This window comes from Eubalaena glacialis, chromosome 3 (genome assembly GCF_028564815.1).
Source record: "Eubalaena glacialis isolate mEubGla1 chromosome 3, mEubGla1.1.hap2.+ XY, whole genome shotgun sequence".
Taxonomy (NCBI): domain Eukaryota; kingdom Metazoa; phylum Chordata; class Mammalia; order Artiodactyla; family Balaenidae; genus Eubalaena; species Eubalaena glacialis.
In genome coordinates, this window is record NC_083718.1 from 93,833,892 (window position 1) to 94,122,249 (window position 288,358).

The 288,358-nt window shown below is 39.0% G+C and overlaps 1 protein-coding gene, 1 non-coding gene and 2 pseudogenes across 5 annotated transcripts; 1 reads left to right on the forward strand and 3 right to left on the reverse strand.

Moving 5' to 3' along the window:
- Positions 1 to 15,791: 15,791 nt before the first annotated feature.
- LOC133088283 (cytochrome c-like) lies at positions 15,792 to 17,153 on the reverse strand (annotated as a pseudogene).
- Positions 17,154 to 20,508: 3,355 nt separating this feature from the next.
- On the forward strand, positions 20,509 to 162,251 carry TRIM33 (tripartite motif containing 33). Of its 4 annotated transcripts, none has more exons than XM_061183654.1 (20): positions 20,509 to 21,240; positions 89,329 to 89,447; positions 89,866 to 90,010; positions 90,174 to 90,306; positions 127,234 to 127,350; positions 129,847 to 129,961; positions 132,023 to 132,169; positions 132,652 to 132,769; positions 134,201 to 134,475; positions 135,084 to 135,248; positions 138,977 to 139,177; positions 147,776 to 147,908; positions 149,338 to 149,401; positions 151,904 to 152,063; positions 153,502 to 153,851; positions 156,170 to 156,293; positions 158,000 to 158,074; positions 159,795 to 159,947; positions 161,374 to 161,424; positions 161,504 to 162,251. In XM_061183654.1, exons 1-20 carry the CDS (start codon positions 20,715 to 20,717, stop codon positions 161,714 to 161,716), a joined length of 3,384 nt encoding a protein of 1,127 aa, XP_061039637.1. In that variant the 5' UTR covers positions 20,509 to 20,714; the 3' UTR covers positions 161,717 to 162,251. The 4 variants fall into 4 exon arrangements, with proteins under 4 accessions (XP_061039637.1, XP_061039639.1, XP_061039638.1 ...); XM_061183656.1 differs by having other exon boundaries at positions 132,023 to 132,091; XM_061183655.1 differs by lacking the exon at positions 161,374 to 161,424.
- On the reverse strand, positions 44,788 to 44,861 carry TRNAR-CCU (transfer RNA arginine (anticodon CCU)). Its single transcript has one exon. It is a non-coding gene; the product is annotated as a tRNA-Arg (tRNA).
- Positions 162,252 to 181,191: 18,940 nt separating the features above from the next.
- LOC133087099 (trafficking kinesin-binding protein 2-like) lies at positions 181,192 to 185,581 on the reverse strand (annotated as a pseudogene).
- Between the last annotated feature and the right edge of the window lie 102,777 nt (positions 185,582 to 288,358).

Consider the following 288,358-nt stretch of genomic DNA (forward strand, 5'->3'; position numbering starts at 1 on the left):
GAAGGACTGGAAGTTTATTTGTTTTTCTTTTTATTCAAATTTGAGGTTTGATTTTAAAATTCACAGAATGGAATACTGTGTGGCCATTAAAAAGAAGAAGGAAGATCTCTGTGTACTAATGAGGAGTGAAATTGTAAGCCACAAAATAATATATATGGTGTGCTGAGTTTTGTATAATAAAAAAGGAGAAATACAAATATGTACACATTTTTTCCAAAAAAACCCAACACACACATACAATAAGAAGAAACCAGTTCGTTAGCAGTCCTGTTCTGCCTTCTTGCTAATGGATGCTGTGCATCAAATATTTTATACATTCCAAACAGGAAGAAGGAAAAGGAATAAGCAGCAGCAGACTTCCACTTAACTCTCATTAGCCTGAATTGAGTCACATGGTCACACTTAGCAACAAGAGGGTCTGGGAGCACAAGCCTCTATGGTAGATTAAGGTAAGCAAAAAAGGGTTTGAAATGAAGGCTGAATGAGCCTATCTATTGTATCTGCCACTCCTTACCTTTTAGATTTTAAAATATGTAAAAGTGAAACTGAGGATGGTCATTAGTTATATCCATTAAACTAAATTCCTTGTCTAGTAAATACTAAACTGTAATCTGTCTTCACTGATCAAGCTTGCAAAACTGCATGCCCTTCAAGCTTGACATAGCTTAGACAATGTATCACAAGACTTCCTTCACCACCCCCCTTATAGATAGCATCTCTGACGTGAGTCTTAAGATGTTTGCTCAAACTGTTTTTCAGGAACTGAGTCAGCTCTTGTCCACATCAAGCCGGTTGAGACCATGGACCCATTAACTGGGCCTGCTCGAGTGTTCCATAGGTGACCTTTTGAGTCAGAGGGCCGAAAATTCTACCCTTAGATCATGCTAACACCGCCATTTTCTGAACATACATCCTACAAAGGAGCATGAAGCCCAGTTGCACACCTCACTTCCTCTTTTCTTACCTCCAGTCACCTTCCCCTGCACCTCTGACCACTCTATGCCCTTTACCCATAAATGTTCAAAACCCCTCGCCTTTGGGAGAGCTGGATTTGAGATTTGCTCTCCTGTCTCCTTGCTTGGCTGTCTCATGAATAAACCCTATCTCTGCTGCAAACCTTGGCGTCTATGGGGCAAGTGAACCTGGTTCAGTAACAAAAGGACAAGAGTCTAAAGAACTAGCAACAGGGGCTTCCCTGGTGGCGCAGTGGTTGAGAATCTGCCTGCCAATGCAGGGGACACGGGTTCGAGCCCTGGTCTGGGAAGATCTCACATGCCGCGGAGCAACTAAGCCCGTGAGCCACAACTACTGAGCCTGCGCGTCTGGAGCTTGTGCTCCGAAACGGGAGAGGCCGCGACAGTGAGAGGCCGTAACAGTGAGAGGCCCGCGCACTGCAATGAAGAGTGGCCCCCACTTGCCGCAACTGGAGAAAGCCCTCGCACAGAAACGAAGACCCAACACAGCCAAAAATAAATAAATAAATAAATTTATTAAAAAAAAAAAAACGCAAAGCCCAAGAGGATTAAAAAAAAAAATACTGTTTAAAGAACTAGCAACAGCATTTTTCAAAATTGTTAAAGTCGTAGTAAAATCAGCATATTTGTGAAGCAGAAGCCAGGTACAAAGAAAATTTAGTGGACTGTATTATACTACAAAATGGATATCTATTAAAATCATTGTGCCATGTGTCTCTACATCTTTCACAAATCAATATCTATTTCTCTAGCTAGGTAGCTATCTATCTGATTTGTGTTTCAATTTACTTCAATTTACATCTACTAATATCTGAACTCAATTAGATCTGTTTTCCCCCTGCAGCATGGCAAAATCATATGGTATGTAAATAGGGTGACTGTTTGCCCTGGTTTTCCTAGGACAATCGCAGCATAATTATTAACAGCATCCCCTTTCATTCTCAAGCATTTTGGTTTAGATGATAAGTTATATGGTTTCCATTATACATAAAGAACAAGTGCATATGAATTGGTCCAAGTGGAGCTGTTAGTAATGACCTGGAAAGGGTCGGTAAATAGTCTGCTTTCTAGAAATGATTAAATCATATTTACATTTCATGTGAAGCCCACTAGGATTTCCCTCGTGCTAATACAAAAGACCAGGAGGCATCCTTCAGTTCCTTATAGCCATAGACAAAGTCAAAATTTTTGTAGACTGGGAAATCCCAGTTCTTCCTGTTACCAGGCCAAGTTCCTTTGCCTGACACACAGCAAGCCAAACACTGCGATTGGAAATAAGGAAAAGATGAGGTAAAGTTTCGCACAGGCGAAACTAAGCTACATGCTTCTTCATTGGACACATTTTTATTTATTTATTTAAAAAATTTATTTATATTTATTTATTTATGGCTGTTTTGGGTCTTTGGTGCTGTGCGCGGGCTTTCTCTAGTTGTGGCGAGCAGGGGCTACACTTTGTTGTGGTGCGCGGGCTTCTCATTGCTGTGGCTTCTCTTGTTGCGGAACATGGGCTCTAGGCATTCGGGCTTCAGTAGTTGTGGCACACGGGCTCAGTAGTGGTGACTCATGGGCTCTAGAGCAAAGGCTCAGTAGTTGTGGTGCATGGGCTTAGTTGCTCCGCGGCATGTGGGATCTTCCCAGATCAGGGCTCGAACCTATGTCCCCTGCATTGGCAGGCGGATTCTTAACCACTGTGCCACCAGGGAAGCCTGGACACATTTTTAGAAAATGGCGGCATTAGCCATGTGCTGAGGGTGGAGTTTTTGGCCTTCTGATGTCAAAAGGTCATCAACTGGACACTTGTGCGTGTCCAGTTGGAGGGTCCATGGTCCCAGCAAGTCTTAACCAGCTCGAAATGGACAACAGCTGACTAAGTTCCTGAAAACAACTTGGGCAAACATCTTAAGATTCGTGACATTGTTTAGGCTACATGACGCTTGGAGGATATGCAAGTTTTTTGTAAAAACAAAGCAAGCTTGATGAGTGAAAGCAGGTTACAGTTTATTATTTTTAAGCAAGTTATAGTTTAATGGATCTGATGGTTACTCTCGGTTTCACCCTCTTTTTCTTTCCTTCTCATTCAACTTTGATACTGCTTTCTTTTGTTCTTGTTAAGAATAGCTGATAGAATTTCCAGCAACTTAGGCATAGTTGGGGGTAGGACTTGGTAGTGGAGGGCAGTGAATGAGCTTTCAATAATACAGACATAAAAAAAAGGGAAATCGTAGGACTCCCATAAATTTGGAAGGCATTGCACCAATCTCTTTTGCTGAACTCTACTCCAAGGCACAAATTAGTTTACTGTACTCATGAATTGTATATATTATCTAACAACTCTACAACAAATGTTCTCATATCTTTGGGTGCTTGCCCAATTATTTCCTTAGAAATCCCTCTTCTATTTATTTTCTAAAATTAAATATACATATTATTTTTTAATACATAATGACAATGTGTTACACTGCTTAACTTACAGTACATGGGAATATATATATTTTTTCACATCTACAACACTGAATAATATTTTCTTGAACCATCTGATCTGTGACAAATAATGTCACTTTTTATTTGTATAGTTCTTTTGATTACCAGTGCACCTTTAACATTTTCATGCACTTAATATGCATTTATTTTTATTCTTATATGATTGGTTGGTCATGCTTTTTGTTTATTCTATATTGAATGCTTTTTTCTTCTTGATTTTTTTTTGGGGGGGTGGTTCAGTAGCTTTCTTTTTTTTTTTTTATTTTAGACATCTTTTTTTTATATTCTTTTCCGTTATGGTTTATCACAGGATATTGAATATAGTTCCCTGTGCTATTCAGTAGGACCTTTATTCTTGATTTTTAAAAGAGTTCTTTCTATACTAGTGTAACTAGTATGATCTGCTCCACAAACTCAAGGTACAAATGTGGTCAAGTACATCCATTAATTTTCAAGGCCTGCCACATGCCCTGTTAGAAGAAAGTCTAGTTTTCTCCATTGTGGTTTTCCCTTGTCTCCACTGATTGTCCAAGAATACTGAGGGGGGCTTACTCAGCCCAAAGGGCAATAGATTCCTCTTTTAATAGCCAAATACAGAGAGAACTAGAACTGGTGTCTACTCAGTCGTCCTGTGCCACTGAGTCTTTGCACATCCACATAAATCTTCCTGAACTTCAGATCTTGGTGAGCATAAAGGGTTTTTGGTCTCCTCTTCCCTATGGGTACTAGGCTTCTAAGGCAAACTGATTCACGTCCTCCCCAGTGACCCACTAGGTAAAACTAAGGTGAGGCAGCTGCTAATTGGAAAGAAACACACACACACACACACACACCAAAAAGTTTTTTTTTTTTTTAATTTAATTTATTTATTTATGGCTGTGTTGGGTCTTTGTTGCTGCGCGTGGGCTTTCTCTAGTTGTGGCGAGCAAGGGCTACTTTTCATTGCGGTGCGCGGGCTTCTCATTGTGGTGGCTTCTCTTGTTGCGGAGCACGGGCTCCAGGTGCGTGGCCTTCAGTAGTTGCAGCACCCGGGCTCAGTAGTTGTGGCGCACGGGCTTAGTTGCTCTGCGGCATGGGGGATCTTCCCGGACCAGGGCTCGAACCCGTTTCCCCTGCATTGGCAGGCAGATTCTTAACCACTGCACCACCAGGGAAGTCCAACACACCAAAAAGTTTTGTTAGAATCTTCTTGCAGGACAGTGGGTGCCTTCACCAATTACATTTGCATAACTAAGACAGCCTTCATAGAACAAAGAATATCAACTTCATCTGATTAAAATTTTAAAAATAAACAATAAAAAATACTGTTAAGATATACAATCTTAACCCTTTATCATGTATGTTGTGTACATATTTTTCCATTTGTGAATTGCTTTTTAGCCTTGAATATCTTTTTTTTTTTTTTAAGGGAGGAGGGCTATATCTGTTTTCAATTTTTTCTGTAGTCAAAGGTATGGCCTCAACTTTTATTTCTTAAATATTCATCAAGATTCAAAAGACATTTCTCATACCAAATTTATAAAAGACATTTACCCAAACTTCCTTTTGGTACTTTAATGTTTTCATTCTCTCACATTTCTAATTTTCATCTATCTACAGTTATTTGGCAAAGGAGTGAGGTAACGACCTAATTTTCTTTTTGCTGTGTGTGACTAGCCAGTTGCACAAACATCACTTAAGATCTAACTCTTCCCCATGATTTGAACTGTACCTTTATCATATGTGGGCACTTCCCACAGCAATTATTTCAAGACTTTTCAACTATTTTATTCCCTATCAGCCACTTTTCCATCACTCTCAGCAGACACCTCTTCACAAATAATTGAGTCTGTCAAGAATTCCAACTTTTGCTGCAACTCCATTCTTCATATGAACATAGACCATTTTCTACCTCTAGAACAAGGCTCAGCAAACATTTCTGTAAAGGGGCAGATAGTAAATATTTTAGACTTTGAAGGCCAAGAGGCAAAATCAAGGATATTACATGGGTTTTTATATAAAAGGTATACTAATGAGAAGAATGATTTTTTTTTTAGGAATAACATTAATTAATTGGGGGCTCTGATCAGTTGCAAATATTCATCCATTAAAATCATTCTTACCTTCTGGGACCATGCAAAAGCAGGTCAGATTTGGCCCCTGACCTTTGACATCTTCCCTCTGTCCATTAACTTGAGAAGAATTGCCCCAGAGCATCCCACCTATCCAAGGCCATTTCCGGATCCCAATTCTTCCCTGCTTTTTCAGTGACATTAGCCATCAATATACTTAGCAATTCTATTCCAATTCCAAATGGTCCAATCCCTGGACCATTCCTTTCAGTGATTAATTTGTATATTTACATAATAAAAGACAACCTTTTTAAGGCCAAATAAAATATAAAAGTAGGCAGCACTTTCTATTGACCATAGTATATTTACAACTAAGGGAAGTTAGTTGTAACTAACTTCCTCTAGTAAACCCACACATTTCTATGACAAGTATAATACAAAATAACAAAAAAAAATTTTTAAATCATTTGTAGTTAGTTTTAGAATACAGACACAATTTTTTGTCCATCAGCCTTGGTTTCCTATTTCCATTCTCTTTTCCTTATTATTAACTTATGGCTATCTTTCCTAAGGATACATTGTCTGGAGAATGGTGATTCATTACACAATAATGTGCTAGGTAGTTAGAAAAAGCCAACCTTTAACAAATAAAACACCATATATACAAAAATACGTACTACAATGGAGTCTTTATTATATTAACATTGTACTGACTTTATGTGAAAGTGCTCCAAGGCTATAATCTAGGAGACCTGTGCTTAAATCCTGATGCTAAAACTAACCCAGGATTCATTATTCTCAACTATTTTTTTTTTAAATTTTATTTATTTATTTATTTATGGCTGTGTTGGGTCTTCGTTTCTGTGCGAGGGCTTTCTCCAGTTGTGGCAAGTGGGGGCCACTCTTCATCGCAGTGCGCGGGCCTCTCACTATCGCAGCCTCTCTTGTTGCAGAGCACAGGCTCCAGACGCGCAGGCTCAGTAATTGTGGCTCACGGGCCCAGCTGCTCCACGGCATGTGGGATCTTCCGGGACCAGGGCTCGAACCCGTGTCCCCTGCATTGGCAGGCGGATTCTTAACCACTGCGCCACCAGGGAAGCCCTATTCTCAACTATTTAACAGATCACTGCTAATTTCCACTTCTAATTTTACCTTTAAATTTTTTTGGGAAATAATCTTAGGTATGTTAAAGAGTTATAAGCACAGCAGAAAAATGTATTTTTCTTTTCCTGGAACATTTGAGAGCAAACAGAGATGCCCCATCATTCTCAAACATTTTCATGTATTTCCTACAAGGATATTTTCCTAAGTAGCCACAGCACAACTATAAAGACCATACATCACTACTACCTCAGACCCACTTAAGTTTTACCAATCGATCCAGAAATGTCCTTTGTATCAAAACAAATTTATCATTTTAACCATTTAAAAATATACAGCTCAGTGGCATGAATACATTCACATTTTGTGCAACCACTGCCACCATCTATCTCCAGAACTTTTCCATCTTTCCAAAATGAAACTTCATACCGATGAAGCAATAATTCTCCATTTTTTTCCTTCCCATACCATGGCAACCACCATTCTGCTTTCTGTTTCTATGAATTTGACTATTCTAGGTACTTCACATAAGTGGAATCATACAATATTTGTCTTTTTGTGTTTGGCTTTTTTCACTTAGCATAATGTCTTCAAGTTCCATCCATGTTGTTGCATGTGTCAGAGTTTCCTTTCTTCTTAAGGCTAAATAATATTCCATAGTATGTATATACCACATTTTGTTTATACATTCATTTATCAGTGGACACGAGTTGTTTCCAACTTTTAGGTATTGTGAATAATGCTGCTATGAACATTGATGTACAAATTATCTTTTCAAGTTCCTGCTTTCAGTTCTTTTGGGTGTATACCCAGAAGTGGTAGTGCTGGATCACATGGTAATTCTAGGCATAATTTTTTGAGGAAGTGCCATATAGTTTTCCAGAGTGGCTGCACCTTTTCACTTTCCCATCAGCAATGCACAAGGGTTCCAATTTCTCTACATAAAAGCCAACACTTGTTTTATTTTTTTCTTCTCTTTTCTTTTGATAATAGCCATCCTAATGTATGTGAAGTGGTATCTCATTGTGGTTTTGATTTGCATTTTGTCAGTCTTTTTAATCTCCTTCAATCTGGAATAGTTCCTCAGTCTCTCCTTGAAGTTTGTGACCTTGATAGTTTTTCTTTTGGTCCTCCAAGTGAATAGTAGCTCAAGCAGAAGTTTAATTATCACTCCCATAAATTCCAAAACCAGTGGTTCTGATCAGTAGATAGTGATTCAAGATCCCATGCTTCTTCCATCTTGCAGCTTTGCCATCTTCTTAACGTGGTTTCCAAATGACCTTGAAATTTTGAAGATTGGAGACATGCTGTTTTGTAGAATATCTCTCAGTTTGTATTTATCTGATGTTTCCTCATGACTAGATGCAGGTTATACAATTTTAGCAGGAATGTAAAAGAATTGTGTTCTGTGTTCTCATGCCATCCTAATATACTTTTGATTTGTCTCATTACTGGTGGCTTAAATTCAATTCGTGATTAAGGTAGTGTCTGCTACTCTTCTCCACTAAAAAGTTACTCCTTTTTTCTTTGTAATTAATAAATATTTTGTGAGTAATATTTTGACACTACGTTAAGTATATAAATGAGATACTAAATTATGCAAATATGTAAACTTTGAGGCTATGTTAATAAAATTTCCTCAACAAACTTTCAATTTATTTATTTCTTTTCATCAGTTCGGATTCATGGTTTCCTATTTTATTGTGTGTTATAATCTGTTCCTATCATTACTTATTTTGACACTCAAATTGTTCCAGATTTGGCTACTCAAAACTCATTAAAGCTGGCTTTTCTTACCTTTTAACATGTTACCATCATTTTATGAAGACTTCCTTACCTGCAACAATAAAATATTCCAGGCTTATCTTCTGTTTTCTCTGCTGTAGGCTTGGAATCAGCTATTTCACCAAAGGGCTCTAGTTCTTTTTAAAAGAGAAGGGTATTTAAGAGCTAGGATCTGGGTGCTAGGTGTATTATTATTATTATTATTTTTAGCAGACTTCAGGTTTTACTGCCAAAAAACTTCTGATTTTTAAAACCTGTGAAGTTTTAGAATTGTAAATGAGGGGCTGTGAATCTGTAACATCTACTTTAATTTTATTTTTTTAATTTAATTTTTTTACTGAAGTATTGTTGATGTACTAGGTGTATTTGTTGCTATTGGGGTATTGTTGCTCCCAAGCCTCTCAGTGGAGACCTAAGGAATATATGTTCTATGTACACACATATACATCCACGTAAATATGTAAAGGGTGGCAGAATATGCCACCCCAAAATGTGCTACTATGGCCTAAGGATTATTTTGAACAAAATGTTCTTAAAAAACAGCAGGTGCAGGAAGGGTGTTCTGACATCCCTTTTCTACCTGAAAGCAGGAGATGAAACCCCCATGTAAAAGATGTATTCCTTATACCAGGAGGAAAGACACATTCTTATCACCAGAGATAGGGAGTCGACGCTGAGAAAATTGTATACAACAGATCTTGTTAAAATAACTCTTATCTTCCTTTAGTCTCCCCATATATTTTAGTTACTCTTCCACAATTGCCTCTCTTTGTTCAACTTAATATATAAGCCCTTAGGTTTTGTCATTGCTTTGGGTCTTCATTTCCTTATGAGGGCTCCCAAGTCACGTAAAACTTATATTACATAAATCTGTATGCTTTTCTCCTCTTAATGTTTTTTTAAAAAATATTTATTTATTTAGGCTGCCCCAGGTCTTCGTTGTGGCATGCAGGATCTTTAGTTGCAGCATGTGGACTTCTTAGTTGTGGCATGCAGACTCAGTTGCAGCATGTGGACTCTTAGTTGCGGCATGCAAACTCTTAGTTGTGGCATGCATGCGGGATCTAGTTCCCCAACCAGGGATTGAACCCGGGCCCCCTGCATTAGGAGCATGGAGTCTTACCCACTGGACCACCAGGGAAGTCCCTTAATCTGTCTTATGTCAATTAATTCTCAGGCCCAGCCAGAGACCTTCAGAGGGTAGAGGTAAAATTTTTGCTTCCATTATATATACATTCATATACAATTACACATTTATGTCTCATTTATGTATTTATTTCTATAACTATCTCTATATGTTGACACCCATGAGGACACAGATACCACAATTCCAACCCAGCATTGCAGAGTTTATTCTAGTTTTCTCTTTCCATATTTGTTACTGAGGAGGATGTCCTCACCCCACCAAGGCTCTGACACATTATGACGGGTTCCATTCCTGCACTGATGCCCTTCTTAACCCTTTCAGGCTACCCTATGCTGGGCTAACCCCTGCCCATGCAAAGCTGTTCTCCCATTGGATGTCTTCCTTACCCTGCTCAGAGTCCAAAGGCCTATACCGGGCCTTCCTTCTACACAGATGCCTTCCCCATCCATCATGGGCTCTGATGCCAGGGCCAGGCCATCCCCCTGTACTGGCCACCCTCCTCACCCTGTGCTGGCTCTGATGTCCCATGCTGGGTGCGCCCACTCTTCTCTGGCTTTGACTGTCTGTGCTGGGTGATAATCCCCTGCAAGGACACACTCTTCACCCTGCCTGTTCTCCAAACTCCTGATGGCCCACCCTCCGATGTAGAAGCCTCTCTCTTCATCCTGCAGAGGCTGACCCCTCTCCCCAGGGGGAAACCCTGCTTAGTCTCTGACTCTGCCCTGGAGCACAGCTGCTCTCCCTCTCAGGCACAAATACCCACATTGTTGATCCCGCTTAATGGCTTCTGGGCAGAATCGCTGGGGAAGGGAAAAGAAACGGGTAAGAAGAGCTCAGTGACTATTTTTAATATTTATCAGTTATAATAGACAATGCTGATTGCCTTCGCAATAACCCTTCTTTCCACCACCTTTTGTTACTTGCAGCCAAAAGAATTCTAACTGCCCAACTAACCTTACTGATGCCCCTCTCTCAGCATACAGCCTTGCTTCTTTCTCAGAGGCTACACAGGCTTTTCCTACTCTTCTATCCACATCCCCTAAGGCACAAAATTACCTACATCTCCACAGTACTCTATCTTCTTTCCCATAATTTCCAGGCAGTGATATTCTTTCTCTTATTCCAAGGCTAATTTACCCATCATGTGTTCTATATCCTATTTTCTCCCAGATTCTTAGGGAGTCTGCTTTGGTAAAAGTTTCCTTTATTTTCAAATTCTGGATTATTATTAGTTCTTTTCTTTAAGCAGAAAAATGGCCAAGTCTCTCCCTTCTTATAAACAAAGATAAACCTTCCTCTGATCAGAAAACATTTAATATGTACATTTTTTTGGATCCAATGTAATTCTACTTCTAAAAATCACTTATTGGGACTTCCCTGGTGGTCCAGTGGTTAAGACTCCACACTCCCAATGCGGGGGGCCTAGGTTAGATCCCTGGTCGGGGAACTAAGATGCCACATACTGCAACTAAGCCTGTGTGTCGCAACTAGAGAAGCCTGCACGCCACAATGAAGACCCAGCACAGCCAAAATAAATTAATTAATTTTAAAAAATCACTTATTAATTTATTGAATATTTATGAGCACCCATGTGCCAGGTACCATGAATAAAATGATAAGCAGAGACAGATATCATCCCTGATTTCATGGAGGTTAATGAGACAAATATCAATCAGATAATCACACTAATGAATGCATTATTGCAAATTGAGACCTTAATGATAAAATGAAATATTATGTACTCATATTTGTTGGTCCCTATTCCAAACTCTTTCCATGCATTAATTTAATCATAAATAATGTATTATATGTACTATAATATGTATATAGTTTTATTATGCCCACCACTATTATACCCACTTGCAGAAATGAAACTGAGTCAGAGAGAGGTTAAGTAACTTGTCCAAGGTCATACAGCCAATAAGTGATAGAGTTGGAATTCAAACCCAAATAGTCTGGCCCCTGCTCTTAACCATTATGCTATACTGGTCCTCACAAGTAGCTATGAAGAGGGATCTTTTTTTTTTTTTTAATTTTTAAAAAAATTTTATTTATTTATTGTTTCTGGCTGGGTTGGGTCTTTGTTGCTGCGTGCGGGCTTTCTCTAGTTGCGGCGAGCGGGGGCTACTCTTCGTTGCGGTGTGCGGGCTTCTCATGGTGGCTTCTCTTGTTGCAGAGCACGGGCTTTAGGAGCACGGGCTTCAGTAGTTGTCGCACGTGGGCTCAGTAGTTGTGGCTCGTGGGCTCTAGAGTGCAGGTTCAGTAGTTGTGACGCACAGGCTTAGCTGCTCCGTGGCGTGTGGGATCTTCCCGGACCAGGGCTCGAACCTGTGTCCCCTGCACTGGCAGGAGGATTCTCAACCACTGCACCACCAGGAACGCCCAAGGAATCTTTTTTTAGTTTTACTTTATTTTTTATTTTTCGCTGCCTTGAGTCTTCGTTGCTGCTCACAGGCTTTCTCTAGTTGCGGTGAGCGGGGGCTACTCTTCGTTGCAGTGCGTGGGCTTCTCACTGTGGTGGCTTCTCTTGTTGCAGAGCAAGGGCTCTAGGCTCGTGGGCTCTAGAGCACAGGCTCAGTAGTTGTGGCACACGGGCTTAGTTGCTCCACGGCATGTGGGATCTTCCCGGACCAGGGCTCAAACCCGTGTCCCCTGCATTGGCAGGCGGATTCTTAACCACTGCGCCACCAGGGAAGTCCCAGAAAGAGGGATCAATGAGGATATACAACAAAGAAAACTGATCTAGACAGGAGCTTTCTGAGGAAGTACTGCTTGAGCTCAGACCTCAAGTTTGAGTAGGCGTTAACTCTGCAAAGTAGGTGGTAGTGGTGGTAGGAGAAGCAATCATTTCACCTAGAGGGCAGAACGTGCAAAGGCCCTGAGGCAAGAGGGAGCATGGCACAGTGAAGAAATTGAAAGGCCAATGTAGCCAGAATGTAGAAAGCAAGGGAAAAGTGAGACATTATATGGCTAGAGAGGTAGTCTAGGCCAGATGAAATGGGGCCTTAGTGGCCCTTAGGGATTTTGTTTTTCATCCTAAGAGGAGTAAGAGAAAGCCATGAAGATAAGGATTGGGGAAGCAGGGATCAGTTTCCTTTGAAAAGATTACTCAACTCCAGTTTAGACAGTGAATTATAGGGGAGTCACAGTACATGTGGAGATGAGGCTTGTGATATCTTGAGGGTGGTAAGCTGACTTAGGGTGGTGACAGTGGAAATGGAGACAAATGGAGGGATGTGGAGAAATATTTAGAAAGTCAAATTGACAGGACTGGGTAAAAGATTAGATATGAGTGGTAAGAAGTTGTAGGTTTTAAGGACGGCCCCCTCCTGTATGTAATCTGTCAATAAAATCAGTTAATGTATCTTCTAAATATCTTTCTTTCTAGCCCAAAACACCATTTATTGAGATAGGGAATGTGGAAGAAGATGAAGAGGTTTGGGGAAAAGCTTACTGAGTCTTGGACATGCTGACTTTGCAGTGCCTTTGAGACATTCACGTGGAGATATTAATTGACCTGGGCTAAAGTCATACACTTGGGAGTTATCATTGTATGGATGGCAAATGAAGCTGAAGCATGGATGAGTTTGCCTAGGGGAAGAAAATTGATTGAGAAGAGAAGGGGGTCTAGAGCTGATATTTCAGAAAGCCCAACATTGAATAAGTCTGAGTACAGCAAAGTGCTAACTTTGTAGGCCTGTATTGATCAAACCCTGCATATTCCAAAGAAAGGCTTGTTTTTAGAACTGTTCTTGACTGACTCCTGGGAGATGATAACCTCTGAGCCCTTGGAATACTCTGCCTAATAAGAATGGTTTGTATGCCTGAGGCCTTGCGCCACACTGTATCACTTTGACTGAATAGTTTAAGCTATCAATGTGATTTATGCTGAACATCTGTTTTAGTATGCCTGAGGCCTTGGACCATGATATATCAGTTTGACCTCTGTGGGCTGGAATTTGAGCAGCTGAGGTCAGTTATGTGGGTGATCCATGCCTATGGGACAGACCTTCCCCCACAATAAAAACCCTGTATACCAAGGCTTGGGTGGACTTCCCTGTTTGGCAACACTGCACAAAGGTGTTGTCACACATCATTGCTGGGAGAATTACTGCCTGTGCAACTCCACTGGGAGGAGACACCTGGAACCTTGTGCCTGTTTTCTTCTGGAATTTTCTCCATGGAACTTTTACCTTTGCTGATTTTAATCTGTATCATTTCACTGTAATACACCATAACCATGAGCATACCAACTTTTCTGAGTCCTGTGAGTTCTTCTAGTCTGTTCTTGGGGACCCTGACACAGTATGTAAAAGAAAAACAGCAGTCCAAGAGGTAGGAAGAAAACCACCAGAGTATGGTGTCATGAAAGCCATGGAAGTAAGTGATTCCAGAAGGGGGAATTGTCAAAGGTGTGAAATCCCATGGAGAAAACAAGTAAGGTTAGGAATAAAATATGTCTACTGGATTTAAAAAACATGGAGGTCCTTGATGACCTTAGCAAGAGCTGTTTTAGTAGAGTGATGGAAATGGAAGCCAGGCCAGAGTAGATTGAGGAATAAGTGGGATGTGAGGAAGCAGAGAACTTTACACAGAGAAACAAGTTTGAAGAAAAAGATTGCAGGTTAATTTACCTTTATTTATAGTAGCAAAATACATCAAACATAATCTAGTTATTTAATAACCTACTAAGAACGCTTTGAATTTACATATTAAAATTTTTTACAATGGGTATACTTGTTGAATCAGCAATTCTATCTTTAGGAATAGTCATAAAAAATAACTATAGACATGCAAAGTATTATCCATCACAATGCTTATCACAGTATTGTTTATAATAGCAAAAAGTTGAAAACAACCTTATTGTGTAAGAACAGACAGCTAATATATTATAGTACACTCACATTAAGAAGTCTGTTTATTGTCTAAATTGGAATGTATCTTACTGGTTGCAAGAATTAGAGATAATGTGTGTGAAATCACTTTGTAAATTGTAAACTGCTGTTCAAATGTCCTGTTTATTACTGGGATTAACAATGTGCTCCTGGAAGGCCTTAGAAACATAGAAAAGCCAAAGAGCTAGCAATTAGACTCAGAACTCTGCCATTTGTCCCTCTTTTCTTGGTACTAGTGGTTCTCAAACTCAGACAACATGGCACCTGGAAGTCAAAGAGCGCTTTGCACAACATCATGAAATGCTGAGAAGTGAACTTTATTTTTTCTAAGATCTTGTTTTTAATTATCTTAAGCCTTATGGTCACAAAATCTACAAATTTGTGCTGATGGTGTATCTCCTCTACTTTAATCCTCTAATGAGTTTGCAAAGACACCATTACCAATCACATATATACAGGAGTTTTATAGTTTCATGTCGTTTTGAATAGCTGTTTAAAGACAATCCTGAATTATAACTCAGTCTCACTCAGATAGTAAAGGATTTAAAAGCAAAGTTTAACTTGCTATTATATCTTGTCACACTGACTTTTAAAAGCCTCTAACCTTACAGATAATCTATAAAATGTGAGAAGTGTTAAATATTCTTTGATATTTTACATAAACCACACTAAAATGCCTTTCATTAAGTAAAAGGCAACATTTTACTTATTTATTTTTACTTATTTTTCTCTTTTCTTTTTGGACGCACTGCATGGCTTGTGGAGTCTTAGTTCCCAGACCAGGGACTGAACCTGGGCCCTCGGCAGTGAGAGCGCGGAATCCTAACCACTGGACTGCCAGGGAATTCCCAAAAGGCAACATTTTGGATACAGGGAATTTTGGATTGGCATAGTTAAGACCAAAAAGATAAAATGGATAATTCTACCTTGTCTTCAGCCCTTTACAGCCTAATGAACGCAAACTGAAATGCAGGTGAGTCTTGCTCAATTGTATGAGACAACAAAGTGATTTTCCCAGTATTTAAATATTATACTCATATAATCAGTTCTATAAACCCAAATTAAAACCAATATTCTATAGGTTTTGAGATGGCATTCACCGTCTTTGTGAAAAGTTTGATATTACCAATCAAGTCTAATTGTATCTTTAGAAGAGGGAAACAGTGACAGTACTTGCTGAACTGGAATTACTATCAAAATTCAAAAAGCTGATCATATTAATTTAACCACAGCCAATCTTATTTAAATAAGGACTGTCCAAAAAAATATTCTGTCAGCCACTCATGATCTGAATTCTGGTATATGAGATCAATTTAAATATCTTACACATAAAAGAAGTTTAGACATTTCTGTTTTGTAAGAAAATAAGGCAGTGGGCCAACTATTACTCATTAGAAGCTTTGAGATAAGCTATAAAGTCTGCCCTTTCTGTCTTCTTCTTAATGCCAGCGAAGATCATTTTTTTCCAGGGATGTACTTCTTAGGATTCTCCAAATACATTTCTCCCCAGGTGATGCCCTTGTTCTCGTTGGCATCAGTGTAAGAGAATCCCAGGGTCCTGACCTGTCTTTCATCCAGGACCATTTATTATGCTTGCCTTTCTTTTCCACACTGTGGCACTGGGCATATTTCTGGACAAAAATCTTGCCCTTCTCCACATCACCCATTTTAATTTTGGTTTTTTGACATGTGTTTTAGGAAGGTCCTTGCTCTGAAGTTGGACTTCCTGCTAAGTCCAAGGATATGCTAATCCAAGGTACATGTGCTTATGTACCTGTGTTCAGAGAAGTGAACTTTAAATCACAAGATGTCCCCTTTATATCCCCTGGCCTTACTCACTCATGATTGCTAATATGGCACGTTAACAGAAATTCCCCAAATCTTTTTTTTTTTGGTTGCGCCAAGTGGCTTGTAGGATCTTAATTTTCTGACCAGGGATTGAACCTGAGCCCTTGGCAGTGAAAGCGTGGAGTCTTAACCACTGGAATTCCCCAGAAACGCCCCAAATCTTAACTGCAGCTCAGCATTCCTCTGCTGGTCCTCATGACCTCTTCCATTCCTGCTGATGACCGTAGTTGCTCTGTCCAAGAGTGGCAGAACCAGCCATTGCAAACCTTCATGCTATTCTTGGGCTACTCTGCCTCACTGTTGCCAACCTGCTGTGCTCTCACCATTGCTCATTTAGCTATGTTATTCCCAGTGCTCTTTCTCTTTTCTGGACAACTGTAAAGTTCTTTTCACTTCTGGTTACCAGCAATATCAGGACAGTTTTCTCCACAGCAGAGCTACTAGGCATCTACTGATAGCTCTCCTTTATTTCAGAACTGTGTTTTTCTTATAATGTTTGGGCAAGTGGGTCAGGGGTAAAAGATAGCCTAGGTTAGGGGAATGGCTGGATCCTTACACTCGCTGCTCAGTTCAGCCCACAGCATGGTTTCTCTTCTTGAGATTTTTCCCTGAGGTATCTTTGTTTCTCCCTCCAGTTCTGTTCCCTTCATGAACCTTTAGGTCTGTCTACTTTTACATTCATTTCATGTTTACCATGCGCCAGGTACGGTTAGCACTTTACAAATATTTAATTGTCAACCTTGAAGTAGATCCTACTGGTAACAAAAGCCCTTTTACAGGGGCTTCCCTGGTGGCGCAGTGGTTGAGAGTCTGCCTGCCAATGCAGGGGACACGGGTTCGAGCCCTGGTCTGGGAGGATCCCACATGCCGCGGAGCAACTAAGCCCGTGAGCCACAGCTACTGAGCCTGCGCGTCTGGAGCCTGTGCTCTGCAACAAGAGAGGCCGCGACAGTGAGAGGCCCGCGCACCGCGATGAAGACTGGCCCCCGCTCACCGCAACTGCAGAAAGCCCTCGCACAGAAACAAAGACCCAACACAGCCAAAAATTAATTAAAAAAAAAAAAAATTCTATGAGAACAAAGTTTAAAAAAAAAAAAAGCCCTTTTACAAATGAGGAAACTGAGGCAAGCTAAGTAAGTTACCCCAAATCACACAGCTAGTAGGTGGTGGAACGAGGCTTCAAACTAGGCATTCTGGCTCCAGCACAGGCTCAACCTCCATGCAGTGCAGTCTCTCCATCAGACAGGTTTGTCCATATCATACGTCAGTCTTTCAATTTCACAATTTCTCCTGCAAGATTTCTGGGTTCCCATTGCAAATCGAGAATGCAGCTGATTCAATATCCCCAAGTACTCCACGACAATTTAATTCCAGGCACTGCATTCTCAGAGCACACAGTAAATTATATTGGTGGGGGGACAGTTTGCTCTCTATAAAATTATATCGTTTTCAAAAACAACACTTTTGGGCTACCCTGGTGGTGCAGTGGTTAAGAATCCGCCTGCCAATGCAGAGGACACGGGTTCCAGCCCTGGTCCGGGAAGATCCCACTTGCTGCAGAGCGACTAAGCCTGTGCGCCACAACTACTAAGCCTGCGCTCTAGAGCCTGCGAGCCACAACTACTGAGCCCGTGTGCCACAACTACTGAAGCCCACGTGCCTAGAGCCCGTGCTCCACAAGAGAAGCCACTGCAATGAGAAGCCCGCGCACCACAACGAAGAGTTGCCCCCGCTCACCGCAACTAGAGAAAGCCTGCGCACAGCAATGAAGACCCAACGCTGCCAAAAATAAATAGGTAAATAAATAAAATTTTTTTAAAAGTGTTAAAAAAAAACAAGCACTTTTATACTAGATTTTTATAGTTTTTTTTTTTTTGGCTGTGCTGCGTGGCATGTGCCGAACCCATGCTCCCTGTAATGGAAGCGTGGAGTCCTAACCACTGGACCATCAGGGAATTCCCTTGTACTAGATTTTAATAAAGGCAAGTGGTAGCAGGCATCAAAAGGTTAAGAAAAATGCAAGGAAACAAAGATTTTGGTTGAGAAATTTGGTCCACTAATTTGTTTTTTTGAAGTGAATTTGGAGAAAAGTCTTTATTTGCTCTTTATTATATACACACCTTATTTTTCACCACCTGTACAGATACCACCCTGGTTCAATCCACCATTATTCCTTGGCTGAAATATTATTTTATTAGCAGTCTAACTGGTCTTCCTTCTTCCACTCTGACCCCCTACAAGTGATTTCTACAGTAAACAGCCACAGTGACTCTTTTAACAACTTTGAGTCTTTGATCAAAACTCATCCAAGAATTCCTATCTCACTCAGCATCTTAAAACTGGAATATGAGTATTCGGGTACTACAGTGGAGGAAATTTTTCCAAAGGGTACACAAGGATAGTTTTAAGAGATTTAATTTTATATTAATTCATATATATACACATATATATACATGCATTTTTTAATGCAGTGCTTATGTCAATAAAAATGAAAAATGGGATTGATACAGGACTTTATCTCTTCCTAGTAATGTTATATACATCCATGTCTACACAAACTAAAAAAAACTATGTCATCTCATTAAGACAGTCCCAATTAACATTTTACTTTTCATGTTTAATATTTATTTAATGAAATAGAACATTTTTGATCATGTACTTTTAAAATGGATGACGATGTTTGTTAAACTACTTGTTTACCTTTCCATTGGATAGATTTAAAAGTAATGTGACAATTAAAAAATGTTGGTATTTCAAAATGTCAGAAATGGCACTCTTTGCAACTATTTACACTCCTGACGAAAAATGTTAAGAGTCAACTTATAATGTTCGAGGGAGAAAATAGTTTTTCAAAGTTCTTTTCCAGGGCACAGAAGTTTAAAAAGTTGAAGGCCATTTCTGTATATGACCTGGCTCCTTTAATTCTATTATGTCATATTCTACTACTCTTTCCCCCTTCAAGCCACTCCAGCCACACAGACTCTTTGCTGTTCCACTTACAAGCCAAGACTGCCTCAGGCCCTTTGTACTTACTTTTTGTTCCTCTGCTTGGAACACTCTTCTGCAAGAGAACCACAAGCTTGTTCAGCCGAGGCCTTCCCCAATCATCTCTAATCTCTTTTATTCTGCTTTTTTTTCTTCATAGCATTTATCACTCCCTGCATATATTTATGTCACTCTTCCTCCAGATTGCAAACTCCTTGAAAGTAAGGATCTCCTTTGTTCTTTGCTGTAATCCTAGCATCTCTAAAACACTACCTGACTCATAGTAAGAGGTCACTATTTTTGAACGAATAAATGAAAAATGTTTCGAGGTGGTTTATTTTAAGGACTTTTACCAGCTCAAGAATAACGGTTTCTTGGGAACACTGTCAGAAGAGGAAAGCACTTCACAATCCTAACATTAAAACAGCCGTAGTACTTGTTTCTCAATAAAGACCCTTCCTGAAAGCTTCTATTACCGACACTGTTAAGGCATTTGCAACCCAACTCCCGCCAGGGCACTAAGTGAGACTCTCAGGACACAATATTGGTTAGATCGTGACTCCCCAAACTGACGCACATCAGAATCAGCCAAAGCGCTTTCAACATTCATCAGCTCTCCCCCACTTCCTGATGTAGGTCTGGGGTGTGGTCCTGGAACAGCTCTGCTTTGAAAAAGCTTCTCAGTTGATTGGTTTTCTGAAGCGTAGCAACGTCAGAGAATCAATCACCTTAAGAAGCTAAAAATAGCTGTTAAAATAGCTGTTTTTCCTCACTGGGTCTTTTCAGCCTATTTCTGGTACGCCACCAGTTAAAAACAAAAATCCTCACTTTACTGCTCCCCTGAGACACAACCATCCAAAGGAACGCGGCCAGTTAAAGCACAGAGACCCAGGAGGTCGGCACCTCGGAGCCAGGAGGCCAAGGCGTCTGACCCCGCGCCGAGTGAGGTTCCGGAGGAGACGCGCCCGCCTCTGGGGACCTCGCCGCCCGAGAGACACTCACTCCGCAGGAACCAGCCCCGGCCTTCCACCCTTGCCCGCTCTTCCCCGCACCACCGCCGCGGCCGAGCTCTTAACCACCCCGACCAAAGCTAGTTCAGCGTCAAGAGCCTCTGACTTAAACGCTCACTGCGAGCCGAACTGCAACGGGGCGGACTCCACACGCCGGCCACGGAGGGCAGGAAGGGCGGCCAGGACGTCTACGCGCCCGCGCCCCGAGTTCCCGCCTCCCTCCGGAGGACGTCCGTGCGTACGTGCGCGCGCCGCGCCCGCCCTCCTGCAACCGCGCGACGCGAGGGTGGGGGCGCCGCGTGCGCGCGCGTTCTCGTTCCTTCGTTCGCTTGCCTGCTCGCTCTCGGCGGCCGCTCTCGCTGCGGCTGCGGCTGGGGCTGGGGGCGGCGGCGGCGGCGGGCGGCGCGGGGCGGTCCGGCGGGTTCAAAGAGGAAAACATGGCGGAAAACAAAGGCGGTGGCGAGGCTGAGAGCGGCGGCGGGGGCAGCAGCAGCGCGCCGGTAACTGCCGGGGCCGCCGGGCCCGCGGCGCAGGAGGCGGAGCCGCCTCTCGCCGCGGTGCTGGTGGAGGAGGAGGAGGAGGAAGGCGGCAGGGCCGGCGCGGAGAGCGGCGCGGCCGGGCCTGACGACGGGGGGGTGGCCGCGGCCTCCTCGGGCTCGGCCCCGGCTGCCTCAGCCCCTGCAGCCTCAGTGGGCCCTGGAGTTTCCGGGGGGGCGGTATCGACGCCGGCCCCAGCTCCGGCTTCGGTTCCTGCTCCGGGTCCCTCGGCGGGGCCGCCTCCTGGACCGCCAGCCTCGCTCCTGGACACCTGCGCCGTGTGTCAGCAGAGCCTGCAGAGCCGGCGTGAGGCGGAGCCCAAGCTGCTGCCCTGTCTTCACTCTTTCTGCCTGCGCTGTCTGCCGGAGCCCGAGCGCCAACTCAACGTGCCCATCCCGGGGGGCAGCAACGGCGACATCCAGCAAGGTGAGCGGGAGGCCCGGCCCGAGGTCTGGGCCGAAGGGGGTTTGCGGTGCCGAGGAGGATCTGGGGACGGAGGTGCTCGGGCCCGGGGCTGCTCGGACCGGCGTAATCCTAAGGTGTCTGAGGTGAAAGACACGGCTCCTGGGACAGTTTCCCGAGAAGCTGGACCTCCAGAGATACGGGGAGGGTGAAGGGAGGGGTGCCGGCTGCGAGAGGCTGGGGGAGGGGACACCGGCTGCAGGAGAGGTTCGCGATGTGCGGATACGGGCCGGGAAGGGGTGGACTCTGGCCAAGCGCAGGTTCGGGAGCGGGTGGAACGGACTGTGAGAGAAGAGGGTGTCTGGGAATCTGCTTGTGAGAAGCATTTTGGAGGGAAGGCCCAGGCGCGAGAGGTGTTGAGGAGGTAGTAGTTAAGAGATAAGGGCAGTGAGGATGAATTGCCTTAGAGGGAGAGGATTTGATCTGTTCAAAGCTGGGGAAAGAAGGACTCGGGAGGTTAAAGGGCATTAGAGAATTTGGGGCTAAGAGAAGGCGTCTGGTAGAGAGTAATTTTAGGATGACATTGAGAAGGAGGAACTCTGGAAGCAAAATAGCTGTGAGGGGCCTACATGGATAGGGAAAAATCTTAAGGTTTAGGGGTGAAGGAGAAATGAACTTTGAAGGGAATTGGGAGTTAGGGAGAGCTGGGCATGAATTTCAGTTCCTTGTACATTAATGAACACTTAGTATTCCGGATACTGTGCTAGAATTGGATAAAATACTCAATGAGGAGCTCATTCATAGTCCAGCATAGGGAAAACAAACATATAAGGTACAGCAGTGGAGGTGGGTCCTTGGTACAGTGGTTGTGGCACAATCAAGAGAAGGTCAAGGAAACTTCACTGAAAAGGAAACCCTTGAGTAGGTTTCTTGAAGGGTGAGTAGCTCCGTGGGTTGGAGAGTTTTCAGGGCACAGGGCACCTTACACATCCCTGGAGCTAAGCGATGTGTAAGGTGATTGGTGGAAATTAGGTTGGTTTGATGGGCTGAATAGGTGGGGGGTCTGCAGTGCCTTATCTGAAACCCTTGGGACCAGGTGTGTTTTAGACATCAGAATAGGTTGGAAATTTTTCTTTTTCCTGGTAAGGTGTCTAACACTCCAGCGGGGTCTGGGTTAACAGCTCATTATCAAATATTAATGTTTCTGCAGTGAAGCATGTGAATATCATTCTAATGGGATAGACCAATAACCTCCTGCAATTCAGGGTGGGTTTTGTTGCAGAGTTATGAAAAAATTTAAAATTTCAAAGCTTTTGAATTTTGGAACTTCAGGTAAGGAAGGGATTGTGGACCTGTACTAAAGGGTTTGGGATTCATCCTGTAGAATGTATCCTGTACAGTGTAGATAGATTAAAGGGAGTCCCTAACAGATTTTTGTATCAGGAAGATAAAAGGATCACATTTGTGATCTAGAAAGATCACTTGGGGGCACATTGAAGGGTAAGGGAAGAAAAGACCCAAGGCAGGGCCAGTTAGGAGAATCCTGGCAGTAATCTAGGGGAGAAATTAGCATTTGGAGTAGGTAGTAAAGGAGTGATATAAGGTGTTGAAGAAGGAAGTGTTTTGGTATGGGCGAAAGGTATGGACTTTGGGAGAAACATTTGAGTTTGGATGCCTACTTTGTCACATCCTACTTGTTACTTGGACAGATTAATTTTACAAGGACAAAATTACCTACCTCATAGAGTTATTGATAGAATGAAGTGTGTTAAGTGATTAGTACATGGTAGTTATTAGTGAAATGGCAACTAGTTTATTATTAGTGGTAACTAATTGTAAGTAGCTGTGGGAATGGATATGAGAGGCCAGTTGAGATTGGAGTGAGAGAGACACACGTGTCTAGGCCAAGTTCCAGGTTTCTTGTTTGGTGGGTGGCAGTGTTATTAATGCAAATAAAAGAATTCAGGCACAGAAGCAGGTGTGTGTGGGGTGGAGGGAGGATATAATGATTTCAGTTTTGGGTTTGAAGTATTATTGAGATCTGCAGGTAAGAATGTTAAGAGTAACGGTTTGATTGATGGAGAAGATTCTAAATGATAATGGGTATATAGAGGGTGGATAATGGGTGTATAACTAACTGCTCATGGCCTCACTGAGTATAGTAAGACATGTAGGATTCAGTGTTCTTGTGGGAACCGGGATTAGGTGAGAGATTTAGAGTAAACACAAGATGAAAATTGTGTTTGATTGATGTGGCTGAGAGACTGAGGTTATGAAATTAGCTCTGTATTACTTATGCAGGAGAGAGAATAATAGTGTGTAAATTCCCTCTTCATTTCTCCATCTTTTGTTTTTGAACTAGGAGAAATAAGTAGATGGGACTAAATACTGTCAATCTTAAGGCAGTGTTGCTTTTTAACTGGTATCTAAAACAAATTAAGTCTGGAAGCCATCATGTTTTTAGGCAGAGAGTCTAGAAAGTAACTTATTATTAACTCCTGTATGTATCCTTTGCTTTGCTGTTTAAAAAAATCGAACATGCTGTTCTGGAAGTAACACTGGATTTGGAGTCAGGGGACATAGTTCTGCCCCTTAATTGTTTTCTGGTTCCCTCAGGTTCATAATGTTTCTGTCCTTCAGTTTCTTTATCTCTAAATGTAGCTAATAGTTCTTCACTTATATCTCACTAAATCGTATTAAATAATGAAAGTGAAAATGCTTTTATAAACTGAAAAGCTTTGCAAATGTAAGGTATTATTGAACAAACTGTGATTCCATTTCTGGTCTGGGTATCCATAGTTGGTAGTTTAATTCACCATCTTAAGTGGTCCCGAAACAATGACATTACCCTCCCTTCTAATGGACTTTTTTTCTCTTCCTCTAACACACCAGAGTTATTCAAACCCTTTAGCTGTTCCCTTTAGATCGATGATTCTCCAAGTGTGGTTTCTGGACTAGCAGCATCAGCATCATTTGCAGTCTTGTTAGGACTGCAAATTCTTGGGCCCTACTCAAGACCTTCTAACCAGAAATCATTTTTAGTAAGTCCTCCAGGTGATTTTGATGTACACTGAGTTTGAGAACCACTATTCTTTTTTTTCGATATATAAAATTTATTTATTTATTTATTTATTTATGGCTGTGTTGTGTCTTCGTGGCTGCGTGCGGGCTTTCTCCAGTGGTGGCGAGCGGGGGCTACTCTTCATTGCGGTGCGCGGGCTTCTTATTAACGGTGGCTTCTCTTGTTGCAGAGCACGGGCTCTAGGCATGCGGGCTTCAGTAGTTGCGGCACATGGGCTCAGTAGTTCTGGCACGTGGGCTCTAGAGTGCAGACTCAGTAGTTGTGTCACAGGGGCTTAGTTGCTCCATGGCATGTGGGACCTTCCCGGACCAGGGCTCAAACCCATGTCTCCTGCATTGGCAGGCGGATTCTTAACCACTGCGCCACCAGGGAAACCCCAAGAGAACCACTTTTCTTAAGTGAAGGGCTCCTCACTTCAAATGTTGCCTCTGCAGAAAGACCTTCTCTTGATCACTTTTTTTTTTTTTTTTTTTTTTTAGGGCTTTATTTTTAAAGAGCAGTTTTAGGTTTACAGCAAAATTAAACGGAATATATGGAGATTTCCCATATATCCCTTCTCCCCAGACTTACATAGCTTCTCCCATTATCAACATCCCTCACTAGCGTGGTACATTTTTTAGAGTTGATGGCCCTACATCATAATCACCCAGAGTCCACAGTTTATGTTAGGGTTCACTATTAGTGTTGTACAATCTAAGGGTTTGAACAAATGTATAATGACATGTGTTCGTCATTGTAATATCATACATAGTATTTTCACTGCCCTGAAAATTCTGTCTGGCTGCTCCTTTTAAGGTACAGTTGGCTCTCTGTATTTGATGGGGGTTTTGGAACCAATCCCCTGAGATTGCTGAGGGACAATTGTAGTCCTCCAGGTCACTCTTTGACATATTATCTTTATTTCTTCATAGGACAGCTAAAATCCAGAATGTTTACTTGTTTTTGTGTACTCGTTTGTTCCTTGTTTCCCACTAGAATATTGTAGAGTGAATGTTCAATAAATAGCTTTTGGATGAATAAGAATCATCTGGAGAGCTTTTTAAAATACCATTTTGGGAGTTTCAGAGACTGTTTCAATTGACTTGGGGATGACACTAGGATTTGAATTTTTTATAAGTGTCATGTGATTCTGATTCTGGAACCTGCCACACTTTGAGAGACATGGATTTAAATATTTTGAGGAGAAAGACTGATTTATGTGCTGTTGGAATATTTGGAAAATCAAAATAGATAATTTAGTTAATATTTGTTGAATCTCAATTGTGAGCTTTTTAAAGTGCTTTTGTGATTTTTATTTTTTATTTTTCTAGGTTTATTTCAGGTTCAGTCAGAATAGCTATCAGTAGTGGGTATGTACAAATCTATAATGTATCAGTAAAAATACAAATATGTATTGATGCATCTGAACAGCCTCTCAAATGAACTCTTGAAGGAGGTGAGACTTTTGTAGTAAGGCATAAACAGCATGGTGATGTGGATGATTATCTGGATTGGGAGTAACTTGCATTGGGTTCTGCTGTTAATATGCTGTGTAGCCTTGGGCAAGTCACCTAGACAGCCTCTCCAGGTTTGCAATATGAAGTTGAGTTCCTGTCCAGTAAAATTCTGTGTGATTCTGTTATTGTCTTTTATGCTAACTTTTTACATCTACATAAGTTTAATATTCTTATCTTTTGTGGGGAATAATCAACGTGGAAAAATGATTCTGTTTATGAATCTTCAACTTTTTGTGAAAAGTCTGAGATGGCAACAGTCATGTGGTAAGTGGGAGGGAATACCTCTGGGTATTGTGTGAAGAGCACCTCCTCACAGTGGTTGTGTTTTATCACTGAGCATGGTGAGCCACGCAGGGGAATCTTCTGTTTGAGCTCTTGGACGTTCTTGTCCCAGGAGTACGTGTAATATTTGGCAGTTTGCTAGTTCTGGGTGTGGCTTATCTGTTTCAGGATTTTTTTAGGTCCTACTTTCTCTAATGCTCTGTTTGACATAAACATGCTTGAGTTTTTGAATGATAACATAGTCATCAGCAATCAGTCATTAAAGACGTATCAAAGAAAAACACTTTTTAATATCTTATGGCATTGTGGTTGGTGAAATGCACACAATTCAGGAGTCAAACTGCCTGCATTCATTTTTGAGCTTTATTTACTACTAGAATGACTGTGGATATGTTACTTAACATCCATAAATTGAGAGTAATAATAATAATACCTATTTCATAGCGTTAATTGTGAGGATTAAATGAGTTAATACATTGTAAATTGCTTCATAGAGTGCCTGGCGCCTGGTAAGCCCCCAATAAATTGTACTGTTGTTGCCTTTGTGATTACCTCTATCTCACAGTAAGCAGAAAAGAAGAGGCAGGAAGGCAAATTGTTGGTGTTTTTCTAGGTTTTTCTGACATCTAATGAAGTATGGCACACCAGACAAAGTCATTTGTGTTCCAAACCTCTCTTCAGCTGCTTAAAACTTACAGTGTTAAAACTTGTAAACTAATGTTCTAAATCCTAAGTTTTTACAAGGTCTGATATCTGTACACCAGAAATTTCAGTTAGGGGAATCTAACTGCTTTTCATTTCCTTATATATACTCCTCTTAGCAGACACTAAATGAGAATAGTACCTTAAAGTAGATTCTCAAAGTTGTCCATGAAACTCTGAGTTGGGGAGTGGGGGGGATTGTCTCTGATACCCTTTCAGGTGTTGGCAAAGTTGAAACTGTTTTCATTATAACACTGATTCATTATTTGCCTTATTCACTGTCCTGACATTTGTATTAATAATACAAAAGCAATGATGGGTAAGACTGCTTGGCACCTTAGCAGGAATTAAGACAGTGCCTCCGAAGCACTCTAAAAGTTATTGTAACTTTACCATCACATACTTAGAGTAAACACCGCCACCAACAAAAATTATGTTAGTTTTACTTATATGTCCTTGATGAAGCAGTGAAAATTGTTTTTAAAATATTTTTTAAAAAAATTATTTATTTAGGGGCTTCCCTGGTGGCGCAGTGGTTGAGAATCTGCCTGCTAATGCAGGGGACACGGGTTCGAGCCCTGGTCTGGGAAGATCCCACATGCCGCGGAGCAACTAGGCCCGTGAGCCACAATTACTGAGCCTGCGCATCTGGAGCCTGTGCTCCGCAACAAGAGAGGCCGCGATAGTGAGAGGCCCACGCACCGCGATGAAGAGTGGCCCCCACTTGCTGCAACTAGAGAAAGCCCTTGCACAGAAACGAAGACCCAACACAGCCATAAATAAATAAATAAATAAATATTTTTAAAAATTATTTATTTATTTATTTTGGCTGCACCGGGTCTTAGTTGTGGCGTGCGGACTTCTTAGTTGCGGCGTGCGGGATCTAGTTCCCCGACCAGGGATTGAACCCGGGCCCCACGCATCGGGAATGGAGTCTTACCCACTGGACCACCAGGGACGTCCCTATTTTTAAAATCTTTATCCTTAATATTCTGTGCGATGAAGTGGGATAATGCATAAAGTGCTTCTGCTGCAGACTGAAGTGCAATAAGAAAAGTACTTGTGCAGTTGTTTGAATTCCAAGTTGAATTAGCTGCTTTTTTTCTTGGAAAATAATTTTTACTTGAAAGAATGAGTAACAAACTGTGGTTTTCAAGAATGGCTATTTGGGGGCTTCCCTGGTGGTGCAGTGGTTGAGAATCTGCCTGCCAATGCAGGGGACACGGGTTCGAGCCCTGGTCTGGGAAGATCCCACATGCCGCAGAGCAACGAGGCCCGTGAGCCACAATTACTGAGCCTGCGCATCTGGAGCCTGTGCTCCGCAACAAGAGAGGCCGCGATAATGAGAGGCCCACGCACCGCGATGAAGAGTGGCCCCCACTTGCCGCAACTAGAGAAAGCCCTCGCACAGAAACGAAGACCCAACACAGCCGTAAATAAATTAATAAATAAATAAATTTTTAAAAAAACGCAATACCAAGAAGTAAACAATGAGCCTTTAAAAAAAAAAAAAAAAGAATGGATATTTGGCAGATATTTTCTTAAAAATGAATGAATTGAGCTTTGTCACTTCAAGAGAAACAACTGATGTTATATGTTGCCAATGGTAAAAACTGAGCTTTTAAATGAAAATTAGGATTTTTGGGAAACTTGTATATGCCACCATGAGCTTGACAGCTTCTCAATATTTAAAGGCTTTTCTGATGAGATTGGTAGTGATATTAACACTTTTTTTTTTTGATATTGTGCAATGAAATGTCAACATTTGGAAGATCTACATAGTGAACTGGTATTTCCCAAATGACCAATGCATCATGTTACAAAATCAGACGTAGGAAAAAGATTCAAAGTGCAAAATAGATTTTAATGTAAGGGCGTAGTAAAAGTTCATCACCATAGTTTGAAATTTCACATTGCAACTGATGTTTAAGAAATAAATAAAAACACTTTAAATTTTTTGAATGTATCAAAGAAGAATATCCACAGATTGTCTGAAAAGACTATTAAAATACTCTTCCCTTTTCTTAAGTACATGGTTATATGAGGCCAAGTTTTCTTTATAGTCTTCAAACAAAACAATCTCTCACAACAGATTAAATGCAAAAGTATATATACAGACATCTTCTATTAAACTAAATATTAAAGAGATTTAAAAGTGAAATCAGTGCCACTCTTTACTAAAAAATTTTTTTGGTTTTGGAAATTAGTTATTTCTGTTAAAAATGTTATTTAAACATGCAATATGTTTATTTTTAAATGAATTAATAAAATATTTAATTTTAATGAAACAGATTATTGATTTGCTATTAACAATTATTTATTGCAATATTAAATAAAATATTTTAAAATCCTCAGTTTTTATTTCTAATACTGTACACATGGATGGATAAAACCCATCTGAACAAAAGCTTTTTAGGTCCTTGATGATTAAGAATGTAAGAGGAATTCTGAGACCAAAAAGTTTGAGACCTGCTTCTTTAAAGGGGCTATAACCAAGTGATAATGTAAAGTCATTAGGAAGAGTGTCAGACCGTGGAATAGTAGAAGGTGGCAGATTCATGCATTTATAGTCCTTCATTTTGGGGTACCCATCACAGTTCATAAAGAGCTTGCCCCAAATGTAAATGTAAAGAGGAAGAAAGTACTTAATAACTAAAATTGACCTTTTGTAAATAGTGTGCTGTATGTAGATCTGCTGATTTTTTTTTTTCATATTTATTACTGGTTGACTGAGTTCTTTCATTTTATTTTCCAGAGGACAAGTTCTGAGGTTGGGATCATGGTGTTGGATACATTAATCTGTGTCTCCTCTGTGGCCACAAGTTGTACCTTCATCCTTAACCAGCTTCTAGAATGGACATTGGTCTCAAGGGGAAGTGGGAAAAAACAAGGATGAATGAACATAAATGCATCATTTTTAGAAAAATATTTAAATTCTATGCCTTTATGATACGTAAATAGCATGAATTACGTGGTTCTAGGGAAAAATACTTTTTGAATGCTTGTTACGTTCGATTTATGTTGTTGCTTCTGTGAATTACTTGTCCACATGTCTTCTGTTTTTTTTAGTTTGCTAACATTTTTTTGTTTTGATTTACAAGAATTCTTGGTAAGTTCTACATACTGATCCTTTGTTGGTTATGTAAATTGAAGATTTATTCTTAGCCTACTATGGCTTAGTGTGGTAGCCAGCCTCTGAGGTGGCCCCAGTGTTCTTCTCTTCTGGTATTCACACCCTTCTTTAGTCTCTGCTCACAGTGACTCAGGGCTTGTTTGGGTGACCAAGAGAGTATAGCAGAATTAACAGTGACTTCTGAGGCTTCATTAAAGGTATACAGCTTTTTCCTTACTCTTTGGATTCCTTATTCTAGGCGAAAACAACTATCACTCTTGCAGTTCTGTAAAGAACTGGGGTCTGTTAACATCCAGCACCAACTTCCCAGCCATGGGAATGAGCCACTTTGGAGGTGGATATTCCAGCATGGTCAGGCTTTCAGATGACTGCAGTCCTGGCTGACATCTGACTGCAGCCTCATTAGAGGCTCAGAGAGAACCACTTGCCATACCACTCCCAGATTCCTGACTCAAAGAAACTGAAAGATAAGGAATTATTGTTTTACCACATTAAGTTTTGGGGTAATTTGTTACACAGCAATAAACTAATACACTTGATTTTTTACTCTTTAGAGAGCTGTCTTTTGATATATGAGAGGTTTTTTAAAAATCAGTTTTTCCCCCATTTTTCTGCCTTTATTGCTTATTATAAAGCTATAGTAAACTTTGTTATTCATTAAGGTAATTTCATCCCCCTCCACATATACCTTGTTCTTCTTAAAGATTATCTTGACTGATCTTGGCTTTTAGCTCTTAAACATATTAGAATCATGTTGTGAAAGTTCATTTTAAAAACTTGTCAGCATTTTTGTTGGAATTGCTTTGAATATATAGATTAATTTGGGAGAAAATGCTATCTTTACAATATGGTATCTGCCTGTTCAGAAACATTGCATGCCTTTCCATTTGCTTAAATCTTTTATTTTTGAATATTATATAGCTTTTTTCCTAGAAAAGTTTTGCACGTCTTTTATGAGTTATTCTGGTATATTTTATATTTTGTTTTTACTATAAATGGTTTCCCTTAAATTACATTTAGCTGTGTTTGCTTTGTTTTCTTGTTTTTCATTTTACTTTTTATTTTTTAAATATCTGAAGTGTACTGATTTCATATTTATATTTGATAATTCCATCATCTAAAGTTCTTGAGGTCCTATTTTACTATTACTTGCTTCTGCCTATTCCTGATTATTGTAGATGGTGTCCTCCAATGTTTTATAGTTTTGGAGTTTGAGTGTGTTTACTAGGGCTTTAACTATGAACCCTGCCAGACCTGGTTTTTGGAAACAAGCCTCCAAAGCGTATTTTGCCCTTGCTTCTGTCAGGTACCACCAGTGAAAAGTCACTGATGTTAATTTTTAGTTTGGTGTTTCTTAGAACTGGCAGATGTTGATTTAGAGTTTACCTTATAGGCTAACCTGTATATGAAACTTCTCAGGAGAAAATTTTTTCCCTCACTCTGAAACCAGGGGGTGACAGTTTTTTTTTTCTATGCTAATTGTCTGATTTATTTTTTTTAAAGTTTTACTATCATTATTATTTGCTTATGCACCCTTCTAACTGAGGGTGTAATCTTTCAAGCCTGCCTTATGAGGAGAGTCTTGCTTCTAATTATTTTACACAGGCTTCCCCATTCTTTGTTTACTCCCTTGTTTGTACATACTAAGAAAGAATCGTTAAGAGTAAAATTTTGGAGCCTTTGCATTTTTGAAGCTCTTTATTTTATTCTTCTATTTAAATGGTAGTTTGACTGGATATGGAATTCCAGGTTAAAATTTGTTTTTCCTCAGAACTTTGAAGGTATCTCTTCCCGTGCTTTAAAGTAGTCAGCGTTGCTCATGCTAGTCTGATTTTGCTCCCTTGTACAACCCCAATTGGGTTTTATTTACCTCTTCTTGGAACCTTTTAATATTTCTTCATCCTTTTCTGGAATATAGTGATTGTTTCTATTTTTTTTCCTTTCACGTTTTTAAAAGTTCACTGTGCTTTTTCTGTTAGTCTTCTACTTTTCATTTATAGTAAGAAAAAGTTTAAACTTAAAAAATTTATTCATAAGGATCCTCTCTCTTTATGCCCTTCCCCTTCAAGCCCGCCTTTCCCTCACTCTTTTTGGAACTGTTCCTATTTGAATGTTGGAGCTCCTGGGTTCATACTCTCTCCTACGTTTTCTCTTATGCTTTCCTTCTCTTTGTTTTCTTTCTTTCTTTTTTCTGGCCTCACCGCGCCTCTTGTGGAATCTTAGTTCCCTGACCAGGGATGGAACCGGGGCCCTCGGCAGTGAAAGTGCCAAGTCTTAACCACTGGACCGACAGGGAATTCCCCTTCTCTTTACTTTCTTATTCAACTGACATTCTGAAAGATCACCTTGACTTTATTTTCTTTCTTCCCTTTCTCTTTGTTTTTAAAAAATATTGGTTTATTTATTTATTTGGTTGTGTTGGGTCTTAGTTGCAGCATGCATGTGGGATCTAGTTCCCTGACCAGGGATCGAACCCAGGCTCCCTGCATTGGGAGCATGGAGTCTTAACCACTGCGCCAATAGGGAAGTCCTTGACTTTATTTTCTAACTTTGTTTTTTTCTTTTTATCTTTATCTCTTCTTGTCTCAAAGGCTTCCTTAAACAGTGGATAATCTTTGGTTCTTTTCCTATTTGAGTGAGGCAATAAAATTCTAATTGGAAGTTCTGTGCTTGTTAATTGTTGGACCTTACTTTAGATCAGGGGTTGGCAAAATACTGCCCATGGGCCAAATCTAGCCTGCTGCCTGGTTGTTGTTGTTTTTCAACATCTTTATTGGAGTATAATTGCTTTACAATGTGTTAGTTTCTGCTATGTAACAAAGTGAATCCGTTATATGCATACGTATATCCCCATATCCTCCCACCTTGTGTCTCCCTCCCACCCTCCTTATCCCACCCCTCTAGGTGGTCGCAAAGCACAGAGCTGATCTCCCTGTGCGATGCTGCTACTTCCCACTAGCTATCTGTTTTACATTTGGTAGTGTAAGTATGTCAGTGTTACTCTCTCACTTCGTCCCAGCTTTACCCTTCCCCCTCCCCATGGCCTCAAGTCTATTCTCTGCATCTGCATGTTTATTCCTGTCCTGCCCCTAGGTTCATCAGAAACATTTTTTTTTTAGATTCCATATATATGTGTTAGGATATGGTATTTGTTTTGCTCTTTGTCATACTTCACTCTGTATGACAGACTCTAGGCCCATCCACCTCACTACAGATAACTCAATTTCGTTTCTTTTTATGGCTGAGTAATATTCCATTGTATATATGTGCCACATCTTCCTTATCTATACCACTGTCGAAGGACACTTAAGTTGCTTCCGTGTCCTGGCTATTGTAAATAGTGCTGCAGTGAACATTGTGGTACATGACTCTTTTTGAATTATGGTTTTCTCAGGGTATATGCCCAGTAGTGGGATTGCTGGGTCATATGGTAGTTCTATTTTTAGTTTCTAAAAAAAATTATTTATTTATTTATTTATGGCTGAGTTGGGTCTTTGTTGCTGTGCGTGGGCTTTCTCTAGTTGTAGCAGCGGGGGCTACTCTTACTTGTGGTGCACGGGCTTCTCATTGTGGTGGCTTCTCATTGCGGAGCACAGGCTCTAGGAGTGCGGGCTTCAGTAGTTGAGGCTCATAGGCTCTAGAGCGCAGGCTCAGTGGTTGTGGCACACGGGCTTAGTTGCTCCGTGGCATGTGAGATCTTCCCAGACCAGAGCTCGAAACCATGTCCCCTGCATTGGCAGGTGGATTCTTAACTGCTACGCCACCAGGGAAGTCCTTATTTTTAGTTTTTTAAGGAACCTCCATACTGTTCTCCATAGTGGCTATATCAGTTTACATTCCCACCAACAGTGCAAGAGGGTTCCTTTTTCTCCACACCTTCTCCAGCATTTATTGTTTGTAGATTTTTTGATGATGGCCATTCTGACCGGTGTGAGGTGATACCTCACTGTAGTTTTGATTTGCATTTCTCTAATGATTAGTGATGTTGAGCATCTTTTTATGTGTTTGTTGGCAATCTGTGTATCTTTGGAGAAATGGCTATTTAGTTCTTCTGCCCATTTTTGGATTGGGTTGTTCGTTTTTTGATATTGCGCTGCATGAGGTGCTTGGATATTTTGGAGATTAATCCTTTGTCAGTTGCTTCGTTTGCAAATATTTTCTCCCATTCTGAGGGTTGCCTTTTCGTCTATTTTTATGGTTTCCTTTGCTGTGCAAAAGCTTTTAAGTTTCATTAGATCCCATTTGTTTATTTTTGTTTTTATTTCCATTTCTCTAGGAGGTGGGTCAAAAAGGATTTTGCTGTGATTTATGTCATAGAGTATTCTGCCTATGTTTTCCGCTAAGTCTTATAGTTTTATAACCTTACATTTATGTCATTAATCCATTTTCAGTATTTTTGTGTCTGGTGTTAGGAAGTGTTCTAATTTCATTCCTTTATATGTAGCTGTCCAGTTTTCCCAGCACCACTTATTGAAGAGATTGTCTTTTCTCAATTGTATACTCTTGCCTCCTTTATCAAAGATAAGGTGACCATATGTGCGTGGGTTTATCTCTGGGCTTTCTATCCTGTTCCATTGATCTATATTTCTCTTTTTCTGCCAGTACTATACTGTCTTAATTACTGTAGCTTTGTAGTATAATCTGAAGTCCGGGAGCCTGATTCCTCCAGCTCCGTTTTTCTTTCTCAAGATTGCTTTTGCTATTCAGGGTCTTTTGTGTTTCCATACAAATGTTGCAATTTTTTCTAGTTCTGTGAAAAATGCCATTGGTAGTTTGATAGGGATTGCACTGAATCTGTAGATAGGTTTGGGTAGTATAGTCATTTTCACAATGTTAATTCTTCCAATCCAAGAACATAGTATATCTCTTCATCTGTTTGTATCATCTTTAATTTATTTCATCAGTGTCTTATAGTCTTCTGCATACAGGTCTTTTCTCTTCTTAGGTAGGTTTATTTTTAGGTATTTTACTCTTTTTGTTGCAATGGTAAATGGGAGTTTTTCCTTAATTTCTCTTTCATTAGTGTATAGGAATGCAAGAGATTTTTGTGCATCCATTTTGTATCGTGCTACTCTACCAAATTCATTGATTAGCTCTAGTAGTTATCTGGTAGCATCTTTAGGATTCTCTATGTATAGTGTCATGTCATCTGCAAACAGTGACAATTACTTCTTTTCCGATTTGGATTCCTTTTATTTCTTTTTCTTCTCTGATTGCTGTGGCTAAAAATTCCAAAACTATGTTGAACGATAGTGGTGAGAGTGGGCAGCCTTGTCTTGTTCCTGATCTTAGAGGAAATGGTTTCAATTTTTCACCATTGAGAACAATGTTGGCTGTGGGTTTGTCATATATGGCCTTTATTATGTTGAGGTTGGTTCTCTCTATGCCTATTTTCTGGAGAGTTTTTATCATAAATGGGTGTTGAATTTTGTTGAAAGCTTTTTCTGCATCTATTGAGGTTATCATATAGTTTTTATCCTTCAATTTGTTAATATGGTGTATCCCATTGATTAATTTGCATATATTGAAGAATCCTTGCATTCGTGGGATAAACCCTACTTGATCATGGTGTATGATCCTTTTAATGTGCTGTTGGATTCTGTTTGCTAGTATTTTGTTGAGGATTTTTGCATCTATGTTCATCAGAGATATTGGCCAGTAGTTTTCTTTTTTTGTGACATCTTTGGTTTTGGTATCAGGGTGATGGTGGCTTTATAGAATGAGTTTGGGAGTGTTCCTCCCTCTGCTATATTTTGGAAGAGTTTGAGAAGGATAGGTGTTATCTTTTCTCTAAATGATAGAATTCACCTGTGAAGCCACATGGTCCTGGGCTTTTGTTTGTTGGAAGATTTTTAATCACAGTTTCAATTTCAGTGCTTGTGATTGGTCTGTTTATATTTTCTATTTCTTCCTGGTTCAGTCTCAGAAGGTTGTACTTTTCTAAGAATTTGTTTATTTCTTCCAAGTTATCCATTGTATTGGCATATAGTTGCTTGTAGTAATTTCTCATGATCCTTTGTATTTCTGCAGTGTCAGTTGTTACTTCTCCTTTTTCATTTCTAATTCTGTTGATTTGAGTCTTCTCCCTTTTTTCTTGATAAGTCTGACCAGTGGTTGATCAATTTTGTTTATCTTCTCAAAGAACCAGCTTTTAGTTTTATCGATCTTTGCTATTGTTTCCTTCATTTCTTCTTCATTTATTTCTGTTCTGATCTTTATGATGTTTCCTTCTGCTAACTTTGGGGTTTTTTGGTTCTTTCTCTAATTGCTTTAGGTGTAAGGTTAGGTTGTTTATTTGAGATTTTTTTTTGTTTCTTGAGGTAGGATTGTATTGCTATGAACTTCCTTTTTAGAACTGCTTTTGCTGCATCCCGTAGGTTTTGGGTCATCGTGTTTTCATTGTCATTTGTTTCTGGGTATTTTTTGATTTCCTCTTTGATTTCTTCAGTGATCTCTTGGTTATTTAGTAGCGTATTGTTTAGCCTCCATGTGTTTGTATTTTTTACAGTTTTTCTGTAACTGATATTTAGCCTCATAGTGTTGTGTTCAGAAAAGATACTTGATACAATTTCAGTTTTCTTAAATTTACTAAGGCTTGATTTGTGACCCAAGATATGGTCTGTCCTGGAGAATGTTCCATGAACACTTGACAAGAAAGTGTATTCTGTTGTTTTTGGATGGAATGTCCTATAAATATCAATTAAGTCCATTTTACTTAATGTGTCCTTTAAAGCTTGTGTTTCCTTATTTATTTTCATTTTGGATGATCTGTCCATTGGTGAAAGTGGGGTGTTAACGTCCCCTAGTATTATTGTGTTACTGTTGATTTCTCCTTTTATGGGTGTTACCATTTGCTTTATGTATTGAGATGCTCCTGTATTGGTTGCATAAATATTTACAATTGTTATGTCTTTTTCTTGGATTGATTCCTTGATCTTTATGTATTGTTCTTCTTTGTCTCTTGCAGTAGTCTTTATTTTAGTGTCTATTTTGTCTGATATGAGAATTGCTATTCCAGCTTTCTTTTGATTTCCGTTTGCATGGAATATCTTTTTCCGTGCCCTCAATTTCATTCCTTATGCGTCCCTAGATCTGATTTGGGTCTCTTGTAGACAGCGTGTGTACGGGCCTTGTTTTTGTATCCATTCAGCCAGTCTATGTCTTTTGGTTGGAGCATTTAATCCATTTACATTTAAGGTAGTTATTGATATGTATGTTCCTACTACCATTTTCTTAATTGTTTTGGGTTTGTTATTGTAGGTCTTTTCCTTCTCTTGTGTTTCCTGCCTAGAGAAGTTCCTTTAGCATTTGTTGTAAAGCTGGTTTGGTGGTGCTGAATTCTCTTAACTTTTGCTTGTCTGTAAAGGTTATAATTTTTCCATGGAATCTGAATGAGATCCTTGCTGGGTAGAGTAATCTTGGTTGTAGGTTTTTCCCTTTCATCCCTTTAAATATGTCCTGCCACTCCCTTCTGGCTTGCAGAGTTTCTGCCGTAAGATCAGTTGTTAACCTTCTGGGGATTCCCTTTTATGTTATTTGTTGCTTTTCCCTTGCTGCTTTCAATATTTTGTCTTTGTATTTAATTTTTGATAGTTAGATTAATATGTGTCTTGGCGTGTTTCTCTTTGGGTTTATCCTGTATGGTGCTCTCTGTGCTTCCTGGACTTGATTGACTGTTTCCTTTCCCATGTTAGGGAAGTTTTCGACTATAATCTCTTCAAATATTTCCTCAGACCCTTTCTTCTTCTCTTCTTCTTCTGGGATCTCTGTAATTTGAGTGTTGGTGTGTTTAATGTTGTCCCAGAGGTCTCTGAGACTGTCCTCCTCTCTGTTCATTCTTTTTTCTTTATTCTGCTCCCTGGCAGTTATTTCCACCATTTTATCTTCCAGCTCACTTATCCGTTCTTCTGCCTCAGTTATTCTTTTATTGATTCCTACTCGAGTATTTTTAATTTCAGTAATTGTGTTGTTCATCACTGTTTGTTTGCTCTTTAGTTCTTCTAGATCCTTGTTAAATGTTTCGTGTATTTTCTCCATTCTGTTTCCAATATTTTGGATCATCTTCACTATCATTACTCTGAATTCTTTTTCAGGTAGGTAGCCTATTTTGTCTTCATTTATTTGGTCTTGTAGGTTTTTACCTTGGTCCTTTCTCTGTAACTTTTTTTTTTTTTTTTTTTAATGTGTGGTGCTGTAGTCCTGTCTTACTGGTTGTTTGGCCTGAGACATCCAGCACTGGAGTTTGCAGGCAGTTGGATAGAGCTGGGTCTTGGTGCTGAGATGAGGACCTCCAGGAGGCCTTTCTCCAATTGATATTCCCTGGCCTCTGAGGTTCTCTGTTAGTCCAGTGGTTTGGACTCGGAACTCCCACCACAGGCGCTCAGGCCCAACCTCTGGCCTGGGAACCACGATCCCACAAACTTCGTGGCATGGTTAAAAAAAAAAAAAAAGAAGAAAGAAAAAAAGCAGTACAATATCAAAGAATAAAAAGCAAAATAAAATTAGAAAGATAAAAAATATGTTAGGAAAAGTAAAACTATGATTGAAACAGCCAGTCACTGGGGGTTCCTCCTGTGCCCTTAGGAGTCCGTGGTCCCCCACCGGTTCCTGGTAGGTGCCCTAGTTGTGAGGAGACGCAAATTCCGCGTCCTCCTATTACACCACCTTCGTGCTGCCTGGTTTTATATGACTCATGGGCTAGGAATGATTTTTACATTTTTAAATCATTGAAAAAAAATCAAAAGAAGAATACTTTGTGATGTGAAAATTTTATGAAATTCAAATGTGTTTTCATGTTAAATTTTGGGACACACTTAAGCCCATTTGTTTATGTATTGTGTATGACTGCTTGCATGCTACAATGGCAAAATGAGTAGTTGTGACAAAGACTGTATGTGGTATTTATTGCTTTGTAATGACTTTTGGTGCACTACAAATTGCAGTGAAATCGTTTTAACTTGATAGGCATATGTATAAGTATAGCATGATATTTACAAAAATATTTGTTACCAGTGCATACTTATCTTTTCAAACAAGAAAAGAGAAATGTGGATTTCAAATGTCACACTTTCAAGACACAGTGGAATGTGGGTTATTTTCCTTTAATGGCAAAGTGTTTTATTATGCACTTTTACCATATAGCTTTGCTAAAAAAGTGTAACATATGTGGACAATACCAGACTAAGTATGGGACATGATATTCCCAATTCACAGGAAAGCAATGGACAGAGAAATTAGAAAATTTAGAATGAAATATCTCATCGTGGCAGAATTTCTTAAAAATAAAAAAATGAAACCACGGTTTTTTACTTTGAAATATGGCTCAGAAGTAGAGATTAGTCATGGCTGAAATTCACAGCTTTCGCTCCTAATGTTGATTGGCAGGTGATGGTCTCCCTTCTCATGTGCATACAATGTGACTGATTTTGGCTCTTAGGCTTTTGGCTGTAATCCAGGCTGTTTTAACTTTTATCCAATTTTCTTTCTGTTTTCTATTCCCTGCTTTGTTGTATGGTTTCAGGGTGGGGTATCTGAATTAGTAATGGCAGGAGAGAATTAGATAAGGGTACGTTTATTTGAATCTGACTAGACTTCATGTTCCTTACCTGTAGAATAATATCAGCTTCAGTTTAAATGTTTTTTACGTTATTTTATTTGCTTATAAAAATTTTCTCAGGTAATATTATTCTCTTTTGTTTTTTAAGCAAATGAACTGAGGCAGAGAGGTAAAATTTTACCTAAATGTGGCTCTCCCGTGTGGAAAGAATAGACCAGCCTCAGATAGATGCCTTCAGGGGCAGCTAGTGTAAGGCTTACGGAGTATCAAAGCTTGCCTTGCCTAAAAGCAGTAAAATTTAAACTTAAAAAATACTCCTTCCTGATCAGATGATACCAGACTGCCAGTTTTCTACCTTTGCCCTTATTCGGAATCTGATTAGTTACTTTTATTTGAGTTGGATATAATTAATTTATAATTAGTTAGAAGTCATAGTTTTAAAAGCTTAACTATTTATGTAAACTTTTTCCTTTAGAGTGTTTCAGTAAGTGATATTGTAATATTTTAGTAAGAATTAAGCATCATTAGATGGTTTTTCAGAGACACTAGTCTGCCATCTTCTCGGTCTGCCGGCTTCCCAAATAAAGTCGTATTCCTTGCCTTAAAAAAAAAAAAAAAAGAATTAAGTATCATTAGAATAACTAATATTTTTACTAGTAAGAGAAAAAGTAAGAGAATTGTCTAGTCAAATTTGGTAAAGTGATTGAAATGCTGAAAAATGGTGATTAGCAAGTTCACAGAAGTCTGTTTAACTGATGGTATAGGTGCTTTCAGAATTTTACTAATTCTGTACCAAACCCATATTATAATATACTTCTGAAATTTACCTACCTGTTCTTCCCACTTCTAAAAACACTCAAGTTTTTACATGTTCAGAATGGAATTAGGTGAATGGTTCTCAGTTGATGTGTCATAGCAGCATGTTACACTTGAGCACTTCACAGGTCTACTGCCAGATTCTGAACAGTGTGAAATTAATTTTTGTTACAATGGCACATTTGATGTCTGTTTGAGGTAACTTTTGAGTCCAGTGGGTCATTTAATGTGACATAAAACATGACACAATTTGCTTAATCCTTGCAGAAGCTTGGGAAAAGGCAATCTCATGCCAAAGAAAAGTTGTATGAAAACTTTGCCTTTTCAGTAGAGAGCATGGTCAAGGTAGTAAACAGATTTGCTCATACAGAGTAGTTTTGTGATGGGAGACTAAAATATTGGTTTATTTTTAATGATGTGTGCAATTTTTAAAGTAAATGTGCTATTGAAATATACATAAATGAAAGTATAAAAATCAAAAGCATATAGTTCAGTAAATACACATAAACACATTTGTAAATCTAGCAACCAGAATGAGAAAGTACGTTATTAGCACCCTATAAGCCTGTATGTACTCTTTGTGTCCCCTTCCCGTTACTACCTATGAACCTAACTTCTAACACCATGGGTTAATATGCGTGTGTTAAAATTTTATTTAAATAGGACTAAACAGTATGTACTAGTTTGTGACTGGCTGCTTTTGCTCAACATTGTGAGATTATTCACATTGCTTATGATTGTAGTTTGTTCATTGTCTTCACAGCATTCATTGTATAAATATACTAAAATTTATTCATCCATTCAAATGTCGGTGGACATTTGAGTTTATAGTTTTTTACTATTATGAATGTGTTCATTTAACATGTCTTTTGGGGAACATATGCACACATTCTGTTGATTACGTATCTTAGCGTGGACTTGCCGAGTCATAAGTTGCACATGAGTTCAGCTTTACTAGATATTGCCAAACAGTTTTCTTAAGTGGTTATATCAGTTTACACTTCTGCCAGTAGTGTTTGAGATTAATTGCTTTATATTCTTACTAAGACGTGACATTATCTGTCTTTGACATTTTAGCCATTCTGATGGGTGTGTAGTGTAGTAGGATAGCATTGCAGTTTAATTTGCACTTCCCTGATAAACTGTAAAATCGAGCACACTTTTTTATGTTTATTGGCCTTTGGATATCTTTTATTGTGATATGCCTGTTCAAGTTGTGCCCATACTTTTTTTCCTATGGGTTGTCTGCCTTTTCCCAGATGCTTCTGTGGAATTCTTTATATATTCCAAGCATGAGTCCTTTGTCAGATATACATCCTATTCTGTGGCTTGCCTATTTAATTGTATTTTTAAAACTTGAATTTATTTTAGCTTTTGAATAAGTAGTACTTTCACATGGCTCAAACGTTTAAAAAGTATACAGAGCTAAATAGTGAGAAGCCTTCTTTCCACTCCTTGTCCTCATCCAATTCCTATCTCCCCCAATATATAACATGTGGTAATAGTCTTATTTGTCCTCCCAGTACATCCAGATGATTTTTGACAGGGGTGCCAAATCCATTTAGTGGGGGAAAGAATAGTTTCTTCAACAAATGATGTTGGAACAACTGGATTTTCCACATGCAAAAGAATGAAGTTGGACCCCTGCCTCCCACCATATTAAAAAAATGAACTCAAAATGGATCAACAACCTAAAAAAGCTAAACCCATAAAACTCTCAAAAGAAAACATAGAGATAAATCTTCATGACTTTGGATTTGGTAGTGGATTCTTAATATAACACCAAAAGCATGAGCAACAAAAGAAAAAGTTGATAAACTGGACTTAATCAAAATTAAAATTTTGTACATCAAATGACATTATCAAGAAGATGAAAAAACAATCTACAAGAATAGGAGACTCAGATAAGAATCTAGTACCTGGAATATATAAAGAATGCTTACAACATAATAATTTAGACAAAATTCAATTAAATAATGAGCAAAAGATCTGAATAGACAATTCTCCAAAGAAGACATGTGGCCAATGAACACGTGAAAAGATGCTCAAGATCATTAGTCATTAGAGATGTAAATCAAAATCATGAGATACCACTTCACATCTACTAGGGTGTGTCTAATAAAGAAATCAAAGTGTTGGCAAGGATATGGAGAAATTAGAACTCTTGTACATTGCTGGTGGGAATGTGAGGTGGTAGTTCCCCGACCAGGGATTGAACCTGGGCCCTGACGGTGAAAGCACAGAGTCCTGACCACTTGACTGCCAGGCAATTCCCTCTCTAGTGTTCTTAAGTGCAAGAAGACTGTGTGCTTTATTGAGAAAATACATGTTAGATAAGCTTTTTTCAGAGATTTATAGTATTATTGGAGTTAAAGTGCTTTTGGCTTGAATTCAGTGTTAATGAACCAAGATTATATTGGGTTGGCCAAAAAGTTCCTTTGGTTTTAAAGTAAAAATAAAAGACACATTTGGAACTTCCCTGGTGGCGCAGTGGTTAAGACTCCGTGCTCCAAATGCAGGGGGCCGGGTTCAATCCCTGGTCAGGGAACTAGATCCCACATGCATGCTGCAACTAAGAGTTTGCATGCCACAACTAAGGAGCCCACCTGCTGCAAATAAGACACGGCGCAGCCAAATAAATAAATAAATATATTTTTAAAAGGCACATTTTTCATTTTCGTCAAGAACTTTATTGAACAACATATTCATTGTTTTGTTCCACTACCTTCTGCCATTTTCCAGGCAACTTCATAATTCTGTGTTCCCAAAACTTTTTTATCTTTTTGACCCAGATGCCTTTTATCTTCCAGATGCCTTTTACAGTCTTCCAGGGAATTGAAATTTTTTCCATTAAGAGAATTTTTAAAGACCGAAATAAATGGAAGTTCAAAGATGCAATGTCTGGTGAATATGGCAGATGAATCAGAACTTCCCAGCCAAGCTGTAACAGTTTTTGCCTGGTCATCAAAGAAACATGCAGTCTTGCGTCATCCTGATGGTAGATTATGCGTTTTCTGTTGACTAATTCCGGATGCTTTTCGTCGAGTGCTGCCTTCAGTTGGTTTAATTGGGAGCAGTACTTGTTGGAATTAATCGTTTGGTTTTCCGGAAAGAGCTCATAATAGAGGACTCTCTTCCAATCCCACCATATACACAATATCACCTTCTTTGGATGAAGACCGGCCTTTGGTGTGGTTTGTGGTGGTTCATTTCACTTGCCTCACGATATCTTCCATTCCACATTATTGTGCAGTATCCACTTTTCATTGCCCATCACAATTTGTTTTAAAAATGGAAAGTTTTTGTTACATTTCAGTAGAGAATTGCATGCAGAAATACAGTCATGAAGGTTTTTTTTCGCTAAACTTATGTGGAACCCAAACATCAAAGCGATTAACATAAGCAAGCTGGTGCAAATGATTTTCAACGCTTGATTTGGATATTTTGAGTATGTCGGCTGTCTCCCGCGTGGTATAACGTTGAGTTTCTCAGTGTACTGATTTGATCGCTATCAACTTCAACTGGTCTACCCGACCGTGGAGCATCATCCAGCGAGAAATCTCCAGCATGAAACTTCGCAAACCACTTTTGACATGTTCAGTCAGTCACAGCACCTTCTCTATACACTGCACAAATCTTTTTTTGCATTTCAGTTGCGTTTGTACCTTTCTTGAAATAATAAAGCATAATAGGCCAAAAATGTTGCTTTTTTCTTCCATCTTCAGTATTAAAATGGCTACAGAAAAATGCACCAATTTTGATAAGTTTTTTTAAAATGCATGCTGATATGACAGCTGTCACAATACAGTCTAACAAAACTGTTTCGAATGAAGTTAAAAACTACTAGAGCCATCATATGGAAAAAACCGAACAAACATTTTGGCAAACCCCATATATTAACTAAAGTATGTAAAACAGAAATACACATGAAACAAGGTAGTGTATTGATTGGTTGATTTAAATGTTCTGACCAGAGTCTCGCAGGAACCTAACCCTGTGTTTCTCCTAGTGATGGTTCAGTATCCACTAATTCCTTTTTGTAGCAACTTTATAAAACATAACTGCTGTGAATAATGAGACCTGACCCTATGTAAATACAAATAAAAATCACACTGCTGTGTTTAAAATGGATAACCAAAAAGGACCTACTGTATAGCACAGGGAACTTGCTCAATATTATGTGGCAGCCTGGATGGGAGGGGAGTTTGTGGGGGAATGGATACGTGTATATGTATGGTTGAGTCCCTTTGCTGTGCACCTGAAAGTATCACAACATTGTTAATTGGCTATACTCCAATATAAAATAAAAAGTTAAAAGAATAAAAAATAAAAGAAAAAAAAACCCAAAATCATTTTTCTGTTTTATGTAAATGGAAACATTAAAAATTTTCATTTACTTTTTAAAAAAGATTTATTTATTCGTTTTGGCTGGGACGGGTCTTAGTTGAGGCACGCGGGATCTTCGTTGCAGCATGTTTAGTTGTGGCATCCATGTGGGATCTCGTTCCCCGACCAGGGATCGAACCCAGGCCCACTGCATCAGGAGTGCGGAGTCTTAACCCACTGGACCACCAGGGAGGTCCCCAATTTTTTCATTTAAAATTGTATCTTGGAGATAGTTTAGTTTTTGTTCTGAAATCAATAGTATTTGCATGTAACCTGTTCTTCTCTGTACTTTAAATCATCTCTAGATTACTTATAACATCTAACACAATGTAAATGCTATGTAAATAGTTGCCAGCACGTGGCAAATTAAAGTTTTGCTTTTTGGAATTTTCTGGAAGTTTTTTCTTTTTGAATGTTTTTTATCCGTGGTTGGTTGAATCTGCACATGAGGAACCCGCTGATTCATACATTTGAAGTGTACAGCTCAATGGTTTTTAGTGTATTCACAGAGTTGTATAACCATCACCTCAGTCAATTTTAGAACATTTTCATCACCCTAAAAAGAAACCCTGTACCCATTAATGGTCACTTCCCATTTACCCATAATACCCACTCCCAGATCTAGACAACCACTGATCTACTTTTTTGTGTGTATAGATTTGTCTGTTCTGCACATTTCATATAAATGGGATCCTAGAGTATATAGTCTTTTGTGACTGGCTGCTGCTGCTTTTTTTTTTTTTTTTTTTTTTTTTTTTTTAAATTTGGCTGCGTCCCTTGACTTACAGGATCTTAGTTCCACAACCAGGGATTGAACCCGGGGCCCTGGCAGTGAGAGTGCCAAGTCCTAACCACTGGACTGCCAGGGAATCCCTGTAACTTGCTTCATTTATTTGGCACAAAGCTTTCAAGGTTCATACATGCTGTAGCAGTGTTAGCACATTATTCTTTTTTTTTTTTTAATAGTCTCTAGTGCAACCATTGTTAATATATTTTTAGTGTTTTATTTTTTATTTGCTTCAGAGTTTTAAAAATTCTGTTTTTTAACTCAACTATACTTCAATAAAATTTTTAAAAATTATGTTTTTAAAAAATGTTTGGTTTGTGACTTGCATAATTGTAAATATTGTGTATATAATTTTATATCTTTTACCTCCACTTAGGATAATGACTGTTTTTCTTTCACGTTTACCAAGGTCTCTAGAATCATAATTTTAAAAAAACCTGCATAACTGCATAATATTTCATGACGTTCTGGCCTAGAGTATAATTTATTCAATCATTTACCTATTGTTCCATACTCCCTACTGTTTTTTTTTTTTTTACAGTATTTTCTTTTCTTTTTTTTAATATTTTTTAAAAAATATCTGTCTATCTTATCTATCTAAGCTGGATCTTTTAGTTTTAGTTACGGCATGTGGGATCTCTAGTTGTGGCATATTGGATCTAGTTCCCTGACCAGGGCCCCCTGCATTGGGAGCGCAGTGTCTTAGCCACTGGACCACCAGGGAAGTCCCACATTATTCTTTTTAGGCTTGAATAATACTCCATTTTATGGCTGTCCTATGTTTTGTTTATTTATCGGTTGATGGACATTTGAGTTCCTTCCCCTTTTTGGACTATTATGAATAATGTTGCTGTGAACATTTTTGTACAAGTTTTTGCATGAACATATGTTTTAACTTTTCCTTTTTTCTTAAAAAAAATTTTATTTATTTATTTGGTTGCCCCAGGTCTTAGTTGCGGCAGGCGGGCTCCTTAGTTGTGGCTCGCAGGCTCCTTAGTTGTAGCATGCAAACTCTTAGTTGCAGCATGCATGTGGGATCTAGTTCCCTGATCAGGGATCGAACCTGGGCCCTCTGCATTGGGAGCTCGGAGTCCTGTCCACTGTGCTACCAGGGAAGTCCCTGTTTTAACTTTTCTTTCCTTCTTTCTTTCCTTCATTCCTTCCTTCCTTCCTTCCTTCCTTCTTTCCTTCTTTCCTTCTTTCTTTGCTTTCTTTCTTGTTGGGTCTTCGTTTCTGTGCGAGGGCTTTCTCTAGTTGCAGCAAGTGGGGGCCACTCTTCATCGCAGTGCGCGGGCCTCTCATTATCGCGGCCTCTCTTGTTGCGGAGCACAGGCTCCAGACGCGCAGGCTCCGTAATTGTGGCTCACGGGCCTAGTTGCTCCGCGGCATGTGGGATCTTCCCAGACCAGGGCTCGAACCCGTGTCCCCTGCATTGGCAGGCAGATTCTCAACCACTGCGCCACCAGGGAAGCCCCGAGACTGTTGAATGTTTTTTCATCTATTTTGGGTAAATTATATTGATTTGGTCTGAAGTTCAGTGATTTTATTCTCTGTCATTTTCACTTTACTATTGAGGCTGTTTATCAAGTTTTGGTTATTGTATTTTTTAGTTATATCATCACCATTTGGCTTTTTCTATAACTTCTGTTTCTTTGGTCTGTTTTAAAATTTGTTTCAAGAGAATTTGTAATTTCTTTTTGAAGCCCTTTTATGTTTAAGATGTGCTTATGTTAAAGATATCTTTAAATTCTTTGTCACATAGTTCTAACATCTGATTCTCTGGAGCATACATCAGTTGTCTTTTCTGATTTAAATTAGGATATTTCTCATTGTTAGTTTGACTGATTTTTTAGTGTATTGTGATGTTTTGGATATTATGTTCTGATACTTGAGGTCATATTTAATCTTTTTAAGCAAGCAGTCTTCCTGTGGAAGGACACGATGATTAAGTGGATGTGTATGTTCAGCTTCTCACTGGGCCCTACTGTCACCATTCCAGCAAAAGTGGAGTGCTGACTTTCACTGCCTTGTTGCAAATGGGTGAGGTGAAATTTCAGTTCCCAAAAATGAGATATGAACTCATACAACTTTGTTGCCATGTCTGCTCAATTCCACTGAGCCCCACTGACACAAGGGAAAGAGGAAGCATAGGGCTGACTCACACCACCTTTTTGTTGCAGGGTAAGGGTGGAATCTCATCTACCCCGCTGAGACTTTAGCCTAGCAGAGACTGGAAGTAGAGTGATGACTTGCCTCACCTTCCACTGTCTTATTCCTTCTTGTTATTGCCAAGTGGGGGTAGAAGTTCAGCTCCCTGTTACTGCCCTCTGACATGGAGGGTAGGAGTTATTTTTAGTAGTTTAGGTAAGAAAAAATATCTGCTTCAACTAAAATGTCGTTTAAGATCACGACAGTGGATAATGAGGATTTTTTTCCCTTTTTTTCAGCTTTATTGAGGTATATTTGATAAAATTGTAAGATATTTAAAATGTACATCATAATGATTTGATGTACATATATATCGTGAAAGGATTCCTCCCCGTCTATTCAGTAATAACACATCCATCATCTCATGTTTTTATATTTATAGGTGAGAATATTTAAGTTCTATTCTCTAAGGAAATTTCAATTATATAATACAGTGTTAGCAACTATAGTCACCATGCTGTACATTAGATTCTCAGTTCTTATTCATCTTAGAGCAGAGAATTTGTATCCTTTTACCAACCTCTCTGTCTTCCTGTATTCTTCACCCCGGGCTCTGGCAACCACTTTTCTACTGTCTTTGAGTTTGACTTCAATTTTTTTTTTTTTTTTTTAGCTTCCATGTATAAGTGATACCATGCAGTATTTGCCTTTGTCTGGCTTATTTCACTTAGGTTTATCCATGTTGTCACAAATGGCAGGATTTCCTTCTTTCTCGTGGCTGAATACTATTCCATTTTGTGTGTGAGTTGAGACTGTTTGTATGCATGTATGTATGTATACACACATGCCACATTTTCTTTAGCCATTTATCTGATGATGGATACTTAGGTTGTTTCCCTATCTTGGCTATTGTGAATAATGCTTCCATGAACATGGATGGGAGTGCAGGTTTCTCTTTGATATCCTGTTTTCTTTTTTATTTTTTTTGGATATATACCCGGAAGTGGGATTGCTGGATCATATGGTAGTTCTGTTTCTAATTTTTTGAGAAATCTCCATACTGTTTTTCATAATGGCTGTACCAGTTTACATTCCCACCATCAGTGCACAGGGGTTTGCTTTTCTCCACATCCTCACTAACACTTATCTGTCTTTTTGATGAAAGCCATTCTTACAGATTTGAGATATCTCATTATGGTTTTGATTTCCATTTCTTGATGGTTAGTGATGTTGAGCACCTTTGCATGTACCTGTTGGCCATTTTTATGTCTTCTTTGGAAAAATGTCTATTCAGTTTCTTTGCCCATTTTTAAATTGGATTATTTGTAGTTTAGCTATTGAGTTGTGTGAGTTCTTTATATATTTTGGATATTAACTTCTTATCAGATATGATTAGCAAATATTTTCTTCCATTCTGTAGGTTGCCTTTTCATTTTGATATTTTTCTTTACTGTGCAGAAGCTTTTTAGTTTGATGTAGTCCCACTTGTTTATTTTTGTTTTGTTGCTTTTGCTCTTGGCATCAAACTAAAAAAAACTATTGCCAAGACTGATGTCAAGGAACTTATTACCCCCTATGTTTTGAGTTTTATAGTTTCTGATTTTAAATTTATATCTTTAATTCACTTTGAGTTGATTTTTGTGTATGGTGTAAGACAGGGGTCCAGTTTCATTCTTTTGCATGTGGCAATCCAGTTTTCCCAACACTATTTGTTGAAGTGGATATACTGAGGATTTCTTTAGGTCCTGACATTTTACACTTTATAGGTGTGAAATTATAGAATCATGACTCATTGAATTCTAGCTTCAATTCCTGTTCTATGCAAGGCAGTGTTAGATGATTTCTGATCTCAGGGTATCATGTTTGGGTTTGGGAGACTTGAATAAGCACTTAATTTTAACAATTGAAGGGATGATCAATATAATTTATTATTTATTTACTTATTTTTATTTTTATTTATTTTTTGGCTACATCACATGGATTGTGGGATTTTAGTTCCCCAACCAGTGATCAAACCCCAGGCCCTCAGCAGTGAGAGCTCGGAGTCCTAACTACTGGCCCGCCAGGGAATTCCCGATGTAATTTATTTTTGCAAATGGGAAAATTTACAAGTCAGAGAGTCTTGGTCAAGGGTATTTGGCTATAATATTTTTCCACCATTTCGTCTTTTGTAATTATTTAGAAATACTAGAACATAGACATGATTAGAATTTTGAACAAGATAAATGGTTATATAATGGTAACTCATTTAAACCCACAAATTACTAACATATTAAATACTAGTTATATCATTTTTACCAGGAAATGTAAAAATACATATTAGCCAAGAAGCTATTAAGAGTACAGGAAATCTTGTTAGGTAGGCCATTACTTCAGAATAAAACATTATATTATCATCATGCAATCTCACTCAAGCACAGTTTTAACAAAACTGCCTTTTTCTTGAATGACCCAGATGCATTTCAGATTTACCATATTTAAAATTGAACTTGTGTCAAAATTTTTTGAATCTCCTCTTGTAAGCCCTTTCTTATTCTTCTTATTCATAAGCAAGAAACTTGGGAATGATCCTTGTCTCCTCTTCTATTACATCTCTGTTCTCCAGTCTCATTTTCTGGGGATATAGTGTCTGTGATGTCTTTGTCATCTTATGTCTTTGATAACATGGCCTCTTAAAACGAATTATGAATTGTTTTCTTCTCCTTTATTTTTTTATTTTTAGCATCTTTATTGGAGTGTAATTGCTTTACAGTGTTGTGTTAGTTTCTGCTTTATAAGAAAGTGAATCAGCTATGTGCATACGTATATCCCCATATCCCCTCCCTCTTGCATCTCCCTCCCACCCTCCTTATCCCACCCCTCTAGATGATTGCAAAGCACTGAGCTGATCTCCCTGTGCAATGCAGCTGCTTCCCACTAGCTATCTGTTTTACATTTGGTAGTGTATATATGTCAGTGTTACTCTCTTACTTCATCCCACCTTCCCCTTCCCCTTCCCCATGTCCTCAAGTCCATTCTGTACGTCTGTGTCTTTATTCTTGTCCTGCCCCTAGGTTCAGCACAACCTTTTTTTTTTTTTTTTTTAAGATTCCATATATATGTGTTAGGATACGGTATTTGTTTCTCTCTTTCTGACTTACTTCACTGTGTATGACAGACTCTACTGCGTCCTCTCACCTCACTACAAATAACTCAATTTTGTTTCTTTTTATGGCTAATATTCCATTGTATATATGTGCCGCATCTTCTTTATCCATTCATCTGTCGATGGACACTTAAGTTGTTTCCAAGTCCTGGCTATTGTAAATAGTGCTGCAGTGAACATTGTGGTACATGATTCTTTTTGAATTATGGTTTTCTCAGGGTATATGCCCAGTAGTGGGATTGCTGGGTCGTATGGTAGTTCTATTTTTAGTTTTTTAAGGAATCTCCAAACTGTTCTCCATAGTGGCTGTACCAATTTACATTCCCACCAACAGTACAAGAGGGTTCCCTTTTCTCCACACCCTCTCCAGCATTGTTTGTACATTTTTTGATTATGGCCATTCTGACCAGTGTGAGGTGATACCTTATTGTAGTTTTGATTTACATTTCTCTGATGATTAATGATGTTGAGCATCTTTTCATGTGTTTGTTGGCAACCTGTATATCTTCTTTGGAGAAATGTCTATTTAGGTCTTCTGCCCACTTTTGGTTTGGGTTGTTTGTTTTTTTGATATTGAGCTGCATGAGCTGCTTGTAGATTTTGTAGATTAATCCTTTCTCAGTTGCTAGGTTTGCAAGTATTTTCTCCCATTCTGAGGGTTGTCTTTTTGTCTTTTTTATGGTTTCCTTTGCTGTGTAAAAGCTTTTATGTTTCATTAGGTCCCATTTGTTTAATTTTGATTTCATTTCCATTTCTCTAGGAGGTGGGTCAAAAAGGATCTTGCTGTGATTTATGTCATTGAGTGTTCTGCTTATGTTTTCGTCTAAGTGTTTTATAGTGTCTGGCCTTACATTTAGGTCTTTAATCCACTTTGAGTTTATTTTTGTGTATGGTGTTAGGGAGTGTTCTAATTTCATTCTTTTACATGTAGCTGTCCAGTTTTCCCAGCACCACTTATTGAAGAGGCTGTCTTTTCTCCATTGTATACTCCTGCCTCCTTTCTCAAAGGTAAGGTGACCATATGTGCATGGGTTTATCTCTGGGCTTTCTATCCTGTTCCATTGATCTATATTACTGTTTTTGTGCCAGTACCATACTGTCTTGATTACTGTAGCTTTGTAGTATAGTTTGAAGTTAGGGAGCCTGATTCCTCCAGCTCTGTGTTTCTTTCTCAAGACTGTTTTGGCTTTTCGGTGTGTTTTGTGTTTCCATACAAATTGTGCAATTTTTTGTTCTAGTTCTGTGAAAAATGCCCCTGGTATTTTGATAGGGATTGCATTGAATCTGTAGATTGCTTTCGGTAGTATAGTCATATTCACAATGTTGATTCTTCCAATCCAAGAACATAGTATATCTCTCCATCTGTTTGTATCAAGTTAAATTTCTTTCATCACTGCCTTATAGTTTTTTGCACACAGGTCTTTTGTCTCCATAGATAGGTTTATTCCTAGGTATTTTATTCTTTTCGTTGCAGTTGTAAATGGGAGTGTTTCCTTAATTTCTGTTTCACATTTTTCATCATTAGTGTATAGCAATGCAAGAGATTTCTGTGCATTCATTTTGTATCCTACAACTTTACCAAATTCATTGATTAGTTCTAGTAGTTTTCTGGTAGCATCTTTAGGATTTTCTATGTATAGTGTCATGTCATCTGCAAACAGTGACAATTTTACATCTTTTTTTCTGATTTGGATTCCTTTTATTTCTTTTTGTTCTCTGATTGCTGTGGCTAAAACTTCCAAAACTATGTTGAATAATAGTGGCGAGAGTGGGCAACCTTGTCTCGTTCCTGATCTTAGAAGAAATGGTTTCAGTTTTTCACCGTTGAGAATGATGTTGGTTGTGGGTTTGTCATATATGACCTTTATTATGTTGAGGTAGGTTCTCTCTGTGCCTACTCTCTGGAGGGTTTTTATCCTAAATGGGTGTTGAATTTTGTTGAAAGCTTTTTGTGCATGTATTGAGATTATCATATGTTTTTATCCTTCCATTTGTTAATATGCTATATCACATTGATTTGAGTATATTGAAGAATCCTTGCATTCCTGGGATAAACCCCACTTGATCATGGTGTATGATCCTTTTAATGTGCTGTTGAATTCTCTTTTTTAGTATTTTGTTGAGGAATTTTGCATCTATGTTCATCAGAGATATTGGCCTGTAGTTTTCTTTTTTTGTGACATCTTTGGTTTTGTTATCAGGGTGATGGTGGCTTTATAGAATGAGTTTGGGAGTGTTCCCCCCTTTGCTATATTTTGCAAGAGTTTGAGAAGGATAGGTGTTAGCTCTTCTCTAAATGTTTGATAGAATTCGCCTGTGAAGCCATCTGGTCCTGGGCTTTTGTTTGTTGGAAGATTTTTAATCACAGTTTCAACTTCTTGTGCTTGTGATTGGTCTGTTTATATTTTCTGTTTCTTCCTGGTTCAGTCTTGGAAGGCTGTGCTTTTCTAAGAATTTGTTTATTTCTTCCAAGTTATCCATTTTATTGGCATATAGTTGCTTGCAGTAATTTCTCATGATTCTTTGTATTTCTGCAGTGTCAGTTGTTACTTCTCCTTTTTCATTTCCAATTCTGTTGATTTGAGTCTTCTCCCTTTTTTCTTGATGAGTCTGACCAGTGGTTGATCAATTTTGTTTATCTTCTCAAAGAACCAGATTTTAGTTTTATTGATCTTTGCTATTGTTTCTTTCATTTCTTTTTCATTTTTTTCTGATCTGATCTTTCCTTCTGCTAACTTTGGGGTTTTTTTGTTCTTTCTGTAACTGCTTTAGGTGTAAGGTTAGGTTGTTTGAGATTTTTCTTGTTTCTTGAGGTAGGATTGTATTGCTATAAATTTCCCTCTTAGAACTGTTTTTGCTGCATCCCATAGGTTTTGGGTTGTCGTGTTTTCATTGTCATTTGTTTCTGGGTATTTTTTGGTTTCCTCTTTGATTTCTTCACTGATCTCTTGATTATTTAGTAGCATACTGTTTAGCCTCCATGTAATTGTATTTTTTTACAGTTTTTTTTCCTGTAATTGATATCTAGTGTCATAGTGTTGTGGTCGGAAAAGATGCTTGATACGATTTCAATTTTCTTACATTTACCAAGGCTTGATTTGTGACCCAAGATATGGTCTAACCTGGAGAATGTTCCATGAGCACTTAGGAAGGAAGTGTATTCTGTCATTTTTGAATGGAATGTCCTGTAAATATCAATTAAGTCCATCTTGTTTAATGTATCATTTAAAGCTTCTGTTTCCTTATTTTTCATCTTGGATGATCTGTCCATTGGTGAAAGTAGGGTGTTAATGTCCCCTAGTATTGTTGTATTACTGTTGATTTCCCCTTTTATGGGTGTTACCATTTCCTTTATGTATTGCGGTGCTCCTATGTTGGGTGCATAAATATTTACAATTGTTACATCTTTTTCTTGGATTGATCCCTTGATCATTATGTAGTGTTCTCCTTTGTCTCTTGTAATAGTCTTTATTTTAATGTCTATTTTATCTGATATGAGAATTGCAACCCCAGCTTTCTTTTGATTTCCATTTGCAGGGAATGTCTTTTTCCATTCCTTCACTTTCAGTCTGCATGTGTCCCTAGGTCTGATTTGGGTCTCTTGTAGACAGCATATGTACAGGCCTTGTTTTTGTATCCATTCAGCCAGTCTATGTGTTTTGGTTGGAGCATTTAATCCATTTACATTTAAGGTAGTTATTGGTACGTATGTTCCTATTACCATTTTCTTAATTGTTTTAGGTTTGTTATTGCAGGTCTTTTCCTTTTCTTGTGTTTCCTGCCTAGAGAAGTTCCTTTAGCATTTTTTGTAAAGCTGGTTTGGTGGTGCTGAATTCTCTTAACTTTTGCTTGTCTGTAAAGGTTTTAATTTCTCCGTGGAATCTGAATGAAATCCTTGCTGGGTCAAGTAATCTTGGTTGTAGGTGTTTCACTTTAAATATGTCCTGCCACTCCCTTCTGGCTTGCAGAGTTTCTGCCGAAAGATCAGTTGTTAACGTTCTGGGGATTCCCTTTTATGTTATTTGTTGCTTTTCCCTTGCTGCTTTCAATATTTTGTCTTTGTATTTAATTTTTGATAGTTTGATTAATATGTGTTTCAACATGTTTCTCTTTGGGTTTATCCTGTATGGTACTCTCTGTGCTTCCTGGACTTGATTGACTGTTTCCCATGTTAGGGAAGTTTTCGATAATAATCTCTTCAAATATTTTCTCAGACCCTTTCTTCCTCTATTCTTCTTCTGGGACCTTTATAATTTGAGTGTTGGTGTGTTTAATGTTGTTTCAGAGGTCTCTGAGACCGTCCTCCTTTCTGTTCATTCTTTTTTCCTTATTTTGCTCCCTGGCAGTTATTTCCACCATTTTATATTCCAGCTCACTTATCCGTTCTTCTACCTCAGTTATTCTTTTATTGATTCCTTCTGGAGTATTTTTAATTTCAGTAATCGTGTTGTTCATCACTGTTTATTTGCTCTTTAGTTGTTTTAGATCCTTCTTAAATGTTTCTTGTATTTTCTCCATTCTGTTACCGAGATTTTGGATCATCTTTACTATCATTACTCTGAATTCTTCTTCAGGAAGGTAGCCTATTTTGTCTTCATTTATTTGGTTTCGTAGGTTTTTACTTTGCTTATTCGTCTGTAACAAATTATTTTGCTGTTTAATTTTTTTTTTTTTTTTTATGGGTGGCACTGTATTTCTGTCTTACTGGTTGTTTGGCCTGAGACGTCCAGCACTCGAGGTTGCAGGCAGTTGGATAGAGCCGGTTCTTCATGCTGGGATGAGGACCTCCAGGAGGCCTCACTCTGATTGATATTCCCTGGTGTCTGAGGTTCTCTGTTAGTCCAGTGGTTTGGACTCGGAGCTTCCACCACAGGAGCTCGGGTCTGACCTCCGGCCTGGGAACCGAGATCCCGCAAGATTCGAAGAAAGAAAGCAAGAAAAAAAAGCAGTACAATATCAAAGAATAAAAAGCAAAATAAAGTTAGAAAGATAAAAAATATAATAGGAAAAAGAAAACTGTAATTGAAATAATTTGAACAAGGTAAAATAAAACCACAACAGAAAAAGAAAGAAAGGGAGGATAAGCCCAAAGGAGAGACCACTAACAAAGTATAAAGAATAAAATAAAATTAGAAAAATAAAAGATTTATTAGGAAAAATAAAAGTTTAAAAGAATCACCAACGTTGAATCAATAAGGTAAAACAGAACCCCAATCTAAAAGAGGAAAAAAGAAAAAAAAAAGAAAAACCTTGTCTATGGGGGCGGAGTTTAGGCAGAGGGGGGTGTAGAACTTAGGCAGGAGTGGGATTTTGAGTGGTGCGGGACCTAGGCGGGGTGGGGGTGGTGACATTTGAGTGTAGGCCAGGGCCTGGGCGGGGCCTAGCGCAGGGTGATGTTCAAGCATGGGACGGGGCCTCTCCTTAGGATCTGCCCAGAAGGGGAGAGGTAGCACATTGGAAGGAGGGCCCCTGGAGTAGTGTTCTGGAGTTTGGAGGTAGGGCCCTGAGTGAGGGTGTGTGGGTGGGGTTTAGGCCCAGTTCCTTGGAGGGGGTCTCCTAGTGTAGTGGTAGGGCTCTTGGTGGGGGTGTAGTGGTGTGGCTTGGGCTCTGCACGGCAGGAGCATGGCTCCGAGGGAAGAGGATTAGGTCTGGGAGCCCAACAGCCTTCTTGGTGCCTAATTGCACAGGGAAAGCACGGACCCTGTTCCCTTCCGTTCCTTCTCACCTGTCCCCCACCATCTCCCCCAGGGTCTCCCATTGCCGCTGGGCCGCTGGATCCCCTAACCGTGGGTGGGTCCCACTGGGTGTAGGAACTCCTTCCCTCCCCCAGCCACCCCTCAGGGGTGCCGGTCCCGGAGTTCTGACCTTTACTTTTGCTCCTCCTTCCCTCCCCACTCCCTCAGGACCCGTGCGGCTGTAGGGAGCCTAGGTGGGCAGAGGATCAGGCTCGGGATCTCAACAGGTTCCTGGGGGTCTAAGTGGGCATGGGAAACGTGGCCATGCTCCCTTTTGATCCTCTGCCCTCCCAGTGGTTCCCCAATTTCCCCCTTTGGGCGTGGGATCCCTTCCTCTCCCCCACCCACCCCTCAGGGGCGCCAGTCCCTTTCTGCCTCCACTTCTCCTCCCCCTTCACTTCCCCCAAGCCCCACGTCCTACCCGGTCACTGGGGGTTCTTCCCATCTCCTAAGGTGTCCGTGGTCCCCCACTGGTGCCTGGTAGGTGCCCTAGTTGTGACTCCTTTATTTCTTAAAGAGTTTGTGTAAGGTTTGTATTATTTCTTCCTTAAGAAAATTTACCATTGAAACAACCAACCAGGCCTGGACTTTCTTTTCTAGAAGATTTTAATTACTAATCCAGTTTCTTTATTTGATATTAGTATATTCAGTTTTTCGGTTTCCTTGAGCCAGTTTTGGTAGTTTGTATTTGTCTAGAAATTTGACTCATTTAAATTGTCTGACTTGGTATAAAAACTTTAATAATATTCCTTTAATTTTTTTCATTTCTGTAGGGTTTGTTGTTAAGTCCTCTGTTTTACTCTTACACAGTTGATTTTGGTAATCTTTTTTCTTTTTTTTTTACCTCTAAATCAATCTATGTTAGTGTGTGTCTCTGTACCCCCACCTCAAATCTCTCCCTCTTTTTCTTCTCTTCCCTTCCCTTTCTCCCTTCCTTTCCTTACCTGCACCTTATCCCCACCATCCAGCTAATTATCAATTTTGTTGATCTTTTCAAAGAACCATCTTTCGGTTTTATCCTCCTTCCCTCCACTGATAGGTACTCTGATCTTTATTTCAGTCTATTTAATTTGGGTTGATTTGCAGAATCTGATTTACATGTTCAGATTATTGGTTAAAAATTATTTTGCCTTTCTAGTTTTTTTTTTTTTTTTTTTTGGCTGTGTTGGGTCTTCGTTGTTGCGTGTGGGCTTTAGTTGCGGTGAGTGGGATCTAGTCTTCATTGTGGTGCGCAGGCTTCTCATTGCGGTGGCTTCTCTTGCTGTGGAGCACGGGCTCTACGCGCGTGGGCTTCAGTAGTTGCAGCGTGTAGGCTCAGTAGTTGCAGCACTCCAGCTCTAGGGCACGCGGGCTTCAGTAGTTGTGGCTCGTGGGCTGTAGAGCGCAGGCTCAGTAGTTCTGGCACATGGGCTTAGTTGCTCCATGGCATGTGGGATCTTCCCAGACCAGGGATTGAACCCCTGTCCTCTGCATTGGCAGGCATATTCTTAACCACTTTGCCACCAGGGAAGTCCTCTAGTGTATTTGTAGAGCTATAAATTTCTCTCGGGACTTCCCTGGTGGCGCAGTGGTTAAGAATCCGCCTGCCGGTGCAGGGGACACAGGTTCGATCCCTGGTCCGGGAAGATCCCACATGCCGTGGAGCAGCTAAGCCTGTGCGCCGTAATTACTGAGCCTGCGCTCTAGAGCCCGCGAGCCACAACTCCTGAAGCCCACGCGCCTAGAGCCCGTACTCCACAACAAGAGAAGCCACCGCAATGAGAAGCCCGCGCACCGCAATGAAGAGTAGCCCCCACTTGCTGCTACTAGAGAAAACCCGCATGCAGCAACAAAGACCCAACGCAGCCATAAGTAAATAAATGAATGAATGAAAAAAATTTTTCTCTAAGCCTGTGCCATCAAATGTGTTAGCTAACACCCATGTGTGACTACTAATACTAAAATTAAAGTTAAATAAAATAGTAGATTGAGTTCCTCAGTCATTCTAGTCACATTTCAGGTGTTCACTAAGCTCATGTGTCTAGTGGCTACCCCATTGGACATTGCAGATATAGAACATTTGCCAGAATTTCTGTTGGACTCTTAAGTAGTGTTTTGACTGCATCCTGTGAATTTGTACATATTAATTTTAAGTTTTATTCAATTTAGTATATTTTCTAATAGTCCTTGTGATTTCTTTTACCCATGAGTTATTTAGAATTTGGTTGTTAGGCTTTCAAAAATTTGGGCTCTCCAGATTTCTTTCTGTTGTTACTCTCTAATTAAATTTAATTGTGGTAGGAGGACATACTATGAATGATTTCAAATTATTGAGATTTGTCTTATTAACCAGCACAGGGGTTGGCAAAGTATTTCTTTAAAGGGCCAGATAATACGTATTTCAGGCTTTGTATACCACACAAGGTCTCTGTTGTGGCCTACTTCCTCTTCCCCCCAGACAATTTGAATTATGTGTTTGGTAGGAATTCCCTGGTTGTCCAGTGGTTAGGACTCAGCACTTTCACTGCCGAGGGCACAGGTTCAATCCCTGGATGGGGATCTAAGATCCCACAAGCTGTGCGGCCACAGAAAAAAAAAATATGTTTGGGCTTTGACCCTGGTTCCTGACACAGAACTTAAGACGGAGTGATAGGGATGATAGGTGCTTCTTTCATTATTTATAAAAGATCCCTTTTAACCATACCTGAAGTTATGGTAAGAAAACAACTAAGTAGGCCTACTAGATAGCTTCAGGATGAGTGCTGCTAGGAGAAACCAACCATGTGATTAGAGGGTGGGGCTGAAATTCCTGGACCTCTAGGGAGGGCAGAGAGTCTGGAGATTGAGATCAGTCACAGATGGGCAGTGATTTAGTCAGTCATGCTGATGTAATGGAACCTCCATAAAAAACTCCTAAACAATGGGGTTTGGAGAGCTTTGGGCTGGTGCAGACATCCAGGGGTTGGTAAAGTGGTATGCCTGGAGAGGGCATGGAAGCTCTGTGCTCATTCCTCCCTATTCGTTATCTTATGAATCTCTTTTATCTGATTGTTTCTGAGTTGTATCCTTTATAATAAATCAGTAATAGTAAGGTAAGCACTTTCCTGAGCTCTGAGTCATTTTGTTATTGAACCAGAAGAGGGGATTGTGGAAACCCTTTGAATTTTATCACTGGTTGGTCAGAAGTACTGGTGTCAACCTAGGACTTGTGACTGGCATTTGTAGTAGGGGCAGTCTTGTGAGACAGCCCTTCATTTGTGGAGTTTAATGCTAACTACAAGTAGTTAGGGTCGGAACTGAATTGAATTGTAAGACACCCAGTTGGTGTCAGAGAGTTGGAGAAGTGGTGTTAGAAAAGATACCAGGTACTTGGTGTCAGGAGATAAAAAACCTCTCAGAACTCTTTGAAAAATGTAAACTACTGCTTAGCTTGTGGGCCGTACAGAAACAGACTCGGCTTGATTTGGCCCATGGGCCTTAGTATTAGTGCCCATCTTTGCACTAATACATGATCTGTCCTTGAGAGTGTTTCATTTGTGCTTTAGTAGAATTTGTATTGTATTGTCTTTGTGTGGAGTGTTTGTGTAGATCAGTTACATCAAGTTGGTTACAGTGTTGTTCAAGGCTTTTATATCTTACTAAGATAGTTGCTTTTATCAGTTTCTGAGAAATGAGTATTGAAATTTCCATCTGACATTGTTGAATTGTCCATTTCTCCTTTCATTCTGTTAGGTTTTTTTGGTTTTGTTTTGTTTTTTTTTAGCTGCGCTGTGCGGCATGTGGGATCTTAGTTCCCCAACTGGAGATCAAACCGGTGCCTCCTGCACTGGAAGCTCGGAGCCCTAACCACTGGACCACCAGGGAATTCCTGCATTCTATTAGTTTTGCTTTGTGTATCTTTTAGGTGCATATACATGTATAATTGTTAGATATTTCTGATGTATTGGTCCTTTAGCATATAAAATGTTTATCTTTGTGTCTAGTAATACGTCTCATCTGAGAGTCTTTTTCCTGATGTTAATATAACCACTCCACCTCTCTTATGGTTATTATCTTCATGGTATATCTTTTTCCTTTTTTTTCCCTTTCATCCTGTTGTGTCTCTGGGTCTGAATGTTTAAGATGCCACATAGTTGTGTTTTACCCAGTCTAATCTCTGCCTTTTTATTGGAGTGCTTAGTCCATTTATATTTAATGTAAGTAATGATATGGTTGGATTTAGGGTGTTTGTTTTCTGTCTTTGTCATGTCAGTTTTTGGTTCCTTTTACTAAATCTTTTGTGTTCACCAATATTTTCAATGCTCTTTAATTTTTTCTCTCATTTTGTTTCTACTTTGTTTTTGTTTTAGCTCTAGCAATTATATGTCTAATTTAATACAAGCCACTTCAAGGTAATACTGTATTAATTTTGTTAAAACGTAGCAACTTTGCTATAGATCCATTCCTTTTCTTTGTAACTATTGTCATATTATTTCGTTTGTATGTTTAAAAACTATCAGTACATTATTCTGATTATTGCTTTAAACAATCTTATGGGTTTTTTTTTTAAAGAAATTGAGAGGAAAAAATAGTCTTTTATGTTTTCCATGTTTTACCATTTCTAATGCTCCTCATTTCCATCCTGTGGATTCAGGTTATAGTCTGATTTCAGTTCTTTTCAGCCTGAATGGGCTTCATTTAGTATGTTTTGTGGTACACGTATACTAGCGACATTCTATTAATTTTTGTTTATCTGAGGATTTCTTTATTTTGCTTTTATATTGAAGAATATTTTTGATTTATATAGAATTCTTGGTTTTACACTCTTTCACTTACTTTAAATATGTCATTTCATTGCTTTCTGGTCTCCATTGTTTCTGATGAAAAGTCAGATGTCAGTATTATTGTTTCTCTGTGTGTGATGAATTGTTTTTCTCTTGCTGCTTTCAAGATTTTCTTTGAAAATCTTTGCCTTTCAGCAGTTTGAGTATGATAAATCAAGGTTTGATTCTCTGTTTTATTATACTTGAGAGTTCTTCCACCTTTTGACTCACCTTTTGACTCTGCAGATTAATGTATTTCATCAAGTTTGGGATGTTTTTGGCCCATTATTTCCTCAAACGTTTTTCCTACTCCTTACTCTCATCTCCTGGGACTTCCACTACATTTATGTTGGGATTCTTGATGTTGTCTCCCTGGTCTCTGAGAAGCCGTTTCCTTTTTTTTTTTTTTTTTGGTCTTTTCCCTCTTTTAAGGACTGGATACTTTCATCTGTCTACAGGCTCACTCAAGTCTGCAATTTTTCTAACAGTTTTTAAAAAATATATTTACTTATTTATTTCGCTGCGCCGGGTCTTAGTTGTGGCATGTGGGATCTTCGTTGGCATGTGCAAGATCTTTAGTTGTGGCATGCAAACTCTTAGTTGAGGCATGCATGTGGGACCTAGTTCCTTGACCAGGGATCGAACCCGGGCCCCGTGCATTGGGAGTGCGGAATCTTAGCCATTGGACCACCAGGGAAGTCGCTCAGGTCTACTATTGAGCATAGCTGTATGATGAAATTTTTATTTTGGATGTTGTACTTTTCATCTTATGGATTGTTATCATAGTTCCTAATTCTCTCTTGAGACTTCCTGTATGTTGAGTACTGCCATTGTATTTTATTTAGTACCTTTATTCTTAGCTGCTTTGAAATCTTTGTCTTCTAACTCCAATGTCTGGACTCAGTTGATTAGTTGACTGATTCCCCACCCCTCCCCCACCCCCCACCGTCAGGTTCAGTGACACTTTTCTGTTTCTTTGTATGTTTTGTCAATTAGATTATATTATATTGTAGCAACTATGAATTCTGCTTTATTTTTCTGTGGGTTGTTGGTATTTTTTAGTAACTTGCTTAAAGTATGGAGTCTGTACAGCTTACAGCCACTGATGTCTCCTTTTCAGTATTTTTACTTTAATCGTTTAGCCTGGCTTCCTAGGGTTCGCTTCTGTATCTGCGTAGCTTGGTGTTCAGCCAGTGCTTTGGGTGGAAGTTGTGGTCAAATACCTTGAGCCTATCAGCCTCACACCACTGATGATCCACCTCTGTTTAGTTTGGGAAACACACTAAAAGTTGCAGCCAGTTTTTAGTCTCACTTGGCCTTTCGTTTTTGCTCGCTTTCTTGGGTGTCCCTTTTAGTTAGCCAGCTATGTGTGGAGAGTTTGTCTTAGATCTTCTGTGACTCTCTCATTTTAAGTGTCTTATATTAATTTTCTGAATGGGCTGCTGCCACAGTATAGGGAAGCTGTTCTTTCCTAACTTGGATACCTACTTATAGCTGGCAAATGTTCTGTTCACATTTGCCCTTCTGACCCAATTGATCCTGCTTCATATGGCAGCAAAGCTGCTATTTTGCTTTGTTTTTTTTAATTGAAGTATAGTTGATTTACAGTGTTACATTAGTTTCAGGTGTACAACAGAGTGAATAAATATTTTTATAGATTGTACTCCATTCAAAGTTATTATATAAAGAAAAACAAAGAAGAAAAAAAACAAAAATGTTGTTATAAAATATTGGCTGTTTTCTCTGTGCTGTACAATATCTCCTTGTAGCTTATTTATTTTATACATAGTAGTTTGTGCCTGCTAATCACCTACCTTTATCTTGCCCCTCCTCCTTCACTCTCCCTACTGATACGTTTTCCATATCTGTGAGTCTGTTTCTGTTTTGTTATATCCATTCATTGTTTTATTTTTTAGATTCAGCGTGTAAGTGATAACATACAGTATTTGTCTTTCTCTGTTTGACTTATTTCACTAAGCATAATACATTCCAGGTCCATCCATGTTGTTGCAAATGGCAGGATTTCATTCTTTTTCTTTCTTTTTTTTATGGCTGAATAGTATTCCATTGTGTGTATATGTGTGTGTGTGTGTGTGTGTGTGTATATATATATATTCCAGTTCTTCTTTATCCATTCATCCATTGATGGACAGTTAGGTTGCTTCCATATCCTGGCCATTGTAAATAATGCTGCTATGAATATTGGAGTGCATGTATCTTTTCAAATTAGTGTTTTCATTTTCTTCAGATATATTCCCAGGAGTAGAATTGCTGGATCATATAGTAGTTCTATTTTTAGTTTTTTGAGGAACTTCCATACTGTTTTCCAAAGTGACTGCAGCAATTTACATTCCCACTAACAGTGTAGGAGGGTTCCCTTTTCTCCACATTCTCACCAACATTTGTTGTGGTCTTTTTCATAATAGCCATTCTGACAGATGTGAGGTGATACCTCATTGTGGTTTTGATATGCATTTCTCTCATGATTAGTGATGTTGAGCATCTTTTCATGTGCCTGTCAGCCGTCTGTATATCTTGTTTGGAAAAATGTCTATTCAGGTTTTCTGCCAATTTTTTTTAATTGGGTTTTTTCCCTTTGATATTGAGTTATATGAGCTGTGTATATATTTTGGATGTTAACCCCTTATCGGTCATATCATTTACAAATATTTTCTCCCATTCAGTAGGTTGTCTTTTTGTTTTGTTGGTGGTTTCCTTTGCTGGGCAAAAGCTTTTAAGTTTAATTAGGTCCCATTTGTTTATTTTTGGTGTTGTTTCCTTTGCCTTAGGAGACAGATCCAAAAAATATTGCTACCATTTATGTCAAAGAGTGTTCTATGTTTTGTTTTAGGAGTTTTATTGTGTCTGGTCTTACACTTAGGTCTTTAATGCATTTTGAGTTTATTTTTGTATATGGTACGGGAACAAAGCTGCTGTTTTTAGGATCATCCTCGGGCAAGAAGACCAGTGCCTTCCACTGTTTTTACCAGAAACTCTAGCAGTTTTTTGTAGAATAAGCACTGCATTTTGTCTCATAATGGTTGTTTCCCAGTGCTTTGAAATAGGTGGGTTCTTTGTGTGTGACATGTGTGACAGTTTTGTCAAGTTTTAGGGGAGGATTCGCTCTTTTTTTTTTCTTTTTTTGGATGCATTGGGTCTTCGTTGTCGTGCATGGGCTTTCTCTAGTTACGGCGAGAGGAGTACTCTTCATTGTGGTGTGTGCGCTTTTCATTGCGGTGGCTTCTCTTGTTGCAGAGCACAGGCTCTAGGCGTGCGGGTTTCAGTAGTTGTGGCACATGGGCTCTAGAGCGCAGCCTCAGTAATTGCGGCGCACAGACTTAGTTGCTCCACAGCATGTGAGATCTTCCCAGACCAGGGATCGAACCCGTGTCCCTTGCATTAGCAGGCAGATTCTTAACCACTGTGCCACCAGGGAAGTCCCGAGGATTCACTTTTCATTCTTCCGTTAGTGGAAGTTGGCTAGCTGTCAATTTTTTTTTTAATTTTATTTTCTCAAAAATTGAAGAAGTTTTAGTCTTTAAAAAAAATAAGTCATATCTCAGATATTTTTTCTAGGTCTGAATTGTCCTGTACCGTTGCCACTAGTTACTTGTGGTTATTTAAATTTTAGCTAACTAAAATTAAATTAAAAAATTTATTTTGTTAGTTACGCTGAGCACCTTTTGAAGTGCTCAGTGGCCACTTGTATTGGCTGCTGCACTGGACAGTGCAGATATAGCACATTTCCATTATTATTATTATTATAGAAAGTTCTGTTACACAGGGATGCTGTAAAATCTTTGAGACAAATTGTAACTAATAATAATAGCTACCATTTTCTGAGTACTCACTGTGTGTTGGAGTTCACATTTATTAATCCATGTGCTCTTCCAACACCCCTTGAGATAGGTACTATTATGATCCTTATTTTACAAATGGGAAACCCAGACTCCAAGGTTAACGAGCTAACCCAAAGTCACACAGTGCAGAAGGGGATGGGCTTGGAATTTAATCCTAATTAGTCTGGTTCCAGAGTTTGGGGCATTATTTTGTTGTATTGCCTCTTTGATGAGTTGTGCTTAGTTTCTGACTTGAAAAGGTTTTTATGTTTTGCTATGTTTGAATGCTATTTGATGGTTTGGGGGAAATGATTCTTTTCATATTTAAGTTGTTTGCTTCTATTTCTTAGAGTTTTTATTATCTGAATTTTATCGTATGCCACTTTAGCATCTACTTAAATAACCGTATGGTTTTCTCCTTTAGTTGTTTTACTATGATTATTTTGTTAATATCTTTGCTGTCGAATAATCCTTGAATTCCTATATGAAGTTTAGTAATCTATCTGGTAATCTGTCAAAAGAATATTATGATCAACTTATATTTTATTCAATATTTTAATCAATATGTTAGAATAGTCTGCCATTTTCTTCTTTTGCGTTGTTTTTGCCAACTTTTAATGTTAAAGTAATGTTGGACTTTATAAAATGAATTGGGATTTTTCCTTTTTCACTTTTTCTAGATTAGCTTAAATAATAATGGAATGCTGGTCTGTTATTTAAACATTACTCTTCTGTAAAACCAACTTGATTTGGAAATTTAAAAAATGGTGTGTGGCTTGCAGGATCTCAGTTCCCTGATCAGGGATTGAACCTGGGCCATGGCAGTGAAAGCCCAGAATCCTAACCACTAGGCCACCAGGGAATTCCCATTGTTTATCTGTTTTATATATAGTAATGTTAATATGTTAATCCCAAACTCCTAATTTACCCCCCCCCATCCCCTTTGGTAACCATAAGTTTGTTTTCTATGTCTGTGAGTCTATTTCTATTTTGTAAATAAGTTTGTATCACTGTTTTAGATTCCACATATAAGTGATATCGTATGATATTTGTCTTTGTCTCACTTCACTTAATATAATCTCTAGGTCCATCTCTGTTGCTGCAAAAGGCATTATTTCATTATTTATGGCTGAATAATATTCCATTGTATATATATACTGCATCTTCTTTATCCATTCATCTGTTGATAGACATTTAGGTTGAAAGATAGGATAGATTTAATGTCTTTGAGTATTAGCTGTGTCTGCTACACTGTTATCTGGAGAGCTTGTAATTTTAGTTTGTATTTCCAACTGGAATCCATTTTTCTTTTGGGTTTTGTGTATGTGACCATTTCATTTATTTTTACTTTGTAAACATTTTTATTGGGTCATAATCAAGATGTGGACTGTACAAATCACTACCTTCTGAATTGGAAGTATTTTTCTTGTCTGTTTTTGGTAACTAAATACAAGATTAAATTTTGTCAGTATTCTACACTAATACTAAAGACGTATGTTTTTATTCCAGAATGTATTGTGTTATTTACTTCCTTGTTTTTGTTTTTTTTTTTAAATCCCATTCAAAAGTATACTAAAAAGTTTCATTATACTTTTATCTTTGTCATGGTCTCCATTCATTTTAATGCTTTTAAATTTATTACTTAGTTGTTTTTGTTTCTAAATTTCTGGGGGTTTTTTTCAATCTATATTTGTATTGTTTTCCCTTGGTCATAATTAATGCTATTCTGTTTTTATTACATTAAAGATTCATTTTATATTTATACAATAATTCTATGTCTGTAATCTCTGCTGTTTGTTTGCCCCCCTGTAGCTTGTAATTTCAGTTGGTTTGTTTATTCATGTGTCTGTTTTCTTTGCTTTCAGTGCTTTGAAGATGGCATTCCATTAACAACTTCTGGCTTCTGTAGTTTCTAATGAAAGGTGTGCTGTCATCGTTATCTTTTGTTCCTTTGTATGTAATGTGTCTTTTCCCCTACTCTGCTGTTAGGGTTTACTCTTTATTATTAGTTTTTAGCAATTGATTTTATGATGTGCTTTGGCGTGGGTTGTTCTTTGTTTTTTTGTTTTGTTTTTTTTTTGGGCCACACCATGCTGCGTGTGGGATCTTAGTTCCCTGAACAGGGATCGAACCCGCACCCCCTGCATTGGAAGCACCGAGTCTTAACCACTGGACTGCTGGGGAATTCCTGGCATGGTTTTATTTAGAGGTATAATCCTCAGAGATTATTAAATTTGGGGTTATTTTTGTTAAAGTTGGAGAAAATTTGGCCATTTTCTCTTAAAATATTTTCTGATCTTTTTTTATAGCCTCTCTGGAATTCCAGTTACACATATATTAAACCACTTGATAATGTTTCACAGGTAGTGGGCCTATGTGTTTTTTTCCCCCACTCATTTGTTCATCTTCGTGCTTCGTTTTGTCTGTCTCCCTTCAGTTTTACTAGGTTTTTCTTATATATTTTGAAGCAGTCTTGTTAGGTGCACATACAGTTATAATTTTATCTTCCTTAGAATTGACATTTTTATAATAATAAAATGTTCAGCTTGTGTCTAGTAACTTTTTTCTTGAAAACTATTTTATCTGATATTAGTATAGCTACTCCAGCTCTTGCATAGTAACAGTTTCCATGACATGTTTTTTGCATCTTTTTTTCTTTCATCCTATTTATGTCTTTGATCTCTAAAGTGTGTCTCTTGTAAGCACCATATATTTAATCTTTTTTTTTTTGGTATCTAGTGTGACAGTCTTACCTTTTGATTGGAGTGCTTTAATTCATTCTCATTTACTATCATTATTTATATGATCAAATCTGTGTTAGTTGTTTTGCTAGTTGTTTTCTATGTAATGTATTTTTTTGTTCCTTGGTTCTTCCTTATTTGCTTTCTTTTGTATTACATAGATACTTCATAGTGTTCCATTTTAATTCCTTTGTTAGTGATTGCTCTAGAGATTCCAGTATGTCTCTTAGTTTATCACAGTCTACTTTAGATTACTACTAACTTGATTTCAGTAAAATATAGAAACTTTCTCCAGTATGGCTTCTTTACCTTTTCTTTCCTTTGTGCTACTGTTGTTACATATGTTCCATTTATATGCTATAAACCCAGCAATACTGTTATAGTCATAGTTTATACACTTTTATGGTTTTTAAAGAAGTTAAGAGAAGAAAGAAAAAAATACATAGTCTTTCCTATTAACCTGTATATATTTACCATTTCTGGTACTCTTTAATTTCTTTGGGGGTTTGGGTTATGGTTTGGTGTTATGTCCTGGCGCTAGCCAGTGTGACTCCCATTTCCTCTCTCCTCCTTTGTGCTATTATTGTTTTATGCAACTTTTAAAAAATCAGTTAAGGGAAGAGAACAAATAGATTTATATTCTTTAATACATTTACCAGCGTAGTTAACCTTACCTGTGCTGTTTATTTCTATAAGCATTTGAGTTACTGTCTGAGGACACTTTCTTTCAACCTGAGGATCTTCTTTTAAGGCAGGTCAACTTGAAATGAATTCTCTCAACCCATGATTATATGAGGATTTCTTTATTTCATTTTCATTTTTGTAGGTTAGTTTTGATGAATATAGAATTCTTGGTTGGTAATTTTTTCTTTCACCATTTGAATAATGTAATCCCTTTGCTTTCTGGCCTCTGTTGTTTCTGCGAAGTCTACTGTTAATCTTATTGTTGTTTCCTTGTACATCAGGAGTCACTTTTTTCTTACTTCTTTCAAAAATTTCTTTGACTTCAGTAGTTTAACTGTAACTATGTGTATCTTTAAAAGATAAGTTCATGTTCATTAATTGTTATAAGAAAAGGCACAAAGGCCAAATATTTTCCTCCCTTTGTATTTTGCTGAGTGATAATTTGTTATAAAATAAAAAGTTATAAAATATTTTCCATTTTGGTAATTAAAAATTTTTTTCACTTAAAAATTTCCTGTTTGAGCCAGAATATCATTTCTTATTTAGGAATCATTTCAGTTCTTTTGTGGGGTGGGGAGGTCATACTTTTATTTATTTATTTATTTTTAGAGTTATTGGATTATGTCCGTATATATAGTCACTAAAACCTTTTACTTTTTAAAATCATGGCCAGGTTACATGATTTAAGTTTTATGGACATAGGAAAACAAAAATATTTTATTATTTTTATGTTAAAAGATTCCATTCATGGATTCAGCTTGGTGTCAAGTGCCTTTTGGGATACATAAATTTTCACATTTTAGAGAGGAAAGATGGTACTTAACCTTTCAGCAGGGTCTGTGGTAGTATCCTTGTAATGAAATACCTTAGTATTTTGCTGCAGTATTTACACTTAGTAGGGACATAAAGATATAGTTTCATGCCAGTTCAGGTCAGGTCTTTTTCCCTAAATGTGTTTTGAAACTAAACTTTCATCAAAATTTTCTGGATTTCAGAACTTGGATAAGGAAATATGAGTTCAAGAGCCACTAAATTCTATGTTTTACCATTAGGTTTGTGTATATTCACATATTTTTACTTTTTGTTTGTGGCTGCCATCCTGTTTGTTGCATAAAAGTTTATGACAGTTATGGATTGTATACTTCACTGTTAAATAAAATTCCTCCTTGTCCTATTTAATGCTTTTTGAGGTCAAATTAGACTTATCTAATGCTATACTGTTTTTCCTCTTTTTTTTTTGGTTGGTTCTACCTCCTTCCACCCACCCCCATTTGCTGATATTTATTTCTTTATCCTTTTCTCTTTAAACCTTTCTTTTGTTTTAGGTATGTTTCTTAATTTGATTAATTTGCTTCTTAGAAGTTACCTGTTTTCAGGTCTTCTGTTTTTATAAATGAAAATCACGTTTATTTAATTTTAGCAGAGCTCTTTTTTTTGTACTTGCAATGTATATTCTAATTGCATTTCTCTTGAGTAAACTTTTTTTTTTCTAGTCAAGTTCTCTTTTGTTTCTTCCACTAGTTTTGCCTCAGTAGGAGCCAGTCAGCTGGTTCTGATTGTTCACCTTGGTCTCCCTCAAGTTACTGAACCTCCTCAAATGGAATATACTTATTCTTTGCCTATTCATGAGTATGGCTCCCTTTACAGGGTCAGTTTTGTGGGGGATGGTTTTATTGGTCAGTGGTGAACTAGTAGACCATGAAAGACATGATAAACTTTGTTTCAGCTGCCCTTTAATGAATACATTTTCAAATTAATTACCTTATTCCAAGAGTAGCAGAGCCTTACTGTTTCCCTGCTCAGCTTGTACAGCTGGGGTTGGAACAGTCCTCACGATCCAGGGACTGACTGACTGATTGAGCCTATCAGTGCAAAATTCAGATGGCCTCCTAAAGGAGGCAATGAATAAGTAGATGTGGTGAACCAGGCAGCCATGGAATCCTGGCTCTTCATAGTCAAGGCTCCAGGTTCCACTGGGACTTTTCAGTTCCATGCCTCCTTCCCCCATGAAAAGAGAGTAAAGAAAACCTAGGTGCATGCAAGTAAGCACATGTATGTATACACAGATTGAAGCTCTCTCTCCTGTGAGCTGTATCCACAAAGAAGACTCAGAATTCCTGTAGTTTTGGATTTGAATACTTGAATTCAAGAACTATCTTGAAGTTCGTGAGTTAGTGAAAAATCATTCATTCAAACTAGATGTTCAGTACTTTTTCTGTAAAGGACCAGGTGGTTTATATTTTATGCTTTGTAGTACAAATACTATCTCTATAGCTTTTTCCTTCTTTCTTCTTTTCCTTTAGAAGTATAAAAATCATTCTTAATAAGTTATTGGCTGAACTGTATTATTTTTTAAACTGTGCTTTTTCGTAGCTAGCAGGCTGTAACTTGCCCACATTACCAATTTAAAAGTATGTTATTTTTTACACAAGTTTCTGTTAATATTGAAAAAACTTCGGCAACCTTATTTCAAACAATGCTGAGTACTGGAATTAGATTGCTATATTTGGTAATGAATTTACTCATAATTTTCTGAGTATGTTAGGATTTTGAATTTTAATTTAAAGATCTATCTTTAAGAATTAGGAAGCTTAAAGAATACCAAGAAGCTTTATGATAACATCCATGCTTAATTACTGTATTTCCTAAATATATTTTGTTTGTTTGATAATCAGTGTTAGGTCTTATATGATCATTTGTGCACATAAGTGGCCATATATAACTATGACTTCAGCTTAAGCCAGTTCTATATTTAGTGGTAAAAAAATTGTTTTTTGGCTTTTCGAGTTTTTGTTTTGTGCTCAGCCTGCATATGTGTTATAAATATTCTTTTGTGCATGACAAGTGTTCAGTTTTTTCCATAATTGACTTATAGTATTACATTAATTTCAGGTGTACGACACAGTGATTCAATATTTTTATACATTACAAACTGATCACCACAGTGGTAAAACTGACTTGTGCAGACTTACTGGATGTGTACTAATAATAATTTAAATACACATTCTGTATGGTATTAGTTTGTAGGGTTAAGCCAATTTGATTATAAATTAATTTAGTTATTTTCTGTATTATATCTCCAATTTTTTCCTGTATAAAGCAGTATACTACTTTATTCTGCCTCTCCATTCTTTTCCCTCTCTTTATTGACAGATTGTTGTGCAAGAATGGGCAACATATTTAACATTCCATATTTCCAGCTCCCCCGTATTCATATACAAATCTTTGTGCTGCTACCTCCACTGTTACAAAATTTCTGTAGAAAAGATCAGTGACTTGTTGCTTCAGAATCTAGTTATTTTTTGCCTTCCTCCTTCTTAGCAAATATGTACTTCTTCCTAGGTGCCTACTATTGTGTGCACACAGGGAAGGAATAGAGATGAACGGGAGATAGGTGCAAGGTGAAGGGAGGAATTAGCATTGGGAATGGTTATACCTTTCAAACTTGGGGCTCTTGACACTACCCACTAATCTTATTCTCTCCAGCCTCTTTTTCCTGTTCCCCGAATTATTCAATTCCGACTTTCAACAGTCAACTCACGAGACTCACCCTCATCACTTGATCTGGCCTCCCACTTAGGTAATTAGAGGCCATAGGTGTAAATTCCCTTCCACTCCCTTCTCCACCTGAAAAACATGTCTGTATTTTTTCATTCATAATTACTTTCTAAGGGAAAGGAGGGGAATTGATGATTGAAGATTTGGACTAACTACTCCATGGTATGGGAAAGAGAACTAGGGCTGAATAAAAAGATTGTTAGATTATACCAAGAGTCAGCTGATATTTAAAGATAGTGTGTGATTCTAAAAGTAAATTGCTAAAGGCACGACAGGATCATGAGTGGTTAATGGAAAAAGTAGTTGACCCTTGTTTGATTCTCATTTATTTCAGCTACATGTATGTGTTTCATGTAAAATGTACTTATTGTGATTTGCAGTTGAAAATGTTTGGAATTTGTCTCCTAAATCTGAGACCTCCTTTTCTTTTGCTTAACCCATAAATATTGGTGTACAAAGGGGTATTGTCCTTGATCCTATTCTCCCTTCACTAATCATAACTGCACTTCAGATTTGAAATACTTATATGCTGGTGGTTCACACTCTTCAGTTCTAGAACTATGCTAAACAGTCAATCCGAAACTTATTCATTACATTCTGGCTAAAATTACTTTTCCCTCATTTTGAGTAATTGTGTAATTATCCATGAATTACCCGTGCCAGAAACTTGCAAATCATCTAGAATTTCAAATTTCTTCCCTTGCTGTAACTGTTACCTCTCCATCTTCACATATTCATTCATTAAGTAAATCAGTTCTGCCTCTAATTTATCATCTACGTTTCTCTTATAATTGCCTTAGTTTGGTCTCTTATTTTGTTACTAATAGACCAGCCTTTTAATTAGAGGGCTAGTTTAGCATAGGTTTTAAGAGCATGGGCTGTAGGTTCAGACATTTAGGTTTCAGACCTTGGTCTCCTCTCCCCTCCATTTACATTGTCATATAGCTTGAGAACATTATCTAATCTCTCTGAACCTCAATTTCTTCACCTTTGAAGTGGGGATAGTAATTGAACCTACTTTACAAAGCTGTTATGAGGACTGAATGAACTAATACATATAAATTTCCCAGTAAATATTACCTGATCTTACAGTGAAACCTTGTACTAATGTAAATATAGATATAATTTGATTATTTCCTGTCCCCAACACAGCCTTTGTTTTCAAACGGGCAGGTTAAAATTCTTATTGGGATAAGGGCAGAAGTACAAGGTAGAGCAAAGTTGGGCTGGGAAACATCTGACAAGGAATGTGGGGTGGCAGAGAGTTCCTGTGTCCCCAGTGTCTCCTGAGCCAATTTATGTGAATCAGACTGGGAAAAAAGCTGCCAACTAATAGAGATGCCTGGAATTTCTGAAATTTGACTCTCCAGTTTGTGTGATTGAATTTCAAGGCCTTTGCTTATTTTGTTAAGGCAAGGTTTTTACCTTATTTTAATTGACATAATTTTAATCATATCTTAATTTTCCCTTCATATTATAATTAGAATGATTTTTTAAAGCTGAAGTTTAATTATAATAGAACAGATTATTATATTTTGGTATTTTAATTTAAGTTTTTAATCTCTCTTTTATATAATATTTACTTTTAGCCCATGCATTTAGATATCAATATGTTTTATTGATGCCTTTGCTAATTAATTTTTGCATCTTCTAAGTATTTTTCCATGTTCTTAAATATCAGGTTGAACTGTATAAAATTGCCATATTTGCAGGTCACAAGTGGTCAAATACTGGCAGTTTTATATGGTTCAGTCTAATGCTTTATTCTTACAGCAATGAATAAGTACTGTTATATGTCTGATAATTTGATTTGCTTATATTCTTGAATAATAGCTTAATCAGGATACAGATTGCTGGTTGACTGTTATTTTCTCTAACAGCTTTGAACATAAACATTCCTGTTATCTTTTGACAGTTTTTTTTTACTGATGAGGTCAGCTGTAAGTCTGATTTTCTTCTATTACTAGTAGTTACTAAGAGTTTTTTTTGGGAGTTCCCTGGTGGCCTAGTGGTTAGGATTCTGGGCTTTTCACTGCCATGGCCTGAGTTCAATCTCTGGTCAGGGAACTGAGGTCCTGCAAGCCACACGGCACGGCCAAAAAAAAAAAAAGTTCTTCATTTTTGCTATGTTTATGTGTGCACATTTATTTTTATTTACTCTGCTCAGGACTTGGATTGCAATCTGAGGGTTCATTTCTTTAGTTCTGAAATTTCCAGCTATTATCTCTTTAGCATCTCTACTTCAGCTCCTTCATGAACTTTTAGAACTTTTATTTGACACATGCTGGAGTTTCTCATTCAGTTCCCCCCCCTTTTTTTTTTTAGTATCCAAAATGTATTTATTGGGATGGTTTCCCATTCATCTTGATTCAGGGTGACTTTAGTGCTGCTTCTGTCTGAAGGAGCATCCTTCTGTAAGCCTTGCTTTTTCCTCCTGTAGGCTGGCAGAAGATAGTAGAGCAGCCAACACAAAAAAATGTTTGTGCATGACTAAAGACAGTGGTGATTTTATAGCATCTTGAGCATTTCACATCCATGAAATAGGAATTGGGGCTCTGCACCAGGTGCTTCTTCTTATGTTTCTTCTTCTTTTCTGGAGAGGGATGAAGGAGATCCTTTGTGAGAGGCTTGTTCTTGTGGGGAGGTTGTCACCGCCAGAAAGGCTCATTCAGTTCTTTAGCTTGCTTCTTCTCTTTTGTGGTTTCTATCTCTCCTTATCTCTGTTGAATTCTATGTGATTTCTTCATATCTATCTTCTACCTTGATAATTTTTTTTACAGTTATCACTTATTATTTGACTTGTGTTGTGAGTTTATTCAATAATTTTATTTTCTTGATTCTTTTCCAGATCTGCCCATTTTCATAGATCCCATTTGTCACTTTGTGAAAATTTTACACATATTTGAAGTCTTTATCAGACTGATTTGTCTTCTGTGGATTAGGTTTCTACTTCTTGGTTTATTGTATTTGTTGACTCTAATAGTACTGAAATTTCTTCATATGCATTGTAGTTTTATTTATGAGCTTATCTTCAGTGGGAGTTCCACTTGTGCCTTGGGTTGGGAGGAGTTCTAATGAGATGGTTTTGTGTTTGTAAGGGTCCAGACAAGCTTCTTTTTGTTGTTGTTGAAAGAATATGTGAATTTACTTACCTAAAGAGGAATCCCAGGAAAACAAGTAGCTGTTAGGCAAAAATAATGACTTCTGCTTCGTGGACATTTTGTTTGGAGTTCTAAGTTGATTAAAAAGGAGATTTTAAATAAGAGCTTGAACTTAGGATAGAGAACAGAAGAGAAACATTGAGTTCAGCCTTGGGAAAGATGACTAGTATGATGGACTGGTTTCCTTGGGTTCCTTCTGGTTCATAATAGATTTACTTCCAATTTTCCATTCAGTGTTTCTGAAATCTCAGAAAAACTGGTGCCAGGACATGAAGGTTCAGGGCTGGAGATTGCATCACTACATGAACTTCCCCTAAGTCATCCGGCATTGGATAGATTACCAGTTATTATAAAAGAATATAGCTCAGGAACAGCCTGGAAGAGATGGAAGAGATGCATAGGGCAAGGTATGTGGGAAGAGGTGTGGAGCTTCCATGCTCACTAAGTATGTCACTCTTCCTGAATATCCCCAAGTTCACCAACCTGGAAGCTACTCCTAGACAAGCTTCTTACTAGTTTCTTGACTTGGCCTTTCTATGTACTGTGCAGATAGTACACACTTTGGTTATGTATCTATGCAGGAAGCTTGTTTGTGTTCAGACTTCTTGTGGATGACTCCACGGCTGGCAAGGATTTTAGGTTTTAGAGTACTTAAAGCCTGCCCTATGGCTTTATTGAGGGAGTTCAGTTTCAACTTTTAACCTTTGTCTTCCTATTCCCAATGGTGGTAACGATAACCCCTGTGGCCCACTTGCATCACTGCCTTCCTACTTAGGCTTTGAGTGCCCTTTTTTGTTTCTGGCACTTCAAATTTTGACTTCTTGGTTGTAGACTCAGTTATATATTTTTAGACCTTTAACTTGTTATATGTTAGCCATTTCTGTGTTTGAGTTGGGGGTCAGGTGGTCTTAGATCTGCTTAGTGATCCATCTTGAATGGAAGTCCACCAATTTAATGAAGCTAAATTCCAGTTAACAACACTGTGGAGATAAACTAGTTTGTAGACTTGTCTATTTTAGTCTTTAAACACCCCCCCCAATAAATTATACATTTTAGTAAATTGACACTTAAAAGAAATTAATCTAATAGGTATGAATGAGTCTCTCAGAACTCTGAAGTAATGAAATCAGTTCTAGGGATGTTATGCGTAAAAATTGGTCAGTAGCTTTGGCTTTGAAGTTTGGGTTTCAGTTTTGTATAGTAATCAAAACTCAACATGACAACTAGTACTGAGTGATTGAGTCAGGAGCACACTCATCTGATCACTAATTACAAGGGCATTGTTACTCATAAACTCAAATGGAAAATGACTCACATTTTCAACACAAACATTTATATAATTTAAAATTTTATTTATAAATATAGAAGTAAATAGCAAAAAGATCCCTAAAGAAGCTTCAACTCTTTTTGTTTTGGTGGTAAGACACCTTGGCTGCTGGGTAATCTGACAGGAGTAAGTAGTCAGCATAGGAATGGGTTTGGCTGATGTCTGCAGACTTAAATTTTCCTGTGTCTCATTGGGGGTTCTTTCATGCCTTAGATTTCTGAATTCCAAGCTTCTCTGAAAACCTTTATGGCAAATAAGAGTCTTTCTCAAATGTATCCCTCTATTCCTCCTGTACTTTGGGTTGTGTTTGTTCTGCAGTGTTTAGGTGTCCTTTTGCCATCTACATTTTTTGAAAAAGATAAAAAGTCACAAACTGTGATGTCAGCTTGCCAGGTAGAAGTAGAAATTGTAAGAATCTGAGAATCGGCTTATTGAGTTCAAAAAACAAAACCTGGTATGACTTGTATCAAATCATACATAAAAGTATATAATGGATACTTTTATATATTGAATGTTTCTTGCTCAGAACAGAATGTCTCTTCAGAGATATTCCTTCATTAAGATGTTACAAATTTCTTAAGAACTTTCTCAGTATTTTACATATATATAATTATATATACATATAGTTATATGTACATATAGTTTTCTATCTGTAAACTCCTATTTTTTTTTTTCCATTTGTGAACTTCGCACCTGCTCTTCTTGGTTTGCATGCTGTTTCTTCCTTTCCTAGTTTTGTTGGGGGTCCCCAAGACCATCCTCAGGTTCAGTGATTTGCTGGAAGGACTCACAGAATTAAGAAAAGCTCTTATACTCATGGTTGATTTTATTGCAGTGGAAGGATACAGATTAAAATTAGCAAAGAGAAAAGGTGCATGGTGTAAAATCCAGGAGAAAGCAGATGCAAGCTTCCAGGTGTTTCCTTTCAGTGGAGTTGCACGGGGAGATTCTTAATTCTCCCAGTTACAATGTATGACAATATGCAGGAGGAGTATTGCCAACCAGGGAAGCTCACATGAACCTCTGTGTCTGGGTTTTTTTTAAAATAAATTTACTTATTTATTTGATTTTTGGCTGCATTGGTTGGGTCTTCGTTGCTGCGCGTGGGGTTTTCTCTAGTTGTGGCGAGTGGCGACTATTCTTCGTTGCTGTGTGCGGGCTTTTCATTGCGGTGGCTTCTCTTGTTACGGAGCACGGGCTGTAGGCGCGCAGGCTCAGTAGTTGTGGCACACGGGTTTAGTTGCTCCCTGGCATGTGGGATTTTGCCAGACCAGGGATCGAACCAGTGTCCCCTGCATTGGCAGTTGGATTCTTAACCACTACGCCACCAGGGAAGCCCTTGTCTGGGGTTTTTATTGGAGACTCAGTCATATAGGGATGCAGCATCCACAGAACTGATAACACCTACTTGGACTCCAGCTGACCCCACAGGTCAAACTGAATACAGATGGCCCAAGGCCTCAGGCAAACAGAAACGCTTTTATCAGGCATAATATTCCAAGAGTTCAAAGGCCATCTCCCATATGCCCATCAAGGGCTAGTGTTGAAGGCCTTCCTTAGGAATGCGCGGGGTTTAATGAACCCAGGCCAACCAAGCATACTCTTTCTTGCACGTTAGTGAATGCATGTTAATTCTTCAAGACCATGTATAAATGTCACCTCTTCAGTGAAAACTTACGTTATTCACTGTAAGAAGTTAGTTGCTCGCGTATTTTTGCTCCTAAGTTACTTATCCTCATCTCCTCTGTAGTTTTGCTGTATGTTTCCAGGATTTTTAAAAAATATTTATTTATTTATTTATTTATTTATTTATTTACTGGCTGCATCGGGTCTTAGTTGTGGCATGCAGGATCTTTCATTGTGGTGCGCAGACTTCCCTCTAGTTGTGGCACACGGGCTCTCTAGTTGTGGCGTGCAGGCTCCGTAGTTGAGGCACACGGGCTTAGTTGCCCCATGGCACATGGGATCTTAGTTTCCCAACTAGGGGTTGAAGCTGCTTCCCCTGCATTGGAAGGCAGATTCTTAACCACTGGCCCACCAGGGAAGTCACTCTACGATGGTTTTTAATTCATGCCATCTTAGATGTAAAAATATTTATATTCATTTTCCCCTTTCTCCTGACCATACTGTTTTTTCCTTTGATTCGAAAAATTGTTTTTATGCATTTCCTTTGAGCAGGATCTTTGTATGCATTTTGTATTATAAAAACAATATTTTGTTTTCATGTGTAATGGTAAATTTGAGTTTGTTTTACCAATGTATGTATGTCTGCTGAGGGACTGATATTCCTGCTTTTAGCATGACATTTTGTTTTCATTTTTCATTACAATTACTATATAAGGTACTGTAGTTTGTATATGTACAACTCTTTGCAGTCAAATGCTCTACCACTGAGCTATACCTCCTATATGTACAACTCTTGGACTGTTTATATCCTTGTCTTTGTATGCTGCTTCCTATAGTTGTGTGTGGTATAAACTATAAAAATCATATACTAGTCTTGAACCCTTTTTTTTTTTTTAATATACTGCAGTTTTATTTCAGTCGCACAAACGAAGTTAGTATATAGGAAGTTTAAATGAAACAGTGTGGTAGAAATAGCTGAGAACCAAAAAATCTAAAAAGAAAGTACACCTAAAGGATGAGAATTCAATATGTACTAGTGTTTCATCTTTAGTTTTGATTGACACTTGATGCTTGCAGATTTTGAAACTTTGAGTTCATGATGACTATTCTGAAGAGATTTCAGCACCAGCACTAAGATTTTGTACATTCAGTTGGTTTGCAATTGACTTGTTAGCCATTTACTTAGTGTATAGTACAGATTTGTCACAGGTCAGATCACAGTGTTGAAGGAAAGAAGTACCTTCCTGTAATTAGAAAGGATCCCCTGAACTGCACTCACCTTAAGACATCCAGTATACAGGAGCATGAAAACCATCATAACAGTGTGGCTCCAGGGAACATAGTTTTGATAAGGAAAATAACCTAAGCTTCTGTTTCCCATTTTAATTACTGAAATCTCTAACAGTGACAGAACTGTCACATAGGACAGTAAATGTATACAATAATTCAGTCAAACTTCTTGGAAAGAACACATTTAGCAATCTGGGATAATGCAGAATGACAAGAAATATAACGTGATTCAACACTGGTTCTTTTTGTCATTTTACACAGACATCATGTTTGTTCGTTTTTTTCTCTTTTTTTTATAATAAACTCGTTTTTTTAATGACAGAATTTTTATTTTTATTTTTTAAATTTTTGGCCGTGCAGCACGGCATGCAGGGAACTGATCTCAGTTCCCTAACCAGGATCAAACCTATTATCCCTGCAGTGGAAGCCAGAGTCTTAACCACTGGACCACCAGGGAAGTCCTGACATGTTAATATTAGACCAAAGCACAAAACGTTTAGTGCATAAACCAGTTTCTTTTTTAAGATCTAGCATTTTTATTGTAGTCTTTTATTTTCGTTTGTACCACTTATACCCAGTACTCTATCCTACTGTAGATTGTTTAACTTAATCAACAAAATCAAAAGTGATTCCTGACCAGATTTATGGGGGACATAAACATTTATATCATCAAAGTGTTTGCATAACCAAAAGTACAATAATAAATATGAAAATGCCTATTTCATTTAGAAAATAATACTTTATAAGCTTGCTGCATCTTTTTTTTTTGAATTTTTGAATTTTATTTTATTTATTTTCTTATACAGCAGGTTCTTATTAGTAATCCATTTTATACATGTTAGTGTATACATGTCAATCCCAATCGACCAATTCATCACCCCCCCACCCCCCACCCCACCACTTTCCCCCTTGGTGTCCATACATTTGTCCTCTACATCTGTGTCTCTATTTCTGCCCTGCAAACCAGTTCATCTGTACCATTTTTTCTAGGTTCCACATATATGCTTTAATATACGATATTTGTTTTTCTCCTTCTGAGTTAACTTCATTCTGTATGACCTCTAGAGCCATCCACGTCTCTACAAATGACCAAATTTCGTTCCTTTTTACGGCTGAGTAATATTCTATTGTATATATGTACCACATCTTCTTTATCCATTTGTCTGTCGATGGGCATTTAGGTTGCTTCCATGACCTGGATATTGTAAATAGTGCTGCAGTGAATATTGGGGTGCATGTGTCTTTTTGAATTACGGTTTTCTCTGGGTATATGCCCAGTAGTGGGATTGCTGGGTCATATGGTAATTCTATTTTTAGTTTTTTAAGGAACCTCCATACTGTTCTCCATAGTGGCTGTATCAATTTACATTCCCACCAACAGTGCAAGAGGGTTCCCTTTTCTCCACACCCTCTCCAGCATTTGTTGTTTGTAGATTTTCTGATGATGCCCATGCTAACTGGTGTGAGGTGATACCTCATTGTAGTTTTGATTTGCATTTCTCTAATAATTAGTGATGTTGAGCAGCTTTTCATGTGCTTCTTGGCCATCTGTCTGTCTTCTTTGGAGAGATGTCTATTTAGGGCTTCTGCCCATTTTTTGATTGGGTTGTTTGTTTTTTTAATATTGACCTGCATGAGCTGTTTAGATATTTGGGAGATTAATCCTTTGCCCGTTGATTCGTTTGCAAATGTTTTCTCCCATTCTGAGGGTTGTCTTTTCGTCTTGTTTTTATTTCTTTTGTTTTGCAAAATCTTTTAAGTTTCATTAGGTCCCATTTGTTTATTTTTGTTTTTATTTCCATTTCTCTAGGAGGTGGATCAAAAAAGAACTTGTTTTGATTTATGTCAAAGAGTGTTCTTCCTATGTTTTCCTCTAAGAGTTTTATAGTGTCCAGTCTTACATTTACGTCTCTAATCCATTTTGAGTTTCTTTTGTGTATGGTGTTCGGGAGTGTTCTAATTTCATTCTTTTACATGTAGCTGTCCAGTTTTCCCAGCACCACTTATTGAAGAGACTGTCTTTTCTTGTGTATCCTTGCCTCCTTTGTCATAGATTAGTTGACCATAGGTGCGTGGGTTTATCTGTGGGCTTTCTATCCTGTTCCATTGATCTATATTTCTGTTTTTGTGCCAATACCATATTGTCTTGATTACTGTAGCTTTGTATAGTCTGAAGTCAGGGAGTCTGATTCCTCCAGCTCCGTTTTTTTTCCCTCAAGACTGCTTTGGCTATTCGGGGTCTTTTGTGTCTCCATACAAATTTTAAGATTTTTTGTTCTAGTTCTGTAAAAAATGCCATTGGTAATTTAATAGGGATTGCATTGAATCTGTAGATTGCTTTGGGTAGTATAGTCATTTTCACAATACTGATTCTTCCAATCCAAAAACATGGTATATCTCTCCATCTGTTGCTATCATTTTTAATTTCTTTCATCAGTGTCTTATAGTCTTCTGCATACAGGTCTTTTGTCTCCCTAGGTAGGTTTATTCCTAGGTATTGTATTCTTTTTGTTGCAGTGGTAAATGGGAGTGTTTCCTTAATTTCTCTTTCAGATTTTTCATCATTAGTGTATAGCAATGCAAGAGATTTCTGTGCATTCATTTTGTATCCTACAACTTTACCAAATTCATTGATTAGCGCTCGTAGTTTTCTGGTAGCATCTTTAGGATTCTCTATGTATAGTATCATGTCATTGCAAAGAATGACAATTTTGCTTCTTCTTTTCCAATTTGGATTCCTTTTATTTCTTTATCTTCTCTGATTGCCGTGGCTAAAACTTCCAAAGCTATGTTGAATAATAGTGGCGAGAGTGGGCAACCTTGTCTTATTCCTGATCTTAGAAGAAATGGTTTCAGTTTTCACCTTTGAGAACGATGTTGGCTGTGGGTTTGTCATATATGGCCTTTATTATGTTGAGGTAAGTTCCCTCTCTGCCTACTTTCTGGAGGGTTTTTATCACAAGTGGGTGTTGAATTTTGTCGAAAGCTTTCTGTGCATCTATTGAGATGATCATATGGTTTTTATTCTCCAATTTGTTAATATGGTGTATCACACTGATTTGCATATATTGAAGAATCCTTGCATCCCTGGGATAAATCCCACTTGATCATGGTGTATGATCCTTTTACTGTGTTGTTGGATTCTGTTTTCTGGTATTTTGTTGAGGATTTTTGCATCTATATTCATCACTGATACGGTTTGTAATTTTCTTTTTTTGTTGTGTCTTTGTCTGGTTTTGGTATCAGGATGATGGTGGCCTCATAGAATGACTTTGGGAGTGTTCCTTCCTCTGTAATTTTTTGGAAGAGTTTGAGAAGGATGGGTGTTAGCTCTTCTCTAAATGTTTGATAGAATTCACCTGTGAAGCCATCTGGTCTGGACTTTTGTTTGTTGGAAGATTTTTAATCATAGTTTCAATTTCATTATTTGTGATTGGTCTGTTCATAGTTTCTATTTCTTCCTGGTTCAGTCTTGGAAGGTTATACCTTTCTAAGAATTTGTCCGTTTCTTCCAGGTTGTCCATTTTACTGGCATAGAGTGGCTTGTAGTAGTCTCTTAGGATGCTTTGTATTTCTGCGGTGTCTGTTGTAACTTCTCCTTTTTCATTTCTGATTTTATTGATTTTATTTGAGGCCTCTCCCTCTTTTTCTTGATGAGTCTGGCTAATGGTTTATCGATTTTGTTTATCTTCTCAAAGAACCAGCTTTTAGTTTTATTGATCTTTGCTGTTGTTTTCTTTGTTTCTATTTCATTTATTTCTGCTCTGATGTTTATGATTTCTTTCCTTCTGCTAACTTTGGGTTTTGTTTGTTCTTCTTTCTCTAGCTTCTTTAGGTGTAAGGTTAGATTGTTTACTTGAGATTTTTCTTATTTCTTTAGGTAGGCTTGTATAGCTATAAACTTCCCTCTTAGAACTGCTTTTGCTGCATCCCATAGGTTTTGGGTCGTCGTGTTTTCATTGTCATTTGTCTCCAGGTATTTTTTGATTTCTTCTTTGATTTCTTCAGTGATCTCTTGGTTATTTAGTAACGTATTGTTTAGCCTCCATGTGTTTGTGTTTTTTATGTTTTTTCCCCTGTAATTCATTTGTAATCTCATAGCATTGTGGTCAGAAAAGATGCTTGATATGATTTCAATTTTCTTAAATTTACTGAGGCTTGATTTGTGACCCAGGACGTGATCTATCCTGGAGAATGTTCTGTGCGCACTTGAGAAGAAAGTGTAATCTGCTGTTTTTGGATGGAATGTCCTATAAATATCAATTAAATCTATCTGGTCTATTGTGTCATTTAAAGCTTCTGTTTCCTTATTTATTTTCATTTTGGATGATCTGTCCATTGGTGTAAGTGAGGTGTTAAAGTCCCCCACTATTATTGTGTTACTGTCGATTTCCTCTTTTATAGCTGTTAGCAGTTGCCTTATGTATTGAGGTGCTCCTATGTTGGGTGCATATATAATTGTTGTATCTTCTTCTTGGATTGATCCCTTGATCATTATGTAGTGTCCTTCCTTGTCTCTTGTAACATTCTTTATTTTAAAGTCTATTTTATCTGATATGAGTATTGCTACTTCAGCTTTCCTTTGATTTCCATTTGCATGGAATATCTTTTTCCATCCCCTCACTTTCGGTCTGAATGTGTCCGTAGGTCTGAAGTGGGTCTCTTGTAGACAGCATATATATGGGTCTTATTTTTGTATCCATTCAGCAAGCCTGTGTCTTTTGGTTGGAGCATTTAATCCATTTATGTTTAAGGTAGTTATCGATATGTGTGTTCCTATAACCATTTTCTTAATTGTTATGGGTTTGTTTTTTTTTGTTTTTTTTTTTTAATTTATTTATTTATTTATTTTTGGCTGTGTTGGGTCTTCATTTCTGTGTGAGGGCTTTCTCCAGTTGCGGCGAGCGGGGCCCACTCCTCATCGCGGTGCGCGGGCCTCTCACTCGTGGCCTCTCTTGTTGCGGAGCACAGGCTCCAGACGCGCAGGCTCAGTAGTTGTGGCTCACGGGCCCAGTTGCTCCGTGGCATGTGGGGTTTTCCCAGACCAGGGCTCGAACCCGTGTCCCCTGCATCGGCAGGCAGACTCTCCACCACTGCGCCACCAGGGAAGCCCTATGGGTTTGTTTTTGTAGGTCCTTTTCTTCTCTTGTGTTTCCCACTTAGAGAAGTTCCTTTAGCATTTGTTGTAAAGCTGGTTTGGTGGTGCTGAATTCTCTTAGCTTTTGCTTGTCTGTAAAGCTTTTGATTACTCTATCGAATCTAAATGAGATCCTTGCCGGGTAGAGTAATCTTGGTTGTAGGTTCTTCCCGTTCATCACTTTAAGTATATCATGCCACTCCCTTCTGGCTTGTAGAGTTTCTGCTGAGAAATCAGCTGTTAAGCTTATGGGAGTTCCCTTGTGATTTGTCATTTTTCCCTTGTTGCTTTCAGTAATTTTTCTTTGTCTTTAATTTTTATCAGTTTGATTACTATGTGTCTCGACATGTTTCTCCTTGGGTTTATCCTGCCTGGGACTCTCTTTGCTTCCCAGACTTGGGTGGCTATTTCCTTTCCCATGTTAGGGAAGTTTTCGACTATAATCTCTTGAAATATTTTCTTGGGTCCTTTCTCTGTCTCTTCTCCTCCTGGGACCCCTATAATGCGAATGTTGTTGCATTTAATGTTGTCCCTTAGGCTGTCTTCATTTCTTTTCATTCTTTTTTTTTATTCTGTTCCTCAGCAGTGAATTCCATCATTCTGTCTTCCAGGTCACTTATCCGTTTTTCTGCCTCATTTATTCTGCTATTGATTCCTTCTAGTGCTTTTTTCATTTTAGTTATTGTTCATCTCTGTTTGTTTGTTCTTTAATTCTTGTATGTTGTTCTTTAATTCTTCTAGGTCTTTGTTAAAGATTTCTTGCATCTTCTCAATTTTTGTCTCCATTCTTTTTCTGAGGTCCTGGATCATCTTCACTATCATTATTCTGAATTCTTTTTCTGGAAGGTTGCCTGTCTCCATTTAGTTGTTTTTCTGGGGTTTTATCTTGTTCCTTCATCTGGTACATAGCCCTCTGCCTTTTCCTCTTGTCTGTCTTTCTGTGAATGTGGTTTTTGTTCCACAGGCTGCAGGATTGTAGTTTTTCTTGCTTCTGCTCTCTGCCCTCTGGATGCTTGCTGCATCTTTAATGTCTTTACTAGTGGGTGACAATGAGTAGTTGATAGAAAAAAACGAACTATATACTTGAATTATGGTAATGCATCCATCACAGGTTAATCTAAATATGAAGTTTCTATAGAAACAGGAACTGTTTTAACAAGAAAATTATGTTCCCTCTTTCAAACCTCTTTGAAATGGTAATGGTTGCAAACCTGCAGCATTTAAAAAACTATGCTGCAGCCCTCTTGCGAGAACACCAGAATCACAACTAGCTGCTGGACAGTCATCGACAGGAAGACACTGGAACTCACCAAAAAAGATACCCCACATCCAAAGACAAAGGAGAAGCCACAATGAGATGGTAGGAGGGACGCAATCAGAGTGAAATCAAATCCCATAACTGCTGGGTGGGTGACTCACAGACTGGTGAACACTTACACCACAGAAGTCCACCCACTGGAGTGAAGGTTCTGAGCCCCACATCAGGCTTCCCAACCTGGGGGTCCGGCAACGGGAGGAGGAATTCATAGAGAATCAGACTTTGAAGCCTAGTGGGAATTGATTGCAGGACTTCGACAGGACTGGGGGAAACAGAGACCCCACTGTTGGAGGGCGCACACAAAATAGTGTGCACATCGGGACCCAGGAGAAGGAGCAGTGACCCCGGGGGAGACTAAACCAGACCTACCTGCTGGTGTTGGAGGGTCTCCTGCAGAGGCGGGGGGTGGCTCTGTTTCACCGTGGGGACAAGGACACTGGCAGCAGAAGTTCTGGGAAGTACTCCTTGGCGTGAGCCCTCCCAGAGTCCGTCATTAGCCCCACCAAAGAGCCCAGGTAGGCTCCAGTGTTGGGTTGCCTCAGGCAAAACAACCAACAGGGAGGGAACCCAGCCCCACCCACCAACAGTCAAGTGGATTAAAGTTTTACTGAGCTCTGACCACCACAGCAACAGTCAGCTCTACCCACCACCAGAGCCTCCCATCAAGCCTCTTAGATAGCCTCAACCACCATAGGGCAGACAGCAGAAGCAAGAAAAACTACAGTCCTGCAGCCTGTGGAACAGAAACCACATTTACAGAAAGATAGACAAGATGAAAAGGCAGAGGACTATATACCAGATGAAGGCACAAGAAAAAACCCCAGAAAAACAACTAAATGAAGTGGAGATAGGCAACCTTCCAGAAAAAGAATTCAGAATAATGATAGTGAAGATGATCTAGGACCTCGGAATAAGAATGGAGGCAAAGATTGAGAAGTTGCAAGAAATGATTAACAAAGACTTAGAAGAATTAAAGAACAAACAAACAGAGATGACCAATACAATAACTGAAATGAAAACTACACTAGAAGGAATCAATAGCAGAATAACTGAGGCAGAAGAACGGATAAGTGACCTGGAAGACAGAATGGTGGAATTCACTGCTGCGGAACAGACTAAAGAAAAAAGAATGAAAAGAAATGAAGACAGCCTAAGAGACCTCTGGGAAAACATTAAATGCAACAACATTTGCATTATAGGGGTCCCTGAAGGAGAAGAGAGAGAGAAAGGACCAGAGAAAATATTTCAAGAGATTATAGTCGAAAACTTCCCTAACATGGGAAAGGAAATAGCCACCCAAGTCCAGGCACTGTTGGTGGGAATGTAAATTGATACAGCCACTATGGAGAACAATATGGAGGTTCCTTAAAAAACTAAAAATAGAATTACCATATGACCCAGCAATCCCACTACTGGGCATATACCCAGAGAAAACCATAATTCAAAAAGACACATGCACCCCAATGTTCATTGCAGCACTATTTACAATTGCCAGGTCATGGAAGCAACCTAAATGCCCATCGACAGACGAATGGATAAAGAAGTTGTGGTACATATATACAATGGAGTATTACTCAGCCATAAAAAGGAACGAAATTGAGTCATTTGTTGAGACGTGGATGGATCTAGAGACTGTCATACAGAGTGAAGTAAGTCAGACAGAGAAAAACAAATATCGTATATTAACGCATGTATGTGAAACCTAGAAAAATGGTACAGATGAACCGGGTTGCAGGGCAGAAGTTGAGACACAGATGTAGAGAACAAACGTATGGACACCGAGGGTGGCAAACTGCAGTGGGGTGGGGATGGTGGTGTGCTGAATTGGGCGATTGGGATTGACATGTATACAGTGAGGTGTATAAAATTGATGACTGAGTAATAAAAAAAAAAAAAAAGACTATGCTGTCAACAAGCTGTGTCTTACGAACCTATATTAAGAAATCCAGAAAGCAGGTGGAAGTGGATTCTTCAAAATTTTAGTAAAACTACTGATAACCAAAGATTTCAAAGGAGATATAGCATATAAGTCAAGTATCAATCAAGGTGGAGAGCATGGAGAATTGTTGATTTCCTAAATTTTCAAAAATTTTATCATTGCATATAGAGGAATTCTCCCTTATTTTAATTTTAGAAGTTTCAAAGAAAATGGAGTGGATTACATACACAAATGTGAATGCCCACACAAACACGCACACACGCATACACACAGTGGTAAGAAGAGTATATAGTTCCTTCTTCCCACCACCTACGTCTCACTACCACTGAGCTGTACCTCCTGTAGGCACAGCTCTTTGGACTGTTTATATCCTTATCTTTGTATGGTGCTTCCTATAGTTGTGCATAGTATAAACTGTAAAAATTATATCCTAGTCTTGAACCCTTTCTTAAAAGCAAGGATTGAGTCATGCTATGTTCTCAATTTTATGGCTGACATATAGTAGTCAGTTTGTTGTGTTGACTGTGATGCTATTTTATAGTTCTTAAGTTTAACTTCCATATGTTAACTTCAGCAGGTTTATTCTGATAGATGCTAGAACACTAGCAGATTAAGTCACAGATGATCTTTCTTCCCACTTTAGCATGAATTCAAGTAGTTCTGAACAAAGTCAGAATTTATAAGATGATAGATTGTGTATTTCTATTTCTGCTGTAACAGAATTGCCATAAACTTGTATCTTAAAACAACATACATTTTATTTTCTTACTGTTCTTGAAGGCTGAAGTTTGAAATCAGTTTTACTGTGTTAGAGTCAAAGTGTGGGCAGGTCTTGTTCCTTCTGGAGGCTCTGAGGAGAGAATCCATTTTCTTTTTCTTTTTCTTTTTCTTTTTTTCCAGCTTATAGTAGCCACCTGCATTCCTTGGCTTGTGTCTCTGTCTCCAAAGCACATTACTCTAATCTCTGCTTTCATTGTCAATTGCCTTCTCCTCTTCTGTAGTCTAATCTTCTTCTGCCTGCATCTTGTTAGATCACTTGTGATGACATTTATGGCCTATCAAATAATCCAGGACAGCATACCCATCTCAAGATCCTTAATTTAATCACACTCGCGAAATCTCCTTTGCTGTATAAAGTGACACAGGTTTTCCAAGCATTAGGACCTAGATATCTTTGGGGGCCGTTATTGCAACCACATATTGTAATAACGAAGCACCTTTAAGTTTTTTTGCATATTAATGCTTATTTTCTCTTCCTAAATAAGGTATCATTTTTCCCCAATGTAATAACTTAGTGGAATAACTTATTTTACTCAGCTCTTAATGCTCATTTCTTTGTTCTTGTCTATGATATATGAATGAGTAGTTCCCATGTAGGCATCGTGTACAATTTCCTTATTTTTTCTGAAGAATATTTCTTAATGTTGTTGTTTTGTGTTGTAGTTGGTGTAATACGGTGCCCAGTATGCCGCCAAGAATGCAGACAGATAGACCTTGTGGATAATTATTTTGTGAAAGATACATCTGAAGCTCCTAGCAGTTCTGATGAGAAATCAGAACAGGTATGCTTCTCAATTTTTCTTTATATTCCTATCTTGATATGAAAATATGAATTATAAGAAAACATGCTTGAATTGTTACATAATTTAGGGTAGTTATGCCTTAGTTTCATCTTTCAAATTGAAAATGAAGGATATCTTTATTCTACACCCTCAGACCTGGTTAAATGAGATTAAAAGTCATTACTTAAAGATTCAAATCTTATATAGATTTTGTGTTCTGAGACTTTTTTTTACCTACCTGAATGTTTGATCTGGATGGGAAAGGATTTTGTTGAAGAGAAATGGGTAACAAAATAATTTTATTCTAGGTACAGTGAATTAGTATATTTCAGAGCAAGTTAGAAAGTTTTCACCTTTTTATTTTGTGGATCTGTATTTTGTAAATTTAATGTAGCTTAGTATTTATTTCCTCCTTTAGGTATGTACTAGTTGTGAAGACAATGCAAGTGCAGTTGGCTTTTGTGTAGAATGTGGAGAGTGGCTATGTAAGACATGTATTGAAGCACATCAAAGAGTAAAATTCACTAAAGATCACTTGATCAGGAAGAAAGAAGATGTCTCAGGTAAGATAGAAGCAGTTTTAATGATTACTATTAATCTTCCTCTTTTGCCTCTATAGCATTTCTACTTATCTTTATAAGCTTTTGATACCAATATCAGTAAGAATTTAGAAAGTTAGACAAAAATTTTGTTTAGTTTAAAAATATGTGTTTTATTTTACTGCAGAGTCTGTTGGAGCATCTGGTCAGCGCCCTGTTTTCTGCCCTGTACACAAACAAGAACAGTTGAAACTTTTCTGTGAAACATGTGATAGGCTGACATGTAGAGACTGTCAGCTATTGGAACACAAAGAACATAGGTACAGAAGTCATAATTGCTTATCAAGAAATATTATAAAAAGTTCTTGTAAAATTATTTTTCCTAAAGCAAGTATTTATTCTATGATTTTGTTAGCATTTTAAAATTATCAGTTTTGTGTGTTTTATGTCTTAGAGCAAGATATATTTTTGATAAATTATTTAATGGTTTCCATATTCATATCTAATTGTTTTATGGATATTTGTTGAAAATGTATCAGTACATGGATTTGGGTTGCAAGAATGGAGTTATATTATTTCTTTGTATGCAATGCCTCTGGTTCAGATACACTTTTTTTCAAGTGTTCTATGGGATTTAGGCTCTGGGCTGTCGTCTTAAAAGGTAATATTTCCATGGGTGTGGCTAAGTGATACCCATTTTAACATCAAAGCATAAATATACTTTCATATTGGATATACAGTTTGTAGAAAAACTAGGGATTTATAAGCATCTAAGTAGCATAGTTACTAATTCATTAATACATAGCTTTGTATTTCAACCTTCTTTTACCCTCAGGATACAATAGTATTCACTTATCACCAGCCTGTTACATCTGAACTGTTCTGGAAAGTACTGAAATTTCTAGTCAGGTGTTAAGTTTGATTAACCACACTTAAATATTTGTTTTTTAACTCTAGGATGTCTTAGAGCTTTTAGTTCATTAGAGCCATTGGAATTTTTTCGAATCCTCTAAAAGAAGGGGATACATTAATTCTGTTCACTAACAAGTACTGCATCTGTAGTTTGTGCCAGGCAGTTTGCCTAATGGTGCATGTTTGTTTAATTCACACCAACCACCCATGCAGTGTTGGTACTGATATCCTGACTGTTTTAAAGGTGAGCGAGAGTTCTCACAGAAAGCTTTAGTAATCTGTACAAGGTGTCCCCATAAGTGGTAGAGCCAGGATTTGAACACAGGCATTTGGACTCCAGATCTGTTTTAGCCCATATGCTCATTTTCTCCCATGTGGTATTCAGAATATAGAATACAGTGTATGGAATCTTTCAAACTTGACCTCATAGAGGTAATGCTCTGTTTTCTTTTTCAAGGCACCTCTTACTGTTCTACAGAACATTTGTGTAGAAATGCTACTTTAAACTTTTGTATCCTTTGTTACAAAATGTCTCATCTTACTTATGAATTGGCTAATGTTTTGCTTGAGGTGACTAATCTTGTGAATGCCTTCACCTGAGGTCCAAATCTTACCCTTGTCTTGTAATCTCAGTAAGACATTAAATTACTTTCTCACAGCTGCAGTCAGATCTTTGAGCGTTTAGATTTCTTATGGCTTTTTACATTGATGGTGCGAAACAAAAAGAATAGGAACGTGACATCCTTTATCCTGTGAACGAATAGCTTCAACCACTCCTCTCAAAGTTTAGCCATGATCCATTCTTCCCTTTCCTTCACCACTTTCCTTTACTACTCATATCCAAGTCCTAATTATCTCTTGAATGTTATTCCCTTTTCTTTCGTTTGTTCACACTGTAGTTTTCCTAGATAGACTATGGCAGAACCAATGGCACTGGACGTAAAAGCCTAGGTTCCTGTTACTACAACACATTTACAGCTAGTCTCCCTGCTTTGAGTTTTATATTGTCAAATTCATTCTGTCCACATTGCTGCCAGTATCATTTGGCTAACATGTAGTTAAGCCCCACCCACCCCACCCCCTTTAAAAACACCCTTCAAAGATACCCCATAGTCAAAGTTTAAAGTTTTCATTATTGAGTCTTACCAGATTCTTTCTCTTTATCATCTGTACAAAAGTTAGGAAACAGTCCACAAGACCACCCTCTCTTCTAATACCAGCTGCAGAGTTCAATAAAAACCCAAACATAGGGGATAACAGCATGCAGTCCACCTCATTAATATGATTTGTTATTACTTATACCTTCTTCAGTTAGAGTGGTGGCCTTGTAAACAGGATGCTTTCTGTTCACCTTGGAACCACCATCCATAAACCAAGCAGCTCTTTGTTAGCTAGTAGACTTTATAGAGCACCACCTATGTGATCGTAGCATTCAGCAGCTCCTCTGGTGGTTCAGAAGTTATATTTAGAGGAAAAGAGGCCAGCTACCTGCTCATAAATACAGTAAATACTTCTTTGCATCCTCCTGGTCGCATGTTCCTGCACAAACCATCTCTGTTTATGTGGAACGCTTCTGGGCCTTGCCTTCCTCATTAGAGTGTTCCCCTGTCACCCAAAACATTTTGAGTATTTCAGGTTTCATGGTTATTTTGTGTCCTTCAATCATAGAGTCAGTCTCAGTGCCGAATGGCAAGCTAGTAATTTTCTCTTAAATGACATAAATTTTACCATGGTATCCAGAACTTCTCTGGTCCAAAATCCTGGTGGGTCTGTGCTGAGTGGCACTGAGAGGTTTTGCCATAAGTTTCAGTCTGCGTAGGTACGTGTTGCTGACACTTCCAAAATCATGTCCGAGTGTGGATCACAGGGGCCCAAAAGCATCATGAGAAAGACTGCTTTTTTGCAGTTCAGACATGGCCTGCTTTTGTGCAGGCCCCCGTTCAAATATGACCTTCTTTTGGGTAGTTGTATTGATTGGTGCTGGTAATATTCCCAGATATGGAGTGTGTGTTCTTCAAAATTTAAATATACCAACCAAATGTTGGCTTCTTGTTTAGTTCTAGGGGTAGGTGGCAGAACCAGTTTATTTTTTTTCACCTGTGGAATGTCATGGGTGGCTCCTGCCTAGGTTATTCCTAAGAATTTCACCAGTTTGGACAAGTCCTTGGACTTTTGCTATATTTAGCAACAGCCTCTGTTGGTCATGTGTGTCGCCGTTGCATCTGAGTCAGTCTTACCTTCATCTTTAGTTTCTGATATTATCATGAAATTAATATAGTATATTATTACACTCAGGACCTGCATCAAGTCTAAATCTCTTCTAAACAAATCATACCAGTCAGCTGGTGAATTGAAATAACCCTGTGGCAGTATAGTAAACATAAATTAGGGTCCTTCCACATCAAGGAAAATTGCTGTTGGCTCTTTTTCAGAGTTAGAAAAAAAAATTTGCATGTTCAATCACTGAGTGCCACTCTTTTTTAGTCTGCTGTATATATTTTTTGTATTGTTGAAACCATATCAAGGACTGCTGATGCTATGGTGGCACTACTTTATTCAAACTTTAATAGTCTGCTGTTACTCTTGATGAAACATTTACTTTTTTCACAGGCTACACATGGTTATTGTACAAAGAATTCATTGGTACTAGCACTCCAGCTTCTAATTTGTCATTGAAGTCGTAATCTCATTTTATCCATCAGGTATCCTATACTGTCTCAGGTCTACAACTTCTGTGGACTTGGACGGTTTTGTTTTTTTAAAAAAATATTTATGTATGTATGTATTTTGCTGTGCCAGGTCTTAGTTGTGGCACGTGGGATCTTCCAAGTTGCGACATGCGGGAATCTTCAAGTTGCGGCATGCAGAATCTTTAGTAGCAGCATGCGAACTCTTAGTTGCGGCATGTGGGATCTAGTTCCTTACCCAGGGATCGAACCCGGGCTGCCTGCATTGGGAGCGCAGAGTCTTAGCCACCGGACCACCAGGGAAGTCCCTGGACTTGGACAGTTTTAGTGGTTTCCATGTACCATGTCTAATCAAGACTCGCCTGAAGGTGAACTGGTATGTCTTCTGTTTTACAGTACCAGTCAGACATAATATCCATTCCAATGACATAGTCACATAAAGGAGAGATGTAACTACTTCACATAAAGTCTGTTCATATATTCCAACTTTCATCACCTTAATCCTATCAACCATCCCTCTCCTCCCAATCTAACCTTAGCTCCCATTAGGTCTTCAGCAGGTTTTAGAATCATAGCACATTGGGCTCCCATGTCAGGGAGTCCCGGAAATGTCTCTTATCCACCCCCTGGCTATTTTACCCACACAAGTGCATATTGCCTTGTGTTTTCCAGCTGGGGTTTGAGCCAGAAGATCCTGGCCTCTCCTTCAGTTTTCAGGTTGATCCATGGAATCGTTGCTCCAGGCAGTACAAGGTCAGGTTTCTCATTGTCATCTTTGCCCTCCAGCTTTTAAAATTTCTTCATACTGGGGTAAATACAACAGTTGTTTAATGCCCTTTAATGTTGGGGACCAGCAGTGGCTCCCATTGGTCCACCCAACTTCCAAGAGTGCTACGTTAAGACCTTTGTTTCAACCCCATCATTGTCTGCTTTATTCACCACCTCCCCTCCCCCCTCCCCTTTTTAACAGCCACCTAAAGATTTCCATCCTGCTGGGGTAAATCCCTTGACTCTCCCCTTTGTCTTTCCCTATTTTCTCATGAATCACTATAGTTTTCTTAACATCTGTAAGGCCCATAAAGCTGAGACAAATCTAATAAGGCTTCTCAGATTATTGCTAGGTTTTGCAGCAGTAAAATTACATGGGGGTGCCCATGTACAAGGGTCCCCCTTAATCACATTATTTACCTTGACCTTAGTAGGAGGCATACTCAGTAGACGAACATCCTGCTCTGCATAATGCTAATCTGGCGTGGCTTGCGTAAGAAGCATATCAGCCACTTCTTCTGGGGAGTTCTATTTGGCATTTATAGGAGAAGGGCAATCACCTGTCTGAGGGTAAAAAAAAACTTCACAGGGGCTTTTATCCAGTCCACCAAGCTAGCTGTCCCCTTAGGAATCACCTGCTGTGTGTCTAGATTATGTGTAGCCATCTGTGGTTCCGTAGTGAGCTGTGGGTCCTGCATCAGCTCAAACATTGCTGTTCTATTCTGCAGCATTCAAAATCAACAATACTGCCTCTAAGTAATCAGTCACTCTTACAATATTTTAGTAAAGGTTTTTTTCAGGAAGCATACAATGTCAATCCACAAAATGAGATAATTCCTTAGCATTGTAAACTCTGGTTTCATTAGTTTCTTGATTTTGTCTTTCCTCAACCGGACTACTTTGTGACTGGAAGTCATAGAGGTGCTGTCTATTTTCCCAGCATAATTTTTCCCTTTGGAATGGCCCTGAGGCTAGTGGCTGTAGCTCAGACTGGCTGAAATCTAAACTTTGCCCAGTGTCAGGATCTGTCCCAGTACACTCTTCATTTTAGCTGCTACAGATAACAGTAACCAAGGAATTGTTTAATTACCTTGTTTCCTATTAGTTTGCATTTCCTTGTTTATCCAGGGAGTCAACTCCTAGGGAGTTGGAGCTACAGTTTCTAAGTTCTTTCTGTTGGTAACTTTTACCTCTAATAACTGCAGCTGTAGTTCCATACCATGAGTGACTAGATAGTCATCCAGGAATCAAAGGTTCATAACCCTTGTCATCTTTTCCTTCCTCTTCCCAACCAAAAGTTTCAATGAGTCAGGATGGTTCTAGTGAATCTCACTTTTGACGCCAACTATGAAGTTAGGGAACAATTCACGGGTCCTCCCTCACTTCTGACACCAACTGCAGAATTTGGGGGTCCCCAAAACCATTCGCGCTTCCTTTTTTTTTTTAATTTATCTTATTCATTCTCACTTCTGACACCAGTTGCAAGTTCAGGATTTCTTAAGACTACCCTCAGATTCATTCATTTCTTAGAACTCACTGAAAGATGTATACTGACAGTTAACATTTATTACAGTGAAAGGATACAGATTAAAATCATCCAAGGGAAAGACATGGAGCAGAGTAGTCTAGGAGAGTTCTAAATGTGGAACTCCCAGTTGTGTCTTCTCAGTGGAATTCTTTTTTTTTGTTTAATATTTATTTTGGCTGCGCTGAGTCCCAGCTGCGGCGTATGGGATCTTCAGTTGTGGCATGCCAAGCCTTAGCTGCGGCATGCGTGCAGGGTCTAGTTCCCTGACCAGGGATCGAACCCGGGACTCCAGTGCTGGGAGCGGGGAGTCCCACTCACTGGACCACCAGGGAAGCCCCCTCAGTGGAATTTTTAATGTAGTTAACTCCTCCTAGCAATGATGTGTGACAGCATGAAGAGAATATTGCCAACCAAGGAGGCTTGCATGAGCCTTGGTGTCCAGAATTTTTTTTGGAACTCTGTCATGTAGATGTAGTTCACTGGCCACGTGATTGACTGGTTTCCAGCCCCTTCTGAGGTTGAGCTGATACTGTGTGACCTGAAGACCCTACCATAAATCATATCATTAGCATATGGCCTAAGGCCCCAAGTAAACAAAGATACTTTTGTAAGACAGTACATTTCAAGGGCTTAGAGATGCCCTCCCAGCTGCTGAGGGCAAAGGCCAGACTTCTCTTTGGGCAAGGTTAAATTCTTTAGTATACAATCTGTTATCTCCTATTTGCACTCTTACAGTACATAGCCCCCTGTTTTAAACTTCTCTGCCTTTACAAATGCTATTTCTTAACTTACAGAACACTGTCAGGAGAACTATTTCTAAAAGCCAGTTTACTTCTGTGTCTTGTCTTCCCTAACACTTTCGTTCCATCTTACCCACCCCGTTTCCCTGTCTGGACTTCAGGCCTTTTAGGGCTAGTTCTTTAAGGGGCTTAGCTTCTCATATGCTTATTGATCAAGTCAGGTTTCCCACCTCTTCTTGAGTCACTCATGCAATTATGATAATATATATTTTCTTAGAAAATCCCACCATTTAGTAGAGGTTTTAAAAACATACTTGCGGGCTTCCCTGATGGTGCAGTGGTTAAGAATCCGCCTGCTATTGCAGGGGACACGGGTTCGAGCCCTGGTCTGGGAAGATCCCACATGCCACGGAGCAACTAAGCCCGTGCACCACAACTACTGAGCCTGCGCTCTAGGGCCCGCGAGGCACAACTACTGAGCCCGTGTGCCGCAACTACTGAAGCCCATGCGCCTAGAGCCCGTGCTCCACAACAAGGGAAGCCACCACAATGAGAAGCCCACGCACCACAACGAAGAGTAGCCCCCGCTCGCTGCAACTAGAGAAAGCCCACACACAGCAACAAAGACCCAATGCAGCCAAAAATAAATAAATAAAATAAATAAATAATTTTTTTAAAAAGCCATTAAGAAAAGTTTAAAAATAAATAAAAATAAAAAAAATAAAAACATACTTGCTTAGAAATAGACCATAAAGATTTTACAAAAATCTGTGTTTCTATCTCTTTCTTGTTTATAATGTTGAATAGCTGAGTTTATTTCCTTATTCTTTATTAGCCTAGCCATAGATTTGAGTCTCTCATTGGTCATTTTATTTTTTTAAGATTTTTTTGTTGTGGACCATTTTTAAAGTCATTACTGAATTTGTTACAATATTGCTCTGTTTTATATTTTGGTTTTCTGGCTGCGAGGCATGTGGGACCTTAGCTCCCTGACCAGGGATCGAACCTGCACCCCCTACGTTGAAAGGTGAATTCTTAACCACTGGACCCAGGGAAGTCCCTATTGGTCATTTTAGTGATCCAGTTTTTGAAATTGTTTATTCTTTTTTTAAGTATTCTAACTCTCAGAGTTCTCTTTTATTTTTATTCTTTGCTTAGCTTCATTTCGTTGTACTTCTTTTAGTTTCTTATGTTGAATCTTGACTTTATCAAAAAGATGTGAATTTTTCATTTATTTATTTATTTATCTATCTATCTATTTATTTATTTATTGCTGCATTGGGTCTCATTGCTGTGCACGGGCTTTCTCTAGTTGCGGCGAGTGGGGGCTACCCTTCATTGCGGTGCGTAGGCTTCTTATTGCAGTGGCTTCTCTTGTTGCAGAGCACAGGCTCTAGGCACACAGGCTTCAGTAGTTGTGGCACGTGGGCTCAGTAGTTGTGGCTCGCGGGCTCTGGAGCGCAGGCTCAGTAGTTGTGGCTCACGGGCTTAGTTGCTCTGCGGCATGTGGGATCTTCCCGGACCAGGGCTCAAACCTGTGTCCCCTGCATTGGCGGGAGGATTCTTAACCACTGAACCACCAGGGAAGCCCGTGAATTTTTCTTTGATTAAAATTTAGCCTCATTCCAGAATCATTATTGACTTACCTACTCTATATAAGAATCTTGGGTCCCCTGCCACCCACCTACCCTTTTAAAGGTGATTGTTGCATAGTATAGTGATACAGATAACGAACTTTGGTGTGTGTGTGTGCGAGTGTGTATCTTCAAACGGAGAAAATGTAGTACCTTCCTTATAAGATGGCTGTGAGGATTGAGTTGGGAATTGTACCTGTAAAGTGCTTAACACAGTAAGGGCTCAATAATAGTCTGTTACACTTCATTTATTTATGGCCATGCTGGGCGGCTTGTGGGAATTCCCCGACCAGGGATTGAACCTGGGCCCTCAGCGGTGGAAGCCCTGAGTCCTAACTACTGGACCACCAGGGAATTCCCTATTTCTTTTCTTTTTAAAAAAAACACTTTATTGAGATCTTTGGTTTTCTTTATGGCCTCGTAAGTTGTTTTCAAAAAGGAAAGCATCTATAGAACTTTATGAAATTTTGTACCTCAAAGCACTTCATGGTTTCTAGCTAAACCATGACGTTATCCCTCCTACTTCTAGTAATTCTCTTCACAGTAAATAAATAAAAAATGTATAGACTTATAAAGGACAAGAATGAGAGAAGAGACACCAATGGAGGTTTCAGTTAATTTTTCAAAACCAGGGAAATGGATTGAATATTTGTTGGATCTGATAATTTACCTAGTAGAGTTGAGCCAACTACAACCCAAGGGCATGCGAATGAGATATAAAGGAAGCCACTTGATTTATTTCCCAGAAACCTATGGTGGCTCAGGATCTAGAGGTGATAGGTATCACAAAAGTTGGGCTTATTCTCTGGATAAGTAAAATCAGAGGCCCTGGACTTGGGGATATTAGGTCTAGATTGAGGGTGGGGATGAGGTACTTGGCTGAAATTGGGGAGATTAAAGGATCAATCTGCACAATAAACTGTGAGACGTTCACTTACCTCGACTTGCTTCCAGATTGCCAGTAGTGAACTTTTCCATTTCACTATTCTTCCCTACTCTGCTTTCTGGAATTAGAGGCTTTGTCACTCTCTGGAGAAAGTGAATAACTAGAAGAGGCCTCCTAATGTTGCCATTTGGGGTTCATTTCTGATGAAAAAGATTGCCTTACAGTGAAGCCCATCAGTTCATAAGTTCTGCTCTCTCTTTCACACATGATTCTGAGCAGTTTTAAAGTATATTTAGGGACTTCTTGGTCATCCAGTGGCTAAGACTCCCATTCCCAGTGCAGGGGGCCTGGGTTTGATCCCTGATCAGGAAACTAGATCCCACATGCCTCAACTAAGAGTTTGCATGTTAAAACGAAGATCCTGTGTGCCGCCGATAGTGAGAGGCCCGCGCACCGCGATGAAGAGTGGCCCCTGCTTGCCACAACTAGAGAAAGCCCTCGCACAGAAAACGAAGACCCAACACAGCCAAAAATTTTAAAAATAAATTAATTAATTAATTTTTTTTAAAAAGTATTTAAAACAAAAGATCCTGTGTGCCGCAACTAAGACCCAGTGCAGCCAAATAAATAAGTAAATACTAAAATATTAAAGTATATTTAAATATAAAAGGATATGAATGGATGGAAGGATCATCTGACATTTGATGAGAGCTACTGTCATATGCCATCCATTGTGGGATAGTTGAGAATTCTCAACTTCTCTCTCTCTTGTCTGGCTTCAAATATAGAGACTGTAAAAGCTAAGTATTTCCTTCCTCAGCATTCCTGGCGTTAGGGTACCTCTGATCCACAGTTTATGCCCCCAAAATAGAAACAGAATTCTGTTTAGAGGGTGATTTTCAGAAAGTTTTTACCTTCCTGACAAAAGGGACAGATGTTGCTGGTGTCATCCATCTTCCTCCTTTTTCCTTCCTTGAATTTGGATGTGATGCCTGGAATTCTGACACCATTATATACTCATGAGGATAAAGCCAAGATCATCTCAGTGATTCTAACTTTGATGTTGTTAAACTAACACCATCAACTGCCTACATTTGGTCTTGTTACATGAGCCACTATTAGTCCCTACAGCTGTACATGTTTCTGATTGACACAGCTGCCCACATGAAAGGACATAACATAATACAGGAGCAAAAGGAAGTGTGAAATAAAAATTATGATGTTCTGAAAAATGGCAAGCTATTGGTCACAAATTAAGGACAGAATCTCCACAAAAGGAGTAATTAAAGGGACTTCCCCAGAGGTCAGGTGGTTAAGACTTCACGCTTCTGCTTCTACTTCAGGGGGTGCAGGTCCGATCCCTGGTCGGGTTTGATGCCTGTTCAGGGAGCTAAGATCCCACATGCCGAGCAATGTGGCACCCCCCCCCCAAAAAAAATAAGAAAGAACTCTTGGAAGTATGATAGGTGAAAAAAATCAATAGGTTTGGTAGATAAATTCTATTTAGTCCCCTAGAAAATAAGACAAAAAGACTTTAAAAAGATTTAAAAATTACAAGAGATCAACTGCCAGCTAGTACAAATTATAGAAAAAGAAATGAAAGAAATTATCAAATAAATAATACAAGAAATTCTCCTACGAACCTAGAATTGCCAATCTGAAATGACCCATTTAATGCCCAGTATGCTGATAGTAAAAGGCTTCTATCAAAGCTGTGTATTATCATCATAAAATGGCGATATGCTATGGGTTAAAATGAAGATCAACAGAGTTTCCAAAGAATCGAAGTAGGTAACCTGCAATGAATTGGAAACCTAAATATGATCTTTAAAAATAGCAATACTAGGAGGTAGAAGATGCTGGAACTGTAACTTCAAAAGTTGCGGGGTGATAAAAAAAAATGTTTAAAAAAAAGTTGTGGGGTGAGAGGGAAAGATTTTCAACCTAGAATTCTATATCTAAACTATTAATCAATGTGAGAGTAAGATGTACACATTCTTCAGCATGCAAGGATTCAGAAACTGCCTCCCATACACCTCTTTCTGGAGAGCTATTAGAGAATGTGATCCACAGAAATGTTAATAAACCAAGAAAGTGAATGGGAATGCCCAGAATGACAGCTGTGCAGGAGCTAGTTTAGACTGAAGCATGAGGACTAAGGACCCCATTAAGGATGTCTCCAGGAAAAAAATGGAACCACGTCTATTAAATTTGTTATATTAGGTCATTTGAAAAATAATATTGACAAGTTTTTGACATACCTGATGGAACATGAGAAACATTAGGAATCAGTACATTGAGAATTAAGTCAACTCCAAAAGAAAAAAAATTCAAGAAAAGAAATTACTCTTATTATACTCCTTGGCTCATTGTTGGACAACGTTTACAATCATTTATTAATTCAACAAATAGTTGCATGCTTATTGAGTGCCGGGCATGGTATATTTCAGTGAACAAAGTGAAGTCACTGTCCCCAAGGACTTAATTTTTCATGGTAGAGTCAAACAAATAGTGAATATACCAGGTGGTAATTGTCATAGAGAAAAATAAAGCTGGGAATTTGGAACAGAGCATGTGAGCATGCAGGTTTGTAGGTTTTTGTTTTAAATTAGGGTGGTTTCAAAAGGCTTCGGTGATGAAGTGGGATTTGAGTAGAGACTGAAGGAAGAATGGGAGCAGGACTTGCTTAAATTTGGCAGTGAGGAGCATGCTTCAAGTAGAGAGAAAGCAAGTGCAAAGGGCCAGAGATAGTAGCATATTTGACATCTTTGAGTAACTGTATGGTCTGAGTGCAGTTACCAAGGGGAAGATTGCTATCAGATGAGGTCAGGGGCAGGAAGGGCCAAATTATTTAGTGCTTTGTAGGTTATGGTAAGAATGTTGCTTTTTACTCTGAGTCAGATGCTCAAGCTTTTGAGCAGTGGAATAATTTGACTGATTGTTTTAAAAGGATCGCACTAGCTCTAGTGAGGAGAGGTTAAAGAAAGAGCAAGGACAGAATCATGAGATTAAGTTAGGAGGTTGTTCTCAATAATTTTGGCAAGAAATAATGGTGGTTTAGACTAACACTGGAGATATTAAGATATAATCCAGTTCTAAATATATTTTGAACTTGGATTTGATGCCTGAAAAGGATAATGTGGATTTGCTGATATATGGGTTGTATGAGATACCAAAAACACCAAGAGTTTTGGCTTTCAGTTTACCAAGAGTAATGGACGATTAGGATTGAATTTACTGAGGTGTGGAAGATTGTGGGAAGACATGGTTTGTTAGGTGTATTTAGGGAGTTGATAGTTAAGTTTTGGCCATATTAAATTTGAGACCTTGTAGTAATATAAACACTGACTATTTTATGATAAACTCAGATTGGGTTTGATAGAAGTAGGGAGGATGGTGGTATGTGTTGAATTCTTAACTGTGTTTAATTGATAAAGCTATTTAGTAAAGGCCTGTCATTTTGGAAGGCATCCCATAGACCTTCTGCCCCCCTCATCACAAATGGAGAAGGTCCTCACACTCAGTGTACCTTCTCAGAACTTCTCTACTCCCTTCACTCTGTCATCACGAGGCAAGATGTAACATATACATTTGGAGTGAGTTTGCGTCTCCCGAAATGAGGGTCATGACTAAACCTTCACATTCTAAGACCACACAATTCTGACTCTTCTGTCCTCATCTGGAGTGAAGATGTGGTTGACTTGCTAGAACTAGAATTTCTTCTCCATTAACAGATTAAAAGAGAAAGCCCTAGGCCCCACCCCTGTTTACCACCAATATTTGCAATTTCTCCATTATTATCTGCTTTAAATCTGCTAGGACTAATATTATGATGTTCTTTTTCCCTATTTGTCATCCAAGAAAAGCCCCACACTCCCAGGTCTCCCCTCATCTGCCATGCTTTAATTCCCATAAGGCTCCCACGTGGCAGTTTCTGCTACTTTGTTCTCTGTGATTCATGGTTTGTCATCAGCAGGATTTCTATATCCTCAACCTCTTTTTTGATCCCTTTCTGTACCTCCTTTGCTATAATGGAAACAGGGCTCTAGGACATTGCTTCCTCTGCAGTCTTTTTAACTGGTGGCTGTTTTTTCTTTGACATCCCATGTATTACTAGGCCTGGAGATGTGAGGTAGGTCTTCTCTTTGCTATTTTTTAGACCATTCTTCCTCCTTCCTCCCTGAAAAATCTCTAAATGTTAATCTCAAGTGCCATCGTTCGTGTCCCTCATTGATACTGTCCCATAAAACCCTTGGGTCATTCCACTTTATCTCTTACAGATTTTAGTTCCTAACGCAGTGGCAATCTGTGGTATTCTATTATTGTCTTAATTCCTGGCAATTTTAATATACTTAGATTCGATCCTTCTGACACTCTGGTCTTTGTTTCTTGAACTCCTTTCTAAGATTTATGCCCTCTACATTGCCACTCACACCTGAGACCATATACTAGACCTTGACATTTCCAATAATTATGTTCAGTTTTAAGCATTCCTCTTTGTAAACACATATCCCATCATTCTAGCTCATTCTGCTCAGTACCAGACTTCAGCAGTTATTCACCATACAGTGACTTATTTTAATCCATTGATTGTACTACCCTTTCACTTTACCTCATTTCTTTATGTTCTCACTTAACCCATTTTCAGTTTAATTTAATGGCTAATCATTTTCACTCCCTTGCTTTTAGCCTTGACTCCCGTATCCCACTTGGTTGAACTCCCTTGGCAAAACCACCATCCTGATTAAACTCAACTTCTATCATGCTTCGCTTATGCAGTTGAATATCACAGGAGAAAAAACACATAATGACACCAGCTGGTCTCACTCTCAATTCATGACCACTTAACCTCAGATAGACCCTAATGTTGCCTGGCAATCGTACTGTGCATTCACACCTTTTCTGTCTTAAATGTCCAACTTTCACCCTCTATTCTCACTCCCAAATATTCGTATTGCTTCGTACTTTATTGAGAAAAATGAAACAATCAAAAGAGTACTTGTGCAGACTCCCTCTACCACATTTACTTTTCTGCAAACACTTGTACCCACATTTCTACATTTCTGTCGTATCTTAATTAAACTCTCTTCCTCTATAAAGCCAGTTGCTCCAATTAATACACACTTAGATTCCATCTCATTTTATGTAGCTGGGGACATTGCTTCAGCAGTTTGGCCTTTTCTCTGCCGGTTTCAGTTTTTTCAGTCTCTAGCAGTCACTCCCATCAGTATTTCAATATTCTACTATTTTTTCTTCCATCTTTAAAATGAAGGAAAACACAAGACTTTCTCTTTAACCTACTTTCCCTGCTAGCAACGGCCCCTGTTGCTCTTTGCAGCAAAACTTTTTGAAAGTATTGCTTATAACCATGGTCTCCATTTTCTCCTGTCCCATTCTCTTAAATATACATATTTGACTATCAGCATTCTCCCAACAGTGTTCTTTTCAAGGTCACCAATAACCATTGCATTACTAAACCTAGAGGTAATTTCTCAGTCATCATCTTAATACCTTATATATATCAGCAACATTTGACATGGCTGATCATTCCCTTAATACATTTCATTTACTTCGCTACCAGGAGACCACATTCTTTCAGTTTTCCTTTTACCATGCTGATTACTTCTTAGTCTCATTTGCTCATTTTTCTGGATTCCTAATTTTGAATGTGCCAGGCCTTAACTCCATGATCTACAACTACAGTCTTATGGCTTTAAATACCATCCATATGCTGGTGATGTTCAAATTCCTATTTCTGGCTTAGTACTGTCTCCTGAACTTCCAGATTTGTCTGTTCTACAGACTGTAACATCTCTACGTGAGTGTCTGCTTTCTCATATAATACAGTGAACCCTTTAACAGCACAGGTTTGAATTGTGTGGGTCCACTTATATGTGGATTTTTTTCACTAAATACATACTACAGTGCTACACAATCCAAGGTTGGTTGAATCCGCAGATGTGGAATCATGGATGAGAAGGTCAACTGCAAAGTCATACTTGGATTTTCGACTGCACGGTCAGTTGGGGTCTCTAACCTCTGCATTGTTCATGGGTCAACTGTTTATCCAAAATTGAACTGATACCTTCTCCCAACCTTTTTCACTGGCAGCCTTGCCCCATCTCAATTTGTTGCAATTGCATTTTTTCTGTTGCATAGGCCAGAAATCTTGGCATCATCCTTGGCTCCACTGTTTTCTCATACCCAAACCCAAACCCAAACATATCAGAACATCTTTTTGGCTCCACCTTTAAAATATATCCCCAGATCCCACAACTTCTACTACCTCATTGCTGTTAGCTCCATTGCTACTAGCCTGGTCTCAGCCACCATCATTTCCTGTATGGATTACTACAGTAGTCTCCTAAACCATCCCCATGCTTCTCATATCGTCCCTCTTCAGTTTATTCTTAACAGAACCACTAGAGTGAATCTCAAATCAGACTGTGTCACTTTCCTGCCCAAAAGTAGTGGTTCTCCTGTTCAATAAGAGTAAAAGTCAGATTCCTTATAGAGGCCTATATACACGCATTTCATCTGTTACTATTCTTACCTCTCACTCTGCTACAGCTACACTGGCTTTCTTGCTGATTCTAAAACATGCCAGAGATGCTGTTACCTGCCTATTTTCTCTAACTAGAACTTTCTTGCTCCACCCATTTGCATAGCTAACTTTCATATATCCGTTAAGTCTCTGTTTAAATGTAACTTTGCCAGTGAGATCTACTCTGATCACTGTATTTAAAATTGCAATTTGCCCCTTCACTCCTAATCTGCCTTATCCTGCTCTGTATTTTTTTATATAGAACACTTATCACCTTCTAAACATATTCTATAATTTATAGCTTGTTTTTATTTTTTGTGTTCTTCCCATTAGAATGTAAGCTTCATGAGGGTAGGTGTCTTTGTTTTATTCACTAAGTCCCAGGAGCCTATAACAGTATTTGACACAAATTTAGACATTTCATCTATTGAACAAATATTTGTTAATATAGATAGAGGAAAAAAAGAGGTAGTAGAGCTGCCTGAATATAGGAATTATCAATTATATGTTGTGTATTTTTTTTTTTTTTTTAATTTTTGGCTGTGTTGGGTCTTCGTTTCTGTGCGAGGGCTTTCTCTAGTGGCGGCAAGCGGGGGCCACTCTTCATCGCGGTGCGCGGGCCTCTCACTATCGCGGCCTCTCTTGTTGCGGAGCACAGGCTCCAGACGCGCAGGCTCAGTAGTTGTGGCTCACGGGCCTAGTTGCTCCGCGGCATGTGGGATCTTCCCAGACCAGGGCTTGAACCCGTGTCCCCTGCATTGGCAGGCAGATTCTCAACCACTGTGCCACCAGGGAAGCCCATGTTGTGTATTTTTATTGCATAAATAGTTGAGGGCTCCTTGCTCTCTCTTTTAATTGGAAGCTCTTGCTCTTTTAATTGGAATGTTTAGTCCTGTTACATTTAATGTATTTAGTGATAAGGTTAGGTTTAACTTTTTGTTTTTTATTTTCTCTTGTGTGTTCTGTTGTTTCTTTCCTGCCATCTTTTAAGTTAAAACTTTTTTAGTATTTCATTTTATATCCACTTTTGGCTTTTTAAGGTGTACCTCTTTATTATTTTCAGTGATTGCTCTAGGGCTAATGATACGCAGCTTTAACTTAAAGCCTACTTAAAATATTGTACTATTTCTCACTTCACAAATAACCTTACAAAAGAATAATTCCATTTATCAAATCCTCATCCTTTGTACTAATGCTGTATCATTTATTCATAAATGCATTATAAACCCTACCTTCCAGTGTTTTTTTTAATGTTTAGTCTCTTAAGGAAATTATGAGGAGAGAAAATAAAAGCCCAGTCTTTTATATTTACCCATTTATTACAATTTCTGTTTCTCTACATCTTTTATCATGTTCCTTTGTCCTGAAGAATATTCTTCAGCATTTCTTGTTTTGCAGGTCTGTTGGCAGTGAATACTCTTAGCTTCCATTCATTGGAACATCCTCTGTTTGGAGGGATATTTGCGCTATTTACAGAATTCTGGATTGACAGTTTCTTCTTTCAACATTTAAAAGCTGTCATTACTTTGTATTCTGGCCATCTTTGTTTTTAATTATATCATTCATACTGTTCTTGCCTGAATGTTGTTTGACAGTTCTCTGGCTGCTTTCAAGATTTTCTTTGGTCTTCACCATTTGAACCATGATGTTTTTAGGTATGTATTTCATTCTGTTCATCCTGTGTGTGTCTCACTGAACTTCTTGTACCTATAAGTTTATGGTTTTCATCAAATTTGGAAAGTTGGCCATTTAAAAAAGTTTTTCTCTCCACATTCTTACTGTCTTCTGGGACACCAGTTACACATATGTTAGACCCTTGATTTTGTCACACAGGTCCCTGAGGCTTTGTTCATTTTCCTTCAGTCTATTCTCTCCCTTCTTCAGATTTTATAACTTTTCATATGTGTTCATTTTCACTCACCCTTTCTTCATTCTTCTCCCATTTGCTACCAGACCCATCCAGTGAGTTATTTCATTTCAATTATTATACTTTTCTAGAATTTCCATTTTTTTAAATACTTTCTATTTCTCTGCTGGGATTTATTATCAGTTCATTCATTAAGAACCTGTTTTCATTTAAATTTTAAGTAAATATCCAGTAGCCCATTTGAGGTCTTTGCTAAATATAGCATTTGGACTATCTTGGTGACAGTGCTTATTGAATATGTTTTTCTTTACTTTGAGTCATACTTTCCTGTTTCTTGGAATACCTAGTGATTTTTAATTGAGATTTGGACATTGTGGATGATATATTACAGAAACTCTGAATTCTTTTATCTTCCTCTGCAGACTGTTGATTGTTGTTCTAGCAGGCAGTTAAATTACTGGCTGATCACCTTGATCTTGTGTAAGCTTGGTTTTATCCTTTGTTAGGAAGGATCTGTGGAAAGCCAAGGTATTTCCCAAGCCCCTCTCAACTTCTAAAATCTGTTTCTTGGAAGATCTTGTGAAGGCTTTATTTTAGGCTTTGTTAGGACAGGATAGGCCTAGGATAGAAATTATTCGAAGTATAGTCCTTTCATTTAATGTGTAGGCTTTCTGGTTTCTCAGGTAGATGCCTGCGGAGTTGAACAAAATCAATTCCTCCTCTGGCTCAGCTGGAATTCTGTCTCCCAGAACTGCTTGACTTCTAGTTTCTGTCTTACAGTGTCAACTTTATAGCAGCTGCTCTCTGTTAATCCTTGCATAATCTCATCCTGTGTATGTACAGCCCAGATGTTGGCTAAGGACTTGGGAGGAAGGAGGAATTCACTTTTCCTTCTCCCTTCACCCCCTCTCCCCAACCTCACCCCACACAGCTCCTTCCATTCTAGTGCCTTGCTCCATGGATTCCAGTGGCTCAGGTTGTCCCAAGCCCTAATTTCTGCCTCCTCAGCTCAGAGAGACTTCTGTGTTCTGCTTGGTCTCCAGCCCTCTGTGCTGTTATCATGTAATTGTCTACAGACAGACAGGTGCTCTCTAAGGAACTGCAGAATTTTTCTGCATGTAGTCCAATGATTGAATATAGTTGTATCATGTATTTCTGTCTTATTTTATAGTTTTTGGTGGCAGGGCTAGTCTGGTGCCAGTTATTCTGTCATGGTTAATAGTGGAAGTCACCTTTGTTCCACCTTAATATTTTTTAATCCCTGATTGCAGTTTTCTGTATAGTTAGAGAAGGGTGTTTGTAGATTGTTTTTGAGGATCAATATGGTTTAAGAGAGTGTGGTTGCTTAGAATCTAATATCAGACATTTTTGTTAAAGAGTAACAGAAGTATAGTTTATAGTGACGGTCACTTGACTGGAACTATATAAGTGAAATTTCTCTAAAATATTTTCCTAAAGAAATACCTATTCTTGGAATTAGGCTTTTAAATTTAAAAAAATGGATGGACGTTTTGTGATCAGGAAGTTTTGAGGAGCAAGCATCAATTGGCAGAGTGGAGAAAGTGGGGACAGGGTGGGTAGGGGCAGCTAGCACTGCCATGTATCTCAGGCCGGGGTCCACAACATCACCCCCTCTTCCCTCTTGATGGGGGGAAGGGGTGAGGCAAAGGAACTCCAATCATGCTCTATCCAGATGCACGTGAGGGCTTTGCGGGGTAACCCTCCCTGCATGTTTTATCTGATAACCCTCCCTGCATGCTTTATCTGAGTCTCCACCCCCAGAATCTCCAGCTTTTGAAAGTGGCCTGGATAAGGAAGTTGTTGTACTCTTAAAGAAAAGTATGGAATAATATTTCCCATGCCAAAGTGAGAAGATTAAGCATGAGACCAGATTGATGTACCCAAACCACAAGCCACTACATTCTTTGGGAGGGAATATCTCAGGGGTGAGGCAGGGTTTTCCACATCTTGTCTCTCATAACCCCCTCTTGGGATAGGGTGCTGAGAACTGTCCCAAGTAGTGGGTTGTGTGATGATAGGTGAAAGGGGTGGTTGAGGGAACAGCTGCAGACCTGCTGCTTCTAAGCTCACTCCTACCCCATTCTGGGCCAATACAATTTTATTTATTTGCTCCCTCGGATGACTGTACCTTGTGTCCCACTTTCTCCAGGATGCCAACTGCACTAGCTGTTTGTGGATGACGTATCTTGTGCATTTAACTTTTTTTTCCATAATATAAATATTCTAGTTTTGTATTTTTGTGTATTTTAATCTAAGGCCCTCATTCCTGCACTGTGTTCTTAGGAGGTATGTGAGCAGTCTCAGGGATAAGTTGGCAGCAGCTCCGGGTCTGCACAGCAGGAATCCTTTTTGTTACTGTATCACCAGAGAGAACAACTATTTGGAGTGTATAGCCTATTGAGCTACCTCATTTTTGCCAATTAGAGCTAGATTTTCTGCCATAATGTCCTCTTGAAACTCCTCCATCTTAAGTGTTTCATGGGAGACTAGGTTTTAACTGGGTTGCCCCATGACTTGGTCTCCTTCTACTGAAAGATTGGAAATTGGTCTGAACAGGAAAAGGTGGTGCAGAGAGGTTAGGAGAGGCTGGGCCAGGTAAAAGGAGCAGAGAGGGGAAGCCAAGATTAGGCGAAGGCCCGTCTGCATGTGTGATAAAGGGCTCCTGTTCCAGACCTCTAATCCCAGGGCACAGGACTCGCTTTACATACTAGATCCATCCTTCACTGGATTAGGCTAGGCCTATATGCACAACAGGGTATAAGTGTGTGTTTTGGTAAAAAAATGTGAGTTGGTAAGGATAGGTTTTAAGAACGATGCCTCTGTACTCATCTTGGGCTGCCCAGGTATGGATATATGAAGCAAGGACAAGATCCTTAACCTTTAACAATTCTGGACCTTTCCTCCTTGGCTTCCAGAGAGACCATCAGCGATGGCTTCTTTGTGTTTCCCAGAGCCAGTGTCCTGCCCTGCTGCAGCAGTGATTAGTGTCATGGTAGCTGAAGGAGAGTGGGTGTCGTTTACGTGCTGTGAGATCACTGCAAACCCACCTCACTGTTGTAACGGGGCAAATGCAGTAGAACTCATTGGGTGATGTACGTCTGATCCTGGGTTCTTGTCTCTGCCAATTGCTGCCCCCCTCTAGTTATTGTATTTGGGCTTCATAGGACTTCACAAGTAGCTGATTTGGTGATTGCTAGGTGGCCTAGTTTGTGTAAATATAATGTGTTGATCTTTTCCATGTTCTTTTGGGGTTTTATTGTTTACAAACTTCTTTTTATATTGAGAAAAATAGCCAAAGCATCTTTGACAAAAGGTTCTGCACCAAGCAGAAAGATCTGAAACATAAGCTTGGGGGCCTCTCTTCCTGAAGTGGGGGGGGGGTCTTGAACCACACTTTCTTTTGTGTTCCCCTTCTCCTATTTCGAACACGCGCTTCTGTCCTAAAAACTAGATTCCTACCCCCTCCTCTATTTCCCCGTCATGCCCCTCCTCCCCCCACAAACAGCCCATACACCATACATTTAATTTGTGTAGTATCTGCAGTTAAATGATTTGTGCACAAATCCTGAAGTAAGAACTCTCCATCCCTTGTTCCCAGTCTCTTGAATCATGACCATTCCTTGATGTGATTCATGCCAAACAGACTGTTGTCTTTGGATGGATTAAAACCTACTTTAATCTCTAATCCTAGGGTAGAGAGAAGCAATGAGGGGGCCTTCCATGTAGAAAGTGGGGTCGGGAGACCACAAAAGGAAAGATGAATGTATATCCATGTCACTCAGGAACTTTTATGCAGGTGAAGGAAACTTATGTAAAGTGGCCACAAGATTGTTTAATAGGAGACGGATGAATGTAATTCCATGTTTACTGCTAGAAACCAAAGCTTTGTGTGAAATCTTGAATTTATGGGGAGGGAAGGAGGGTAGAAAAGCACGTACCTGTCTGTTCTTTCCCTCATCCCTTCCCCACATTCCTGAACTGCAGGAGACTGAGCCCGCTTGAGCTTTGGCAACTCCATCTGGGGAGTGTTCTATTTGATGGTTGATTTTGCTGTGCCAGATACTTCCTTTCCCATTTGCTATCATTTTGTAACACACGTGCTGATCCTTTTCCCTTCCCCTTCTTTTCCCTGGGAAAATTCAATTAATAAAGACTTACTGGTACTGGGGGAAAAAAAAACATGAGGACAAATGAATGGATAGATTAGGTTTAGAGAATATATTCTCAGTCCTATATGTATATTAGAACTACCTATGGAGCTTTAAAAAAAATACGGATGCCTTAGTCTGGCTCTAGACTGGTTAAATAAGAATCTTAAATTACATCCTGGGTATCAAAAATTTTTTTACAGTATATTAGGAATACTGGTAAATCATCCCAGATGGTTTTTGTTATTCAGTGAAGATTGAGAACAACTACTTCAGAAGAACTTTTGCCAAACTGGGTTTTTAGTTTTGCTGTAAATTCTCCTAAAGTTCAAAAAAGCCTTTCAGATGTGAACCAACTAGCTAGTAGAAATGACATACAAATTCGTATCTACCATCAGTCTTCTCAGGAAGGGCTATGGCAACAAATCAAGATTTCCTATCCAAACATATTGTTTTCATGAGGTGCATTTATTGTCAGAGAAAAAGCAGCTTGTTTATTGAACTTAAGTTCAGTATTCATTCAGCTCATTTGTTCAGTAGGTATTTGAGTGCTCACCATGTACCAGGTACCATGCTAGGTGATGACTGTACAGTAATACAAAAACTGAGACTGTCCTTGCTGTTTTGGGAGTCTTACAGTCTTTATGAGACTTGAGACTGAGTATATGGTTCAATAGTAGTTCATTTCAGCAGTTACCTCCAAAAATAGTTAATTCATTTTGGTTTTGCTGAAAAAAACCTTGTTAATTTTAATATCATAGTTTGTGGATCTATCAAACTATCTGAGGAATGCATAGGCTCAGTGAGTCAGTCACCTGGCAGAATGATTGCTTATGACTAGAAAAAGAATTGGGTATGGCTAAGAGAGGTTGAAAAAGAGGAATATCGGGAGAGAAGATTTGAGAAAGAAACATTCAGAGTCATCAATTATCCATTTGGCAAAGGGACAGATAGGTTGAGATGTCTGTTGGTAAAAATGTTGTCAATTGGTAAAATTATTACAAAAGTAAAAAAAAGTATTGGTTGGTCACTTTTCTTTGCAGCAATGCAAACCTGCCTCTCATCATTTATGGTTCATCTCTGATCTCTGTATGGCTAGTTCTTATCTTTGAGATCTTAGCATAAATGTCACTCTTAAAGAACCTTTTTCTCTATACCCAATCTAGAATTTTTAAACATCCATATCCTCTCTGTCACATCAGTCTATTTAAGTTTTGGTTTTCTGATTAATTAGAATGTAAGGAAATGAAGAAGGGGACCCTATTTTGTCTTGTTTACGGTGGTGTTTCTACCCTTTGAATGCTTAGGGCAAATAGAAGAATTCATTTGACTGGATACTTTTAAAAAGTCTTTAAAAATCACAAGAGATAGATATATATATATATATATATGTATATATACACACACGTACACACACACACAGAAAAGTATCTAAAAGTACGGTTTAAAGAATAACTAAAATATCTTTAAAAATCTGAACTTTTGTTAGGTATTTCTTTTAGTTCTGTGGAAAAAACTGCTGAGATGCTAAATGGCATCATGATCTGAAAAAGTTTGGGAACCTCTTGGCTATAGTTAATTCATTCTTTTATTGATAGTAATTCAGGTTGTTTCTAGTTTTGGCTAGTATAAAAAATAAAAACATTCCTTCCCGTTTCCTGGGATACACGCGCGTTTGTTTCTCTAGGATATGTGTTTTGGATAGGAATTTTGTGGTTATATTTATTTTTTAACATAGATTCAGATTCTCTGTGGTTCAGGTTTTCTGTTTCTTCTATCAGTTTTGCAAAGTTATTTTTCTATAAATTTGTCCATTTTGTCTAAAATTTCAAATTTCTTGATACCAGGTTTTATTAATATCTTTTTTTAAAATTATTTTATTTTATTTATTTATTTTTGTCTCTGTTGGGTCTTCGTTGCTGTGTGAGGGCTTTCTCTAGTTGTGGCGAGCGGGGGCTACTCTTCGTTGAGGTGTGCAGGCTTCTCATTGCGGTAACTTCTCTTGTGGAGCACGGGCTCTAGGCACGTGGGCTTCGGTAGTTGCAGCACACGGGCTCAGTAGTTGTGGTCCTTATTAGTTATCTATTTTGTATATAGTAGTGTGTATATGTCAGTCCCAATCTCCCAATTTATCCCTCCTCTCCCTTAGCCCCGGTAATCATAACTTTGTTTCTGTTTTGTAAATAAGTTCATTCGTACCATTTTTTTTAGATTCCACATATAAACGATTTCATACGATATTTGTCTTTGTCCGACTTACTCAGTATGACAATCTCTAGGTCCATCCATATTGCTGCAAATGGCATTATTTTGTTCTTTTTTATGGCTGAGTAATATTCCATTTTATATATATATATATATATATATATATATATATATATATATATATATACACACACACACCACATCTTCTTTATCCATTCTTCTGTTGATGGACATTTAAGTTACTTCCATGTCCTGACTGCTGTAAATAGTGCTGCAGTGAACATTGGGGTGCGTGTATCTTTTCGAATTACGGTTTTGTCCAGATATGTGCCCAGGAGTGGGATTGCTGGATCACATGGTAGCTCTATTTTTTATTTTTTAAGGAACCTCCATACTGTTCTCCATAATGGCTGTACCAATTTATTATACATTCCCACCAATAGTGTAGGCGGGTTCCCTTTTCTCCACATCCTCTCCAGCATTTATTGTTTGTAGATTTTTTGATGATGGCCATTCTGACCGGTGTGAAGTGATACCTCATTGTAGTTTTTGCATTTCTCTAATAGTGATGTTGAGCATCATTTTATTATGCTTTTTAGCCATCTGTATGTCTTCTTTGGAGCAGTGTCTGTTTACATCTTCTGCCCATTTTTTGATTGGGTTGTTTGTTTTTTGATACTGAGCTGCATGAGCTGTTTGTAGATTTTGGAGATTAATCCCTTGTCAGTTACTTTGTTTGCAAATATTTTCTCCCATTATGAGGGTTGTCTATTTGTTTTGTTTACGGTTTCCTTTGCTGTGAAAAAGCTTTTAAGTTTATTTTCTCCATTCTTTTTTTATAGTTAATTAATTAATTAATTTTTGGCTGCGTTGTGTCTTTGTTGCTGGGTGCGGTCTTTCTCTAGTTGTGGCGAGCAGGGGCTACTCTTCGTTTCGGTGCGCGGGCTTCTCATTGCGGTGGCTTCTCTTGTTGTGGAGCATGGGCTCTAGGCCCGCGGGCTTCAGTAGTTGCAGCACGCAGGCTCAGTAGTTGTGGCTCGCAGGCTCTAGAGTGCAGGCTCAGTAGTTGTGGTGCACGGGCTTAGTTGCCCCGCGACATGTGGGATCTTCTCAAACCAGGGATAGAACCCGTGTCGCCTGCATTGGCAGGCGGATTCTTAACCACTGCACCACCAGAGAAGTCCCTATTTTCTCCCTTCTTGAGATGAATGCTTGGCTTACTAAATATCATCCCTTTTCCTAATAAATGTTAATTTCCTATTAAGTACTGCCATAGTCCTATCTTACAGTTTGTTACATGGAATTTTGACAGTTTAATTCAAAATATTTTCTAGTTTCCATTATAATTTCTTCTTTGAACAGTGGATTGGTTATAGAATAGTTTTTTGTTTTTAAACTTCCAAACACATGGAAAACTTATCTCCCCCCCCCTTTGAGTTTTAATTTTTTTCATTGTGGTTAGAGTATGTGGCTTGTATTATTTCAGTCTTTTGAAATTTGTTAACACTTTATGGGCTAGTGCACCCACCCATTGGTAAACTATGACCTATAGACCAAATCCAATCATGCTACCATGGCTTCTCTCTTTACTATGAAGGCAGAGGAACAGATGAGCAGTTGTGATAGAGGCCTTAGAGTCTGCAAACTTAAAAATATGTACTGTCTGGACCTTTACACAAAAAGTTTGCTGACCTCTGGCCTAGTATAAAATTGCTTTCTTTGAAGGTTCTGTGTGTATTTGAAAAGAATGTATATTGTACTTCAGGTAGTGTTCTACACTCAAGTATAGTAGTCCTCAAGTATGTTGTGTTCTGTCTATAGCCTCAGGTCTTCTGTTTGTTCTTTTACTAAGAGATGTGTTAAAATTTCCAATTATGAGTCTCAATTTCTTAAATTCTTCTTGTTTTATCACTGTTTGCTCTCTATACATTTAAGCTATGTTGTCAGGAACATACTTAAAATGATTTTACTGGTGAATTGAGCCATTTGAGTTGACCTGTCTCTTATGTTAGCCTTGAATTTTGTCTTGTTTGCCAGCTTTCTTTTGGTTAGTGAATTGCATAGTATACCTTTTTCCTTTCATTTTTCCTTTCTACTTTGCTGTTATCCTTATGTTCTGGATTTGTTGCTTATGAACGAATATGGTTGGATTTTTCAAAATTAAACCTAAGAATCTTTATCCTTTAGCTGACTTAGTGACTTAAATGTAATGTAAGTATTGTTGACCATTGAACAACATGGGTTTGAACTGCATAGGTCCGCTTATGCGTGGATATTTTCAATAGTAAATACTACAGTACTGCACAGTCTGGTTGGTTGAATCCCTGCATGCAGAGGTACCCTGAATTGGGAGTGCTGACTGTAAGTTATATGCAGATTAACTCCTGCATTATTCAAGGTTCAACTGTACTTATATTTTCATTTAAATCTACCGTTTCATCATTTCTTATTTTCCTTCCCATTTTATTTTTCCTTCTTTTTTTTTCTTCTTTTGGATTGGCTAAGTATTTTTCATAATTCCATTCCCCCCATTTTACTAGCTCCAAAGTTATTCATACTGTTTTTTTCTCTTAATTGTTACTTATCAAAGTCTGTACTTAATATGATCACCCACTGCCTAATAATTTCAGACCACTTTAAAACTTCATTCCCCACCAAAAAACTACTAGAGCCCATCAGTGAGTTCAGTAAAGTTGCAGGGTACAAATTTAATATCAGAAATCTGTTGCACTTCTATACACTAACAACGAACTATCAGAAAGGGAAATTATGGAAACAATCCCATTTATAATCGCATTAAAAAGAATAAAATATTTAGAAATAAGCCTACTAAGGAGATAAAAGGCCCGTGCTATAAGGCAGCATTCCCCAACCTTTTTGGCACCAGGGATCAGTTTCGTGGAAGACAATTTTCCTCAAACCTGGGCTGGGGGTTGGGGTGGGGTGATGGTTTGGGGATGATTCAAGCCCATTACATTTATTGTATACTTTATTTCTATTATTATTACGTTGTAATATATAATGAAATAATTATACAACTCACCATAATGCAGAATCAGTGGGAGCTCTGAGCTTGTTTTCCTGCAACTAGATGGTCCCATATGGGGGTGATGGGAGACAGTGACACCTGAAGTGTGTTGCTTATGTCCAGTCTACTCTTTAAGATGCAACTTGCCACTTGCCACTCACTGATAGGGTTTTGATATGAGTCTGCAAGCAATTGATTTATTGTGGTCTCTGTGCAGTCACACCTCTCTGCTAATGATAATCTGTATTTGCAGCCACTCCCAAGTGCTAGCATCACCACCTCAGCCCCACCTCAGATCATCAGGCATTAGATTCTCAAAAGGAGCACGCAACCTACATCCCTCACGTGTGTAGTTCACAGTAGGGTTCGTGCTCCTGTGAGAATCTAATGCTGCTGCTGATCTGTCAGGAGGTGGAGCTCAGGTGGTAATGTGAGCCATGGGGAGCGGATGTAAATACAGATGAAACTTTGCTCACTCGCCTGCCACTCACCTCCTGCTGTGTGGCCCGGTTGGGGACCGAACCCTGCTATAAGGCACTGGTGAAAGAAATTGAAGAGGATACAAACAGGTGGAAAGGTATACCGTGTTCATGGATTGGAAGAGTCAGTATTGTTAAAATGACCATACTACCCAAGGCACTCTAGAGATTCAGTGCGACCCCTATCAAAATACCAAAGATAATTTCCACAGAGTTAACTCGAACAAACAATTTTAAAAATTGTAGGGAAACGTAAAAGACCTTGAATAGCCAAAACAATCTTGAGAAAGAACAGAGCTGGAGGTATCACACTCCCTGACTGCAGAGTGTACTACAAAGCTATAGTAATCAAAGCAGCACAAAAACGGACACAGATCAATGGAACAGAATGGCGAGCCCAGAAATCAACCCACACACTTATGGTCAGTTAATCTACGACAAAGCAGGCAAGAATATACAATGGAGAAAAGACAGTCTCTTCAGTAAGTGGTGCTGGGAAAAGCTGGACAGCTACATGTAAAGGAATGAAATTAGAACATTCTGTAACACCATGTACAAAAATAAACTCAAAATGGATTAAAGACCTAAATGTAAGACCAAAAACCATAGAACTCCTAGAACAAAACATAGGCAGAACACTCTTTGTTGTAAACTGTAGCAGTATTTCTTTGGATCTGTCTCCTAAGGCAGAGGAAACAAAAGCAAAAATAAACAAATGGGACCTAATTAAATTTAAAAGCTTTTACACAGCAAAGGAAACCATCAACAAAACAAAAGGACAACCTCTTGAATGAAAGAAAATATTTGCAAGTTATATGACCGATAAGGGGTTAATGTCCAAAATATATAAACAGCTCATACCACTCAACATCAAAAAAACAAAAGAAAACAAGCAACCTGATTAAAAAATGGGCAGAAGACCTGAATAGACATTTTTCCAAAGAGGACATACAGATGACCAACAGGCACATGAAAAGATGCTCAACATCGTTAATCATTAGAGAAATGCAAATCAAAACCACAATAAGATATCACCTCACACCTGTCAGAATGGCTATTATCAAAAAGACCACAAATAATAAATGTTGGTGAGCATGTGGAGAAAAGGGAGCCCTCTTAACACTGTTAGTAGGCATGTAAATTGCTGCAGCCACTTTGGAAAACAGTATGGAGATTCCTCAAAAAAACTAAAAATAGAACTACCATATGATACAGCAGTTCTACTCCTGGGAATATATCTGAAGAAAATGGAAACACTAATTTGGAAAGATACATGCACCCCAGCATTCATAGTAGCATTATTTACAATTGCTAGAGATATGGAAGCAACCTAAGTGTCCATCAACAGATGAATGGAAAAAGAGGATATAATGTGTGTGTGTGTGTGTGTATACACACACACACACACACACAGGAATATTACTCAGCCATAATAAAGAATGAAATTTTGCGATTTTCAACAACATGGATAGACTTGGAGGGTATTATGCTAAGTGAAGTATGTCAAACAGAGAAAGACAAATACTGTATGATATCACTTATATGTGGAATCTAAAAATTAAAACAGACCAGTGAATATAACAAAAAAGAAACAGACTCACAGGTATAGAGAACAAACTAGTGGTTATCAGTGAGAAGAGGGAAGTGGGGAGAGGTAATCTAGGCGTAGGGGATTAAGAGGTACAAACTACTAGGTATAAAAGAAATAAGCTACAAGGATATGTTGTACAACACAGGGAGTATAACCAATATTTTATAATAACTAAATGGAATATAACCTTTGAAAATTGTGAATCACTGTGTTGTACACCTGAAACAAAATATTGTACATCAACTGTACCTCAGTTAAAAAATTTTTTAAAACTTTATTCCTCTCTCTCCTTTACTCCCCTTGTAATTATAATGTATTTTAATTCTTTGTTTTCTTACCCCTGTTGAATACACTATTATTGATTTTATATAGTGTTTTAGATTTATTTCACTTTTTTTTACTCTTTAAAATTGTTTTTTAATTGAAGTATAGTTGATGTACAATATTGTGTAAGTTAAAGGTGTACAATATAGTGTTTCACAGATTTATTTCACTTTTTTCCCCACTTTCTGTTTTTTTCCTTCCACCTTCTCAGACCTTCTACCTTGATTCATCTTCCTTGCCTGAAGTTTATTATTTTTAGAATCTTCACTAAACGTCCCCTGGCAGTGAATTTTGTTTTAGTTTGTCTAAAAATATCTCCATTTTGCTTTCATTTTTTGAAATATATTTTTGCTTTGTATAGCATTTTATGTATAGGTTGTCAATTTTTTTTTGTTGTTATTAGCACATTGGTTGTACAAGTACATTGCCTTTTTGCCCTTAGGAGTTCAGCAAACATTCTACCTGTTATTCTTTTGAAGGTAACCTGTCTTCATTTTCTGACTGCTTTTTAGGATTACCTCTTTTGATTTGGTTTTCTCAATCTTTGGACTGTGTCTTTCAATCAGTAATCTCACCAAGTAATGCATCTGTTGTGTTCTTGTCTTTCCTTCTGGAACTCTAACATCTGTATGTTAGACTCCCTTATACCATTCTCCATGTCTCTTAACTTACGTATTTCCCTTTTTTTTTTTTTTTTTATTTTTAGTTCTAAATGTAAAACAGGTGTTTTCTTCTGAACAGTCTCAGTTTATGAATATTCTCTTTAGTTGTGTTAAGCTTCCATTAAAATCCATTCATTGCACTTAAAAAAATTTAAATCTGTTACTCCCCCTTTTAAAAAAATTTATTTTGAGATATGAGATATTTTTTTTTTGTTTTGAGATTCACAGGGAGTTGCCCAAAAAAGTTAGAAGTCCTCTGTATTCTTTACCCCATTTAAAAATAGTTGTAGCTTGTCTTTCATTCCTTAAATATAGTAAGTAGAGATATTTTGCTTTTGTTAGTGGGTCTTCTCTTCCTCTTTGTTTTTCTGTTGCTCAAGGTACTTTGTTTCTTTATATATATATGGCTATTTTAAACTATGAACTTCTCATTTTCCTTGAAAATTATTTATGCACATACTTTGTCTAGAATTATGATGCTTTCTTCAGTAAAGGTTTGAATTTCCTTTTGCCAGTGCATACAAGCACTGCCAGGTTGGGACCATTAAATATCCAGAATGAAGTTGTTTCGGACAACCAGTTGATGTGCACTTTGTCTAAAAATCCACATCAGGTGCGCTTGGAGGATGTTGAGCTTCTTAGATCTATATAGGTTTTATAGTTTTCATCAAATTTGGGAAATTTTACTCCATTGTTATAATTTCTTCCAATATTTTTTCCCTGTTCCCTCTCCCTTCCCATTTGGGGATGCCACTCATACATATATTAGTGTTATTACAGTTGTCCTAAAACTTGCTGTTCCTCTTTTGTCCCCTCCCCCAGTTTTTTTCTCTGTTTGATTTCAGATGGGATTAATAGCAGATTAGATGTTACAGAAGAAAAGATTAGTGAATTTGAAGAAAGGCAGCTATATAAAGTTAACAGCCTGTTCTACTAATGAAGTCTTAAGTAACTGAAACATCAGTTGATGTCACTGTGTTCCTTTTGAAATTTAATTAAAGTTGGCTTTTGTTTCTTGTTCTATTCATGTGAGAATCCTGATATCTTCCTGAAGCTTTCTTGAGATTTCTACCCTTTTGGTTCTCATCATGGTTGCTCAGAGTGCGTGCTCTCTGCAGCTCTTGCTGAACCTTTATGGCATAATCATCTCCCTTTCATGTATTGTTTTGAATGAGGAACATAGATAGCCTCATTTAAAAATTCTCAGAAACACTCTTATGAGGTCTTTATATACATTGTAGGCTTTTTGTTGGTGAAGGATTGAAGTTTTTTATTTTAACAATGCAAATCATTTAAAATTATTGCTAAAAATAGCAGTGGTAACTGGCTTTAAGCTCTTACTGTGCTTTAGTGAGCAAAGTACTTATGTTGATTAAGTGCTTTGTGTTGTTTTGATCAATTTAATTCTTGGAATAGTCCTGTAAGATAAATGCGATGAATATTACACATTTTTCTGAAAAACTGAGACATAGAAAGTTGTCCAAGTCATCTATTACTGTGCAGACAGTAATAGTACCTAGTCATTAAGTCTTTCTAAAGATTTAATGAGAGAATCCATGTCAGATACTTCACAAAGTGCCTGAAAACAGCAAATTCTCAAAACAGGCTAATTGTTGTCATTTCTAGATTGATAAATGCTTAGATAAAATATGATGTTTGGAATTTTTTAAGAGTAATCTTGAGGATAGAGTAGGTGGGTATATTGACAAAATTGGCTATAAATGGATGTTTTTTGCAATTGGATGATAGGTTCAGTGGGGTTGAATCTGTAGTTTAACATATGCTTGAAAATTTATGTAATTTTATGTAATTCATATTTATGAAATTTTATGGAATAACTGAATTAAGAAAGAAACTGAGTCAGAATTACTACATATCAGCTTTAAAAAATGTTTCCCTAGATAGTCAATTTGGATACAAACTAAGATGATATATTTCCCTAGAAGTGCCAGAGTAAAATCTTATCAATTGTTAAACACTCTGACAGTTACTAAGAATAATACTGTAATTACTTGGCAAATAGAGTAGCATCCTTGTACAACTCAGAACCTAATAAGACTGTAAATGTGCATTTAAAAGTTACAATTTGCAGTTAATAGCTAAGTGATTCTCAACCTGAAAAAAAAAAACCCCTTTTATTCATTTCCCATACTTATGAGAGCCCTCTCTTCAAAAACTTATTAGCAAACTACATTAAATAATAATTTATTTCTCAATAAATTATACACACACACACACATATATATAAGCATGATGATTCTCTCCAAAACATGATAATCAGTGGTATATATGTTATACTGAGTTTCTATAATTCTAGCCAGAAGCACAGAAAGTCTTACTTATAAGGCCCATCATAAGTAAATCATGGGCGTGCATAATTTTTACCTAGACATTTTGAAATACTGAAAATAGCTCAGTGTGGCTAAGACTTCCATGTTAAGAATCACTGCTTCATATGCAGGATTAAAATCTAAGAAATTGCTTGATATATTTACGTATTAACAAAATTATGCTTAATCCATTTATTGGTTATTCTTTCCCCGCATTTCTGAAGTATTTCAACTATTACTTTGATCAGTTCAAAAAAGAAAATGCAGTGTTAGTTTATTCTTTTAGCTAAGAGAATCAGAAGTAGCTTGTAGCCAAAACTACTTCCATATTGTTCTTTTGTTTTTCAAGCTCTAGTTAGTATCTTTCTTCTAATAATACAGTTGAAGTTTATTCAAGTGAAAAGAAACAAGCCTGATTATCACGGTTTTATCAGTCTCTTGATGGTTCACTATTATTTATTATCTGAGTCCAACTTCAGCAAAATGTACAGTGCTCTTTAACATTTGGTACCTCCCCTACTCTTCCAGCTTTGTCTTCTTTTCCTTAGCTCTGAAAATGACAGGTGGCCTCAGAACTGTGTACTTTTGTACATTCAGATTTTTTCCCCCAGTGAAAGCTCTTACCTTCCTCCCAAGTTTGTTTACCGAGAAAGCTCTTACTCATCCTTTAACATCCAGTGCAGATGTCAACTCCTGTATGAGGGGAGGAAAGGACAGACACATACTTTCACCTAGGTGTATCATGGTGTGTTTGCTTGCTACTTGTTCATATGAATACGACAAGACATTTCTAGAAACAGGACTCTGAAACATTTATTTTGAGTTGAGAAAAGAAATAAAATTGTGCAGGGTTAAATTTTATGAATTAAAATTTTGTGAGTTATGATACTAGTTGACCTTTCTGCCAGATGTCTTCTTATTTGCTGACATAATTAAACTCTGGGTCAGAAGATCTTTTCTTCCTCACAATGTAAAGCTTATGTCAAAAGGGTTAGCATGGTAATCTCATATTCCTGCTTCATCTGTACAGATGAAACAAAGTATTTCATTTTGGACACAGAAAAATTATGGTATAGGAAATAAATCAAATGTTATTCCGTCAGTGTTTCTTCAATGAAGGAATAGTCTTTGCTCACCTATGTAACAGTAGAACCCCTTTTAAAAGCCTTTTAAATTAAAATACTCACATGCTTTGTGCTGTTTAATTAATATATCATACAAGTTATAATGTGCTAGACTTTACATAGTAGACAGGTTTTTTTTTTTTGCTTTAAAAATATTCTTAAAAACGTAAAATGATTTGTTATGTGTATTTTACTGCAATAAAAAATTCTTAATACACAAAATAAAAACCTCATTAGCCAGCTGTTCTCTATAACAACAATCCCCCTGTCGCTCTAAACTTTGCCTTCTAATTCTCTCAGTTTTTCCTTTACCTCTTGAACCCCTCCATTTAGCAAACTTTCCTTTTGTTAACAACTTCATAGCCTTTCCTCCTGTATTTACCTTAACTGAGACCTTCACTGAAGGCCCAGACATCTAGATGCTCATAGCTTTCCTCTTCATCTCAATTTCTGCTTTTACGTTAATGATTTGTGTCCACATAGACAATTATAACTTTGTCAGTACCTTGAGCATCTCATTTCCGGTGATCTTTTCTTGACTGTGCCTTAGCTAGGCATTCAGTTTTTAGGTTATACCATGGATGTTACTTTATATGGCTCCAGTTAAACTTTCAAATCACCGAAGATGCTGATCTCTGTGACAGAGTCCATTGTTCAAGTTTGTTTATTCAGCTATACCAATTAGTACCATACCCTGATAACTCATCTGAGCTACTGTCTTAGAGTTCTAGCTAGTCTTCCCCATCTCTCTTCTTCAGATCTTTTATATTTCTCTCTGATGATTTTCCTGGAATGTAAATCTGATTATTACATCTTGGTTGGAATTCTTCAAGGGTTTCCTGTTACTGAAAAACGAAAATCCAAAAATTAGCATGGTATACCCAGCTCTTCACAGTCTGGTTCTGGATTTTATTATTCTCTCACATTCTGATCTTTGCATGGCTTTCTCTAGGTATGTTGAAGTATTTGTTGTTCTCCAAATATGCCTCTGCAGTTAGCATAGGATAATTCTGTTCTGACTTCTCTGTGAAGCATTCCTTGGTGTTGAGGCAGATTTAGACACTGTGTTCTTTTTTTTTTTTTTAATACATCTTTATTGGGGTATAATTGCTTTACAGTGTTGTGTTAGTTTCTGCTGTACAACAAAGTGAATCAGCTATATGTATACATATATCCCCATATCCCCTCCCTCTTGAGCCTCCCTCCCAACCTCCCTATCCCACCCCTCTAGGTTGTCACAAAGCACCAAGCTGATCTCCCTGTGCTATGTGGCTGCTTCTCACTAGCTATCTGTTTTACATTTGGTAGTGTATATATGTCCATGCCACTCTCTCACTCTGTTCCAGCTTACCCTTCCCCGTCCCCGTGTCCTCAGGTCCATTCTCTACGTCTGCATCTTTATTCCTGTCCTGCCCCTGGGATCATCAGTATCATTTTTCTAGATTCCATATATATACGTTAGCATACGGTATTTGTTTTTCTCTTTCTGACTTACTTCACTCTGTATGACAGACTCTAGGTCCATCCACCTCACTACAAATAACTCAATTTCGTTCCTTTTTATGGCTGAGTAATATTCCATTGTATATATGTGCCACATCTTCTTTATCCATTCATCTGTCAGTGGACACTTAGGCTGCTTCCATGTCCTGGCTATTGTAAATAGAGCTGCAATGAACATTGTGGTACATGACTTCTTTTGAATTATGGTTTTCTCAGGGTATATGCCCAGTAGTGGGATTGCTGGGTCGTGTGGTAGTTATCTTTTTAGTTTTTTAAGGAATCTCCATACTGTTCTCCATAGTGGCTGTATCCATTTACATTCCCACCAACGGTGCAGGAGTGTTCCCTTTTCTCCACACCCTCTCCAGCATTTATCATTTGTAGATTTTTTGGTGATGGCCATTCTGACTGGTGTGAGGTGATACCTCATTGTGGTGTTGATTTGCATTTCTCTAATGATTAGTGATGTTAAGCATCTTTTCATGTGTTTGTTGGCAGTCTGTATGTCTTCCTTGGAGAAAGGTCTATTTAGGTCTTCTGCCCATTTTTGGATTGGGTTGTTTGTTTTTTTGATACTGAGGTACATGAGCTGCTTGTATATTCTGGAGATTAATCCTTTGTCAGTTGCTTCATTGGAAAATATTTTCTTCTATTCTGAGGGTTGTTTTTTCATCTTGTTTATGGTTTCCTTTGCTGTGCAAAAGCTTTTAAGTTTCATTAGGTCCCATTTGTTTATTTTTGTTTTTATTTCCATTTCTCTAGGAGGTGGGTCAGAAGGATCTTGCTGTGATTTACATCATAGAGTGTTCTGTCTATGTTTTCCTCTAAGAGTTTTATAGTGTCTGGTCTTACATTTAGGTCTTTAATCCATTTTGAGTTTATTTTTGTGTATGGTGTTCAGGAGTGTTCTAATTTCATTCTTTACATGTAGCTGTCCAGTTTTCCCAGCATCACTTATTGAAGTGGCTGTCTTTTCTCCATTGTATATTCTTGCCTCCTTTATCAAAGATAAGGTGACCATATGTGTGTGGGTTTATATCTGGGCTTTCTGTTGCGTTCCATTGATCTATATTTCTGTTTTTGTGCCAGTACCATACTGTCTTGATTACTGTAGCTTTGTAGTATAGTCTGAAGTCAGGGAGCCTGATTCCTCCAGCTCTGTTTTTCTTTCTCAAGATAGCTTTGGCTCTTCGGGGTCTTTTGTGTTTTCATACAAATTGTAAAAAATGTTTGTTCTAGTTCTGTGAAAAATGCCATTGCTAATTTGATAGGGATCACATTGAATCTGTAGGTTGTTTTGGGTAGTATAGTCATGGTATATCTCTCCATCTGTTTGTATTGTCTTTGATTTCTTTCATCAGAGACGCTGTGTTCTTATTGCAGACTATGTACGCCTCCAGTATAGCTCATTTCACAGTGTAGTATCATTTCATATTTGTGCCTATTTATTATGAAAATATGAACAATAATGGATTTTTTTTTACCCATGTATCCCTAGCATATAGAAGAAGCCCTAAAATACTTGTTGACTTAATGAGCAATTTACACAGAGGTAATAAAACTAGCAAAGAAAACCATTCTGCCTTCCTAGCAAACAAAGAACTGTAGTCTTTGACTGTCTAATTTTCACTATTTTAATATTAGCAAATCTTAACATATACCACTTTGTTGACAAAGTTAAAATAAAACTGGTGTTGGTCATATTTTTAATTGATATAACCCTTTTGGAAAAGTTTGACAATATTTACAGTCTAGAACTGAAAAATTATTTCAAGTGGTGATTGCAAAGACAAGATAAAGAATAAAGTCAGATGCAGAGCTGCACATACATTGTGACTGAAAAGACTAAGGAACTAGATATTACAATAGTAGCAGTGATTTTATGTTGTTGGAACTGTGGGTGGTTTTCCCACCTTTGAAAGTATTTTGTATAATGTGGTTGTATTTTATGATTTAATATGTATACAACTTATACCAGTATTTAGATTTTTATAAAAATGCAATCCTGAATCAAAACTCTAATTTAAGAGCACTTGAACAGTTTTGAGTAATTTTTTTTGTCTTAATAGTGGCTTCACAGTGTCAGGTTAAGAGGGAAGGGGGATTGGTAGTTAAAAGTTGCTGGTAACATAGGGGGTGTGTGGCCAGCATAGAATGTTGATCATTTAAGTAAGGTTTCAAGATTGACTCATGCAGCAGTTTTTCATTTCCAAATCGTAATCGTAAATTTTCCATTTTAAATGTAATTGTTGTTTTTGTTTTAAAGGTATCAATTTTTAGAAGAAGCTTTTCAAAACCAGAAAGGTGCAATTGAGAATCTACTGGCTAAGCTTCTTGAGAAGAAGAATTATGTTCATTTTGCAGCTACTCAGGTGCAGAATAGGTAAGTGTGTTTCCTTAAAACCATAATTTCAGTTTAAGGATTATTAAACACGATGGGTCCAGTTTAAATTTGTTTTCCTTCTGTATTAAGCATATATAGAAAACATTTTTTTGGAGGGGTAAATGGTATGTTTGAGTTTGGATTATGATAATTGTTAATTAAAGACAATTTAATTGCTTCAAATTTTGAGTACTCTTTTAGGATACATCTTTGACTATTTTATAATTAATATGACTCTAGTCTTTGTCAGCCTTAGTTAAATGTAGAAAAACCAATTAATGTGTAGAGAGTTGAATTATAAAATTTTAACTAGAGACTGTGTGGAAGACAGGAGAGAGTATGAACAGTGGTGGACAAATTAATTTTCCATCTGTAAAACAAGCATTAAAAACAGTACTTATCTTACTGGTATTATTATGAGAACACAGTTTCTGGCATATAGTAAACCCTCAAATTGTAGCTGTTGTTATTTTTATCAATAACACTATCAGTTTTTAAAAATCCTATTTTCGTTCATTTCTGAATAAACTAAATTTATTGATAAAGCAAGGGGGACTGGGACTTCCCTGGCTGTTCAGTGGTTAAGACTCCATGCTTCCACTGCAGGGGGCACACGTTCGATCCCTGGTCGGGGAACTAAGATCCTGCATGCCGCAAAGTGGGACTAAGTTCCATAGTGAGTAGGTTAAGAAGATTAGGACTCTTAAAGGAGTCCTTAAAGACAAACACTTGGAGCTGGCATAATTAAAACCCATATGTTCCTAGAGGTATGAATAAGGTTGATATGTATTTATTCTTCAGATTCACAAATATTGAGACTTCTAGAATATTAAAATTAATTTATGACGATTTAAAATGACACAGTAAATACTCAAAAAGTATTGAAGATGAATTAATGAATAGTACATTGTATATTATTGATACATTAGAAAATAATACATTAGACATTAGTAAGAATTTATAACTTTCATCTTAAAAAGTGATACCAAAGGAAAATAAAGGCTCCTCAGAGGCTGTAGATAATATGTAAATATATAGATATACACTAGTCATGGTTAGTTCTCGTGGATATGTCAGGATGTTTTTTATATTGCTGATATATTGTAGATGATATTGGAGAGGATAACTGTCTTCTCATAAATTACAGATGGATGTCCTTTCCAGAGAAAGGGTAGTGAGATAACTCATATGGCAATCCCATATTTTTATACGTATATTTTGTATATATGTTCCTGAATCTGTGTAGAGAAGTGAAGTTTATGTGTTACAAGATTGCGAAGGGTTGGGGAGATTATTTCATCTCCAGATAGCTTAAAAAAAAAAAAAAAGTATTAAAGTAATAAAATGTCTATACTTCTCCTGTTAGATTCTTCGATGACCTTTCTCCATTTTTTAATGTACATTCATTTTTTTTGCTGCCTTCACAATTGAACATATATTATACATGCTTAAATCCAGGGGAGTTTGACTCTGCTTTCAGCATGCTTAATGGTTTCAACCTTTGGCTGAATCGTTTTAAGGTCATGTGTTCTTACCACTAGTGATCAGCATTCTCATTTTTTAAAATGTCTTCCACTCATTTTAATAAGATAAGGACAAAATTGAGTAAAATTTTTAAATCAGTGCCTGAAGTACAAAGGAGGGAAAACTACATTTTTGACCCGGTGTATTCAAGTTATTCAAATTTGAATTTGGTAAATGAAAGGCAGTTTTAGCAGTTGAAAGTGTCAGTTATAGTTTGTACAGAAGTAGAATGTATAAAAGTTTAAGGTTACCATCTTATGATTGTTTGTTAACATTATATGTATTTATATTAGTAGAATTCTTCTCTTCCTATTTTATAAATAGCAAGGTATTGACTATTTCATATTTACAACCAAAACTTTCATAACTACATGGGAGCTTATACCTGTTTCTAAAACATCTAACAGCTGTTTTTAAAAAAGGAATGAAAATGTTTTGTTCCCTTAACCATATACAGTAGGAAATCATTTTGAGAAGAACCTATGGAAGGGGTGTATCTGAATTCACATTTGAAGTAGTTTTAGTGAAACTAAATGCGTCTAAGCTTCCTCTTGTTTCAAAAGATAATAATAGTATTGGTTGCAACATTTTTTTTTGCACATTGGTTCTGTTTAATCTTAATGCTTCTCAAGAACAATGTGCCATATTTGACACTAACCAGCAATCACTGATGTCAGTTGTTTGTGTATCACATTCATGTCATAGAAACTAAAGGAGATTACCATCTAGATTAATAAACTGTCCTTTATGAACTTAATTTAAAATTAATAAATATTTAATCCATTCTTTGTCTACATACATAACTTGTTTGGACCAAATTGAGTGGTCAGGTCTGCCAAAACATAAGTTGTACATTTGACAAAGGTTTAATTTTACTCGGTTAAGTGCCCAGTTGGATGAATTTCTGTAACAGTTGGTAATTCAGAGACATAGGATAAGTCTATAACCTAATGATGCATTTCTCTTATTCAGGATAAAAGAAGTAAATGAGACTAACAAACGAGTAGAACAGGAAATTAAAGTGGCCATTTTCACCCTTATCAATGAAATTAATAAGAAAGGAAAATCTCTGTTACAGCAGCTAGAGGTATGGTTCAAAGCCAAAATAAAACAAAAACTGCTTCTCTTGCTCTTTAGCTGTTTTTTAATGTTTATTGAAAGCTCTTTTAGATTGGTTGGGGGTGGGTATGAAAGTAAAGTCAATTAAAAACATTTTTTTGTGTGTTTTTTGTTGGAAAATAGGCCTTTTTCAAGTTAGTTACTTTGCAGCCCAATTTAACACTTTAGATGTATCAGTTAGGAGATAGTGTTGTTCTCTTAGGAGTGAAAGAATTATTACTAAAATGTGATATAAATGAAGACAAAGCTGACCTGCCACATTCCCTCTTCTCCTCCCCACAAGATAGGTCCTCAATTTAACTTTTACATATGAATGTATATTGGGAGTCTTACTGACTCATGTGTGTTCTTCACTTTATTTTTTAAATGTTCCATAGTTTTGCTAAAAACGTTGCTCATTTTGAAACTTAAACTTTAAATTTACTCATAATTTTGTTATATTAGGTCTTTGTGTTGTATATTGCGATTAATATGTGAATGTAAATTTCTAGATGAGAATCCAGTCAATTTGTGAAATCTAAATTAAGTATTCATCAAAGACTCTACTGACCATAGTTGGCTGGTTCTCAAAATTTTGTGCTTTTAAGTTGGCTTAGATGATATGGGGTTATGTTTAAAGCACCATTGAATAGTAACAATTTAAATTACATGAATATTTGATTATTTAACTTTTAATTACTATTAATCTCAAATTTTTCATAGTAGATTTTTTTTCTGTTCCATTCCTTCATAGAAAATTGATGAAATACTAGACACAGTTACATATAAATAAAATAAATGTCAACAGAGAATTATTTCTGAATTTCTGTCTTTTGAAATACATCTTGCCATTGAGACACAATTGTGAAATTAAAAGTACTCTCACACATATTGTTAAATTTTGAGGTCTCTTGCTACTGTTGTATATCCAGCCGAGTTGCAGTTAACCCTAATAGATTTTTGTTTTCAGAAGGACCTTGTAAATGGAGAGCATGAGCAAGCAATTATTTTTGATACCTTTTAATTTACAGTAAATACATTTTAATTATAGGTCTAAAGTAATGTTCTGAAACCATTTCAAGAACTTTTGAATTAAAAGATGCCTCTTAATGCTAAAATATACACAAATACCTACTGATAAATCTGCCACATATTTCTAACATGCTAATGATTTAAGCAGTAGATGTTTTCTAGTGCACTGTGTTTCTAAACTTTGTAAGATAGAGGTTTTCCTATAAGCTTTATAAAAGGAATGATTTCCAGGGAAGTTGTAAATGAAACTTCTGTCATTTGAATATTTTTATCCATTGATTTACATTATAAAATGAGTAACTTATTTCCTTAGGGAAAAAATTGTTCAGTAAACCCAGTTGAGTCAGTTTTGTAAGAAAGTGGTTAAGAACGAAGAGGCAAGTTGTTCAGTATGCTGAATGTCAAAGGACATAGGATATCACCTGTCCCTTCTGGGAATTTTTGTTCCCAGAAAGCAGTTTATTTTTCCTTTGCAGCACTTTCCTTCCACCCTCACTTACTCCCTTGTTCTTTATGAACTTTTGTCATATAAGAAGCTTCCCTAGCTCTACTCTTAGAGCTCTGGAATTCATCTTTCTCCTTTTGTCTTAAATGTTGAAAATAAGAGATTTTAACTCCAGCCTCATGCCATGCACCACAGAATTTTCTTTGGCCTGAGAAGTGTGTTAAGATCGTATAAAATTATTTCTAAAGGTCAGCTCATATGTCATAGGCTCTATATATTAGATTAGCCTAATAGACACTATTTTTAACAAAGGCTCTTCATCTTCTGAAGGAAAGGGGAGATATCACTAACATTAATTTCTGTATGTGGAATGTCTACTTTGGACTATAGAACTAACTTTTGGTCCCACTTTTGTTAGTGACTTTTTCCTTGATCATAGACTCATTAAATAATGAGCTTATTAAGTTATCCCATTTTTAAAAAGAAATACAGGTATTGTGTTCACTTGTAGTAGAAATTATGAGTTGATTTTTTTATACAGAATTCTTCGGTGAACCTCTTGTTCTGTTTCAGAATGTTACAAAAGAAAGACAGATGAAGTTACTACAGCAACAGAACGACATCACAGGCCTTTCCCGGCAGGTGAAGCATGTTATGAACTTTACAAACTGGGCAATTGCTAGTGGTAGCAGCACGGCACTACTGTACAGCAAGCGACTGGTGAGACACATAGTATCTTATTTTTCTTTAAATTGACTTTATTAAGATATTATTTACATTCAGTGAACTGCACCTGTTTAAAGTATAGATTTTGAATTTTAGTAAAAGTTATCACCATCACATCAAAATACAGAAAATTTCCGTCACCCACAAAAGTTTTCTTATTTTTCTCTATCCCTGGCCTTGGGCAACCATTAGTCTGATTTCTCTCATTTTCTAGAATTTCATATAAATGGAATCATACAGTAAGTCTTGAGTCAATCGTAGGTTTTGGAGATACCTAGTAGTATGATATAGTTTATCACCAGAAATGGCAGAAGTTCAAGCATGTGCCTTCGATTGCTAATATCGTTTTTTAAGCACTGATACTATCTCATCTGAGATGGACACTGTGGGGCTACATGAGCTTTCATGTCTTTATCTTGTATGTTTTCTCAAGTGATACTTAATTTTAAGACTAATGTGAATTTTTTCCCTTTTAGATTACTTTTCAATTGCGCCATATTTTGAAAGCACGGTGTGATCCTGTCCCTGCTGCTAATGGAGCAATACGTTTCCATTGTGATCCCACCTTCTGGGCAAAGAACGTAGTCAATTTAGGTGAGAAATAATTCGTTTTATGGCTATAACTTGGAACACTGAATTAGGAGGAGAAAGCATCTACAACAAATTTTAGATACTTAAAGTTTTTAAACTTCATTCTAACATGTAAACTTTTTGGAAAATATGTTCTTCATTGGAAACTTACTTCAGCTATGTTCATTACATCTTTAAGAATGTTGAGGGTCTCCTCTGTATAGTTTTTAAAATTATGTATCATTTCTAACTTTTTCCCCACATCTTTTAAAATTGATATTGACTGTTACATATCAGAAATTTACCAAATGGGTCTTTAGTCTTTGGAAGAATTTCTTACATGCTTAGTAGCTTATGTATTAATTGTACAAAATTGCCCACTTGAGGAGGACTTCCATCCAGTATGCTGATGTGTCCGAATGCCATGTGCTGAGGAATGTTTGAAAGATAAGAGCAGCTCATTTCACATGGAAGACAAATGGTCTTTGCATTTGTTACTCCACAGTGTGGACCTAAGGGCCTTAGGTGAAAGTTACAGATAGGCATACAAAACCAGCTCAATTTAAAGTAAAACAAAACTCCCCAAAACTAACCAGCAATTAGAGCTGTCTACAGATTGATTAAACTCATTTTCAGAATACTCAAGTCCTCACCGTTGGAAGCTGTAAAAGCAGAGGTGGGTGGCCTTTTGTAAAAAAATGTAATCTTTGTGTATATTCGTTTGGCTATACCTTTAGTTCAGGCATCGGCAAACTATTTTTGTGTGACGTGGCACCTAAGTTTGGTTTTTACGTTTTAAAGGGTTGTAAAAGCAAACAAGTAAAAAACAAAGAGTATACGACAGATTTTATGTGGCCTGCAAAGCCTAAAGTATCTGGCTTATTACAGGAAAAAGGTTTGCGAACTCTACCTTAGCTCAAACCTTACTAAAATTTGCCTTCTATCTCTAGAAAGTACCTGGCTCTGTAAAAAGGAAGGAGAATTTGTCATCTCCAAGGGAATAAGTAGTTTAAAACATTCAACATTTCCACAGAAGACAGTTTTGTAGCAATGTAATACTCTGCCCTGCACATTTTGACCATCCAAAGGCAGGTGGAATCAGTATTAGCAATCTTGAGTATCCTTGAATCTTCTCAGGGGAGAGATGATTTAGACTGCCTAGATGGGCCTCCTCTAATACTGTCTCTTTCAGCTCTTTAATTTTCTGTACATCTGTGTCAAAAATAAGGGCAGATAATATATTATTCTGAGTAATCAAAAGTCAATTAATTGGCTTTGGACTATATTAGGTTTCTGATCTTCATCATCTTTAAACCTAGCTCCCATCCCTGCTGTGCTGTTGGAAAATTTGAGTGGTGATAGTTGTCAGAGGAAAGAGGAAAATATAATGATTAACCCACAAAGTAGATGTTAGTTGATTACATGCAAATTATTCTCATTTTTTAAATCCTTCAGGTAATCTAGTAATAGAGAGTAAACCAGCTCCTGGTTATACTCCTAATGTTGTAGTTGGGCAAGTTCCGCCAGGGACAAACCACATTAGTAAAACCCCTGGACAGATTAACTTAGCACAGCTTCGACTCCAGCACATGCAACAACAAGTGTATGCACAGAAACATCAGCAGTTGCAACAGATGAGGATGCAGCAGCCACCTGCACCTGTACCAACAACAACAGCAACAACACAGCAGCACCCTAGACAAGCAGCCCCTCAGATGTTACAACAACAGGCGAGTATTATTATATCACTGCACTATTGATATAAATTATGAAGACCTCGAGACTACACTCTGTCCTATATAGATGAGTTACACATTTCAAAGTTACTGATGGGGACAGAGCTCAAAGGTCAGTTTAAACATTTGCCCTTGGGTATGGCAGGGATGTGGGGGAGGTGTGAGGAAGGACAAGAAGTAAATACTTACAATGGGAAACAAAATTAACTCACTAGTACTGTGGAGGTATACACGTTTTTATCCCTCTATACCAGATCTTTTTTGTTTAAACGTGGTTTTGGGCCAAAGAGCCATGTTGTTTCCTCCTGAGATCTGACACGTTCTTTAGGCTTTTGTTCAAATCATTGCCATCCCTGTATCTTTCCTGCTCTCTCCCATCCAAATCAAAACTATTAATCCAGGGTTGATTAAGTTAATGCTGATAGGCTTTAAAACACACATATACTGAGAGAAGGAGATTGGGGCAAGAGATGAGGAAAATGACTTACACTTTTTACTTTATGCCCTTCTATCCTGACAAAATTATTCTTATCATAACGTTTTATAATTGAAAGATAAATTTATAAATATTATTACATAAATGCAATTTCTGCCTTTTGCAGCCTCCAAGATTGATCAGTGTGCAAGCAATGCAAAGAGGCAACATGAACTGTGGAGCTTTCCAAGCCCATCAGATGAGATTGGCTCAGAATGCTGCCCGAATACCAGGGATACCCAGGCACAGTGGCCCTCAGTATTCCATGATGCAGCCACACCTCCAAAGACAAGTATGCCTAGAGTTCCATTTGTAAGAATCATATAATTTTAAAACTAAAAGACAACAGTTTTCTTAATCAGTTGTGGGGTGGCGGGAGGGGTGGTCATTGATACGTTTGAGAATTTGATTAATGCTATGTATCTTCTTGTCCCAGAAAAATACACATAAAATTTTTATTAAATTTTTTTTTCACATCTTTATTGGATAATTGCTTTACAATGTTGTGTTAGTTTCTGCTGTACAACACAGTGAATCAGCTATATGTATACATATATCTCCATATCCCGTCCTCTTGAGCCTCCCTCCCACCCTTCCTATCCCACCCTTCTAGGTCGTCACAAAGCACTGAGCAGATCTCCCTGTGCTATGCAGCAGCTTCCCACTAGCCATCCATTTTGCATTTGGTAGTGTATATATGTCAGTGCTACTCTCTCACTTCATCCCAGCTTCCCCCCCCCAACCCTGCCGTGTCCTCAAGTCCATTCTCTACATCTGCATCTTTATTCCTGCCCTGCCACTAGGTTCGTCAATACCGTTTTTTTAGATTCCATATGTATGCGTTAGCGTATGCTATTTGTTTTTCTCTTTCTGACTTACTTCACTCTGTACAGCAGACTCATACAGACTTCATCCACCTCACTACAAATAACTCAATTTCGTTCCTTTTTATGGCTGAGAAATATTCCATTGTATGTGTGTGCCACATCTTCTTTATCTATTCATCTGTCGATGGACATTTAGGTTGCTTCCATGTCCTGGCTATTGTAAATAGTGCTGCAGTGAACATTGTGGTACATGACTCTTTTTGAATTATGGTTTTCTCAGGGTACATGCCCAGTAGTTGGATTGCTGGGTCATACGGTAGTTCTATTTTTAGTTTTTTAAGGAACCTCCCTACTCTTCTCCATAGTGGCTGTATCTGTTTACATTCCCACCAACAGTACAGCAGGGTTCCCTTTTCTCCACACCCTCTCCAGCATTTATTGTTTGTAGATTTTTTGATGATGGCCATTCTGACTGGTGTGAGGTGATACCTCATTGTGGTTTTGATTTGCATTTCTCTAATGATTAGTGATGTTGAGCATCTTTTCATGTGTTTGTTGGCAATCCGTATGTCTTCTTAGGAGAAATGTCTAAATTTTTATTAAACTTTAACAGTTTCTTTGATGTCATTAAACCCATTGTATACTTTGGGTTGAGAATCTCTGATCTAGTCCAACCAATTCATTTTACAGAAGTGAAAAACAGAGGAGCTTGTTATGTACCCACAATCATAAGAGACAATGAATGGTAGAATTAAGATTAAAACTTTAATTTCCTAAAATTGTTCCTCTGCTCTTTTAATGTGACATTTTGACTTTTTTTTTTTCTCTTCACTCAGTATTGTTCCTTTTAGGATAGATACACCTACTCCTAAAAATAAGTGTGTTTAGAGGCATGTTTTCTAATCTTTGCTTGAATAGTAGATTATATTTGTATAGGAGGTATGAGTATAAAAATGAGGCTACTTTTGCATAGGATTTCTAGTTATATAAAAAATAAAGGTCATTTTATAATTGTCAGAGTGATGTTTCTCAAAGCATGATTTAAAGACCATCAGAATGACTGGGGCACCATGTCTGAAACAGATTCTGAACCATACCCACTGAATCAAAATTTCCAGGAGGGGAGTACTCATAAATATGTGAACTTTTACTGACTCAGATCGATCTGCATACTGAAGTCCTAGGTCAGCGATCCTTCAACTTTTTGGCCCAATTACCTCCAGAAAGACTTTTGAAAAATACACACTCCCTCACATTTGAAGGTTGACATTTAAAACTTCCATTACAAGTTTAAGTTTAAATAGTTGCAAAGGACATACTGTTTAGCATATTGTAAATATTGACATTATAAAGTAAAACCCTTACATTTTTCTTGTAAGTGGATCCACTGGAGTCCCAAATACAGAGGCAAGTTCTTTTTTGAAAGTCAAAATTATATACTCCCTTTTCCCCATGGACTTGAATTTCTGTTCTACTTTTACAGAATTTTATCTTAATATATTTAAGATATAGATTTAAGATATTCACAAATTTGATAGACTTGTGAATCAGTTTGTTGTAATTTTCTGCTGGAAAGATGTCTGTTGCAATTTGAAAATTCTTAAATTTCCAGTTTATAATGCAGTTATTAAGCTTTAAAACTTTTTCTTTAGACCAAATTTTCATTACAGTTACTCCTATACAGTTGTTTAAACAATATATTTACATGGTTTAAGATTATTAGGAAACAAAAATAAAATTCTTTTAGATATACATTTCTTTATTAGATACATGGAGCCTTTCCCCTTCCTTCATTTATGCACGTTTGTATGTCTGTTACCTTGTAACAGTATAGAGTAAGTCAGAATTCAACGCCGATTTTTATTACTAGTTTTTTTGTTGTTGTTGTTTTCATGTGATGCTCAGGAAACTTGTTCACAAAAATATGTATCTGGGAATTCAAAATGAGTTTTAAAATCTTTTTTTATCAGTTGACAGCTTCTTCAGGTCTTTCTTTGTTTTTGTTGCTCACCAAGTATCAGAACCCACTCAAAGATTACGCAGGTTTCAGAGTCAGGCACTTTGTCAGCAACTTGACACCTTTATTTTCAACTGTACCTTTGTCTGTCTCTTCAGGAGATTTTTTGTTTGTTTTGTTTTTCACCCTGGGGCAATATGCTAGATAAGATTGGGAATGAGTTAGAGATATGCTGTTTTGTATTTTGTTTTTGGAGGAGAAGGGCAGTTGTGAAAGAAGTAGTTGGAAAAAAGAACTCACAGACCATGGCACACTCATAGGTAAATTGGGTTTTCTTCAGGAAAAAAGTATATATGAAGGTCGACTATCTAGACTTTAATTTCCTTAAAAGTATTCACATACCCATGTACCCCTTAGTGTACTTGGAAAGCCTTCAAGTATTACCACGGGGCAGGTACACCCTTTGGAAAGGTGCAGAAGCTACATAATCGGATTAACCAACCATCTCAGAACATTGTCCTTAGACTTTTGGGCCCCTACAAAAATCACTGAATGTTAGAATTTTAAGTTTTTAAATACTTCAGATGATTTATATGTGTATAGTAATTTATTTCCCAAAGATTTTAATCTGTGTACTATCTTAAATGATCCTCATAACACTCCTCATAAAGACAGGTATCCATTTTCATTCATCATTATCCACATTTCTAAATTACCAAGATTGTGATTTGGCCTAAACTCACATAGTATTAAGAGTCAGGAATTGATACCACGTTTCCATTTGTAAATTCGTTGTCCTTTCTACCATATCAGTTACATAATACACAATTATACAATTAATTATTTTTATTTTAAAAAGGCAGAAGTGTCAAAGTAAAATATAGGCAGAAGAATGGCTTTCCTGGTCTGATGTTTGAAAACTTTAGGGGCTTCCAGATCATCTATTTATATATATCTTTGTTATGAAGTAAAATCATATCACCAGTCTGACAGGGTACAATTATTGGCAAGTCTATTTTTTTTCTAAATACTACACAAAAATGAATAGAAAAATGATAAGTTTGAATTTTATTTTTCCTGCATAAGTTTGAGAGGGCCTACCTCTTTGTCTCTCAGCCACAGGTATCAAACTCTGAACCTGTGTATCCTTCCTAAACTGAAACTTGTTGTCAAGGTATTGTTCATATTTGGATATCCTGGCAGATCAAGTAATGATATCATCTTTTTTCCTAACAGCACTCAAACCCAGGGCATGCTGGACCCTTTCCTGTTGTGTCGGTGCACAACAACCCAGTCAATCCAACCAGCCCTACTACAGCTACTATGGCAAATGCAAATCGAGGTCCCACCAGCCCATCTGTTACAGCAATAGAACTAATTCCCTCAGTTACCAATCCAGAAAACCTTCCATCTCTGCCAGATATTCCACCCATACAGGTTTGTATTTAAGTTGAGTGAGAGATTTAAAACCTTGTGTTAATTAGGGACTTAGAGTATATATTTCTGGTTGTTTTTGTTTTTTTTAATTCAGGAGCAATATTTTTTTTGAAATTTCCAAAAAGTAGAGTATAAATAATTTGAATTTTAAAAAGTTATGTGTACTAAAACTAGCACTCCTCAGTATTTTAAAGCTACAGAGTGTCAGCTTTGCTGATCTTTCTGTCATCTGCTAGCAGGCAAACTTTGTGTTAAATGAAACACTTCTGATGTAGGTTTAGATCCAGAGAGGAGACCCAGTACCAAAATACAGTTAAATTTTTGTCAGTCTTCTGTTAGGTGCAAAAGGGATAGTCAACCCCGGGTGCAAACAGGTTGGACTGAGAAAGGAAGAAGTTGGAAGGTCTAGATATTAGGCATGTGGCGGAGCGGGGGGGTGTATACTGAGAGAGGAAGTAATAATGAGGAGTAGAAGATGGAATGGGAAAGGCCTCTGAGCTGTCTTGTCCCTTTCACCTGTAGCGTTTTCCTGAAGAAAAATATCATTCAGTGCCTTCGGAAATTTCATAAATTCATTTGAATTAGAAGCATTTTATTTTTAAATGTAAATATAAAACTTGAAGGTTGTACTGGGTCATTTCAAGCATTGTATGAGTTATTCAGAGTCAGGGGTCACCATGGGAGCAAGGAGCAGTGAAATTACTAAGACACTAGGACCCATGACTCTCTACTCTTCGTTGCGGTGCGGAGGCTTCTCACTGCAGTGGCCTCTCGTTGCGGAGCACAGGCTCTAGGTTCGCGGGCTTCAGTAGTTGGCGGCGTGCGTGGGCTTCAGTAGTTGTGGCGCACGGGCTTACTTGCTCTGTGGTATGTGGGATCTTCCCGGACCAGGGATCGAACACGTGTCCCCTGCATTGGCAGGCAGATTCTTAACCACTGTGCCACCAGGGAAGTCCCTGTAGTGGTGTTGAGAGTACTGGACTACTGTATAGAATGGAAAATTTTGGAATATATCAATAAAAAGTAAAATTTATAAGTTGTAAGCTTATAATTTATAAACTTTCAGTTTAATGCTTGAAATCATCTCATATGATATATAATATCCCTATTTCATGGAAGAGAGTAAGAGTGGTTAGTGACTTTCTCAGTGTCACCCAGTAAATGGGTAAGTTGGAATTCAAAGCCCAGCTCCTGATTACTGAACTGAGAAAGTCCAGTTCTCTCCCCACTTCTGTCCATAGAGATAGGAAGGAGGTGGTTTGAGATCGTAGGCCTGGAAAGGTAGAGTATTAAGGGCTTTTGGGCAACCAGAGAGAGGTAGGTACAGTATTAAAGGAGTCGTTTAAGTTTTACTAAGCACTCCATGCTAAAGTGCCTGGGCATTGAAGATAAAAAGAAACAAGACTTTGTTCCAATTCTTAAGAAACTTTCAAAGGGAAAAGAAAGGTTGCTTATGTCAAACTTAACATAATCTGCTAGGGCCACTCTCACAGAGAGCAGGTAGAGGAAGGATAGATGCTCCACATCTTTGAAAAGCTGGGCGTCATAAGGGAAATGGGTCCTTATTAGATTTTCCTTGTCATCTTTCCCAGAAGAACTTTGAAATCAAGACAAGAAGCTCCAGAATATATCCCCTCCCATCTTTAGTTTTTTAAGGTGGGGTAGAAGGAGCAGAATCCATACCTTCTCTTATGAACCTCCTCTTCCTTGCAGACATAATGCCTAACCTTATTTTTATTTACTGATTTATTAAAGTATTGACTGCTTTAAAAAACTGAGATATAGTTCACATACCATAAAATCCAACTTTAAAAAATGTACTTACAATTCAGTCAGTGGTTCTTAGTATATTCACAAGATTGTGCAACTATCACCACTGTCTAATTCCAGAACGTTTTCGTCACCCCGAAAGAAACTACCCATTTGCAGTCCACTCTCCATTTCCCTCTTTCCCAGCCCTTGGAAATCACAAATTTACTTTGTTTTTATGGATTTGCCTATTCTGGACATTTTGTATGAATGGAATGATGCAATATGTGGCCTTTTGTGTCTGGCTTCTTTCTCTTAGCATAATGTTTATCAGGTCCAAACACGTTGAAGCATGTATCAGTACTTAATTCCTTCTTACGGCTGAATATTCCATTCTGTGAATATACCACATTTGTTCATCCATCCATCAGTTAATGGATATTTGGGTTTCCACTTCTTGGCTATTAGGAATAATGCTGCTATGAACTTTTGTGTGTAAGTTTTTGTGAACTTGTAGGTTACCAGTTCTCTATGTAAATTTCTAGGAGTGGAATTTCAGGGTCATATTGTATGTTTAAGTTTTTGAGGAACTGCCAAACTCTTTTCCACAGTGGGTGCACCATGTTACATTCCCACCAACAGTGTCAGTGTATGAAGATTTCAATTTTTCCACATCCTTGCCAACGCTCATTATTGTTACCTGCTTTAAGAGCAGTTAGAGGTGGGTACCACAAAAGTACAACCACAGTAAGAAGTAGTTAACCATATTAATCAAAAACAGAAAAGGAAGCAAACCTATCATCTCTTGAAGAATCATCTACTTTTTCTCCTATCCTGTAGTTTCCGTGGTATAGTGAAAAGAAAATCCTGGGGGAGGTTACACAGGAAGCAGACAAAGTAGCATTAACTATGCAATGCAGACAGGAAATAAATACAAAACAATTTCAGGTATTTGTTGATATATCTTAATACTGATCATTACAGCTATCCAGTATAGAGTAGAAGTTGATTTAAATAGAATTCTCTCAACTTGAATTATTTTTTATTTCACTCTACTGTCCATCTCCAGTGGAGTTATAATATGTGGTAGTAATTTTGACCTTGAGGGGATACATGATGAACCTGAATACTTTTTGAATAGCTAAATGAATATTAGAATCTGTTCAGATTAGATTATAATTAATAGATGTCATATTCTAATGATATATTAAATTCTTTGTAAACAATTTTCCATATTTGGAAAATATGTACCTAATTTATCTGGATACTATACTGAATAATACGAAGTCTTGGGAAAACCATGTGTGTCTTTCAGATATTCACATGTAAATTTAAATGTTATAGAATACCCATTTCTGTATTGTGTTCCAAGTACTGGCTGTCTTCCATCTTTACCAATATGATAGGTAAAAATGATGTTTGGTTATTTCATTTATATTTCTTTTATTCATGTGGTTTGTTATCTTTTCTCAGGTTCATTGATTATTTGAATTTTTTTTGTGGATTGTCTTTTTCCTTTGAATTCATAGAAATTATTTATATAACACTTACCTATTCCATGCAGTTATTTAAGGATGCTTAAAAAACATTGGTTTAATGAATACGTGAATTAATATTTTTCCCGTTAGACTTCTAACTTTATTTATAGTGACTCTTCATCCATGTCTGGTGAAATATCGAGGTAGATACTTCAGCTAGCATTTCCATGTTGGTGCTGTAGTGGCATCAGGGAAGCCCTTTTATGTACTTGGCGGTTTGCCTCTTCCTAATCTTTCCACTCTTCTAGCCTTAAGGTTGTCTCTCTGGCCAGAGATATAAATCGCAGGTGGGAGAGTATAAAAGGAGTGGGAGTGGGAGTAGAAGTAGGTAACTTGCGACTTTCATGTCTGTTTTGAATCATCCTCTCCTCCTTTATGTTTAGGTGAGATGTAGCGCAACTTTTATCTGTGGCCCATGTTAGGAACTGCCCCTCTTCACAAATCCTCTAGTTAACTCTAGTTGCAGCTAGGGATTTTCCTGTAGTTACAGCTTACAAGTGAATCCTTGGCCAATAGCTCTGACCACTGAGCAGGCGCAACTCCTAATATCTCTTAATTGTCCCTCTAGCTAGCCCACAGCAACTCTCACCTTTAGCCTTTTATGTCTTTGAGATGAGGTTTTTAAAGGGCTTTTCTGAGAAAGGCCTATTTACCTTTTTTAAAACTGAAGTATAATTGACATGTAACATATATTAGTTTCAGTTGTACAACATAGTAATTTGATATTTGTATACATTGCAAAATGATTATCACAATAATTCTAGTTAACATCAGTCACCATACATAGTGTAAAAATTTTGTGTGAGATGAGGACTTTGAAGATTTTCTCTTTTAACAACTTTCAGATATACAGTAGAGTATTAATTATAGTCATCATGCTGTACATTACCTCCCCATGATTTATTTTATAACTAGAAGTTTGTACCTTTCGATCCCTTTCACCCATTTCACCCACCTACCAACTCTGACAACCACAGATCTATCTCTGTATTTACGAGCTTGATTCTATGTTTGTTTGTTTGTTTTTAAATTCCACATATAACTGAGATCATATGGTATTTGTCTTTCTCTGTCTGACTTATCTCACTTAGCTTAATGCCTTCAGGTCCATCCATATTGTCACAAGTGACAAGATTTCCTTTTTTTTTAATGGCTAATATTCCATTGTGTATATAGATATAGCACATCTTCTTTATTCATTCATCTGTAGCTTTATCTGTTCATCTGTTGATGGACACTTAGGTTGCTTCCATAACTTTGTTATTATAAATAATGTTGCAGTGAACATGGGGGTGCATATATGTTTCAAATTTGTGTTTGGGGAACTTCCCTGGCGGTCCAGTGGTTAAGACTCTGTACTTCCACTGCAGGGGGCGTGGGTTCGATCTTTGGTCTGGGAACTAAGATCCTGCATGCCGTGCAGTGCAGCCAAAAACATAAATAAAATTTTTTTTAAATTAGTGTTTTGTTTGTTTTTTTCCTTCATATAAATACCCAGGAGTGGAATTGCTGGATCATATGATAGTTCTATTTTTAATTTTTTAAGAAATTTCTGTACTGTTTTCCATAGTGGATGTACAAATTTACATTACCACTATAGTGCACAAGGTTCCCTTTTCTCTACATCCTTACCAACACTTGTTATCTCTTGTCTTTTTAATAGCCATTCTAACTGGCGTCAGGTGATAGCTCGTTGTGGTTTTGATTTGCATTTCCCTGATGATTAGTGATGTTGTGCACCTTTGCATGTACCTGTTGGTCATCTCTATGTCTTCTTTGGAAAAATGTCTATTCAGATTCTCTGCCCAATTTTTTTTTTTTTTTTTGGCTGCGTTGGGTCTTAGTTGTGGCACACGGGATCTTTCGTTGTGGCGCAGGTTCTTCGTTGTGGCATGCGGGTTTTCTCTCTCTAGTTGTGACATGCAGGCTCCAGGGCACGTGGGCTCTGTACTTGTGATGCGCAGCGTCCAGAGTGCAAGGGCTCTGTAGTTCGCGGCATGCCCACTCTCTCGTTGAGGTGCATGAGCTCAGTGATTGTGTCGCGTGGGCTTAGTTGCTCCATGGCATGTGGGATCTTAGTTCCCCGACCAGGGATCGAACCTGCGTCCCCTGTAGTGGAAGGCAGATTCTTTACCACTGGACCACCAGGGAAGTCCCTCTGCCCAATTTTTAATTGGATTGTTTGGGGGGTTTTTTGTTTTCATTTTTGTTTTTTTTTTTTTTGGCTGTGCCTTGCGGCATGCAGGATCTTAGTTCCCCAGCCAGGGGTCAAATCCACACCTTCTGCAGTGGAAGCACGGAGTCTTAACCACTGGACTCCAGGGAAGTCCCTGGATTGTTTGATTTTTTGCTATTGAGTTGTATGAGTTCTTTATGTATTTTGGATATTAACCCTTTATCAGGTATATGATTTGTAAATATTTTCTCTCATTCAGTAAGTTTCCTTTTCATTTTGTTGATGGTTTCCTTTGCTGTGCAGAAGCTCTTTAGTTTGATGTAGTCCCACTTGTTTATTTTGCTTTTGGAATCAGATCCAAAAGGTGATTGCCAAGATCAACGTCCAGGAGCTTACTGCCTATGTTTTCTTCTAGAAGTTTTATGGTTTCAGGTCTTACATTTCAGTTCTTTAATCCATTTTGAGTTGATTTCTGTGTATGGTGTAAGATAGCAGTCTGATTCCATTCTTTTGCATGTGGCTGTCCAGTTTTCCAACTGTCCAACATTGTTTATTGAAGAGACTGTCCTTTCCCCTTTGTATATTCTTGGCTCCTTTGCCTTAAATTAACCATATAGGTGTGGGTTTATTTCTGGCCTCTTTATTTTGTTCCATTGATCTGTATGTCTGGTTTTATGCCAACACCATACTGTTTTGATTACTGTAGCTGTGTAATATAGTTTGAAATCCTGGCCTGTGATGCCTCCAGCTTTCTTCTTTCTCAAGATTTCTTTGGCTATTTGGTTTTTTTTGTGGTTCCATAGAAATTGTAGGATTGTTCTATTTCTGTGAAAAATGCCGTTGGAATTTTGATAGGGATTGCATTGAATTTGTAGATTGCTTTGGGTATTATGGACATTTTAACAATATTAATTCTTCTAATCCATGAGCCCAGAGTATCTTTACATTTATTTGTGTCTTCTTCAGTTTCTTTTATCAGTGTTTCACAGTTTTCAGTGTAGATATCTTTGACCTCCTTGGTTAGATTTATTTCTGGGTAGTTTATGCTTTTTCATGTGATTTTAAATGGGATTGTTTTCTTTTTTTCTTTCTCTTTTTCTGTGTGTGTGTGTATGATGCACTTTATTTATTTGGCCACACCACGTGGCTTGCAGAATCTCATTTCCCTGACCAGAGGTTGAACCTGGGCCTGGTAGTGAAAGCCTGGCATCCTAACCACTAGGTCACCAGGGAACTCTCCTGGGATTGTTTTCTTAATTTCTCTTTCTGATAGTTCATTATTAGTGTATAGAAATGCAGCAGATTTTCATATATTGATTTTGTGTCTTGCAACTTTACTGAATTCACTTATTCTTACAGTTTTTTGGTGGAGTCTTTAGGATTTTCTATATATAATATCATGTCATCTGCAAATAGTGACAGTTTGATTTCTTTCTTTCCAATTTGGATGCCTTTTATTTCTTTTTCTTGTCTAATTCTCTGGCTAGGACTTCTAATACTATGTTGAATAAAAGTGGTGAGAGTGGGCATCCTTGTCTTGTTCCTGATCTTACAGGAGAAGCTTTCACTTCTTCAGCTTTTCACTGTTAGGTGTGATGTTAGCTGTGGGCTTATCATAAATGGTCCTTATTATATTGAGGTACATTCCCTCTGTACCCACTTTGTTGATAGGGTCAACTTATATTTATGATGAAAACTATTTACTTTAGGAGAGTCTTCCCTTGCCTGTAATGTGTTTTGAGCTGCTTTATTCTGATCATTTTCATATCAATCCAATCCTACCTTGGTTTGTATCTATAGTTTTCTTCAAAGTTTCTACTTTGATGCCATTCTTTCCTGTTTTATAGCCTTGAAAATCAGTGTGATTTTGAGAGGAGAGTGAGAAGTAAATGTACATGTTCAGTTTTCTGTTTTTGTTTTTGTTTTTTTTTAATATTTATTTATTTATTTAATTTTTGGCTGCATTGGGTCTTAGTTGGGGCATGTGGGATCTTCCGTTGTGGTTCGCGGGCTTCTCTCTAGTTGTGACGCTTGGGCTCCAGAGTGCACTGGCTCAGTAGTTGCGGCACGCAGGCTCTCTAGTTGTGGCACGCGGGCTCCAGAGCTCATGGGCTCTGTAGTTGCGGTGCGCAGGCTTAGTTGCCACACGCCATGTGGGATCTTAGTTCCCCAACCAGGTATCGAACTGGTGTCCTCTGTATTGCAAGACGGATTCTTAACCACTGGACCACTCGGGAAGTCCCCCAGTTTTCTGTTTTGAATGAGAAGTAGATTTGCCTACAAAGTAATCTTGCCTCTAGTAGAAGATTAAAAGAGGCAGGTGTGGGTAAAAGTAGATCAGTAAGCAAGAAGATTAGCAGTCACTTAAGTAAGAATAGTTTAACTATCTCTGATATGGAATAGTGTAAAATTTTTCTTAAGGTAATTTTCATAATTAAGTAGTGTTTGTTACTATTTCTTACATAAATATTTTCTCATTTCATCATCACAGTTCTTCATTGTGGGTGGAATGTTTAAAAATAGGGGACTGATATTCAAATTGGGAACCAGCTCACAGTCACAGTGCGAGCTCCTCTGGCTTTAACCTTCTGCATATAAAGTGCGAAAAGGACTCAGTTTTCCTGTTGACTGCCGGCTTTTTTGTGTGTAATAAGGGAACTTATATCCCAGGGTAAAGGCTTTCTGTTGAGTATACAGACATTTCAAAGCTTTTAAATTAGGTACTGACATGATTCGATACCTGTTTAGTTGAATGATTCTGGCAGGACCATGGATATTGATACTAGGGGCAGGATGCTGAAAACAGGATCCTGCGTCAACCTTGAAAAAAGGCAAAAATGTAAGAGTGTGTCAGAGGTATTTTCATAGTAAAACACAAAGGATTTAGTGGGTTATTGGGTTTTGTCTTGAGCTCACAATCATTTATTGAAGCATATTAATTATAGCTGTATTCACATAAACTATATACTATTTGGGTCCTCGAGGGAGCATAAGGAAGCAACAATTAAGCCAAGTTTGATATAAGGTAATCTGTTTATTAGTAAACTGTGAGCATAAATGATTATACTAATGAAATTTATAACTTCTCCTCTGCTTTAATCAAAGCAAATTTATCTTTTTGTTCTTTTTCTTTAGTTGGAAGATGCTGGTTCAAGTAGTTTAGATAATCTACTAAGTAGATACATCTCAGGCAGTCACCTACCCCCACAGCCCACAAGCACCATGAATCCCTCCCCAGGACCCTCTGCCCTATCACCAGGATCATCAGGTAAAGTCAACTTGAGGTACTGTCTCATTTCTTCAACACCTTAAAAAAGTATCTCTCAGTATATGTATTAGGGTTCTCCAGAGAAATGGCACCAATAGGAGAGGGGTGTGTGTGGAGAGAGAGAGAGGAGACAGAGGTTAAGGAATTAATTGGTCCACTTGATTGTTAGGGCTGGCAAGTCTGAAACCTGCAGGGCAGTTAGCAGAGTGGAGACACAGGGAAGAATTGATGCTAGTCTTGAATCGAGGCAAAATTCCTTCTTGCTCTGGGGACCTCAGTCTTTTCTCTTAAGGTCTTCAACTAATTAGAGGCCAATCCTCATTATGTTTTACTTAGAGTCTACTGATTTAAATGTCAGTGACATCTAAAAAATACCATTGCAGCAGCATCTGGATGCTGCTGGCCAAACAACTGGGTACCATACTCCAGCCAAGTTGAGACATAAACTTAACCATCACGGTAACATTTTTTTTCCCTGATTGTTCTAATTATTTTTCTTTCAATACTGTGGGCAAGCTTCAGCGAACTGAAATAATAATATATATCTGTAGTGTACACTGTTCAGAACTCTAATGTACCCCTCCCTCAACCCCCAGTTGTATTCATGTTTTTGCTGGATTTGTAGATGAATTTAATTTCTATGTCTTCTATTTTACAATACAGGTTGTCAGTTGAAGAATTCTTTGGTTTAAATCCAAGTTTAAAACACTTTGTTAAATAATGAAAAAATTGAAAATTTGTTTAAAAAGCAAGAATTGAGGAAGGGCAAGTGAATTTTCAATTTGCAGTTAAAAACTTAAAATTTACTGGAAACTATTAAAATGTGACTAATCAGGTCCTGAGCTATAGATCTCTTCCAAAATCCCAGTTTTATTAACCCTATTACATGAATGAGTGATTAAAGCATCTCCAAATAGATTGACAGTGCAGAAGTGGTTATGGGATATATTCATGGTTTCTTACTGAAACATACCACCTCATTATTTCTACAGTAAGAGTAGTTCAACTCTAAATGTGGGTTTTTCATGAGATGCATCATTAATACATTTTTTGCATCATATTATTTTTGAGGTTTAATATAAGTATTCCAGGACTTTTAAAAGGAAGAATAATTAATAGGAATCTAGGTAAGATATTTACCAAATGCGTGGGACGGCAAATAGCTTTCTCTTGATACGGTAGTTTCCGTTGATTGAATAGTGTTGCTCTGAGAGGATTCTGAGAATGGTATCTGGGCTCAGCTGAGAGAAACTGATTGATAGCTGCCAACAATAACACATGAAATCCTTGACTTAGAGACTAAGACAAGGGCTGATTTTCCAGGAATTGCTGAATTGCCTTATAATGATACTTGAATTCTGTAATTAGTAGGTAGAATTCTGAATTTTCTTACCTGCATAGTTATTCATTTTGACTTATTATTTTTCAGGTTTATCCAATTCTCACACACCTGTGAGACCCCCTAGTACTTCTAGTACTGGTAGTCGAGGCAGGTGAGTATTTACATTATTAATAGCTTTATTTTTTCTTTTTATCAAGAAAAATTTCAAATACGTATTCTAAAAAGTAGACTGTTACAATGAACTCCCGTATACTTTTCACCCATCTTCAACAATGATCAAGTTATCACCAGTCTTATTTCTTCTATACTCCTACCCATTCCCCCCGTTCTAAATTATTTTGAGATAAATCTTAGACATTTTATCATTTTACTTGTGATTGTTTCAGTATATATCACTTAAAGGTAAGGATTTAAAAGTTTTATAACTATGGAACCATTATCACACCTAAAAAAAAAATTTAATAGCTAACTCTCTAACATCAGTAGAGCTCTAGTTAATGTTCAGATTTCCCAGTTTTTCTCATAAATGCTTTTTTTTTTAATTGTTTCTTTGAATCAGATTCAGATAGGCGCTGCTATACATTGCCATCAACACATATGTTGAGGTCAAACTCAGTGTATTTGTTGAAGAAATGTATTGTTCTTCTTACAGAGTTTTCCTCATTTCCCCATCTTGTCATTTAAATACACTACCTTCTGTTTTTTTCTCTATATTGGTATTTAGATCAGGAGGTTTGATTAGATTCAGGTTTGATTTGAGGGAAAGGGGTAGGGAGAATACTTCATTGTGGTGATGTGTACTTCTTTCAGGGTCACAAAATGTCTGGTCGCTTTTGTTGATTTTTTTTGTGATAGCACCCATTAATGATCATTGCCTTAGCTCTTTTTTTTTTTTTTTTTTACTAGTTTAAAAATGATATTTTAATTATGGTATCATACCTTCTTTGTTTATTAGTTTAGAATACTTCCGTAAAGAGAAATTTTCTGCCGTCAGCTATTTGATTATGGGAAAGGCAGAATAAATTGTTTCTTTCTCTTTATTTACCTATTTTTATAATAATGAGCTGATTCCCAGCACCCTCCAACAGTGACCAATGAAAGTTATTAACTTTATGGGCTTATATATTTAAACATACCTTATATGTTCTAAAATTGTAGTTGTTATTTTTATTGATGCTTAAATTGTTCCATATTTGTCCTATCAGAACTTTTCCAAGTTGGCGTCATAGTTCTTTTGCTATAACCCCAGTAGCTGTTGAAAGCATTCTTGTTTCCTGTACTGATGTTACAGGTTCATCTTGTACATTTCTTGCCTCAGGCCTGAAATCAGAAATTTCTCTAGGAAATCCTGGTCATGTTAGTGGGGAAATGGTGCTTCAAGACAATCTTCTGGGTACTAGGGGCACTCACTGCTACTGAATTGTTCATGGTTTCTTACGCCTTTTTGGTGGACAGAGAGCTAAGAAATGGTAGTGTGGGGGATTTCCCTGGTGGTCCAGTGGTAAAGAATCTGCCTTACAATGCAGGGGACGCGGGTTTGATCCCTGGTCAGGGAACTAAGATCCCACATGCCGTGGGGCAACTAAGCCCATGTGCCGCAACTACTGAGTTCGTGTGCTTCAACTAGAGAGCCTGTGTGCTGCAAACTACAGAGCCCACGTGTCCTGAAGCCTGCGTGCCCCAACTAGGGAGAAGCCCATGCACTGCAACGAAGAGCCCGCTCGCCACAACGAAAGATCCCGTGTACCGCAGCTAACACCCAAGGAAGCCAAAAATAAATTAAATAAATAATAAATAAATCTTTTTTAAAAAAAAAGAATTAAGAAAAAGAAATGGTAGTGTGGAAAGAGTGTGTGTGTGTGTTAAAGGTAAATGTAATAAATGTCGACTGACTTTTATTCTTTAGTTTGAATAATTTAGTGCAATGTAAGAAAGATTTTATTTCAGATATATGAATGTTTTGTATTTGTATATATGTGTGTATATGCATTTTGAAGACTGGTTCTATATTATATACTTGCTTGGCTTTTAAATTATACTTTAAATAATGAGTACTTTTAGAAGAAAAGTACAAATTGAGTGAAAAAGGTTTTCATTTTCGACAGTAATACAGTCTTAGTTATTCACTCTCTTGCCAGTGGTTTTGCTTTGTGGACTAGATAGAACCAATTAGTCATGTACCTGTCCTCTTAGCCTGTTATCCCATTAATTCAGATAGGGACTCAAAAGCTGAAACAGTGATTCCTTTGAGGACACTTCATGAACCACTGTTATTGAGGTTTCCTTCAGATGTTTGGGGGTAGAGAAGAATTTAAACTTCTTTTATTATAGAGAGAAGCAATCACTATACTAATAGCCTAGACAAATGATTGTTTACTAGATTCCTTAAATGATGTAGTATAAGTGCCTCAGACCATAAAATGTATTTTTCAGGTCCTCTGAAAGTTTGACCTACGTTTTTTAAAAATTTGAAGCCAAGTTTATAATACACTCCTCTTAATTGCATTATGAAGTATCCTTATCTGCTATAAAGTTAATAAATTGTTTTCAGTTTAATGAACATTTCATATAACTTAACAAACTTTTCATATAATTGTTTTTATGTACACCATACAGACAAACATATGTGACCTTTATTTGTTGTTTTTGTTAGCTGTGGGTCGTCAGGAAGAACTGCTGAGAAGACAAGTCTTAGTTTCAAGTCTGATCAAGTGAAGGTCAAGCAAGAACCTGGCACTGAAGATGAAATATGTAGCTTTTCAGGAGCTGTGAAACAGGAAAAGACAGAGGATGGCAGGAGGAGTGCCTGCATGGTAAGTTCCCAGTGGAATCTGTCAGGGATTTAAGGAGGTCACTTCACTGATTCTTCCATCTCTGCGTGTATTAGTCTGGTTAGTGGTCCTGTGGACCTGTATTCATTTTTGAATTTTTATGCCTGGTATAACCCAGATATCTCTTTTTCTAACTGAATTTTTTCATCTAAGTGTCTACTGTAATTGATGAGAAAAGACTTACTTGTATTAAGGACTCGTTTCAAATTTTAGTTTGTAATCGGTCATTATTTTTGCCATGATTCTAAATTGGGTTCTAGCTTGTTCTAAATTTATTAATAATTTCAGTAGTCACATTGAGACTCAAGCCACAAAAATCCTTGGCTATTTTCCCTGAACCGGTGAGCTCAGGATTACGACTGCTGACATGAGAGAAGTTTAATGCTCACAGAGTTTTGTGATGAGAAGATTGCCTTTGGCTTATGAATTATTAACCATTTTAGAATTCCTCAGGTAGAACATTTTATAAAATTTATAGTATAGAATGAAGGAAGGCCCAAGTCCCTCTTTATTTAGAAATTTTGATCTTGGTTTTTTCTTCCTACCTATGCTTATGTCTCATTTTCTACATGGTTGGCACATAGAAATTTCAACTCTATGTAGATTTAGAGAGTACTGTTATCTCTTCACTCAGAACTTGGTTTGGAAAGTACCCGCCAGAAACAGTGCAAAATGGTGGTGAAAGATTTAACATTGTCACAATCTTCCTATATTGGTAGAATGATAAGTGGGCAGAAGAACATTTCAAAATGCTTTTCAAAAGCTATGTGACAATAAGGACCTACTGTGTAGTACAGTGAACTATATTCAATATCTTGTAATAAGCTATAATGGAAAAGAATCTGAAAAAGTGTGTGTGTGTGTGTATATATATACACACATACATATACACATATATATATATATTAACTGAATCAATTTGCTGTACATCTGTAACTAACATAACATTGTGAATTAACTATACTTCAATTAAAAGAAATGGTTAAAAAACCCAATATAAAGAGGAAGAAAAAGCTATGAGACAGATTGTTGAGTGAAAAATAGTGTATCATAGTCAGCTCTCTACAGGAAAAGTATAACCCTATGCTCACTTCCCAATCAATGTGCTTAACAGTTTAATTAATTCCTTTATTATCCAAGTGAACCAATATTAAAGAGACTGCTCCCTAAAATCATACATTAACATGCCTGAATAACTTTGGGGTTATTTTCATTCTTTTATGTTACTAATATGATTTCAAATAATTGTATAATAAATAATAGTAAATTCCAAAATAATTTTAAGTTATGTCAGTATATCATGTTATATATACATGTTGACAAAACTTTAAACACACAGAGACACACATGCATGCACACATACACTGCAAACAGTATGGATTAAATGATTGTTCAAGAATTTGTCCTTGCTTTGTTTTAGTTGAGCAGTCCTGAGAGTAGCTTGACACCACCTCTTTCAACTAGCCTGCATCTAGAGAGTGAGTTGGACGCATTAGCAGGCCTGGAAAACCACGTGAAAACTGAACCTGCAGATGTGAATGAAAGCTGCAAACAGTCAGGGCTCAACAGCCTTGTTAATGGAAAGTCCCCAGTTCGAAGTCTCATGCACAGGTCGGCAAGGATTGGAGGAGATGGCAGCAGCAAAGATGATGACCCAAATGAAGATTGGTGTGCTGTCTGCCAAAATGGAGGGGATCTCTTGTGCTGTGAAAAATGTCCAAAGGTCTTTCATCTAACTTGTCATGTTCCAACACTTCTTAGCTTTCCAAGGTACAAGTGAAATAACTGATTTTTTGTTGTTTATTTTTATAAGCTAAAGAAGTAACAAAATTATTCAGGGCAGATAGCCTTCTTAATGACTGCCTATTACTCCATTACCTTCTAGAGAAATTAACGGCTGAATGAAGAAATGTCCAAGATCTAAGTTGTGCATTAATGTTAAAAAAAAAAAAAATAGACTATTTCCTGGCCTTCAGTTTATACTTAGTATAAGCAAATTAGATAAACCTGTAAATTATGAGGTGCAAGAGACTAGGGTATTGAGAAACTTAGTTGATTTCCTCTTGAAGATAATTTTTTAATCTATTGCCATCAATTTTAATAGGGTCTATAATAATGGCTTTATTTAAGAATAGTATTCAGTTTGAGGCAACTCTATTGGATCTTACCAAAAACTTACTTTTCTAATGTTTGAAAGCTCTTGAAAGGCATTTTAAAGAAAAAAAAAAACAAGTACTTTGTAAAAATACCTTTAAGGTCTTGAATTTTTTGAGGAATAGCTTCATCTTGACCACTGGAAGCTGTTAGTTGGTAGTGCCTGCCTGAAGCACAGTGTGCAGATTTCTCAACTTTTCCTAGTTGGAATGTCTTTTAGTCATTAACTTTGGAATGGACATTTACTGAATTCGTTATTTAGAAGAGAAGATCATACGGTAAAGATAAAGATTGGGGCAACATATGAGCATTGTCCTCAGACTATATGACCCCCTTGGCGGCTGAGTCTGATTTCAAGCATTAAAACATTCATTGATGAGCATCCAGTGCAAGCTGATGATTCCAGCTAATACAGCAGAACAAATGTGCTGGGCTGGGTTACGATACCTGTAGTCTGGTTGTAATTCTGTAGTGAACTAACTTAATTAGCTTGGACGGTTCACTGATTTTCAGGGATTAGTTTCTGCATCTACGAGTAGTAGAGTTTGGATTAGAAGAGCTCTTTTTCTTCCCTTCCATTTAACATATTTATGTTCTTGGTATTTCGTCTCCAACTGATTTCAGAGACCATAAAATAGTAGAATCATACTTATTTCTTTAAGCCTTCCTTCTTCCCCTACCCTAACCCCCTGGTTTTTTAAGTGAAAGTAAATCAGTGTCCTTGGGAAAACCCAGCTTCTTTCTGCCTATAGATGAAAGATTCACATTTTTTCTCAGATTCCTGAGAAGTAATGATTTTAGTTGATTAATGCTACCCTTTCTGGAAAATTCAGCCTTTAGTATTAGAAAAGTAATGGATATATGAACAGTGCCAGAATATTTTTCTGAAGCATTGTAATTCTTTTTCTTTTGTTTTTGTTTTTTTTCTTGTTATAGTTATTACTTTATATAATTTTAAGACTTTTAAAGGAGCTGGGAGAAGAAAGGAAAACAAGTATATGTTATAGCTTTTGTTATATTAACATTATTTATCATTTCTGATTTTCTTCATTTTTCCTGTGGATTCAAGTTACTAACTGGAGTCATTTCTTTAGCCCAGTACAGTGAAGCATTGTAATTCTTACCTAAATCTTAGAAGGTGTAGTCCTTTGCCACAGATGTATTAAGGACCTTCTTTTTCTTTACTCTTTTAGAAGAAAAATTGGCATTTTGGTCTTGAAATTAAGGCTTTTCATATTTTTGTTTCCGTTGGATAGTAACATCTGCTGGAACGTTAGAATTTTGCCACTGAAAGCTTTCTCTCAAAGGCAGATGCTTTGGAAGGAATTGAAACTTGACACAGTTTTAGTATAATCCCTAGACTTAGAATATATATATGATGGGGGAGAGAAAGGGGAGAATGCATTTGAAGTAATCAAATTGGAGTTTATGGTTTGATAGAAATCCTGATACAAAAAACTATTGACTGAGCAGATTTAAAAGACTGGCCATGAAAAAGTAATTGTTATATTTTTGGCATATTTTATACATGCCAAAACAGTACAAGATACCTGAGGGACTGTATCGTGTACTCCTTTCTTCATGCATATGAGGTCACTGTCATGGTCATACTGGGGTATTGAGAATTGGTCTTATGCTGCAAGTGCTGATCATCAGCTTTGTGCTATGAAGAGACAGACCCCTTTTGAATAGAGATAGTGGGGTTGGTTATATTGCTTTCCAGAAGGTAATCAGTTGAAGAATGGAAACATTTGGGGAAGCTTTTATCACATAACTTCACTTTATGAGATGTGGCAAAAATAGTACCTCTCCTTTCCACAAAAACTGGAAAGGAAAGAAAACAAAGAAACTGGAGACTTACCTCTAGGGAACTAGCTTCCCTAGAGTGGGTTTTGTTATAATTACATGGACTAATTGCCTATTTCCTTCTTTAGTGGGGACTGGATATGCACATTTTGCAGAGATATTGGGAAACCAGAAGTTGAATATGATTGTGATAATTTGCAACATAGTAAGAAGGGGAAAACTGCACAGGGGTTAAGCCCCGTGGACCAAAGGGTAAGTGTCAAATAAGTTGATTTATTATTAGGGATTCTGTAGTTGTGTGGCTATACATCTTTTTTTTTTTCTTCAGTGTAATATACATATAACCTGATAAATTTTCATTTTTTAATCTCATTATCTGATGGTATGTTCATAATTTCTGAAATCTTTATCTGTAGCCCTCAGCTCTAGGCTCTTATATCTAGCTTCCTCATACTTAACATTTCCCAGCCAAAATCTTGATTTCTAATCCTCTCCTTCAAAAAGCAAAAGCAGGGGACTTCCCTGGTGGTGCAGTGGTTAAGAATCCACCTGCCAGTGCAGGGGACACGGGTTCAAGCCCTGGTCCGGGAAGATCCCACATGCTGTGGGGCAACTAAGCCCGTGCGCCACAACTACTGAACCTGCACTCTAGAGCCTGTGAGCCACAACTACTGAAGCCCACATGCCTAGAGCCCGTGCTCTGCAACAAAGACATGCCACCCCAATGAGAAGCCTGTGCACCGAAACAAAGAGTAGCCCCTGCTCGCCACAACTAGAGAAAGCCCCCGCACAGTAACGAAAACCCAATGCGGACAAAAATAAATAAATATATTTATTTATTTATTTTTTTTTTTTTTTAAAAAGCAAAAGCAATAAAAGCAAGAAAATAACGACATAAAAAATTGCATCCCTCCCTCAGTAATTCCCATCATCAAATGGTACCACCGGTCATCTCTGTTGCTCAAGCCAGAAATCTGTTAGAAATAGAAGAATCAGGAATGACTATAATACCATTTTCTCACTTCCTCCACCATTACCTTCTGAGACAGCCATCATAGTTTTTCATCTGCACTATTGTAATATCTCTTCGCTGAACTCCCGGATTCTACTCTTGCCCCCTTACAGTCCATTTTCTGTGTAGTACATAGTGTTCTTTTTTAAATATGTAAACAAGTCTATCACTTCCTTGCTTAAAATCTTCTAATAACATCCCATCATATTAAGAATGAAATCCAAAATCCTCTCATCATTTCACTCAGATTTCTGCTGATCTGGTCTATAGTCTGCTCTCCAAAGACAAAATATCTTTCACATACTTCTGTGGTCATTACAGTTACGTTTGGCTTTGATCTAATGTATAAACTTGCAAAATCCATCTTCCACTCTCTTTGAGGAGAAGGTATGTAGATTATAAAGAAGTTTAAGCATATAAACACTATAAATGTAAAATGCATATCAATTTACTTCTGATTGTATAACAAAATTCTAGAATTGGACTGAGAAGACACAGACAGTTTTTACTTAATTTTGAGCCTGAGCAGAATCCTTTCAAGAAAGGGAATAGCATGTGTCTTGCCTGCCTCAGGGAATTAAAATAAGTAGCAACAATCATAAATTGTTGTACAAAATGCTGTATGTTGCTTTAATGACTCCTTTCTATTTGTATAAGTAGTTAAGAGGTAATAGTAGGTAAATTACCTGAGTTATCAGATAAGAACAAAGGCACTCTGTCTTTGATAAGTTCACTTAAAGTAGGACAGAAGATAGTCATAGTCTCAAACCTAAATAGAAAACAAGGTAGTTTTCTTTGGGTATATATTTAGTTGGATAGCTAGTATGTAGGAGGCTTACCTTCAGTGTGTTGTAATAATACTTTGTACTGATAAAATTCTCATTCTTAAGAATATCTTTTTAGAGGGAAAACATTTCATGGGTTTTCCTTTCTTTTCTTGGGCCAGAAATGTGAACGTCTCCTGCTTTACCTCTATTGCCATGAATTAAGTATTGAATTCCAGGAGCCAGTTCCTGCTTCGGTGAGTTGTTTACCTTAGTACCTTCCTGTTGAAGAAGTTTTAGTATAATACTTAAGAGTATGGGCTCTGGCCGTAGACTGCTAATGTTAAAACTCAGGCTTGAATAATCTCCTCAACCAAGGTGCTCAAATTCTCTTTTCTAATACTGTTTCTTCCCTCATTGGGTTATGTCAAGGATTCTGTACAATAACCTGTGTAAAATGTTTTAGCATAGCACCTGATAAAATTTCTGAGTAATAAGAAGTACTTGTGATGTTATTAGGGCTAAATGGCTATGAGATTCACTTGTTAAAATTGCAGTTTGTTTTTAAAGACTGTTGCTGTGATAAAAACTTAATGAATTTAATTTCCACTTCCTCTTTCATTGGGTTGGCCAAAAAGTTCGTTTGGGTTTTTCCATAAGATGTTACAACCCAATACTTTTTAAATGGACATAAAGGATACAGGTACAGGTATAATGGAAAGAGTCTTGAACTAGGAATCAGAAGACTTAACTTTTCCTAGTTCTGCCATTAACCAGCCTTATAACTGGGGAAATTACGTAATTTTCTGCCTCTACTTTTTTAACTGTACAGTGGGAATATTGAACTAAATTATTTCTAAGATTCCAGTCCTATGATTGATTCTAGGATCTATATCTTAGGGAGAAAATAACTCTATATAAGTATTAATTTGAATAAAAGTGTAAAGTTGAACCTTGCTCACTGGTTCTGCTTCATAAGCCCTCTTTTATGAACATTCAAGATTAAGAGAAGACTGTGGGAAAATTTGCAAGCCAATACCCTTTGTTTATCTTGCAGGAGATTTTTGTAAGGAGTAAAGGCTCTAAAATTCCATAGTAAAAGGAGTATCAGGGATGCTCAGTGCCTTATAAATGGGATAAGAATGTGCAACACATATTTACTTGCCGTCAGTTGTTGAATTAAGATAATATTGAATACCAGGCCTGTTGTAGAGTATTGAATAGTAATTTGTTTACTGGGTAGGCTCAGGAATGGATTTTAAAATACAAAAGGTCTAGATACAAGGAAGATGTTTTGTTCAGATAGTAATCATCTGATACCAGGAAGTCTGTCTGTTCTTCAAGTTTAGGGACTTTACAGTAGAAGATTACTTTCCAATGTTTTCTTTTCATGAACTATTTAAATAGTTTCTCCATGTTCAGTTATTTTGCAAGGATACTAATTTTTGGCCAAGAGTTGCAGCCAGAACTCCCAAGTATAATCCTAAATGATTAATAAAAATTTATCTTGTGTTACTACAGTCTTTTCCCCTCTATTGCTATGTCCAGAGTTCTCTGTGATACAAGGTTTTATCCTCTAAAAGATACCATATTCTAATAATAACAATACATTTTGTAATCTTTTTCCCTTTTTAAAAAAAAAACAGGAGTCATACAATTCTGATGGGCTAGATTTGTCCTTAACACTACTGGTTGGCTACCCTTGCTGATTGCTTTTTTTCCAAATTTTCTTATTAAAGATAGAACTTTGGGTCCTTCACTAACCATGGACACTGCCACATATTCTGAATATGATTTGATTTTCATGATGTGCTGCTTGTGGCAGAAGATTTAAAGTACAATTCATTATACTCAAAATTTGCATGCAGCTGGCTCGATCTACACATTTTTCTCTAAAATTAATATGCTTTGCATTTTCCAATTAAACACTTCTGCATTTTTTTGAGAATCCCTATCTATCCTTATTTGTTTCTTTAGATACCAAACTACTATAAAATTATAAAGAAACCTATGGATTTATCCACCGTGAAAAAGAAGCTTCAGAAAAAACATTCCCAACACTACCAAATCCCAGATGACTTTGTGGCTGATGTTCGTTTGATCTTCAAGAACTGTGAAAGGTTTAATGAAGTATGTTAGCTTCCAAACTATAGAGTCTTGGATTAGTAGTTTTTATTTGTTTGCTTACTTGGTTATTGGATTTTGTTTTTCCTGCCAAGAGATTTTTCTAAGTTGATTTTTTAAATTTATTCTGCTTCAGTTCTGTCAAAAGTAAAATTTGATTGCATCCACAGCTCCAAAGAAGAAAGTTTACTGTGTATAATTTGAAGTATATACTTAAATATAATGTAATAAATTAAGAATATTATTGGCTTTCCCTTTCTGTACATGTTGAGGGTTGAGATAAGTATAGAAGATAGTCTGTAGTTAAGTATATTTTGTGGGAAATGAATACAGACAAGCCTACATTTTGGGTACATTTAGGAAAGGCATTTGTGCCAGTGTCCTTTGATTTTTGTTATTGACCATATAAATGTAGAACCTTAAAATTATAAACTCACGTGGCTCATCTTGAATAGTAGCCCAGAGTGTATAATGTTGAGTTACCTGATCTCAGCAATGTGACTTTCATTAACTTTGGTTATGTTTTTTTTTGAGAATAAAGATGAGCTATCCATACCTTTAGAAGAAATGTGATAGATATTTACCTCCTTCAAGGAAATTTTTGTCATCTTTGGGAAGCTCAAGTCTCTTATTGTTCAGGAATATTTGCATTATTATAAGAGAAGAAAATGGATGAGAATCCACAAAATCTTCTACTACTAAAATCTTTATTGCTGATAAAATTTGGGTGCCATATGAATGTTACTAAAAAATCAAATTGAATCATTTAAAGTGTACTCATAGTTGCCTCTGGAAGCATCTAGGTGACTTTTTAAAATAAAAAAAAAAATTTTCTTATTAGGTGACAAGTTCTGGTCACCTTTATAGCAGTGTGCCACAGAGAATATAGTAAAACCTTACTCACTCGAAGTTAAATTAATACAGTCCCAAGTTTCTTGTCTTATTTTCTAATTCAGTTAGATTATTTTCAAGTAAGTATACTTTCATGAACCATAGCTAACATTTGCCAGGAAGAAGACTCGTTTTATCTGCTTTAATAATAGTTAACTAAATTATGATTAACAAATTGCCATACAGATAGAATTCTGACTTAGTGGTTGTTGAAAGTTTGGCAGTTTTTAAAAAAATATTTCTTATATCATTTTTTTCACAAATATTTTTCTCTTAAATATATTGATGTATTCAAACCAACTCCTACTCAGGTTGACCTCACTAATTCAGAAATTGAGACAATTTTGCAGTAGCTTTAGTAATAGCTTTGTTAAGAAAGGGGGTCCATGTTCTGTATAATTTTAGAAAGCACTTGATCTGGTCATAGCAATTTGTTCCTCCTAGTATGGCTGACTTTCGTCGCCAATCCTATGCAGTCTTATAACTTTAGAAAGGATTATAATTTCCCTTTTTTTTTTTTTGACTCTGGTATCCTTTTTAGATGATGAAAGTTGTTCAAGTTTATGCAGAAACACAAGAGATTAATTTGAAGGTAAGCTTTTCAGACCATGCAAACTTGGTGAAGGAATATGCATTACCAATAGGTGAATATTCCTATCTTTTGCTTGCAGGCTGATTCAGAAGTAGCTCAGGCAGGGAAAGCAGTTGCATTGTACTTTGAAGATAAACTCACAGAGATCTACTCAGACAGGACCTTCGCACCTTTGCCAGAGTTTGAGCAGGAAGAGGATGATGGTGAGGTAACTGAGGACTCTGATGAAGACTTTATACAGCCCCGCAGAAAACGCCTAAAGTCAGATGAGAGACCAGTACATATAAAGTAAAATGACATGAACTTAAATCAATTGTTTAAAAAAAGAAAAGAATGAAAAACTTTTATTTAAGTGTTGCTGGAATATCCTGCCTACAGTGGGCACCTCCTTGAAGAAGCTGATAGCTTTTACACAGTATTAGATTGAAATAATGGACAGAAAACACATTCTTGTCAAGAAAGGGGGGAAGGACTCTATTTGCAACTTTAAAAGTAAAAACAAAAGCAAAAGTAAAATGATCTGAAGATTTCTGTTACCACAGAGAATGGTTCTGATTGTTAGAATGGGCAGATGTTGATGATCACTTGGTATTGATTGGTGCAGGATACTGAGTGTTCAAGTACTTAAGGGTCATGTCACTGGTTAAATTGTCTCTTTGGAGTAGAGTGCACAATTATTAAACCAACTTTTATGCCTCCCCCTCCACACATATACATACTGGCTTATTTTCTAGTTAAAAATCAAAGTTGCTCAGATTCCACTTTGATGTCAGTGCAGATGTGCATTGCATCATGCTGTTATATTTTCTCTCATTTTTATGCTGTTGGGCCTTAGTTTTATATTGGTTTAAAGAACTCAACAGTAGTTTATTTTCTGTTCATACTTAAGAGTCTAGGAAACATGACCATTGATCATCATTTAATCAACTTTAATGTTCTACTGAAATAAATATGTTAACTTTTCAGTAGCAGATCATTTACAGTAGTCATTTCCAGAAGACACTTCCACAGAATTGCACTTCCAAATCAAATCATCTGATCATAGCTATTCCCGTGAAAGGTAGAATGTTTGTTTGAAAATTAATCTAGTTTTCTGTACATTTAAAATTTGATTGAGAAGGTGACAGCTGGCTCTTATCCAGTCTTCCTTCATATCGGTTTTCTGATAGACCACTATTGGCAAACAGTAATCTGTCAACTACCAAATGTGTAAAATTTTCTGTATTTCACTTTGTCTTATTTGTAAATAGTGAACTAAAACTTCTGGCAGATCAGCAACATTTGCTGAGCCTGTTTTTTAAGCTAATATGTATTCTTACTAATGTTCCTATCAAGAATGGATTTGTAATATATGCTGTCTATTTCTAATGTTCACATTCATATTTTGAGGTTCTATCTTATTTTAATAGAGAACAGACTTCTCAGAAAATCTTCAGAAGCAGCTTATTATTAAAATATCAAAATATTGAAATAAACCCGGTGGGGTTAGAGTACTCATCCGTCCACCAAGTGGGACATTTGCATGGACTGGGGGCTTAAAGGACGTAGAAGAGACCTGTAAGTATATCCTGAAAATGAGCCAATCAATCCCCACTTGAATGGTTACTGGAGTAAACCCACCTTTATTACTCTGATTTTAGCACCCGAGGCAGATAAACCACCTTGGCTCTGTTTCATTTTTCTTCTCTTCATTTGTGATGCTCAGATCCAAGATGCGTGTTCTAGACTGTGTACAGGCTTCTCTTTTGTTGAGTTAAAAATTTTAGTCCTACTTTTGTATGGACATGTTAGAATGTAAAGTGACCAAAATAGAAGACTTGCCATTAGATATTTTTCAGACATCAGCAGATTTGTGGCAAATCATTTGCCTTTTTAAAAATTCAGCTTGAACAGTTCAGACAGTAGACGACTCAGAAAAAATTATTTGACATAATTGTCTAAGAGGTAAATATTTTTTAGTGCGTATTGAATCAAATAAAGTGCTCTAAAGAAGTTATTATACAAATTTCTTTGGGTTGTTTTTCTTTTCTTAACAAGTGGCGGGGGTAAAAATGAATATGATTCAAGCCTTCTGATGGTATATTGCTTTTATTATTGCTATTGACTTCATTCTGTGGCTTTCTTTTAGCTTCTTTTTCAGTTTCGTTATAAGTTAAACTTCAAAACATATACCAAACTGTTTTATCATTTTACTCAAATTTTAAGTTCTTAAGAACAGGTTTCTTATAAAAAGGAGAAAATTGTTTAAAAATGCCTTTATCTGTGTGCATTTTCCTCTTTCCCACAACATTCATGATTTCAGTTTATCAGGAGACTTACCGAAGGGCACATTTTTGGAAAGTGATGAGTAACAGTATAACTTCATTTTGCCAAGCCACTGAGTTCTAATATTTTATGTTTGCTCTTCATATGAATCCTTTTCACGAGTCTTAGATAATAGGTTCTACCAACGGGGGCAGAAACAAAAATTTTAAGTAAATATTTATTTCTTGATATTTGGGGCCTTAAATGGTAATGTGTTTCATTCAAAACATTTCCATGTTAGATGGTGTTTTGGGTTTTTGTTTTCTTTTAATTTAAGATTAGTTCTTAAAAAGCTACTTATTGCCAGCATTTAACAGGCTTCATTTCTGTTAACAGAAGGTAGTTCATACGGCTGAGGAATTACTATTAAATTATATAGCTAGCAACAAACCACGTTTAAGTGAAGGTATTCACTTTAGATTTCATTAAAGCTTTTTTCTTGCACATTTATCATTGTGTTTCTAAGCTGATTTGTTCAGCACTAATATGACTGTAAAAAAGTATAAAAATTTAAATTGATATTCAGATATCTTACATGTTTTCCTATTCATTTATGTTTTAAAAAGACAAACATTGAATATTGATCCCTGAAGGCAGTTTGTTTTGATACTCCCTTACATTTGTATTCTTTCTTAAAAGGCAGTATTTTTGATTTGTAGATGTTAAATGTTTCCTTAAAAGCTTGCAAACTTTCACCACACTTCATTTTTCATTTTCACTAAGAACAAAGTGTTCCTCAGTCTGTTCCTCTGGCTTAAATTTGTCTTTTTTTTAGCACTGAGTGAAGGAATTGCTTTGCAAGGTGAAGCATGTATGTGTTCCAAAGTATGGTTAAATTGTAGGTCATGCTCTATATTGAAACATCAAATCATTACCACAGAGAAAGGTTAAGGCATTGAATCCACTGTTGAAATTATTCTTTTTGGAATCAACAAGGTACTTTCTGACTTCTATTCTTATATAAGGGAATTTTAAATAAATTTTAAAGTTAGTTAATTCTAATTTTTTGTTGTAACACTTTTGAGATTTTTAGTTAATCCAAAGAAATAATGCTTTTAAATAGAAGCAAAAGGTTTATGGTGTGCAAATTATAGATTTACCAATTACCTCAGCAGGTATCCTGCCATGTAACTATTAGTGATTAGTTTTAATAAGCCAGTAGACTTAGGTTTTCTGACTGTGCTCCTGGGTTGTGGCCTACCATACATTATTAAACAGTCTCTTAGTATTCAAAATGGGAGTAGATGCTGTGGCCCCCTGTCTCTTAGCCTTTTAAAGTCCCTTACCCATGCCCACTCACATACAACACATGAAGTATAAAAATCTCATTTCTTGAGGTCAGCACTGCTTATTTGCATACTTAACTTTGGATCAGTGAGTAGTTTTATAAAATCCAACCTCCCCAACTTCCCTAGTTAAAACAATCAAGTTCTTAGTTCATACCATGAATTCTTATACCATCTATATTAATAATCTTCTGGAGGTGATCCAAGGTTTAAGGTGTATTGCAGCTTGATCATATACCAGACCTGGATGTTTTATTTCTCTCACAGTTATCTCCTCCTTGATAAAGCAATAACACTGCTTTAAGTCTGTTGCCTAATAGCATGTCATAATTCTCTCCTGGATGGTGATTTTATAGGAAAGTTTGTATGCATATCACCCAGTCTATCTTTTAAAAATTAAGGAATTTAAATGTATGCTGGAGCTAATGACAATATATTGTGGCATTTTATTTTAAAAATTGGGGAAAGTTGCATATTTTTTTAAAAGTAGGCATTTGAGTAAAAGAATTGAAGGTACTTTTTTAAGAAAAAAATTTATATGCCACAGTTTACATAGACCTTTCAGATTTCAACATGTACTCTTGGATATAATGGTTTCTTTTACTTGGTCAAAATGCATGTATAGCATTTCTTCCATTTAGTTCCTTGTGTTTGCCTTCGTGGTCTTTTATATATTTTTTATTGTATCTGAGAAACAAAATTATCTTCGAAGATAAGTCAATTTGGATATATTTGTTATGATCAAACTACAAAATGTACAAAATTAAGTTTAGCCCTTTTCTAGAAAGCAAGTGATCTTTAAAATTAAAAATGCTGTTCTTTTAAATTCACCAAATTTGTATGTGGGAAGGCACTGAAATGATTTTGTAAGTGCCACTGCAATACTCCCTTTCAAGTGTGGCCTAAATTTCAATCTTAAGAACGAAATGCATGTCTGCTCCTGGTCTGAAAAATGTAGGTATTAACTATGTTTTAAATCACAGTGAAACATGTATATAAGCCTATAACAAAAAGAATTGTGCAATCTGAAAGCCTGTTGATTTTCTATGTAGACATACCTACACACGAAAGGGTTAAATTCACATCCTTACTAGTTCCTTGCTTCCAGTATTTCAACTCTTCTCCCCTCATTATTATTATTACTAATATTACAATTACTATTATTTTTGCACATAGTTAACTACCCGTCAATATGATTCTGAAAGAAAAAGTGCTGTTTCTGTGGTATTGTATTCTCTAAATAATCATATTTAATTTTTTTAAACAAGGTTGCAGTTTCTAATTGTTCCGTTCCTGTGTTTTTTGCTGGTGTGTAATAAAAGCAAGATTTTCTTTTCATGGTTATTTAATACATTAGCTGCCTGTAAATATTTCTTGTTATAATGCTCTGGAATGTGTTGTAGAAGTTGTATTAGATTAGTTTAAAGCTTTGTTTGAAAGCCACATTGTTTTGGTTATTTCTATTAAATTAGAAAATTGAAAAAGTTTTCAAATGAATTTCTTTTTTTTTCTTCCTCTCTGAGTTGAGACTTAATCATTTAAATTTATTTTAAAAATTTATATTCTATGCGAGGCACTGGAGATATTGTCATGAACAAGATAAAATACAGTCCCTTCCCTCACGTGTTTAGACTCTGTTGGAGAATGATGAGTGCTATGATAGGGATTAACACATAGGAAAGGATCTAACCCCAAATTTTGTTGGTCAGGGAAGTGATCTCTCTCACTCATAGAAAATAGGACCAGGTAAAAGAGAAAAGGAAAAGAGAATAAATATACAGAAGCCTAAAAATGAAAGAGAACATCTATGTATTCCAGGACCTGAAAAGTTCAGTTTGGCTGGAATAGAGTCTGGAATAGAATGTAAGTTGTAGTAGTAAAATACTAAGCTGGAGAAATGAGCAGGGTCCTTTTCAAGCAGAGGGGTTTGAAAGTCATGTTAAAGGTTTGGGGCTTTCACTGAGGGCAACGAGGAGCCCCTGAAGAATATTAAGCACGATGGGACTTGGTGAGTTGACATAATCAGGTGTGCCTTTTTGAAAGATCATTTTAATTATGAAGAATGAGTTATTAGGAGATTGGTAGTGGAGAGGCAATTGTAGGCTTTGAGTAATGTAGGTGAGCCCTAAACTAGCTGTCTGGCAGTGGAGATGGAAAATAGCAGTCAAATTTTAGAGATTTAAAAAGTGAAATAGACCAATAACTGAGGCCATGCAGTTGCCTACGGCGTATTTTATGTGGTACCTATTAAAATAATAAAGAGGGGGAGAAAGGAATAGACTTGGAGATTTGTTGAGTTTAAGGTACCTCTGGAAAATTAAGGTGCAGGTAGATGTCCATAGTTATGGTGCTTACAAAAAATCCTTGGGCTGCAGATAGAACCTATAAGATACATCAGGAATCACGTCTGTTTTATTCATCACTGAATGCCTAGCACACGGTAGGCATGCTAGCACACAGTAGGCATTCAGTAAACAAATGTCAGAGTTGAGTCACTTGCATAATAGTTGGTAACTAAAACAATGTAAGCGTATGGTATTGCCTAGGAAATTTATACAATGAGAAGGGTAGAATACTTAATGATAGCAGAGGCAACAACGTTTAAGGAGTAGGAAAAAAGACTCCACAAGTACACTATGGATTAGTCATGGAGGAAAGCCAGGAGAGCTGTCATGGAAGACAAGAGAAAAAGGTGGCAAGAAGGGGTATGAAGTATCAGTGATAAAGTGTTGGAGCAAGAGATGAAGTAATGCTAAAGTGGCTATTGAATTTAGGAATGCAGAAGCCATAGATGACCTTGGTAAGACCTGCTCCAGTTTGAACAGCAGCAAGAGTTCAGTGGGTTAGATAATGACTGAGTGTAGACTGTTCTTTCAAGAAATATGACTTTGGTTTTTCTTTAGGTTATACAGAGCTTATGGCCATGAATAATCAAGTAAAATATCAGAATGAAACTTCCAAATTATCATCTTTCTAGATGCATTTCGTGTAGTGGAAAAAGCATGGATTTTGGCCATTGGGGACACTTTGGTTTAAACCTTTTGATTTGAAGTGATAGATTTACTGATCTGTGTGAACCCAGGGTTTTACTTTGATTATTTGTGTTGTGGAATGGAGATAGTCATGTGCAGCTCATGGAATTGCTATGGACACAAGATCCTTTGTAGCCACAGGGTTGACACATAGTAAGTTCTCAACAACCATATAGCTTCCTTTTTCCTGTTTCTTCTTCCTGCTATTGGGATGAAAAGGGGGAAGGCTAGAAATGTAATTTCTCCCTTTTTACTGATGAAACAAGAAGAGACTTCAGTACAGGACCCCAAGGCTTTTAAATCTATCCTCAACTCTTAAGTAGTTAAACTTGTCCTTCACTAATTTAATTGGTCCTTAGACTTCTAGATCTCAGCATATACCCATATTTTGCTCTAGATTTTTAGGAAATAAAAAATGCAAAAAATGAATTGGTAGGATACAGTACCTAATGCCAGGTTTTGTCTCAAGCTTCCCCTTTTCATATTACTTGGGCTCAGGTGGTGGTAAATATATCACTGTTCTTTCACTTACAAATATGTTACTGTTGTTGATTTGGAAAGGCAATACATAGGGACATCAGTTTCTGACAGTATGGCAGACTGCATGCCCTGAGGAACTCTGATGGTTCAAACATCTGAAATGCTGGATAAGATTCACTTAAAAACAAACAAAAACCTTCTTTAAATGCATTGCTGAGCCAGAAAAGAAGAAAGATGCTCAAAGCTCCACCCTATCACCTGTAGCATTTTTGCCAAAAGTATTTGACCTGAATCTAATCATGTGAAATAGACAAAAGCGGAATATAGGGCATTTACGATGCATGATGTGAATTATTAAAGTAACTGCTGTGTAAAACAGATATGGAGACTCTTCTAGATCAAACAGTGACATGAAATGCATGAACTGTGATTTGATCTTGAATTAAATAATCCCCGTCATTAAAGACATTTTAGGCACGTCTGTGGAAATTTGTATATGAACTCTTAAATGATATGGAATGTTTAATTTCCTTAGGTGTGATAATGGATTTGTGCTTATATTGGAAATCTTCTTAGGAGATGGCATGTTGTAATATGTAGGAATGAAGTATTTTATTACTGTAAATGGTTAGGCAAAATGTGTGTGTGTATGATAGCTGAAATCAGTTAAGGGTAGATGGATGCGTATTGTATTGTTTCAAACTTCTGGAGACTTGAAATTTTTCAAAATAAATTAATTTGGGGTCGGGGGGACAAAAAGCATGAATCCAGAGAGGTAAGCATTAAAGAAGACAACTGCTCCAGGTGTCCTAAGGACTTTGGAATGAGCCAAACGTTAAAATGGTGACAAAGCATAGGGCCTACATAAGTGTGAAGTCTAAGTGAGATACTCTTCCAAAACCCGGGACCTCAAAATATGATACACTCAGTGAAGGAATGAACCAGGATAGCCTACCTCAGAGAGAGAACTGGGTTGGGTGGAGGGAAGACAAAAAATCTTCCCAGAGAATTTGAACCCACAAGCCAACACAGACTCATACTTTTATGCAGTCAGAAAAATTAAAGTTGTTTCAGGTTAGAAGTGGTTTCAGGCACTTAACAGAATTAATGTTAATACTCTCTTACAGAAAACACTTTAGACCCAATCTCAAATAATTTTCATAGGTAGTGTTCCAATAGTCTTGGACTCATATTCAGAGTCACAAAAATGAGAAATTATTTTTAAAAATCAGGAGAAACAATAGGTTTTGACCTCTAACGATGGCAGATACTGAAATTATTGGATGAGTGTGTTCAAAGACATTTTAAAAAATTAACATTTCTAAAATTTGGATGACATTGTAGTATATTTTGGTTATGTTAGTGGTACAAAAAAATGGTGTATCCTTCAATACTTAATGGCTTAGATTCATTGAAATACAATACAGGGAAAAGAAGAGAACAACAAATTGAGAAGGAACAAGAGTATTAAAAATGGTGGAGGTGGGGGATAACAAGAGCGCATGGGAAGGAAAATGATCAGTAAGACTGAAACAGTAAAACATTTGGACACGAAAAACAACAGATAAAAGACCAAGATGCAATTATACAGAATGGAGTGCATTACAGAGACAGAGGGTGTAAAGGAGAGGTAAAAGGACATCAAGAACATGTGGAGAAGGTCAGTGAACATCTAATAGTGTATGAGAAGGAGGTGATAGAATGTTTATGGATGATATTTGAAGGTATTTTGGCTGAGAATTTAAAAATTTGATTAAAGTCAAACATCCTCAAATTTGTGGTCTGGGAAGTAAGTCAATAGCTAGATCTACTGAGCTAAGTTCTGGAAGATAAAGTCAAGAACCTACAAAAGTGAGAAGTCAGAGCAATACCCTTATGAAGCAAACCACCAAAATAGAGGGTTTTAAAAGAGCAAGAGAAGACCTTACCTAGAAGTAACAGTAATTAGTCCTACAGCTGCTTAAGAACAACAGTAAAAACCAGAAGACAGTGGAATAATATTTTAGATACTGAGAGGAAGCTGTTAGCCTAGAATTCTGTACCCAACAAACCTATCAAGAAAGGGAAGGATGTTTTGGCTAAAAAGAGCTTACTACCAATATATCTTCATTAAATGAATGTCTAAGTGTTTACTCCAAGAAAAGCAGAAAGAAGATCTAAGACACAAGAAGGAATAGTGAGCAAAGAAAATGGTTAATGAGGGTAAAGTAAACTTTATAAAACAATATTGATGTCAATTTTTGCAACTTAAAAAAAGAACTGAATGATTTACAGCATGACAGCATGAGGAGCTCCACTTCCTCGCTCCCCGGAAACTGGCAAAAAAACCCTGTTTTTTTAATTTTTATTTATTTCATTTTTGGCTGTGTCTGGTCTTAGTTGTGGCACACAGGATCTTTCATTGTGGTGCACAGGCTCCAGAGCACGAGGGTTCTGTAGTGGTGTGTGGGCTCCAGGACGTATGGGCTCTGTAGTTGCGGCATGCGGGCTCTCTAGTTCAGTAGTTGTGGCCTGTGGGCTTAGTTGCCCTGCAGCATGTGGGATCTTAGTTCCCGACCAGGGATCGAACCCGCATCCCCTGCATTGGAAGACAGATGCTTAACCACTGGACCAGGCAAGTCCCCAAAAATTAACAAAATAAAACACATAAAGCCTCTGAAGATGGTCCTGTGTGTGAACAGCAGGTGAAGAAACATCTCTTCAAGAAAACCTATGAAAATTCTTTTAGAATGTTTAGAATCTATAATAGTTGAACCAAAACCCCCACCCCTTTGTCAGCTTTGTGACATGTCAGCTCTTTGCTGCAGCCAAAAACACAGGCTTCCTCTCCCTCAACTCCCAATTGGAAGGCTCTCTACCTGGGAAAAGCAGGATATCAGTCTTTCTCATCCTGCCCCCAGCTACCTGTTGCTGAGGTTAAGTCTTGAGTGTGGCTGAGAAGTGGGAGCTCCCTTCTATTCAGTCTGCACTCAGAGAATGGAGGCTCCACCTTGAGTGTGGCATGCTTAGAATACTGGGACACTGATCACCTCTGCCCTGGCTCATGAAGGTGGTTCCATGCCAGGAGAGACAAGCTGAAGCCTCAGGCTGCTTTCCCACTTCCACCACTGAGCTTCTAGAGTAGGAGTGTCACTCAAAAGTTTGACATTGTTCAAGCTATGCTTGGACTAGAGATTGGACTGTGCTTGGCTTAGAGATTTTACCTTGGAGAAGCAGTTTATGAAACCAATATCTCCTAATCTCTGCTGAAAGAAGACTTCATTTGCAACAGAGCATCAATAACTTCAAACGTGAGAGCACACAGTAGAGGTTGTAGCAAAAAGCAACTGAGAAGAAATTCAAAATACAGTCTAAACTGTAGGTAAACTAGTTTGCAGGAGAAAACCATGGAATAAGGCAGCTTGAAGGAGCCATCCTGAGATAAGTTTCAAACATCTCTATGCCTTTAAAGGAGACAACATGATTGGATTCGTTTATAGAGCATTTTATGCCCCATTACATTGTTGAAAACAATACAGCAGCTGGCAGTTACGGGAGTTTAACAGCTGGGCATGGTCAAAGAAACAAGGGAGCCCTACCAAACCCCAAGGAAAATGTGATTATATCCAAATCTGTGCCTTCTTGAGGAGATACATCAAAAGCTTAATGCTGGGAGAGGGGAGGGAGTACATTTCACTAAAAATACAGCCAGTCACTAAATAAATAATAATCCCTGGGGGTGAGGGAGGGGAAGGACCCATTGCTACAATATATTATCTAATATCTTCAGTCCCTGACAAATAATAATTATGCAAAGAAATAGGAAAGTATAACTCATACACTGGAAATAAAGCAGGCAAGAGAAACTGCCTGTGAGAGTGACAAGATGTTGGATTTATAAGAGACACTTGAAAGTAGAACTAAAGGAAACCATGGTTAAAAAGTAAATGAAAATATGATGACCATGTCACATCGAATGGAGAATATCAGTAAGGAGACAGATATTAAAAAGAACCAAATGGAAATTCTGGAGTTGCAAAGTACAATTTTAAAAATTCACTAGAGAGGCTCCACAGTATACTTGAACTGCAAGAAGAAAGAATAGATGAACTTGAAGATGGATCAATAGAGATAAAAAGAAATGAAGAAAAATGAATACAGCTTCAGAGAAATGTGGAATACCATAAAAGCACACCAGCCTATGCAGAATGGGAATACCAGAAGGAGAGGAGAGAAAGGAGAAGTAAAAATATTCAAAGAAAGTTCCCCAAGTACTGCAAAACAGTAACTTTATACATCCAGGAACTTTAGTGAACCCCAAGTATGATAAACAAAGAAATCCTCAGACACATCAAATTTAAAAGTGCTGAAAGTTAAAGACAATATTTTGAAAGCAGCAAGAGAAAAACAACTACTTTCAAGGGAGCAAGGTTAACAATTGACTTCAACAGTAACAGTGGAGGCCAGAAGGCCATGGGTAACATATTCAAAATGCTCAAAGGAAAATAATGTCAACCAAGAATGCTATATCCAGCAAAGGTGTCTTTCATAAATAAAGGTGAAATAAAGACTTTTTCAGATAAAACAAGATTTGAGAGAATTTGTTGCTAGCAGACTTGCCTTACAAGAAATACTTAAAAAGGAGTTAAGGTTGAAAGCAAATGACACCATGTGGTAATTTGAATCCACATCAGTAAAGATAATTATATAAGATATTGTATAATTCTCTAATTATAGAAGACAGCATAAATGTATATTTTCCTTCTCTTAATTGTTATAAAAAGCAGCTGTATAAAAGAACATGTATATGTCATTGGGCCCATACTGAAATGTAAGGTATGTGTATTGTATTTGCTAGTAACAGCATAAAGGAGGTGGGTAGGAATTGTATTAGCATAAGGAAATTACTATACGGTTGACTCTTGAACGACATGGGGTTAGGGGCACTGACCCTTCGTGCATTTGAAAATCCATGTATAACATTATAGTTGGCCCTCCATATCTGCAGCTCTGCATCCATGGATTCAACCAACTGTGGATTGTGTAGTACTATAGTATGTGTTTATTGAAAAAATTCCATGTGTAAATGGAATGCAGTTCAAACCCATGTTGTCAACATTTAAGTAGGTTAAATAATTATAATAGTGTATTGGGTTTGTAACATTAATGGAATTTTATGTATAATATTACAAAAAAGGAGGAAACAGGAATAGAGCTATATAAGAGTAATGCTCCTATATGGAATTAGCTTAGGAAATCTGTAGCTGATCATGATAAGATGTATATGGTAAAGCCCAGAAAAACTTTTAAAAACCCTGAAAAAGTACAGTGAAAATTCATTTAAGACATTAAAATACTACTTTGGAAAATATTCATTTAAAGCAAAAGAAAGCATTAAAGGAGGAATAGAAGAACAAAAAAGACATGAGACATAGAAAGCAAAAAGTAAAATTTTAGGCATTAATCCAATGATATTAATAACAGTAAATGTGACTGGATTAAGCAATCCAATCAAATGACTGAGATTGTCAGGCTGGATAAAATAATTACATACTGTCTACAGGAGATACACCTTAGATTCAAAGATACAAATAGATTGAAATAATAGAAGGGAATAAGAAGTGTCCTGCAAACAGCAACCACAAGAAAGCTGCAGTGGCTATACTTTGAGAGATAATAGACTTTAGAACAAAAAATGGTATGAGGGACATTTTATAAAGTAATAAGTGTCAGTCCACACCAGGGAGGTTTAACAATTCTATATATACCTACTAACAGCACGAAAATACAAGAAAGCAAAAATCTGACACATGAAGGGAGAAATAGACAATACAACAGTAATGGCTGGAGATTTCAATATCCCACTTTCAATAATGGGTGGAACAACTAGACAGAAGACCAACAATGAAACAAGACCAACAACACTGTAAACCAACTGATCTAACAGACATCTGTAAAATACTACGCTTTACAGACAACAGAATATACATTCTTAAGTGCACCTGAATGTTCTGCAGGAGAGATCATGTGCTAAGCCATAAACCAAACCTCAATAAGTTTAAGAGGATAGAAGTAATGCAAAATGTTTTTCATCAACAATGGAATGAAATCAGAAATCAATAGAAAAAAGTTTGAGAAAAATTACAAATATGTGGGTTATTAAACACAACACTCCTAAATAACCAGTGGATCAAAGAAGAAATCAAGGGAAATCAGGAAATACTTTGAGATGAATAAAAATGACACAAAATATAACAACTTATGAAATTCACCTAACATTGCTTAGAGGGAAATTTATAGCTATAAATGCCTATGTTAAGAAAAAGAATTTGAATCAATAGCCTAACCTTCCACCTTAAGACACTGAAAAAAGAGCAAACTAAACCTAAAGCAAGCAGAAGGAAGGAAATAAAGACCAGAGCTGAAATTAATGAAGTACACAATATAAAAACAATAGAGAAAAATCAATAAAACCAAAAGCTAATTCTTTGGAAAGATCAACAGAATTGACAAACTTTTAGCTAGATTAACCAAGAAAAAAAAAGATTCTAGTTACTAGAATCCAATGAAAGATGGGACATTACCACTGATTTTTTTTTGTCTTTTTTTATTTAAGTATAGTTGATTTACAATATTGTGTTAGTTTCAGGTGTACAGCACAGCTATTCAGTTTCATATATATTTCATATATGTGTGTGTGTGTGTGTGTGTATATATATATTCTTCAGATTCTCTTCCCTTATAGGTTATTACAAAATACTGAGTATAGTTCCCTGTGCTATACAGTAGGTCCTTGTTGGTTATCTATTTTATATGTAGTAGTATGTATATGTTTCCCTCCTACCACTGATCTTATTAGAAACAAAAGGATTGTGGGACTTCGCTGGTGCTCTAGCTGTTAAGACTCCGCACTTCTACTGCAGGGGACACGGGTTCAATCCCTGGTCAGGGGACTAAGATCCCGCATATTGTGTGGGATCTTAGTTCCCCCCCCCCAAAAAAAAGATTATAAGAATACAGTGAATGATTGTATGACCACAAATTAGATAACCTAGATGAAAAGGATAAATTAGTAGAAAAACTACTGAAACTGACTAAAGAAAAGAATAGACAAGCTGAATAGGCTTCTAACAAGTGAACAGTTTGAAGTAATAATTTTAAAAACAAAAAAACTACCCACAAAGGAAAGCCCAGCTCAGTTGGCTTCACTGCTGAATTTAAAGAAGAACTTATATCAATTTTTCACAAAATAGTCTCAAAAATAGAAAATAAGGGAACATTTCCCAACCAATTTTATGAGACATTACCCTGATACCAAAACCAGACATCCTAAGACTACAGACCAATATCTCCTGTGAGGGATGTACAGATCAATAAAATACTAGCTAACTGAATGAAGCAACATAAAAAAGAATTATACACCGTGACCAAGTAGGATTTATCTGAGGGATGCAAAGTTAGTTAAACATCTGAAAGTCAACATAATATCAATCATATAAATACAATAGAAAACAAATTACATCATCTCAGTAGATGGAAGAAAAGCACTTGATAGAATCCAACACACTTTCATGCTACAAAAAATAAAATGTTCAACAAACTGGGAATAGAAAGGAGCTTTCTCAGCCTGATTAAGGGCATCTGTGAAAAATCCACAGCTCATATTATGCTTAGTGGTAAAAGACAGTGCTTTCTCTCAAACATTAGGAAAAAGACATGGATATCTGTTCTTACTACTATTCAGCATTGTACTAAAGTCTCTAGCCAAGGCAGTTAGGCAAGAAAAAGAAATAAAAGGCATGCAAATTGGAAAAGATGAAGTAAAAGTATCTCCATTCACAGATGATGTGATTTTATATATGGAAAATCCTAGGGAATCCACTAAAAATCTACTAGAACTAAAGATTATGTTCAACAAGGTCACAGGATAAAAGACCAATATATAAAAATCCATTGTGTTTCTACACGTTTTCAATAAATGATCTGAAAATAAAGAAAACAGTTCCATTTACAATAGCATCAAAAAAGAATAAAATACTAAGGAATTAAATTTAACCAAATAAGTGCAAAACTTTTATTCTGAAAAGTATAAAACATCAAAGAATTAAGAGATCTAAGTACTTAGAAAAACATCTCATTCATGGATCAGAAGACTTAACATTGTTAATATGGCAATACTCAAACTGATACATAGATTTGGTGTAATCCCTATCAAAATCCAAGATGACTTCTCTGTAGAAATTGACAAGCTAATTCTAAAGTTCATACAGAATTGCAAGGGACCAGAATAGCTAAAACAATCTCGAAGAAGAATGAAAGAGGTTTCACACTTCCCATTTCAACACTTATTACAGGGACTTACCTGGCGGTCCAGTGGTTAAGAATCCACACTTCCAACACAGGGGGTGCGGGTTCAGTCCCTGATCGGGGAACTCAGATCCCACATGCCATGCAGCATGGCCAAAAAATTAACAAAACAGAACAAAAACTTACTACAAAGCAATGATGACATTATAGTATGGGCACAAAGACAGAAATAGATCATTGGAATAGAACTGAAAGTCCAGAAATAAACCTGTAAATCTCTTGTCAACTGATTTGTTAACAAGAGTGCCAAGACAGTTCAATGGGGAAAGAATAGTCTTTTCAACAAATGTCAGTGGTTCAACCGGATAGCCATGTGCAAAAGAATGTAATTGGACCCTTACCTCATAACAAACAAAAATTAAAATGTATCAAAGAGGTAAACAAAAGAACTAAACTATAAAAGTTTTAGAAGACAGCATAGGGGAAAATCTTCATTACCTTGTGTTTGGCAAAGAAGTCTTAGACATGACACCAAAAGCACAGCAACAGCAAAAAGATAAATTTGACTTATCAAATTTAATTTAAAAATCAAAAAAATTTTGTTCAATGGATACCAACCATCAAGAAAGTAAAAACCCACAGAATGGGTGAAAATATTTGCAAGCATATATCTGAAAAGGGACTTGTATCCAGAATGCATAAAGATCTTTTAAAATTCAGTAATAAAAAGACAAATAACCCAATTAAGAAATGGGTAAAGGATCTGAACAGATATTTCTCCAAAGAAGGTATACAATGGCCAATAAGCACATGAAAAGAGGCTCAACATCGTCAGTCATCAGGGAAATGCAAAGCAAAACCCCTAGGATGGCTAGAAGTTAAAAACTCGGATAATAAGAAGTGTGAGTGAGCATGTGGAGAAATCAGAACCCTCATACACTGCTAATAAGACCATAAAATGGTGCAGCTGCTTTTGAAAACAGTCTAGCACTTATTCAAACTATTAAGCATAGCTTTACCATATTATCAAGCAATTCCACTCCTAGTGTATAACAGAAATGAAAACATATTTTCACACAAACACTTGTACACCAATGTTTATAGCAGCATTATTCCTAATAGCCAAAAGGTGGAAATAATCCAACTATCCATCAATGACTAATGTATAAAAAAATATGTGGTATGTTTATACAGGGAAACCTATAGAGACAGAAAATAGATTAGTGGTTGCTTAGGGGTAGGGATTGATAGCTAAAGGGTATGGAGTTTCTTTTGGAGGTGATGAAAATGTTCCTAAAATTGATTGTAGTAATGATTGTACCTATCTGTGAATATAGTATAAACCATTGAATTGTATACTTTAAATGGGTGAATTGTGTCATATTTGAAATATCTTAATAAATATTGAAAAAATGAAGCCCCCTCATAAACAATAACAAATAAAATACTGAACAAAAGTAGCATATTTGGGATTTCCCTGGTGGCGCAGTTAAGAATCCACCTGCCAGTGTAGGGGACACGGGTTCGAGCCCTGGTCCAGTAAGATCCCACACGCCGCGGAGCAACTAAGCCCGTGAGCCACAACTACTGAGCCTGCGCTCTAGAGCCCACGAGCCGCAACTACTGAACCCACGCACTACAACTACTGAAGCACGTGCACCTAGAGCCCATGCTCCACGACAAGAGAAGCCACCACAATGAGAACCCCATGCACTGCAACGAAGAGTAGCCCCCGCTCGCCACAATTAGAGAAGGCCCGCGTGCAGCAACGGAGACCCAAATGCAGCCAAAAATAAATAAATAAATAAATAAATTTTTTTAAAAAAGTAGTATATAAGCAGGAAAGAGAAACTGAAAACGAGAGCATTTTAAGAGCTTTGAATTGTTTTGACAGTATAGTCAAGATGCTGGTCACTGTTAGACCTTAAATATGCATACTAATAACCTTTTAAAAATAATAAAAATAGAGTGTGTAATATACATGCAAGGAAAAGGGAAAGAGGGAAGATCTAAAATCAGGTAAGGAGGGAAGGGGGGAAATAAACAGGATGAATAGAAAGCACAAAATATTATAGAAATCCAAATATTAATAATCAGTAAATATAAACAAGTCAAACTGCCTAGTAAAAAGGAGCTTTGTCAAACTACATTTAAAAATGTATACACTTAACCGCTCTTGCCTTCTGAGATGGCCCACACTCTGTCTGTGGAGTGTTTCTAAATAAATAAATACATTTCTTACCTTAAAAAATATATATATACTTAATGTTTACAAGGGATATACCTGAAACAAGCATACAGAAATATAAATTTCAATGAGGATTTATAGAACACAGTATCTAATAATTGGAAAGTATACATTTCTTTTGACTGGGTTAAACTAATGTATGGTAATGGAAATTATATCAGTGATTTCTTCTGGTGGGGGGAGTAGATTTACTGAAAAAGGTCATAACATTTTTGGTAATGAAAATGTTTTATATCTTGGTTGGGGTGGTGGTTACAAAAATGTATACATTTGTAAAAATTCATCTAACTATATAAATGGATGCATTTTATTTTATGTAAATTATCTCATTTTAAAAGAATACTTTTTAGTTTATTTTGCTTTCCTAACTGTTCCACTAAAGAAGTCATTATATCCAAGCTAGCTCATGGTCTTAAAATACTGTTCCCACTAAAATTAATCAGACTTTCTGTTAAATGACTGATTCTAATTTTGGTGTGAGAAATGTATAAGCCCGGAGCATCTTATCTCGCAAGAGAATGAAGGAAGCTAACCACGACTATTGTCATATCAAAAGGACTCAGGAGCCAATGTGAAGAGATTTCCACTTTCTAAAAATGATACAAACTTGAATTTCAAAAAGAATAATTGCAATTGCTTGAAGCCCATAAAATACATTTATATTTGTGAATTCATAACAATATAAAAATTGGTCACCTTTAGAAGATGATGGAAACCGATTCATTACCTTGAAAAATGGTAAATATGTGGAGAGAATCAAATACTATATCCTGTCTTTCCTATATGAACTGTATCACTGAGTAACCAAGTAATAGATGAGGGAAGCATTCCTTTATAAAATTATTTCAGCTAATGAATGGAAATCAAATTACAGAATCAAAATATCATTTTTCAGCCCTCAGTGAATTAGTGGATCTATGCAATGAGCAATCCATGGTGGGGGGAGAAAAGCATTATATGCTTTCTGATGAAAGAACACAAACAACCCAACCTACAGTTCTTGCCAAAGGAATCAAACCTGAATCTGACGAGGCCTCTGGATCCAACTGCCAATTTGTAGAAATTACAGAGCACAGAAGAACATGTTGAATTGCACCATGACTATGCAGTCAGCAAAATCCAGAATGTGTGGAACTCTGGGTAAAATGCCCTTGTTCTTCAGCAGATATATTGTGAGGAAAAGGGATGGAAACTGAAATTTGTGCATTAAAAGGGGTTTAAAAGACATGCCAGTTAAAAAAAATTGGGAAGGCTAAATTACATTGTTTCAAGATGCGTTCTTGGGTCATTAAAAACTTGATTCTTATAACTTAGGATGGTGGTTTGTTTTATTTATTTATTTATTTATTTATTTATTTATTTATTTATTTATTTATTTAGCTAGCCGTGGGCAGTGATAGTGAGATGGCATATGGAGGGACTTTTGGGGTGGCTATTGTTCCCATTAGTAGTTACAAGGGTGTTGTTGACCTTATCAAAATTTGCTAAACTAAAAAAAAAAAAAAGAAAAATTCACTAGAAGTATACCTTTGTGTGATTTTTCTATTTCGGTTTTATTTTACAATTAGAAAGTTAAAATTAATTTTAAAAATAGATATTACAGACAACATTCTGCCAATAAGTTAGAAAATTTAGATAAAATTAAAATTTCTAGACATAAAAACTGATACAGATTCTTACAACTTTTAAAGAAAGTGGTCTATAATTTAAAATCTTTCATTAAAGAAAATTCCAAAGGCAAATTACTTTTCAAACTAATTCTAATCATATGAGGAAGAAATAATTTATCCAATTCCTTCCAAAGAACAGTAAGAAACGGATTACTCACCAACTCGTTTTCTATTCACTTTCTTCTTCCAAGATAAGAAAACCTGACTGAAGGAGTGTGTTGCATAACACATTTCTTTCAACACACATTCTTTTGTTGTCTCCATATATTCATAGACTTTTCATATTATCCATTTAGCTGACCTCATCATCCAGTGCCTCATTACAGTTCCATTCCCATTCCTCTACTTTCCATATGTATCTTTCCTTTCTCTCAAGTCAGACCAGACTAAGTGAGTCAGTATGTGACTATTCCTGTGCTAATTTGTATAAGAGATCAGCTAATTGGTGAGCCTCAAGTGTCCTACATATCTGTTTTGGGTAAGGATGTACAGACTGGAGTTCCAAAACTGCCTGTCATGCCTGGAAGACTCTTAATTCTTTTTCATTCCACCCTATCTACTGCTACCTGCATTTAAAGAAACAGCAGAGTCTGGTCTTTGAAGATGAATTTCTGCCTCTTGACATTTTCTATTCCTGGGCGCCTGTAGTCTTTATTACTCTGGCTATCTAATCTCTTCAGCCTGTCTACTAAACTCCTCTTCAACTGGCCCCCATCAGGAGGTTTTCATGGAGGTCTTAAGCCATAAATTTCCTGGAGGAATGTGTCCGTTGATCAGGAGGCCAAAATGTTTTCAGAGATGTGCTTGAGGCTTGAAGGGTAAAGGAGAAGGCAAGGTAAGTGAGGGTGGATTTCGTGGAATAGAAATAATAGCCAGGGATTTGGTAGAGGCAAGAGAGGGTCCTCCAAAACCAGGCTGTGATGTACTTTATGAGAGATTCCTCACTCTTGTAGGAGTTTGGCCACCCCTATGATGCTACTGAAGGTTATAGTAGAATCTGGTTGGTTGGTGATGGATATTCCACTGATGAATCTATAGTACCTGGTAGGAGAATTCATAGTAGTGCTCAGGGAACTGCTGTCATCTCTTCTCCTGAAATCATAAAGGGAATCATGAAATATCCTATAGGTAGTGAGGGTGAATATTCAGTTTGAGGATGACAGACGCCTTCCTGGGTCTGAGGCTGCAACAGTAGCCAGCCCACATGCTAAAGTATGGATAGTAGCAGGACCTATGTTACTGCTTTGATACTGAAGATTTGTTTCACTTGAACAGGCTGCTGAACCTAAAAAAATGGTGCCCTCCTCTTCATCCTCCTCCAAATCTAAGAGGTGAAGACATCATCCTTGGTTCAACTGGGAAAGCCTTTAGTGATAATACCTGGTTGCCTGTCAAGAATAGCCCTCAAATTTGGTTAAACAAGCTACTGCCAATGCTGCAGAGTTTGTGATCCTTTCAGGGGCTTGAAAATTTGGAATTATTCTGGCATAAAACCTTGAAGGGACTGGTAAGCCAGGAAATAAGAGATGTGAGAAGAATGAAAGTTTGAAATAGCTGTAGTGGAGAGTGAAATAGCTATAGCTCAGGCATTGATGAGGTACTACTTGAGGTTGGTGACCACGAATTTATAAGTTGGAAGCAATCTGATTTTTTTGTGAGACTTTATGTAAGAGGCAGTTTAATGTAATGATTAGAGTTTAGGCTTTTGAGCCAGAGAAACCTGGACTGTGTGACTTTTATGGGTTACTTAATGTCTCTGAGCCTCATCTCTACAATCCTTTTCTCATAGGATCGTTGGAAGAAGTAAATGAGTTATTATGTGAGAAGCACTTAGGAAAGTGCCTGATATACAGTAAGTCGTTAACAGATGTTAGTGTCAGGTCTTTATTTTCTCTAACATTGCTCGACTGGGTGAGGGCAGCAGAGGGACAGCAGAATTATCCAGGGTTAGGATTTTGCCTGACTGGTGCATAAAAGGACAGAAGGCAAAGGAGTTTAGAATGTTGACTGAAATTAATGATGCGATGAACCACAGATTAAGATGAACCATAAATCAATAGAGAGGTAATGACAAAGAGAGTCACAGAAGTAGAAAACAAACTTATGGTTACCAGGGGGGACAAAGGGGGGAGGGATAAATTGGGAGATTGGGATTAATATATACACACTGCTATATATAAAATAGATAGCTGATAAGGACCTACTGTATAGCACAGGGAACTCAACTCAATATTCTGTAATGGCCTATATGGGAAAAAAATCTAAAAAAGATACATATATATGTATAACTGATTCACTTTGCTGTACACCTGAAACTAACACAACATTGTAAATTGTAAATACTCCAATAAAAATTATTTTTAAAAAAGAGGTAATGAGAAGAAGAGGTGATGGATAAGGAGAACACTACCTGGATGGGCGTGATATTTTAACGATGTTGAAGATCTGTTATAGCTGGGGTAGCTGAATAGACAAGCTGGGAGGATGGAAGGTTGTGGTCAGATAATAGGACCCTTGAGTTAGTGATTTTTCAAGGTGAAGAAAATTGCAATGATAATATCCCCACTATGAACATAGGAGAGGTAGAAAGAGAGGAGAAGAGGTCAAGGTGGCAAGAAGCCAGTGATTGGATGGCACATCCTCCTGGACAGTGAAGTCCTCCAAGACTATGGTGGCAAGAACGGGGTTGGAGAGGAAGAAAGTGCCGGGGTTTCAATCCTGCATGGAACTTGGTGTGTGAGAGTCCACCCCTGGAGTGTCTTTCCACAGGGCCACATATTGTCATCATCCGTTATTAAAATCCAAAGGCCTCTAGAAGGTAACAATAGCCAACAGTTACTGAATGCTTTGTGCTAGGCACTGTTTTAAGCACTTTTAGGGAATTCACTGGCGGTCCAGTGGTTGGGACTCAGCGCTTTCACTGCCGAGCGCCCAGGTTAGGCCCCAGGTCGGGGAACTAAGATCCTGCAAGCTGCATGGCCAAAAAGAAAAAATAAGCACTTTTAATGTAGCAATTCTTTTCATCTTCTCTGTGAAGAGAAGTCTCTGTGAAGACTAGGAAGTGGGTTCCCATTATTACTCCTATTTTATAAATGAAGGAATTAAGACTCAGAGGGGTTAAATAATGTGCTCAAGGCCCCAGAGCTAGTAAGTGGCAGACCTTAGGTTTAAATTCAGTTAAACTGGCTTCAGGTTTATGCACAGGTAAGTCACTATTACCTTAGTATGAGTTCCTTTCTCTGGGGCATTCCTCCATGTGAACGTAAGAGCAAGTGTTGGGGTGGGAGGTGTCTGTCTGCAATAATTGTGTGTGGTCCATTGTGTCCACCAGTTCCTACTTTCTCTGGGCCTGACATGAGTCAGAAGAGTGTCCACCACATCAGGGATGCGGCATCTGCCTGGGCTTGGGGATCAGGGCTGACGAGTGTGGGTGCCGGCTATGGAGGACTACATCTGGGTCGGGTATGGCACTTGGGCTTGTGCTTGCGGTACCTGGGACACCACCTGTCTTCTGCTGCTTGCTCTGGACACTGAAGAATGCTGCCTCCCCAGTGTGGCCAGTCACTGAGCCAAGACTGCTGGGCAGATGGGCATGCAGTGAGGGGGCTGGGCACAAAGCCAGCACAGCCTCGGTGCCCTCTGTCCCCACCTGGACCCACACCTTTTGGCCCATAGGAGGGAGAAGAGAACAGGCTGTTTGGAGGAGGCTGGGAAAAGCCCTGGAGGCAGCGACCAGCCTCAGGATGCTCTGGTGCTCCTGGGACCCTGGGGCAGTGCCTACTTCACCCACCAAAGCCCTTTGGAGGGAAGAGGGGGTGGGTAGGCATCTGAAATCAAGCGACAGGGATGGGTGGACAAGGGGATGGGGTGATGAAGGACAATGCAGGAGGACACGGTGAAGTAAGCTCTCATCGCCATCAGCAGCGAGACCCCTGCCAGGATCCGCAGCCCGCTCACCATTTGTCCGGGTGCAGGGAGGCTCAGGTGTTAAAATCTCTGGTTCCTTCAGAGACCAAGACGGGACAAGAGAGGGGAGGAAGCTTTTGCCTGAAAGAGGCTAGCCTGAAGGTCCATGTCTCTGAGTGTTGGGGGCTGTCTGCTCTCCGCTTTCCCACAGTAAGAGAGGCTCACCTGGGCATATGGCTGCCAAGCCAAGGACATTTCCCAGCCTCCTTCGCATGAGACCAACCCTGCCAACAAGATGTGAACTGAAATAACGTATCCTGTCTCCCAATCTTGCACATAAAAGGACTGAGTGTGTGCTCCCCGCTTCTCCCCTCCCTGTTGGCTGGGGCATTGGCAAGAACTGCATTTGCCACTTGGACTACAAGTGGAAACCATAAGGATGGCAGAGCTGGCCACCTGGGTCACCTGTCTGTTCCTGGACTGTTAGCTGAGAGACAGGAAACTTCCATCTTGTTTATAAGGCCTTGTGTTTTCAGATTTGTGTTATAGCAGTTTATCCTATACCCTAAGGCCTTCCACTTGGAACGGTGCAGTGGAGCAGGACCAGTTGGTAGAGACGATCTGATGCTTTGAACCTGAGCCAGGCTGTCTGTATGAGGGACTTTCCTCAGCTCTGGAGCTGGAGCCTCCATTTTCATGTGCAGGATTTACTTGCCCCACACCAGGCATACAAACATGACCTTGGCCACACCCACAGCCCCTGCAGGAGGGCAGCCCTAAGGAGGGCCCATGGCTCCCTCTTCCCAGCTCCAACTTAGGGGACTCAGGCTGGGGGGATCCCAAGCTGACACCCAGTGCCTGAGCCGGGCCCCAGCCTGCAGAGATAGACTGGGCCAATCCGATCCTCCCTCTTGGACCAAGTGAAATAACAATCTGCTTGGCCATTTATGCTGGAATAACAAACACAGATAAATCAAGCTGCAAAGCTGATGGAAAACAGTGTCTCCCAAAGACAGGCTTAAGCTGTAAAATGTCATAACTCCCTTCCTTGAATGACTGTTTTCACTCACTGAGAAACTTTGTTCTCTAAAATCATAGATGGTCAGAAATCTCACTCTGAAATCCTTTCAATACGAATGAAACATCCCCTCTTACCTGGAGGGTCTCAGTCATTTTGACACAGGGAGGCAGCCTGGGTCTACAAGCCCCGGTGCGGAGCTGCAGTTAAGGGCTTTCTGGACACAACGGTCCACAGCTGTCCTGGCTTTGTCGATTCTGAGGAAAGAGGGCCTTGGTTCTCTTTGCAACCCAGACCTAATTTGACCCCTTCCCACTAGAGCCTGGCTTTGTTGTGAGCCTAAAAATACTGCTCATTTAAATATCACCTACACTCTACCCTTCCCCAGCATTCTACTCAATTTCTCCTGCATTTGGTGAGATGCCTCCTGCCTCCTCTGGTGTGAGCTTGATTCTGAAAACTCAGCCTCTGTGCACTGGTGCCAAATCGAATCTCGGAGACAGAGTTTTGGGTGAAGTAGAAAAGAACAGCTTTATTGCTTTGCCAGGCAAAGGGGGACACAGCAGTCTCCTGCCTTGAAAAACTATGTGTCCCAACCCAGGAGGATTTGGTGAGGAGTTGTATATCAATAGTTCAAGGGTGGGGTTGCTGACAAGATTAAGGTGTGTGCAGGGCCTGCGCTCCTTTAATCTGGTCTCAGGTGGTCTCCTAGTCTTTTTTTCTTTTAAGGTTTTTTTCTTTTTTAATTAATTATTTTTTTGGCCGCACTGCATGCCTTGTGAGATCTTAGTTCCCCCAGCAGAGATCAAACCTGGGGCCTCAGCAGTAAAACCACAGAGTCCTAACCACTGGACCAACAGGGAATTCCCTGGTCTGCTAATCTTGATGAGGTTCTCTGGTTCCTTTAATCTGGCCTCAGGTGGTTTCTTGGCTGCTCCCCCCTTGTCTCTGCATTCCCTGATTAGGAACTGTTCGAATCTGCCCTTTGGAACTCAGGGAAGGTCAGGGAAGGTCTGCTCCCTACAAGAAACGGGAGACACTAAAGGCTTGCGTGCCCAGGAGCCCCGCAGGGTCCTGCTCGGTTTCAAGCTCTCTCACATTGCCACAGGTCAATAAACCTGCTTTGTCAGGTCAAGACCCAGGTTTGTCACTGGTGGCCTTAGGCTGGTTGGTCTAAAAAGCATTTGAATTTGGGAATATGGATAAAATCAATGTTCATATTGTGGGACAAGCCCAAGAAGTAGAGATAGGGCTTTGAGGGGTCTTGCCAGGTTGAAGTGATGAAGAAATAGAAACTACGAAGAGGCAGGAGCTATAGGAGATAAATAAAGGAGAGAAGAGATAAATGGAGAGAAAAAGCAGCAGTGAGTCTGAGATTGAAGGAGAACAGAGCAGATATTCAGAGATGAGCCCCCGGCCCGTGGGTGAGGGAGTGTGCTTGGCTGGCCCCGAGTGCTGCCCCTTCCTGGCCCAGCGCCAGGGCTCCCAGTGTGGTGGTTCCACGTTACCTGCGAGGCTATTTGTTTTTACGACCCAAGCAGCTTAGCTGAAATCAGTTACCTCTCCTGTGCTACCAAAACTCAGATGTGAGGCAGACCAGACTCCGAACAGGAGCAAGGCTCTTTCTGGAAGGCTCCTTTCATTCATTCATCATTCATTCAATCTATGTATTAAGCAGTCGCCTAGATACAAGCTTTCTTAGCACAGACCTTTCAAAATACTCACACCACGGGAGAAATAACCACTTTATCAGCCAGCACCTTCACTGTCAGTAATGGTTCAACCAAAAACCAGATCCAGATATTAAACTAAGGAACTTAGGGAAAGGGAAGAAAAGGCCCAGCAAGGTTAGGTGTCCAGGAAAGTAGAACCTCGTGGTAGGAAAGGAGGCATGCCCCAATGTAAGCAGATAGGGTAGGGGGTCCCTGGAGAAAGAACCAGGCATGGCTTTCTTGACATAAGAGAAGCCATTTTTGGCCTAAGCCATTTTGGGATCTAAGCCTGGCCACAATGCTTGCCCTTGAATGATGATCTTGAATTAATGATCTTAAGGGAACAAAGAAATGCAGGATCAAAGGAAAAGCAGTTAAGAAACAATAGTTCAGTGATAAAGAGTCCTAATTCCTCCTCAAGGGATATACGTAACCATCCATACTTTGAGTTGTTCCGCAGGAACTAAGGCCCCCACCCAGGTGGAGGATGGAGACTACAGGCTGAGACCTCAGACTGGTTGGAACCCAAGGGATGATGCTGCTGACCTTTTCTGACCCTCGTGACTTCAGTCAGCTAAAGCTTGGACTCTCAACCTTTGCCCCAATTCTACGCTGAATTCTCCTCTGCTCAAGCCCCTTCATGAATATGCGTGTACCCTTAGCTTAAGACTTCCCCAATTTTGCTGCTGGGGAGACACTGCTTTGGGAAAGATCCCCAGTGTTCTCCTTACTTGCTGCAAGTAAGAAATCTTTCCTTCTCTCCATCTTTGGCTTGGTTGTGTCTTTTGGCTTGACACCCACCAAGAGGCAAACCCAAAGTTACTCTCACTGCTCAGGAAGGGCGCTGATTTGTCCACTCAGAACATCCCAGGCAGCTTGTGGGTGACGGGGTTGATTTTGACCCAGGTGTGGCCAGACATTTACCCGCACCTAGTCAGCAGCGCCCTGAAGATAAACAATGTTCAGAGACCTGTGGTCCTACAGAGAGAGCAGCACAGCTTCTAGGAAGTAGGCGAGAGGCAGAGAGGAGGTGAGAAAAGGATAAAATCCCTGGGCAGTTCTGTGGAGTCAGCATGAGCAGACACAGGGGGGCCCTGTCAGAATCCTGTGGGGCACCTGCCTGGGGCCTGCCCTTGTGTTTGGGGCCTGAGGTGCGGACTCACTGTGGGCCCCACTCACACACCCCCATCACTCTCCCCTACAAATGGTTTTTATTTAGCACTGAATTTCTCTGGGCATTATTTTGTTCATAACTCATTCTGAAACAGGAGGGAAGGGGGCAGGGCACAACCTTTAAAAAAAAATGACACAGGGGCTTCCCTCGTGGCGCAGTGGTTAAGAATCCGCCTGCCAATGCAGGGGACACAGGTTCGAGCCCTATTCCAGGAAGATCCCACATGCCGCGGAGCAACTGGGCCCGTGCGCCACAACTACTGAGCCTGCACTCTAGAGCCCGCGAGCCACAGCTGCTGAGCCCGTGTGTCACAACTACTGAAGCCCACATGCCTAGAGCCTGTGCTCCACAAGAGAAGCCACTGCAATGAGAAGCCTACACACTGCAATGAAGAGTAGCCCCCGCTCGCCGCAACTAGAGAAAGCCCGTGCACAGCAACGAAGACACAACACAGCCAAAAATAAATGAATAAATTTATTTAAAAATAAATAAAGTAAAAAATGACATAGCCATAGGACATGACATAAACTGGTTAGAATGGATTAGGCCCAAGATGGCAGAATATTTGACTTCCAGTGGACCTTGGGCCTCATTACACGCTCATTCTAATACATTAACATCTAAATGACTCACCTACGGTCACCCTGACAGTTCCCAGGCTGACCATAAGAGGCCAGAGAGTGGGCTGTGGCCCAATTCATGGAAATCCCTGCCCCTTCAACGAAATAGTTGGAATAATCCTCCCACTTGTTAGCCTATGAAATTACCCAGCCCATAAAAACTAACCACCCCATATTTCAGGGCCTCTCTTGCCTTTTGAGATGGACTGCATTCTGTGTACGGAATGTGTTATCTCTCTCAATAAATTCACTTCTTACCTATCACTTTGCCTCTTGCTGAACTCCTGTGCTGGGACATAAAGAACCTGAGTTTCATTAAGTCCTGAGACCAGGTGTGCAATCTCAATTAAAAGACAGTGAGTTCGGGCTTCCCTGGTGGCGCAGTGGTTGAGAATCTGCCTGCCAATGCAGGGGACACGGGTTCGAGCCCTGGTCTGGGAAGATCCCACATGCCACGGAGCAGCTGGGCCCGTGAGCCACAATTACTGAGCCTGCGCGTCTGGAGCCTGTGCTCTGCAACAAGAGAGGCCGCGATAGTGAGAGGCCCGCGCACCGCGATGAAGAGTGGTCCCTGCTTGCCACAACTAGAGAAAGCCCTCGCACAGAAACGAAGACCCAACACAGCAATCAATCAATCAATAAATCAATCAATAAATAAGAACGTGAATTAAAAAAAAAAAAAAAAAAAAGACAGTGAGTTTGAGTTCCAGCCCATGGGTTCAAGTCCCAATCTGAGTTCTGGCTGGTTTTGAATCCCATCTGAGTTGTGTGGTTTCAGTTCTAGCTCTCAAATATTTTCCTTTTTGGTGAGACATCTTCAGAAGTGTAATTAGTAGTTAAGAGTGTGGGCTCAGAGCCAGATTACAGGGTTGAACCCTAGTTCTGTAGCAAGTTACTTATTTCTCTACCTGTTGCCGAACCCAAGTCTGTGTGCCTATTGCACATTGAAGCCAAGCAAACCAAAACGTTGGAGTTTGGAGAATAGAAATATCTACTGTAGGGCCAGCAAGGAGAACAGGCGGCTCACGCTCAAAAGACCCAAACTCCCTGATGGCTTTCAGGGAAGGGTTTTTGGGTGAGGGCTGCAGGGGGTATGACTTTCTTTTCATTGGTTGATGGTGAGGTAACAGGGTGGTAGTCCAGGAATTTCAATCAACCTTCTGGTTCCAGCCAGTCTGGGGTCTACACACTTGTGCTCAGCCTGACCTCCACCTGGGTGGGGATCTTAGTTCCTGCAGAACAATTCAAAAGATATGTATCAGATTGTTAATGTATATCCTTAGGACTCTGTTTTGTCACTGAACTATTGTTTGACTGCTTTTCCTTTGTTTCTGTATCCCCTTACTTCCCTAATTAGCACCTGCTTGAATCTACTCTTTGGAACTCAGGCCTAGGAGACTAAAGCCTTTTTATACAAATAAGAAATGGGGGAGATTTCCCTGGTGGTCCAGTGGCTAAGACTCCACACTCCCAAAGCAGGGGGCCTGGTTTGATCCCTGGTTGGGGAACTAGATCCCACATGCATGCTGCAACTAAGAGTCTGCATGCTGCAACTAAGAAGGCCACATGCCACAACTAAAACATGGGGCGATGAAGATCCCATGTGTGACAACTAAGACCTGGCACATCCTAAAAAAATAAATGTTAAAAAAAAAAAAAAAGAAGAAGAAGAAACAGGGGACACAAAGGGGGTTTTGTACCCAGGAGGGCCCTGCAGGATCCTGCTTGTTTCATGCCTCAGCCTCCTCATCTGTAAAATAGGAATAATGGTAAGAGTACCTGCCTCACTGGGTCCTTATGAGAATTTCATGAGTAAAGACAGTGGCTGGCACATAGGAATCACTCAGAAACTGTTTCATGCCATTCTTAGATAAACTGTACTCATTTTGTGCTCTCAGTTGTAGAGATGTCCCTAAAGGCTATTTCTTTTCAAATAAAGTACATATTACAATAACTAGGGGTTAAGGGTCTTGTGCGGATGGGAGTTTCTCAGCACTGCATATGCCCGGCCTGCCCTGGGGCTGCAGCCGCCCTCCAGACTGAACTGGCTCAGCCAGCTCCATGGGGTGGGGGCGGGGGTTCACCCAGGCCCTCTTGACCAAGGGTGGCACTCAGGGTCCCTCTGAGGGGCGGGCCTGGAAGAACGTTACCAAACCAAACTTGGGTCCACTCACCTGTCCAAGTAAAGCCAATCTACTCTACTTGTAACAGGGAAGAGCAAAATCTGACTCCATGTTGGATCTGATTCTTTTACTTTAACCTTTGCTTTTGTTATTATAATCATACATAATGGCCTGCCTCAGGGAACCCTGCCCCTCGGCTTGAATGTTAAACTACAGTGTCTTTGTTCAGCTCACAGGGAGACATTCTGACCCTGCCCACCTGTGAATGGCTGTAGAAAAGAAATTAACACATCCCTTCCTGGATGCTGGCCAAGCCAGGAGATATTTTTCAAGACTTACGGCCTTTTTTTAAAAAACATTTTTATTGCAGTATAATTGCTTTACAATGTTGTGTTAGGTTCTGCTGTATAACAAAATGAATTAGCTATATGCATACATATATCCCCATATCCCCCCCTCTTGCGTCTCCCTTCCACCCTCCCTATCCCACCCCTCTAGGTGGCCACAAAGCACTGAGCTGATCTCCCTGTGCTATGCAGCTGCTTCCCACTAGCTATTTTACATTTGGTACTGTGTATATGTCAATGCTACTCTCTTACTTCATCCCAGCTTACCCTTCTCCCTCCCTGTGTCCTCAAGTCCATTCCCTATGTCTGCCTCTTTATTCCTGTCCTGCCCCTAGGTTCATCAGAACCTGTTTTTTTTTTTAGATTCCATATATATGTGTTAGCATATGGTATTTGTTTTTCTCTTTCTGACTTACTTCACTCTGTATGACAGACTCTAGGTCCATCTACCTTACTACAAATAACTCAATTTCGTTCCTTTTTATGGCTGAATAATATTCCATTGTATATATGTGCCACATCCTCTTTATCCATTCATCGGTCTGTGGACACTTAGGTTGCTTCCATGTCCTGGCTATTGTAAATAGTGCTGCAACGAACATTGTGGAACATGACTCTTTTTGAATTATGGTTTTCTCAGGGTATATGCCCAGTAGTGGGATTGCTGGGTCATATGGTAGTTCTATTTTTAGTTTTTTAAGGAACCTCCATACTGTTCTCCATAGTGGCTGTATCAGTTTACATTCCCACCAACAGTGCAAGAGGGTTCCCTTTTCTCCACACCCTCGCCAGCATTTATTTTATTTTATTTTATTTTGTTTTTTTTTTTTGGCTGTACTGGGTCTTTGTTGCTGCGTGCAGGCTTTCTCTAGTTGCAGCGAGCAGGTGCTACTCTTCGTTGAAGTGCGCAGCCTTCTCATTGTGGTGGCTTCCTTCGTTGCGGAGCACGGGTTCTAGGCGCAGGGGCTTCAGTAGTTGTGGCACACATGTTCAGTAGTTGCGGCTCACGGGCTCTAGAGCACAGGCTCAGCAGTTGTGGCACACGGGCTTCATTGCTCTGTGGCATGTGGGATCTTTGCGGACCAGGGCTCGAACCTGTGTCCCCTGCATTGGCATGCGGATTCTTAACCACTGTGCCACCAGGGAAGCCCCTCTCCAGCGTTTATTCTTCGTAGATTTTTTGATGATGGCCATTCTGACCAGTGTGAGATGATACCTCATTGTAGTTTTGATTTGCATTTCTCTAATGATTAGTGATGTTGAGCATCCTTTCATGTGTTTGTTGGCAATCTGTATATCTTCTTTGGAGAAATGTCTATTTAGGTCTTCTGCCCATTTTTGGATTGGGTTGTTTGTTTTTTTGATATTGAGCTGCATGAGCTGCTTGTATATTTTGGAGATTAATCCTTTGTCAGTTGCTTCGTTTGCAAATATTTTCTCCCATTCTGAGGGTTGTCTTTTCATCTTTTTTATGGTTTCCTTTGCTGTACAAAAGCTTTTAAGTTTCATTAGGTCCCATTTGTTTATTTTTGTTTTTATTTCCATTTCTATAGGAGGTGGGTCAAAAAGGATCTTGCTGTGATTTATGTCATAGAGTGTTCTGCCTATGTTTTCCTCTAAGAGTTTTATAGTATTTGTCCTTACATTTAGGTTTTTAATCCATTTTGAGTTTATTTTTGTGTATGGTGTTAGGGAGTGTTCTAATTTCATTCTTTTACATGTAGCTGTCCAGTTTTCCCAGCACCACTTATTGAAGAGGCTGTCTTTTCTCCATTTTATACTCTTCCCTCCTTCATCAAAGATAAGGTAACCATATGTGTGTGGGTTTATCTCTGGGCTTTCTATCCTGTTCCATTGATCTATATTTCTGTTTTTATGCCAGTACCATACTGTCTTGATTACTGTAGCTTTGTAGTATAGTCTGAAGTCCGGGAGCCTGATTCCTCCAGCTCGGTTTTTCTTTCTCAAGATTGCTTTGGGATCACAACTGGCTGCTGGACAATCATCGACAGGAAGACACTGGACTTCACCAAGGAGGATACCCCACATCCAAGGACAGAGGAGAAGCCACAGTGAGACGGTAGGAGGGGCGCAATCAGAGTAAAATCAAATCCCATAACTGCTGGGTGGGTGACTCACAGACTGGCGAGCACTTATACCACAGAAGTCCACCCACTGGAGTGAACGTTCTGAGCCCCACGTCAGGCTTCCCAACCTGGGGGTCCGGCAACGGGAGGAGGAATTCATAGAGAATCAGACTTTGAAGCCTAGTGGGAATTGATTGCAGGACTTTGACAGGACTGGGGGAAACAGAGACCCCACTCTTGGAGGGCGTACACAAAATAGTGTGTGCATCGGGACCCAGGGGAAGGAGCAGTGACCCTGGGGGAGACTGAACCAGACATAACTGCTGGTGTTGGGGGGTCTCCTGCAGAGGCGGGGGCTGGCTCTGTTTCACCGTGGGGACAAGGACACTGGCAGCGGAGGTTCTGGGAAGTACTCCTTGGCGTAAGCCCTCCCAGAGTCTGCCATTAGCCCCACCAAAGAGCCCGGGTAGGCTCCAGTGTTGGGTTGCCTCAGGCAAAACAACCAACAGGGAGGGAACCCAGCCCCACCCAGCAACAGTCAAGTGGATTAAAGTTTTACAGAGCTCTGACTGCCAGAGCAACAGTCAGCTCTACCCACCTCCAGAGCCTCCCATCAAGCCTCTTAGATAGCCTCAACCACCAGAGGGCAGACAGCAGAAGCAAGAAAAACTACAGTCCTGCAGCCTGTGGAACAGAAACCACATTTACAGAAAGATAGACAAGATGAAAAGGCAGAGGGCTATATACCAGATGAAAGAACAAGAAAAAACCCCAGAAAAACAACTAAATGAAGTGGAGATAGGCAACCTTCCAGAAAAAGAATTCAGAATAATGATAGTGAAGATGATCCAGGACCTTGGAATAAGAATGGAGGCAAAGACTGAGAAGATGCAAGAAATGATTAACAAAGACCTAGAAGAATTAAAGAACAAACAAACAGAGATGACCAATACAATAACTGAAATGAAAACTACACTGGAAGGAATCAATAGTAGAATAACTGAGGCAGAAGAACGGATAAGTGACCTGGAAGACAGAATGGTGGAATTCACTGCTGCGGAACAGACTAAAGAAAAAAGAATGAAAAGAAATGAAGACAGCCTAAGAGACCTCTGGGACAACATTAAACGCAACAACATTCGCATTATAGGGGTCCCAGAAGGAGAAGAGAGAGAGAAAGGACCAGAGAAAATATTTGAAGAGATTATAGTCGAAAACTTCCCTAACATGGGAAAGGAAATAGACACCCAAGTCCAGGAAGCACAGAGAGTCCCATACAGGATAAACCCAAGGAGAAGCACGCCGAGACACATAGTAATCAAAGTGGCAAAAATTAAAGACAAAGAAAAATTATTGAAAGCAGCAAGGGAAAAACGACAAATAACATACAAGGGAACTCCCATAAGGTTAACAGCTGATTTCTCAGCAGAAACTCTACAAGCCAGAAGGGAGTGGCATGATATACTTCAAGTGATGAAAGGGAAGAACCTACAACCAAGATTACTCTACCCGGCAAGGATCTCATTCTAGGGAGACAAAAGACCTGTATGCAGAAAACTATAAGACACTGATGAAAGAAATTAAAGATGATACCAACAGATGGAGAGATATACCATGTTCTTGGATTGGAAGAATCAACATTGTGAAAATGACTATACTACCCAAAGCAATCTACAGATTCAATGCAATCCCTATCAAATTACCAATGGCATTTTTTACGGAGCTAGAAAAAATCATCTTAAAATTTGTATGGAGACACAAAAGACCCCGAATAGCCAAAGCAGTCTTGAGGGAAAAAAACGGAGCTGGAGGAATCAGACTCCCTGACTTCAGACTATACTACAAAGCTACAGTAATCAAGACAATATGGTACTGGCACAAAAACAGAAACAAAGATCAATGGAACAAGATAGAAAGCCCAGAGATAAACCCACGCACCTATGGGCAACTAATCTATGACAAAGGAGGCAAAGATATACGATGGAGAAAAGACAGTCTCTTCAATAAGTGGTGCTGGGAAAACTGGACAGCTACATGTAAAAGAATGAAATTAGAATACTCCCTAACACCATACACAAAAATAAACTCAAAATGGATTACAGACCTAAATGTAAGACTGGACACTATAAAACTCTTAGAGGAAAACATAGGAAGAACACTCTTTGACATAAATCACAGCAAGATCTTTTTTGATCCACCTCCTAGAGTAATGGAAATAAAAACAAAAATAAACAAATGGGACCTAATGAAACTTCAAAGCTTTTGCACCGCAAAGGAAACCATAAACAAGACGAAAAGACAACCCTCAGAATGGGAGAAAATATTTGCAAACGAATCAACGGACAAAGGATTAATCTCCAAAATATATAAACAGCTCATTCAGCTCAATATTAAAGAAAGAAACACCCCAATCCAAAAATGGGCAGAAGACCTAAATAGACATTTCTCCAAAGAAGACATACAGACGGCCACGAAGCACATGAAAAGATGCTCAACATCACTAATTATTAGAGAAATGCAAATCAAAACTACAATGAGGTATCACCTCACACCAGTTAGAATGGGCATCATCAGAAAATCTACAAACAACAAATGCTGGAGAGGGTGTGGAGAAAAGGGAACCCTCTTGCACTGTTGGTGGGAATGTAAATTGATACAGCCACTATGGAGAACAATATGGAGGTTCCTTAAAAAACTAAAAATAGAATTACCATATGACCCAGCAATCCCACTACTGGGCATATACCCAGAGAAAACCGTAATTCAAAAAGACACATGCACCCGAATGTTCATTGCAGCACTATTTACAATAGCCAGGTCATGGAAGCAACCTAAATGCCCATCAACAGACGAATGGATAAAGAAGTTGTGGTACATATATACAATGGAATATTACTCAGCCATAAAAAGGAACGAAATTGAGTCATTTGTTGAGACGTGGATGGATCTAGAGACTGTCATACAGAGTGAAGTAAGTCAGAAAGAGAAAAACAAATATCGTATATTAACGCATGTATGTGGAACCTAGAAAAATGGTACAGATGAGCCGGTTTGCAGGGCAGAAGTTGAGACACAGATGTAGAGAACAGACATATGGACACCGAGGGGGGAAAACAGCGGTGGGGTGGGGATAGTGGTGTGCTGAATTGGGCGATTGGGATTGACATGTATACACTGATGTGTATAAAATTGATGACTAATAAGAACCTGCAGTATAAACAAACAAACAAAACAACTAATACTAAACTTTCATTGGGTTATTTGTACGGAAATATGTTAATATAAATATTTCAGACATTAAAAAAAAAAAAAAAAAAAGATTGCTTTGGCTCTTCGGGGTCTTTTGTGTTTCCATACAAATTGTGAAATTTTTTGTTCTAGTTCTGTGAAAAATGCCATTGGTAGTTTGATAGAGATTGCATTGAATCTATAGATTGCTTTGGGTAATATAGTCATTTTCACAATGTTGATTCTTCCAATCCAAGAACACGGTGTATCTTGCCATCTGTTTGTATCATCTTTAATTTCTTTCATCAGTGTCTTATAGTCTCCTGCATACAGGTCTTTTGTCTCCTTAGGTAGGTTTATTCCTAGGTATTTTATTCTTTTTATTGCAGTGGTAAATGGGAGTGTTTCCTAATTTCTCTTTCAGATTTTTCATCATTAGTGTATAGGAATGCAAGAGATTTCTGTACACGAATTTTGTATCCTTCTACTCTACCAAATTCATTGATTAGCTCTAGTAGTTTCTGGTAACATCTTTAGGATTCTCTATGTATAGTATCATGTCATCTGCAAACAGTGACAGTTTTACCTCTTCTTTTCCGATTTGGATTCCTTTTATTTCTTTTTCTTCTCTGATTGCTGTGGCTAAAACTTCCAAGACTATGTTGAATAATAGTGGTGAGAGTGGGCAGCCTTGTCTTGTTCCTGATCTTAGAGGAAATGGTTTCAGTTTTTCACCATTAAGAACGATGTTGGCTGTGGGTTTGTCATATATGACCTTTATTATGTTGAGGTAGGTTCCCTGTATGGCTACTTTCAGGAGAGTTTTGTCATAAACGGGTGTTGAATTTTGTCGAAAGCTTTTTCTGCATCTATTGAGATTATCAAATGGTTTTTATCCTTCAATTTGTTAATATGGTGTATCACATTGACTGATTTGCGTATATTGAAGAATCCTTGCATTCCTGGGATAAACCCCACTTGATCATGATCTATGATCCTTTTAATGTGCTGTTGGATTCTGCTTGCTAATATTTTGTTCAGGATTTTTGCATCTATGTTCATCAGTGAAATGGGCCTGCAGTTTTCTTTTTTTTTTGTGACATCTTTATCTGGTTTTGGTATCAGGGTGATGGTGGCCTCGTAGAATAAGTTTGGGAGTGTTCCTCCTTCTGCTATATTTTGGAAGAGTTTGAGAAGAATAGGTGTTAGCTCTTCTCTAAATGTTTGATAGAATTTGCCTGCGAAGCCATCTGGTCCTGGGCTTTTGTTTGTTGGAAGATTTTTAATCACAGTTTCAATTTCAGTGCTTGTGATTGTTCTGTTTATATTTTCTATTTCTTCCTGGTTCAGTCTCGGAAGGTTGTGCTTTTCTACGAATTTGTCCATTTCTTCCAGGTTGTCCGTTTTATTGGCATATAGTTGCTTGTAGTAATCTCTCATGATGCTTTATATTTCTGCAGTGTCAGTTGTTACTTTTCCTTTTTCATTTCTAATTATGTTGATTTTAGTCTTCTCCCTTTTTTTCTTGATGAGTCTGGCTAATGGTTTATCAATTTTGTTTATCTTCTCAAAGAACCAGCTTTTAGTTTTATTGATCTTTGCTATTGTTTCCTTCATTTCTTTTTCATTTATTTCTGATCTGATCTTTATGATTTCTTTCATTCTGCTAACTTTGTGGTTTTTTTGTTCTTCCTTCTCTAATCACTTTAGGTGTAAGGTTAGGTTGTTGATTTGAGTTGTTTCTATTTCTTGAGGTAGGATTGTATTGCTATAAACTTCCCTCTTAGAACTGCTTTTGCTGCATCCCATAGGTTTTTGTTCATCGTGTTTTCACTGTCATTTGTTTCTAGGTATTTTTTGATTTCCTCTTTGATTTCTTCCGTGATCTCTTGGTTATTTAGTAGCATATAGTTTAGCCTTCATGTGTTTGTATTTTTTCAGTTTTTTTCCTGTTATTGATATCTAGTCTCATAGCCTTGTGGTCGGAGATACTTGATATGATTTCAATTTTCTTAAATTTTCCAAGGCTTGATTTGTGACCCAAGATATGGTCTATCCTGGAGAATGTTCCATGAGCACTTGAGAAGAAAGTGTATTCTGTTGTTTTTGGATGTAATGTCCTATAAATATCAATTAAGTCCATCATGTTTAATGTGTCATTTAAAGCTTGTGTTTCCTTATTTATTTTCATTTTGGATGATCTGTCCATTGGTGAAAGTGGGGTGTTAAAGTCCCCTACTATGATTGTGTTACTGTCGATTTCCCCTTTTATGGCTGTTAGCATTTGCCTTATGTATTGAGCTACTCCTGTGTTGGGTTCATAAATATTTACAATTGTTATATCTTCTTCTTGGATTGATCCCTTGATCATTATGTAGTGTCCTTCTTTGTCTCTTGTAATAGTCTTTATTTTAAAGTCTATTTTGTCTGATATGAGAATTGCTACTCCAGCTTTCTTTTGATTTCCTTTTGCATGGAATATCTTTTTCCATCCCCTCATTTTCAGTCTGTATGTGTCCCTAGGTCTGAAGTGGGTCTCTTGTAGACAGCATATGTACAGGCCTTGTTTTTGTATCCATTCAGCCAGTCTATGTCTTTTGGTTGGTGCATTTAATCCATTTACATTTAAGGTAATTATCGATATGTATGTTCCTATTACTATTTTCTTAATTGTTCTCGGTTTGTTATTGTAGGTGTTTTCCTTCTCTTGTGTTTCCTGCCTAGAGAAGTTCCTTTAGCATTTGTTGTAAAGCTGATTTGGTGGGCTGAATTCTCTTAGCTTTTGCTCGTCTGTAAAGGTTTTAATTTCTCCGTGGAATCTGAATGAGATCCTTGCTGGGTAGAGTAATCTTGGTTGTAGGTTTTTCCCTTTCATCACTTTAAGTATGTCCTGCCACTCTCTTCTCACTTGCAGAGTTTCTGCTGAAAGATCAGCTGTTAAACTTATGGGGATTCCCTTGTATGTTATTTGTTGCTTTTCCCTTGCTGCTTTTAATATTTTTTCTTTGTATTTAATTTTTGATAGTTTGATTAATGTGTCTTGGAGTGTTTCTCCTTGGATTTATCCTGTATGGGACTCTCTGTGCTTCCTGGACTTGATTGACTATTTCCTTTCCCATGTTAGGGAAGTTTTCAACTAGAACTCTTCATATATTTTCTCAGACACTCTTTCTCTTCCGGGACCCCTATAATTCGAATGTTGGTGCTTTTAATGTTGTCCCAGAGGTCTCTGAGACTGTCTTCCATTCTTTTCATTCTTTTTTTTTTCTTCTGCTCCCTGGCACTTATTTCCACCATTTTATCTTCCAGCTAACTTATCCGTTCTTCTGCCTCAGTCTGCCATTGATTCCTTCTAGAGTATTTTTAATTTCAGTTATTGTGTTGTTCATCACTGTTTGTTTGCTCTTTAGTTCTTCTAGATCCTTGTTAAATGTTTCTTGTATTTTCTCCATTCTGTTTCCGAGATTTTGGATCATCTTCACTACCATTACTCTGAATTCTTTTTCAGGTAGGTTGCCTGTTTCATCTTCATTTATTTGGTCTTGTAGGTTTTTACCTTGCTCCTTCGTCTGTAACATATATATATATTTTTAAATTTATTTATTTTTCGGCTATGTTGGGTCTTCGTTGCTGCGCGTGGGCTTCCTCTAGTTGCGGTGAGTGGGGGCTACTCTTCGTTGTGGTGCATGGGCTTCTCATTGCGGTGGCTTCTCTTTTGCAGAGCACGGGCTCTAAGCGCACGGGCTTCAGTAGTTGTGGCACTTGGGCTCAGTAGCTGTGGCTCGTGGGCTCTAGAGTGCGGGCTCAGTAGTTGTGGTGCACGGGCTTAGTTGCTCAGCAGCATGTGGGATCTTCCCGGACCAGGGCTCGAACCCATGTCCTCTGCATTGGCAGGCGGATTCTTAACCACTGCACCACCAGGGAAGCCCTGTAACATATTTTTTTGTCGTTTCCTTTTTTTTTTTTTGATGGGTGGGGCTGTATTCCTGTCTTACTGGTTGTTGGGCCTGAGACGTCCAGCACTGGAGTTTGCAGGCAGTTGGATAGAGTCGGATCTTGGTGCTGAGATGAGGACCTCTGGGAGGCCTCACTCCGTTTAATATTCCCTGGTGTCTGAGGTTCTCTGTTAGTCCAGTGGTTTGGACTCAGAGCTCCCACCACAGGAGCTTGGGTCCGACCTCCGGCCTGGGAACCAGGGTCCTGCAAGCCAGTTGCTGGGGGTTCCTCCTGTCCCCTTAGGTGTCCGTGGTCCCCACCGGTGCCTGTTAGGTGCCCTAGTTGTGTGGAGACATGAATTTCGTGTCCTCGTAGTCTGCCATCTTGACCCTTATGACCTTTTTACTTTACTTCCTCACCTCCTCCCCCTCTCTGTTCTGTAAAAGAAACTGGCATCCAGACCCCGATAAGATGGTACTCTGGGACATTAGTCTGCTATCTTCTCGGTCACCCGGCTTTCTGAATAAAGTTGCTCTTCCTTGCCTCAACACCCCATCTCCCTATTATTGGTCTGTCCTGCAGTGAGCAGACTGAGCTTGGATTCAGTAACATACTGACACTGGATTTTGGTCAAGGAAAGTGCTGCATTTATTGCAGGGCACCAATCAAGGAGTCCTGGGCAGTTAGTGCTCAAAATACCCTCCCTGATGGGTTTCAGGAAAGCATTTTTAAAGGCCAGGTGAGTGAGGGGTGTCCCAAGGCATGTGATCAGCTTGTGCACCCTTCTGATTGGTTGATGGTGAGGTAACAGGGTGGGGTCACAGGGGTTGACATTATCAATCCTCAGGCTCCTGTAAGTCATGGGGCTACAGAGTTCATGGTCATCAGGTGGTTAATTTCTTCCATTTGGTGGGGGTTTTAGCATCTGTAAAACAACTCAGGAAATGTGCATCAGATATTATCTAGGTACTTCAGAGAGGAGATAAAGCAGAGGATATGGGGGAGCGGTCTGTCCTGGGAAGGCCCTGTAGGGTTCTGCTGGGTTACAAGAGGAGAAGATGGGCAGCATCCATCGGCTTCCTGGCCTTCGAGTGAGGAAGCAAGTCTGAAGGCTCCTGGCTGTGTAACCTCAGACCTGGGTCACCTCACGAGCCAGAGATCCCTTATGTGTAAGGAACACAGTGGGCAGAGTCTTACCTAGTTCATAGGAAGGTCCTGAGGACAAAGACAGAGGAAGCTATATGAAGATTCTGAGACCAGAAATTAAAAGTTCAGCATGGTGTAATCTCAGCTGTGGCCTTTCAACCCCACTGGCTTCCCTGGCTGCCTGGGGCTCCCAAGAGAGATTGGGCTGTGAGCCGGGGCTCTGACATGCAGAGAGCCCTGGGGACAAAGCGGGGAGGTGGGGAGGATGCTCTGGGCTCCTGCAGGCCATTGACACCCAAGGGCTGGGAGGCTTCTGGCCTTGCCCAGGGCAAGCTTCCTGGAGAATGTGGAATGAGCCTGGGAGCGAAGGTGTCTGCCCCACAGAAAAAGACCCCCTGCCCCCAGGGGAGGCCAGAGGTGTGAGGCTGGAAGTTGTTGTGACAAGTTAGCAGCTGGCTGCTTCAGGAGAGCTGGGCCCCAGGCGCTGAGAGCAGGGACACTGCTGTGGTCTGCAGCACCTCTGGAATGCAGCCCCACAAATCCGTGCTCAGCCTGTAGGGAACCCTCAGTGCCCAGCCCACGAGGTGGGCCACCCCCTTAGGGCAGTCAGGCATGGCCTGGGGGACACAAAACGTGCCCCTTAGGAGCCCCTGGGAACCTTGCCTAGGGCCTGACACCCTGGGGACTGGCCACTGGCCCCAAGGCTCTCAGCCTCCTCCTCAAAGCCCACCTCCCTCCTGAGTTTAAGAGACACAAGTCAGGTACAGGTGCCGGAAAACCCTCTCTTGAGAACAAAAAGAACCAAAGCAACTTGGACAAAGAGGACTTTGGAAGCTGTTAGGGAAACATTGAGCTGATGCTTGATGAAAGGCGCTATGTAAATGCAGCACATTAGAGTGATTATCCTTGTCAGAAAAACATAAACGAGCAAAATTTTTTTGAAAGCCACCTGATTTAAGTCTTTGAATCATACTCACATGCGCCAGCAAAATGCAAATGGCATGGGTTCTTGGAATCTGTGTGCTTTCCTTTACTTGTGAGACTATTCTTATGAAAGGCTTCCAGAGTCTGCCCACTTCCTTTAGTAAAAAGACAACTTTTGTAATTAATCTGACTACAATGGATTACCCTCAGGTGTGGCATCTGGGAGAAATGAAAGACGCTCAGAGCTCCCCCAGAGGAATTGAGGATTGAGAGATGGGGGTGGGGGTTAATGTAATAAAGAGTAAATGGCAGCAAACCATTATATATAGGATGGATAAACAATAAGGTTCTACTCTATCCTATGATAAACCATAATGGAAAAGAATATGAAAAAGAATGTATATATATGTATAACCGAATCACTGTTCTGTACATCTGAAGCTAACACAACATTGTAAATCAACTATGCTCCAATAAAATAAATTTATAAAAGAGTAAATGGCAGACCTGGGGGCAGCACCTGGAATATGTCCACAGCCACCAGTGGTCGCCTGCCACTTGTGCTGCACAGGGACACCTCCTGCAGGTCTGACCTTTCAGATATTAGTTCTCATAAGTAATCATCAGATCAAACCACCCAGTTCTGGGTATGGAAAATCTGGCTCCCAAGAAGGGGTTTATGGGCCATGATGAGGAGAGGGATGGGGCAGAGCTCAGAAGTGGCTTTGGTGAGAAGCTCTGTGCTCTGGCTTTACCAATAAGTGGAAATGTTACCGAATTGGTTGACTGGACCCACACCGGGGCCCTAGCCCAGGCCAAGACCCCCTGTCTCAGCCAGGGAGGTTCTTTTTCCAGTTGGATTTGCCCAGCCAATAACAAAACCAATGCTGAGACTGGAATAGCACAAGCTTTATTCAATGGCCAAAGAATGGAGAAGTGGGAAACTAGTTCACAAATCAACTTCTCAACCCAATTTGGGCAGAGACATCAAATATATAGGATGGTCGAGGTAAAAGGGAGGGAATTGGAAAGAGGGAGGAATATTCATGACTAATCTGAGAACAGGGGTGTGGTTTGGACCCCAATTTGATGCAGCTCTCCTTTTCAGTCCTTGTATGGGCCTTTCCGGTTGTCATGGCAACTGTCAACACTCATGGCGCTGGTGGGTGTGTCATGTAGCACGTTAATGAATTACAATGAGCATATGATGAGGCTCAAGGTCTATTGAAAGTCAAATCTTCCACCATTTTGGGCCTAGTTGGTTCTAACTTGTTCTTGTTTCTCTTTGCAGCTTCCTTCTGAAACTTAGATAAGAGTAATAGTTTCCATTTGAGGGTAGGGTAGGGGAATGATTCAGGGCAATAGCCTTGGTGGGATAGGCGGGAAAGGGGCAGGACACAAACGCTAGATAATGAAGAAGGGGTATAGTTGTTGGGATGCAATAAAGACCGTCTGGAACCAAGGTGGCTTTGACAATAGTCTGCATTGACCTTTTAGCTCATTATACCTTCACTGTAATACCAAAAATCACTCCCCCTTATGCCATGACAGTTCCAAGGAGGAACATAAAAGGCCAAAAAGTGGGCAGTGGCCCATTTCCTGGGAAATCCCCACCCTACCCCGAAATAGCAAGAATATTCCTCCCACTCATTAGCTTATGAAATCATTAAACCCATAAAAACCTTCCACCCCACAACCCGGGGCCCGCTCTCACTTTCTGAGATGACCACATTCTACCTGTGGAACGTGTTTTCTCTAAATAAACTTGCTTTCCCTTTACTCTAGCTTGTTCTTGAATTGTTTCCTTCGGGAAGCCAAGGACCCTCCCTTGGTGGTCTGTTCTAAGGACTCCTGCAGGTCCTAGGATGTGACATTTCCCTCTCCTGCAACATTGGTAACAGAAACACACTCTGTTTACCCCAACACAACCCAGAGCACTTTCTCCCCAGCGGTGGGCTTTTGCCTTCCTGTCAACCACTATCCAGAGTGACAGAGCTTCATGCTGCCTCCTCAGAGATTACAGTCAGGCTGATGCCAAAAGCTCGGCCTCTCTGCACCGGGTGCAGAATTGAATCTTGGAAACAGAGTTTTGGGTGAAGTAGAAAAGGATAGCTTTATTGCTTTGCCAGGCAAAGGGGACACAGAGGGCTCGTGCTTCGAAAAACTATGTGTCCCAACTCAGGAGGATTTGATGAGGAGTTTTATAGCAATACTTCAAGGGTGGGGTTGCTGACAAGATGAGGGTGTGTGCAGGGTCTCAGGTGGTCGGGTCTCCTAATCTTGATGAGCTTCTCTGGTCCCTTTAATCTTGCCTCAGGTGGTTTCCTGGCTGCTCCTCCCTTGACTAGCAACTGTTTGAATCCACCCTTTGGAACTCAGGGAAGGTCATGGAGGCTAGAGAGTCTTGCCTACAAGAAATGGGGGACAAAAAGAGGCTTCCATGCGCAGGAGCCCACGGCTCCCCCTGCCCGGTTCCAAGGCCACCTCCTCAGTTTACAGTTCAGGAACCGGGGTTAATGTGGTGCCCAGGGTTGCCCAGGTGCAGGCAGGATGAGGACCAGAACCCACACCTCCAGGTGCCAGTCTGAAGAGCTTGACACCGCACTGCTCCATTTCTACACCCGCTCTCGCCCCCTTGCTGTGGGGAAAGGGTCCGGTACTCTCGTCTGTGCTCACCCAGGTGTAAATGTCAATCTGACGGAAAATGTCAAAGAGAAGGTATACGTTAAGCACAGCAAGTGGGTAAGCAAAGGATTTGGGGAGGCAAAGACCAGGGATTGGAGATGGAGAGCCCAAGTTCAGGTGCTGTTTACTAGCCGGGGGTGTCTTTCTAACAACAGTAATAATGACCTCTGCAAATCTGTTTGCGAATTTTTAAAGAGGGAAACAAAAGATTTGTGAAGTGTAAATGAGACGTTTTTGGGAATTCCCTGGCAGTCCAGTGGTTGGGACTCTGCGCTTTCACTGCCAAGGGCGCTGGTTGAATCCCTGTTTGGGGAACTAAGATCCCACAAACCTCATGGCCTGGCCAAAAAAAGAAAAAAAAAAAAGAACTTGGTAAATGAGATGTTTCTGAAGAGCACTTTAAAAGTTAGACAGGTATGCAAATACAAGATATAAAGGGATTATCTTATCAGGAACAGCCAAAAAGCATGATTCTTCTGGGCCAGAAAACTCTCTGGGCAAGGGACCATCACAAAACATCATCAACATCATGATTATTATTTTAACTATTATCTGGGAGGGACTGCCACAGGGGATGTAAAATGGTTTCAGCCTAAAAAATCCCTGGGTAAACGTAAGATTTGTGAAGCAAGGTGGCTGTGTGGCCGTGGTATCCTCATGACAACTCCGGGCCGCCTCAGCGAAGCCTGGAGTCGGCTTCCTTCTTCTGAAGAGCACTGGCGCCCTCTAGTGGACACTGCTGAGAGAACTACCACAGCTCCGCAGAGGCTCAATGGCTGGGAGGCCGCTAGGGGCGCTGCAGATAGGCCGGACTGCTGGAGCCCAGGGAGGGGCTCCCAGACATTTGGGCAGATGTTAGAGACAGGCGGTTAGGTTTTTCTGTCTGTTAATGTGCTTAGAATGGGGTCTACAGGTTTATAAATACAGGAAAAGCTTACAGGTTCGGTCCTGATGATTTAAAACATGCAATAATCTCTGATTAATTATCAAGGCACAAGCTCCTGTTTGTTCCAGGAGTAGCAAAAGCATTTGCTAAAGAAATTAAACCTATGATTCCTTCACACCCGGCTGTCTTTCTGCTCTTAAAGTCCCTGAATGCCTTGAGAGGGAGTTTGGAAGAAGCAAGTGGAGAGGGAAGGAAGGGCATGGAGGGCAGGGAGCCCCTCACCTCCTACCATCGCTCACTGGGTGTCCAGGGTGGGCTCTGGGCACTGGTAGGAGGCGGGGGCCTGGAGGCCATCACGGGGAGGATCAGGCATCATGTCCCTCCTGCAGGACAGGTGACTTCTGAGCTTCAGGCAGAGCTGTGGTCCCTACTGCAGGCCCAATCCACTGGGTGCAGCCAGGGGAAGGGTCTCTTTGGGGGAAGCACTGGCCTGTCTCTGACGCACGGAGGCTCCTGGCACTCACAGAAATCTTTCTCTTGATCTGCTCCCTTGGCTCCTCCAGCAAGAAAGGAGGTGCCGAGGAGGTCTCTGGGGGTCAGAATCCAGGAATTGGCTCTTGTACAAGCGCCTCACCCGGTAACCCATCCTCTGCCTCCAGCCCTTTATCCTTTCACCTGAGCCACCTACTAAGAGCTCTGACCCCCCTTCCTGCACAGTAGGCCTTGATGGTCCAGAAAACCAGAGCTCAAGGCTATGGCATCCAAAACTTTGTTCCCTTTTCCTAGGGTGAAGAAAGATCTGGGTCATTCCTTCCTGCCGCTAGAGTGGGCTGAATCCTCAGGCATTCAGGAAAAGAAGTGAAAACAAGGCAGCTGATTTCCAAATTAAACCACACTGAAATTCATACTAAGCTATACTATTAATAATTTTAAAAAGCTTTTATTGGACCTCTCTGGTGGCACAGTGGTTAGGAGTCCGCCTGCCACTGCAGGGGACACGGGTTCAAGCCCTGGTCCAGGAGGATCCCACATGCCGCGGAGCAATTAAGCCCCTGCACCACAACTACTGAGCCTGCGCTCTAGAGCCTGTGAGCCACAACTACTGAAGTCTGCGCGCCTAGAGCCCGTGCTCCGCAACAAGAGAAGCCACCGCAATGAGAAGCCCGCGCACCGCAACGAAGAGTAGCCCCCCGCTCGGCGCATCTAGAGAAAGCCTGCGTGCAGCAACCAAGACCCAACGCAGCCAAAAATAAATTAAAAAAAAAAAAGGTTTTATTTATTGGCTACTATACACTGAGCACTTCAAATTCAATATTTCTAGTCCTTACAACAGCCCAGCAAGTAAGTTTTATTTTCTCTATTTTCTACATGAGAAAACTGAGAATCAGGGAGGTTAAATGCCTTGCCACAAGCCACACAGCTATAGATAATCAAACTAGGCAGGTTATGCTGCGGTAATAAATAACCCCCACATTCCAGCAGCTTATGTTAAGCCAGTAGTGGTTTATTTCTCACAGACATCAAGTCCATCGCTCTCCTCTGCACTGTCCTGGCTCTGAGGTCCAGACTGGTGGAGCTGCCAGCCTCGGGACATCGCTGGGTGCTGGGTCAGAGGCTGGAGGGCTCTGGAGGGTCCCTGCCGGCATGCAGGGCACAGCTCCCTGGCCCAACAAGTGACTCAGCCCCCCCAGTTGCAGTCTACATGTGCTCAGGAGTCAGAGGCCTGAACTGCTGGGCAGCAGCCTTAGAGACAGGGAGCCGTCCCTGCCTATGCCTCCTCTCCCCTCTGGGGCTCACTCACTCTCTCTCTTTGTCTCCCCGCCTTCCTTCTCCTGTCCCTCTGCTTCTCTCTGCATCCTAACACTGCTCATAATTTTTCGTGGGTTAGCCAAGAAATAAAAACAAGTTCTCAGGGTGTACACAATTTATTCCAAAAGTCATTAAATACAACTGACAATGGTACACTTGATAGAATTTGTCACTGACTGAAAATTCACAGGACAACAAATCTACTTGGCCAAGTTTACAGAATTTGATTAGAAAAAATGGTCACAAAAGAAAATTCACAATTGCGGATGCTTTAATGGGAAGAGTATATGGATCAGAAGTTGATGATGAATCAACTTTTAAAAAAAAATAAATTTATTTATTTTATTTATTTATTTTTGGCTGCGTTGTATCTTCGTTGCTGCGCGTGGGCTTTCTCTAGTTGTGGCGAGCGGGAGCTACTCTTCATTGCGGTGCATGGGCTTCTCATTGTGGTGGCTTCTCTTGCTGTGGATCATGGGCTCTAGGTATGCGGGCTTGAGCAGTTGTGGCACGCGGGCTTAGTTGCTCTGCGGCATGTGGGATCTTCCTGGACCAGGGCTCGAACCCGTGTCCCCTGCATTGGCAGGTGGATTCTTAACCACAGTGCCACCAGAGAAGCCTGATGAATCAACTTTGATGTAAAATGTAAGTGGGAAAGAATTGTTGCCAATGAATTTCAAGACTGTAGAAATGAAAGATGGAAAAAATTGGAAACCATTTAACTGCACAATAGGGAAAATGCATTAATTAAATTGGATTAAAGGAGTTTGCTCTGAAAAATGCTTGCTCAGTGAAAATGCATCAGCATTTCCATCTTCTGTGACCTCTGTGACCAGGTCAGTGACTTCCTGGCTCACAGCCCCTGGTGGCCTCTGTGAATGTCACCAGCCCTCTTTGGCCTTATTTACATGTAGAACTCCAGTTCCAAGTATTGAACCTGGAGCTCCACTTCTTTGCACACAATCTCTTAATTTGCTGCTGCTCCATTCACTATATCACTCCCCTTGTACAGCTCACTTTCCCTCCCTATGTGCTTCCATTCCCGTGGGCCCGTCTCCAGCTCACTTCTCTTCTATGTGCTCTCCCTAGGCAATTTCAAACCATCTCATATATTTACTGCTACTTTGTGCTGATGACTGCAGAATTGACATCCTTAACTGTAACAGTCAGGCTTCTTAGCTTTAAACAACAAAAAGGCTGATTAACGTGGGCAGAAAAAGGCAATTTACTGGAAAGATAGTAAGTTTCTCAAGAATTGACCAGAAAGCTGAGGAGATTAGGCTTAGAAAATGAGCAGGAATCAGAGGTCAGAACCTCTGACCCCACCAGGGTCACAACACTAGGGTGATCAGGTTAGGACCGCTGTCCCCTCAGGCTGCTGGCACCACTGCCCCTGGACATGGGGTACACCACTGAGTTACCTGAGGGAGTTCTAACTGCCCTGCCTCTTTGTGTCACTTGCCCAGAGTTGGGCTACACTTAGGTGCCCTACCCACGCTCTGGCTACCAGGGGGAGGGGGGAGTTGGCATCTGGTCTTGTTGGGGGGAGGTGCCCTCCCTCTCACCACGATCTGCGCTGCGGCAGATTCTGCAAACATAGGAAGTGGAATCAGGGCCACAGAGCCCACAAAGCCTAAAAGTAGTTACCAGCTGGTCCTTTACATAAAAGGTGTGTGGCAGCCATAAATAAATAAATAAATATTAAAAAAAAAAAAGGTGTGCGGACCTCTGCTTTAGAGGTTGAACAGTCACAGACTTGAAGTTGGACTGGTCACGAGAATTTTCAGGTCAGGCTTGTGTTGTCTTTGGCCTTCTGTCTATTTGCTTCTGGTTAGTTGCAGGTACAAGTACCAACGGCCACCTCTCTTGTCTAGACATAGATTTTTAAGTCGGAAGGCTCTGGCCATTTGCCTACTGACCTTCGTGCTCAATTCATTCCTCAGCCCATGCCCTGTTTAATGGCAGTTATCTTGAGGCCATCGGAAACAACTGGTTTGCAGGGGAAATCAATGCCCCTACCTTCTGGGCCACTGGGCGGTTCTCTTGTCTTGGAGAGAGATCTCAAAGGGAGATGCTTGAGAAAAGTTAGGGCCATGTCCCAGACCTATTTCCTGCTACAAGGCTATCTCTTAATTTAGAAATGCTTCACTTCAGTGACTCGAATCAGTTAGCTTTGTTTTTGACTCACAAAAGCCCCACATTCTCAGACTCTCAGGCAACTTCAAGCGCAGGCTGCAGGCAGAGTTGTACTGCCTCCCACCCCTCACTGCAGACTGCTTAGGTTTCCCCTAGATTATTCTAAATGGGACAAAGAGTACCCAAAATATGCCAATATTCTGATTTTTTTCCCTCAACCATTTCTTCTGAACCACAGGCTGGGTTCATACCTCCCAATGTGTTGTAGGTGACAATTTGACCAAATGTCTTGCCATGGCATAACAAACATCCCCAGTTTTCCAGCATGCAATGATCCTTTCCTGCCATCTGCTAAATCAGTGCCATACTTTTAGGTACCAACATCTAGACAACATAGGATACAGATTTTTCTGGGTGTGAGACCCCAAACAACAGTGACTAAGATAGAAGTGATCCATTTCTCATGTCACTGTCTGAAGGCAGTCAGTCTAGGGCTGGTACGGCAGCTCTGCTTTAAGAGGTTGTCTAGAGACCTAGACTCTATCTTGTTGCTCCACCCTGCCTCGGGTGTTGCTCCCCAGTCCATTTTTCATGCCATAGGTTGGAGGGAGTGAACATGGCATCCTCCCTGCCCCCTTTAAAAGACACACCCTTGGACTTCCCTGGTGGTGCAGTGGTTAAGAATCGCCTGCCAATGAAGGAGACATGGGTTTGATCCCTGGCCTGGGAAGATCCCACATGCCGCGGAGCAACTAAGCCCGTGTGCCACAACTACTGAGCCCGTGAGCCACAACTACTGAGCCTGCGCGCCTAGAGCCCGTGCTCTGCAACAAGAGAAGCCACCGTAATGAGAAGCCCGTGCACCGCAACAAAGAGTAGCCTCAGCTCACTGCAACTAGAGAAAGCCTGCACGCAGCAGTGAAGACCCAGCGCAGCCAAAAATAAATAAATAAATAAATTTATTTTAAAATAAATAAATAAAAGACACACCCTGGAAATGGCCTACCTCTCTTCTTTCTTCATACATCTCACTGGCCATGAGCTAGTCATATAACCACACAGAGCCGAAAGGAGGATGAAAATGCAGTCTTCATTAGAGAGAACAGAGAGAGTTGATGTCGGTAGGCAACATAATCAATTAGTCCCCACCAAATCAGGTCAGACCCTTGATTACCACTCCAGCCCTGCAGTCTATTGTAACTACCATGATTATCTTGCTTTTGGCAGTTAAGTGCCTGAAATCAACTCCTTCTACTCTGGTATCTTTCCTTTTCCATTAAAATCAAGGATCCCATTTCAACTGCGTCCAATTTCGTCATTGGTTTATGGAAATCAGTCATGAAATTGCTTTTTGGAGATGCTGGTGCTCTACTCACCAATGCCTTTTTGTCTTCTGGGCCCTCCTGAGGATAGAATAGATGTATGGGCAGGTCACGCATGATACATCTTCTATAGCATTTCTATATCCCTAAGTTTTTGCATTCTTTCCTCCATTATTCCATGGAGTTTCATTTTGCACAAGGCACTGTTGAATCCAGGTTTCAAATCAACAACTGACATGGCCATCAGGACCACTCACAGTGGCTGGAGCTGGAACGCTGGCTCCTGATTTCTGGTGAGCGTACTCCTGATTAAATAATGATGTAAAATTACGCACTTGTGGCAAACACTGGGATGCAGCACCCGCTCCCCTCTTAGGAATGAAGGACTTACTTCCTCAGCTGCTGGGAGTGTTGCCGGCAGTGGGCCCTCCGCTGGCAGCCCACTTAAGACTGAAGAAAACAGCACTGCCCTGGGTCACGCCCCCTTCCTGGAGCAGCCACAGCCAAGGTTAGTCAAAGTTGGACCCTTGGCCCCAACTTGAACAACTCCAAATGGCCATCCCAGCTCCCAAGCTTGCAACGGGGCTGGCTAAAGGCTTTGCTGGCAGTGCACCCAGCTCAACCTCTCTGCCCAGCTTTGCTTCTGTCCCTTCTATTCCACAGGCATGGTTCCCAGAGCACTTCCTAATAAAAGCTCTGCATGCTCATCTCCATCTGATCCTGCTTCTCTGAAATTTTTTGATGATGAAGATTTAACTTTAAGTACAGTTGACCCTTGAACAGCCCAGGGGGTAGGGGCCTGACCCTCTGCATAGTTGAAAATCCCAGTATAATTTATGGTTGGCCCTCCATATAGACAGTTCCTTCTTAGAAACTGTGGATTCAACCCACCACTGACTTGTAGCACTGTGGTATTTCCTGTTGAAAAAAATCTGCATGTAAGTGGACCCATGCACTTCAAATCCCTGTTATTCAAGGGTCAACTGTAATTACGCCCCATCCCTCTGCCCCCTACTTCCAGGCCGTTCTAGGGTCTGATGCTAGTTATAGACCGATAAGCAATGAGCGATGGAGCGGGGAAGGGCATGAGTAGACTTGGCTTCCTTCTGTGAGGAAATGTGTGAAGGGAGTTACAGCATCTTCAAACTAGGCATCAGACAGGGAGGGAATGTCAGCAAGGAAGACCTGGTAGGGGTTCAATGCTCAGTGTTCTATGAGTCCAACAGATTTCCCCAAATATCTTTATTACAATTTTGGGGGGGGTCACAATCTTTCCTGAAAAATGCCCTAGTCTTTCCATAACATACCTAGGGAGTTAGTCAATTCAATAGATGCTGAAGTTTGTCAGTGCTGCTCCGTGCTTGGTTTTCAGCTATGTTAGCCTTAAAGGAGTGCAGATGATAAGACACCACAGTATTAGACAGTCTTTGGATGGACAGTTTAGAGATTTAAGCTTGTCACTTTTTTTTAAAACAGTGTGATGGGGACTGAAGCCTAGTGAACCACCAATTGGTCAGATGAGCAAGTATGTTCCAATGTGTTAGTAAATCTTAACGTTACCTGTGCAAACGTGGCAGGTGAACCGTAACATGAACCTTCTGAAGAAAATGTCTCAAAAGAGTAACTGATGGTGGACCATCTGCTCCTGGGATAGGGTTTTTGTGGCCCTCTCAAGTTCCATCACCTAGGTAGCTGCCGGTCAAACATTCATGGAGGCTCCTACAAGAATAGGATGTGATGTTTAAAGTCCATGCCATGTGGAAATTGGTTTTGATTTATTTTTAATGGTCTTAGACATCCAGTAGGGGCATTGGAGACCTCTAAGAAGACTGAAAACAATCTAAGACTAGTAATAGGTTCTTCCTGCAATCAGACCATGGCAATTTACTGAAAAAATAAAATCCCCCAAATTTATTAACATTTATGTTCAGGGAAACCCCTGTGAACCCTCTGGGTTACAGTCTAAAGATCTATATTGCCAGCTGTTCCTATAACAGGAATAGAAGATGTTCTGAAAAGTTCACATGAAGAAAAATCACAGTTAACCTTGCACTTGATTTCCTCAGAGTGCCGCAAAATTCTCCTCTGAATCTACACTGGACTGAAACACTTGTTAAAGTTGCATCAATTGTGTTTACGGTCAGATGCTCTGGTCAGAAAAGTTTGTTAGCCATGAAATGATTTTCTTTTCATACATTATTGAAAGCCCCAAGTTTAATAAAGTCAAAGGCATAGAAATGTTAGAAATGGGTAGAGCTGCTTTTCATGATTCAAGGGAGAAAGTTTGAGAGCAAAGCATGGAGAGCCAGGAGAGGCTGCACTGCTGCATCAGGGATGTAAGTGGGGAATGGGCCAGCCTTTTAGTTACACTTCTCCTTTCTGCATTAGAAGGAAGAGTCTTTCTGGTTCATGCCTCTTTTCTAATTTTTTTTCAGCTTTGCACTGAGATTGGAGGATAAGAGATAAAAATGTGAACAAGGAATAAGAAAGTTGGAGTTTAAATGAGCTATTTTACTTCAGTTTAAGAAATTAGAACATATCAGATACAGACTTCAAGACAAAAAGTATTAGCAGAGACAGGAGGGACATTTCATAATAAGATCAACTCACTAAAAACATAACTGTTGCAAATGCTTATGTGCCTAATAACAAAATACATGAAGCATAAACCTCAACAATTGATAAAACCACTAGAAAACAATAAAAAAAATCAGTAAAGATACAAATGATCTGAATACTATCAACCACTTGGACTTAACTGATATTACAACACTACACCTTACAATTGCGGAATGTACATTCTTTTCAAATGAGCACGGAATGTTCACCAAGATAGATAATATGAGGCCATAAAACAAGTCTCAGTAAGTGAAAAATAATTGAAATCATATGGAGTATGTTCTCCGACCACCATGTAATTATATTAGAAATCAATAATACGATATTTAGGAAAACTCAAGATATGAGGTAAGCTACATGCTTCTAAACTACATATCACTAAAGAAACCGAGTGAGGTTAGAAAATACTTTAACTGAAGTAACAGAAATGTAACATATCAAAATTTGTGGCATGCAGCTAAAGCAGGGCTTAGAGGGAAATTTATAGGTTTATATGATGACAATAGAAAGAAGGTCTAAAAAGAGTTATAGGCATAGTCCTATCCTCATTAATTTATTAAATAGATTAATATCAAGCACTTAATTGGGTATTTAGAACTAAGCAGAACAGACATGGTTCCTTACTTCCTGGTGGCCACAGTCTTATGAGGCAGACAAATGATAAATAAGCAAGCACAGATAAAGATTAAAATTATGATAAATGCTGTGAAGGGAAAGAATAGAGGGCTATGGGGGGAGGTGACCTAAATTAGATTGGAACATAAAAGAAAGCTTCTTTGAGAAATTAACATTTAAGTTCAGCAGGACTTGGGAATTCCCTGGTGGTCCAGGGGTTAAGACTCTGTGCTTCCACTGCCATGAGCCAGGGTTCAATCCTTAGTCGGGGAAGTAAGGTCCCGAAAGCTGATCTTTGTCGTGGCCAAAAAAAAAAAAGTTCAGCAGGACTTGAGTAAAAAGCAGGAGATAGTCAAGCTTTGAATGAGGGGAATGCTCCTGGTAGAAGGAGCTGTGTATGGAATAGGCAGCTGGATATATTGCTCAGGGGCTCAGAGGAGGGTCCATAAACCATCTCAACAGTCAGGGTTCTGGATTGTAAGTGTAGGTAAGAATTAAATGAAATGTTTATCTTCTATTCATTTTCCTATCTTCTGCTTTGGGTACCCAAAGGGATGGTTTCTCTTCTCTAGCCCACCCCACGTACAAGCAAAGACTCCAAGATGCAGCAGGGTTAAGGGCCAGACAAAAATGTCTGGTGAGTGCATGCAGAGTGAGGTTTTCTGCCCTCTAAGACTAGTTAGGACCAGGGTTGGAGGAAGGGTAATCAGAAGGTGAAAAATCAACTTCGATGGGAGAGGAGGGACCAAAGATCTTTGTTAGAGAGAGAAAGATTTTGTCTTGTCTTGTAACCTAGCGAGACCCTCTGGGGCCTTCCCGAGACAGACCCCTCTCCCCATATCCTCTGCTTTAGCTCTTCTCTGAAGTACGTAAATGATAGTATCTGATGCACATTTCCTGAATGGTTTTGCAGACGCTAGGACCCTGTACCAAATGGAAGAAATGAACACATCCCCTCTGGAATCTGGCTGGAACCAGGAAATATCTGCAACAACTTATCACCTTTTAAATTTACCTCACCATCAACTAATCAGAGAATTGTGGACGAGCTTATCATATACCCTGCAACTCCCCTCCCTTGCCTTGCCTTTAAAAATGCTTTGCTGAAACCCACTGGGGAGTTCAAGCTTTTTGAGCACTAGTTGTCCAAGACTCCTTGTCTGGTGCCTTACAGTAAACACGACACTTTCCTTCACCACAACCTGGTATCAGTAGATTGGCTTTACTGTGCACAGACGAGCAGTAAACCCAAGTTCGGTTTGGTAACAATTTTGACACCCAGTATGGGACCGCAGTCCAGAGGGGACATCTTGCCTGTGGCACATTGGCCCATGGCTGCTGGTGGCTCCCAGGTCCTGTCCAGCAGCTGCCTGGGCACCTTTGTCTCAAGGACAGCCCTGAGTGCTTGCTGCCAACTGGGTGTCATTGGCCTATGGTGCTTTTGATTTTTTGTGGTAAAGGAAACAAGGCACTGGATTTGGCTGGTTGAGTTGTCTTTGGTAAGTAACGGAGCTCCTGTGTGACGACACCAGGGTATTCTTCCCTATTGCGTTGGCTTTGCCTATGGCAGAGCATTGGTTGGGATTTTCACTTTTGGACTAAGGCTTGGTTATTTGGCTTCAGCTCTGATGGGGCACTGGTTGGAAATCTCCCTTTCTGGGGCTAGGGAACTGTGACCCTGAGAGACCATTTTGCATTGCACTGGTTTGTTTGCTTGGTATTTGACAACATCGGCTATGAATAATTAAGTATGGGTAATCACAGCTCTGTTCCAGCTTGTAGTTCCCCTAGGATGTATTTTGCAAAAGTGGGAGATCTTCAGCTATGCTCCCATAAAAGAAAAATATTTTGTTTATTGTAACTCTGTTTGACCTCAGTACTCCCTGAGATCTGGAGAACAATGGGCCCTAATGGCTCTGCTATAGTATCAAAGTGAGCCTTTTGTAATTGGTTTGACTTTTATCTTGGGTGTATGTGTAAATGATATGTATTATTGACTCTTGCTGTTATTTGTTTAAACTGAATTGGATTTTTGGAAACTGGGGGAAAAAAATCCCTTAAAATGGCCATGATGGCTGGTTTTTGCATATACAGTTAGAAGAAGCTTGTTTTCTGGGAGGAACTTGCATTTCCTTCCCCATGTCTTTAAAATGTTCTGCCTGGGCTCTCAGGAACTTATCTGATCTTCTGTAGCCCCTGAGACTGAGAAAAAAAGGAGTCCTTTTACAACTCAAGTGGAAAAACTGAGATCTCTGGTTCTGTCTTTATTTAAAAATTAACTTGTAAATGAACTCTGTTTAACTGACCTAGAAGTGAGCACTTAAAGTTAAATACTTCTAAATATAAAAGTACTGGCTAGAACAAATTAAGTTCATGTGATCTAGGAAATATTCAATATTAAATTAATATCTGATATTAAAGCTAGCTTAAACTTGTTGGTTAAATCAATACAGACATGTCTTACTTTTATCGTACCTAGGGTTCCTGAAGGCCGGTAAGTTCATGTTACTTCTGTTAGTTTGTCAGAAAAAAATTAACTTGGTATGCTTTTCATAAGTTTTAAAAGTAAATGAGATAAGAGTTTTCAGGTGAACTCTTTTAGGAATAATTATGTTTTGGGTATGTCTATCTAAAATACTTTCTCCAGATTTTTGGTAACTTGAGTTTTGCTAAGTTAAATGATGGGACTTCATTGAATATCTAGGTCATTTCAAATAGAGGTTATGGAATATGTTCATAAGTTCTAGTCAGGAAATGCTAGTATGACAGAAAGTTCACAATTTCTTGCTTTTTGGTGTTTGCTAGAGATTAAGGCTTTTATGGGTTAAAAATTATAATAAATGTAATTAAAGCTACTAAAAATAAGGGAAACATTTCAGTATGTCAGGAAGGTAAGATGTGTGTTTTTAGTAAAAGAAAGTGTGAAAAATGAAATTACATTTTTGTCAAAGGAAAAAAAGGGTAATTTGTATCCTAGAGGTTGCTGTTTCTGGATGGAAGGATAAGGGAAAAACTAATATGGACACAGAAAATTATGGAAGGTTTGAAAAAAAAGATAGCAAGCCCTGAAAAAGGAGTTTTATGCGTGGTCAAGCTGGGATCAGATTAAATAAATCAGGTAAATGGATTTTAAAAAAAAAATCAAAACTAGGCTGCTGCAGGACTAGATTTGGTTTCTTTCTGTTACAAGAACAAAGTTTTCTTGGAATGCTGCTTTTTATAACATTGTGTGAATTTCCTTGCTTTTAAGTAATCTGTATTTGCTTTTGAAGTCTTTTGTCACTTTGGTTAAGTGAATAAATATTCACAATGACCTATGATCCTATTTGACCAAGTACTTTGAAACTTTGATATTTGACAAACATCCTATCAAATTCTAATTAAAGTTCTTTTGACCTCCAGCTAACTTTGGGAAGCTTCAGAGGCTAAGGCATCTCAGAGAGAAATAGTAAACAAGGATTATTTGGCATGTTAAATTACACAGGAAGCATTGTTAAGTGAGTGATAAGCCTCCTCAGATTATACTGTACCGGTAAATGTTTTTAATATAGACATTCTAGAAATTATTTAAAGTTTCTGAAATTTGGATATGTCCTGCTATGTTGTCAGTCATAATTCTAGTTGTTATCTTAAAATATATGTCACAGCAAGTTGGTCGAGCTTCTTGTCAAAAACACTGTAATCAGATTTTTAACCTTGCCTTTTTAAGTCTTTTGTCATTCATAGACAGTTAAGCTGATGCTTTGCAAAAATGCTTATCTTCAAGAAGATTCATAGAAAGGACTTTGACAAGCACAGGTTTCTGATAACTTTCAGATCATACTGCTGATTTATTAAATTTCTTTTTAATTTAAGAAATTTAAAAAGTCTAATGGAAGCTGATTTCATAAAACTGTTAGCAAAAAGGATTAATTACATGGGATTGGGTAAACTGATGAATGTGGTTATAATTTTTTGGTTTTGTCTGAAATATTACTGGCTTTTAATCTGTGTTTCAGATGTAGGGAGACTTTTCCCTTAAGCTAATTATTATTTGTAGCAACTTGGTAAATTATACCTCTGTAAGTAGAATTAAACATTTGTCTTTTCTTTCTACCTGATCCCTCTCCAGAAACTGGAAACTCTTAGGTTCCCAGCAGCTTTATCAGGTAAGTAAGTAAGGCCACCTCCTAACAGGTGCAAGATCTCGGAGAGGAATTCGCCCAAATCTGTAAGGCGAAATCTGTGACAAGCCCTTGGTGTGGCTTTCCTGGCCTTGAAAGGCCGTTTAAGAGTTCAGTCTGAGATTTCTTATAAAAAGTTCCACCACAGCCAGTTTAAAAGAGCCTCTGTATCAATTAACCAGACTTATTTTGCAAACAAGTTAGTCCTAACTCGGCCATATTGGTAAAAATGAGGGTAATTTCAGAGAGAAACAGATTGTTTCAATGGACATTACACTCTGGTTTTGTTAATAGTTGTCATGTGGAATCTGAATCTGTGTCAATGAACTTTCATACTCAGTTACATGAAAATCTATTATCTTGCACTTTGAATAGATCTTTTACTCATGAATGATTTTTTAGCAGCATGTATTGGCCACTTGGAAAATATTGGTTTCGTGAATTGTGCAGATTTTCTAAATGTTGGTACATTTCATTTTACAGTGTCAAAAAATCATGTTCGTTCCATTACAACCAATTTCATTTGATAGCTTCCTGATACTTAAGACTTTTCTAACACAAGGTTGAGGAAATAAGTTTTCCAAAATTCTAATTTGCTTGAGAGTGCAAATTTTGTCATTGACTACAAATTCTGTTTTCATTGAAAGGACAGTTTCACTTGTTCATTTTCAAAAATTTGTCTTCCATCTACTCAATTCTGAATAATTATGGCTTGTCAATCAGTCAGTCTTTCAAAGAAAAATGATTCCATGAAAAAGTGGCTAGTTCAGCTTGCAACTCAATAACCACACAAGTGCTTTGCCTGGAGACAAGCTTCTCACTTCAGGAAACAGCAAAAGTGCTTTTTGGATACTTTCCATTTTGACAAATAGAATTTTAAGAAGTGTGTGTTTCAGGGTCAAGATTTAATTAATAATTCGTACTCTTTCAAACAGGATATTCCTTTAATTTGATTTTTAATTGAAGTATAGGTAACTTACAATATTGTTAGTTTCAGGTGTACAGCAAAGTGATTCAGTTACATATATTTTCAGATTTTCCATTACAGGTTATTATTACAAGATAGTAACTATAGTTCCCTGTGTTACACAGTAAATCCTTGTTGCTTATCTATTTTATGTATAGTAGTATGTACCTGTTAACTCCATACTCCTGATTTATCTCTCCTCCTCCTCCCTTTCCCCCTTTGGTAACCATGAGTTTGTTTTCTATCTGTGTTTGTTTTGTATGTAGATTCATTTGTATTATTTTTTTAGATTCCACATATAAGTAATATCATATATTTGTCTTTCTATGACTTACTCCACTTAGTATGATATTCTCTAAGTCCATCCATGTTGTTGCAAATGGCAACATTTCATTCTTTTTTATGGTAGAGTAATATTCCATTGTATATATACCACATCTTCTTAAACCAATTGTCTGTTGATGGGCACTTGGGTTGTTTCCATGTCTTGGCTATTGTAAATAGTGCTGCTATAAACATTGGGGTGCATGTATCTTTTGGAATTAGGGTTTCTTTTCTGGATACATGCCCAAGAGTGGGATTGCTGGATCATGTGGTAGCTCTATTTTTAGTTTAAGGAAACTCAATACTGTTTTCCATAGTGGCTGCATCAATTTACATTCCCACCAACAGTGTAGGAAGGTTCCCTTTTCTCCGTAACCTCTCCAGCATTTGTTACTTGTAGACTTACTAATGATAGCCATTCTGATTAGTGTGAGGTAATACCTTGTTGTAGTTTTGATTTGCATTTCTCTAATAGAGATGTTGAGCATCTTTTCATGTGCCTGTTGGCCATCTGTATGTCTTCTTTGGAGAAGTGTATATTTAGGTCTTCTGCCCATTTTTTGATTGGGTTGGTTTTTTGTTGTTGTTGTTGAGTTGTATGAACTGTTTGTATATTTTGGAAATTAATCCCTTGTCATTTGCATCATTTGCAAATATTTCCTCCCAGTCTGTAGGTTGTCTTTTCATTTTGTTGATGGTTTCCTTTGCTGTGCAAAAGTTTCTAAGTTTGATTAGGTCCCAATTTTTTTTTTAAAGTGGGCCAATTTTATTTATTTATTTTTGGCCACACTGTGCGGCTTGTGGGATTTTAGTTCCCCAGCCAGGGATGAAACCCAGGTCCTCAGCAGTGAGAGCACGGAGTCCTAACCACTGGACCACCAGAGAATTCCCTCCAGTTGTTTATTTTTGCTTTTATTTCTTTTGCCTTGGGAGACTGATCTAAGAAAATATTGCTACAATTTATGTCTGAATGTTTTGCCTATGTTTTGCCTATGTTCTCTTCTAGGAGTTTAATGGTGTCACATCTTATATTTAGCTCTTTAAACCATTTTGAGTTTAGTTTTGTATATGATGTGAGGAGTGTTCTAATTTCATTTCTTTACATGTAGCTGTCCAGCTTTCCCAACAGCACTTGAAGAGATTGTCTTTTCTCTACTATATATTCTTGCCTTCTTTGTCAAAGATTAATTGACCATAGGTGTATGGGTTTATTTCTAGGCTCTCTGTTCTGTTCCATTGATCTATTTCTCTGTTTTTGTGCCAATACCATGCTGTTTTGATTACTGTAGCTTTGTATTATTGTCTGAGGTCTGGGATGGTTATGCCTCCAGCTTTCTTCTTTTTCCTTAGGATTGCTTTAGTAGTTTTGGGTCTTGTGATTACAAACAAATTTTAGGATTATTTGTTCCAGTTCTGTGAAACATGTCACAGGTATTTTGACAGGGATGCCATTAAATCTATAGATTGCTTTGGGTAGTATGGCTATTTTAACAATATTAATTCTTCCAATCCAAGAGGATGGCATATCTTTCCTTGTCTTTGAATCATGTTCATTTTCCTTTATCAGTTTTTTGTAGTTTTCAGTATAGGTCTTTCATCTTAATTAAGTTTAGTCCTAATTTTTTTTGGACTGATTTTAAACAGCATTTTTGTTTTTGTTTTTGTTTTTTTTTTACTTTCTCTTTCTGATATTTCATCGTTACTGTAAGGAAATGCAACAGATTTCTGTGTATTAATCTTGTATCCTGATACCTTGCTGAATTTATTATTTCTAATAGTTTTTGTGTGGAATCTTTAGGGTTCTCTATATTAGAGTATCATGTCATTTGCAAATAGTGACAGTTTTACTTCTTCCCTTCCAATTTAGATACCTTTTATTTCTTGTCTGTGGTGGCTAGGACTTCCAATACTATGTTTAATAGAAGTGGTGAGAGTGGGAATCCTTGTCTTGTTCCAGATTTTAGTGGGAAGGCTTACAGCTTTTCACCATTGAGTATTATGTTGGCTGTGGGTTTGTCGTGAATGGTTTATTATGTTGAGATATGTTCCCTTTATACCCACTGTGGTAAGAGTTATTATGAATGGATGTTGAATTTTGTCAGAAGCTTTTTCTGTACCTGTTGAGATGATCATGTGTTTTTTGTCTCTTCTTTTGTTAATGTGGTGTATCACATTGATTAATTTGTGTATGCTGAACCATCCTTGTGACCCTGGGATGAATCCAACTTGATCATGGTGTATGATCTTTTTTATGTGTTGTTAGATTTGGTTTGCTAATATTTTGTTGAGGATTTTTGCTTCTATATTCAAAGATATTGGCCTGTAATTTTCTTTTTTGGTAATGTCTTGTCTGGTTTTGGTATCAGGGTGATGGTGGCTTCATAGAATGACATTGAGAATGTTCCCTCCTCTTCAATCTTTTGGAAGAGCTTGGAAGAGTTTGAGAAGGATAGGTATACGTTTTTCTTTGTAAGTTTGGTAGAATTCCCCAATGAATCCCTCTGGTCCTGGACTTTTGTTTGCAGAGGTCTTTTTTTTTTTTTTTTTTTTTAATAAATTCTTTGGTCCCAACCCAGGGCTATTTTTTAAAAAAATTAATTAATTAATTTATTTTTAGCTGTGTTGGGTCTTCGTTTCTGTGTGAGGGCTTTCTCCAGTTGCGGCAAGCGGGGGCCACTCTTCATTGCGGTGCGTGGGCCTCTCACTATCGCGGCCTCTCTTGCTGTGGAGCACAGGCTCCAGACACGCAGGCTCAGTAGGTGTGGCGCACGGGCCCAGTTGCTCCGCGGCATGTGGGATCTTCCCAGACCAGGGCTCGAACCCGTGTCCCCTGCATTGGCAGGCAGATTCTCAACCACTGTGCCACCAGGGAAGCCCCTGCAGAGGCCTTTGTTGTTGTTGTTTTGTTTTGTTTTAAATTACAGATTCTATTTCTCTTCTAGTGATTGGTTTGTTTGAGTTATTTCTTCTTGATTCAGTTTTGGCAGGCTGTATGTTTCTAGAAACTTGTCCATTTCTAAGTTGTTCAGTTTGTTGGCATATAATTGTTTATAGTACTCTCTCATGATTTTTTGAATGTCTGTGATATCAGTTATTTCTCCTCTTTTATTTCTTATTTTGTTTATATGGGTCCTGCCTCTTTTCTTCTTGGTGAGCCTGGCCAGAGGTTTGTCGATTTTTTTCCCCTTTCAAAGACCAGCTCTTGGTTTTATTGATTTTTTGATTTTATTGTTTTTTAATCTCTATTTCCTCTCTGATCATTATTATTTCTTTCCTTCTGCTGACTTTAGGTTTTGTTTCTTCTTTTTCTAATTCTTTTAGGTGGTAAGTTAGGTTGTTTGAGATTTTTCTTGTTTTTTTGAGGAAAGCCTGTATTGCTGTGAAATTCCTTCTAAGGACTGCTTCTGCTGCATTTTGTAGATTTTGTATGGTTATTTTTTTTTTTTTTAAAGGAATTCCTTTATTTTTATGGCTGTGTTGGGTCTTCGTTTCTGTGCGAGGGCTTTCTCTAGTTGTGGCAAGCGGGGGCCACTCTTCATCACAGTGCACGGGCCTCTCACTATCGCGGCCTCTCTTGCTGCGGAGCACAGGCTCCAGACGCGCAGGCTCAGTAATTGTGGCTCACGGGCCCAGCTGCTCCACAGCATGTGGGATCTTCCCAGACCAGGGCTCGAACCCGTGTCCCCTGCATTGGCAGGCAGATTCTCAACCACTGTGCCACCAGGGAAGCCCTATGGTTATGTTTTCATTGTCATTTGTCTCAAAGTATTTTTAAATTTCCTCTTTGATTTAATCGTTGATTCATTGGTTTTTTAGTAGCATGTTGTTTAGTCTCCATGTAATTGTTTTTTTTCGCATTTCTCTTTCTGTGGTTGATTTCTAGTTTCACGCTGTTGTGGTCAGAAAAGATGCTTGAAATAATTTCTATCCTCTTAAATTTGTTGATGCTTGTTTTGTGTACTATTTTGTGGTCTATCCTAGAGAATGTTCCATGTGCACTTGAAAAGAATGTGTATTCTGTTTTCTTTTTTGGAAAAAATATCAATTAAGTCTTACTGTTATATTGTATCATTTAGGATCTCTGTTGCCTTATCTTCTGTCTGGAAGATCTGTCCACTGATGTCAGTGAGGTGTTAGAGTCTCCTACTATTATTGTATTCCCAATTTCTCCCTTTATTTCTATTAATATTTTTTTATATACTTAGGTGCTCCTGTATTGGGTACATATATGTTAATGAGTATAATAGCCTCTCCTTGTGTTGATCCTTTTTATCATTATGTAGTGTCCTTTATCTTTCTTTATGGCCTTTGTTTTAAAGTCTATTTTGTCTGATACGAGTATTGCTACCCCTGCTTTCTTGTCATTTCCATTTGCATGAAATATCTTTTTCCGTCCCCTCACTTTCAATCTATGAGTGTCCTTTGCCTACAAGTTGGTCTGTTGTAGGCAGCATATTGTAGGCTCTTGTTTTGTTACCCAATCTGCCACTCTGTCTTTTGATTGGAGCATTTAGTCCATTGACATTTAAGGTAATTATTGATAGATATGTATTCATTGTCATTTTAATCCTTGTTTTCCAGTTGATTGTATTTCTTTGTTCCTTTTCTTTTCATTTTTCCTTTTGTGGTTTGATGGTTTTCTTTTGTATTATGCTTGTGTTTTCTTTCTTTTTGTGAATCTATTTTGTGCTTTTGACTTGTGGTTACCCTGTTTTTCAAATATGTTAACCCATTACTATATCTACTTGCTTTAGACTGGTAGTCATGTAGGCTCAAACACATTCTAAAAAGAAAAATCTACATTTTCTTACTTCCCCCCAACATTTTATGATTTTGGTGTCCTCTTTTACATCTTCATGTTTATCCTTTTGTTGTTCATTAGTTATCACTTTCACAAAATTTTTTTTTTTAATCTGAGTACTGGCTTAAGTGATTTACTTTCCAAATGTGATTTCTGTTTCCTATAGATTCTTGCTTCTATTCTATTTAGAGAAGATCTTTCAATATTTCTTTTCAGGTAGGTTTAGTATTGCTGTATTTTTTAAGTTTTTCCTTATCTGAGAAATTCTTTATCTCTCCTTCCATTCTAAATGATAATCTTGCTGGGTAGAGTATCCTAGGTTGCAGGTTTTTCCCTTTCAAGACTTTGAATATACTTTGCCACTCCCTTCTGGCCTGCAACGTTTCTGTAGAGAAATCAGCTGATAGCTTTATGGGAGTTCCCTTGTAATTCACTCTTTGTTTTTCTCTTGCTGCCTTTAGAATCCTCTCTTTAACTTTTGCCATTTTAGTTATAATGTCTTGGCGTAGGTTGGTTTGGGTTCACTTGTTTGGGACCCTCTGTGCTTTCTGTACCTGGATCGCTCTTTTCTCCTTTAGGTTTGGAAAGATTTCAGCCATAATTTCTTCTTTCTTTTTTTTTTTTTTTTGGCCGTACCACTGTGCAGCTTGTGGGATCTCAGTTCCCCGATAAGGGATTGAACCCAGGCTGCAGCAGTGAAACCCCAGAATCCTTACCACCACACCACCAGGGAACTCCCCATAATTTCTTCAGATACATTTTCAATTGTCTTTTCTCCTTCTTCTCCTTCTGGGATGCCTATTATGCATAGATTGGCACACTTTATATTATCCCGTAGGTCTCATATGTTACTTTCATTTTTTTTTTTTTCATTTGTCTTTCTGTCTGCTGTTCTGATTGGGTGATTTCCATTATTCTATCTTCCAGATCACTTATTCATTCTTCTGCATTATTCAGTTTGCTGTTTATTGCCTTTTTTTTTTTTTTTTGACTGCATGGCTTGTGGGATCTTAGTTCCCTGACCAGGGATCAAACCTGTACACCCTACAGTGGAAGCATGGAGTTCTAACCACTGGACCACCAGGAAATTCCCTGCTGTCTATCGCCTTTAGCTCAGCTTTTGTCTCAGCAAATGAGTTTTCTAATTTTAATTGGCTCTTCTTTATAGTTTCTGGTTCCTTTTTACAGTGATCTACATTTCTATTGGTAGCCTTTCTTAATTCCTTCTGTATTTTTATTACCTCCTTTTTGAACTTGGGGTCTAGTAGACTGGAGAGGTCTGTTTCATTGTTTGTTCTTTCAGGGGAATTCTCTTGATCTTTTAATTGGGAGTGATCCTCTGCTTCTTCATTTTACTTGTATTTCTCAGGCTCTATGAATTCAGGAGAAACAATTATCTACTGTGGTCTTGAAAGGCTGTTTTTATGTGGGAGCATCCCTGTGTAGTCTCCATGAGTCTAATATTTTTGATGTGAAGGCTGTTTTTATTATGGATGCCTGCCACGTCTTTCCTCAGTGTGTGCTGGCCATTATCCCCTTGATAGGGTGTGTGATTGGTGCTGTGGTGACCAAAGCCTACACTGGATGTTGAGTGGGGCCTCCTCTTTGCTCTGTGGTTGTCACAGCCCTGTCAGGGACAGGGTCTACTCCCTAGTTGTTGGGGTAGAAACCCCCGATCTGTTCCTGAGCTGCAGTGTAGGGTAGGTGGGACTGGAGCACTTCCACTGGGAGAGGAGCCACTGAGTATTCCTCCTCAGGAGCTGTTCACTGGGAAGTGCGCTCTGGTGTCACCTGTCACCTGTTGGGTGGACTGAAAGTACACAGTTGTTGGCACTGCCCTCAGCCTCACCTCAACCATGGGAATGCAGACAGTCAACCTGTGTGTCCCTCAGGTGCTGTGTTCAAAGCCACCAGTGCAGATCCATTGGCACAGATCCATTAGAGTCAGGTATCTTCAGTGTGCATCTTTCACCCTGAAGTGAGTCTATTGTAGGCAACATATTGTAGGTTCTTGTTTTTTTAACCCAATCTGCCACTCCATGGTGTTTTGATCAGAGTATTTCTTTTTTTTTTTTTAATAAATTTATTTATGTATTTATTTATTTTTGACTGTGTTGGGTCTTCATTGCTGTGTGTGGGCTTTCTCTATATGTGGCGAGCAGGGCCTACTCTTCGTTGTGGTGCGCAGGCTTCTCATTGCAGTGGCTTGTCTTTGTTGCAGAGCACGGGCTCTAGGTGCGCGGGCTTCAGTAGCTGTAGCATGCGGGCTCAGTAATTGTGGCTCACGGGTTCTAGAGCGCAGGCTCAGTAGTTGTGGCTACCAGGCTTAGCTGCTCCATGGCATGTGGGATCTTCCTGGACCAGGGCTCGAACCCGTGTCCCCTGCATTGGCAGGCGGATTCTCGACCACCAGGGAAGTCCTGGAGTATTTCATCCATTGACATTTAAAGTAATTATTGATAGGTATGTATTTATTATCATTTTAAACCTTGTTTTCCAGTTGACTTTGTAGTTTTTCTTTGTTCATTATTTCTTTTTTGCCTTTCCTTTTGTGGTTTGATGGTTTTCTTTTGAAGTATGCTTGATTCCTATCTTTTTTGTTTTTGTGAATCTGTTGTATGTTTTTGATTCGTGGTTACCCTAGTTTTCAAGTATGTTGACCCATTACTATATGTACTTGCTTTAGACTGATAGTCACACAAGTTCAGACAGATTCTAAAAGATCTACATATTTTTACTCCCCTCCCCCATATTTTGTGATTTTGTTGTCTTATTTTACATCTTCATGTTTATCATTTTACTGTTAATTATAATTATAATCGCTTTTACAAAAATTTTTTGATTGTTTCTTAATCTATGTCCTGGCTTATTTTAGTGATCTTCAATCCTTATATATGTTTCCCTTTCCTATTTTTATTTTCCCTCTCCTATAGATTCTTGCTTTTTTTCTATTTAGAGAAAAACTTTCAGTTTTTTTTTTTTTTAGTGTATTTTTCAGGGTAAGTTTAGTATTGCTGAATTCTTTTGGTTTTTCTGTATGTCTGTGAAATTCTCTCTCTCTCCTTCTTCTAAATGATAATCTTGCTTGACAGAGTATCCTAGGTTGCAGGTTTTTCCCTTTCAGGACTTTGAATATATCATCCCACTCCCTTCTGGCCTGCAATGTTTCTTCAGAGAAATTATCTGATAGCCTTATGTGGTTCCCTTGTACATGACTCTTTGTTTTTCCCTTGCTGCCTTTAGAATCTTATCTTTAATTCTTGACATCTTAATTATATGCCTTGGTGTGGGTCTGTTTGGGTTCATCTTGTTTGGTACCCTCTGTGCTTCCTGTACCTGGATATCTATTTCCTTCTCCAGGTTTGGGAAGTTTTCAGCCATAATTTCTTCAAATACATTTTTGGTCTCTTTTTTTCTCTTTTCTCCTACTGGAACCCCTATTATGCGTAGGTAGGCATGCTTTATATTATCCCATAGATCTCGTGTGTTCCTTTCATTTTTTTTTTTTTCATTTATCTTGCTGTTTGCTCTTCCGATTGGGTGATTTCTATTATTCTACTTTCCAGATCACTTATTTTTCTGTGTCATTTAGTCTGCTATTCATTGCTTCTAGATTGGTTCATCTTTATAATTTCTAGTTCCTTATTACAGTGATCTGCATTTCTATTGATAAAGTTTTCTTAATTCCTTTAGCATTTCCATTACCTCCTTTTTGAACTCAGGGTCTGGTAGACTGGTGGGGTCTGTTTCATTATTTGTTCTTTCAGGGGATTTATTTTGTTTTTTAAATTGGGAATAGTTACTCTGCTTTTTCATTTTAGTTAACTTTCTGCATCTATGAATTTAGAAGAGAGTGACATCTACTATGGTCTTGGAGGGGTGCTTTTAGGGGAGTGTCCCTGTGTAGACTATAAGTCCAATATTTTTGGTGTGAAGGCTGGTTTTAGTATGGATTCCAGCCATGTCTTTCCTCAGAGTGTGCTGGCCATTGTCCCCTTGATAGGGACTGTGATTGGTGTTGGGGTGTTCAGAGCCTGCACTTGATGTGGGGCAGGGCCTTTTCCTTGTGCTATGGTTATCACTGCCCTGTCAGGGGTGGGGTCTGATCTCCAGTTGTTGGAGTAGAAGTCCTGATGGTTGAGCTTTATCAGACTTTGTTGCACTTGAGTGTGTGCCCTGCCCCAAAGCTGGTGACTGCTGAATCAAGTGATGCCCACATGGTCATAGTAAATCTCTGTGCTGCCTGTGCAGGTGTCTGCAGTTCTGCCCAGAAGCAGCCCAAGTCATGTCCCTTTCTGCCTTGTGTTCATCCCAGACCTTGTGCTAGGCTGTGCTGTGAAGTAGGCTGGGGCTGGGGGCCAGGGTGCTGTGGCTGCAGGAATTGAGGTGGCTGTGCTGCTGCCTGGGACCTGGGCTGCCTCTGTGCCAGATCTCTCCCAGAATCTGTATGCACCAGTTTTGGCTCCTAGATGCGGTGTAGAGTGGATGGAGCTATAGCACTCCCGCAGGGAAATGAACCACTGAGTACTCCTGCCCAGGGCCTGCCTGCCTGAGCCTCAGTGCCCAGCTGCTGTGCAGATCTGTGGTGCCACCCAGTGCGTGCACCAAAGCAGCCCACTATGGCTGGAATTCCCCTGCCCTGCTCACTTTGACAATGAGCTCCATGGCTGCCCCTGCTGTGTGAGCACTGACAGTTGGCTCCGTGGTTCCCCCTTGACCACACTCCAGGCCCTCCAGGCTGTCTCTGCACAGCTAGATCAAGTCCTCTCCCAGGAACTGTCTGCCCAAGATTCAGTGCTTGGCTGCTGTGCATATATGTGGCACCGCCTGGTGCATGTGCTGGCAATGTCTGCCCAGTTTGATCTGCTGCCCCTGTGTGTGCACTGACTATGGTCTCTGTGGTTTGGACTGAATCACACTCTGGCACATCCCAGTCTGTCTCTGAGCAGCTAGACCAAATCTCTGCCCTGATCTTGTGCTAGGCTGCGGTGTGGAGGGAGTGGTCTGAGGTATTCACCCCTTCGGATTGGGAAGTATGGCGGGATGGCAGCCATCAGTGCCCGGATTGTTAGCAAGCCAGCACTTGCACACTCCTGATGAGTAAAGTCTAGGTCCTCTATCTGTCCCAGTGGATTTCCCAGCAGGCAAGGGGTTCCCAGGGTGAAGTTCTGCCCATGTGAACCTTCTTTCCTTTACAGATCCCTCCCAGGGGTGCCAGTCCCATTCTGATGCCTTTTTCCCCTCATCCTACCTGGTTATGTGGATATCCTTCTTGCAGCTTTGGTTTGATAGGATATCCTCTGTCAGTTTCCAGTTGGTTTTCAGTGAAAATTGTTCCCCATGTAGATGTATTTTTGATGTGTTTGTGGGGGGAGGTGAGCTCTTTGTCTTCTTACTCCACCATCTTGATCCCTGTCTCTCTCCATTGTATATACTTACCTCTTTTTTCATAGATTAATTGACCACAGGTGTGTGGGTTTGTTCCTGTGCTCTGTATTCTGTTCCATTGATCTATATGTTTTTTGTGCCAATACCATGATGTTTTGATTACTGTAGCTTTGTAGTATGGTCTGAAGTCTGGAAGGGTTATGCCTCCAGCTTTGTTCTTTTTCCTCAGGATTGCTTTGGCAATTCTGGGTCTTTTATGGTTCCATATAAATTTTAGGATTATTTGTTCTAGTTCTGTGAAAAATGTCATGGGTAATTTGATAGGGATTGCTTTAAATCTGTAGATTGCTTTGGTAGTATGGCCATTTTAACAATATTAATTCTTCCAATCCAAGAGCATGGGATATCTTTCTATGTCTTTGAATCATCCTCAATTTCCTTTATCAATTTTTTTTTTCCTTTACCAATTTTTTATAGTTTTTAGCATATAGGTCTTCCATCTCTTTGGTTAAGTTTACTCCTAAGTATTTTATTCAAAAATGAACCTCTGATTGGCTGAGCCTGGTTCACTGACCTCAGCCTTAGCTACTCAGTAAGCTGGGGAAGACTTATTACACGACATCTCCAGCTTCTCTGGCAGATTGCAGCTCTGCTTCCTACCAAGACTTATAAGAAGGGGAATTCTCCACGAATAGAAAGGAGTTTGGATGCTACAAAGCAGCTGAAAAGTGACAAACACTGAGCCTATTTCAGCTGGAGTCAGAGAATGGGAGTAATCAATAAGCGTTGACCATTGAAGACATGGTGCCAAAGACATTTCCTAGGAATAGAACATTTAAAAAAATTGAGGTATAGTTGATTTACCATATTATATAAGCTTCAGGTGTCAACATAGTGATTCACAATTTTTAAAGATTATACTCCATTTATAAAATATTGGCTATATTCTCTGTGCTGTACAGTATATTCTTGTAGCTTATTTATTTTATGCATAGTAGTTTGTACCTCTTTTTTTTTTTTTAAACATGTTTATTGGAGTATAATTGCTTTACAATGGTGTGTTAGTTTCTGCTTTATAATAAAGTGAATCAGTTATACATATACATATGTTCGCATATCTCTTCCCTCTAGTTTGTACCTCTTAATCCCCTACCCCTAGCTTGCCTCTCCTCCCCTCTCCTCACTGGTAGCCACTAATTTGTTCTCTGTATCTGAGTACTTTTTTTGTTATATTCACTAGTTTGTTTTATTTTTTAGATTCCACATATGTGTATCATACAGCAGTTGTCTTTCTGACTTATTTCACTAACCACAATACCCTCCAAGTCAATCCATGTTGTTGCAAACAGCAAAATTTCTTTTTTTTATGGCTGAGTAGTATTCCATTGTGTATACACACACACCCACACACCCACACCAACTCTTTACCCATTCATCTATCAATGGACACTTAGGTTGCCTCCTTATCTTGGTTATCATTAAATAGTGTTTTTATGAACATTGGGGTGCATATATCTTTTTGAATTAATGTTTTTGTTTTCCTCAGATATATATCCAGGAGTAGAATTGCTGGATCATATGGTAGTTCCATTTTTAGTTTCGTGAGGAACCTCCACGCTGTTTTCCCACAGCAGCTGTACCAATTTATATTCCCACCAGTGTACAAGGGTTCCCTTTTCTCCATATCCTCACCAACATTTGCTTTTTGTGGTTTTTTTGATGAGAGCCATTCTGACAGGTGTGAGGTGATCTCATTGTGGTTTTGATTTGCATTTCTATTATTAATGATGTTGAGCATCTTTTCATGTACCTGTTGGCCATCTGTATGTCTTCTTTGGATGAATTGGGTTGGGTTTTTTTTCGGTATTGAGTTGAATGGCTTGATATATTTTGGATATTAATGCCTTCTAGGTCATATCATTTGCAAATATTTTCTCCCATTCAGTAGGTTATGTTTTCATTTTGTCAATGGATTGCTTTGTAAACTTTTAAGTTTAATTAGGTCCCATTTGTATATTTTTGCTTTTGTTTCCTTTGCCTTAGGAGACAGATCCAAAGAAATATATCTGTGATTTACGACAAAGAGTGTTCTGCCTATGTTTTGTTCTAGGAGTTTTATGGTTTTGGTATTACATTTAGATCTTTAATCCATTTTGAGTTTTTTTTTTATATGGTGTGAGAAAATGTTCTAATTTCATTATTTCACATGTAGCTGTCCAGTTTTCCCAGCACCACTTATTGAACAGACTGTCTTTCCTCCATTGTATATTCTTGCCTCCTTTGTTGCAGATTGACCATAAGTGTATGGGTTTGTTTTGGGCTCTCTATTCTGTTCCATTGATCTATGTGTCTGTTTTTGTGCCAGTACCATATCATTTTAATTATTGAAGCTTTGTAGTATAATCTGAAGTCAGGGAGTGTGATTCCTCCAGCTCTGTTCTTCTTTCTCAAGATTGTTTTGACTATTCGGGGTCTTTTGTGTTTCCATACAAAATTTAAAATTTATTCTAGTTCTGTGAAAAATACCATTGTTATTTTGATAGGGATTGCATTCAGTCTGTAGATTGCCTTGGGTAGTATGGTTATTTTAACAGTATTAATTATTCCAGCCCAAGAGCATGGTATATCTTTCCATCTGTTTGGGTCATCTTCAATTTCTCTCAGTGTCTTAGTTTTCTGAGTACAGGTCTTTCACCTCCTTAGGTAAGTTTATTCCTAGGTATTTTATTCTTTTTGACGTAATTGTAAGTGGGATTGTTTCTTTAATTTCTCTTTCTGACAGTTTGTTGTTAGTGTATAGAAATGCAGATTTCTGTATATCAGTCTTGTATCCTGCAACTTTTACCAAATTTGTTGATGAGTTTTAGTAGTTTTTTGGTTGCATTTTTAGGATTTTCTATGTATAATACCATATTATCTGCAAACAGTTTTACTTCTTCCCTTCCATTTTGGATTCCTTTTATTTCTTTTTCTTGTCTGATTTCTGTGGCTAGAACTTCCAATAATATGTTGAATAGAAGTGGTGAGAATGAGCAGTCTCATCTTGTTCCTGACATTAGAGGAAATGCTTTCAGTTTTTCACCATTAAGTATGATGTTAGCTGTGGGCTTATCATATATGGCCTTTATTTGAAGTATGTTTCTTCTATACCCACTTTCTGGAGAGCTTTATCATAAATGGTTGTTGAATTTTGTCAAAAGCTTTTTCTGCAACTATTGAGATGATCATATCGTTTTTATTCTTCAGTTTGTTAGTGTGGTATATCACATTGACTGATTTGCAGATATCGAAGTACACTTGCATCCCTGGGATAAATCCCACTTGTTCAGAATGTATGATCCTTTCAATGTATTGTTGAAATTGACTTGCTAATATTTTGTTGAGGATTTTTGCATCTATGTTTAGTGACATTGGCCTGTACTTTTCTCTGTGATGTCTTTGTCTGGTTTTGGTATCAGAGTGATGCTGGCCTCATTGTATGAGTTTGGAAGCATTCCTTCCTCTGCAATTTTTTGGAATATTTTGAGAAGGATAGGTGTTAACTCTTTAGATATTTGGTAGAATTCACCTATGAAGCCATCTGGTTTGTTTGTTGGGAGTTTTAAATAAAATACTGATTCAGTTTCATTCATTTCATTACTGGTACTTGGTCTGTTCATATTTTCTATTTCTTACTGGTTCATTCTTGAAAGATTGTACATTTCTAGGAATTTGTCCATTTCTTCAAGGTTGTCCATTTTATTGGCATATAGTTGTTTGTAGTAGTTCCTTATGATCCTTTGTATTTCTGTGGAGTCAGTTGTAACTTCTTTTTCATTTCTGACTTTTATTGATTTGGGCTCTTTTTCCCTGATGAGTCTGGCTAAAGTGTTTTCAATTTTGTTTATCAATTTTGTTTCTTTTCAAAGAACCAGCTCTTAGTTTCATTTATCTTTTTAATTTTTTTAGTCTCTATTTCATTTATTGCTACTCTGATCTTTATGATTTCTTTCCTTCTACTAACTTTGGGTTTTGTTTGTTCTTTTTCTAGCTCCTTTAGGTGTAAGGTTAGGTTGTTTGAGATTTTCCTTGTTTCCTCAGGTAAGGTTATATCACTATAAACTTCCCTCTTAGGACTGCTTTTGCTGCGTCCCATAGGTTTTGGATCATTGTGTTTTCACTTTCATTTGTCTCCATGTACATTTTGATGTCCTCTTTGATTTCTCCAGTGATCCATTTGTTGTTTAGTAGCATATTGTTTTGCTTCCATGTGTTGATTTTTTTTTTTTTGCAGTTTTTCTTGTAGTTGTTGTTTAGTCTCATAGCACTGTGATTGGAAAAGATGCTTGATATGATTTCAGTTTTCTTAAATTTACTGATGTTTGTTCTCTGGCCTTGCATGGAGAATTCTTGGAGAATGTTCCACGTACACTTGAAAAGAATGTTTATTCTGCTGGTTTTGGATGAAATGTTCTCTATATTTCTCTTAAGTCCATTTGGTCTAATGTGTCACTTAAGGCCTGTGTTTCCTTATTGATTTTGTCTGGATGACCTGTCCACCGATGTAAACAGGGTGTTAAAGCCCCCTACTATTATTGTGTTACTGTCAATTTCTCCCCTTTTTGTCTTTTTTGTTTTTTTGGCCATGCCACATGGCATGTGGGATCTTAGTTCCCCAACCAGGGACCCATGACCCCTGCAGTGGAAGCACTGAGTCCTAACCACTGGACCACCAGGGAAGTCCCTCCCCTCTATGTCTTTTTTAAAAAAATAAATTCATTTATTTATTTATTTTTGGCTGCATTGGATCTTCGTTGCTGCATGTGGGCTTTCTCTAGTTGCGGCAAGTGGGGGTTACTCTTCATTGCAGTGCACAGTCTTTTCATTGTGGGCTTCTCTTGTTGACGACCATGGGCTCTAGGTGTACGGGCTTCAGTAGTTGTGGCACATAGGCTCAGTAGTTGTGACTCGCAGGCTAAGAGCACAAACCCAGTAGTTGTGGTGCAGCGGCTTAGTTGCTCCACGGCATGTGGGATCTTCCCGGACCAGGGCTCAAACCCATGTCCCCTGCATTGGCAGGTGGATTCTTAACCACTGCGCCACCAGGGAAGTCCCTCCCCTTTATGTTTTAATATTTGCTTTAGGTACTTGTGTGCCCCTATGTTGGGTGCATGCGTATATATTTACAATTGTTATCTTCTTGGATTGATCCCTTAATCATTAAGTAGTATCCTTGTCTCTTGTAACAGTATTTTAAAGTCTGTTGTCTGAAATATGTATTGCTACCTCAGCTTTGATTTCCATTTGCATGGAATCTTTTTCCATCTCCTTACTTTCAGTCTGCGTGTGTCTTTAGATCTGAAGAGAGTCTCTTGTTGGCAGCTTATATACAGGTCTTGGTTTTGTATCCACTCAGCCACTGTATATGTTTTGATTGGAGCCTTTAGTCCATTTACATTTACAGTAATTATTGATATGTATGTTTTTATTGCCATTTTGTTAATTGTTTTGGGGTTAGGTTTTTTGTTCCTTTCTTGAGAAAGCCTGAGAAATGTCCATCGATGAATTATAAAATATCTCAAATCTGCTCTTTTCCCCTTCCTCCCTTCTGTTGCACTGGAATGTGAGTTATTGTTACCTCTCAAAGTCTGGGAGATGGGATGTCATTTATTATTCACCAGATGTACTTATTCCAGAAAAAAAAGAATGTGGGTACCATTTGGCCATTGTTCTCTAAGCACTAAGAAATCCCTTCTGCACCCAGTGCCCAGGCTGAGTCTCTTAGTGACAGGAAGCCTGACAGACAGCATATGGGAGCTGCAGAAAGATCTCTCTTCCTTAGCACATTTGTGAAGAGTTGTAATCCATTTGATAACACTTCATGGAGCATTGCACTGCCTGTGCTTACTAAGCTCTGTCTTAATAATTGGGTATTTCAGAGAAGACAATAGTACATGAGATAGAAGACAGACATGAACTTAAAAGCACATAAAAAGTGAAATAAAGAAGCACAAATGATTATAGTCCCACCTCCTCTCTGCACTTGTTTCAATTCTCTAGGATATGGTCCCTGGAGCCCCTCAGGCCTCTCTGCATGGGTCCCTACTGAGCCCACCCTCACCATGCTACCCTGGACCTGCCCAGCACCCACTAGGTTTCAGTGAGGCATCAGTCCTTCCGTGAAGACTCTGACTCACAAGTCTGCTTAGTAATCTTCCTGTAACATCTTGACTTCTCTAGCTTATCACTTATGTGCCTGTTTGCTGATATTCCTAACTAAATGGAAAGTCTTAAATGTAGGACCTTGTTTATCTTGTTTACCAGTTCAGGTCTTTCTTACAATTGCATCCCCAGCACCCAGCATGTAGTAGGTGCTCTATGAATATTTATGGAATGAATAAGTGAATCAATGACAGTGAATAAATTGAGAGCCTGTAAGTACTGACAAGACTCAGTGCAGAGGGATAACCAGAGCTGTGTGGAGAAGCCAGAAGGACTTGTTGAAAGGTGACGTTCTGTGCAGGCTTATGGAGGCGGATGGACCCAGATTAGCAGGGGCCAGAGATGCCACATTAGAGTGTTGATACCTTCTGAGTGGGATGGGGAAGGATTTGCATTGCTGGAGGGAGGTATCTATTCTGGGTAGTAACTAAGAGTTTTCTAAGTATTCTAGATGCTTCTGGGAGAGCATGCTCCTTCCAATCCTATGCCATAGTGTGCTGTGGTAAACGTAGGAGCAGAATAAGCCCTTACCCTACTCTGCCATGGTGCCTGTGTTAAGACTGCAGCCCTGCGTGGCAGTGGTGGTGGCTGGAGTGGGGTGCAGCTGCCTTACAAGTAGGGCCCAGCTCCCTTGGTAGAAGGGCTCTGCGATGCAAGGGATCCAGCCAACCATTGGCCATGTGACAGGAGCACCATCTGTACCCTGGGGCGCCTCGATTTTGCAGCTGCCACAGCCTACTCAGGCAGATTTGACACGAGCTTAGCAAATAGCTTTTCCAGGAGGTTCGTAAATTTCCAATCTGCTGTGCTACGTTTTTCCCCTACAACTGCCACCAACCAAATGTTAATTTGGATCCAAGACCTGAAGGGCAATCAGCAAATGTATGGGCTCATCACAGAATTGGAAAGGAGATTGAGGCTCAGGTGGCCCTCTGAATGGACCATTCCCAGGGGAAAAAAAATGTCATTGTCAAATCTTTACTAGTATGTCTGTCTTTACACATAGATGTATTCCTCAGATACTACATGAAAATTGAATTTGTTATTTTCAATTTAATTTTAGCACCAAGTTAATGCAATCTTTAATGTTATTAAGGAATTCTGCGCTGAGTATTCCATTTGCCAAAGTAAATAAATGACCCTCAATTTGTCTTTTGTATAAATTGTATATAAATGTGGATATATTTATATTTATGCTTGTATCTTCTGTGTACCTACAATGCAGAAAACATTGGCTCCATACTAGCTTTAATAGTTCCATACTTAATTTACAAGGCTGGAGAAAAGGTTGAGTTATATACACAAAATAGTTGGCACTAAGATTGTCTTCATTGTTATCCATACAACTTCATCCACACAAAAGACATAAATGCAGAATTGTACAGCATGCTGTGATAAATATATTATAGCTTGGAGCTGCATTTCAAATACAGCTTTTAAAATATCTTACTACCCAGGGAGGTTAAAAGTATTTATGAATTTAAGAACTAGGGGTCTTTGTTGTATTCCTGAACACAATCTAATTACAGAAAAGACAAGTTTATAAATATACAATAGAAATTTTCTGGGATGATTGTAGTGTCCCCAATTCCTGCTCTGCTTGACTGCAATAACGATTCCTCCCCACATGTCCGTACTAGTTAACAAGCAATTCCTGCTGGAATTAGTTTTTCAAATGATGTTGAGTAACTTTAGAAGCCAGAGTAATAATACCTTAGAAAAACTAAATATCCAAACTCACATAACTGTGTGGAGGTGGAGAGATCAGTTAATTTGATTGTGATTCTCTCTCAGATTCTCTAGAGCCTAATCTATAGTTGTGAGCCAAGAGAAAAGTGAGTGTATTTTGAGGTTCTTGGAAGAATTTGTACATGTGAATATTTTTTCTTTAGGATTCATTTCCACGCTGGTGCTCCTGGTGGTCCCATGGAAGTGCCTCTAATGGTAGAAGTTCCTTTAACTGTAGAAGGGTCCTCTAGTTCAGCAGCTTATAGCAGGGACTGTGTCTAATCTTGTATCCTCAGCACTCAGTGCAGGGCATGGCACAGTGCAGGCTGCTTATTGAACATATGAAAGAGCAAATGACCAAATGAAGACTAGTTTAGGCTTGACAGCGCAATGCAGTACTCTATAAGGAGGGAGAGGCAATGGGCATATACATTCTATTCACTTAACATGAAGATTGCATTAGTAGTTGGTATTTTTGCCAACTTCTGCCCCTGGCAGAAAGGGGTGAAGGCACTTGACTCGGGCAGGATCAATCATTTTTTCTTGGCCCGATTGTGCACAGTTTTGGAAAGGTGCTTGACTTTTCCCTCTTGAGTTGCTAAATGGAAAGGTGTGACTTCAGGGTGGCTATCCTCACTGGTTTCCTGAAAAAGGCAGTGGGTAGTAGGTAAAAATACAGCTCATCAACCAAATGAAGGATGTAGAGCTGATGGTGGAGAGATGAACCTGGACCTGTCACTGGAGCCTTGGATCCAGCTGTTCTTAGGGTCATTATGCTTCAGGATGAGCTGGTTATGTGGTCCAACAATTTTTTGATTAAGCTATTTAAACTGAGTTTCTGTCACTTGCAACCAATAAGTTTGGGATAATTTGCATTTTCTGATTAATAATGAACATACATTGCTTTTATAAAAAAAGAAAAAACAAAAGTGAACACACACATACCTACAGACCCACACTTAGGTCAAGGGCTCCATTTCTGATTTCTGAGACAAGCAAGTGAGCTCAGGGGTCATCCTCACTGAGCTTCATTACCCAGCTGTGTAAAATCCAGTTTGGGGAGTGGGCAGGAATCAGATTATTGCTGCTGAATGCCATTATACGTTTGTAGAGAAGTAGTGGTCAATCTTCAGTAAAATCCAAATTTAACAAAGCCAGGGTAAAATGCACCAGGAAGCTATCAAATAGAATCTTCTTCCATTGGCTGGGAAAGCTTCCTGAGTCTATGGCCTTAGTAAACTTTACCTTTGGAATCCTCTCACTCTAGACAGTGCTCATCTTTTTGTTTTCTTAGTGGAGTCTTGAGGAGCTGAAGTTTTAAATTTGATCAAGTCCAATTTATTAATTTTTTTTTATGACTAGTGCCTTTTGTTTCCTAACAAATTTTTGCTTACACCAAGGTCGAGAAAATTTTTTCTTCTGTGGTTATCTTTAGACATTTCACTGTTTAAAAGTTTACATTTAGGCCTGTGATCCAGTTCAAGTTAATTTATTTTTTTTTTGGTATGGTGTGATGAAGAGTCAAGTTTCATTTTCCCTTGCATATGTATATCCATTAGTTCCAGCACCACTTGTTGAAAAGACTGTCCTTTCCCCATCAAATTACCTTGCCAAGTTGGCTGAAATTCTATTTCTAGATCCTGTTATATTCTAATCATTCTATGTCTACCCTAATGTCAGTAGCACATTTTCTTGATCACTGTGAGTCTTGAAATTAGGTAGCTCATGTCCTCCAACTTTGTTCCTTTTTCAAAACTTCTTTGGCTCTTATAGGCTCTTTGCATTTCTATATACATTTTAGAATCAACTTGTCAATTTCTATCAAAAAGCTTACCTAAAATTCAGATTGTGTTGAATCTATAGATCAATTTGAGAAAATGTGGCACCTCAAGAATATTCTGATCCACAGACATGGTAATTCTCTTTATTTAGATCTTTAATTTCTCCCAGCAATGTTTTATAGTTCAGTGTACAGATAAATTTCAGTGTAAATTTTGTTAATTTTATCCATTCGTATCTTATACTCTTGATACTGTTGTAAATGGCATTTTAAGATTCCAATTTCCAGTTGTTCATTGCTATTTATAGAAATAATTGATTTTCAAATATTTATTATATCCTGTGACACTGCTAAACTCATTAGTTCTGGAAAGTTTTGGTAGATGCCTTAGGATTTTCCATGTACATGAACATGTCATCTGTAAGTAAAAGTAATTTTATTTCTTCCTTTCTAATCTATACACTTCAATTATTTTTCTTTTACTGCACTGGTTTGGAATTCCAGTACAATGTTGAATAGAAAAGAATAGATCTTTGTCTTGTTCCTGATATTTGAAAGAAAGCATTCAGTCTTTCACCCTTAAGTATGATGTTAGCTGTAGGTTTTTCATAGATGTTCTTTATCAGGTTGGGGATGTTTTCTTCTATTCCCAGCTTGTTGAGTGTGTTTTTTGTTTTTTAAAATCATGGATGGTTGTTGAATTTTGCCAAATGCTTTCTTCGTATCTATTGAGATGATCATATGAGTTTTTAAATTCTAACATGGTAAATTACATTGTTTGATTTTTGAATATGAAACCAATTTTGCATTCCTGGGATAAGTTCCACTTGGTTGTAGTGTATTATCTTTTCAAAAAATTGTTTAATTAGATTTGTTAATATTTTGTTGAGGATTTTTACCTTTATGTTCATGAGGGATATTAATCTATAGTTTAATTTTGTCTTTTCCTGTTTTTTGACATCAAGGTAATGTTTGGCCTCATAAAATGAGATGGCAATTGATTTTTCCTCTTTTCTTCTGAAAGAGTTTGTGTAGATTTGGCATTATTTCCTCCTAAAATGCTTGAAAGAATTCTCCATTTGACCTAGAGTCCTCATTTTGGGAAGGATTTTAATTAGGGGTTACTTTTCTTTGATATAGATATTTTCATATTTTTCTTGTGTCATTTTTATCTTATCTCTTTAAAAGTTTTCCATTTCAACTGAGTGGTCAAATTAACTGGCACATAGTTGTTCATAATATTCTCTTATTTTTTAAAAAGTCTGTAGGATCTGTAGTGATCTTTCATGATCTTGGTAATTCTCTCTGGAGTTGGATTAGAGTGAATGATGTGGAAAAATAGGAAGTAGGAAGTGGTGAGCATGGGATGAGAATGCCTGCAATTACAAGCACGGAGGGGTGCAGTTATTGGTAATGACAAGGAATATAGCCATGCGAGTGGGTGGCTGAGGTTTGGCAGGACAAGGTCATTGCAGGAGAGGAGTCAAGGAGCTGAGAGGCCAGAGTATTGGAAGGAAATTTCCAAGGATAATGATGGGAGGAGTGGTGGAGAGAAAGACAGTTAGCCCAGTACTGAACTCTTCAAGGAATGAAGGGAGTGAGTATGAGGAGCCCTTGGGTAGTTTATTCGGGCATGAGAGGAAAAGATGCTGGGGGCTTTTGGGAGGAGGTGAGGAAAATGGCCATAATGAATGAGGAGAACTCCTCCCCCTCCCCTAGGCCCAGTGGGAAGGTTTCAGGGGAGGCCGTATCCTGAAGGGAGAGCCAGGTATCCACCGTGGCAGGAGGGTGACCCAGCTGCTCAGAGAAGAGAGAGAGGATCTGTGGTTATTGGCTAAGGGCAGCTGGAGTGGCAGAGGATACAGGGGAAGATGTAGGGAAGCCTGAGGGAAGGGAATGTAAGAACCACAGGAGCATGAGGGTCTGGGTGTTTACAGGTGAGCTGGGGTCAGCTTTGTATGGTGATCAATACAAAGACGGATAGTGAATTGGTGGAATATTGCTGGGCACTGTTGAGACTGAGCAGGACCCTCTGGGCCCTCTTGGGCATAAAAGCCTTTCCATGTCCCCCATTTCTTGCTTGTAGGAAAAAGGCTTTCAGCCCCCTAGACCTTCCCTTATTTCCAAAGGGCAGATTCAAATAGTTACTAATTAGGAGAGTGAAGGAACACAAAAAGAAACAATAATGTAGTGATGGGGCAGGGGCCTGGTTCCTCCTCAGGGATGTGCAGAAAAATTTTCTTCATATCTCTGAGTTCTTCTACAGGAATGAAGGCCCCCACCAGGTAGAGGATGGTAATTTCAGGCTGAGCACTAGCACGTGGACCTAAGGCTCTTTGGACCCAGAAGGCTGATGATTGAGATTCCTGGACCACCACTCTGTTACCTCAACACCAACCAATCAGAGGAAGGTCACACACCCTGCAGCCCTCACCCCAAATTTTGCCTATAAAAACATCTTCCCTGAAGCCCATTAAGGAGTTTGGGTCTTTTGAGCATGAGCCACCCATTCCCCTTGCTTGGCCCTTGCAATAAGCCTTTCTCTGCTCCAAACTCTGACGTTTCTGTTTGTTTGGCCTCACTCTGCCTCGGGCACATGAACTTGGGTTCAACAACACTGTGATGGTGAGCCTTTGACTGCTGAGGGGAGCTCTTGGGCCCGCGTGTTGGTGGGGTTAACATTTGAGTTCTAGGCACTGTGGTAGGAAAGATTTTTCCTTCATCTCCACATTTGTTTCAGCCTTTAGCAGATTAACGAACTGAAGCTGTGGTTGATTTTCTGAAGCCCATGATCCAGGGCCCATTGAAGACCCCCGACCACCTGAGACTGGCCCAGGGCTTCATCGCTGCGCTCTGTGGCACACGGGGCCTTCCACTGCCTCGGCTGTGGAAAGCCCCTAATGCCTAGCTCTCAGGCCCGTCTCTCCCAGCTTTTAGATATTCCAGCATTTCTTTCTGCTACAAGTTTTATAGAGGTATGGTCTACTGTTGGCATTTCATTTGCTTTACCATTCTCCTACTCCTCTCAGGAAGGCTCAGTGAGTTTCTAACAGTTTAACCTGTATCCTAAGTGGTCTATTTTGTTCTCTATCCACCTAGGGTTTGCACTGCCTGCTGGTGTTAAATGCTGTCTCTTTTTCTTTTTCTTTGCTTTCTGTCAGACATTTAAAAAAGATAGTTATCTTCATTTGTCTTTGAAATCTCCTAGAGAGAAAGATAGGAAATTAATGTGGTCCAAGTGTGCTCAAATCATGTAATCTTTGATTATGCAAATCATGACCATCCTCACCTTTCTGTCAGATCATCCCAGCCAGGAGAGTCTCCTGTCAGGCCAGCATCCAATGCTAGGCCTGATCTCTGTTATTAGCGTGTCTCACTCTCCTCTAGTTCCCATAAATAATTATGTAAGTCAATATGTGCATTCCCTCAGGACACAGGCCCCATCTCATCTCCCCCCAAAGTGACTGCATCATCCTGAAACTCAAGTGTTTTACGTGAATTCCTGGCATTCCTCCCTTAAATTGATCCAGATTTCCCTAGCTCTTTGGTCCAGTGGTCCCAGCCTACAAGATGGTTCCCCCAACTTTCCTCACTACAGAGCTTTTAGATGTAGGTTTAAGAGGGCACTTCTCAAGAGTTTCCCAGATCCCAGTTACTTCTGGCGAAGTCTTTCCAGTCTTCTCTCTCATCTTATCTCTTCTTCTGTTAGATTTCAGAGTGCCAGCCACGCTTTCTGACCTAGTAACAGGTAGAACTCCCTGCTCCCTGCCTCCCCACCCCATTTCCATCATTCTCTTTATGTCAAACCATCTGATCTTCTGAGATTCCAGCTTTTCTTCAAAGTATTACTGAGCAAAGGCTCGCTACCTAACCCACACAGAAGCCAAAGTTTGAAAAAAGAAAGAGCTTTATTGGGAGGTCGACTGACAAGGAGACAGGAGGCAAGGCTCTCGAATCTGTCTCCTGGATCTGGGTCCGGGGTTAAATTTAAGGGGTTAGAGGAATTTCAAACTTGGATGCTGATTGGCTAGTCGAATTAGTCCCTAGGAGCTACTCAGGCTGCTGGAAGCCAGATTTTCCTTGTGGAAGGACTTCTTAAAGATATCCAGTTCTATTCTTTGAGTTCCCTAGATTGAAGATTCTTGGTTCAGAGATCATCCTGGAGACCTGGGTTCCCTCTTGCATATGCACAGTGCTGTTTCTGTAAAATAACTCCAGGTTTGATTAATCAACAACCTATTTAAGGAGGCAAAACCAGTTTAAGTTGGTCAATGTTTTATGTGTTTTTTCAAAAGGAAATCTGTCTCTTTCTATAGTTTAATTAGCCTTTATTTTCATTTTCAATCTTCCACTGCCCTGAGTGTGAGAATGAGGCATGTTTTTTAAACCACTCTTCTTCTTCCTTGACTTCTTGAGAAAATCTGACTCCTAAAGTCAGAAGATTCCATGCACAGGCCTTTTATGTTGGCTTCTTCTTCTTCTTTTTTTTTTTTTTTTTAATATTTCTTCCTTCCTTCCTTCCTCCCTTCTTCCCTCCCTTCCTTCCTTCTGCACCGGGTCTTAGTTGCAGCATGCAGGATCTTTAGTTATGGCATGTGGGATCTTTCTTTTTAGTTGCGGCATGTGGACTCAGTTGCTCAAGCATGCAGGATCTAGTTCCCTGACCAGGGATCAAACATGGGCTCCCTGCATTGGGAGCACGGAGTCTTACCCATTGGACCACCAGGGAAGTCCCTTATGTTGCCTTCTTATTCTTTGGTTTTGTAATAATTTCATTGAACTGTTTTTCTCTCTAACCCAAGAAGATGTTATATTGTCTTTAAAATAAGGTCCCTCATTCTTCTTGGTTCCTTCATTAATAAACTGTCACTCATAGGTAAAGCCATTGTTGGAGTTTATGTCAACAAATCAGAGCCAGCTTGAGACCCCATTGAGCCTCTTGAGCCTGAGGTGATGCTACAGGAAGTTAAATTTGGTGTTCACAATCTAATCTCTTGGCACTGAGAGCAATTGAAACAGTCTAAGAGGAGAACTGAATGCAGGGCAGCTCATCTTGTCCTTGCTTGTCTATGACTGGTGCAGTAATTTAAAACTGGAACCACACTGATGCTCTTTTTTTTTTTTTTTAGCATTTATCAGAATTTAATTCCTTTTTTCTTTTTTCTTTTTTTTTTTTTGGCTGTGTTGGGTCTTCATTGCTGCACGTGGGCTTTCTCTAGTTGTGGTGAGCGGGGGCCACTCTTCGTTGTGGTACGCAGGCTTCTCATTGCGGTGGCTTCTCTTGTTGTGGAGCACGGGCTCTAGGTGTGCAGGCTTCAGTAGCTGTGGTGTGTGGGCTCAGTAGTTGTGGCTCGCGGGCTCTAGAGACAGGCTCAGTAGTTGTGGTGCCTGGGCTTAGCTGCTCCGTGGCATGTGGGATCTTCCCGGACCAGGGCCCGAACCCATGTCCCCTGCATTGGCAGGCAGATTCTTAACCACTGTGCCACCAGGGAAGTCCCCACACTGATGTTCTTCGATGACATGCAACAGCCATGTCAGTGCACGTGGGGAAACGAGGATTCCCAGGCCATGTGTCTTCGGTATAAACTGGCATGACCACTCTGGAGAACAAAGTTGCAGTACGTAGTGAAATTAAATGTTCCTCTTGCCCTTCAACACAGTAATTGCTCTCCAGAGAAATTCTCATGTAAGGAAACATTAAAGCATTGTTCCTGGAGAGGAGTTGGAAGCAATCAAGACTCCTCCATTAAGAGATGAGTAAGTCAAGTGCAGCCTAAGAAATATGATACTGCAGCTAAAATGCTACAAACTAAAACTAGATGATTATAATGCAACATAGATGACTCTTTAAAACATAGTGTTGAATGAAGAAAGAAACTGTTACTGTCTATGCAAATTAAAATCATATACATAAACTCACTTCATATTTTACAGGGATATTTATAATTCCAAGGATATATATCAAATACTTTAGAAAAAGTTTGTAATGGGGGGGGAAGGGAGTGAGAGTGAAAATTAGGGATTGTATTAAGCATGTTTTTTTATTCTGATGTTTTGGTATCTGGGGTCTTGCTGACCCCAGGGCTAGCTAATTCCTAGAGAGAGCAAACAAAGCACCAGCAAGTGCAGGGAGTGTACTTTTCATATGCAAATCAACCAATCTGAGCCCAAACTCTAAACCACCTCCTTTTTCAGGTTCTTATAGGGCTCTTACACACAGGGCCACTGTCTACCTGCCCTAATCACCCCAGGGCCAGGTACCAGACTACAAGAGACAGCCCTCAAACCCGAGTCTGCAGAAATTATTCAAACTAGCCAGTCCTAAGCCTGCTCACCCAACCTTGCCTCGCCTTCCCATGAAAACCACAATAAAGGCTCTTGCCCACCTTGTTCTCTTGCTCCCTTTGCCTGCTGACTTACTCTGGTTCTTCCTGTATGGCCCTGCATGGCATGGCATGCAGGGATCTGTTTTTAGGGATTTGTGAGTACAAAAACTTCTTCCTTCATGATAGTCATTTTTGTGTCTGTGTATCTTACCATGACCAATTAAAATAAACCTAAGGTAAATTTTAAAATAGGGATGAATTTTTAAAAAATAGCAGGGAGGGGTCTTACTTTGACCATTGTGAAATGGGTCATGTAAAAGAAAATTCTTCCTATGTACTCTTTTATTCTCACATTACACGCAATACTTAATTTCTGGCCATCAAATTTGTGGGGCTTTCTCCCACACCAAGCATTCTCAGATTCTCTGGCCACCAGCTGGGTGTACTACAATTCAATTCAGTTATGACACTATCTACCTGGAGGTAATGTCAGATCCCACAGATTATGGCTCAGTCCTACAAGACTGCTCCTCCCTGCCCACCTCTCCAACTTCATATGCCAGTTGTAAGTCCAGGTTATTATCTGTGCTTCTGACTGGCTATAAATTGGAGGTTTCTACAATCCCCTCCTCAGGTTCAATTAATTTGCTAGAGCAGCTCACAGAACTCAGGAAAACATTTTACTTATTAGATTACCCGTTTATTATAAAAGAATATAATTCAAGTACAGCCAGACAGAAGAGATGCATAGGACAAGGTGTTGGGGAAAGGGCGATGGAAGCTCTTTGGGCATGCCACTCTCCCAGTACCTCCTCATGTTTATCAACTGGGAAGCTCTCTGAGTCTGGTCCTTTTGGATTTTTATGGAGGTTTCATTACATAGGCATGGTTGATTAAATCACTGGCCTTTAGTGGTTAACACAACATCCCGTCCCTGTACCTTCCCTAGAGGGGGACAGGGTGAAACTACCAACCCTCTAATCACAAGGTTGGTTTCCCTGGCAACCAGCCCCAAACTTAGGGGCTTTCCAAAAGTCACCTTATTAACATAAACTCAGGTGGTAGAAAGGGGCTTATTAACAAAAGACACCTCTATCACTCATCACTTAGGAGATTCTAAGGGTTTTAGGAGCTCTGTGCCAGAAAAGGGGAGAAGACCATATATATATACATATACACAGAGAGAGAGAGAGAGAGAAGTATTTCTTATTATAAATCCCAACATCACAGGTCATGAACTAAGAAGTATAATTAACCCAAACATCTGCACCTAAGAAACAAAAGGGAACACTACCACCAAAGGAACCTCCCAAGAAACAATCCCCTGGCCTGCCCCCACATGCTGATTCTAACTCTATTCTCTGCAATGTGTTTGTCGTCATACACTGATGCAGACTGCCCAGAATTCACTGGATAAAGCAGTGGTTCCAGCTATGTTCTCAGAACACTAAGGTTCCGTTAATTAAATCCAACAAGTTCATTTACTGCAGGTCTTCTCAGAGTCTTTGGTACATTGTGTATCTCCAGGAAGGCCACATAATATGAAGCATTTCTGAAACATGTTTTCTTAGAAGACTTTATTTTTGTGTAAATCTGGCATTCTGTAAATGATAGTTGGGGACTACTGTGTTGGATGAAGGTAAGCTGGGACATGAGAAAGAAGATCTTGGCTCACACAGGAGGGACTTCAGGAATTCATCTGGCCACTCAATTTTCATTAAGGGAGGTGTTGTAAATGATACAACTCAAGACACATATGGAGAACTGAAAGTGGGACCTTGGTCTTCTATCGTGTAGGATAGCATTCTACGACACAGTGATATTTCTCTAAATGCTTAAGTAAGCATTGTAAAAATTGTATTAACTACACTCTGTTAACTCTAGCATACGATCCGTAGCATTACATTTTATGGTTTATGGACAAAAGTTTCTGATTTTTTAAATACAATAAATATAAGCTGGTTAGCTTATATGGTTGGAAGTTAGCCTGTTTTTATACAAATTTCCCAAACTATAAGCTCTATCAGAGTTTAATATTTACCTTTTTGACACTTTTCTGTTTGTTATATATCTACTGATATTGATCCCCAAATCATATTTGAAAGGTTAACTCCCTATTTTTCTTCATTTCTATCTGCTTGGGGTAATCCTAAAGGACAAAAAGACTTAAATTAAAATATGAGTCCTATCTATAGCAATAACTCTGTTATCTTAAATTTGGGGGAAAGAAGAAATTATGAGGAAAATCTTATATAAGTATCATGAGGATTAATGGAGTTAATATATGTAAATTGCTTGGAACATTGCTTAGCATAAAGTAAACACTATATATATATGTTTGTTAAATAACTGAAATAAAAAACTTAAAAAGCAAGTTAGACATTGGTGAAGTGATGACAATTTCTTATCTACTCTCCAATAAATACAAGTTCCACAGAGGACTCTGAGAGAATAAGTAGTTTTCTGCTTTTTATAGTAAAGAAAGAAGTAAGAGTCTTTTAATGCTGACTATTCTTTTTCAACCAAGGAAAAAACTCCCCCAAATCTCAAAGCTTTAAATAAAACTAGTTTCTTTGAACAAGACTTGTTATTTCTTGGACAGAAAAACCAAATGGTTTTCATTACTCACCAACAGAGTAAACCACATGATTTGAGGGTATAAATGTTGCCTATTAATAGTGAGTTGCCGGCCGGCTCTCTTACTTTGAAGGTGTTGGTTCAGCCAGCTTTACAAACCACATTTTCTTCCAAAGAACCTACATTTTCTTCACTTATCAGAACTGACATTAGGTGTAGAGCTTCTGGAATTTACTCTATCAAGTCTTGTGAGCTACATTTTAAACTACTCTCTACAGTGAATTCTAGTTGAATATTATATGTTTATGGCATAACTAGTAATTGAGGAGGAAGAAAATTTCAGGGATCATTTTCCGTACAAACATATAGATTTGTGGGATTTGAAGAACTGGACTGGGAATATAAAAATCATAATGTTAATCAGTTTTTTTGCCATCACGTGGGAACATTATTTGTCATTGTAAGACTTTTGACGGCAAGTTTTCATAAATGGATGTAGGGAGATCTGGAGGCAAGATTTGATGAATATTTTATTCTGTATCCAAAAAAGGCATTCTTAAACCACCAATTCTTTCTGTGAGAAAAAAGTTCTGCTCTACCAAAGAGAACATATTTCAGAGAGAATAATTTAGGGATTCCGGGGACCTCAGAAACCATCAAAAGAGGCAAAACAGAGTTGTATAGTGGCCACAAACCCCTCCCTGCCTTGGAGAGAAAACAGCAAATGCATTTTATAAAGAAAATTAATTTTAATAGGTCAAGTTTTACTTCAGTGGATCTTGCTTATTTTTTCATGTTTAATGTTTTATGGAGCTAGTCCTGCAAAAATCCCTTTTCATGTGCATAATATTTCCAAAGCTTTTAAGGAGAGCAATGTCTTCTGACCCACGAATCTAGGCCCAGCATTCTATTTCTCATATGTTACTAAATGTGCTTTGTAATTTAAAGGAGTTTATTGAACTTGGAAAATTTGACAGGAGATAAGAAGATAAAGAATTTAGTAGCTCTTCTTGAACATGAATGAAACATGGCCTTAAAAATAGGGATTCTCAATCTTTTTGGAGATGGTACACCAAATTGATTGATTTTATATCTCTGTCTCATGCCTTGACACTTAAATCCTTCACAGAAATGCTCTCTGATATTTTTTCAAGTTTATTTTATTTGGATAGCACCCTGATAAAATATTTAAAAAAATTTTTCATTGCAATTGTTGAATATATCCTGAGTAGTTTCCAGAATTAAACCTGTGTATGACTGGACTACTGAAACCAGTGCTTTCCCTACTTATATGCATTGGGGATCTCAGATTTCTTCAAGCCCTAGCACTTTCAGTTGTGGGTATTCTGCCCCTTCATTAGCAAAACTATCTCAACTTGAACATCGAGAGCTGTTCTGTCTGAACATTTCAGCTATACCAGAGGCTTTTCCTTTTTCTTTAAAATCCTGCAGTGCTATTTGGATTTTTAACAGCAACAATAAATTTGTATTATTTTGTTAAGCCCTAAAAAGTAAGATTTGTGATATTTCCTTGATTCTAAGATGCCCTGATCATTTAATGGAAACTTTTTGGGAACTGTACTTCTCAAATATGAGATATCTCTCAATTTCAAAAAGTAACTTTGTGGGAAATAAAGCACAGCTTCTAAGAAATTACAGTGTATGTACTGACATGGAAAAATGTCTGAGATATATTTTTAAGTGAAAGAAGCAAGTTGCAGAGCAATATGTTAGCTAGTATAACAAATAGGCCTCTAATGTACACAGTAGAAGTATATTTCTTGTTCACATAACAATCCGGAGCAGATGAACAGATTCTTGGGGTGACTGTCCTCCAAGAAGTCATGCAGAGCTCAGCCTGAAGAAATCGCCATTGTCTTCAACATGCGGCTGTCTCCATCCCAACCAGCTAGAAGCATGTATGTAGAGGAGTTTTCCATGGCCAGGCTTAGAAGAAGTGCACGTCACTTCTGCTCATGTTCCGTTGGCTAGACTGAGTCATATGACCACATTTAACTGCAAGGCAGGCTGGGGAATGTATCCCAGATGTGTTCTCAGGAGGAAGAGAAGAACACGAATTTTACTCTAGCAATCTCTTGCGTGTGTATATATGTATATATGTCTTACCTTCGTTAAAAATGCAGAAATGTTAGCTGTGTTAGTCAGGGTTTCCTAGAGAAACAGAACCAATAGGAGATCTCTAGCTCTATCTCGACTCCCCTGGGAGTCAAAAATCACTGCTGGTTGAGAACCCCTGACTTAACCCCTATGAATTTCAATTTCCTCATTTGTAGATCAGGGATAATAATACTTTTCTGGTATAGTAGGTAAGGAAAGCAACATTAGCTTTTATAATAAACAATCCCCAAATCTCAGTGGCTTAGCACAGTAAAAGTTTATTTTTTGCCTGTGTTCTACCAGTGTGAATATTTGTGGTTTGGTATCTTTCTTTGTGGAAAAATTCAGGGGCTGGGTTCCTTCCATTTTGTGAACCACTTTGTGTGCCCTCCTCTATCTAGGTCTTTGGAATCCTCTCCATTCAGCTGAGAGATGGAAAAAGAGACAGGGTATAGCAAGTGGGGGATTATTTTGGGCCAGGCCTGAAAGTAGCACATATTTTTCCAACTTCCACTCCATTTGCCAGGACTTGGTCACTGGGAGACACCTGACAGTATCAGCATAAAGGTTTGGATAATTTGTCTACTGTATGTCTGAGTGTCTCAGGTTTCTCTCAGGGGATGGAACAAAAGAAGTGACATTGACATTGACATTGGAATTTCTCTAGAAGAATGAAGGATTTCATTCCAACAGCCATTTGAAGTCTCCTCCAGGTGTTTCTGTGAGTCTCCAGGGACAACTCACAGGTAGTCAGAAAGAGTGTCCTCGAGTTCTTTTGCTTGATCTTCTCATAGGCTTGGGATCCCAAGCCCTCGAGGGAGGCTGCTGGCTTCTGCTGCTGCTGGTGACCCTTGTGAGATCAGGTCTTTTGCCTTGAGGGTCGCCACTGTAGCTGCTCCCTGCAGCTTTACAGCCCCTGCCAGACCCCCCTGGTATGTTGTGGTTACAGAAACAGGGGCAATGACCCCTCTCTCCCAGCTTGGCTGTGCTTGGCTGCCACAGTCTCAGTTGTGCCCAGAATTTCACCAGAACTTTCGTTAAAACTGGTCCTTTGGCTTTCTGTCCTAACCCCTCTCTCCATAGGAGATCAAATCCCCGGCACAATTAGCCTGCAGTGTTGGCAGGAGCTGGTCAAGGTAAGGAGACTGTGGCAGAGACAGAAACTGCCCCTTTCCTTCATTTTCTCTGCTACTCTACTATCTCTGGCCCTTCAAAACTCCTCCCACCATCAGCCCATGCAAATAGATGCCACAGGGGTCACCAGCCCACCATTTCTGCAACCTGGGTTGGCTCAGCCAGGACTGCTATGTATTTATTAGATTTATGTGTATATTAGATTTAGCAACATCCTTCCTGAGATTCCCAGAGTGCACTCAAAAAGGATGATGCTGCCATAAAGAGCGTCTAAATGAAGTGGAAGGCATGACAGGGTAAGAAGGCGGTGTCTATTGTCTGCCCAGTGACACAGACTTACTGCTGATTTAGCTCAAGGGAACTTTAGGGCTCTTCGAGCTTAATAATACTTTGGTTACAGCATATGAGGCACATGTGATAAATCATATGCTATTCACAAGTAAAGCTGTGGCTTTCTAAAATAAATCACCACCAGCAGCGAACTCAGGGAAATTAAACCACCCACCTCACTTGCCTGCTCATTCACCCATCCTCCGACGTAGAATGGGTACTTAGCTCAGTCGCCTAATTAGGTTAACACGTGTTTTTAATGAACTTGGCTTCTATTACCTGTGGTAAAGAGCATACATGAGATTTATAAAACTCAAATAGAAAATTTGGGGTTTGGCTTTGTGTTGATTCAAATCTATTTAGCAGACTGTAAATTTAGTCATTTGGTAAGAAGGATGAATGCAATAAGTTACTCTCCTGCTCTCACCCAGGCTGGTTTCTTTAGACCCTGGAGTTGGATGTCCCTACATTTTAATTGAATTGGCTAGTTTCCAGGCCACTGTGATAAACAGGATAACATTTCAGAGTATTACTGTGACTGAGGAGATACTGTTTCTTGACGCCTAAGAGTAGGAGTGATTTTTTTTCTTTTAATAGGGAAAAGAGTTTAACAGGAATGTGTGTATGAATGAGTGAGGGAGAACGTGTGTGTGCATGTGAGTATGTGTATGTGTGTGAGTCTGTGTCTGCACATATGTGAAGGTGAGTTGAATGTGTATGTCTATCTGTGTGCCTGTGTGTGTGTGTGAGTGCTCTTAAGTGTGTGCACAGTGGTGTGTGAATGTGTACATACATGTAAAAACATATGCATATTTGTGTGAATGTGTGTATGACCTTGCGTGAGAGAAAAAGAGAGAGAGAATAAATGCTTAGAGAACTTGAAAAAAAATCAAAGAGCTGACTGGCCTCAGCTGGATCAGTCAATGCTCCTTTCGGAATCCCCACAATCAAAGGCTTTGTCTTACCTCTCACATGCCTTTGACTCAGTTGGCTCATTTTCTTGGAAGGAGAATGGAGTCTGCTTGATCTCAGAGGGCTCCTAGGTATGTGTTACTCTCCGGGCTCTTTAACAGACAGGAAACAAGTGGCTTTCCCCCCCCCCCCATGGATTAGTCTGGTTTCACATCAATCTTTACACTAAACCCTGCATCCTTCATCCCTAGAATAAACAAACAAACAAAGCTGGTTTCTACTACCTCTGTGTCTGGTCAGTCCTGACACTGAGAAAGTTTAGAAGAAAAGAAGGACGTGAAAAAGGGACTAACATTTCCTGAGTATTTATTATTTGACAGGCACCAAGTTAGCCACTTTATAGGTGAAGAAATGAGGCTGGATGACATTAAGTACCTTAAGTACCTGAGATTAAAATCCAGACTATATCCTTTCCACTAACCACATTGCCTTGCAACACCTTGGGGGAGACTCAGGGATTTTTTAGTTTGTGCCCCAAAATCTTGGCCAACACTTTGGTTAGATCAAATGGAGCTCAAATGATCATAAAGATCTTCAAAAAAAAAAAAAGGGAAGGCGAGAACTTTAAAAAAGCAAGCTCACAGACTCTTCCTCTGCAAAAATTGTGAAAAACCAGCAAAAACTACAATAACAAAACAACTCACCCATACCAAATAAACAATGATGTGGTTACAAATTCATGCCACAAACTTCAAAACTAGATGGCCAAAGAAAGGAATGGAAGATTCTGGTGCAGCTCAGTGAGTCAGAATTGTTACTGGGGAAAGAATGGGAGTCAACAGAATCCTGAGAGTCGTCTGATCCCCCCTCAGTCTGTACAAAAGTGTTCTGAGGGAGTGAAGAGGAAAAGCACGAAGTGTCACAGAAAGAGTGGAGGAGACACGCCAGCCTAAGAGAACAAGGAAGAGAGGAGTCAGAACAATCATAACCACACACACTAGTTATTCCTGCAACAAATAAAAACTTAGCATTCTTGAAGACGAAAAAGAAAATAAATGAGACAAGATGCTTAGGGGATCGGGAAGCCAGTCAGAAGAGTACAGGGACTGAGGCAAAGTTCCTCTCCTGGTGTGGGAACTATTGACACAGAGCTGACCTCACAGACACCTTCCCCTTTCCTCATCTGGCTTCTCACTTGGGAGGGGAGGTGGAAAGGGATTCTCAGGTAGATAGGCGAGTGAAGTGGGGAAGTGAACGATTTGGGGCTGACATTGAAGCGCAAGCTCTGGGACTCCCCCCACAAGTGACAGCATACCCTTGCTGGGTGGAGCAGAGCCTGGGAACAGATTTTTAACCACAACAGCAAAAAAAGGAGTTAAGAGTCGAGATTTTTTAACAGGATAAAAAGAAGTTTTTCCTAAAGGCCAAGCATTCATGTATCACAGACTTAATTTTTGTCCCATTCAGGTGCCATCTGTTCTATTATATACTTAATATTTTCTTTAAATCAACTTACTTTTTTAACCTAAGAAATTTATTTTAAAAGGAAACTTTATGTTGCCTCAGTAAGTTGAAAACCAATATAACTTGGCAAAATAGAATAAAATAAAATAATGAAAATAAATTAACATGATTAAATTCTAGCTCTACATTGTTGCCTCTTAAAGGTGCTGAACCTTAAGACATACTCTCTCTTTGTTAAAAGGAAGAGTAGATATGTTTGGAAACATGTTGAAAATATACTAGCATTGAATTGAGACTTTCTCCTTGATTTAAATAGAACTGAAAGAGAGTAAAAAGGAAATAACTTTCCACTATGTGATTCAGTATTATTTAATTCTAGCTCCATGTACCAATTGGGAAAAGGTGACAGAAAGGAAAAGGCTTGATATAACAGTAAATGCAAAGCAAAAAGACTGGGAGAGCAAAGCAATTAGAGATAAAATATTTGATAGTAACCATAAACTCTCTCTCTCTTTTTTTTTTTTTTTGCAGAGTACTTGAGGTTAAAATCCATCAACCAAGTGATGAAATTAGGAGTTGAGGGGATGTGGTAAAAAAATCTCATGGTACACGTTTTACCACTTAAAAATGTAACTAAGACTAAATAATCTTGGGAGTTTTTTGAAATAGCTAGAGTCAATCAAGACATTCTAAAAGTGAAATACATAATTGAGAAACTTTAATTCTTAAACTTTCCCTCTTTTTTTTGTTAACTATAGGGGGATTTTTTTTCAGTTATCTACTGTTGCATAACAAACTATCTCAAAACTTAGTGGCTTAAAACACAAAATCATGTGTTTGATCACAATTTGGCAATTTGGGCAGAGCTCAGAGTAGGGCCAGTTTATCTCTACTACACCTGGTGTCAACTGGTGCTGGAGGAGTCACTTCCAAGATGGCTCCCTCATTTGGCTGGCAAAGTTGATGTTGGCTGTTGGCTGGGAGTTCACTTGTGGCTGTTGGCCAGGGACCTCAGTCTTCCTTCTTGTTGGCCTTGCTGTGTAGCTGCTTGGGCTTCCTTGCAGCGTGGTGGCTGGATTCCAAGAAGAAGGAAGTAGAAGCTGCTAGTTCTCTTAGAGGCTAGGCTCAGAATTGGAACAGCATCACTTCCAAAGTATTCTATTGGTCAAAGCAGTCACAGGCCAAGCTCAGATTCATGGCCATGGAGAAGTAGTGGGAGGAATGACAAAGAAATTGTGACCATTTGCCACTGTATCTTTTACTACATATTTCTTGTGATAGGGGATTTCCAGTTTCACTTCAATTTCTTTTTCACGTTAACTTAAAAAATATTAAATTTGATACTTTTACAAAAATGAACATATAGACTATACATATTACACCATTTTTGAAAAATTATTTACATCTATCTCTCTACCCTTCTATCTGAATACACACACAAAGAGATGTAGAGAATAATGTTTAACAGTATTAATGATACTTATATCTAAATAATAATATTTAGGATGATTAAAAATTTTTTTCTTTTGTGTAAAGTCTGATTTTGTTTAAATTTCTTGTATGTATTATTTTTTGTTTTCTTTTTGTTTTTTAAAGACTATTTTTGAGAGCAGTTTTAGGTAGGTTCACAGCAAAGTTGAGAGGAGGGTACAGAGATTTTTATAAAACCATAAAGTCATTATCTTAATAAAACCTAGAAGGAAGCAAGTTGTTGGAAGATAAATTTGCCCCTAGTCACATAGGCAACACTCACAATGTCAGTGAGTTGGAGGTGTCCTTGAGTGCCACTTTATTGTGTAGAAGAAGAAAATGAGGTTCAGAAAGTGACTTGCTCAGGCTCGCATGTCTAACATTCAGGGAGGTATGTGGTAGGCTAACTGAGTGACCATTATTGAGTTTGTTTCACATCCTTTTCCAAAATGTGAAGGAGTGAATTGACCTGGGTTTTATCTAATATGAATCTATGCATTTGGATGTAACACATGGAGCAATAAACATGTTGTGTTTGAGATAAGAACAGGGGAAGAATTCAGTTACCAGCTTGATTTCTGGGCACCTTTGCAAAAACTTAGAAAGGATTTCTATTTAAGTTCCTTTTCTGGAGGTCCCCCTAATGCATGACCCATTCAGAGAGGTGGTCTACCTGTGGCCTGAAAATCTCTGTGACATACAAAAGGACATTCCCAGGGGGAAGAACTTAAAAGTCCCTTTGAAAATGGAAGGCACTGAGGTGGGAGGTCTGGCCAGACACTGCTGTCGGTCCCGACAAAGGGAAAGCACATTTCAGGGACATCGCTGAAGGAGAGCAGAGTGTATCCATCTGGCTCCATGTTGCAAATTGCCGCTGCTCTTCTTCTGTCATTGAATGAATCGCTCCTTGGGTTTTGCTGATAATTTCTGCAAATCAATGGAAAACAGACTGTCTGGGGCTCCTGCTGAGGCTGGTTGTAGGGAGGACCATGATGAACTCCCACCCTCTAGGGCCTCTTACTTGCTGGGGCTCCCAAGGAGGCTCTTCCTTGCCCAACAGGACTTGGCCTCCCAGGCCTGGTCCAGCCTGCCCTTGCCTTTGCGGTGCCACGCCAGTCTCCACATGTGTGGTCTTGGTCAGCTCTGCTCTTCACTGAGGGGCACAATGCCGAGTTCATTTACACTAAATCTCCCCTGACATTCTGCTGAAGTTACTATTTCCCAGCCTCCAGCAGCTCTCTGGATCTTAATGGGAAGGGAGTCAGCCTTCAGCAAATCTCTTTTTGAGGGGAGAGGAACAGGACCATGAAACTGGCAACAAATAAAGACCCAGCAAGTGAGTGCAGCGAGGATGGAAACCGGCTGTTTTGTCCAATTGCATCAAGAAATAAAAACGTCCGTGAATCCATCTTGTCCGATTTGGTTGCCGTTCCTTTTAGAGGACATTTCCCTGGCAAGGCTAATTCTCCTGCTTTCATTCTTGCTTCTTTCTGCCACCACAAGAGGGATTGAGAGGTCTGGCTCTGTAATCTTTTCATCTCTCCCAGCTTCCTCCAATGAATGGCAGAGATTACTTCAGGAGCTAATATGCTGCCTTTGGAAAAGTCCGGCCTCATTCAGAACATGTTTGAGAAGGCTGACAAGGAAACATGATTAGCAGGGGTATTGTACAGTTCAGGAAACAACCCATCCTTTCAACAACTAACATTCCAGACACTTTAATTGAGCACATTTTATGTACCAGGTATTGTATTCGGCGCAGGGCCCCAGCTCCGAAGAGGGCAGGGAGGTGTTGAGAGCTTACGGCATTGGGGAAATTATAAGTAGCTCTGAACAGCTAGAAGAAGGCTGCATATGATTTTTAAAATTGTTTTCCAAGGTGAAAAAGACAAAAACATTTTTCCTCATGGAGTTCCCATTTTAATGACAAGGACAGAGAAAGAAACAACCAATATGCTATGTTCTTTAATAAAAGTACGTGTGCGATGCTTTGGGAGCTGAGAAGAAAGAAGGACTGAATTAAATCAGCTGTGGCGGGGAGCTGGCGGTTGCGGGGAGGGCAGGGAGGTTGGCGGAGGCCAGAGAGGTTTTCAGAGCACAGAGGAAAACTGAACTGAGTGTGGATGGGTGAGTAGATTTTTCTCAAGAAAACAATGGCTAAGAGGGAACTCTAGACAGTGGAAGCAGGACGTGCAAATACTGAAATGCATGAGGAAACATGGCTGTGGGGAAATCGCAGATATAACGCAATGGTTCTGAACAGCCAGTATGTAGATTGTGGATCCCAAAAGATCTCGTGTGTCATGGGGCAGTAAAAGCCTTGGCTCTGGGGTCAGCACTGAGTTCACACCTGACCCAACAGTGGGGTAGCTGAATGATCTTGGGTAAGTCTCTGGGACTTAGCTTCATCCTTTAGAAAACGGTGACAATAATGTCCACGTCACAGGTGTTGTAAGAAGTAAATGGATGCTCTAAAGTATGGGCACGTGCTAACCCCAAAGTGAGGCTTCCCCTCCCCCACTTCCCTTCCCTGGTTGTGCAGGGCACAGGTGGCCCCTGACGAAGGGCTAGGCTGGGGGCAGGCTTCCCCCCAGGGTCAGGCTGGGTCCAGGGCTGCGGCTGCAGGGAAGAGTCCAGGGGAGCAGAAAGGCAGTTGGACTGACCTTCCACCTGGGGCTTCGGGGGCTATGGATAGATCAACACCCACGGCCAATCCCAGCAACGATATCTCAGAGTTCCCCATGCTTATTTACTCTGGTGATATTCAGGGAACCCAGAGGGGAAGCTGCCAGCTCTTTAAGGCAATGCCACATTTTGAGGGGCACAGACTCTTCTGGAAGTCCCCCCAGACACAGGCACACTCGCACCAAAGCCTGCAGACAATTTCAGGGCGTTTGCAGACCCCTCTGAGGGCCATCCCTGGCGCCCAGGTAGCCTCTGATGATTTCACAAGAAGGGGAAGAACCGTCCCCCAGGGAGGCAGGCGTGTTTCCCGACAGGACGACGCCTTCGCAGGTAGCAAATGCCCTTCCAGTCTCGCATTTCCCTGCACTCGGTCACCCGAGAGACGCAGCCAGAGAGCACCTGTTTTCCCGGCTTCTCATGCTGCCACCTCTTTGCCTCTTTATTCGGTTTTCTGAGTGGCAGCAGTACACATTAGGTCATTGCAAGTGATTTCACTTGTGCGCAGCAAGTGATGGCAGGAAGCCGCTGAGCCGCCGCAGCCCCACGCGGGTGTCCGCGGGCCATCGATCCATAGCAGCTCCAGGACCTGACCTCGCTTCATGGGGTCAGGCGCTGCGCTGGAAGGAGTTTTAATTAGAACACCGAAGTGCGTTTGTCTTCTAAAGCACATCAGGGATAAAATATTAAAAGGGCAAATACTCTTTTCCAAGAGAATGAGTTTTTCTGCCAGTGTATTTTATTGGAACAATAATCCTGACGAAATGAAAGGAACACCCAAGTTCCTGCCAGGGGAAGCCGATGAAAGGAAAGGCAACTTTGTCATTCCAGCTATCCTTTATTCATTCCGAGTATGCGCCAGCCATATTCTACATCTACTGGGGAGAGCCATATTGCGCCAGCCATATTCTACACCTATTACAAGTGGGGAGTCTGAGGCTCAGAGACATTTGTCCAAGGTCACACAGCCAGGAAATGGCAGAGGTGGAATTTAAACCAGGGCCACCTAATTATAAAGCGTATCATCTTTTTCTTTTTAACCATTTAAAACTGTAATCCTTTTCCCTCAAGGTAACAAATATACATAGTCTAAAAGATCAGAAATGTCAACCAGGCTCATAACAAAAAAATCTGTCTTCTGCTGGGTGCCTCACCACCATTCCCATTCCAGGTGACATCCACTGTACTGGTCAGGGTTCTCCAGAAAGACAGGACAAAGAGGGTGTGTCTACAGAGAGAAAGAGATTCATTTTTAGGAATTGGCTCATGCCATTATGGAGGCTGGCAATTCCAAAATCTGCAGGGTAGGTGGCTGTGCTGGAAAGCCAGAGAAGAAGAGATGATGCAGTTCAAGTTTGAAGGCTGTCTGCTGGCAGAATTTCTTGTTTTGGGGAAGTCAGTCTCTGTTCTAGGAAGACCTTCAACTGATTGGATGAAGCCTACCCACATCATGGAAGGTAAACTGCTTTACTCAAAGTCCACTAATTTAAATGTTAATCTCATCCAAAAACACCCTCATAGAAATAATCTTTGACTAAATATCTGAGCCAAAGATATCTGATAGTTAATTTTATGTTGACACATAAAATTAACTATCACAACCACTTTCAACTCTATTAGGTGTTTAATCTGATACTTACCTTCCATATTTCTTAAAAACATACTTTTATTGCTATTTCTTTTTTCTTCTGCTTTAAATATTGCCTATTGACTTTTTACCAAGACACCTGTGGATTTAGCTCTCTCATGCTCCTCCCCAGAAGTCCTGTACCTGCATCATCCTCGCAACACTGTCAAACCACCCTTCAAATCAATAGTCAGAGTTTACATTCTTATGATTATTAGTCACAGATGAATCATATGGGTACTCCATTACATTTCCTCTCTCATTCATCTTTTCGCTCATTTCTGGAGTTAAAAATCACCTTGTGTTTAGTTTGCTTAGTTTACTACTTAGTACCCATCACTGATTAATCCCCGCACTGTCAGAACTGAGAATTCTCTCAGTAAACGACCTGTGTTGAAGATCCTATCCGTTCCTCCCTCCCGTTCTTTTCTCCCTTCCTTCCTTCCATGTGCTGCTCATCTCTGGATTGGTTTTTCTCTACTTCTGCGCAGCTGTGGCCCTGAAAATTCCCAGCACCACATCCTGGGAATTCCCTCCTTTCTGTGTGTTCATTCCCTACTTCCTGGAAGATGGGAATATTTTCTTCTTTCTTGATTTTTCTCTATTTTGGCGGAGCTCATTTTCTAGTAGTTTCCTGAGAAAAGGTACATGGAAGTACATTTTTTTCAGAACTTGCATGTCTGAAAATGTCTTTCTTCTGCCCTCATACTTTACTGATAACTTGAATAGGCATAGAATTCTATATTGAAAGTAATTTATGTTCAGAATGTTTTATTTATTTATTTATTGGCCGCATTGCGCTGCATGTAGGATCTTAGTTCCCAGACCAGGGATCAAACCTGTGCCCCCTGCAGTGGAAGCCCGGAGTCTTAACCACTGGACAGCCAGGGAAGTCCCTTGTTTAGAATTTTAAAATCTGTGTTCCACTGTCTTCTAGCTACCAGTGTTGCTATTGAGAAGTCATTGCTGTTCTGATTCCTGATCAGCTTTGGAAATTTGTATGTGGTCTCTTTTCCAATTTCCCCTTTCTAGAAGATTAGGATCTTTCTTTACCCTTGGTGCCCTGAAACTCCATGATTATGAACTTTGGTGTGGGCTTTGTTTTTTTCATTCATTACACACTTGAGGGGCCCTTTCAGACTGGAGACCTATGTTCCTCTGTCCTGTGAAATTTTCATGTATTGCTCCTTTGGTAATTTCTTCCCCTTTATCTTCTTTGCTTTCTCTTTCTGGAATGTCTGTTATTCAAATGTTGATCCTCTTTGATGGATTCTCTCATTTTCTTGTCTTTCCTTTTCCATTTATTTATTCTTTTGGTTCTAACTTTCTAGAAAATGTCCTCAATTTTATCTTTCAATATTCCTATTGAGTTTAAATTTTTTTAAATCATATTTTTGACTTCCAAGAGCTCTTTATTATTTTCTGAATATTTATCTTTTTACAGTCTCTTATTCTCAAATTCAGGGATGCAATGATTTTACTCTGAGAGTAATATTTATAGATTTTAGAATTTCTTCTGTTCCCTTTACTGTCTCTTCTTCTTCCAAGTTTCTTATATCTGCTGGTTTGTTTTGATCTCTTTTTACGTTATAGGTATTCCCCAAACGTCAGGTAATCCTTGATTGTCCATTATTAAGACACTAAGGCATTATCAGTGTTTTAAGGCACTACAATACAAAACTCTGTGTACATACTAGGGGCTTATTGTCCAGGGGACTTTGCTGCGTGGTGGTGGTCAGATGGGGCCAGGCTGCTTTGTTGGAGGTCTTCCAAAGTCAGTACCAGTAGGCATTTCCTCTTGAGCTGGTTAGTTTCCCTGGAGAGGAAGTCTTACCCAAGGAATATAAGCCTGCTTCTGGCATTCTGGAACAGAGTAGGGGAAGAGGGCTGGAGCTTACAGTATGCTGGCTTTCACACAATCCCCATTTTCATTAGAGAGGCTAACAGCCATCATCAGTTGGACCCAGTATCCCCAAGTTTGGAGTCTGACTGGTTCACCTTTCCAGAGGGCAAATCCCCAGCCTTCTGCTGGAGTGGGTAGGGAGTAATTGTCTTCTTGAGCAAGGCAAGGGAAAGGACGGGTGGGTCTAGTTGCTTCTTTCAGTCTTTTAATCACTTGTCCCTTTTCCAGCCCCACTGGAACTGGGGAGACTCCAATTCTTGAGCCTTCTAGGGATCTGCAGTACAGATAGGCTTGCTTCATCTGAACTTCCTCTCTCTCTCTCTCTGCTGGCTCTGTTCCTGGTTACCTCTGGTCTACCTGCTCTTCAGCTTTGGAAATTTTATAGACATTTTAATATCTGCTGAATTTTGTCCCCTATAATCTTAGTTTCTGTAGGTTATTTATTTATTTTTTTTAATACTATCATCTTAGTGGACTTTTGGTGGGAAACAGAGATGAAGGTATGGGTTCTAGTTGCTATGTTTAACCAGAAGTTCCCCACAGCAGCCACCCTTCACTCCTGGGTTTAGAAGAGGCTGATGGGGAAAATGTCTCCTGGTTGTAGAACTTGAGCCCATCTTATCCCCAGGCTAAACAACACTGCTCTGTTTCACAGTACATGTGAGATTTGCTGTATTAACTAATCTTTTAGCAATGCTCTTTGTGGCTCACTTTCTGGAGAGGTTCAAGAAGTCAGATTTTAAGCACCAGGTAGAGCATCTTTAATGGAACAGGAGTCATTTGGCCACGTTGGCTGTAAAGTGAATCCCTTTCCCCATTATTCTGTTGCCAGCTGGCTTGGCTCACCAAACATGTGGTTAAACAGCTAAAGTGGCTGGTCCACTGTAACTGGCCAGCAGTCGGCCCTCTAGGACTTCTTGGCAGGTCTCAGAACTAGCATGTTTCTTGGGTCGCAGGGGAAATCCAGGTTTTAGCTTGGCCGAGTACAGCTTTATCCCTGAGAGTGTAAAATCATCTTGCATACCTGTCTAAATACTGCTCTCTTTCTCTGTTTGTTGTCTGACAAGCTTCCCATTTTTTAAGGTCCGGATGAAATGTCAACTCTTCTACAGCACACTTCCTCTAGCCCTCATCCCCATGTCCGCAGGGGGTTTTTACGCAGCACTAGGATAACCTTTCCTATAGGATTCATTCACTCATTCATCAGTTACTCTCTCTTGTTGAACACTGAGCTCATCGAGGCCAGACATTCTGTCTTCCCTTTACCCCAGTGCTTATCAGGGCGCCTGACTAGTGCACTGTGGCCGTCAATGTGTATTTGTTGACTGACTGAGTGAAGGCTCCTCTATCAGCAGAGCCTGTGTGTCCTTTTGCCAGGAATGGTGAGGCATTTCTGTTGATCTGCCTTTTGGCTCCACACTGTAACCTCTAGAGGCAACTCAAGGCTTTCCATGGCAATACCCCCTCCCTCAACCCACCTGCCAGGAGAAGGGGCTTGGGTATGAATCAAGAACAAAATAGAATACCAAGACAAAATTAGCCTCTGCATTGGGGGTGCACTTGGAAGGAAGGATAGGAGACTGGGGTCCACACTTTTGGTTTTCTCCTTGGATCCTCCTCCTTTGGAACGTGGCCTGCTCCCCTGCTGCTGGTGTGATGAGACGGGCCTGGGGCTCCCTGGCTCTCCTTGTTGTGGTCCCTCTTGTGATCAGCAGTGGTGAACTTTGATCTGCAAACATTTTATGCTCAAAGGAGGTCATCGGCCCAAAGGAGGTTGTCAGCCCTATGTATCTACTCCAGTTGGAAAATTCCTTTATTTCAAAGCATCGGTACTGGAAAACAGATGATTGCTTTGCTTTAGCATTTGGGTTTACCTCTAATGAGGCATGCCTGTGTACAGGATCATAATGGACTCTTTGCTGTTATGTTGGAAGAGGCTGTCTTTTCAAAGGGGCCCTGTAGAAGATGTTTCAAGGGGCCCAGCTGTTATTGCAAAGGGATATTTCTGGTAAAGATTAACAAAGAATGTCTTCAAAGAAATGGGATCAACCTCCTTTACCTAGAACATTTTAAAAAATAGGCCACTAACAATCCAAATCATGGTGAATGGATAAACACAATGTGGTATACCCGTATAATACATCACTTCTTAGCAATAAGGAGGAACCACCACCGACACACGCAACAACATGGACGAATCTCAAAAACTCTATGCTGAGTGAAAGGAGCCAGAAACAAAAGACTACATGGTGTACGATTCTATTCATGTGAAATTTCTACAAAAGGCAAATCTGTGAAGACAGAAAGCAGATGAGTGTTTGCCCAGGGCTAGAGGTGGGAGTGGGCACTGATTTCACACGGCACAACATTTCTATTTGAAGTAAGGAAACTGTCCTAAAACTGGATTGTGGTGATGGTTATGCAGCTATATAAATTAACTAAAAATTGTTAAACTGTATACCTTTAATGGGGAATTATATGATATGTAATTTATGTCTCAATGAAGCTGCTAAGTGTGAGAAAAAAAGAAGCCAGACAAAAAAAATCACTGAAAAGCTCTTTTGCCAACTTAGGAAATGGATGGTAAAGAATAGTTGGGATTCCACAGCTCGCTGCTGATCTAGATTTGAGGTGTGCATCAGGCTTAAAATCTTTTTCCTTTTCATTTAACTACTCTGTCTTCTTGCCCTTGGAGAGGAGGAAATGGCACAGAATCCTCCTCCTGCTAAAGACAGTGGAATCGGGAAAGCAAAGCGAGAGGAACGCGTTTGGCTCCCCTGAGCTGCCTCACCCCCATGTAACCTCTTCTGCTCTGCTGGCCCGGCAGCGTCTTCAGCTCCTCTTTTAGCTGTGACTTTAGTCATCTGAGCACCGAGCACAAAGACCTAAATTATCAGTGTGAGCAAGTTCAAGCTACACACTTCAGCTCCAGTCTCTTAAAGACCCTTGTGCTTCCTTGAGAGACAGTCCTGAAGGGGCAGCTCTGAACCAGGACACGAGATGGGGGCCTGGCCAGCCTGAGGAAGTGCTTTGCCCGCCAGTTGCTGCTGTGACTGGTGGGGCGGCGGGTCAAGGAAGTCCAGACCGCTGAGAAAAAGTCAGGCCCACCAGGATGGACAAGGGAATAGAAATAAAGGAAGAGTAGAATAGAAAACCTCCTCATGACAATAGCTCGCATCTCTCTGTACTTTTTTATACTTTGCAGACCTCTTTCACATTATCTTACTTAACCCTCACAAGCTCCAGGCCAGATTGCCATTAATATCCCCAGGAAACTGAGGGAAAGAAGTAAGAGAATCAGTGACAGAGCTGGGGAGTCAAAGTCGGTCCTTTTGACAAATACCATATGATATCACTTATATGTGGAATCTAAAATATGACATAAATGAACTTATCTACAAAACAGAAACAGACTCACAGACATATGGAATAGGCTTCTGGTTGCCAAGGGGGAGAAGGGGTGGGCAAGGGATGGATTGAGAGTTTGGGATTAGCAGATGGAAACATGTATAGAACGGATAAACAACAAGGTCCTACTGTATAGCCCCAGGAACTAAACTCAATATCCTGTGATAAACCATAATGGAAAAGAATATGTAAAAGAATATATATATGTATAACTGAATCACTTTGCTGTATAACAGAAATTAATACAATGTTGTAAATCAACTATACTTCAATAAAATAAATTTAAAAAATTCAGCCCTTTTGAGTTTAATTAGGTATACTATGCTATACTATACTATATATGTGTTTATATATATACCTATATGGTATATGTACTATATATGTGTACGTATATATGTATATACATATCTGTGTGTGTATATGTATAGATTGATCTATCTATCTATCTATTGATCTATCATATATATGTGTGTATTAGGCCTGTTTTAAGCCTCTTACACTGAGTCTTCCCTACAACTCTGTGAAGCTGGTACAGATGAGGAAACTGAGGCACAGAGAGATTACTTTGCCTAAGGTCACATGGTGCCCAAGTGGCAGAGGTGTGATTTGAACCTACACCATCCAGTGTGCTTTTCATGACACCATGCTGCCTGCCTCCAGGCCTGCCATGTTGGTGAGTTTTGGATTTGATTTCTGGGTACAGACTACACTCAAATCCTGGCTCTCATCGCTCCAGCCTGTCATGCCTGCATTGCCTTCATCTGCAAGGACTTCGCTTTCTGCTATCATGGCAGCTCTCCTACAGTCAGTCTCCTAAACGCTTAGCAGTTTGTCTCACTCCCAGGCTTGGCTTCTGTTTCTGCTGCTGCCAGGATCATGGTACGGTCCCAGGAGGAACTGGAAATGCATGTGGATTTTACAAGCCTATGGATTTTTGAAGAGAGATGAGTGTTGATTTACTAGCTTCTCTGCATGTTGAAATGGTCTTCTGAAAACTTCTACGGATATATTTACATGGAAATCTCCCAACTAAAGAATGTACTGTAATACAAAGAAATTTGCTGCCAATATTGTTTTGTTGCAAAGTGACATTGAATCAGGTCTGAGTAAATATTGATGATTTCTTTTGAAATGTGACAGACTCATGACATGGTAATTAATTTTACTGTAGGCCGAATTCAGAATGACTTTGGTGATATATGAGTAGGTGTGTAAAATGTTTATAGGGCTTTCAAAAATAAGCCCAAGGCTTAAATCAAACCTTGACCAGACAACTGAGGAAGGATAAAATTGCAATTCTAATTTTGCTGGTAGAATTTCTGTGGGAAGCAAGGCGTTTTAGTGATTGATATTCATTGCAGAGAATCAGCACACATCATGTATTTTATGTACTGTTAGACTATTTGGAAACTTCAAATACACTTACTTTTCAAGAAATGCATGCATTGAGCAATGGTTAAAAAAGAAAGGCTAAGTTTAGAAAATTGGCTTTGGTTTACCGCAAAAGCTGCAAGGAACACATATTTCATAGTTCTCTGCAGTAGGCTAAAGGGTAGTGGCTCATCCGAGGCCTCCAATTTTGGGTGCTTCTTTTTCTCATCCCACATTGAATCTGTCAGAAAATCCTGCATTTTCTGCCTTTAAAATGTATCCAGAATCTGGCTACTTCTCACCACCTCCACGTCTCATTAGCACATGTCCAAGCCCCATCATCTCTCACCTGTACTGTAACATCCCCCTCCCTGGTGTCCCCCCTTCCCCACGGAATCCATGACTGACCTGGCAGCAGCACGATCGGGTTAGAGCATAAGTGAGTTCACGTCACTCCTCTGTCTCCACTGGCTTCCGGTCTCACTCAGACTATAAGCCAAATAAGTTCAGAGCCTACAGGCCCTGCTGGATCCGGCTCTTTCCTTGCTTCCTGTGTACTTCCCCCTGCTCACTCCTCCCTGTCACAGGCACCCTCCTGTCTCAGGTCTGCAGCTTTGGTCCCTCTATCTGGCGAACTCTCCCTCCTGTATCCTCCTGGCTGCATCCTCTCCTCCTCCAGGTTTTGTGCACGTCGCCTTCCCAGTGAAACCTCACGTGACCACCCTTTTAACATGTGCAACCCGCCCCCACCCCGCCCAACTCCCCGTCCCCCTTGTCTGCTTTACTCTGTTCTTTAGCACTTATCGCTATCTGACGTTATACATTTTAGTTATTTATTTTATCTAGAATGTAAGCTCCATGAGGTCAGGAATTTGGGTCTGTTTTGTTCACTATTGTATACCCCGTATCTACAGTAATGCCAGGTATATCGTAGGCATAAGAGAAAACACATAACTTACAGAATGGATGGATGGATGGATGGATGGAAAGGAATTTTCATCACTGCTGTGTAAGGGATAGGGGTTCTGAAAAAGGAGCCAAATGCTTAGTGAATGTTCTAGAAAGGACCATTGAAGGGGTGTGGAGACCTCTGGAATCTCAGTGTACGAGCTGCTGAATAATGGGTCAGTGGTTAGACTATTTCTATGGAATAATAGCAAATGTAGCAGCACCAAATGAACTAACTAGAAAGGATGTTATAAAGCTAATTCTAGAATCGGGGATGCAAGTGTAGAGAGAATAAAACTATACATCTTACACCTTACCTGAGTAACATGCAATCTAATTTAAAAATAGCTTTCTAAGTACAGAGCCCAGTTTCTTGTGCAACCCACAGAATGGTAACAGGGCCTGTGCATGCTCGGGACTCTTGATATTTCTCAGGAGATTAGTTTCTACAATGGAAACTGAGGAATTCAAAACCATAAATTAATGTACTCTTTTGCAGTTTACAAAGTACTGTTGAAAAATATCAATAAAATGGCTCACTGATTGAGCAATTATATAATCTTACACAATAATATGTATATTTATTGAGAAATTACCCTGTGCTAAGTGCTTTACTTCTAGCATCTCTCTTGATCCTTACAGGTTATTATAATTATCCCCAAGAGTGTATTCATTCAACAACATTTATTGAGCACCTCCTATGCCAGGCACCATGCTAGCCACCGAGGCTGCGAAACTGTATTGATTCTGCCTCAAGGAACCTACAGTCTTGTGAAGGAGACAAATGCAAAAGCATGAACTATTGCAGCCAATGGTGATATGTGTTGTGGAGCAGGATGAGGCATAACTACATCATAAGACCTGTGGGAAAAAGGAACAGTAGCTTAAAAAAAAATCCCATTATCCCCTTCCTCAATCATGTATGGTTATTTGTTAATTTCCTTTTTTGTCTTATGAATGGACTTTTCCAGGGAAGTCAATTAATCTATAACCACTATTTTTATTTACAATGCCCAGAAATTAGATTAGTGGCTGTCCTGTGGCTAAGGGTGAGGGAGAGCTGATGGAAAACCTTGCGCATCTCTTCCTTTCCCTTTTAGAGGCTTTCCAAAGAAGTCTTTGTTACCATGATGCAAGGTTTGAGGTCTCTTTGTAGGTGACCTGACTCAGAGGGGGATCAAAACCCCAACAACCTACCCACAGACGTGGACTCCAATGCCACCTAAATCTATGAGGACATGGCCCTGGTATCCCCGAGTGGAGACTGGGCAGCTCAGGAAGTGCAAAATGTTCTATCGGGGATACAGGAAGAAAATATTGGAATGTTTGCATATATCTTAACTAAAAATAAGAAAGGAGTCAAGCTTTAATTTCATTTAATACACACAGTGATCCATACATGCTTGTTTGGTCTGTATGTCTGTTGGTCCCATGTCACACAGAACGTAAGGGGTCTCCTGAGGCACACTGAGTGTCACATGTACACACGTGCATGAACACACACACGGGCTGATGGTTGTACCTTCCTTCACTCATCTGCTTTCAGAGTATTATAATATTCTCATTTGCACTCCTTGTGAGGATATACAGATTGCACTGTTTTGTTTTAACTAAATGAACCCTCACAAAATGGAGGAGTAGCTTAAGAACCCTGCAAAGAAAGAAAGAGTGTGTTGAAGATAACACAAATCCAAGTAAACAACAAGAAAATGGCACTGTCCCTAATCTGATATATGCTTACTATCAGATATATTATGAAGTGAGAAACAAGGACCATCTAATCAGATCAGACAATAAGTTGGCCAAAACAAGTTTAGAAATTATCCAGAGGACAGTGCCTTTTTCTCCACTGGCGTTTACGATAAACCACACTCTAAGTGTATATTAAGCCTTGAGATATTAGCAAATGATAGAGGTACACTTACCTATAACTTATAGATAAATAAATATAGGACTTATATTAGGTACATGTACAAATATTTTTACTGCTGAAGTTGTGTGATTGAAAAAGATTGAAGGCCACTGTATTAGGGAACTAGACTTGCTTTAAGAAATCCTGGCCCTTTAAGGTAACGTTCTCTGTCACGTGGGCAGAAGCAGGTGGGTGGTCTGCGTGGACCCGAGATCAAGGACTTGTTGCTTATTTACTTACAAGCTGCATTTTTAAACAACGCTATCTGCATGCTGGTATTCCCTGAAGAAGCTTCCTGTGTGCTGTGAGCCTTTGGAAAAATAATTCCATATTTTATAACAACCATTGAAAACTGTACGGTACCCGGAAATACTGAAGTGTAGTTTTATATAATTTTTTCTTCATCTTGTGAGATTTAATTTATATTTTTAAAGTCTCCTGTCTCCTATATGTGTTATTTTTGTTTGTGTCTTTTCTTAGTCTGACAATGATTTTTCTTTCTGGGGAAGAAAATTTACATAACTGCTCCATATTAAAACAGTGTTGCTTGGTGAGTCACGGTCGCAAAAAGTTCCTTTGGAGCATGTGACTGAATCTCTGCCTCAGACAATTTTTTTTTTTTTTTTTTTGCCATGGCCCTCTTTGACACCCTAAGCCCAGAAGCTCCCTACTTGCCTGGCCCCTGCTCTCCGAAGGCCACATCAGGTGTTACTGGCTTTCCCAGCTGCCTCCCGGTCCTCGAGGGTGAGAACAAACCTCTGGGGACAGGGCAAGAGGTCACCCTTTGAGCCATCCCTGGACCTTGTGAAGCAGGTGCCACTTAATTCTAGGAGTTGGAGGGGAGAGATGCACCAGTCTCCTGCCTCAGGCCTGGAATCTTGACCAGGGTGTGATGCGTTGCTATCAGTCTGCTCAAGAAGCATTTTTCCATGGGAGGTGGGGAGTTCAGTGGTTGAGTCACTCAAATTAGTCTCTGCTATTTGGGCACATTACTTAGCCTCATTGTGTGTCAGTTTTCTCATCTGTAAAATGGGAATAATAATGCCTATTTCATGGACTTGTGAAAGATGAAATGAGAATCCATATAATGCATTTAGCCCGATAGATATGTTGTTAAAAATGTGCGTTATTGTTATCATTATCACGTATTATATAACCAGGCTCAGTCTCCAGCTGAATAAGTGGTAGTGGTGGGGAGCTTCATGACTGAAGTAGAATTAAACTCTGACCATACCTATTTAGAGGGATGACCATCTCTCACCCTGAAAATAATAGGATAACAGGATTTCATACTATTTCTCCCACTTAAAACAATTTAAATATAGTTTATAAAAATAGGCTTTGGGAGCAGATAGACTTGGATTCAGAAACCAGCTCTGCCACTTACATGATCTTGGGCAAGTCACTTAGCCTCTGTGACAATCTGTACAGGGTTTTCATACAGTGATACTGAGTTTGAGAACATGATGTAAGCATGACATCCAGAAGAGTGTCTGGCGCTTAGTGGGATCCTCATATATTGTCCCTCTTCCCTTTCTTAATAGCCATTAAATAAATCAAGTAATAAATACTTATACTATGAATAATTAGGATATCTTTATTGTTCAGGGTCTTGAGGCCCATTGTGATACTGTGATATAAGAAGAAATATACATTTGGTTTTTGTCCCTGGCAGAGTGTTTCCTTGGGTTCTGTGAGCCATTATAGCAAATTATCGAATCCCAGGAGGGGGGTTGTGGGAAGCCCTGATTTGTAGCCAAGTTGGACAGAAGTGTGGGTAACCTGGGGACACACTACTTGCAATTGGTATCTGAAGTGGAGAACAGTCTTGTGGGACTGAGCCCTTAACCTGCGGGGTCTGCACTAACTCTGGGTAGTTAATATCAGAACTGAGTTAAATTGCAGGGCACCCAGTTGGTATCTGCAGAAAACTGGAGAATTGCCTGGTGTGAAAAACCCTCACATTTGGTGTTGGAAGTATTGTGAGTAGAGAAACAGTTTTCATTTACCTGTTAGGAATCTCCAATCAGATGGAGACACTTGTAGACATTGATAGAAGAATAAGCATTCACTGAACCCTACTATGTGCCATGCACTGGTTAGGCATTTTGTAATTTCATGTATTCTTTAAAACTCTCTGAGGAACATGTTAATAACACAACTTTATGGATGAGAGAACTGAAGTTTAGAGAATTTAAGACCTTGTCCCAAGTCAATCTGGTGGTGAAAGTCCACGCTGTTCCTACCTCCTGCTTCCCTGCATCGCCCCAGATCTCTGGACCAACAGCTACTACATCTCTAAGGGAGAACACCCCTCTAGTTACAGGCATTGGTGGTTAAACCAGAACCAGCATGATAAAGTGGTCGTTTGGAACTCTACAAGCCTAGGGGACACTTCATGTCAGCGGCATAACCCCGGGGGCCTTGGGTAAGAGGAATATGCCTAAATTTCCCCAGCCCCCAATCACAATAACTTCCAAGACACAGTCACCCAGCCAAAGCTTCCATCTAGCTCTCTTATTACCAACCCAGTGATGGCCCTGTCTATTTGATCCTTTAGTGGTGGAATTTGGGGCCAGTTCTCTTACTAGGGCACAGAACCTTGCTGTCAGGACCAGAGACAGCAGTTCTCTGGGATTTCATTGATGAAGTTCTGTTGGCAATCCAGGGCAGACTTTGTCAAGAAGAAAGATGGAGAGAGAAACTTCTGTAATGACCGCTAGCTATTAAATTTGACCACCCGCTGAAATCAATATCCCCTCAAGTTAATCCCAGACTGCCTAAGTCAGTTACAGTCAATTATAATTTACGTCACACAGGAGCCACTGGGAGGTACAGAGAAGCAGGGTGTGGGAAGGTAATGAGCACAGGCCCACATCAGGACCCAAGCAGATCATTTCTACACTCCTGGGACTGTTGCAGGATGAAGTTCCCAGCCTTCTTTTTAAAAATGAAAATACCCTTTTCTTCTGATTTTAAAATAATGCATGCATATTATGATTGTTGTTTTAAAATCAGACAGTAGGAAATGTTTAAAAAAGCAAAAATTTAAAAAAGCAAATGAAAATCTCACCCTTACTCCTGCCAACTAGTAATAACATTCTGTAAATCCTTCCAAACATTTTTTTTGTTCGTATACCTCTAGCCTCCCCCTCCAATAATTGTTTTAAAAACAGGACTGTATTGTGATTTTATTTTATCACTTCTAACATATCATAAGTATCTACCCAAAGAATACAGATCTCTGTTGCTGTTTTAATGGATTTATGATATCCATTATAGAGATGTACCATAATTTGCTTAGCTATTCCTCTCTTAAATGGTTTCCAGTTGCCATGATGATAAAGAAAGCTGCAACAAACACACTGGTACATCTTTGGTAAATATTTTATCCTGTGGTCATTAACCCTGAACTTGAAATACCACAAGACTTCAGGAACCTCAACCTTACCTATGTGCACTCCCTTGATAAATTATGGCTAAAACATTCATTCACTCATTCATTCATTCAACAAGCATTTATTGGGTGAACATGTTGTTCCAGACACAGGCCTATGCTCTGTGGATATGCAGTGAGTAAAACAGACAAAAATCTCTGCCCTCAGAAAGCTTGCATTTAGAGGGATGAAATTAATGATAAACAAAATAAATGATATTGTGTAACAAGGTGGCAAGTGTTAAAGAGAAAAATAAGCAAGAAAAGGGGAATTTCTTCTACAGTCATTCAGCATTTATTCTCTCTATCATCATGCTATTCAGTTTAATTCACTAAACATCTGTTGAGCCCCTACGTTATGTTCTAGGTTACTGTTCTAGGTATTGGGAATGGGGCATGTAGAGCTGAATGAAGTATGAGTCCTAGTGTAGAGAAGCTCACAATTATTTTCTTCCTTGTGACTTAACCATTTCATCTGTGTGTGTTTTGTCTTCACAACTAGATTAGAAAACCCTCAAGGGCAAGAGTCTGTGTTTTATACTTCTCTTGTGTTCTCCTGAGCTTTTAGCATAATGTTTCTTTTTAACAGAATTAATGGTTAATAAGTGCTTGTTATGTATTGTACTTGTGAAATAGAAATGGCGTTGGTCAGTTCAAACTGATATGGCTCCTGTGGGAAGGAGGATAAAGAGCTTTTTAATTTTTATTTCAAATTATTGTGATGCCATTAATGATATATAGAAGGCAAAATACATAGTAAACTTAGAGAAGATAGTAGAGCCCAGAATCAAATCTAAAATATTTTTCCACTTTTAATATAAACTGTGTTTTCCAGAAAAAAAAAAACCACACACATAAATTGGGGAAAAAAAAAAAAAGAAATGGTGTTGGTGGTTTTGAGAGATGACAAACTGGGTTCTGATGAGCCAAGAAAGATTCAGGGTGAAAAAAAGGCACTGATTAACATCCAAGGTTAATGAGAAAGCTACCTATTTAGATCATGATGTTGGCATTAAAAAAAAAAAAAACTTGCTCTAAATCATGCATTAATTAAGTATAGTAATACAGATATGTTAATGTTAAATATAGTAATTTTAGCTCTATTGTGCAAAGTCGGTTGAACAAGTAATACCATTTTTGAAAGAAAAGCAAACCAAGCAGAGACACGTGCTGGGATTTCATCTGGCTCTGTGTGGCTTGTTTAAACTGCCCCCCACATCGGACTAATGCACACCAAACCCTGCCTGAAGGGGGCGCTCTAACACTCACTTGCAGTTCAAGGCCTTCGCTCTGTAAATTCCCTCAGTTCTTCCAACAGACCCTTGCTTTGTGCTCTTTCCCACTTTCCTGGCTACCTTCAGGCAGTTTCATCTCTCATTAAAAAAAAAAATATCCCTGCCATACAAAGTAGGTAACTCTAAAAGTATGAAGTGGTGCAGGATAAGACAGATTCCATCTATCACGATGGAATGCCTAATATTTGTCAGGGATTGTATCCTGCCAGCTACATATATTATTTCTAATTCTCAAAGCAACCTTGCAAGAGGAGCAATATTGTCCCCATTTTGCAGAAAAGGACTCTGAGGCTGAGAGAGGTCACAGTGTAAGTATGCACACTGCTCTCTGTAGCTGCCTTTATTTGTCTGTTTACTTATTATTAGTACCATCATATTATTGTCATAGTTGATGTCATTCTGGCAGAAGTAGTATAATTTTAAAATATTTCTCTTTAAATTTAACACTCATTTCTCCCCCATGGCTTCTCTCAACAAAGACTCTGCCCATCCAGGCTTGGAGGGTTTCAGTGAGGACCTGTAGGCTCTTTCTGGTATTTTCTGGCCTAGCCCTTTGAGCTGAGCAAGACCTGGAACAGGTAAAGCTCCCACCAGGCAGATCCCAGCTGCCTGCAGGACCAGGTAGAGCTTTTGACTCAATTCTCATCCTTTAAAAAAAATTTTTTTCTAGCTTTATTGAGATTAATTGACATGTAACATTATGTAAGTTTAAGGCATACAATGTGATGATTTAATACACATATATATTGTGAAATGATTACCACAATAAGGTTAGTTAACACCTTCATCATTTCACATAAAATTATCTTTTTTTGTGTGTGTGTGGTGAGAACATTTAGGATCTACTCTCTTAGCAACTTTCAAGTGTATAATAAAACAGTATTGTTATCTCTAATCACAATGTTGTGCATTAGATCTCCAGAACTTATTCATCTCATAACTGGAAGTTTATACCCTTTGACCAATATCTCCCCATTTCCCCCAACTCCCAGCCCCTGGCAATGACCATTCTATTCTCTGTTTCTATGAGTTTGGCTTTTGTAGATTCCACTTATAAGTGAGATCATACAGTATTTGTCTTTCTCTGTCTTATTTCACTTAACATAATGTCCTCAAGTTCCATCCATGGTGGCACAAATGGCAGGATTGCCTTCTTTGTTGTTGAGCCTTCCTTTCTGATTGCATTTTTCCTGGCACACCCCAGATGGTGGGAGCCCCTGGGAATAAATAAATAGTTAACCTTTCAAGACACCATCTGCAGAGTGATATAAAAACCTCAGAAAGAAATGGACCTTTTCCCAGTGTTCACCACAGCACTTGGGGCCCAGTAGGTACATAATGATTTTTGAGTGGACAAATGACACTATTTACAGAAGTGTCTTACTAACTTTTGAAGCCTTTCTCACGGAATACAAACATAAATTTCAGAGTGGCTATTGTCTGGACTAACATGGAAAACTATGAAGACAAAATTATTGAGTCCAATCAGCAAAGTGGCTGACTATGCCGAACTGAGGCCTAATTTAGGGGAGAATTCCTTTAAAAAATTAGCAAAAAGTTATTCTCTTTAGTATAAAAACTTCTGCCATTTCCCTAGAGTCAATCGTGGCATCAGGGAGAAGTCAACTCTATATTTTTGACCTCTGTGGTTCTATTATCAAATCCTTCTTTCTTAAAAAAAATTTAAAATTATGTAATACATATGTATTATAAAAATAGTAGAAAATACTGACAAGTATGAAGAAGAATTGTACATCACTAATAATTCCACCACCCATAAGTAATCACAACTAACATTTTGGTGTATTTCCTTCTCCCATTTTCCCATGCATGTAATGTATATGCATTACAACAATGAAAACACACATGCAGTTTTGCATCCTGCTTTTTCACTTAAAATAATACAGTATTTCCCCATATCATTAAATATCCTTAAAATCTTGTTTTTAGTGGATGTAGAATATTTTATTGTATTTTTTAATTTTATCGCATAATTTATCATGGACTTCGTCAGGCATCGTTCTGACTCTTTGACTGTATAAAGGCCCCACAATGGATAGCTTAGTGTGTAGTTACTGTACACACCCATGGTTACTTCCTTTTGATCTTCTTCTCATTTTTAAACTCCAGACTCAGCTACTTCTAAGGCAATAATTTTTAACCAGTGAGACATGGCCCCTCGGATGGGATGGCAAAGAGTAGGATACGTATAATTTGAAAAGCCTTACTTGAAATTTCCATTGTATTAATCTTTTATTAAGATATTTAACTGTTTGGAAATTATATAGCAAAATGTGGGATTTTATTTTTCTAATGGGGGAATGGGTTAAAAATGCACATTCATTCAAAAATACTTATTGAACACTTACTGCATGTGAGGCCCTGTGCTAGACCCTGGGGATCCAGCCATGAAGAAGACAGGCAGGCTGAGAATACATACTAAAGTTTGCATATAACACTTTTAAAGCCTCTAATGGCCCGTACAGATCATTTTTTTTTCCCTTTGTCAATGTTGTTTGGAGCAAATCAGATTTGTGCTGAGATTAAAAGGGATTCTATATGTTAAGTGCCTAGCAGAGTGCCTGGAATACAGTAGGTCTTCAGTAACTGCAACTGCCCTCCACCTTCCCATCCCCTCAAAACGAAGGTTTCTTTCATGTTGGTGGTTGTGCTGAGTCTCACAACTCACTCTGAGACCCAGCATGGGGATGGCCGCTGGCCAGAGCTCTTCTCTACAAACACAGAATCTTGGCATCATCAACACCAGACTCTTTCTAAGCTAAAACCAATATGACTTGGTTTGAAGGGTCAGTAATTTATAGACTTTGGGGTTCAATACTATCCTGTGATCCTGGGTGGTAGGGCTTCTGTGAAATGTTCTCTTTGAAATCATAATGGAAATTTGGGGGTCATTCAGTATTACCTTTGCATTTTATATCACTATTAACTCTCCCTTTAAACCTCAGAGTTGCTGATGCTCAGTTTCTCAGGATCATTTCTTGCTTTGGGAACAACTTCTCATAACCTTGAAAGAGATTTGGCCATTTGGGGGAAGATGGAAAGGTGATGTGATGAAAAAGGAGGATGAAAACTGTCTTCCTTTGATAGGCCAACTCTCCCCACTCCCCACAGAACTCAGGGGAGAAATACAAGATTATTTGGGAGAGTCAAGTTCTCATTGTGAATTTTTTTCTTTTCCTTAAGCATACAACCCATCCATTTTCTCGGAAGGAATCTTGTCTCTTATGTACACTGTTTTTCAGCGTGGGTCTGCTGCAAACCCAGCTGGATAGCCAGGCAACCCTGCAGAAGTTCACCCAGCAGGTCAGTGGCTTATTTTGTGAAAGTTCTAGTTGGTCCTGGTGACCCATAACTTCTTGAAGATATTGTCCTTACAGACTGAAAGTTAAAAAAATCATTTTCTGGCCTTGATGAAGTGAACCAAAGACATATGTTTAGAGAGGCTGTTGAACTCAGAACTAGGTTATAAGTAAGGAAAAATATTATCTACCTCTTCTTACCTCCTCTATTACACTTGGTATCCTAGATATATTTGTTTCTCTTTCTTCAGGGAATTTAAAATTAAAAAAAAATCTTTTTGAAATCCCATCATAATACCATGTTTCCTAAAGTAAATCTAACCTAGCATGAAGAAATTATTAACCAAGTTTCTTTTATCCACATTAAAGAGTATTTGAAACATTGATCTTCTGACCACCCTTGATAAATCACGGCCATCTGATAAGTCTCCAAGGTGGACTTACTACTAGTTGAGTACATGATATACTCTGTACTTCAAAAGAGCAAGTTTGGACAGACACAGAGCTGTAATGGAAAATGAAGCAGAGGGATTTATATGCCTAATTAAAGTAGCAAACTCTCAAATCCAGACCCATAAATTGACTTTTAGAGTTCTGATTGCTGAAGAGTTGCAAATAAAGCAGTTTGAGGTGAGAGATCATTTTTCCAGAAGCAGGTGAGCCCAGTGATTTAAAAATGGAAAGCTTTTACTCTTAGTAATTTCACTTACAACGAGAGTATAAATTTTATCTGAATTATAACTGTATATAAATCTGATTTATGAAAATCTGTCAAAAGAATCCTAGACTCTAAGAATCAGTGGCAGATATAGCTTGAGAATCATAGGATTATTTAGCTAATAAACTCTAAAGTATATAAGGCGTAGAATTTAAAATTTGTTGTGTTTGGATAAAGTTATATATAAATAAAAAAAGGAATCTGGAAAAGTACTGGACCTCAAACAAGAGTAAGAAGTTGCATTCACTGGTGTCATTCACACAAGGCCATAATACATTTGTTTTCTCTTTCATTCTGTCGTTCTGAAAATATTTTTCTGATTGATAGCTGGTTATCATGTCCTGTGTTGCTCCATTTTATTATCATTTTGGGCCTTTCAAAGGATAAAAGTGCTTTTTAATCACATCGGTAACATAAACCATAATGACATATTTTTTTCCTTCACAAATGCGTTAAGACTGTGAGTGCCTTACTATCCTGTGAGCTCCTTTCGGACAGAACCATGCCATTCTGCCCTGGGTGCCCAGCTCCGAGTTCAGGGTGTGGCTGCATAAACATGAGTTCACCCTCCTACACTGTTGGTGGGAATGTAAGTTGGTGCAACCACTATGGAGAAGACTATGGAAGTTCCTCAAAGAACTAAAAATAAGAGTTCCTGTATGATCCAGCAATCCCGCTGCTGGGCATCTATCCAGACAAAACTATAATGCAAAAAGATACACACATCCCTACGTTCATAGCGGCACTACTCACAATAGCCAAGACATGGAAACAATGTAAATGTCCATCGACAGATGAATGGGTAAAGAAGATGTGGTACATATATATAATGGAATTTTAGCCATAAAAAGAATGAAATAATGCCATTTGCAGCAACATGGATGGACCCTGGAGATTATCATACTAAGTGAAGTAAGTCAGACAGAGAAAGACAAATATCATATGATATCCCTTATATGTGGAATCTAAAATATGACACAAATAAACTTATCTATGAAACAGAAACAGACTCACAAACACAGAGAACAGACCTGTGGTTGCCAAGGGGGAGGGGTTTGGGGGGATGAAGTGGGCCTTTGGGGTTGGTAGATGCAAACTATTATATATAGGATGAATAAAAAACAAGGTCCTAATGTATAGCACAGGGAGCTATATTCAATATCTTGTGATAAACCATAATGGAAAAGAATATAAAAAAGAATATATATATATGTGTAACTGAATCACTTTGCTGTACAGCAGAAATTCACACAACATTGTAAATCAACTATACTTCAATAAAAAATAAAGTAAAATAAAAACACGAGTTCACATGAATTAAGGGAACCAGAACATCCTGGGCATTCCTTGGTCATCCCTGAGCCTGAGGAAAGCAATCGATTGGGTTGTCCTGTCAGCTGGGAAGTATCAGAAACCGTGCTGGGGACAGTTGTGGAATTTGGAGGTTTCGGATCTTCAGTACCACAAGGGCCTCATTTTTTGTAAAGTGAGAAAGAGATTTGGAAACGGAGAACCTGAATAGACAAAAATGTAGAACGCAGGAAAAATTCCTAGAGAGTCGATAAACTTGGCTGCAGAAAAGAAATGTGATCCTTCCCATACAGCAGAAAGTCTTCAGCTGGTCTCCTTCCAGGTTGAGCAATTCCCTGCCTGCCGGAGGGAAGAAGGATGGCTGGGCGGAGCTAATGGGCTCCCTATTATCAGCTGTAAACTAAACGCATATTTGCTTCCACAAATATTTGGCACGTGAGTAGTAAGCAGGGAATAATGATCGGGTCCAAATTAGTCATCTGCTCCTCTGTAAGTGGCAAAGTTAGCATCAGCTGATGCAGTCAGTGAGAATCAGGTCTGATACAATCAGCAGGGGACACACCCTCAGTGACTGCAACAAAAAGTTCAAGGTGGCCTGTTTGGGATGAGAAGAATCCACTTGAGGTTGTCCTCCTGCCCTTCAGCACTGTCCCCTCTGTAGTTAGCCCTCAGACCAGCTCCCAGCCCTGCCCCCTTCAGCTCTTTAAACAGCCCTGCTCCTCCGCAGGACCTCACAACTACTTCTCATCACCCTGGCAATTGCAATGAGAACCCAGGAATCACTTGCCGGGGTACGCCACAGCCTTTACCAGAGTGCCCTGGACAACCCCACTTTCTTTTTCTCGAATATTCCAGTCTGTCCTGTTAATACACTAGTTCCATACTCTAGACAGACTTGGATTTGAATTTGCAAGACAAGTTGAAGAAGATAACGAAGCTCTTTAAGACTCAACATCCTCATCTCTAAAATGTAGGGTGACCACCCATCCTGGGTTTGCCTAGGACGCAGGACTTTCAGCGTCAAAACCAAGAATGTCCCAAACAAACCAGGATGAGTTGGTCATCTTGCTAAAACAGGAATAATAACATCTCATTTCTTGAGTAGGCGAAATGTAATATTGTTTGCAGAGTATCTGCCAGGAGTAAGTATTCAATAAATGCCAGCCTCCTACCTTCCTTAATCAATTAAAAGTATTTGTGAAATAAGGGTTTGTGGAACACCTGCCAGGTACCCTTCTAGGTACTGGGGGGCTGTGATCAAGTGAGGTCTGAAACACAATTCCTCTCTTCAAGGTGCTCACAATCAGGTTGGAGATATAACATTAATGCATATGAAATTGATATTTTATTTACTTATACTTTTATACTCCATTTCTTTCCCAAAAAAGACTGGAGGAAGCTCAGAATAAATGATACAGATACATGAAAATAAGAGTGAAGGACGACAGCCACATAATTAGAGAGACAGTGGTGGAACAATTATACTAGAAACCCAAGTCTAAGGAAAGCTATTCCAACTGAATCCAAAACAGCCAGGAACAAAACAAGAATAACACAGAGCAGACTGAATTAAACAGTAAATTATATGGTATCAGTTTCAGAAGTTCAAGGTAGCGGTCTAAAAGTTCAAGGTGGAGTTCAGTGATGATTTCCCTCAAACCAGCTGCAGTGATTATGGGCAGGATGACCCCTGCATGCCTCCGTTTCCTCTCAAAAACAGGGAGAATGCTTCTCGTGACAAGACATCAACTATCAATAATGCATGTGTGTTTCCAAACTCTCCCCTTCTCCTGCCCACTAGGGAGGCTGTGTTGCCCAAGTTTCTCCCAAGGCACAGGAAAAAGAGCAAAGGCCTGGGGGCAGAGTTTAGGAGAAATTTTTTCTCAAGAATTTAGGAGAAGAGAGAAGAGAGGGAAGGCTGTGGTGGGTGAGGGAAATAGATGAAAGAAGATTTTTAGGAAGTGTTGTCCAGAGTCATATATTCCCTTTATGGTGCTTGAGTAATTTTGGAAATTTCTTTTTAGCTGGCAGACTGTCTTTCTTTGATCCCAGCCCCACTCTGAGATGTGAGCTGACGGGTGAATGAAGGAGAAGGCACTTTGCAAAGGCCACGTTTGAAGCTGGATCTGAATCCTCTCCTAGCAGCTCAGACCCTCTGCTTTTGCTCTTCAGTCAAAAAGGAAAAATGCAAAAGACTTGGACAATTGGGATTCTGGCTCATTGGTTTCATAGTTGTATGTCTATGGACAAGTTACTTACCCTGTCAAATACTCAAATTCCTCATCTGTAAAATGGATTATTTGAAGAGAAATAAGATAATGTATTTGCATATAAAACCCTTAGCACAGTGCCAGGCCCTCAGTAAATGTCAGTTCCCTTCCTTCCTTCCCCTTTTGCAATCCCGTCTTTTTATGATGAGTAATTGACAGTAGGTGGAAAATTCATTCCTCCTGGACCAGCCCTGTACAAAGCTGAAAGTCCCATGTCTCTCTCCTACCTAACTCTTCATCCAGCTACTCTCCATGCCTCCCAGGTACACCCACCTAGGAGTCTACTTATCCAGAGATCTGCCTTTCCTGTGTCTGTCCCTTGGGTTTGCAATTGCTCCTCCAGGGCAGTGACCACAGCTTTCTAACTTGATGGGTAGTGTAGAGCACAAAATCAGACAGATGCTGTAACAGAACAAACCCTTCTATTGCTCTGCCATTGTTTTATGACTCTCATCTTTCCTCTACTTCATTCCCATGGTCTGGATCTAATACCTAGAATGGCTCCAGTTCTGAAGCTTAATATCCAACTTTCTTTCTGATAACAGCATCCCACCCTTGCAGCTCATTCACTCCCTTAACACACACTTTCAACCCCAGTGTGACCTGTGGTTCCAGAACTGCTCATTTGGCCCCCAACTCTTTTCTCCCTTTGGCTCTACTTCTTTTCTTACCATGATCCATCACTTCAGTTGTTCTCTCACCATTTCCCTTTACCTTCGTACCCCATGGTTGTCCATCTACTCCAGAACAGTCAGCCCTGGATCAATCCAGCCACTTACACTCAGGCCAATGAGCTCTGCTAAGGAAAATTGCATCACCATACAAATTCACACTTTCCAACCTCCCAGGGCTCAGTGCTGCTGGAAATCCTCCATGTGTCTTAGTGTTTCTCCCATCTCCTTAGCAACTACTCCATATTCCACTTTTTTCCTTAAATCTACCCTTCCATCTTCCTCTGTCTCCTCAATGACCTTGCCCCTTAGTTCTATGGTGGGAACTGAGGGCTTCTTTCAAGGTCTTCCTTGCACCCCTTAGCTGCTCAGAGATTTCAGCCTGGACCATCCTTTTCCTCTTCTTAATTCCCTCAGTGGAAGATGATCTCATTCCATCAATCATCCCAGATTTCTTTATTAAATTTCAGATTGTTCCACTCGATTGGCCCTGTTCCTTCAGTGTGTAAATTTGCTCACTTTTTTCTCCTCGAAAAATTCCTGTCACCACATTACTTACTCTTATCCCCAGTTATTGTATTATGGGGCAGGAGCAAAAATGTTAACAAGTGAATATCCACAGACTCTTCCCTTAATCCACCCTCTAATGAGAGTTCTGTCATTGCCATCTTGGCCTTTCCTCTCCCTCCTTCTGCAGGGGAAGGATTGTCTTTGTCTTTCCTGCTGTTGCAGAATCTGGGCAATGAGGCAAGAGGGGACTAGAAGGAACTCAGAGCAGCTGAGTGGATCTGCATGGTAAACAGCTGTGCCAAAGATGAGGAGGAAGATAAGAGAACTTGCCTGAGTGGGGTTTCCATAAGCATTTTAAGGGAAGAGATGGAGGTTTTAAAAAATGTAGACTCTCAGGTACCACAGTAGACTCATTGAACCAGAATATGCATTTTTTTCTTCATGATATAGATTTAACAAGATTCCCTAGGTAATCTGTACATTAAGGTTTGAGAAGCACACACAAATTAACTAGAAACAGACCATAGGTATAAATATGAAAACCTAAGAATATCAAACCTCTAGAAGAAAATATAGGGGAAACACTTATGACCTTGGGTTGGGCAAAGAGTTCTTAGGTATAACAAAAAACAGAGCAAACAAAAAACTATGATCCATAAAAAGAAAAAAATAGATAAATTGAACTTCACCAATATTAAAAACTTTTTTACACTTCAAAAGACATGATTAAGAAAATGAAAAGACAAGCCACAGATTGGGAGAAAATATTTGCAAGTAACATATCTGATAGGAGACTTGTATCCAGAATATATAGAAAACTCTCAAAACTCAACAATAAAAAGCTAAAACAATCCAAATTAAAAATGGGCAAGAGATTTGAATATACATTTCACTAAAGAAGATATATGAATGGCTAATAAGTGCATGAAAGCAAGCTCAACATCATTAGTCATCATGGAAATGCAAATTAAACCACAATTAGATACCACTACATACCCTCTAGAATAGCTATAAGCAAAACAGTTGAAAAGACCAAGTTTCATGCCAGTGGGAATATAAAATGGCATAGCCACTGGAAAATAGTTTGGCACATTCTTCAAAGTTTACATATAAACTTAAGATAGAGCCCAGAAATTACACTCCTAGGATTTTACTCAAGAGAAACAAAAATGTGTATCTACACAAAGATATGTATATGATAGTTCATAGAGGCATTATGCATAATAGGCGAAAACTTGAAACAGTTCAGTTGTTTATGAAGGCAGGAATGCATGAGGAGCAATGACTCTAGAAGTCACTGTCATCAGTAGCCAGTCAGGACAGGTGCACAGGTGCTTAGCACTTTCCAGCACGCCTTTGCTTCCTCCTCTCCATGTCCAGCTCATGTCCCCAACTGCTAGCTCTACTGACCAATAGTGGCCCCAGGCCCACCACCAGACACTTGACTGGACCCATGGAAGCTCCAAAGCTTCCCCTAGACCTACCCACGAGGCTCCCTTCATAAGTGGTTGGACGTGTCTGGCTTCTCAGATTGATTGAGTGACTCTTCCCCTGATCAGCCAATATCACTTTCAGGCCTTTACTTCCCCAGCTCCTTGCACAACTGTGAAAGGTCTTATTCCTATAATAAATCCTTCTTCCCATAACACCAGTCACTCTGTTCCCCTGACTGAACACTGTTATTGGTACCAAAAGTGGTTCCAGGGGAACAGAATCTTAAGGGTAGGAATATGGAATTGGTTCACTGATCTGACTAGATTTAAAGGCATTAAAGACTCTGTTGCTAATGGTAAAGTGGACACTGGTAGTCCACAGCATTTAAGTAAAGTGGCAAACTTACATGACCACCTGTAATCACCTGCAATCAAGCTCCTAGGAAAAACAAGGCATTGAGTATTAAGTGGCTGCTGCCACAGAAAATTAGAGTGCAAATAAAAATTGTAAAGAATTTGGTTGCTTTTAAGTACACTGGCGAACTTGGGTAAAGAAAATGATGAGCTGAATGCTCTACATGCCCAGATCCAAGTGATAAACCAGAAAGCCCTGAAAGAAACTTTGTCTTCTGTGGGTTCAGGGCCAAGATTTCTGAAATCCAAACCCAAGGTCTAATCTTGAAGGTGGCTGAGTTACAAGGCAAAAAGAATTTACATCAGTGAATGTACTGAAAACCATTGAATCGTATGCTTTAAAGGGGTGAATCATACAATATGTGAATTATTGGGTTGGCCAAATAGTTCATTCGTTTTTTTCCATAAGATGGCTCTAGTAGTAATTAGTTGTCTTTAACTTCATTGAAAAGTTTTGTTAGATTGTATTGTGACAGTTGTCACATCAGCGTGCATTTAAAAAAAAGACTTATCAAAATTGGTGCATTTTTGTGTAGCCAGTTTAATATTGAAGATGGAAGAAAAAAAGCAACGTTTTCAGCATATTATGCTTTAGTATTTCAAGAAAGGTAAAAATGCAACTGAAATGCAAGAAAAAAAGATTTTTGCAGTGTATGGAGAAGGTGCTGTGACTGATTGAACGTGTCAAAAGTGGTTTGTGAAGTTTCGTGCTGGAGATTTCTCGCTGGACGATGCTCCACGCTCAGGTAGACCAGTTGAAGTTGATAGCAATGAAATCGAGACATTAACTGAGAACAATCAATGTTATACCTCACGGGAGATAGCTGACATACTCAAAATATCCAAATCAAGCGTTGAAAATCATTTGCACCAGCTTGGTTATGTTCATTGCTTTGATGTTTGGGTTCCACATAAGTTAAGCAAAAGAAAACCTTCTTGACTGTATTTCCGCATGTGATTCTCTACTTAAACATAATGCAAATGTTCCGTTTTTAAATCTAATTGTGACGGGCGATGAAAAGTGGATACTGTACAACAATGTGGAACAGAAGAGATCATGGAGCAAGTGAAATGAACCATCAACAACCATACTAAAGGTTGGTCCTCATCCAAGGCATGTGATGTTGTGTATATGGTGGGATTGGAAGGGAGTCCTCTATTATGAGCTCCTTCCAGAAAACCAAACAATTAATTCCAACAAGTACTGCTCCCAGTTAGACCAACTGAAAGCGGCACTCGATGAAAAGCATCCAGAATTAGTCAACAGAAAATGCATAATCTTCCATCAGGATAACGCAAGACCACATGTTTCTTTGATGACCAGGCAAAAACTGTTACAGCTTGGCTGGGAAATTCTGATTCATCCACCGTATTCATCAGACATTGCACCTTCAGATTTCCATTTATTTCGGTCTTTACAAAATTTTCTTAATGGAAAAATTTCAATTCCCTGGAAGACTGTAAAAGGCACCTGGAACAGTTCTTTGCTCAAAAAGATAAAAAGTTTTGGGAAGATGGAATTATGAAGTTGCCTGAAAAATGGCAGAAGGTAGTGGAACAAAAGGGTGAATATGTTGTTCAGTAAAGTTCTTGGTGAAAATGAAAAATGTGTCTTTTATTTTTATTTAAAAACCGAAGGCAATTTTTGGTCAATCCAATACATCTTTCAAAAGCTATTACCAAAAAAACCCACAAAAATTTACAACCTTGCAAGTTTTTCTGTTAAAGTTAGGGCATTGATTGGGAAGAGAAGGATTCTGAAAATTGGGAGGGGGACACATGGGCAGCTTCTGATGAACTTGAGGACTTCAGACTCTAAATTCTGCCAAGCCTCCTGTGTCAGCAGAAGCAATCCTTCCTTCCCCTGTCTGAGGAGGTCAGCCTCCCCATCTCAGACTCCATAATGATCTCTCCTAAAGTGGGTGACTTGCAGGGGACTGTTGATTTCCCTTAGGACCTACCCCTACCCTAGACCCTTTCCCTGTCCCTCTACAGTCACTGATGATCTCATGCAAGCTCATGGCTTTAAGTGCCATCTCTATGCTGATGACTCAAATTTATAGCTTCAGTTCAGACCTCTCTCCTGAACTCCAGACTCATATATTCAACTGCTTTCTTTAAATCTCTGCTTGGATGCCTAATAGGCATCTCAAAATTAACTTGTCACAAGGGACCCCTTTTAGTTTCCCTCCCCCAACTTGCTCCTCCACGGCTAAAATTCTTGGTGTCGTTCCTTCCCTCTTCTCTTTCTCTTACACCCACATCTAATACATTAGTCAATCCTTCAAAAATATCTCCATAAGTTACTACTTCTCGTGGTCGCCGCTGCCATCACCTGGCCTGAGACTTTTTTTATCATCTGTCACCTGTGTTTTTGGAGTGACCTCCTAGCTGGTCTCTTGCTTCTAGCTCTGCCCCCTTTC

Coding starts and splice junctions, on each gene's coding strand:
- TRIM33 (XM_061183654.1), top strand. CDS start 20,715: ATGGCGGAAAACAAAGGCGGTGGCGAGGCTGAGAGCGGCGGCGGGGGC. Junction 129,962..132,022: donor CTCTGTTACAGCAGCTAGAG/GTATGGTTCAAA, acceptor GTTCTGTTTCAG/AATGTTACAAAAGAAAGACA. Junction 158,075..159,794: donor AGGAGCCAGTTCCTGCTTCG/GTGAGTTGTTTA, acceptor TTGTTTCTTTAG/ATACCAAACTACTATAAAAT.